The sequence below is a fragment of the Pipistrellus hanaki genome, assembly GCF_964339955.1.
Source record: "Pipistrellus hanaki genome assembly, chromosome: 17".
In the NCBI taxonomy this organism is placed as follows: Eukaryota; Metazoa; Chordata; class Mammalia; order Chiroptera; family Vespertilionidae; genus Pipistrellus; species Pipistrellus hanaki.
The window spans coordinates 7643618-7931975 of NC_140519.1; the positions used below are offsets into that span (position 1 = coordinate 7643618).

The 288358-nt window shown below is 41.0% G+C and overlaps 3 protein-coding genes and 4 pseudogenes across 8 annotated transcripts; 3 read left to right on the top strand and 4 right to left on the bottom strand.

The window, feature by feature from the left end:
* Positions 1–2610: 2610 nt before the first annotated feature.
* On the bottom strand, positions 2611–184221 carry PRKDC (protein kinase, DNA-activated, catalytic subunit). The gene is made up of 86 exons (XM_084864319.1): positions 183987–184221; positions 181599–181675; positions 181402–181494; positions 179352–179426; positions 178521–178629; positions 177769–177881; positions 177583–177682; positions 175218–175273; positions 175094–175124; positions 174161–174318; positions 168578–168724; positions 166647–166811; positions 166004–166172; positions 165308–165357; positions 164560–164685; positions 162292–162444; positions 160461–160576; positions 159977–160136; positions 158433–158519; positions 157656–157775; positions 157077–157236; positions 151802–151908; positions 141705–141795; positions 140765–140928; positions 139537–139689; positions 137138–137245; positions 130624–130850; positions 126127–126221; positions 124128–124227; positions 122622–122755; positions 120845–121096; positions 118969–119192; positions 117683–117891; positions 117124–117256; positions 116780–116938; positions 115302–115505; positions 112377–112562; positions 111908–112012; positions 111476–111643; positions 109448–109575; positions 101812–102019; positions 94085–94263; positions 92530–92698; positions 92227–92292; positions 90110–90182; positions 88691–88839; positions 86786–86923; positions 86190–86306; positions 84231–84374; positions 81624–81775; positions 81008–81139; positions 79271–79382; positions 75945–76069; positions 75714–75863; positions 69535–69708; positions 68677–68775; positions 67019–67226; positions 64124–64307; positions 62520–62735; positions 50012–50124; positions 47927–48058; positions 47121–47300; positions 45933–46138; positions 43448–43586; positions 42659–42847; positions 41045–41269; positions 38908–39016; positions 37706–37817; positions 35044–35230; positions 30484–30658; positions 29101–29291; positions 21834–22011; positions 21122–21282; positions 18691–18902; positions 15231–15318; positions 14985–15128; positions 10826–11030; positions 9159–9226; positions 7984–8204; positions 7576–7668; positions 6070–6159; positions 5798–5869; positions 5411–5612; positions 4647–4835; positions 3668–3807; positions 2611–3075 (listed from the first exon to the last, which is right to left on the bottom strand). Exons 1-86 carry the CDS (start codon positions 184138–184140, stop codon positions 2871–2873), a joined length of 12387 nt encoding a protein of 4128 aa, XP_084720445.1. The 5' UTR covers positions 184141–184221; the 3' UTR covers positions 2611–2870.
* On the bottom strand, positions 12086–12783 carry LOC311611774 (transmembrane protein 106C-like; annotated as a pseudogene). Its single transcript has one exon. The product of its transcript is annotated as a transmembrane protein 106C-like (transcript).
* On the bottom strand, positions 72880–74565 carry LOC311611775 (la-related protein 4-like; annotated as a pseudogene). Its single transcript has 3 exons — positions 73502–74565; positions 73132–73310; positions 72880–73007 (listed from the first exon to the last, which is right to left on the bottom strand). The product of its transcript is annotated as a la-related protein 4-like (transcript).
* On the top strand, positions 147627–148130 carry LOC311611817 (large ribosomal subunit protein uL15-like; annotated as a pseudogene). The gene has a single exon. The product of its transcript is annotated as a large ribosomal subunit protein uL15-like (transcript).
* Positions 184222–185060: 839 nt separating the features above from the next.
* On the top strand, positions 185061–204605 carry MCM4 (minichromosome maintenance complex component 4). Its single transcript, XM_084864323.1, has 16 exons — positions 185061–185360; positions 185836–186000; positions 186633–186796; positions 186884–186985; positions 187375–187470; positions 187552–187647; positions 188348–188486; positions 190363–190583; positions 193506–193626; positions 195629–195888; positions 196922–197287; positions 197756–197883; positions 198919–199126; positions 202218–202446; positions 202613–202746; positions 203587–204605. The coding sequence occupies exons 1-16, from the start codon at positions 185294–185296 to the stop codon at positions 203677–203679; spliced, it is 2589 nt and encodes an 862-aa protein (XP_084720449.1). The 5' UTR covers positions 185061–185293; the 3' UTR covers positions 203680–204605.
* Positions 204606–210194: 5589 nt separating this feature from the next.
* On the bottom strand, positions 210195–210519 carry LOC311612233 (DNA-directed RNA polymerase III subunit RPC10-like; annotated as a pseudogene). Its single transcript has one exon. The product of its transcript is annotated as a DNA-directed RNA polymerase III subunit RPC10-like (transcript).
* A 9498-nt stretch (positions 210520–220017) lies between these two features.
* On the top strand, positions 220018–251632 carry UBE2V2 (ubiquitin conjugating enzyme E2 V2). 2 transcript variants are annotated; one of them, XM_084864336.1, is made up of 4 exons: positions 220018–220095; positions 234357–234505; positions 239958–240083; positions 249323–251632. In XM_084864336.1, the coding sequence occupies exons 1-4, from the start codon at positions 220080–220082 to the stop codon at positions 249467–249469; spliced, it is 438 nt and encodes a 145-aa protein (XP_084720462.1). In that variant the 5' UTR covers positions 220018–220079; the 3' UTR covers positions 249470–251632. The 2 variants fall into 2 exon arrangements, with proteins under 2 accessions (XP_084720462.1, XP_084720463.1); XM_084864337.1 differs by lacking the exon at positions 220018–220095 and adding an exon at positions 225338–225458.
* Positions 251633–288358: the final 36726 nt, after the last annotated feature.

A 288358-nucleotide genomic window follows, 5' to 3' on the forward strand; every position in this document is an offset into this window, starting at 1 on the left:
TAGGGGTGTCGAACTCAATCAGAGAAGGGGCCAAAATCTAAAATCCAGCCTAAATTGCAGGCCGAATGGTTTACTGAACAGTCATAAACTGACAATGTCATAAACTGACAGCGGAGTGCAGTGATGACAGCGCGGTGCGGGCCACATTGCAAGGCCTGGCGGGCTGGATTTGGCCCGCGGGCCTTGTGTTTGACACATGTGCACTATACTGTCAAACTGGTCTTTAAAAAATTGAATTACTTTCTTACACCTTACACCAAACAGCTGTTGCCCTTAAAACCTCTCCTCAGCCCCCACCTTAGGTTCTGCCTTCACAGTTCACCCAGAGTAGGTTCTGATTGGTAGGTTTTTATGCCAGTCAGCATCAAAAGCTCTCCCTCCTAGCCACTGGCAACTCACACTTCACCCAGATTTGGTCAGATTCTATGTCAGTAGGTGTCAAAAGCTCTGTCTCCTCTCACTTCACCCAGATTTGGTTCTGATTGGTCAGTTTCTATGCCAGTCAGTGTCTCTGGGCCTATCTCTGAGCCTGATCAAAGAGGCAGGGCTGATCAGCAACCCCCGAGGAGGCCCGGAGAGAAACACAAGGGAGAGAAAGAGAGAGGCAACAGCTGATCAACAGCTGCCACGGAGGCTGGGGATCACACCCTGTCTCTCTCTCTCTGCAGCCCCCTCATCAGTCAGTGCTGGGTCGAGGCACCAGCACTGGTGTTTGGTGGAGCCTTGGTCGTCACAGAACCTGGCTCTTTATATACATAGATTATCTACATATTGCATTTGTGATTTTCACCCAAAGCCTTAGTCTCCCTTGATCACCATATATTTGACTCCATTTACCCTCCTACTGCTCCTCCAACCTTCTTCCCCTCTGCTAACCACCCTTCTGTTGTTTATGAGACAAATCAACTCTTTGCTCAGCAAGAATCACAGGGTTGAAATGTGGATCACAGGTATGAGCCTAAGTGTGTAACGAGGACATTTACTATCCTGAACAATTATGAAAGTGTCTTATGAACACTCGACACTATTTCTTTTTTATTGCATGCTCATGGTTTCTAAAGGAATTCCCAAGCAGACAGCTTTAAAATGAGACTCATACACACAATCATCTAGTAACAATGAACTTTAAAAAAAAATTAAATTATTTAAAGTATTACATGTCTCCTCTCCCCCCTCCCCGCATTGGCCTCTCCCTGGCCACTCCCACACTCCAGCACCTGCCTTCACTCACCGCCCCCCCCCCCCCCCCCCCACACACACAGTCTGTATCCATGGGTTATGCTCATATGGATGTATACAAGTCCTTTGGTTGATCTCTTATGCCTTCAACCCCCACCTCCCCTCACAGGATGGACAGTCTGTTCAATGCTTCTCTGTTTCTGGACCTACTTTTGTTCATCAGTTTATGTTGTTCATTATATTCCACAAATGGGTGAGATCATGTGATATTTTTTTTCTGACTAGCTTACAGTATTTCGCTTAGCATAATGCTCTCCAGGTCCATCCATGCTGTTGTGAATGGTAAGAGTTCTTTCTTTTTTATAGCAGTGTAGTATTCCATTGTGTAGATGTACCACAGGTATGTTTTTTAAAATATATTTTTGATTTTAGAGAGAAACATCAATGAGAATCATTGATTGGCTGCCTCCTGCACACCCTCTACTGTGGATTGTGCCCATAACCCAGGCATGTGCCCATGGCTGGAATTGAACCTGAGACCCTTCAATCCACAGGCCAAGGGTCTTATCCATTGAGCCAGACCAGCTAGGACGTACCACAGGTTTTTAATCTGCTCATCTGCTTAATGGACACTTAGGCTGTTTTTAAATATGTTTCAAAAAACAGTAATAAAAAGCTCAAGCCAATCTGAAACAGTCCCAGGTGTGTGGAGGTATTAGAGGAGGCTGATACTGTGAGTGGAACGCCATTTTTGTATTTCGTAATTTTATCTTGCTTTTCTAAAATGCATGTTTTCTCTCCTAATGAGGAATCCATTTCATATAGGGATTTTCCTAGAGCTGCAATGCTAGTGCTATCCCTGTAACCACACCTGGTCACTGAAGTTACCCTGAGTCTACCTTCTTCCCATTGGGGAGCAGGGGAGCAAAAGTGAGTGCTAAGACCAAGTATTTTTTGTTGTTGTTGTTTTTTTTAATATATTTTATTAATTTTTTTACTGAGAGGAGAGAGAGGGAGAGAGAGTCAGAAACATCGATGAGAGAGAATCATCGACCAGCTGCCTCTTGCACAACCCCCACTGGGGATGTGCCTGCAACCAATGCACATGCCCTTGACCGGAATCAAACCCAGGACCTTAAGTCCGCAGGCTGACGCTCTATCCACTGAGCCAAACCGGTTTCGGCAGACCAAGTGTTTTTAGAAATATTTTTTATTGATTTTATAAAGAGAGGAAGGAGAGGGATAGAGAGGTGGAAATATTGGTGAGAGAAACATCAAATACAATCATTTCTAACTACAATAAGCCACAGCTTGTTCCGTACTGCTACTCCAAGGTATCGATCGGTCATGCTGTGGGCTGTACGCTCAGGCTTAGTGATGAGGCTTCTGGGTGTCATTCCCAATATGCCGTAATGACCAATGCGACACGGATGTCAGTGAACACTATACCATTTATTAACACGGCTGGTTTGTCTAAGGCACAGCACTTGTAATGTGCTATAATCTTTACACGTGTATGAGCCTGGATATACATTTTTCTATGAAATGTCTATGACAGCCTTAACCCAATCATTCTTCAATTCAATATTCCCTTATTCATCATGATCTTTTCTTCTCTTCAGTGCTTCAGGAAAGCGGGCTCATGTAAGGCTAAACGTTTTCCTGTTTTCTGCCTGCTGGCTCCCGAGACCTCACATCCAGGGCTCCCACCCTTCCCACGTTCGGCCAAGGATGTTGGGGTCCGTCGCCTGGTCAATCAAGCACTTCACCTGCGCCTCTTCGGAAAGCCCGCTCTCTGGTTCCCGGGCGCGAACGTTGTGGTCCTTGTTTCCTCGTGCGACAGCCACAAAGTCGTCAAAGGCCGGCTCCTTCTCATGGCCCAGACGTAACTCATCGCTGGGAAAACAGCAACACACAGAAGCATCAGCCACTCACTGTTTCCCCTCGCCTGGCTACAAGCCTTCCCTCTCATCACTTAGAGGATGTTTCTGCTGCTCAGAACCTTGAAGTCAAGAGACCCAATTTGTAGAAAAACAGAACCTGAATAATGCTGCTGCTAATGTGTCTGCAGGCCTCCGTGCTGGCGTGTGCTTTCACTTCTCGGGTGAACGCTGAGGCGACAAACTGAGGAGTCAAATGGAATTTCACGTTCAAATTCCCGAGGAGCTGCCAGGCCGCCCTGCTCTGCGGCAGCTGCACCATTTCACCTTCCTACCGCCACATGCATCCGAGGCTCCGGTTTCCCCACAGCCTTGCCACACTAGCTGTGCGGCACTGCTTTCCTTCCTGGGTGTGAAGTGGCCTCTCCTTTGCGTTTCTCCGGTGACTAATGATCTAAGATTCACTAGTAAAGTGAGGACAATGGGGCTCACACCACAGGCTACAAGTCAGGTTCTTAGCACTTTGCACGTATGTAGTAATTCTTCAGGAAATGCTAGCAAGATGGTCTTTTTGTTTTTGTATTTCCCCCCACAAATGATAATCTTACCAAGTAATAACTGCTGGATTGGCGCCTGCTAACTTTCTCTTAGCATAATTTATTTTCTGCCGGGGATACCAATTTTTTTCTGTTACATTTATTTCTTGAATCCACGATCCTCCTTTTTTCAGCATTTTCTGTTCAAAATTCTAAAGGAAAAGAGCATGATTTTCTTTGCTTACTATAGCAGTACATTTGAACACATCCAAACAGATAAAACAAGTAATGATCTTAAACTCTGTACCGGGGAGGAGCTCTGTGGCTCTCCATACAGAATCTAATGGTGGTAACACATAGTGACCATGATCTTGAGGAACCATGGTGAGGCTTAAAACATCACTCCTGTCCTAGCCCATGTGGCTCAGTGGATAGAGGGTTGGCCTCTGCACTGAAGGGTCCCGGGTTTGATTCTGGTCAAGGGCATGCTCACGGTTTCTAAAGGAAATCCCAAGCAGACAGCTTTGAAACGGTAGCACAGTGGGGACCCCCCACAGTGGGGGTTGTGCAGGAGGCAGCTGATCAGTGATTCTCTCTCATCATTGATGTTTCTATCTCTCTCACTTCCTTCCTCTCTAAAATCAATAAAAATATATTTAAAAAAGAAACATCACTCCCTATGTAAAGGGTGCCATTGCTAAGCTTCATTCCTCTGGGACTGTGTAGTAAAGAACCCTCAGATTTAAGAAAGCACTGTTTGTCTTTATCGTCCAGGAAGGCCTCATGAAAGTCGTCTCCAAGAGAAACTGAACCCACCATTAATGGGTTCATCCTTCTCTCTTAGTTAGAAATGCACTCAATTGAAACAGTAACTGTTCAAATAAAGGTTATGTTTCTTGTTTTCAAGCCAAATGATTCCCAACTGTTGATTTCATGAAATGCTCTACAGGATCATGTGAATATTTATTTCAGTGCACACATTCTGCTGCATCCCCATCGCCTCAGTCACCAGGCGTTACAGCACAGTGGCGTCGCATGGAAGCAGCCCTACCTTCCAGTCGAAGGAAGGCTCCGTGACGAACACGTCCATGGTGGTGGTGAGCAGGCCGGGGTGTGCGCGGAAGGCTCTCAGGGCGTGCACCATGACGCTGAACATGGCTCCTGTTTCTCTCATGGGCAACATCAGGTTGGTGAACTGGCGAGTCAGGCGAAAAGGCATCAGCTCAGGGACTGGCAGAAACTGAAGTGGAAAACATACACACGAGAAACAGAATATATTCGCTAGAAATCTAAAAGTAACAGGCACAATCCCAGCATCTTCCCACGGTTACTAGATATTCTTATTTAGTGAGAGTATGAACTCCTCTTTTCTCAAAATCAGATCACAGATACGAATGTACGTGCCCACAAGCAGCCAACAGTCATCCCTGCAATGCAACCCCCTCTGCGCTCAGACCACACAGCCTGAGACCTGGAAATGCGGATTAGAACAGAGATGATGCCGGAGGAAACACTGGCATCATATCTTGCACAAGACATGCCGACTCTGCAGCTTCATAAAACTCCCTCAGACTCCTCCCTTTTTATAGGAGCACATTTTATCCTTAGTTCTGATGACAATTTGTCGCCACACCTTGCCTAACCTGTCGGACCAGGCTGAGAACATCCCTTTCTCCAAGGAAGCTGAGAGTAATGTTCGGGACAAAGCTGACCCTGACCCAGCGGTCACTGCTTCTGTGAAAACGACCCATTCCCAGAGCGGTCCCAGCCCGAGACCCCGGAGGTCAGCCGGAGCAGGGAGAGCGGGCGGCCCACCTGCGTAGCGGATCCAAAGGCATGTCCAAAGTCAATCCCGACCATGCCACCCGTCTCCATGTTCACCATGAAGTTGTTCAGGTGTCTGTCTCCGATGCCCAGAATCCAGTGGCTGATGCACACCAGGGCGTGGGAGCTGGCGAAGTGGGAGCGGAGCGCCAGGAAGGCCTCCGGGCCGGTGCTCATCTTCAGAAAGGCGCGCCTGGGAGAGGGACACAGCTGGGGGGGGGGGTCCCCTCTGTGCTGCCAGCGCCTGGGAGAGGGACACAGCTGGGGGGGGGTCCCCTCTGTGCTGCCAGCGCCTGGGAGAGGGACACAGCTGGGGGGGGGGGGGGGGGGAGTCCCCGCTGTGCTGCCAGCGGGGGATACAGCCGGAAGGATACTTACTTCAAGAGAGCAGCTGGCACTTTACTTTCTCTTTTTCTGAAAGATGTGACTGTCTCAGTATAACTGGCTCTCCTAAGATTGAACAAAAGAAAACATCTGAGTAGAACAAACTTCTTGTAATGGGAAATTTAATATTCTTGGTTTACACTGAAGCTCAGATATCAGGTACCCAGATTTTGATGATTTCTCTGAGGTAAAACCTCCTAAGAAACAAAGGTATACACGCAGCTTTGAGAAGCACGGACCAGTTACGAAAGGAAAGCCACACTTACTTGTACATGAGCACGTAGGCGCCCGGACCCCGCCTCCCGGACGTCCTGGCCAGCCAGTCCCTGTACTCGCACGGCGGGGCTCGGGGGTCACTAGCAGACAGGAAACAGGGTCAGCGTTGGGAGACAGTCAGCATTATGTGCTTTTAGAGGCAAAGACTACCATTTTAATCATATTTAATATTAACACAACCCATGTTACTCTGGATCTAGAATGTCAATGTCATTATTCATCTTTAATTTCTAAAGAACCTAAGCTATTTACTGTGTAAAAGTTTAGGCACCAAAACAAACAAACAAACAAACAAAAACCAAATACAATAATTTTCCACATCATACAGAGCGAAACAAGATGACCTCAACGTAAGTGTCTATGACCTTGGCATGTGTTCTAGAATCCTGTCCTGGAAAAGCACCGTAACAACAGGGGACGGTACCGCATGCAACTTATTAACACAGGCAGCCATGTTACATGTCAAACAAATATCACAAACCACGTGAAGGCAGAAGAGTATATTGTCATTATTTAAAACCTGCCTTACGCTTTCACCATTCCGAGATCCATATGGAACCCACACTGAGAACAATAAAGTATTTTCTTAGAAGACAATGGATTTGAATTGAACGTGAAAAGCTGTCTTCAATGCTTCCAAGGCAAAAGGCAGCATCGGGCAGCTGGAAACCATGGGATATTTGTATGTTTAGCCACTTCGGGGGTTTGTGTCAAAAGTTTTAACAAATTTTCCTAAAAAATACCTAAAGATAGAACGATTTTGCAACGTATTACTTAATAGTTCGATCACTTAAGTTGAATCTTTTCTGAATTGCTACTAAGTTAATTTTATAAATGGACACTCCATTTTCAACTCAATGCTCTCCTAGTTGCAGCTGGGGTGAAAATCCTTAGTTTGGAAAACCTGTAACATGTAAAGAAAAGATAGCAATGGTTTTTAGTAATGGCGGTGGACGTGCCTTGTTTTAAAAGGGAGGGGAAAGGAGTTTACACCATTTCCTGTTTGAAAAGCACTCTGCACTCTGTTGATGCTTCCCTTACACACATACATCACTGTCCCATCTCTCGAAGGAGGCGTGGGAATAGGGAAAGGGGGTCTGAAACACGGCTGGTCAGTACCTGGGCCAGCTTTGGATTTTCTGACTCTGGAAAGTACTGCTCATCAGCTTTCCTGTCTTCTAGACAGACAATTCCAGACAAAGGACTCAAAGGATGGGAATTAAAAGTTGGTAAACACTGTCCTGTGTAGCGACTGTTACCCACAAGTAAGAGTTTGATCAAAATGATTCATTTTACAGGAACTATTCCTGCCTGGTGAGGCTATTGCTCCTCTCAATATACTTTCAGGAAAGAATGAGAGTACAATGAAGAAAAACAGGTCTGTTTCTTCTTCCTTCATTCTATAGCTTGTCATCAGGGAGAAGGTTATGTCCGGGGAGCAGCAGCTGGCTGGGGGCAGCAGGGCAGGGCTAGGAAATACTGAGATTCCCCGTTACCTTGTATAAGCTGCTTTCTCCTCTGGTGACATGCTACTCAAAAGAAGTTCCTTTAAGGTAAAAGTATTTTCAATCCATTCAATTAATCCTAATCTGTAAAGGAGAATAAAAGGTTTATGAATACAAACCAAACCGCGCTTTTTTTACTAGAAAAAAAGTTCTATAGAATTAAAGCAAAACAGGTGTATTTTTCTTTCACATCAGTTCTTCACTTACTTTCCCCACATTAAGATAAAAATCATAGGTTTAAGGCTGTTTATTAGTTCTGGCTACGTTTCTGACTATGTGAAATCTAAAACACTCAATTGTCAAGTGACGCCATCTCAGCCAATGGAAGCACGCACCTGGCTCAGTGCCGAGTTCCCATGGACACAGACCTCCTCTGGAGTGACCACCCCGCGGTCCTACCTGGAGGTCATGGGTATGACGTGGTAGGTCTGCAGCTGCAGGTTCCTCTGACTGCAGGCAGCGTCTCGGGAGAGGATGACGTTCATGACCTCAAACAGCTGCTGGACGCGCTGGTCCTGCCGCAGGTCCTCGCCGCCCTTCACCAGGAAGGGGTAGTCTCTCTCGTCGTGGCCGCGGACGATGATGCGCTTTGGTTTTCTGATAGAAGCCATTGTTTTCACCTTTAAAAGGTAAGGAAACACTTTAGGTGCAGTCTACACCACTGAGGGACCAGCACATCACATCATCATCAGAGGGGGAAAGTGCCAGCTGGTGTGGCTCATGGCTGAATATCGCCCCAGGAACCAGGAGGTCAGGGTTCAGTTCCTGGTCAGGGCGCATGCTTGGGCTGCGGGCTGGATCCTCAGTAGGGGGCGTGCAAGAGGCAGCCGATCAATGAGTCTCTGTCATCACTGATGTTTCTATCTCTCTGTCCCTCTCCCTTCCTCTCTGACATCAATAAAAACATATTTAAGAACGGGGCTGGGGAAGGTAAGGCTGGTAGGCACACATTGCTCAGAGAGGTCTCTATAAAAAGAGATAATCAAGGGTCAGTGAAATATCTCTGTTACCTGTTCTCACCATACTACTGTACCCACATAATTTCATATTCCTGGTTAAAAGAATGTCCTTAGCAACAAGCAAGACACAACTTTCTACAATTACTGAAATCACATATATTTTAAAATGGTGGATACACATATACAGTTTACCCTTCAAGTTTATTATGTCCTTAAATATTATTGCATTAAAACATTGGACACATTAAGAAATTCAGTAAAGAATAGGATCAGAAAAAAATACATACACTTTAGACCAGGGGTCTTCAAACTACGGCCCGCGGGCCACATGCGGCCTGCAGAGGAGTCTGATCCGGCCCGCCAGGTTTTTTGGGCAGTGAGCGCAGCCGAGGTGTTACAGTAGGAATTAGTAGTGCATATAGTCCGGCCCTCCAGCTCTCTGAGGGACCGTGATCTGGCCCCCACTTTAAAAAGTTTGAGGACCCCTGCTTTAGACCAACATAGGACATTAACTGTCTTTTCTCTGGTACACATAAACATTCTCCAATCTGAAGGACTGACCGCTACACACTAACAAGCCTCGCTCTGGTGACTGGTCACAGCACCGGCACCTACCCGCTCATCGAACCCCGCGATCCGCGCATGGTACTCCGGCATTGGCTTCCCTTTGCCGTCATACTGACCTGGGACAAAACAAAAAAGCCTGATTTAGGTGGAGCTTGTTACAGATCCCTGTATCTTAAAACAGCTGCTGCCCTGCCAGTGTGGCTCAGTGCTGAGCATCGTCCCGTGCACTAAAAGGTTGCCAGTTTGACTCCTGGTCAGGGTGCACGCCCAGGTTGCGGGTTGAATCCTGGGAGGAGGTGTGCAGGAGGCAGTCAATCTCTGTCTTGCTCTCACATGGGTGTTTCTCTCTTCCTTTCCCTCTCCACCTCTCTAAAAATCAGTAAAAAAATAAAAACAACTTAAAAAATAGTTGTGATCTAAGTAGAAAGTTAACAAAATTTTTTACTAAATGTTTTTATTTAAAGAAAATAAATCAGTTTGGCTCAGTAGATAGAGCGCTGGCCTGCAGACTCAAGGGTCCCAGGTTTGATTCTGGTCAAGGGCACATCCCCAATAGGGAATGTGCAGGAGGCAGCTGATCCCAATGTTTCTCTCATCGATGATTCTAAATCTGTATCCCTCTCCCTTTCCCACTGTAAAAAATTAATATATATTTTTTAAAATAAAGAAAATGGATTTTAAAACTCTATTATAGGGGTAAACAAAAGTAGGTTTACAGTTGTGCAGTATGCAGTTTATTTTGTGTTATTTTATTATTTATTTGTATTATCACTAGAAACCTACTTTGGCCCAACGGGAAGAACTTCAAACAGGAAAAATGATGCATTGCAATAGAGCACTGTATAATTTCAATGAGAATCAAGCTGCATACTAAGAGGCTTTTGTCTCAAATAATTTTCTTGAAACTGCCTGTATGCAATACATAGCTGTTAATAACAAAGAAAAGTATTTCTCCAAATTTTTTAATATTCAATGGATATAACCATATTAAAACATTTTTTTTTTTTTTTTTGGTCTGGTGAGTTCCAGGACAAAAAACATGAAATGTACAAAAATTGTCTTTGAAAAATGCTGTGTTCACATCTGACCAACTTGTCTTTTTTTTTTTTTTTTAAATATATTTTATTGATTTTGTACAGAGAGGAAGGGAGAGAGAGAGTTAGAAACATCGATGAGAGAGAGTCATCGATCAGCTGCCTCTTGCACACCCCCTACTGGGGATATGCCCGCAACCAAGGTACATGCCCTTGACCGGAATCGAACCCGGGACCCTTCAGTCCCCAAGCCGACGCTCTATCCATTGAGCCAAACCGGTCCCGGCTGACCAACTTGTCTTTATCCTCAATATCACAATTCTTCTTCTCAAAGGTAAGTTATTTATCATTATCTTGCCACTTTGAATGGGTCCAGCATGTACATCCCAAGAATGGATTTGCATTTATAACTATATTCTATTTCTGAGGAAAAGGAATTCAGAAGCACAGCCTGGGTATGTTTAGAAGAAATTACATCATCATTATTATTAGACAGGAATCTGAACATTTGTCATAACCAGGAATATAAGAAAACTATAATCTAATTAGACACTGAATAAAGTATACAGATTCATAGTAATGATAAAAACACAAGAAGTTAAGATAAAATTAACTGCCACAGGTTCTTGCCACACCACCATTCTCCGTGGAGAAGCTGTGCCCCTTCCGGAGCCCGCTCACCAGGAATCTCCAGCTCGTTTCGGAGGAACTCCGCTCTGAAGTCACTCATCCAGGGTGAGCACTCTTTCAGGTTCCCGGGGGGCTTGGAGTCCTCGCGCATCTTTGAAAGCAGAGCGTTGGTGATGTCATTGAAGTCATGAGGCTTCATTCCCGGGAGCTTAGAACCTCCTCTCCCAAAGTGCTTATCAAATTCTCTTCCAAAAGCCTGAAAGGAACAATAACTTGTCTTGGATATACTGTAAGGGAAATCTGAACGCTGAGATAGGACAGGCAGTGCACCTGCACAGCTAAGATCAGGACCGCACCAGCACAGACGGCAGGGAGAGAACCTGACACACACAGAACGCACAGACCGCTCCATAGTGCCCATTTCCACCTGCTCCCACGTGCCCAGGAACTCACAGAAAGTTCTCTCCGTTTTCACCAAGAGCATATGTGGGGCTCGATGTAGCCTTCATCCACTGGCTGGAATGGGGATTAGGGATTTGGTAGAAAAACACCCAGCTTCTGATTTTTAAAAAAGGTAGGATTATAAATCTCTGTATTTGATTATATGACCTATATTACTGGGTTTCACACCGTATCAAATCTTCCTGTCTCACAGTACTGCACTAACTGTCCTACCCCGTCACTCCTTGGTTTTATAACCTCTTCTGAGGGAAAGGAATTCAGAAGCACAGCATGGGTATGTTTAGAAGAAATTACATTATCATTATTATTAGACAGGAATCTGAACACTTGTCATAATCAGGAATATAAGAAAACTATAATCTAATTAGACATTGAATAAAGTATACTGATTCATAGTAATGATGAAAATATGACAAGAATTTAAAATAAAATTAACTGTCAAAATCCTGACATTGTTAGTGCAGTACTGTTTGACGTATACGTCAAACAGTACTGCACTAATTGTCCTACCTCCATGTCACTCTATTGTTTTATAACCTAGCACGGTATGCTTTCAATGCATAATGCTCCAAGAACAGCTGAAAAGATCTGAATTTAATTCCTCAAACCTTGATGCCTACTATTTGCTGGGCATAGTGCCTACTATGCGCTGGGCAGTGATTCTGCTGGATCAGAGAGACATGAATGGTGTTACTGAGGGGAGTTTTCCTTCCAAGTGGCAGGAGGGTGTTTGCTGGGGATAAAGAGAACCACTTTCTCCTCTACTCCTACCACCTGGGGTAGGTATGGAACCCGGGCCCTGAGAACAGAAGCTGTGTCTCTTCTGACAAGGACTGCCAAAAGCATTTTCTAAACGCTGGAACTTGTTCCACAATCCACATAGTGATTTGTCTTCAAGGAGACATGTGGCCAATATGAGAGATGTTAACTGAAGTTCTCATGAAGATCACTATTGTACCCCTGGACGCTGGGCAATGTGCAGAATACAACAGGAAAACGGCCGTCCACCTCTGCCTGCACTGTCACACTCGCTCCAAGGTCGAGTGAGGGAGACGTTAGCTGTCACATATGACCCAACCACTGTGCTCACACACTGAACTTGGCTGGACAGGCTGGCCCCTGCCACAGAATAGAAGTGGGAGTCCCTGATTTCAGGGTGGCCTAGACGGTAAGGATTACAAGGGAGTTCTGCTTATTAAGTGGGACTTTCATCACTTGGATGCTGTCGTCGTCCACAGGACTGAATTTGGAAATGGGAAGGAAATCACTAACCCAAATGCCAGGAGACAGAGCAGGACAGACATGAGGACATACTGCTTGGTCCTCGGAGCGCACAATCTGGTCACTGTGGGGTCAAAGCCACCAGCTCATTTACTTGCTCTGCTGGATGTAGCCTGTCCCTGGGCATGAGGGGCAGGGGATGCTGCCCGCCCAGTGAACTCCACGTATGGGAACTGTTCCCCGGGCATACCCTCTGTCAGCTTTCCCCTGCTTGTAGGAAGCAGGCTGAGCAGAGTCCGAATGCAGGGATGTTGGAAGCCGCCCATTGTCCTCACTAGCAGGGAGGTGCTGACAAGGAAGCCAGAAGGCTGGAGACCCTGAGCTCTGAAAGATCAGAGCTCTGCACCCACTGTTTGGCTGAGACAATGGTAGCTGAAGCAACTTCCACCTTTTATTTTATGTAAATCCTTGCTGACTGGCTGTTATTGGAATTGCCTGCCTAGGGCTATCGGTGTATCCCAAAACGTGAATGAAAGGATGGCAAGGCCAGAGCGAAGCAGAGTCCTTCCTCTTGAGCTGGGCTCCCGCCTGGCCTCCAATATTTCCAAAATAATATTTTCTCGTCTCTTTCATTTGCGTGTGGCCTCCTCCAGCACCCGAACCCTGAGCCACGTGGGACGTGGGAGGGGGGTGGAGGGGAGGACACGGCACTTACACAGAGACCCATGGCCGGGATGTGCCACCTGTCCGTCCTGCCTCTTGGGTCCTCAGAGCAGCCCGTGCTCGGGGCACATGCATGATTTTATCTTGACTTTAAGGAGATAAACCCCTGGTCACATTTAGGCAATGACAGTCCTGTAGATTCTTACATTCATTCATAACTTTTAACTAAAACTACCAAAGTAGGAATGACCCACCAAAATCTACCTCTACTTACCAGAACTATCCCATTCCTGCATCTAATTAAAGATGCCTATTTCAGACACAACGGTACTATAGGAAGTGAAAAGATGAAAATCTCTGTCCACAAGTCTAATTTGAGAGACATAAATTAAAGAATTAAAGATAAATATGGCTGTAGCCAGTTTGTGGATAGGGTGTAAGCCTGTGCACTGAAGGGTCCCAAGTTGAATTCTGATCGAGGACACATACCTGGGTTATGGGCTCAATCCCTAGTAGAGGGGTGTGCAGGAGGCAGCCAACTGATGGTTCTCTCTTGTCACTGATGTTTCTGTCTCTCTCTCCCTCTACTTTCTGAAATCAATAAAAAAATATTTTTTAAAAGATAAATACAGTTTTCCACTCCTGAGGAATTTGCCAAAAGAACCTGTGTACTGATGTACACAGAAGCACTAGTCCTAAGAACTAAGAACTGGGAAAAAACTAAATGTCCATCAGTTGATGAAAGGATAAACAAAATGTGGCATAAAGTGGAATAATATTCAGCAATAAAAAGGAGTGAAGTACTGCCCAGCTCATTTGGCTCAGTGGACAGAGCGTCAGCCTGTGGACTGAAGGGTCCCGGGTTTGATTCTGTCAAGGGTACAGGCCCAGTTGCAGGCTTGATCCCCAGTAGGGGTGTGCAGGAGGCAGCCGATCAATGATTCTCATCTTTGATATGTCTATCTCTCTCTCTCCCCCTTTCCCTTCCTCTCTGAAATCAATAAAAACATAAAATTTAAAAAGGAGTGAAGTACTGACACATGCTACAACGTGGATGAATGCTAAGAGATGTGCATGTAGGTGGTTCAGGCAGCAGAGAGAAGGAACACCTACCTCTTGGGGACAGCAAAAGGAGGAGGTTCAGAGACGGGCTCTGAAGGAGAAATGATGCAGACACATCTCTCAGGGTGAGCTGTCCAGCTGGCTGGGTAAGGTGAGAAACTCATGCAGAGGGATCAACAGGCACAAGGCATGTGGTGTGGGATCGGGACATGGCAAGGCTCTCTGATCTCCACTTGTTCTAACAGGAATTTTCTGATTCACTCCAAACTGAGGTGGGAAGGTTCTCTTTCTTTCAACTCTAACCATCTTTAGAAACAGGTCTCACATATCACATCTGTCCTTAGGCTGCAGTTCTTTACATACAGTATCTGCCAACAATCCCTTTGAATTGTTGAGAAAAATGGGGTCAATCTTCTCTTTGTATCTCTTATAGCACCCAATGGAGTGCCTTGAACAAAGGTAAGTCTCACCAATGGTTAATCTATATAAAATACAAATACTTATTGATCCAATATTCAAACCATTCTGAGACTTAAAAATATTGAACTACAAGTAACCTTCATATCTAAGAATCTGAGCATGAAGAACACAATGTAATCAAAACCCCAAGATTTTACCTATTGACCCCTTTGCTTTATATGACCTAAAAATATGCCATTAATATTTCAGAGAAAGCATCAGATCTAAAGACAGTTTACAAATTCGACTGACATTTTAAAACCAGAATTGCTAACAAACCAGCAAACCTAAGTACGGATCTTGACAATGATTCTGTCATAAAGGTGGGCTGCAGTACCCATACCTGAATAAACTTCCTTCTAAAAGCGCCGAGGCCTGGAGCCTTGGAGTCTCCCAAGGCCGCATACATCCTTTCATACATCTTTTCAATGTTTTTTTTATTTACGGGGCTTTTTGTTAATTCCACTTTGATATCATCAGTCCAGTCCTGCGCAGGGAAAAAAAAAAGAGAGAAAAATCAAGCTGGATTGTTAGTAGATTTTATCTACGTTAAGTTGTATGTTTTATGTGTTAGAAGATGTAATATTACCTTAAAGATCATTTCTGGATTAGAGAGTTGTTCCAGTGCATTAATAAAATCTTGAATCACTCCTCCTTGATCCAACTTACTTTTAATCCTATAAAAAAAATTACCAAGTTTAGGTAATCAAACATCTCCCATAGATCAAGGTCTATAATTTATAATTATTTTTACTTACATATAAAACTTAATAGAACTAGGGAACAAGCAATTTACACATTCTATCTAATCTATAATAATAAAAGTGTAATATGCTAATTAGACCGAACAGCTGAATGACTTCATGATGTCATTCCAGAGATCCTACCAGATGAAGCTGTGGCGATGGGGCCAAAGCAGAGGTGATTAGGGGTGATCAGGCAAGCAGGCAAGCAGTTAGGGGGGATCACGTAGGGAGGTGAGCAGTTGGGGATGATGGGGCAGGCAGGTGAGTGGTTAGGAGACAGCGGTCCCTCCCTTGAAGGGTCCCGGATTGCGAGAGGATGCAGGCCAGGCTGAGGGACGCCCCCACTCCCTGTGCACAATTTTTGTACACCAGGCCTCTAGTATTAGATAAAGAACAAAGTATGTATCATAGTCCCCTCTTATCCACAATTTCTGTGGTATCAGTTTTCCGGGGTTAACAGTGGTCCAAAAATATTAAGTGGGAAAATGCAGAAACAAATCATACGTTTTACATCGCATGGCATTCTAGTAGTGATGAAATCTGATGCTATCCCACCTGGAACATGAATCATCTCTTTGTCCAGCATATTCACCCACTTCATCTCATCACTTAGGCACTGTATCATCTCAGATTATCACCAAAAAGGTGACTACAGTACAATAACATATTTGTGAGAGAGACCACATTCATATACATTTGTTACCGTATGCTATTATAATTGTTGTTTCATTATGATTGTTGTCAATCTCTTAATGCACCTAATTTATAAATTAAGCTTTACATAGTTATGTATCTATAGGACAAAACAAAGTATATATAGGGTTTGGAATAACTGCAATTTCAGGCAGCCACTGAGGGTCTTGGAACATATCCCTCATGAATAAAGGAGGAGCAATGCATTCTACAGAGAGTTGAGATTCTTAGATAAGATAAAATTAAATTGTCTTGCAAATAATGTCAACATTTTGATGAATACAATTTGATATATACAGTTCTGAAGTTACGTTAGGGGGAAAAAGGCCACTTTCTCAACAAATTTTTAAAACGTTTTCCTTTCTTTCTTTTAAACTAGTTAATCATGTTGCAGCTAATTCTGCTGAGAGGCCATGGGTTGGGGCACCAGCAGTGGTAGACGGTGTGTGCAAAGCCAACCCATTGACAAACCATGATAAAAGCTATGCCTAACTCTACTGTCTTCTCAAAAACAAAACACTAAATAATATAGCAAATCAGCTCCTGACAACAAAAAAGCTTTTGATAGGGACTGTCCACTAAGATACCATGCATTTATAACATACTAGAGGCCTGATGCACAAAATTCATGCACTGGGGCGGGTGTGTGTGTGTGTGTGTGTGTGTGTGTGTGTTCCCTCAGCCTAGCCTGCAACCTATCCAATCTGGGACCCCTTGGGGGATGTCCGACTGTCTGTGCAATCAGGCCTACACCGGCAATTGGATATCCCTCTCAGAATCCGGGACTGCTGGCTCCCAACAGCTCGCCTGCCTGCCTGCCTGCACCTAATAGCTTCTGCCTGCCTGCACCTTGGATATCCCTCTCAGAATCCGGGACTGCTGGCTCCCAACCGCTCGCCTGCCTGCCTGCCTGCCGGCCTGCCTGCACCTAATAGCTTCGGCCTGCCTGCACCTAATGGCTTCTGCCTGCCTGCCTGCCTGATCACCCCTAACCCCTTCCCTGCCAGCCTGACTGATGCCTAATTGCTCCCCTGCTGGCCTGATTTCCCTTAATTGCTCTCCCCTGCCAGTCAATTGCCCCCAACTGCCCTCCCCTGTTGGCCTGGTCACCCCTAACTGCTCGCCCCTGCTGGCCTGATCATCCACAACTGCCCTCCCCTGCCAGCCATCTTGTGGCGGCCATCTTGTGACCGCATGGGAGCAGCCATCTTGTGCAAGGGCGTGACAGTCAATTTGCATATTACCTCTTTATTATATAGGATTCTTGCAAAAGTATTACACCATTGCTAATTATATCTCCACTTATAATCAACCGAAGAAGTGGAAGGAATGACACTGCAGACAGCCTACTGAGTCCTAATTAAGAAGAGGGGCTTCCTGGATATTTTCAATTAAAGAAGAATTTCAAGAACTGATTTCAAAAGCATTTCATTCTACCCTAATAGCATAAGGGTAGAATGATCCATGAATAATATTCTAAATTGAGCCCAAACCGGTTTGGCTCAGTGGTAGAGCGTCGGTCTGGGGACTGAAAGGTCCCAGATTCGATTCCAGTCAAGGGCATGAACGTTGGTTGCGGGCACATCCCCGGTAGGGGGTGTGCAAGAGGCAGCTGGTTGATGTTTCTCTCTCATTGACGTTTCTAGCTCTCTATCACTCTCCCTTCCTCTCTGTAAAAAATCAAAATATATTTAAAAAATAAATAAATAATATTCTAAATTGAAATGTATTTTAAAAAAGAAATTCTAACAAATAACATACCCAGGGTAGGTACATTTTACAAAGATATCTAAGATTTTCTATTCTTCAGTGAAAGCTCTAATTAATTTGAAGACAAATATAAGCTTCCATGTGTTTGCTTTCACCATGCACATCCTAATAAAAGAGTAACATGCAAATTAATCATCACTCTGTGACAAAATGGCGGCACCCATAGCAGCCAGGGCAGACGCTGGCAACGTTGCACCGGCAACGCAAACCCAGAGTCCGCTCCTTGGTCGTGGAGGGAAGAGAGGGTCCTCTGTCCAGAGCCCAGTGTCCTTGCCCCGCTGCGCTGCGTGGGGGGGAGGGAAGGACCTCCGGACTGAGGCTGGGGCGAGCGATGCTGGGCTCACAGTAACGCAGCCCAGCATCCCCGCCCAGCTGTGCAGAGGGAGGGGAGGACCTAGGAAATGGATCTCCCCAGTTCTTGACACTGTGGGAACCCTATGGATGCCTGGGTCCTCTGCCTGCAGCCCCCCGTCACAGCCTGGTAGCCCCGGTCACAGAATGGAAGCCCCCGGGCCGCAGTGTGGATGCGGCCAGCGTGGTGCTGTGGCGGGAGGAAGGGCGACTCCTGAAGCGCAGCTCCCATGGCAGCTGATGCACACCACGCTGGCAGGGAAGTGGGATCTGGGAGCCCAAGCACCCAAGTACCTGAGCTGCCAGGTGTTGTGGCTGGGACCCTGAGCAGACATCTTCCCAGAGACTGCGCAGAGGGAGGGGAGGGGCTCTGGCTAGAGGCCTGGTGAGTAATGCCGGTGTCTGCAGGCCGTGCTGAGGGACACCTCCCCTCCTGCACCCCCTGTGCACTGGGCCTCTAATGTCAACCCAACTTCTCTGCAATGTCACCTTGCCACAAACTCCTTATTCCTATGGCCAGTGGAAGTGTCTCTGAAGGAATAGCTTTCACTGCTTATTATGAACGGGTAGACGATGGCCTGGGGGTAGTGATCGGCGATCTCCTCCACGGTGTGCTGGATGGCTACGGCCTCCTCCTTGTCCAGCAAGGCCAGCATGTGGCTGATCCAGCCAATGAACTGCCAGCAAGGAATGGAAGAAATCTGAAACACAGAGAGCTGTAACTTAATGAGGAACAAAAATTAAACCCTCTATTATAAAAGCAATGTGTCCAATGTAAGAAGCATATATACTTATAATCAGAAGCATCAAAACAGACAAATATAAAATACAGTCCTCTCCCCTCAGCTCTCTCAGTCCCTGTTCCACTGAGAACCATTCGATTCTCCCAGATATTTCTAGGTATGTGGACACACATATCCTTTCCTTACAGACTAGGCATACTGTTGCTGGTTTTTCTTAGATTTACCTCATTCATTTTAACTGCAACATAGTATTCCATTTCATTTAACTACTGCCCTAAAATGAATTTTTAGAGTATTTTCTAGTTTTTGCTATTACAAATAATGCTACAGTGGACATCCCCATTGTATGTGCACTATATATCAATAGAATAAAATTCCTAGAAGTAAAATTACTGTGTGAACATTAACAATGTAAAAAACATTGCTAGCTCTCTCTCCAAAAAGACTTTTCAAATCTGCACTTCTAAACGTGAATTATGCCATGTTGTTTTGATCACTATGGCCAGCTGGTACTGAAAGTATCAGGGGGACACTTTGTAAAGTGTTTGATTGTCTAACCACTATGCTGTACACCTGGAACTAATACAAAATATTATTGAATGTAAACTACACTGGAAAAAACTTCGGACGCAATCAATTTTTTAAAAAATTCATTATTAATCTGAGAAGGGAAAAATCTAATTTTAATGTTCATGTTTCATTACTGATAAGGCAAATCAGCTCATAACAACAAAAAAGCTTTAACAGCCTGTCTATGTGTGTTGCCTCAATAATCACGTGTGCGTTTCCTGTAACCACTCTCGACTGGTCTATTTATGGTGTCGAGTGAGCACCTCAACCCCGTCTCTAATACGTACTGAAAATATTTCCTCCCAGTTTTTTAAACTCTGGATATGGAATATTTTCTTTTCCTGCATAGAAGTGTCATATTATTTTTCTTCATGGCTTCTGGTTTTTGTTTCTTTAAACCAAGACCATTTTCAAAATTTATTCAAAATTAAAATGCTTTTTAAGGTGTTAATTTTAAGATAAAATCTGACATACTTGGCATATTGGCATGCGTGAATGTGGGCAAGCTTCCTAACTTTCCCATAAGTGAGGGAAGAGCAGGATGTGTGAGCATAAAACCTATCAGAATACACAGCCCCGGGAGCGCACAGCGGAGGTGAGCTGCCCATCTCACGTGTCTCTCCAGTGTCATAACACTGGCGTAATCCTTCATTTTCTCAAAAAGTGAAAATGCTATCTTCCTTAAATAATATAAATAAAATAATTTAAAATGAAATTACAACTTATTCCTTCACTTGTCTTTAGGAAAAGCACAGCTGTAGTGAATTTCTAAAGCTAATCTGCTGTTTAAGACCCACTGACACAAGCCCACCGCTCCCACAAGCACACCGCTCCCCATCCACAGGGGCCGGAGTGGGGAAGCCCTGACCGGCCTGCGTCTCAGCTCAGAGGCCTGCACTGTTAAAACCCCACTAAGACGGCTAGTATTGTATCAGGGTTTCTGAACTACTGTTACGTTATCAGCTCATAAGTTCCCTATTTTCAGATGTTTATAAACATCTATAAAGGTCAGTAAGGAGCCCACCTTTTAGAGGTGCCTAACAGACAGGAAGGCAGCAGGATGACGAAGCCCAGTGTGGGGTGAGGACAGCAGGGACATACAAGCTGGTGAAGAGAACATGTGTGGGACTGCAGGCTGCTTCTGTGCGCCCACACACGCGAGCTGCACTTGGTGAATTGGATGCCACTGGGTCCCTCTGGACTCGGTGCTGTTGCAGGCACTACAGTCACTGGGGATGGGATGCAGCTGAAATGGAGTCCTTTCTCCTTAGACTAAGTAATGCACTGAGCACAGGCATCAACAGGTATAAGACCACAGCTTTGTCTTTACAGACAGTGAACTGTACTCTAGAACATTCCCATCTCTGTCCCAGATATACATACCTCCTGCTCTATTTCTTGGGGTCCTTGTTCAGAGTTATCACCATCCACTAAGGAAAATGGGTAAATGTGAACACTCCTTTATACAGTTTTAAATTACCCATGTTCTTGGAATGTAGCAAAATTAGATGCTTGTTAGGAAGAGCTAAAATATATGCATTATACACATTAATGTGTTGGATAGAAATAGGAATATGTCTTGAAGGTCCACAGACTAAGACACTCACCTCTTTTGCCATCAGGCTCAGCGTCTCCTCTGGGTACTGCTCTACAATCTGCAGCAGCCTGGGGAACTTCAGCCTGGCCTCGTTGGAATGTAACTTTAAAGCTTTCAGCATTTTGTCCACCACCAGGGCAGGATACGTCTGCAGTTCTGCTGACTCAGTAACTAACATGGACAGGGATAAAAACAGCCCTGGTCAATATATCCACTTACACATAGGTTACAAATGTAACATGTGATTCTAGTTTCCCTTTTGGCTTATATTCTGTAGTATGTCATTTTTCCTCCCTAACTTCTTTAAAAGACTGGAAGCAATTTTGGACTATACATACAAGCTTCCACCTCAAAGCTGAGTTTCCCATGGCATTCCCCTTCTGCAGGAAGCACGGTCTGCTTCCGGGGCTGGGAACATCAGGGGCAGCTGCCGGATCCTGAATTAATTCCAGGAACACATAAGGCCAATAATACCAAACAAGCAGAACATGCCAGTGAAAGTGAAGTAAATGGAGAGCTGGAAGGCAGCTTGACCCCAGGATGGAAGATGAGCAGGTCATGGTGCTTGGAGATGTCATTCCTTCTTAAATAGGCAAGACTTTCCTCATAAAAAAAAAAAAAAAAAAACCACACACACAAATAGGAAACCAAAAGTCTGTACAAAGTTCTTAAGACTTTACAGTAACCTAACGGGACACAATGTTCTTTTCTTTGTGAGTCACCTGAGGCAGTCTTTTCCTCCTCCCGGAGCCGCTGGTCACAGAAATCCACCAGCGCCATGTACGCATCTATGACCCCAGCTGCGGGCTGCGGGCCCCGGCCGGAAGGGGTTTCCTCCCCAGCTGTCCTTGCCGCCTCGGAAAGGTGATGAAACGCTCTCTGGTGCAGCGCTGTGACCACCTAGAATTCACAGAGGTCTCAGAAAACCTGCCAGCGGGACTCAAATTCTGTGGACAAAGTCTACTTCCTACTTGTGATGATAAAGGTAGAATACTTGTAATTTATTAGTCATCTATCCTATATATAAAAGCATAATATGTTAAGTGTCTGATCGTCCAGTTGTCCATCCAACAAATCAAGCATAATATGCTAATGATAAGCTAAGGTGACTCAACTGCTATGACGTGCACTGACCACCAGGGGGCAGTCAGTCGACCAATCAGTTGCAATGATATGCACTGACCATCAGGGGGCAGACGCTCCAACCAGTAGGTTAGCTTGCTGCTGGGGTCCAGCCAATCCGGACTGAGCAAGATGGGCCGGACACGCCCTGGAGCCCTCCCTCAGCCCCTCCTTGGCTGGCCAACCTCCCACATCTTTCTCCAGCCCCTCTCATGCACTGGTGGGGTCCCTCTGCCTGGCCTGCTCTCTCTCGCAATCTGGGACCCCTCAAGGGATATCAGAGGTAACTGTTTTGGCCTGATCCCGCAGGCCAGTATGAGGGACCCCACTGGTGCACAAATTCATGCACCAGGCATCTAGTGTATGTATGTATGTATGTATGTGTGTATATATAAATAAACCTAAATGACTGTTATGACCGGACAACAGGCTTGTTGCTATGGCACACACTGACAACCAGGAGGCAGATGCTCAATGCAGGAGCTGCCCCCGGTGATCAGTACGCTCCCACAGCCAGCCAACATCCTGTGGTGCCTCCCCCTGCTGGCCAACCTCTCACGGTCCCACCCCCTGGCTGGCCAACCTCCTTGTGGTCCCTCCCTTCAGCCTGCCCCGATTGGCCCCGATTGCTGACCAGGCCGAGGGACCCCACCAATGTATGAATTCATCACCAGGCCTCTAGTAAAATAATAAATATAAAAAATTGGCTAAATGGAAAAGGGAGAGTCTGCCCTGTGAAAGAGGAAGCAATTCCAGTAAGATCCCGAATATTTAAAGTACAACCAAATAAAAAAGAATAAGCCGTGTGTGAGCCAGATTGTCCCCTGTCACACGGAGTGGGCACTCAAAGTCCATGTGGATCACACAACCCGTCAGGAATTGAAGAGATGGGAGTTGGCTCCTGTGGCCAATGTCCTGCACAGAGGCTGGTAACACTGACAGAAGGCGGCAAGGCTACACAACTAAAACGAGGTGGCTCCTGGTGAGATGAGGAGAGGCTGATAACTATGAAAATACGAAGTGATTTTAAAAAGCAGGCACTAAGTAAAGAAGTGAAAGGGGCTGGTTGTCCCACAAACTAGGAAACCTAGTGGGGACAGGTAGTGAAACTCCATTAACAAAGTCACGGAAGAACCATCCAAATCATTTTAACACAAATATCCTATTTTTAGCTGAAACCGGTTTGGCTCAGTGGATAGAGCATCGGTCTGCGGACTGAAAGGTCCCAGGTTCGATTCTGGTCAAGGGCATGTACGTTGGTTGTGGGCACATCCCCAGCATGGGGTGTGCAGGAGGCAGCTGGTCAATGATTCGCATAGACGTTTCTAACTCTCTATCTCTCTCCCTTCCTCTCTGTAAAAACTCAATAAAATATATTTTAAAAAATCCTATTTTTAATGTTGAAAAAAGTGAATCCTATATAATAAGGAGGTAATATGCAAACTAACCCTCACACGATGGCTGCCTATGACCAGGCCTGCAGGGGGTTACTGAGGGATGACCAAACAAATGAACAGCAGGCTGCGTGGGGCAACCAGGCCAGCGGGGTGTGTGTGTGTGTGTGCAGTTAGGGGCAACCAGACCAGCAGTGGGGGGCAGCTGGGTTCGATTAAGCTGGCAGGGGGGTCATTGTGGGGCAACTAGGCTAGCAGGAAGGGCAGTTATGGGTGACCAGGCTGGCAGGGGGAGGCAGTTATGGGTGATCAGGCTGGCAGGGAGGGCAATTTAGGCAATCAGGCAGGCAAGCAGGTGAGCGATTAGGAGCCAGGGGTCCAGGATTGTGAGAGGGATGTCTGACACCTGTTTAGGCCCGATCCCTGGTTAAAAATTTATCCCTCAATATTTTATTCTTTTTGATGCAATTGTAAATGGGACTTTCTTAATTTCTCTGATAGTATGTTATTGGTATATGAAAGTGCAATTATTTCTAAATATTAATTTAAAATCTTCCTACTTTACGGATTTCATTAGTTTTAATGCTTTCTTAGTAAAGTCAATAGGGTTCTCTAGATAGTATCAGGTCATGTGAAAATAATGAGAGTTTACTTCTTCCTTTCCAAGTTGTTATCATTTAATTACTTTTTCTAATCTGATTGCTGTAGTTAGGACTTTCAATACTGTGTTGAATAAAAGTGATGAAAGGAGACATCCTTTTCCTGTTCCTGATATTAAGAAAAAAACTTCTAGCTTTTCACCACAGAGTATGATATTAGCTGTGGGTTTGTCATATATGGCCTTTGTTATGTTGAGGTATGTACCCTCTATCCCCGGTTTTCTGAGGGTTTTTATCCTTCTGTTGCTGTGGAGTAGCACCTTAATTTGCAGATATTAAACAAACCTTGCACTTCTGGAATAAAACTCAATTGGTCGAAGTATATATCCTTTTAATATATCATTAAATTTGGATTGCTAATAGTTTGATTAGGATTTTTGCCTGTCTATTCATCATGAATATTAATTGGTAATTTTATTTTTATTTTATTTTTTAATGTCTAGTTTTGGTATCAGGGTAATGCTGGCTTTCATTTTCTTTTTTAATTTTTTGGAATAATTAGAGAGTAGGCATTAATTTTACTTTGAATATTGGTAGAATTCACCTATGAAGCCATCTGGTCAAACACTTTTTTTTTTTTTTAAAAATATATATATATATATATATATTTTAATTTAATTTTATTGATTTTGTACAGAGAGGAAGGGAGAGAGAGAGCTAGAAACATCAATAAGAGTCATCGATCAGCTGCCTCTTGCACACCCCATACTGGGGATATGCCCGCAACCAAGATACATGCCCTTGACCGGAATCGAACCCGGGACCTTTCCATCCCCAAGCTGACGCTCTATCCACTGAGCCAAACCAGTTTCGGCGTGGTCAAACACTTTTAATTTAGTGGGTGTTTTATGATAATTGATTCAATTTCATTACTAGTTATGATTCTGTTTAAATTTTGTTTCTTCTTGATTTATATAATTTGTTGGCATGTAACTGTAGAATTTTCTTATAAACCTATGTATTTCTTTGGTGTTGGTTGTCACTTCTCCCCTTTCATTAGTGATGTATTTGGGTCCTTTTTTTCTTGGTGAGTCTAATGAAAGATTTGTCAATTTTGTCTTTTCAAGAGCCAGCTCTCGTTTTGATTGATCTTGTCTGGTGGTGGTTGTTTTTAAGACTCATTTATTTCTGTATGATCTTCATTGTTTCCTTCTTTCTGCTCACTCTGGGCTTTGTTTGCTCTTCTTTTTCTATTCCTTTGGATATTAACTTTAGGTTATTTGACATTTTTCTTGTTTCTTGAGGTAGGCTTATATTACTATAGATTTCCTGCTTAGAAATACTTTGGCTCACTGTTTTCATTTTCATTTGTCTCAATATATCTTGATTCCTCCTTGATCTCATAGTTAACCCATTCATTAATTAGTAGCATGTTGTTTATCTTCCATGTGTTTGTATATTTCCCAGTTTTCTACTTGAATTTCATTTCTAGTTTTATATCATTGGGATCACTGAACATGCTATGATATGATTTCATCCCCTTACATTTATTGAATCTTGTTTTGTGGCTTTGCATATGGTCTATTCTGGAAAATGTCCCATGTATATTCTGTTTTGGGGTGAAATGTCTAAAAATAGCAATTAAGTCCCCATCTGCTATAATGTGTCATTTGAGGCCATGGTTTCCTTGTTGATTTTCTGTTCTCCCTCTTCTCCCCCAGTTTTTGTCATTATATTTTACCTCTCTGTGTATGTGTATTCCTTACTGTTATATTTACACATAAGTTCACTTTTTAAAAAAAAATATATTTTATTGATTTTTATACAGAGAGGAAGGGAGAGAGATAGTTAGACACATCAATGAGAGAGAGTAATCGATCAGCCGCCTCTTGAACACCCCCCACCGGGGACATGCCCGCAACCAAGGTACATGCCCCCGACCGGAATCGAACCCGGGACCCCTCAGTCCCCAAGCCGACGCTCCATCCATTGAACCAAACCGGTCCCGGCATAAGTTCACCCTTTTGACTTTTTTATTGATTTACCGTTCTTACTAAGTGTTTGCCTTTGTGAGATTTTTTTTCTGTTCATTTTAATTTTTATCTTTTTGATTTTTCTACTTATAGAAGTCCAGTCAAGATTTCATATACTGCTAATTTGGTAGTGATGGATTCCTTAATCTTTTGCTTGTCTGGGAAAATACCTTTCCTACAATTCTAAAAGATAACCTTGCTGGATAGAATAATCTTGGTTATAGGTTTTATCTTGTGTCACTTTTAATAGAATATATAATTGACCTTTGGGCTTGCAAAGCTTCTGTTGAAAAATCAACTGATGATCTTATGGGAAATCCCTTGCATGTAAGATGATGATTTTTGCTTGATACTTTTTGTGTTATCTTTGTCTTTAATCTTAGGCATTTTAGTTGACCCTTTGGGTTCATGTTTTTCCCCCTCACGTAAGGATATGTTCTCCATTGCTTTTTCAGAGAGAGGGGAAGAGAGGAAGGGAGATGGGGGTTGGGGAGAGACAGAGTAAAACATCAATGTGAGAGAGACACATCAACTGGCTGTGTCCTGCTCGCTCACCAACTGGGGGAAGGGCGCGAACCGAAACCCAGGCATATACTCTTGAGCAGGAATTGAACCCGCAACCCTTCAGTGCGTGGGTGAACGCTCTAACCATTGAGAAACACCAACTAGGGCTAGAGCTCTTGAGTTCATCTGATTTGGGACTCTCCACACTTCCTGTACCTGGAAGTTTATGTCCTTCAAGAGTTTAGAAAATTTTCCAGTCATTATTTCTTCAAATAGTATTTAATCACTGTCATTATCTCTTCTCTGGGACTGCTAAAATGTAAATATTGGTGCAATTAATATTGTCCCCAAAGGTCCCTTAAACTATCCTCATTATTTAAATTATTTTTTCTTTTTAGCTGTCCTGGTGTTTTCTGCTACCCTGTCTCCCAAAAACTGCTGATTTGATTCTCTGCTTCATTTAATCTGCATATTCTTCATTGCAGTTATTGTAGCCTTAAACGCTGATTGGTTTTTTATTATCTTTTCCACCTCTTTAAGTTCTCCTTGAGTTCTTCTCCCATGTTCACTGAGCATAATTATAACCAGCGCTTTGAACTCTTTACCTAGCAGATTGCTTGTCTCTGTTTCACTTATATTTTTTTCCTGAACTTTTGTCCTGTTTTATAGCTTGGGGCCTGTTTGTCTCCTCATTTTTGCTCACTCTCTGGGTTTGTTTCCATGCTTTAGATAGATCTGTTCCATCTCTCATTCTTGAAAGAGTGGCCTTTCGTAGGAGGTGTCCTGTGGGATCCAGTGGCAGTCTTCCTTATCTCCTGAGCCAGGTGCTAGTGGTGACTGTGTGGGAGTTACATGTGCCCTCCTGATGTAGTTGGGCCTCAATTGCTGCTGGAATGGCAGTGGGTGGGGTTGGCACTCAGAGTGACTGGCTGTGAGAGCCACCTGTGACTTCAGTGGATGAGCTGTTGAGCAGGGGCTGACCACAAAGTGGGAGTTGCTCTATGGGGCTCCGGTGCCAGCTGAAACTGTCCAATGGGTGTTTTGTGTCTGGATTCTCTTGAGAGGGGTTTGGTATGGGCTAGGGTCAGCACAGCTTGTGCCTCATTTGTGGTCACTTGGTAGGAGCTACTACAAATTAATCTGCAGTTGGTAGCTGCTTGTGCTGGGCTTGGAAGTGCATAAAAGAACCAAGCCAGCTATTGCTTGTGCTGGGCTTGGCACCCATTGGTGGGCACTATGATGTAAACTGAGGCTGGCCGCTGCTTGTGCTGGGCTTGTGGCTGCTCAATTGGATCTAAGACTGACCAACACTTACGCAAAGTCGGGGCCACCTAGTGGGAAATACAATGTAAGCTAAAGCCGATGGCTATTGTGCTGGGCCACTTGGCAGGAGCTAAAATGCACACTGATGCTGGCTACTGCTGGTGTGAAGCTTGTGGACTTCTGAGAGAGTCTGATGCATGAGCCAAGGTTAGACAACACTCTTGTGAGGTGTGTGGATTTTTGGAGTGTTTGCAATATAAGCTAGGCAGGCTGCTCATGGAGACAAGATGAAAGAGGCTAGGGAGGGCCCAGTGATCAAGGGCTTAGGGCAAATGTTTGCCAGGTTCATGGAGAGCACAGATGTGGTACCCAGCGGTGCTGGTCCAGTTGGCTGGGAAAAGGAGTTCAACGAAGGAACAATGGCATGCCTAACAGTATTTCCATTATCTGAAAGGGTTACCCAGTTCCCTAACCCTGCAGCCCTCTCCCTGAAGTTATTCAATTTAGTTCCTCTCCATGTATCTCAGGCATTTTCTGAGCTGCTGCCCCCGAGTTGGAGCTTAGAGCAAGTGAATTTCTGCATGGGCCCTTTAGAATCGGCAATTCAGTCTCACAGAGCCATCTGCCAAGCAACATCATCTCTGCTGGCTTTCAAAGCCAGATGTTATGGGGACTCCTCTTTCCAGCTCAGGTGCCCTGGCCTAGGGAGGCTGTTGTGGGGCTGAGATCCCCTTGCTCCTCAGAGGGAGCCAATCTATTGCTCTCATTTCTTAATTGCCACACAGTGCATGTAAAATCTACCTGCTCCACATCTTTACCCCCCTACCTGTCCTGATGTGGCTTTTTCCTTTTATCTTTAGTCATAGGCATTCTGTTCAACAAAGGTTCAGGTGGTTCATTCTATCACTGAGTCGTAATTACGATGTGATCTCAGGAGGTGTCAAGTTCAGTTGACCTACTCCACCATCTTGACTTTGCCCTCTACCGACTATTTCTTCCATGCAACCAAAAGGTCGCACATTAAAGACATACAACATGCAAACGCGAAAAGTTCATCCTCGTAATAAACATTACCTTTTCTATATTCTCTGAAGTGGATCCAGCAAGTTCCAAGATTCTTCTAGCCTTGCTTTCCTCAATATAAGCAAGGCAGCTAGGCTCACTGCTGAGGGCATTAGCTATGATCCGGTAAGTTGTACCCAAGAGAACATTATGGTCACGGAAAGCCAAAATATTTTTGCTTAAGTAACTTGATGTGTTCTCACCTATTGGATTAAAAACACACATACACACACAAACTCACACAGGATTTCTTTCAGAAGTAAATGAATATTATAAAGTTAAAAAAAAAAAGTTTATAGTATATAAAAGTTGTTTTCTACTAAGAAATTAACTAAAATAAATCTTGATGTTATAAGAAACTAACTTCAAACACTGATTAGGTAGTCTTGAACTAATATTAATGAAAAATGTTCTCTGTTAGCAGTGACCATATCTAAGTACACAGAGGCTAAACAAATAAAATACTTTTATTCAAGTATCATCATTCTGCATTTTGTCAAGGCACCTTATTCTATCTGTTACAAAGAATAAGAAATGCATTTATGCATATCCATGAATAACCCATAGTTGTTGTTTTTTGTCTGTTTTTCCCTTTTTTTAAAAAAATATTTTTTTATTGATTCCAGAGAGGGAAGGAGAGGGAGAGAGATAGAAACATCAATGATTCAAAGTCAGCCAAACTAGAACTACAAAAACAGTAAAATTATTTTTGTAAGTACCAATTTTTATCTTCATATCAGCATACTTCTCCTATCTCTCCTCCCCCTCAAAAACAAAACAAAACAAAACAAAACAAAACATTTAAACCATCGTAAGGACGATTTTCTGATCCTGGGACCAATATAGAAAGACTGTTTTTCTTGTCTGCACATTTACTGAGGCAGGTACTCTGATATTATACCCTGTCCTGCTAAAAAGTCAAATTTGGAAATATAATTGGGAGCATGTTCCATAATGGTGCTCCTATGTACCTTTGGATATATGGTAACCGAGCTAGCATACCAGGTCCAAAAAATAATTAAGAGAAAGGTTTTCTCCCCTGAGTCTTAACAGGTATATTGTTATGAAAAGAAGACCTGAAGAAGAAAAAAGCTTTTTAATGTCCTCATTTACAAAGTAATTATTTTATGTAAACATAAAGACTCATAATTTAACTAAATATGAAAAAACCTTTCCCTTTCAATTCCATGTTATAGATAGAGAAATAAAAGCTCCAAATGTCATATTCACTTGCAATACTAAACTACAAAGTACCTTGGCTCCAAATATTTAATAAAATTATAAATACTTAATTCCCAATGTCAGAAAAATCATCACAAATAATAGTTTTAGAGACTACAGAGATGTAATATAAAACAGCATTCTTAAACTTGTAATGATAGAGCAGTTTCATACCCAACAAAGAGACTGTTTTCAACACAGAAAGAATCTGCTCAGGACGATTCTGGGTCTGGCTCTGGCTGTGTCTGAGCCGACAGTAGCTATGCACCCATCTCACCAGCCACTCATCTCTTGTTTTTGATTCTTTATGCAGGTCCTTCAATAGCTTCAAGGCAAGCGAGAAATTGTTCTATATAATAGAAGAGAGAAAAGAGTAGAATGACATAAATGTAAATTTAGAAATAAAAGTATTTTACAAAAGAAGTTTTTTGTTAACTGGCCTGGTTTCCTTTATGTATGCCACAATTCACCTTAGAGCAGCTAATCCATCTCCTTAGCTTACACTGAATGTCTTTTTATTTATCACGTGTATACAATTCACATTCACAGTATGCAATTCAGTGTCTTTTAATATATTCAAAAGTTGGGCAATCACCACCATTGTGTAATTCAGACCATTTTCATCAGCCCCAAAAGAAATGTTTGATGTCAGAGGAATCGTGCCATGAGAGGTCCCCTTGATCTCTCCCTTGAAGTTAAAACAATTTGAACTGTTACCAGTTTAAAAATGACTATGCTGCTCAACACAGAAACATATATGAGAGATCCGTGTGTTGAAACACTGTAAGGCGAGTGGGAAGGGAGAACTGCTCAGACGGTGCCAGGAGGCAGCCTGGAGGTCGTTGCTGGTCTCGAGAGGGGAAGAATCAGGCTGCCACTGGCACTGCCTCCAGCCAGGACCAGGAGAGGGAAACAGTGAGCACTCCTGTGGGAGTGGTTGCTATGCAATGCAGCTAAACCCAGTGGCCTGGGCAGGGAGAAGGACAGAGCTGTCTGGCAACTGCCAACCAGGGCAGAAAAACAAAGCCACCAAGCCTGTTCATCTTGCCCCAAGCTCTCAGAGCTAACGGGATGGAGAAGCTGCAGCAGTGAGTGCTGGGACAGAACACATTATCAACAAACCTGAGAGGGGGAACCAGAGACATTTCCCCTGAGTGACAGGTGCACTCTGTGGCTAATACCAGGGACGGATGGATATACAGAGCAGAGGCTGTATATCAGTCACCATTACTGAAAAAACAAAGCCTCAAAGGGCCCCGCCAACCTCTGCCAGCTCACCCTAGCACACCCATCGTGGCTGCATTGCTGGCAGCGTTGGGATGTAGGGGACAGCACCGGCATTTCATGGATTTAAAATCAGACTGCCCACATTCCCACACAGGGTTGGTGTCTTGAGACTGAGGCAACCTGGTCACAGAGCAGATGCTGACTCCCCAGGGAACACAGGACTTCTTTTCCTGCCCCACAAAGACCTGAAAAGCCGCAGACATACAAAAATAAAACACTAGTGGCTTCAGTGCCACCTTCTGGGAAACAATAGAAAGACTTCTTATCAATCTATTGAAGTAGTGATTTTCAACATTTTTTATCTCATGGCACACATCAACCAAATTACTAAAATTCTGTGGCACACCAAAAAATATGTTATATTTTTTGTCACTGTGATTAAAAAAAGGTAGAGGAGAATCCAAAATGGCTGCCCAGGTAAACACCTAGCCGCAGTCACACAAAACAATTTCAATAAAATACAACTAAAATATAAAATGGACATTACCCAGAACTACAGGAAAGTCGACTGACTGGAAATTCTACAACGAGAAGCAAGGAGAAAACCAGAGGAAGCGCGGAGGAGCTGTAAAAGCCTAAGGTACGGAGACACGCAGCACGTGCGGAGAGGACGGAGCCAGAGAGGAGGGCGGCTGAGTGCATGGCTGGCGTTCCCTAGTGGGAAGGAGATAAAAGCTCCGACTGTGCTGGGCCCCAGTTCTGACTGCTCTGAACCCCAGTTCTAGGCCAGACCCAGGGGACCCAGGCTCATCCGTAAGGCAGAACCCCGGGGGAGCAGCGAAAGGAGGTCCCGGCGGCGCGCACAGTGCGCGCAGAGAAGGGACGGTTGGCTGTGCCGCGCGATTGCCCTGGCGGGAAGGAGACAGGGGCTCCAGACTGCTCTGCACACCACCTCCAACCCCACTTCCAACTGAACTGAACCCCAGTTCCAGGCCCATTGGGGGAGAGCCTAGACTGTTTGGTAGCAGGCGAAAATCAAGGGCACCTTTCTCTCAGAGGCGATTGCAGCAAGTACTGAAGGACCCTGAGACCCAGGAACCGCATAGGGCGGGGCTGACGGAAGCTAAGGCTGTAGGCTCCACTGAAACCCCGCCCCATCAGGAAAGCTGCGAAAATGCGACAACGAAATAGATCACAAACGAAAGAAATAGAGGACAAAAAGCGACTGGATATAGAGTTCAAATCTACGCTTATAAGGTTTTTCAAGAATTTCGTAGAAAAGATCGATAAGACCTATGAGGATATGAAAAGAGATCAACTAGAATTAATAAGGAATCAACAAAAATAAAGAATACATTGTCTGAAATAAAAAATATTATACAGAGTCCTAAAAACAGAATGGAAGATGGCAAGAATCAAGTCAAAGATTTGGAACATAAAGAGCCAGAAGACACTCCTCCACAGAAGGCAAGAGAATCCAGAAAATTGAAGATAATGTAAGAAACCTCTGGGACAACCTCAAGCGAACCAACATCAGAATTATGGGGTCCCAGAAGATGAGAGAGAGCAAGATATCAAAAACATACTGAAAGAAATAGTGACAGAAAACTTCCCTCACCTGGTGAAAGAATTAGACTTACAAGTCCAGGAAGTGCACAGAACTCCGAACAAAAGGAATCCAAAGAGGACCACACCAAGACAAATCATAATTAAAATTCCAAGAGCAAAAGACAAAGAGAGAATATTAAAAGCAGCAAGAGCAAAGAAGGTAGTTACCTATAAAGGAGCACCTATACAATAGTCAACAGAAACCATGCAGGCCAGAAGGGAATGGCAAGAAATATTCAAGGTGATGAATAGTAAGAACCTACAGCCAAAGATAATCTATCCAGCAAAGCTATCACTCAGAATCGAAGGTCAGATAAAGAGCTTCACTAATAAAAAAAAGCTAAAGGAGTTCATCAATACCAAACCAGAATTATATGAATTGCTGAAGGGGGTTCTTTCAGAAGAGAAAGCAAATCAAGATAAAAATTATGAACAACAAATACGTAACTATCAACAAGTGAATCTAAAAATGAAGGAAATTAAAAAAAAAAAAATCTGATGAACAATATTAACTGTTGAATATAATAGAATCAGAGGTATGGAAGGGGAGTGAACTGACGATTCTTGGGGAAAAGGGGAGAGGGGGATGTGGGAAGAGACTGAACATAAACTGTGCACCTATGGATGAGGACAATGGGGAGTGGGGAAAGGGAAGAGGGTGGGGTGGGAACCTGGTGGAGGAGAGCAATGGTGTGTGTGGGGGGGGGAGGAGGAACATTTGTAATAATATGAACAATATAAATTTATTTAAAAAAAAAAAAAGAATTAAAAAAAACAAACTCTCCTAGTCTGTTCAACTATGATTTGATACACTTAAATAGTTTTATATGGCCCTAGCTGGTGTGGCTCAGTGGATAGAGCATCCGCCTACAGACTGAAGGGTCCCAGGTTGGATTCCGGTCAAGGGCACATGCCTGGGTTGTGGGCTCGATCCCCAGAGTGTGGCAGCAGAAGGTGTTCAATCAATAATTCTCTCTCAACATTAATGTTTCTGTATCTCTCTCCTCTCCCTTCCTCTCTGAAATAAATAAAAATACATTTAAAAAAATAGTTTAGCCGGAACCGGTTTGGCTCAGTGGATAGAGCGTCGGCCTGCGGACTGAAAGGTCCCGGGTTCGATTCCGGTCAAGGGCATATACCTTGGTTGCGGGCACATCCCCTGTGGGGGGTGTGCAAGAGGCGGCTGGTCGATGTTTCTCTCTCATCGATGTTTCTAACTCTCTGTCCCTCTCAATTCCTCTCTGTGTAAAATCAATAAAATATATTTTAAAAAAATAAATAAAACGCTTCGACAGATGACACCCTTTTAAAAAAAATAAATAAAAATAAAAAAACAAAAATAAAAAAATAGTTTATATGCAACTTTTAAGTAAAGCATAATTACATATTTAAAAAGGGTGGAATTATCAAATGAATTCTACAAACTAAATGTAAATATAATTTGTAACTGTCAAGCATTTGTTTTGCTAAAGCTCAAACCTGATATTATGCTTATTTCCTTGTTCAATAAGAGAAAATAATTATTTTGGTTATTTGTTTTTTAATCCTCACCCGAGGATATTTTTCCTTTTAGAGAGTGGAGAGAGAGCAAAAGATAGCGGGAAATATCGATATGAGAGAAACACATCAATTGGTTGCCTCATGCAAGCACCCCCTGACCAGGGCCCAGGAGGAGCCTGCAACTGGAGGTACGGGCCCTTGACCAGAATCGAACCTGGGACCCCTCACTCTGCAGGCCAACGTACTATCCACTGAGCCAAACCAGCTAGGGTGAAAATAATTATGTTGAAATGGTTAACAAGTATATAAAATTTAGAGGCTTTCTGGAAATTTCTGGAAAAAGAAGCTAACTTAAGGAAATTCTGTGATACGATAGAGGACATAAGTCTGAGTACCTACCTGCTTTCTTGCACTCTCTATCATCTTCATTTTCATGGAAAACTTACAGCTCCTAACCAGAGAGCAAATGTCTTCTTCCTGCTCCCGATCCTCCATCCTGTCACTGGAATCAGCATCCCCATCCACGTCCATACTGTGATCATCTGGAAGAGTAAGTTTCTCCTCTATTTTGCTGAGAAAGAAACATCTACACAAAACAAAGAAAAATGAGAATATACACCTCATGAAAGAAATCTTTGACATATACCCTGTTTCCCCGAAAATAAGACAGTGTCTTATATTAATTTTTTCTCCCAAAGTTGCGCTAGGTCTTATTTTCAGGGGATGTCTTATCTTTCCATGAGCTACTAGGTCTTATTTTCGGAAGATGTCTTATTTTCGGGGAAACACGGTAGGACACTACTGGATAGCATTCACAGACAAAAATTTTTTATCACATTTTTGCTCATTTTCAGGACTGTATTTGTACACTCTAGGTACTGGATTTAATCTCCATCTTAATTAACTCTTTAAACATCACCAAGGATATTTCACAGAATTTTCCAGGTATCATTCATTGTATCCACCTCCACAAAAATAAAGCATTTAAACTCACAATCTTCTCTCTTAAAGGACAATACACACTGTGTTGAGCCAAAAGTCATTTTTCTCCTTATATCTATCTCCCAATCTAAAGTTCTACCCTCAAAGGTAAAAAATGTAAAGCACCAAACAGGTTATAGTCACTGAAAATATTAAAAGATAACACTGTATTGCTATAAAATTATTTTTATTTGTACCACAGTTTACATATTTGACTTTGTTCTTATGATTTTATTTTCATTATTAGCAATACTGGCAAACATACAAAATTCACCACTGGTCAAATATCAACTAATTTCCTCTTCATCCAGGAATTAAGTTCAATTTTCTTAGAAAAACTGTGACCAGATAAACTAGTATGTCTCATAAATACCTTTCTTTTGTCTCTTAGGTTATTCCAAAGACACAAGCTTCTCCAATCATCTCTCTGCTTCTGAGCTCTTTGGCTCCCACCCAAGACAAGGGCATTCCCTCCCACCTAAGAGCTGCTACTGTTTTTCTAAGTTTCAAATTTTTAATTATAAGAATAAGCAAGTAAAAGTAATGGAGGAATCCCACTGGTGTAATCCAATAACAACACCATTACAAAAATTCTCTTTCACTGGTTCACAGATCTATTGATAAATGTAAGAACTACCTAAATTGTAACATTTCTAGAAGAAAAAAAGACATAGGGGAATAATTTTGCACAATGAGCCTGGGATATCAGCTTGAAGGGGCTCTTGCTAGTCAAATGTGACACACTTTGAACGTGAAAAAATAAGGACAATAATGGATTACACTCCATTAAATAAAACTGGAGCCCTAACTGATTTGGCTCAGTGGATAGAGTGTCAGCCTGTGGACTGATGGGTCTCAGGTTCAATTCTGGTCAAGGGCACATGCCCAAGTTGCAGGCTTAATCCCCAGTAGGGGGCAGGCAGGAGGCAGCCGATCAATGATACTCTCTCATCATTGATGTTTCTCTCTCTCTCTCCCTCTATGAAATCAATTTTAAAAAAATTAAAAATGAATGAATGAATGAATGAATGAATAAATAAAAGTGGAGTCCATGTTTCTATATTGATAATTAAAATTTAAGTAAACAAATAAACGAACTGATGAGGGAGAAGGGAGGCTCTTCTTATAACAGGAAGTAGACCGATAAACATGGAACAACTAGTGGGAAAATGATCACCTTGCAACTAATATTGTCAAGACTGGCTTGAGCTAAGAGCAATGCCCAGGTATGAAAGTAGAGGGTTAAGTCTTATGAGAAGCAGGATATATGCAAGTCTCAAAGTTCTCCCACATTGCTTATAAGCTTCAAAGGAAATAAATAGGCATTTACACTGGAGAGACCAGACAATATTTTAACTAGGGAATCAACATTGCTATTATCAGTAAAAGGCAGATGTGGGAGCCTCTTCCGCCTCCACGGCAGCATTAAGGAAGTCTGACTGCAGCTTAGGCCCACTCCCAGGGATGCGAGGGGGCGGGGGTCCGCGCGCAGCACAGTACAGTGGGCCTAAGCTGCAGACAGACATCCCCCAAAGGCTGCCAGACTACTAAAGGGTTCAGGCCAGGTTAAGGGGACCCCCCCCCCCCCCCCGCCCACTGCAAAGCACAAATGTTGTGTATGGGCCTCTAGTACATATACTAATATATAAAATTATGTAATAGAGTTGGTAGCAGGAGGCAAGAAGGATATGAAAATAGAATAAAAAATCATTAAGCAGCATTCTCTTGTTGCCACATCACTACCTAATACTTAGCCCTAATACAGAAGCACATGGACTACTCCCCTGCTGCTTCCTGGCCTTCTCTCATTGACAGAGATGATGCTTATAACCAACCCCCTAGTACAAGACGAATTCAAAGGGAGCGGCAGCAATTCCCCACAGGGGACAAATGAAGGCAAAGGACATATGGCTAACATGGAGAACTTTGTTAGAACCTACGGTAAGTGGAAAACTGAATGATGACAGATATCCACACTAGACTCAAACCCCACATTTTTCTAAACCACAGTCTTGGAGAAAAACAGTTCTGGCAATTTCAGAAAATAATCCATATTCAACACAAAAGGATCACATATTACCGATTTGTGATGATGTCATCCCAGATGTTCATTGGGTCCATCTTAGCATCTGGGTATCTGTTTGTCCAGGTTTTCAGAAGTCTCTTAAGGGGAACTGGAGATGACAAATTACCTAAAAATAATATTATAGGCTGATTATATCTACAGCTCAATGACAAGACAAACTTACAATGTTGGTAAAAAACTTACTGTCCCAATTTTTATTGTCCCAATTAAAAAAGTTTGTCTCTTCTTTCACAACAGGAACACAAAGTTACCATATTAAATCTAACATATTCTGACATTAAAACTCAACCTCTTAAGAATATAGAATAGCCGAAGCCGGTTTGGCTCAGTGGTAGAGCGTCGGTCTGCGGACTGAAAGGTCCCAGGTTTGATTCCGGTCAAGGGCATGTACCTTGGTTGCGGGCACATTCCCCGGTAGGGGGTGTGCAAGAGGCAGCTGGTCGATATTTCTCTCTCATCGATGTTTCTAGCTCTCTCTCTCTCTCCCTTTCTCTCTGTTAAAAATCAATAAAATATATTAAAAAAAAAAGAATATAGAATAAAGTGGGGAAATAAACATACCATTTAGTAAACATCTACTTCATTCACAATTCCAAAATCAAAAAAGTACTGAAAGTTAAAAAGGTTTTCACGAAGTTGCAGCCAATTAATTGTCTTGGCAAAATCAGACAATTATGGCTACTTATATTATAGGTCTTTGTTTATGCCATTCATGTGAATATTCACCACTTACGGTATATATGCATGATTGTATTTAATTATGGAATATTGCCCCTGGCTCTAATGTGTGCAGAAGGTTACATAATAATAATATCTGCAACTATCTGGCTTCAAGGTGTGGCAAGATAGTAAGAAAAAGCTAAAGTGGCAGATTTAAACCTCAGTCCAGGGCAGATTCTGTCATCTAGTTTCCTATGCCCACCTCCACCCCAGCCTATTGAAATTACTCCACTATTGTGAATGCTTCTCAAGCTGGGCAGTCTGTTTCATTTGGCTCTATATCCCCAATGTCTAGAATAGTGTTTGACCATCTTAATATTCATTTCAATATCAAAATACATATTTGTAGAATGAACTTAAAGTAGTTTCTAACCCATATATTAAAAAATATATACTTCCAGTAAGCAAAAATAATTTTTAAATCAGATAATAAAATTCTTCCGTAAGTATAAAAAATGGTAGATTTAAAAAATTACCTTGTTTGCTTATAAAGTTGATGAATTCCTGAATTTCAATTAAAGTTTGTACAGACTGCAATTTGGTAAGTCTACTTCTGTGTAAAAGCACATCAATACTAGAATAGCTCTAGAAAAAAAGGCATTTAACATTGTTTACAAAACAATTTAAGACTTTAAGCTTTAATACAGTTCTATAAAATGTAAAATATAGCAACTACCATATAAATACATCCCACAATGTGGCTCAGAGTGGTTAATAATGAGGTCATACAAGAAATTAGCAGGTAATATAATTTTTGAAAATAATTTAGGTTGAAAACCCCTTTTGGTTCATTGAAATCAATAAAATCAATATAAATGATCTATCATTGCCTCTACTTGACACTTTTTATTTTATTTTATTTATTTATTTATTTTTTTTTTTTAATATATTTTATTGATTTTACACAGAGAGGAATTGAGAGGGACAGAGAGTTAGAAACGTCGATGAGAGAGAAACATCGACCAGCTGCCTCTTGCACCCCCCCAACTGGAGATGTGCCTGCAGCCAAGGTACATGCCCTTGACCGGAATCGAACCCGGGACCTTTCAGTCCGCAGGCCGACGCTCTATCCACTGAGCCAAACCGGTCCCGGCTACTTGACACTTTTTAAAAATCACAACAGCCTGTCCTGCTCACTGGTCAGAGTGTTGGCCTGCACACTGAAGGGTCAAGAGTTTGATTCCCAGTCAAGGGCAGGTATCTGGGCTGTAGGATAGATCCCTGGCCCTGGTCAGGGAATGTATAGTATAAGAGGCAGTCAATTGATGTGTCTCTCACATTAATGTTTCTCCCTCCCCCTTCCCTTCCTCCCTTCCACTCTCTCCAGAGATCAATGGAGGTGAGGATTAACAACAAAAAATCACAACATCCACCCAGGCAGCATAGCTCAGAGGTTGAGCATCGACCTATAAACCAGGAGGTCACAGATCAAGTCCCGGTCAGGGCATATGCTAAATCCCCATAGGGGGCCTTCAGGAGGCAACCGATTAATGATTGTCTCTCATTGATGTTTCTATCACTCCCTCTTCCTTCGGCTCTGAAATCAATAAAAACATATTTCTAAAAATCACAAAATCCTCTAATATAAATTGCTAAGTACAGAGCCAATTCTTTCTTCAATAAAATTTCCTGAGTGTATTAATCAACTTTTAAAGTTTAAAAATAAAAGACAATTGCTCTGGTCTGTATGGCTCAGTTGGCTGAGTGTCATGCCATGCACTGAAAGGTTGTGGGCTTGATCCCCAGTAGTGGGTGTGCAGGAGGCAGCCAATTGATGTTTCACTCTCACATTAATGCTTTTCTCTCTCCCTCTCTCCCTTCCTCACTCTAAAAAACCAATTTAAAATATTTTTTAAAACTCAGGAAAGAATAAAAGACAATAAATGACTTTGCTTCTAATGATCATTGTGTGCCAATGATAAATGTTAATAGACTCTATACAAGGCACTGACTTTAAAAATAAACAAACATCAGAGGGAGATTCTCCGACAAGCAAAAAGGCAAAATGGCAGAAAATAAACAGGGAAGATTCATATTCTTCCCCACCCAGCAACCAAACTTCTATTCACCTACTCCAACTATAGAAGTCGACTCTCAAATGTTTCTTTTTTTATTAGCAGTGTGAGAAAAATAAAAACTTAAGGTAAACAAAAAAATAGAACTTCTATAACAGGAAAAAAAAAAACTTTTTAAAAGCATTAAGACAAAAAAAAGAGTAAAGAGAGCTATCAGAAGAAAATAGTAGAAAAAAGAAAATGGGTGGTATTAAATAGTACATAAAAAATTTTTATTTTTTTATTCACTAGATTATTGACTTTAAAAATATCACAGCCCTAGCCTATTTTTCTGTGGTTAGAACATCAGCCCTGAGACTGAAGAGTCCCAGGTTCAATTCCAGTCAAGGCATGTACCTTGTTGCAGGCTCCATCTCCACCTGAACTAGGGCATGTGCAGGAGGCAACGAATTAATATGTCTCTTTCATATCGATGTTGCTCTCTGTCTCTCCCCTCCTCCCCAACCTTCCACTCTCAAAAATCAGTCCTCAGGTGAGAATGAACAAAAATAAATAAATCACAGTAATGGTACATTTCACATTAGTGTATCTGTGTTACCTGTATAAAAGTTTGAATGCATTTTTCAATATAATACTTGGCTCTGTCAATATCATTTTGTAAGATATAAAGAAGACTCAATTCCTGACTATAATTAAGCTCTATAATGGCCTTTTGGAGCTCCTTATTTACAGCCTCATCGATAAATGTCAGCAGGGACTGGTCATTCTCTCCTTGAAGCAGTAACTTCAGCTTGCTGCGGATCATGTAAGGTAGATAGGTCTCCTACAAAAGATCAGGAAGACAATGTGAGTTATGCTTAATCATTTTATTACTATAGTATAAATTTATAATTTTTACAGTTCAAGATTTAGAGACAAAGTGATTATGCTCGATACTTCAAACCTAAAAACTATAATTTTTAAGACATGCTCATGTAAACTTGCTCATTATGTAACCACAAAATATATAGGAACATGTCCTATAGAAAGTAGGAACTGCGCACTGTTAGCTGAAATTCAGCAGATGTTACAAAGTGAGAAATCTTTAAGCATAGCCAGGACAACAGCATTGTGAGAGGGGCCAGGAGAGCAGCCTTGTTCAAGAATTCGGGTGATCCTGTGAGGGGAGCCATCTTGCTCTGGAAATTGGGGCATGGCCATGTGTTGCCTGTGACCCAGTGCAAAGAGAACAGAAAATATTCTTCCATCTCATCATACCAGGGATGTTATATTATTACTATGCCGGGAACCAATTCCAGCTTATAATACTTACAAGAGTTCCGTCAAAAGGTTGATGGGACTTAGGAGGCTCAACAAGGGTGAGCCACATATGTAGTTTACCTGTTGGAAAGGTTAAACGGCACTTCCCCCAAACCTGAATAGGATTATTGCTTGCTGCCAGACAGCTCAGGCATTTTATTGCCTCATACTGGCCAAACGCCTGAACAGCTGTAGGCTATTCCCCAAACTGATAATGCTTCTGTATTCTACCCTTTGAAACTCTACCCTCTGAAGTATATATCATATTTCCACCTTGCCTTAGGACTAATTGTGTTAAATAAATACCACAGGGTCCTTAGACAAAGGTGAGTCTTTAGCTCCTTTAGCTGAAGAACCACTAACCCTAATGCCTTTCAAAATTATCTTTCATCTTTGGACTCCTTCTTAATCATCTACAAGCAGCCCCTTTCTCCAGAATGCTGAACCCTTTGTAAGGCTGGGAAAAGAACCCTGGCATCAATGTTTACTTTTATTATTAGGTTTTAATATATTTTTTATTGATTTCAGAGAGGAAAGGAGAGGGAGAGGGAGAGATACTTAGAAACATCGATGAGAGATAATCATTGATTGGCTGCCTCCTGCATGCCCCCTACTGGGGATCAAGTCCGCAACCAGAGCATGTGCTCTTGTTCAGACCCTTTAGTACACAGGCCTGCGCTCTATTCACTGAGCAAACCAGCTAAGGCGATATTTATTTTTAAACACATGCCATTTCTTCTGAAGGAGTTAACTAAAAGTGACAAATGATTTAACAATACTATGGAGTTTGTGGGGAAATATAAATATCTTAATGCTTCGCAAGTATTTTTGAGAAGTTTTAAGCAACTTAATTAGAGAACACCTGATCATCTAAAATATTTATTTCAGCAATTTCTAAAATTATTCTACCCACCTGATAAAACGGGTCACTCCACATTTTATTTAGATCTGGAGGGCTCTCACTGTCGACACTGACTATAGAACAATATGCCAATGATTTCCACTCAGCAAGTTGGTTATAACAATCAAGGGATGCAAGTTCCCAAAAATCCTTCTCGGCTTCTGTGGGCTCACCATCCTCCCACTCTTGTTTATTGAGAGCCTGGCAAAGAAAAGTTCCCAAGATTATGTTACAACGTTCAAAAGCAGGCAAATGAAATAATGTAGGTAGTATAACATTCATTTTCAGATTTATGACAGAGGTAAAGAAAAGGGAAAAGAAAGTAACAATGAATGGGAAAATAAAACACACAAAAGGAATGTTATAGTAACAAATTAATATAAAAACCCTGACCAAGAGAAAGCCATTTTTCTGAGAAACTTACCAATGAAGCCAATTAATAAAATGAAGACTTTAAGTGACCCATAACTAGATTTAAATTGATACTGTGGGTTCTTTACCAGTTATAAAGCAATCTATTATATAGAAATTAAATATTCTAGCAGATATTGAAATAACTTAAGAGTATTTGTTAATTTATGAAATGCTTTATCTGTTATTCAATGATGTTTTCTTAAAAAGAGTAAGAGAAACAGCAATATTTTTGGTTATTATGAAACCATTCTCTGCAATTTGTGTAAAAATATACTAATAAGGCATAAAGCTGAAACATTATGAAGCTCTAAAATTTAAAACTAACAGTTTTCCATCCAGAGAACAAAAGTGCTTAATCAACTGACATTTGCTAAAGATCAATTTTACCTCATTATACTGCTTAGCAGCTGCAGAATAATCACTTCTGGCTTCTTCTAATAATGCATTCTGTGTGACTTGCTTTGTTCCGATCTCACTGCTAAAAATGCCACGGAGGACATCATATTCTCCAATTGATCTATACAGTCTATAAAGCAAACCAAAGGGGAAATGTTCAAATTAATAAATGCCCCAATATTTTAAAGTATTTACTATAATAAAATGATATTAAATCAAGATGTCATATATTATATTAACTAAAATCTTACTTTTGTTTTATAAAATCTTTAAAATTTTGAAGTTGCCATTAAGTTTTGCTGCTTTAATCATAGAGAAGACAGAAATTATTCTAAGATGCATTTGAAAATATGAAAATGTAGATTAACAATATGTTAATTATGTCATTAAATAAACTTCTTCCATGTTAATGGTACCATTATAGTAACATTGCACATATCTGTAGGTGACCTATTTAGAATCCTTGTCTTGGTCTAAAATTCAAAAGGTAGTCAAGAACCCAGAGGTGAGTAAAAAATTAACCCAGGTTTTACTGGTGTCATGCTTTAATCTGAGTTCTATGGACAATCTCAATGTTATTGATAAGTAATTTCTTATAGCTTTAATATTTGCTTGAGCATTCTTTATCTTTTCAACACATTAGCACAAATCTTCTTGATCCCACCAACCAAGCTTCCCCTTTTAAGATATTCTAAGGTACATGTTTAGTAAGCTTGTTCCCTTTCCCCTGTAATTCCCCCCCCGACCCCCCATCTTTTAAGTCTCAACACAAACGTCACTCTTCCTGAATCAGCAGTCACCTGACCAGCCAGGCAAGGATGGCTTCCTCCTTGGTTTTCCTCCAGTACAGTCCCTTCACAGGTATGACATCTCATCATGTACATCAAAAGAGCCCATGAGCTGTCTCTCTCAAAGCCCACTGTTACAAATTTAGATGAAAACTTTACACATATGCTGGCTCTCTTATTTCCACATCCAAAAAATGGTTAAAGGTACAAAAAAAGTAAAGGTAAACTTTAAACTTTAATAGCTCATGGCCCAAGAACCCAAAAGGAGATGAAGCTACAAACATTTTTCAGGAACTCATAAAAGAGGCTACCCTACACTGGCCCCAAAATCTCTAGATTATGAATACTACAACATGGGCAAAACCAGGGCTGCGACATATCAAGAAAAGGCTAAATTGTATTCCCGAAAGTGTTTGAAAGAAATGCAAAATTATTACATATAACAGTATGAGAAAGTATTAAATAAAATTACAAAAAGTGTTTAAAAGTGCTTCATTTACCCAGTATATGCACATTAGATGAGTTCTCATTCCCTGGAAATACTAAATGCACCAAGTGTTAATTATTGTTCCTATACAGGATGAGGCAAAAGTAGGTTTACAGTTTGTATGGAAAATAATACAATAATCCTATATAATAAAAGCCTGATATGCAAATTGACTGAACAGCAGAATGAATGATTGGGAGGGAGAAGGGGGGCAATGAGCGGGCAACGCCAGGCCAGCCAAGGAGGGTGCCAGCGGGCAGAGGGCGGGGACAGTGATCAGGGGGGCGGCAGCGACCTGCAGCGGCGGGGCAGCCCCATCCCCAAAGAGAGAGGCCACCAGCAGCGGTGGGGCAATGGGAGTTGGGACCAGCAGCTTGCCGGCTGGCGTCATCCCCAGATCTGCCCTCTGGTCACCTGCTGCAGAGGAGGCCACTGGTGGAGGCGGTGGGGCCGTCCCCCAATCTGCCTGCTGGTCTCCTCCTGCTTCATAGTATGGTTAGTCATGTATATATATACATATGGCTAGTTTTGTGAGCCTGTGAGAAATGTCTAATTCCTATTTTAATTCTTCTCAGCACTTGAAAATGACTTATTTAATCAGAGTCCCAATTGAAAAAGAATGACTATGAAATAGTGAAAAGGTAAGGAGTCTGAGCCCTTACTTTTACTTTCTTTTACCCTAGAACTTGGGGATCTAAATATCACTGCTATGAAATAGAAGTTCAAATTAAAATTCAACCTAAACCAAGAGATGTCTCAGAACCGCTGACTCTCTTATGATGAAACCAAAATTAATGAAACAGATATAATACAAAACAGAATAAGGACACAACAAAATCCCCCCCCCCCAATAAAATAATTGGAATAAATTGTTCCTAAAAATGTGAATCCTGCTGAAAATAACAAATCACCCTCTATTCAGTATAGCAAAGCAGCAAACACATTCAAAATACTGGGAACTGTAAGTTACAGCCACACTTACAGGAAATAAAACTTAGTGCATAAATATCCTGAGTCCAAAAAGATTGTATAATGAAATAAATTATCAGGTTTAATTAACCTATTTCCTTGGGCAAGATATTCCTTGTTATCTCATGGAATGGTACTCATATAACAGTGTATACTATCAACTTTACTTATTCATTTTCTGCCAAATTGAAATTCACTGTTCTCTCAACAGCGTCTGGATCACAGGGCTTACTTAGCAAGTTCCATCCATCTGAGAACATCAGGGGGGAGGCGGGGCCTCCCCCGAACCCGCTTGAGCGGTGGCTCTTCCGGTGCCAAGTGGAGCAAAGCCTCCTCCAGCAGGCGGATGCCCACAGGCTGCTGAAGGCTGGCCAGGCAGCCAGCACCGACAGAAGCTGGGTCAAGGCTCAGCAAGTCCGTGTGTTGGCAACTGATTTCCTGTGAGACCACAAACACATAGAGCTGTTTAGCTTGCAGTATGTTGACCATGCCTTCACAAGTGAATAATTCATTAAAAAAAGTTTTGATGTAAGTAGTGATATAACTAAAAGTTTCTCTGTGTAATTCTATTAAATTTTCCTCAACATCCAGTTTGCTCAGAGGAGGAAATGACCTTTTTATTTTTACATTTATTTTTTAATATAAAGTGGAAATAACACCCACTAGAAAAACTGAAGATATTTAAGTATATTCTATAGAGACAAATAACAATTGCAGTTGCCAGGAATATTTAGGCTGAATTGATGAGAAAAGCAGCTAAGTGCTGGCCAGGTGGCTCAGTTGGTTGGAGTATCATACTGTACACCAAAAGGTTGTGGGTTTGATTCCTTGTCAGGGCACATACCTAAGTCTTGAGTTCTATCCCTAGTTGGTGCCCATGGGAGGCAACCGTTCGATGTTTCTCTCACATCTCTGTCTTTCTCTCTCTCTCAATTACTCTAAGAATCAATAAAAAACAAACATATCCTCAGGTGAGGCTTAAAAATTAAAAGAATCAGCTGAAACAGATTTGATATCTGATCACCAAAAAGTAGGCACACTCAGCTCCAATATTCTATTCAAAACCTTTTCCACACCCATCCTTTTCACTCATGAATTACTATATTGACCTTTACTTCGTAACTCTCAATTTGAGAGTCCTATGTTCACCAAAACCATGAGAAATAAACCCCAAATCAATATAGAGAACAATATGAACAGCTCCTCCCCATCCTCTTCCCAACCAAACCGGAGTACATTTCCTCTGTTAAATGTCTTGAGTTTGAACCTGGGAAACAAATGAAGTTTGTTTCTCTAATTTAAATTTTTTATTGTTGACATTCTTGCAGATGTCCCCCATTCTTCCCCCAGCAAAAGAAGTCTTATGGCATACTCATGCAAAGTAGAGAATGCATCCTATGAAGTGTGTGTAGACTTTTACCTGGATACAGGCGACGAAAGGTGGAAAGAAAGAGTATGTGGTGGTGAGAAAATGATTGAAGTCCTGGAGCAACTTTTGAGTAATGTTGTTTTTCTCAGATGTGGTCTTGTATTTATCCATTTCTTTTATAATCGCAGAAAACAAGCTGCCAAAAAGTTGCTTTGCAATTATTGGGTCTCTCTGTGAAATGTGCACAAGGAAAGGAAATTAGGAACTGAAGTAAAAATTCTTTAATTTACCAACTATCAAAGCTTTATTTGAAAATACAAACTGTTGCAAACCTATCGACTGAACATTTAATTTCTATTTAGAAACTTTTAGACATTGGCAAGAGGAGAATTTGGAATTTAACCAAAGATATGTGCCTTAGGAAAGACATGACAGCGCAGTTTTTGGACCCAGAGATATGAATTTAAAAGCTGGAACCACATATCTAAATGGGGATAACAGGACACATTACTGCAGTCTAACATAGTTGGTAAGAAAATTAGATATCATTCTCTGATGTCATGGATAAAAACATGAATGCTCAGAGCACTCAATGTCTTGACAAGGACTCCAACCGCAGGGATTCCTTCCAGATGACAGGTCAGAGTCTCACCACGTGAAGAGAAGTTTCAGCCCCAGGAAATGGCACAGCCAACACTTGGACCAAGATCTTTTACTCAAGTCCATTGTTTCAGACAAATCAACACTTCATTTATGAAACAGTGTGGCCTCAACTATATCCCTTGACACAGTAGACCCCTGGGACAGTTATACCGGTTTTCACACATCCACAGAAAATGCAGTCCTCAAGGACCAACCTGGGCCACAGCCTGCAAGGGGGTGATCAGGCTGCTGTATTTAATCTGGATGTCGGGAAGGTCTCCTTGACGGTAACTTCTGTACAAAACGACCTGGGCATCGTGCTTCATTTTGAACTCACTCTTGATCTCCTATAATCATTAGAACCAAAGAAGATTTGAAATTTGAATTGTAATTAAGAAAATCAGTAGTACATAAGTTATGAAACTGAGAGGACCCATCATTAACATAAAGGTGAATCAGTGACAATTTGTATCCAAAATGGTTTAGTCACTATTTTGTATCATGATAGATGATAAATCCAAAAGAAAAATCACTACGGTGAAAAGATTATTTAAATATTTACTACACGTAATCTGAATAATTGTAAAATCAGAGAATCTGACTGAAAACATCTTACAGCCGTAAATCAGAGAGCTGTATTTCCTTAATTCCCCTGAGAATAAACCTTGGCCGAAGGCCCAGGTGATCACGACAGCCCCTCCTGCGATCGCCCAGGTCCTCTAGGCCTGCTCACCCACAAAGGCCAGTTTGGGCCGTTCAATTAATCCCGAATCACCCCAAGCCCAACTGTCCCCCGTGGGTCCCTGCTCATCTCTTTGTCTAGAATGTCTTTCTGTAGCTTTTCACTCATCCCTTGGCTGTCATCTCAGATACCACCTTTCAAAAAGGCTTTCCTCACTACTCCTCTCCAGACATGCTTGTTTCTTGGTTAACTTGCGGCATCACGCATGTTACACTCACCTCTGTGCCCCTGGCATTAGTAGAGCCAGATACTGAGCACACGCTCCAACAAACAAATGACCATAGTGCATGGCTCTCCCATGCCTGACCTCCCATGCGGTTCCTAAGGAGTGGTTGGCCACTGCAGATGAGACACCTATAGCAGAGGGCAGGCGTGGCTTCACACAGCAGGCCATCCCGTTTCCTCACTACTAAAAATGCCTTTTCTCAGGCCAAAATACCTCCCTGCGATTTATCCAATCATCCTGTTTTCTCTCTTCCTTCTGCTGTCTAGATATTGTTACTTTCTTCAGGCATGCCTGGTGAGGTTTCTGGTTTCATTAGGAGCCCACAGCCACTTCTGTGAGTGGGCGAAACAAAAGGCCCTCCAGATGTGACGGGGGCAGTGAGGAGGAGCAAGAGGGAGATAAACTTAAGACAATGATTTTGGACCCCAGTCCTCAAAAGAATAGTTACAGTTATAGAGATAAGAGGAAGAAGAAAAGTACATTTACTTTCCACTTCATACTCAGATGTGGAAGTTAATTAAGTGATTAAGGATTTTAACTGAATTAGAACAAAGATGGGATTTTTTAATTCATAATCTTAAAATTTTTTATCATAATCACTGATTTATAAGATTAAAGCTATGGCTAAAAAAATCAATTTCATTATTTTCACATTTTTTAAAATGTTTATTATTAACTCGTGCCACAGTTACGCCTGAAATCACTGCTTTCAGCAGAGAGCTCTGAGCTGTCTGCCCAGCCCTGCCCACCCCTTCCTCTGGGCCCACCTTTCCCTCCCCACCCATGTGCCTCCAGGAAGTAACAGGTTGTAACATGGCCTCAACCTCCAACCCCCCGACCATAGATTAGTGGTCCCCAAATGGCCCCCGACCTGAGGTGGGTCAAGACTCTGGCCTTGAGGCACAGAGTGGGGCAATCCCTTCTCAGCAGCTACAGCCATAATGTGTAAGGTTCAGGAGTAACTGGTTGCCATGGTTCCACCACACAGAGGTCAATCTGTTCAGAGAACAAACCAAACTGAGGAGAGGCTGGAAGAAGGCAGTGATGGGGCCCTGACAGGCCTGTGAGCCAGGACACACCACAGGTTTGGGGGAAACCCACACGTTTCACTCCAAGAAACCAAAGCTCCTCAGTGAGCCTGAACGCCCTTCCATTCACACTGTCAGAGGAGACTTCCGTTCACAAACAGCTTCAAGTCAGACACTGCTGCTTCTCTGATTTTGGTTTATAGACCAATATTAGAACCAATATCCGGCAGGAAGCTTCTTTCCTTAGTATGCATATATAAAACAGGTAATTGAAACCAATCAAATAAATGAGAAAGATACAAACCTTCTTTCGTTTTTGCTCAGCAATACCTTTTTTCGCATAAATCAAACTGATTTTTTCTTGGTCCTTTAAGAATCGTCTGCGTAATCTTAATATATCTACCCGACTGTCTGTGCCTGAAGAATAAAAAGCAGGTTGTTATAATTGGCCACTTCAACACTTGCCTCGTCCCCAGAATCTCCTAAAATAAACGTGAGGTTGTTTGCTTACCTCCATTTCTTATTTTATTTAGTTTTTCTTTTCTTTCTTTCTCTCTCTTTTTTTAAAGATGATTAACTAGTTTTGGAAGCTATGGAACAGAAAATTCAAGTAACTCGGTCCTACTGCTGCAGCAGAACAATGATGGGGAAAAGGACTTGGAAGACGTGGCCCCTGCAGCACCAGGCGTCCAGGGAAGGGGGAGAGGGAGGCTGAAGCAGGTGTGGTGTGAAAGTGCAGCCTCCTGGTGTTGGTGTGGGGCCGGGGTAATGGACATAGGGTCTCTGAGTAAAAAGAGCCAGCCCGGCTGGTCGCAGAGGAAACAGTGACAGTAAGACACAGGAATAGCCTGAAGGTAAGACATTCAAGGTTTTGCCCCTGGATAACCAACCAGCACGGAAGAGCAGAGATAGGGAGACATGTTTTAATGGCCCAGTCCAGCCGGACGTTGCTGAGTGAAGACCACAGTCAGCATGCACGCCCTTTTGTAAGCTATTCCAAATGCCTTTTTAGTGCCCTACTTGGGAACACATTAATAAAGGAAAACATCCTCGAGTATTTTGAGGAAAGCTTCAAATATAAAAGACAGAAACCAAAATAAACAGGGATGAGCAGTTGCTGAAATCAGATCATTCAGGCAAAATTTTTCAAAAATTATCATTTATCATCAAGGTAAGAATAGATAGTGCATCCATGGATCGAGGACTTAAGGGATGTTCAGGGAACAAAAATAGCTTATGGGAATTAAAAATATGATATCATAACAAAGCGAGGGATAGAATATAGAAGAAATTTCTCAGAATATAGAGCAAAAAGGACAAAACAGCAAGAAAAAAATTAGAAGGATAATCCGTAAGATCTGACATGCAAGCAACAGATTTCAAAAAGAGAACAGTGAGATGAAGAAATCATCAACAAAATCACCCAAGAATATTCCAGAACTAGAATATATGAGTTAGCAGCCTGACAGGGGCCTAGAAAAATGGACTAAAATAGACCAAAGAACACTTGTGTGAAATTTCCTAAAACTGGTTTAAAAGAGGAATATCCTAAGAGTGTCCACAGAGAAAACATCAAGTTCTTAGAAAGGATCAACAAAGAGATGACATCAGGTTTCTCAACCACAGCCCCGTGGAACAGGAAACTTTGACGAGTTCACACTCAGAATTCTATAGCTAAGTTACCCATGAGGTGTGAGTGCTACCAAAAGCAATGTATGGCATCAAAGTATCAACAAGCAGCATCTGCTTCTGACCCCCTTTCTCAGGAGGCTGCTTGACAAGTGTTAGACCACAGACCTTCAGGCTGTGGAGGTGGTCTCTAGACAACAGCTAAGCAGAAACCTCACCGAGGTAGCTCAGAGGCTCCTGGAGAGATTTAAGAATCTGAGACATTTATATGTTGGGATACAATAAAACTATACAACTCAGGGGAAATTTGGTGATAAATATGTAGAAATCTGAGCATCTCAAACAAAATAATTATTAATGCCCATGAAAAATTGTGTGAAAAGTTAAAGTAATGATAGAATCACTCATGGTTCAATCACAAATACTATTTATATAGTCAAGATAAAAGGAAATAGAATATCGATGAAACAAAGATTGCTGTATTGTCAATCAGCAAGCTAGATACAAGACACCTTAACAAACCAATTAATTAGGAGCCGTTAATTGTGCGCAGGTTCAGAGCAGAATATCTCTGTCAAATTCTGAACAAACACATTTTTTGTTATTTTCTTTTTATCCTTCCAGGTCTTTGTGTAAATTATTTTTGTAGACAGCTTGTAATCTTGAGTATATATCACATTTAACAAACATCTGTCATATCTATACAGACAACTTGTAGCCTTGAGTACATATCATACCTATACAGACACCAGTTAACCTTTGATATGTAATGAACAAACACTTGGCATGAGACTATGGGTATTATTATCAGAATCAGCCCCTTTAGATGGCGAGCTTGCAAGGTCAGTTAATTTTATCTTCTCTATTATTTAAGTTAAAAAAAAAGTTATTTTTACAGAATAAGAGACAGTCTAAAAATAACAAAGCTCCCTTATGGAACAAAGGACTAGCGAGAAATAGCAGAGAACTTTCAAACAGTAGTTTTCCCAAAGGAGAGATCATTACTATGCTTCAACATAATTATATCAGAAGATGAAGGCACAGGAAGAATTCATCGTGTGTTTGTGATAGATGGGGGAGAGAGACAAGAGGGAGACAAATTCTAACGCCTATAACATGAAGTCAAAAAAAGAAAGGTGGCAATATAAAAAAGACTGGAGAGATGGAAGCAAATAGCAAAAACTTGACTAAAAGAATGTAAGTGGCCGAAACTGGTTTGGCTCAGTGGTAGAGCGTTGGTCTGCGGACTGAGGGGTCCCGGGTTCGATTCCGGTCAAGGGCATGTACATTGGTTGCGGGCACATACCCGGTGGGGGGTGTGCAAGAAGCAGCTGGTCGATGTTTGTCTCTCATCGACGTTTCTAGCTCTCTATCCCTCTCTCTTCCTCTCTGTAAAAAATCAATAAAATATATATATAGAGAGAGAAGCAGAAAGAGAGAGCAACTGAGGGTCTTGTGCTGTGAGTGTTTATTGGCAAGCTGGGAGACAGTGAACACCAGAAGAAACTGCTGGGGGGCTGCTGACAGAGGTGCCCCTCACAGGGAAGCACCCATGCGGGCTGTGTCCCTGCCCGGAGCTACCTACCGGCTTGGACGGGGAAACCTCGCCATCTTGAGAGGAAGATAGGATCGGGTCAGAGGCCTGAATATCCACAGTGGCAGCGACCACCAAGCATCTGTGACCCCCAGAACGCGGATCCCAGGCGGCGTGAACACTTGCCCTCACAGGATTGCCCCACTGCTCAGCGAAAAGGTCAGATATCGCGGGGAGAGGGTGGAGAGTGCTCGCGGCGAAGATAAAAAGCCTGCGCGCACAGAGCGCGCTCGCGGAAGCTGGAGGACAAGGGCGGTGATTACAAGTAGAAGCCCCCGCTGTTGGGCGGTTCTCACCCTTGAAATTGGACGGGGATCCTAACAGGGGAGATATCTAAAGAGCAACACATTTGGATCCGGCTCGGAGGGATATCGGAGAGTTGCGGGAGATTGCAGTTGCTCGGAACTGCCCCCTCCCCTCCTCCATAGTTCCAGCTTCAGAGAGGACGGGGGGGGGGGGGGGGGGGGGGGGGGGGGGGGGGGGAAGCTGGAGGGGCTTTAGAGTCTCGGAAGTCAACCTAGAAACACTGCCCCCAGAGGCTAATTCACAAATTGACTCTAGTGTAATAAAAACAAAGCAAAACCTGCCTAAAAATCAGGACTGGATCATAACAATAGAGGAAGCGAATGACCTTCATTACTGCAAATTTTAATTAAATTTTTTAAATTTTATTATTATTTTTTTAAATTTTTAAATTTTTGTTTTTTATTTTTGTTTTCATTATTTGCAACGTTTACTCAAGAAACTATTTTTTTTCTTTTTCCTCACTTGATTTTATCTTGATAATTATTACATTGTATATGTAATCAACATTATTACTACTACTAATTTACCTTTTTCATCTTATTTTCTTTTGTTTATTTTTATTATTTTTATTTCATTTGAATATATATATATATATATATATATATTATTTTTTTTTTAATTTCAGGATTACTGTTCTACAGTCTTTATCTATCCTTCTTTCTCCAACGCTTTATTCTATCTCAACCCTACCTTTATGCCTTCACCCTCTTTCCAATCTTTTCCTTTGATACCCTGTTTATCTTAACCCTTTCCTGCTCTAGATTTCCCCCATTCCATCTGTCTACCCCCTCCTAAAATTTCACCCTACTTGTATATATCTAATTTCCAACTACCTGCTCCAAACCCATTCACACCTCCCTCGCAGTTGTCCTAAAAACAAAACAAAACAAAAAAAACAAAACAGTCTTACTCTCTAACTCTTTGAAGTTGTATGTTGAATGTTAACTTTACTGAAGTTGTATGCTTTTCTTTTATAAGATTGATTTGCCTATGCTTTTTGTTTGATTGTATGTTTTTGTTAGCTGGGTTCTAGTCACCCTTATTGGTGGTTATTAATATCGCAAACACATTTTGATTCAGTGCCTTGTGTGTTGTACCTGGTTGTGTTGTGTTTTGTGCCTTTAAATCAAAGCAGGAGAGAGAGAACTACACAACCAGACATCCTAGATCATGGGGAGACCAAAAAACAGCCCGCATATGAAAGAAAAGCAGGCTTCACCAGAAAAGGAAGTAAACGATATAGAGGCAAGCAACCTACCAGAGCAAGAATTCAGAGTAACGATCTTAAGATGGCTAAAAAGAATGGAAGACAAATTTGACAATTTGAGTAAGACCCAACCAAGAGGAAATGAAGATGACTCAAGATGAAATGAAAAATGACATCGCTACTATGAAGAACTCAATAGAAAGCATCAAGAGCAGACTAGAAGAAGCAGAGGATCGCATCAGTGAGCTAGAAGACAAAATGGAAAAAAATACCCAATTAGAGCAGCTTCTAGAAAAAAAAATTAAAAAGCAGGAGGAGAGCCTACGGGAGCTTTGGGACAATGCAAAACAAAACAATATTCGAATAATAGGGGTTCCGGAAGGAAAGAAAACCGAGGTAGACATGGAAAATGTATTTCAAGAAATAATGACAGAAAATTTTCCTGAGATAGAGAAGAAAAAACCCACACAAATCCAAGATGCTCGCAGAGTCCCAAGCAAAATGGATCCCAGAAGACCGACGCCAAGACATATTATAATTAAATTGGCAAACACCAATGACAAAGTTAGAATCTTAAAAGCAGCCAGAGAGAGACAGAAAGTTACATATAAAGGAACCCCCATCAGACTAACAACTGATTTCTCAACAGAAACTTATCAGGCCAGAAGGGAATGGGATGAAATATACAAAGTCATGCAAAGAAAGGGTCTGAACCCAAGAATACTGTACCCAGCAAGACTATCAATCAAAATTGAAGGGGAAATCAGGAGCTTCACAGACAAAAAAAGACTAAAGGAATTTATCTCCACCAAACCAGCAATGCAAGAAATGCTAAAGGGTCTACTGTAAAAATAAATAGGAAGCGAAGAAGGAACACAGGGGTATAGAATATAAATGGCATCAAATGAGTACCTATCATTAATAACATTAAATGTAAATGGTTTAAATGCTCCAATCAAAAGACATAGGGTAACAGATTGGATAAGAAAACAAGACCCATACATCTGTTGTCTACAAGAAACCCACCTCAGAAAAAGAGATGCACACAGACTGAGGGTGAAGGGATGGAAAAAGGTTTTCCAGGCAAATGGAAATGAAAAGAAAGCTGGGGTAGCAATACTTATATCTGACAAATTAGATCTCAGAGTGAAGGACATAACAAGAGACAATGAAGGCCACTTCATAATACTAAAGGGAGCAATCAAATAAGAAGAAATAACCCTGGTAAATATATATGCACCCAATACGGGAGCACCCAAATACATAAAAAAACTGCTGGAGGACATTAAGGGAGAGATTAACAGCAATACAATCATAGTAGGAGATTTTAATACCCCACTGTCACCCTTCGACAAATCATCTAAACAAAAAATCAGCAAAGAAATATCAATCCTAAATGACTCACTAGACCAGATGGAATTAATTGACATCTTCAGAACATTCCACCCCAAAGCCACAGAATATACATTCTTCTCAAATGCACATGGGACATTCTCAAAGATAGACCACATTTTGGGACATAGGTAAAGTCTCTTCAAATTCAAGAAGATAGAAATCATATCAAGCATCTTCTCAGACCATAATGGCATAAAACTGGAAATTAACTACAATAAAAATAATCCAAAGAAATCAAACACATGGAGACTAAACAGCATGCTATTAAATAAGGACTGGGTTACCAGAGAAATCAAGGAAGAAATTAAAAACATCCTGGAAACAAATGACAATGAAAACACAACAATCCAAAATCTATGGGACACAGCAAAAGCAGTTTTGAGAGGGAAGTTCATATCCTTACAAGCCTATTGCAAAAAACTAGAAAAAAGTGTAACAGATGATCTAACTCTACAACTCAAAGAGTTAGAAAAAGAGCAACAAGAAAAGCCCAGTGTAAGTAGAAGGAAGGAAATAACAAAAATCAGAGCACAGATAAACAACATAGAGACCAAAGAAACAATACATAAGATCAACAAAACCAAGAGCTGGCTCTTTGAAAGGATAAACAAGATAGATGGACCTCTAGCCAGACTAACCAAGAAACAAAGAGAGAGGACCCAAATAAACAAAATCAGAAATGAAAGAGGTGAAATAACAACAGACCCCACCGAAATACAACGGATTGTTACAAAATACTATGAACAACTCTACTCCAACAAACTGAACAACCTGGAGGAAATGGACATATTTTTAGAAAAATATAATCTTCCAAAACTCAATCAGGAAGAATCTAAAAATCTCAATAAACCAGTGACTTGGGAAGAAATTGAAACAGTCATCAAAAAGCTTCCAGCAAACAAAAGCCCAGGGCCAGATGGCTTCACAGGAGAGTTTTACCAAACATTCAAGGAAGAACTAAAAACTATCCTCCTCAGACTATTCCAAAAAATCCAAGAGGAAGGAACACTTCCAAATTCCTTCTATGAAGCCAGCATCACCCTAATACCAAAACCAGATAAAGACAACTCAATGAAAGAGAATTACAGACCAATATCCCTCATGAACATAGATGCTAAAATCCTCAACAAAATTCTAGCAAATCGACTCCAGAAGAACATCACAAAGATCATACACCACGACCAAGTAGGATTTATTCCAGGAATGCAAGGATGGTACAATATCCGCAAATCAATAAACGTGATACATCACATAAACAAATTGAAAGATAAAAATCATATAGTCATATCAATTGATGCAGAAAAAGCATTCGATAAAATCCAACACCCTTTTCTGATAAAAACTCTTAACAAGGGGGGAGTACAAGGATCATACCTCAACATAATAAAAGCTATATATGATAAACCCACAGCCAACATTATACTCAATGGGCAAAAACTAAAACCATTCCCTCTAAGAACAGGAACAAGACAGGGATGCCCACTCTCACCACTCCTGTTTGACATAGTACTGGAAGTACTAGCCATTGCAATTAGACAAGAGGAGGAAATAAAAGGCATCCAAATTGGAAAAGAAGAAGTAAAGTTATCCTTATTTGCAGATGACATGATATTGTACATAAAAAAACCAAAAGACTCCATTAAAAAACTAATTGACTTAATAAATGAATTTGGTAATGTAGCAGGATACAAAATTAATGCCAAGAAATCCATGGCTTTTCTATACACCAACAGAGAAACTGCAGAAACAGAGACTAAAAAAGCAATTCCATTTACCATCGCACCAAAAAAATTAAGATACCTAGGAATAACTTTAACTAAGGAAGTAAAGGACCTATATGGGGAAAACTACACGACACTGAAAAAAGAGATAGAGGAAGATGTAAGGAGATGGAAGAACATACCATGTTCATGGATTGGTAGGATCAACATCATCAAAATGTCCATACTTCCTAAAGCAATCTATAGGTTCAATGCACTCCCCATTAAAATACCAACGACATATTTCACCGACCTAGAAAGAACTCTCCAAAAGTTCATTTGGAACAATAAAAGACCCCGAATAGCCACAGCAATCCTGAGAAAGAAGAGTAAAGTAGGAGGGATCTCAATACCAGACTTCAAACTATATTACAAAGCCACTGTTCTCAAAACAGCCTGGTACTGGCACAAGAACAGACATATAGATCAATGGAATCGAATTGAGAACCCAGATATCAACCCAAATCACTATGCTCAACTAATATTTGACAAAGGAGGCACGAATATACAATGGAGTCAAGACAGTTTCTTCAATAAATGGTGTTGGGAAAATTGGACAGACACATGCAAAAGAATGAAACTAGATCACCAACTTACACCATTCACAAAAATAAACTCAAAATGGATACAGGACTTAAACATCAGACGGGAAACCATAAAAATACTAGAAGCATCCACAGGCAGCAAAATCTCAGACGTATGCCAAAAGAACTTCTTCACTGATACTACCCCTAGGGCAATGGAAGCTAAAGAGAAAATAAACAAATGGGACTACATCAAAATAAAAAGCTTTTTTACAGCAAAAGAAACCATCAACAAAACAACAAGAAAGCCCACAGTGTGGGAGAACATATTTGCAAATGATACCACTGATAAAGGTTTAATCTCCAACATCTACAAACAGCTTATACAACTAAATAAAAGGAAGATAAATAATCCAATTAAAAAATGGGCAATGGACCTAAATAGAACATTTTCAAAAGAAGACAGAAGGAAGGCCAAAAGGCACATGAAAACATGCTCAAAGTCACTAATTGTCCGAGAGATGCAAATCAAAACAACAATGCGGTACCATCTCACACCTGTCAGAATGGCCAACATCAACAAATCAACAAATGACAAGTGTTGGCGAGGTTGTGGAGAAAAAGGAACCCTCGTGTACTGCTGGTGGGAATGCAGACTGGTGCAACCACTGTGGAGAACAGTGTGGAGTTTCCTCAAAAAACTGAAAATGGAACTCCCATTTGACCCAGTAATCCCACTTCTAGGAATATATCCCAAGAAACTAGAAACACCAATCAGAAAGGATATATGCACCCCTATGTTCATAGCAGCACAATCTACACTAGCCAGAATTTGGAAACAGCCTAAGTGTCCGTCAGCAGATGATTGGATCCAAAACCTATGGTACATCTACACAATGGAATACTATGCTGCCATAAAAAAGAAGGAATTCTCATCATTTGCAGCAAACTGGATGGAATTGGAGAACATCATGCTGAGTGAAATAAGCCAATCAATGAAAGAGAAACACCACATGACCTCACTCATTTGTGGATAATAAAGAGCATTATAAACTGATGAACCAAAAGATAGATATAGAGACAGTATATCAACAAGTAGACTGTCAAATTACAGCAGGGAGGGGAGGAAGATTTGGGGGAGATAATAGATCAACCAAAGGACTTTTACACATGCATATAAGTACAACCAATGGACACAAAACTCTGGGGAGGGAGGGGATGTGTGGGAGGGAGGGAGGGGGGCAAAAAAAAATCAATAAAATATATTAAAAAATATATATATAATAAAATAAATAATAAATATATATATATATATATATATATATATATATATATATATATATATATAAAAGAATGTAAGTGGTTGTACAGTGGTGCCTCGCATAACGAACGCCTCGCACAGCGAACTTTGGACAGGTTTTTCATGAAACCATCGGCCAAAAAGCAGAAAATGGATGAAGATGTGCAAGATTCGGTAGACTCTACTTAGTCTGTCTTAAAATTAAAAAAATGTGTGTTTTTTTAAAAAAAAATTATGTTTTTAGATGTATCTAAATAAAAATATGTCATCTTAGCATATTTTTTTATGTCATCTTAGCATATTTTATGCTACAGAACGAATTATTTTTTTTAACATGTATTGTTATGGGAAAACGATTTTCACATAACGAACTTTTCGCATAACAAGCTTGCTCCTGGAACGAATTAAGTTCGTTGTGTGAGGCACCACTGTATCTATAACTTCTAACAAGCTGTGGAAAAGTATTTGACTCTTTAAACGAGATGCATGGCCGAAACCGGTTTGGCTCAGAACGGTTCTGGGTTCGATTCCGGTCAAGGGCATGTACCTTGGTTGCGGGCACATCCCCAGTAGGGGGTGTGCAAGAGGCAGCTGATCGATGATTCTCATCGATGTTTCAAACTCTCTATCCCTCTTTCTTTATCTCTGTAAAAAAATCAATAAAATATATTTTTTTAAAAATAAAAAAATAAACTATATGCATGTATTACTCTGATACAAATAACTGAAGGAAACTAAAATAAAAAATAAAATGATAGAAAAGTAATATTTTAATTAAATTACAACTTTAAGTTTTTAAACTGCATTCCCTTTTAATGATAATAAACAGTAACATAGTAAGTACTAACTCACTATATATTATGAACCTCCAAATGTTCCTCTTCAGGCAAAAAAATACATAAACTGCCACGAAGACAAAATATGAAATATTTGAAATCTATCAAAGTACGTGGGGAGATTCAAGTATATTAATTTAATTACTATAAGCATTTATTTACCTACTCAGTTCTATGGCTGAGTTTTTTCAAACCCATATATAAAATGTCTATGGGAAAGTTTAAAAATTAGATTTCACCTCTTACCTTTATTATTTTATATACATGGTTCCTCAATTCTACCTACATCATCCATGACATATTTTCACTCTAAAAATGTAGAAAGGGAAAAACTGTGCAACAATTTGAATCGTGGACAGTAACTCCTATCATCTTAGCAATTGCATTTGTTTCTGAGCCTCATCCCTCTTCTATAAAGAAACCAGTTAAGTTGGTCACCAGCAGTCACCACACATAAATGGAACTTTGGACTGTCGCAAATGCACACCAACTTTTCACAATTCTACAGAAAGCTGAACATGCCCACGGGTTTAAGATAAGCAATCGTAAAGGGTCAGAGAGATAACTTACAAGCAATGGGAAGGTGATAGTCACTTTAGTAGTTCATTTTAACTTTGGGGCTTTTCACAATCAAAGTTACAGGAAGGACTGAGAGCCATGCACTCTTGCTGGATCTTATACTGGTTTGATGGAAAAACGGAGGGAAAAGACTAAGTAAAAAAGACTGGCTGGAAATGGTCAAGTGTGAAGGAAAAGACAGAGGAATGGTTCATTGGCCCTCTGTCAAATGCACAGTTAAGAACTAAAAGAAGGCTAGATAGATTTACCTTTCTATTGATATATTAAATTTAGAGAATGGTCCATAGCCACAAGTTTGCTACATGAAAGTGTAAAAAAAGAGTAGTTGGGAATAAGGGAAGTATTTTGTGTATTTTTATGTTCCTACAATTAAGTAAATTTAACTTTGCTAATTTTACTTCTATCTATCTATAATAAATCCATTAAGTTGGCATTTCCCCAGGGTTCTGTCTTGGGACCTTTTCTCTCTTCATATTTTCTTCCTCTGGGTTTTCACTCAGTCCCAGCGCTACAGTTCTCGTAAGGAGCTAACCTTACTGACCTCTATCTCAGCCCTCTCAGCACTGGGTCTGTGAGCCCTGCCAGCATTTTCCACTCGGCTGTCTTAGCATCACCCATGGGCTCGCCCTGTCTCTCCAACCCCACCCTCTTCCTTTCTGAATCAGAGACTTAGCTTACTAATCCAGGTCAAGGTGTGGCTGCCTTTGACCTCCACCTCTCAATATCCCTCAGGCACTCCACATGCTGTTCCACAAACCACCCCAAGAGGTCATTCGGAGACCCTGTGTCTGTCTCTGCTGGGTTCACTCCCTGAAGCTGTGTGGCTCATTCCTAAAGCCACACCCCCCACTCTCAAGCCTGCTTTCTCAGCATTCTTTACTTAGCTCCCAGTGTGCAGAAGCATCTGCTTAACTGGGCTGCTACAGTGCACACTAGAGTGGGCTCTCACTCAGTGCTCACTGAGCTGATCGGAGTCTCTCCCACCACCCAACACATTCCCTACTTCTCCCTCTCCAGCCCCATCCTTTCCCTCCCAATATCTCCATCCCCACGGCTAGTCTCAAAGGCTACCTCCTCCACAGCCTTTCCTGAGGCTCCCTCCACTGTCTGCCTGGACTTAACATCGGAGACTTAGCTTACTGAGCCTGCCTCAACTCTTGATTGCCTACCCAACCCTATTGCTCTGGAAAGTCACTAAGTAAATGAATTGAGTTCAATTTATCCAACAGCTTTTCTGGAACACATAAAACTACAATTTCAACATGGTAAATACCCAGACAAATTTACTGAATTAAATTTTAATGGTATTTATTACAGGTTATAAGAATACCTGAATGCAATAAAAAATGTCCTTTCTTTATCTAAGCCTCTGCATTGATTTAGAGGGCAGGTCATTTTTTTTTTAATGTGGTTATTCCCTTTTAAAAAAAAAACTATTTTATTGAATTTTTATAGAGAGGAAGGGAGACGAAGAGAGAGTTAGAAACATCAATGAGAGAGAAACATCAGTCAGCTGCCTCCTGCGCACCCCCTACTGGGGATGTGCCCACAACCAAGGTACATGCCCTTAACTGGAATTGAACGTGGGACCCTTGAGTCTACAGGCTGACGCTATATCCACTGAGCCAAACCGGTTAGGGCGAGGGCAGGTTATTTTAAACACATCAATAATCTTACTTTACCTTTTGCTTTGTTATCCACCATGTCTCCTGGGAGGGCCAGCCTTTTTTTCCCAAAATCAGGTCCCACTGACTTCGAGGGTGCAGTCTTTAATTTCTCACTCCTCTTGTGAGCAAACAGTAAGGAGGAAGACAAGGAATCAGATGATGAAGAAACCGTATAATCCATCAGCGGGTCAATACTGCTTCCAGTCAGCCAGTTAAAGGAGCTTCTTCCATCTGCAAAAGGCACAACCAGTGCATTTCTCAGCAGCTCAGAACGGCACACCCTGCAAGCCCACCCCACCCACTGCACCGGGCAGCTCCAACCGCCACAGCACACCGGTGAGACAGCGGGATCGTCCTGGTGGCAGCTGGGGCCTCCGCGTGCTCACCTGCGACAGCGACTGGGCACAGCCTCTCCAGGGACAGTCATGTCAGAGCAGGAGACATGACATGGGAGGTCATGCATGGACAACCAGAGGCAGCTCAGGTGACTGGACCTCAGTGTCCTCACTGAGTACTGAACATATCACCTGTTCTTTCAAGCTGCTGTGTCCATTCCAGAAAGGTTTTGTAACTACTATAAATTACTAAGATCCCTGATTTCTATTATTAGTGTCATAAAATTCCCGTTATTCAAATCAGTCCTATTTCTAGAACCAATAGAATGTGAAAAAAATTCATATAAAGGAAAAATATTGTGGTGTTTCTATGAAATAGTTTAGATATTTTACTCTAAACGTGCACTTTGATGATCACAAAAAGTTAAACCATTTAAGAAAAAAAAGCTTAATATACTATAAACACAGTAAATAAAGATGGTTTGCCTCTACTTTGCTTCTGAGATATAAGATTTTAAATTTGATGCACTAAACAGATTTTTCTGGGGGAAAAACTAAATATAATGTACTAAAACTTTTCCTTTTTTTAAGTCAGAAATAGTCCTTTTCCCCTTTTCAAAAATATTGCGGTTATATTATTTATAATATCAAATCGACTATTTTAACCATGTTTAAGTCTAAACCATGTACTTGACACCAAGTACATTTACCTGGTTGGGTAACCATCACACCATTGTTTCCAGAACTTGTTCATCGTTTCAAACTGAAGTGCCACATCCATTAAACAAACACTAACTCCCTGCAGTCCCCTTCCCAGGCCCTGGAAACCACCCTTCTACTCTCTGTCTCTAAGAAGTTGACTACTCTAGGGACTTCAGACCTTTTCTCCTTTGATGGACATATCTTCTTTTGTCGTTCTCATCACTTTTTAAAAAATATATTTATTGATTTTTTACAGAGAGGAAGGGAGAAGAGAGAGAGAGAGAGAGCTACAATAGAAACATAGATGAGAGAGAGAGACATCGATCAGCTACCTCCTGCACACCCCCCACCGGGGATGTGCCCGCAACCAAGGTACATGCCCTTGACTGGAATCGAACCTGGGACCTTTCAGTCTGCAGACCGACGCTCTATCCACTGAGCCAAACCGATTTCGGCAGTTCTCATAACTTTTTCCCATTATCTTTTCACTGCTCACAAATGGCCAGTGTTCTTGCAGTAGAGGCTGTTTCCAAGGTAACAGTGCATGGTGCACAAGAGGCAGGCATTCAGATGGAAGGTTACCTGTGCTCTGTGTTGGTGTGAAATCAGACTGCTGTTGCGTGGCCCGTATCTGCCGGGCCACAGCCCCTTGACCAGAGAGGGATCCTTCCTGCGTCTGGAGAGCACTCTGAGAAGTCTGAGTCTCGATAAACATAGGCGTGAGGACGGTACTTCGAAAACGCCAGTCAGAATCAATGGTGTATTCCTGCATGTGAGAGAACGTCAAATACAGTGACGGTCCTTCTTTAGCAACTTGGAAATATTCTGATTTAAAATCCAATGGTACTATGAGCAAGTATGTACTCTAACTTCATATCTCTGTGGGAAGCAGCAGAAGAATCTTTTCTGACCTAAAACTTTTAACTAAATAACCACTAGAAAAACTAATTGGTCCTGGGGGAGAAAAACCATTTTCCTACTCTTTAATATTCAATGCCATACTCAATAATATCACAACACAGCTGCAACAAGTTAAATGACTCAAATCCTTCCTAAATACTCACCACGTGCCCAGCACTGGGCACGATATTAGGAATACAAGTGCGAGTAGCACAGATCAGGCTCTGCTGCCCAGGAGCTAGAGAGAGAAAGTGAACTCTTTGTTTATAAATCACAGTTGTTAAGGCTGCCAGGAGACAGCATAAACTCCACATGTACAGGGTGGATAGGAGGAGTGATGAAAGGGAGAGAAGCTATTAAGGAGAAAGGAAAATTTAAGTGGAGGTTGAAATGAGAAGTGTGAGCTGTGTGCAGGGAGTGTAGGCAGAGGCGGGTAGAATATCTGTGTTTCAGAAAGGAATGTATGAGTATTCAAGAATAAAAAAAAAGCCAACATCTCTAGTCATCGGGGAAATGCAAATCAAAACGACAAGATATCCCAATTGTTATAATGGCTAGTATCAGGAAGACACATAACAAGTGTTGGCATGACTGTGGAGAAAAGGGAACCCTTGTGCACTGTTGGTAGGAATGTAAACTGGTGCAGCCCTTATGGAAAACAGTGAGGCAATTCCTCAAAAAATTAGAAATAGATCTACCATATTACCAAGTAATCCCACTTCTGGGTATTCTTCTGAAGGAAACAATAACACTAAATTAAAAAAATATTGCATCCCCATAGTCATTGTAATATTATTTAAAACTAGAGGCCCAGTGCCCAAATTTGTGCATAGGTGGGGTCTATCAGACTGGCCAGCGATAAAGGCCAATCAGGGCCATCTAACCCAGTCCCAATCAGGGCAATCAGGGCGATCAGTGCTGGTCAATGGTGAGAGGGAGCCATGTGAGGTTGGCTGGCCAGCCTGCCAGAGGCTGACAGTGGGAGGTTGGCTGTGGGAGTGTACTGACCACCAGGAGGCAGCTCCTGCACTGAGTGTCTACTCTCTGGTGGTCAATGCCCATCATAGCAACCAGTTGACTGGTTATTTGGTCATTTGATCACTTGGGCATTTATATATATAGATAGCCAAGACATGGAAGAAGCAACCTAAGTGTTGCTGATAAAGCACATGTGGTGTATATATGTACAATGGAATATTATTCATCCATAAAAAGAAAATCTTGCCATTTGCAACAACATGAATGAACCTTAAGAACATTATGCTAAATGTAGTAAGTCAGACAGAAGAAGACACATATAATCACTTAGATGTGGAATCTAAACAAACAAACAAAAACAAAACAAAACACAAAACCAGGTGGGGGTCAAGGATGGGCAAAATGGATCAAGGGGGTCAAAAGGCACAAATTCCAGTTATAAATAAATAAGCCATGAAAAGTAATGTACAACACTGTGACTATCAATATATATAAAAGACTAAACGACCATTACGACTGAATGATTGGTTGACTGGTCGCTATGATGTGCACTCCCACGGCCAACCTCCCCTCGTCCCCTCCCCCCCCCCCCCCACTCAAGCCAGCCAACCTTCCACAGGCTTTCCTTTGTGTACCTGCCTGCCGGCAGGCCCCAACCAAAACTGGTTGAGACAGCCCCGATCAGCCCTGATCACTGGCCAGGTCTAGGGACCCCCGCCCCATGCACAAATTCATGCACCAGGCCTCTAGTAGTTTTACATACTGTGTAAATTTGAGAGTTGCTAAGAGAGTAGATCTTAAAAGGTCTCAAGAAAGAAAATTTGTATTGTGATGGATGTTAACTAGACTTAATATGATCATTTTGCTATATACAAATATCAAACCATTATGTTGTATACCTGAAACTAATATGTTACATGCCAATTTATATATATATATATATATATATATATATGTGTGTGTGTGTGTGTGTACATATATATATATATAGTCCTAATATGCAAATAGACCAAACGGCAGAACAACAGAACAAGTGGTTGCTGTGATGTGTGTTAACCTCCAGGGGACGCACGCAAAACATGACGGGTGTTGGCTGTGACTGGATGGTGGAGCAGGTGAGCAAGGACACCAGACCAAGGCTAGTCGCTGTCATCGGGGCAAGCCTCTGGTAGTTACTGAAATTTCTTTGCTCCTGCATGCCATGGTCCCACCTGGCGCTTGCACCTGCTGTCGACGCCAGCCCCAATTGCTCAGTGCCATCAGCAGGTGCAAGTGGCAGCTCCCAGTCACAATGTCCCCTCAAGGCTTCTCCACCTCCCCCTGCTCCTGAGGGGTAATCAGGCCTGGCAGCCACTGCTCGCACCTGCTGCCGGCAGAGAGGGAACCAGGAGCCTCAGCGGGAGGGGCCCGGCAGGGGCATGGAGGATGGGTCAAGGCCTGCGGCCCACAGTTTCTTTCAAGGTGCATGAATTCATGAGCTGGGCCCCTAGTATATCCATAAAAAATAAAGCCAAGTTCACACTACGTATTAGAAACATTTGTTGACTAACAGACAGGGAAAGCTTATAATATTTATTATTACAGAGATGAGCACTTCACCTGAAATTTGCATTCCGACAGAGGATGCTCAAACATAGGGTTTAGGTAGTCTGGGCTCCTGCTGGTCATTTCAAGGAGAAAATCTGTTGCTAAACTTAAAAAGTGTGTCTCTATCTTAGGAGTATATAAGGAATTTAGTGCCAACAACCGGTCCAAGGTATTTGAAGGTAACCTAGTTTCATGGCTCCAGAAATTTCGAATAATTAATCTGAAAAGCAGAGAAGAAAAAAAAAAAAAAAAAAGACATATTGCTCAAATTGGCAAATGAAACTGGAAAAGGCACAGTTTTACATTTAAATAAAGCTTAACATAGAGGGAAACCACATTCAAAATTGTATGAACAGTATAATCTGAGTTAAGAAAAATAATATGCATTAAAGGAAGAAAATATTCTAAAACCTTAGCATATTTAACAAAAGAAACTGGGTGATATTATTCTCATCTCTATTACCTGAGAAGATTTTAATGATAAGTATTATAATATTAACTATTTTGAAACTGAGAAAACATCTTAAGAAATTATATATAGCCGGGACCGGTTTAGCTCAATGGATAGAGAGTCGGCTTGGGGACTGAGGGGACCCGGGTTCGAATCCGGTCAAGGGCATGTACCTTGGTTGCGGCATATCCCCAGTAGGGGGTGTGCAAGAGGCAACTGATTGATGACTCTCTCTCATCGATGTTTCTAACTCTCTATCTCTCTTCCTTCCTCTCTGTACAAAATCAATAAAATATATTTTAAAAAAAAATTATAATTTTTTACTGCCTTGCTAAAACAATTGGCTCTAAAAATTAGTGCCAAAATGCCCTAGCCGACTTGGCTCAGTGGATAGAGCGTCGGCATGCGACTGAAGAGTCCTACGTTCAGTTCCTATCAAAGGCACATGCCTGTGTTTCGGCTTGATCCCCAATAGGGGCGTGCGGGAGGCAGACAATCAATGATTCTCTTTCATCATTGATGTTTCTATCTCTCTCCCTTTCCCTTCCTCTCTGAAATCAATAAAAATATATCTGTTTTAAAAATTAGTGCCATAAAATATTCAAAATTTAAACTAGTTAAACACAAGTTTAGGCTTTATAATTTATAAACGCTTACAAAATACAAATACAATTTTTAAAGGCTCAATGAACTTAAAATTGCATCAGAATACAAAATTAACTGATATATAGAATCACAAAAAAAAATTTATACTCCTTTTTATATAACTAGTACTTGACAAAACACTCAGAATAACTGACTTAGGTAAGCATTTTAAAGAATAATCATCACTCATATTTCCATTAGTTTCCTCTTATCTCTAAGGTCTCAAATATTTCATTAGATATTAATATGCATTGTATGATTGCAATGATGGGAGTTAAATGGAAAACGGTAACTGTCACTAGATTTCCCTTTCATTTTGAAATGCTTTAATTCACTGCACAGCAGACACAGCTTTACCACACCACTTTCTCAAGAGATTTATGTTAAAATAACTTGTCAGGATTTTTAAGTCTCATGTGATTTAAAATACATTTTTATTTAACATTATGAATGCAAGAGGCAGAGAAAATGCCAATACTGCAAACAAAAATGCTGAAAACTATACTATGGTAGTCTGGGGGAAAATACCCCAAAATTTTTTGTCCTGGCCCAATTATTTAGGAGGAGCACATACTGAAGCCCGAGGTTCTCATCCATTAATCCCTGAATCAATACATCTTTTGCCAACTTAAATATTTCCCGGGAGTCATCATCTGCTTGGCTTTCTGGATCTCTGAGAAAAATGATAAAATGATAAAATATTAATACTCTCTTGTATCACTTTTGTTCAAACCCAGTAACATTGTCTAGAAGTAAAAAAAGAAGAAAAAAAAAGATCTGGCTTTTCCCATGGAACATAAGTTCCAAAATAACGCAGAACCTATCCCATGCCAATGTGCCCCAACTCCCTCCTTCGGCGCCTCTGCGAGGCCCTTCAAGCGGCTCTTCTCTCTCAAGTGCAGGAGAGGAGGGGTTGGTGGCAGGAGAGGGCTTCGGAGGGTCCCTGGGATGCGAAGTCCCCTGGGGAGGGATGTGTGGGACTCTTGAAGAATGAAGACTTCTGTCAAGTTCATTTCCTTTATCTTGTCAGATCTTAAAGGGATAACTATGAAAACAAATTACACTTTTACTCCTCCCCCCCTTAAAATAGAGAAAGTGCTCATGGACATGGACGACAGTGTGGTGACTGGGTGGGGAGGGCGTGAGGGGGCAAAGGTAGGAGAGGGTATATGGAAGATAAATGGTGATGGGGAAAAAATTATAAAAAATGAAAACAAATTACTCTTTTATCTTACCAGCAATTTCATGCACCAAATATTTCCCACAAATACATAGTGAGTTAAAATAAGAATACATTTCAGTATACAAAAATAAACTTGTTTTATTAATGTTTAAAATGTTTTTTATACTTATTATAATCTTTTCCAGATTACTAAAGGCACCCAAATTCACCCTTAAGAAATGTAATACAAAATGTCAATGTAGAACTTACCGATAATTATCATGAATCCACATGAGAATATTATACATTTGTTCCCTACACACCGGAGAAGGATGAGAAATGAATTCTACAACAGGATTCAGAAGTTCTCGAAGTTCTACTGGCTTCAATTTTGCCATCATCTTATAAATTATGTCTAAACACACTTTTTGCCTTTCGTCATCTCTATAAAAAGAGAGATTTATAAAAACACAATTTTAATAGTTTTTAATATTGTATTTTCAGATATAATAGGTTAACTTTTTTTGTGCTATTCTGTATTTCAAAATTTGTTATAATAGACAATACTACATATATAAAAATTACTTTTTTAAATAAAATGTTTATTCTCTTAAATCCAATGCAATTCACAGAGCATTAACACTTTAAATGTTTATCATTTCCACCAACTGCAGCATTATCTAAGTATACCAAAATAAGCACTTTATCATAGACAGGTAGTTTTAATTGTTTATTTCAGTTCTAGATGATTTTAAAAGACAGTGTGTAGAAATTATTCTTTTTTACTTAAATGTATTATGTTATCAATCCATCAAATCAAAATCAAAAGCATTTGCAAGCTGAATAAGTTATAAAGAAATAGTAAATCTTGCTTGTACAGAAGTGTGCAGGTTTTCAAAGCTCTGAACAGTTGCCTACCAATACAAATCTTCACACTTACCTTAGAGTTGGAAGATGAGTTTTACAGTAATGTAGTTTTAACCTCCATTTACATTCATGTTAATATATTACTAAGATGTTACTCTGTATCACACTGGTGCTTTCCACTGTTCACAATTTACAGTTTCAAATTATACAAGTCATTCTCTAACATAAGGGACAGTTATTCCTTCTACAAACTATCCCTAAAAACACAAAACCCCACCTGACATAGAACTCTGAAAATTGTATGACTTAAAACATATTAATTCAACATGGTTTTTAATATTTTAGCCATCTTCTAAACACCAGCATGTAAACTTGCCTATTTAATATGAGAGGTACAACTTGATTCACTGAGATATTATGTAATAATTTTCTTCAACTATCTTTCTCACCTTAACTCAAAAATCTCCTGACTTGCTGGCTCTATTTCTGTGAATTTCAAACTGATTTATTTTATTTTAATTTTTTAGAAAAGGGAAGAAGGCAGGTTATGATAAATACACTGTAAACAGAAAAAACTGCACCCTAATTAGGCCTTTAAAATTTTTTTTCTACACTATTTAACACTTTGAGAGTCAATTACAATGTTTCATCTTTAACACTAACACAAATAAATTACAGTCTGCTCTACCATTCTGGGATCTAAACATCTAAATACATGAGCAGAACAGTAAAATACTTCACTGTCCAATGCAGAAGTGTAGAACAGTTATATGATTTGACTAGACTGGTTAAGGTGGTTAGAAACGTACAATTATGTTGGTAGTTGGTTAATTTGCTTCCGGGGTGTAGTAGTCCAAGAACAGAGAGGAGCAAATGAAGTAATACAAAAAATTATTTCTTATTTGGGAGAAAAGGGGAATTCACAGGCCAGATTAAACCTCTGAAGGCCTTTTGACCTACCTCCTCAGATCTAAGACAGATCTTTCAATATCTGAATAACCCCATTCTTTCCTTGAGTATCAAACTGACTAGTAGTCACATCTCCACGTACAATCAAAAGTTTGTTGAATGAAATATTAGTAAGGTAAAAGGAGACTACATATCAAATTGGAAAAGTAATCTACTAAAGTACATATTACATTCAGTTTTCAAATCATTTATTAACAATACAACAGATTTGAACAACCACACACAAAATAAGCATCCCAGCCACTGAACTGCTTTGCAACACAGGCCATTAAGGCAGAGATGGAATTCTCTAAGCCAAATAGATTAAAAGAAGCGATTCCTAATTTTACAAAAATTCTTCTTCAAAAAATATTTTCTCTCACTCCCTCACCTCCTATACTGAAGGATGTGTAATACGTTTTTTCCCAAGCTAAATCTGAACCCTCAAAATTGATTCCAGGCAGATCTCTGCAAATTAAAATAAAAAATAAAAATAGAAGAATTACTGTATTTTTCGGACCATAAGACGCACTTTTTCCCCCCCAGAAGTGGGGGGGGGGGAAAGTCCCTGCGTCTTATGGTCCAAATATAGCCTACACATATACTGTAAAAAAAAAGTTTTTTTTACTTGCCCGGCTCTGTGTGGTCTCTGTGTGCTTGCCCGGCTCTAAAATGGTTCTAAATGATGCTGTTTACTTTACAGGGTTGATTACATGTGTTTATGACTGTAATGTTGGATTTTAATTCACATAAAATATTTTAGGACACTATTTGTTTCAGAATCTTTTTTTCTTCATTTTCCTTCTCTAAAAACTGGTGCGTCTTATGGTCCGGTGTGTCTTATGGTCCGAAAAATACGGTATATTTTTATATATGTACACATCCTATATAATAAAAGGGTATTATGCAAATCGACCGAAGTGAATAACCAGTCGCTATGATGCACACTGACCACCAGGGGCAGACATTCAACACAGGAGCTGCCCCCTGGTGGTAAGTGCGCTACCACAGGGGGAGCATTGCTCAGCCAGCCGGCTGATGGCTGGCAAGCAAAGCACACTAAGGATATGGCTTAGGCCCACTCCCTAAACCGAAGTCAGACATCCCCAAGGGCTCCCAGACTGCAAAAGGGCACAGGCTGGGCTGAGGGACCATTCTCCCCCTCTCCCCCTCCCTCCTTCCCCCAGGACAAGAATGTCATGCACCGGGCCTCTAGTATATATATGACTGTAATCCTCCAGCATTTTAAAATCACTTTAGAGATGAATTTTTGGATTCTATGCTCACAACTCCAAAATCTATAATGATTTAAGGATATACTTCATTTTTTCCTGTTCACTCTCTTCCTCTCCAAACAGTTCAATATAGCCTCGGCTCAAGTTAAATGGGAAGGGGGAGAAGTTTTTGAGTAGCTTTTGTGTGTTTGTTTTACTTTGGTGGTCTGGGTGGCACATTGTGCACAATGTGCTCTTTGCCATTAAGTCGAGTCACTCCCTGTGGCCAAATTGGCATCTCTGTTCTAATTTTTCCAGCTGCTCCTCCCCTAGGAATGATATTGGCTTGGAGGCCAGAATAATCCTTACTAGTCTTTGCTCTGGCTTCTCACGTGGTTTCTCAATGGGCTTCTCAGGAGCTCCATTCTCTTCATTTTTGGTGGGAAACACTACATTGGAGCAAAGTTCTCATAGCGTCTGCACAGGAACTGGACATGGCTCTTTAGGGGGCTGCTGGCCCACTTCAGCATAACTTGGCTTTCAGTGTTCCTGTAGGGCCACGGTTACAGCTACATTTATGTTATCATCACATAGTGAAGCAGTTATTTGTCCTTGATGGCTTTGAGGGATTTGGGGGAGAAACTGATATAGTTGTCAGGTTGAGAACATCCTTCTGAACAGTGGAATCCTCACCAGATCTTTTTCTGAGTTGTGCTCAATGCAGGGGGCTCAGCTGTGCGTGAAAGAACAGGGAATATTGAGAAGCTGGGCAGCAGTGCAGTCAGTCTGTTCATCCTCTGCAGCATTGGGCAACTATCCCCTTATCTTAACTCTTCACTATCCTTTTCTCTGTAGACACCTCTAACAACATCAGACATCCTGCTCTCCAAAACAAGCTCACCTGGTGTTCTTCCAGGTAAAGGAGGAAAATTTGAGGCTAATAAGTCAAACTTTGGTATTGGTGCCTTTGCTTCAGGTGTCAAGGTTGGGGTCTTGGGATTCTGTCATCTTCAACCTCTGAAGAGCATTCTCCTCCCCCTACCTTAATCCCTATAATGTTCAATCTGTGAAGCTGGAGTCTCTTTTGGAAGGTAGCTTTGCTCATGATGCCATAGGGTTATGCTGTTCGGTTGGAAAGTTCCTTGAACCAGATCAGTTTACTGGTCCCTCCCCCAATGATACAGATGCCTCTGTTGAGGGTTCTGAACCTCTTGATGACTTAAAATGAGGCTTCATGCAGTTTTTTTTTTTTTTTGAATGGTCGACCCATATTCATAGCAGCAGCTGTTATTTTATAAAATACTGGAGAATTAAAGCCATTTACAAAACTATGCTTGGAAAGGGAGCCAGTGAGGTTTCAAAGGGGTTTCAAAGTAAGACGCAGAATTTGGAGACCAGTCTGAGGCAGAATACTATAGATGTACTGTTGGTGAGGACTATATGCAGGCTACATAAAGCTGGTGAGGCATCCTGTGCTTGAGTTTGAATGGGCTGACTATACATACTAGAATCCATTAATCGATAAGCATTCTTAGCAAAGAATGTATTGATGGTGTTTATCCTTGCCATGATTGGCTTGTCCTAAAATGTTTTAATTTTTTCTCTCAAATATTTAAAACCTGTTGTGCGCCTGTGTCTCACTGGAAAGCGATATACCAACTGGCATCGTGTGCAAACTCACAGCTCATCACCCTGGAGCAGTTTTCATTCTTGAACAAAGCTTTCACTTCCTGTATTGGTATTGTTCCAGGAATCTCTCTAAGAATCACATTACAATGCTTAAGACTTGGTCTCACTTCCTCACCCTTCTCATCAACTTGTACCATGGGAGAAGATCTCCATGCTTCAAGAATTAGATCGGGGTCTGTGGTTAGTTTTTTTATTTCTTCCATGTTGGTAATTATCCAAATTGGAATGAATTGATCACTGTCCATTTGAGATATCAGGTAAAGATCCTTTCTCAAATTTTCTTGTGAGAAACAGAATTCTAATCGTTTCTTCAGGCATTCTTATAGGTCTTCTATAGAAATTGCTGAATTGCTTTTTGTCTGGAAACGTCATATATCTGGTAACTCAGATCTTCATATTCCTTACACATATCATCTGAAAGCTCTGTATTACCCTCAGGATGATGTGGCTGCTATTTCATGCCAAGAGCTTTCAGCTTCATGAGTTACTGGTGTGGCATCAGAATTCCATGAGGAATTTCTTGCCACACTCCGGCATTAGGATTTAAACCAGTTCCGTTAGATGTTACCTGTTCCAAAGCCATGGCTCTAAGTGTCTTCCCTATCTGGAAAGCCTTCATTAATCAATCAACCTTCTCTCTCCATAAGATTTTCCCCAAAACAGTGCTTCATCTTTCTTGCTAGCATTCAAATATTCTAAAAATTGCATTCTTAAAAATAATTATCATGGACTAGATTATTAAAAATAAATTAATTCAATGTGGAATCTTGGACTGATCCTGGAATAGAAAAATTAGTGGAACCCAAATAAAGTCTAGCCTAGTTACTAGTAATGAACTAATATTCATTTCTTAGTTTTCACAAATGTATCACAATTAGGTAAGATGAACAAAATTGAATAAAGGGTATATGGGAGCTATGTGTACTATCTTTTAACTTTTCTGTAAATATAAGATTATTCCAAAATTAAGAGTTCATTTAAAAAACATACACACAAAAAAAAGTTAAGCAAAATAAGCTAAGTATAAAACAATTTCATGATTTGAAAACTTGATTTCAAGTGTTAGACTACCTGCCATGGATTAAGTGTAGTCTGGGTCCCAGATACAGTACATCTGGGTCCCAGATACAGTGTATCATTTCTTCCTTAAAATGCTTTACATGCAATAGGTACTCAGCATGTTTAATATTTACGTAAATATTAAATATTTAATATTTACATAAATATTACATTTTCGTAAATACATTCACAATAATACATTCCTTCTTGCTGGCACAGCACACATTTACCAGTAATTTATCACCATGCAAAGATAGCATCACATACAAGACAGGGAAAAGAGTGCAGGGAAATAAGAATATTTTAAGTCATCAATAGCATTCTCTTTTAACATTTATAGAGAGATGCAATTTTGAAAATAAAGAAACAATTTTAACAAACAAATAAAAATAAAAAACAACTCTTACCTGGCAAGATAGGTACAAAAACTCAACACCATGCATTGCACATTGGAAAAGAGCCTTGGACAGTGCCTGTGGAGTCTCCACCAGGTGCCAGGTGAGAGGAGGCCGATGACCAGGCCCCCCCACCAACCTTTCTTCTCAGGTTCAAGTGTAACAGTACGTATTTCATGGAAACTACAAGCTCTTTCTGAGCTGAAGGAAATAGCTAGACAAATCAACATTTTATGAGCCTGCTGCACCAGCAACATGAAGCTGGTTTCCCACTCACCTGTGTCTCATGACTTGAATGAAATCCTTGCTCTTCAGCTGTAAGTACAGATCTGTTATTGCCTCTGAGCGACAGAGCACCACTTCCAGACAGAGAGTCTTCATCACTCCATGAAATTTTGGCAGCAGGAAGAACACGGTGCTCATGAACCTAACAGTGGACATGGCCAGTGAGTGGCAGGGCAGACTCAACCATCCCTGCCACAGGACATTCACCACCTCAGCATCTTACCTATCGGCCAGTGGAGGGAAGTTTTTCACAGCTTTGTTCAAGCACACGATAAATTTGTCCTCCATTGTATTCTGATGCTGCTTCAGCTGCTTTACAATCAGTTCACACACAGACTCCTCCAGTATCTGAAAAATCAAGTTTCTTTTCCAATACACACAAGTGGAAACTTAGGCTACATTTCTGAAGACAGGTTTATCTGAATAGCTGAGAGTCCAGTGCTATCACCTCCAGTGCTCACCAGGTGAAGCCAGGAGCACTTGTGGGCTTACCCTGACCACTGAGAACCAGGAGAGGCGTAAGTTTGGGTGAACCAGGCTACGCCCAGCTTGTGCTGCGAGCACTTGGCAGTGTCAGCTCGTCAGCTCATGTCATATGTCAGATCAAAAAAAAAAAATTAGTGCTGCCCCGACCAGTTTGGCTCAGTGGATAGAGCATCGACCTGCAGAGTCAAGGATCCCAGGTTAGATTCTGGTCAAGGGCATATATCTTGGTTGTAGGCACATCCCCAGTGGGGGGTGTGCAGAAGGCAGCTGATCAATGTTTCTCTCCCATTGATGTTTCTAACTTTCTATCTCTTTCCCTTCCTCTCTGTAAAAAATAAAAATATATATATATATATTTTTTAAAAAATGAGTGCTTCCCTAGCCAGTTTAGCTCACTGGATAAGAGCGTCAGCCTGTAGACTGAAGGATCCCGGGTCGATTCCGATCAAAACACATGCCCAGGTTACAGGCTTGATCCCAGTAGGGGGCGTGCAGGAGACAGCCAATCAAAGATTCTCTCGCATCACTGATGTTTCTATCTCTCTCACCCTCTCCCTACCTCTCTAATATCAATAAATTTAAAAAATGTCCAAAAAAAAAAAAAGAGAGAGAGAAATAGGCAAAATAATTGAAAAGATTAAAAAAAAAAAAAAAAAAAAAAGATTAGTGCTTCTTCTGATAATGAAACATGCCAATAAGTCATTTTAGAAGCGGAACTAAAACTTGTGATTAAATATGTTTAAGACACATTTTATGGTGTCAGTGCTCATGTCTGTCATTCAATATTCTCACAAACCACAATTTTCAAGCAACTCTATCTCAACTATCACTATTTCCCTATACCTTGCTTTCTCATGATCACATACTACAACCTACTGTGATAGACTCGTTTGTGAGTTATCTGTCTCCCCTCACCGCATGCCAGCTCCCTGAGGGTGGGACTTAAAAGAGCCTACAGCCAACCAGCAAGTACCTAATATACAGAGGTGGGCAAAAGAAGGTTTTCAGTTCTGAGTATGCAAAATTCAGTTTATTCTTGCATTATTACTTATTAATGTTTATATTATTTATTTGTATTACAACTATAAACCTACTTTTGCCCACTCCTATATATAAGTAACCAACATATAAGTGGCAAAGTTATAAAACAATGTGAACCTAACAATATGGGGAAAACAGGAGAAGACAAGACTGGAGTCTACATCTGAGGTGCCAAGAGTAAGTTAGTGGTTAGAATATGAGTGACTCTTACTTATTTCTTTTTTTCTTTTCTTACTTCTTTATATTATACTAATTCTACACAAAAATCAATGTCACTTTATACTCAGGAAAAAAACTATGTGAAACAAAAGTGTTTCTCATTCCTATTGAAATTTAAGTCAAGAGAGATTGAACCTGGAATATGTTATCATTTGTTTCATCCAATATTGCTATCCAAAATTAAGCATTTTATATAAACTGCTACCAAACATTTAGTGACATTAGAATCATGTCTTAACAAGTTATTCTGAATTTTTATAATTGTTTCTTTTACTAAAATAACTGGGTATCCTTAAATAAACAAGTTTGATCTTCCCAAAGGAGTCTATTTGCTTTTAGCTTAATAATATTTTATTTTATTAGCACCACGCTCTAACCTACTGAGCCAACCAGCCAGCTTGATATTTTATTTTAAATCCAAATAAATGCCTAATCGGTAAATGGGTAGGGGGCCCAATCTGCTCTTTGTGGGTAACCTGGACATCTTGAGGACCTCCTGACTTTCCCAAAGCTTCTTCTCATCCTGGCTGACAATGCATGTAGCCCAGACTCCACCCTACCTTTTCTTTCAGGAGAGGGAATGGACTGGAGATACGAATTTGGTAATCATGAACATAGAGGCAGTTTTTAAAGTCACAAGGCCATATAATCCAGCAGGGAAGCAGTAAAACAGAAGGCTAAAATCAGAGCTGTGGAGGTGGCCCAGGAAACACGCAGCTAAGAAAGGGAGAAGAAGCCACCAAGGAAGTAAGAGAGACAGGCAAGAGTGTCCCAGAACCAGTGACAAAGGGAACTCAAGGAGGATAAACTGTGCTGCTGTGGACAGGCTGAAACAGAGAGACCTGGTACGAGCAGCTGATCACAAGTGACAAGGCTCCAAAAACATGTAGCACCGCACTCTACTAGCACGTGGGAGGAGAGCAATTTAGCAGTAAGCATCACCTGCTACAGTCTTTTCAAGTAAGTTATAGCATGTAATTTCCATGCAGTTATACCTAAGTATCTTTAATAATTCTATTTATTGGAGATTATAGTACTCTGAATGTATGCTATGTGTAAAAATTCAACAAGGCTCTTCTTATAACACAGTCAAGTGGGAAGGGCACATAAGACTGGAAAAGGCTCCCAAGAAAGTGCTTTTTCCTGTGTAATGGTTGTATTATGTCAAATACTGTAGGTGAGAATTTTATTTTATTTTTATTTTTTAAAAATATATTTTATTGATTTTCTACAGAGAGGAAGAGAGAGGGATAGAGACTTAGAAACATTGATAAGAGAGAACCATCAATCAGCTGCCTCCTGCACACCCCCTACTGGGGATGTTCCCGCAACCAAGGCACATGCTCTTGACCGGAATCGAACCTGAGACCCTCCAGTCCGCAGGCCGAGGCTCTATCCACTGAGCCAAACCAGCTTTGGCAGAATTTTATTTTATTTTAAAAATATATTTCTTTATTGATTTCAGAGAGAAAGGGAGAGGAAGAGAGATAGAAACATCAATGATGAGAGAGATTCACTGCTTGGCTGGCTCCTGCACACCCCCTACTGGGGATCAAGCCTACAGCCCGGCATGCGCCCTTGGCCGGAATCGAACCTGGGACCCTTCATCCGCAAGCCGATGCGCTATCCACTGAGGCAAACCAGCTGGGGCAGGCGAGGATTTTAATAGGTTAACAGCCTAACATTAGCAGGTATCTGCAAAATGCCCACTTGGTTTCTTACAGTACAGAGGATATAAGTATCAAGTGTAATGACAAATCAAAATTGAAAAAGCATTTGTTTAAAATTGCATAACACACTCACATCTTTTCTCTCAGTAATATATTGGAGAACAAGTCCCAGAACTTCTGCTGCAGCTGCATACACCTCTTTATATTTTACAAAGGACATATTATTGACCAAAGCTTGGAAGTATCTGTAATAAATATAGAAGATAAATATGCATAAAATAATCCATTCTGTTGACATAAAATTGTAACGATTTTACTCTTTGTTGTACCATATTAATAGCACACATTGAGAAACTATGAAGCCCAAAACATAATCCAAATTACTGATGTGAAGACAGATGTGAAGATGTCTTTAAGGTGCTGACATCATCACCTCAGGGAGGCACATTCACGTTCCATTACATTGAACCTGCTACAGTTAAAGTAAACGATGCTGGAGAGGGGAGCTGACTCCAGCTGGAGAGGAGCAGGCAGAATGAGGGCCTGTGGGGTTCCCAGGCACTGAGTCACTCCTTTTGCTCAACTGCAGGAACCCAGTGGCTGAGAAATAGAAACTTCCAGGCAGACAATGACCTCTGGCGCTATGTCTGGGAGGCACCGTCTACAGCCTGAATTGCCTGGCTGGGCTTCCGAGACTAAGAAGCCTGTAAAATCAGGGACCAGAACAAACATCAATAAATGTGCTGGCTTCTTGGGGAACCCCTCCCCCCAAAAAACCCATAAAACTATAGTGAAAAAAAAAAGCTATTATTTAAGATTGTGGTTTACTGACAGCCTGTTAAAGCCATCTACTATGACAGAGAAGATCAATAAAATAATGAGAAAAAGAGTGAGCATGAATACATTGCCCCCAGACTTCACGGGCAAAGGGGCTTTTAATTTTCAGCCCAACACTGGCTCTGTAAAGTTGTCACTGGAGAAAACCATAGCTCAAAAAAACCCACAAAAAACAACTTGTCTAAAAGTAAGCTATTTCCTGTTGAATCTGTGCTGAGCAACATATTTTAGAGGACCAACGAGACTGAGTGAGTCTCGTGAGATAATACCAAAGAAATGGCAAAAGCACGAAAGGGAGCCCAGCTGATGTGGTTCAGTAGTTGAGTATCGACCCTGTCAAGGCACATGACCAGGTTGCAGGTTCGATCCCAGGTAAGGGGTGTGCAGGAGGCATCGGATCAATGTTCCTCTCTCATCAATGTTTCTATTTCTCTATCCCTCTCCCTTATTCTCTCTAGAATCAATAAAGGCAAATTTAAAAAAAAAAAAAAAAAAAAAAAAAAAAAAAAAAAGCAAGCATGGAAGGGACACGCTGAAACCTATAATGTAATCGTGACTTTACGCCCCTCCACTGCATATGTTGGGTGATGTCCATCCTCACCATGAAGGGTCCCGATGGGAGGGGAGCAGTGTGGCTACCACTATGCCAACAGCACACAGACAGGGCAGGCCGCTCGAAGTCAGCCGCACCCTTTCATGATCACGTCTTACGTTAAATGGTTCACAGAGCTCATGATGCTCTCAGCGATAAATGCTAAAAATGCCACTTTAGAAAATAAGGAAAAAAACAATACCTCTTATTCAACAAAATGTACATGAAAAATAACACTACTTTTTAAAAACTTACCTTCCTCATTTACTTCATTTACACATTCTTCTCTCAAATGGCCTCTAAAGCCAATTATTTAAATTAAGGGAGAAATATTTAACATGTGTTCTTGCCCTTAAATTTATCAAAATTAAACCAGTCTATTTCCAATTCAGGAATACTTTAACCTAAAAATAAAAAGGAAAGCAAAACTATGATACTTACTTTGTACTCTCTATGCCACATTTTGGGTCATAGGGAGGGAAGTTATTGGCCATTACAATGCCTAATAATTGAATTCCTACTGAATTGTCTTTAGAATTAGGATCTTTCCTGGAAAACTTTTCGAATATTAACCTGAAATAGAAGTATAAAAATATAGATTATCATATAAATAAGAAGAAAGAAGACAACATAACATTTTCTAAGGAGAATATTCAAGGTAAGGAATACTCTCCCCCACCCACCCACCCACAACTAATACCCTTCTTGCTAATACCCTATTTGTTCACATCCAGGTTATTCTAGCTTTGGAATACAAGCAGTTTTATATTTTCCTATAATTACTTGCCCTTTTGAAACTGTTAGCTTACCTCAGGCAGTGCGAAAAGGAATCAAAGCAAAGTTCTACATTCTAACCTGGGCTGAGCAGATTGTTCTATTGTAGTATCAACTTTGGAAGTTGTGGTTTTATGAGTAACAATATCATATTCATATTCATAGATTCTAATTCAAATTATAGTACTCCTTCAAGTAATTAAATTTCATTGTACTCACTATTTGAAACATACTACATTTTTAAAAATTCTAAACAGCATTGCAAATTCTAATAAATCAATACCTGTAAGGGATAGATAAACAATCCTTCCAGCATTCAACAAGAGTTTTTATAATTTCAAGGTTGTGACTAAACACGGCTCTTTTTTGATGAAAAACATGTGTCATTAGGAAATTAAGCAATCGATTGGCTAACACTTCATCTCTGGGAACCCCCTGGAATGGTATAAAAATTATATGTTAATATGTAGCATTCCATTCTGAAAAAGCATTTTTTAATCCAAAAGTCCATTTATAAAAGAAATGTGACATTCTACCAGCTCCTAAAAACCTAAGTGTGATTTTTCAGGTCCAACCACAGCAATTACAAATTGATCCTGGGTAAGGGGTGTGCAGATAGGCCTCCAGGGGAAAGCTGCCCGCTCTGCCCCAGGCGGGTAACACAGCAGGTAGACCGCAGTCTCAAAGGGCAGCTGCAGTCAGACCCTGAGGCCTAAGTCTGGTCATGCTCTTTCACTGTGTGCATTCCTGGCCCAGGCGCCTTCTCTCCTGGTCTCCCTCTTCTGTAACGCCTCAGCGGGAACCTCCTTCTGGAAGGAGGGAGGGAAAACTTGAAGACACTCTGACTCAGTACTCTGTGCTTGCCAACTCCTAGGCCTTCTCCCTCACATTCCTTCCAACTCCAGAGTCCTACAAAAGTGATGAGGTCTTTAATTAGCGGCACCTCAAAAGGGAAATGACCTCCAGATCACTACTGAACCACCTGACCCTTGACCAATGTGCCTGCTGCAGGAGGTAAAATGGAACAAGAGAGTCAGGGCTTCCCCTAGTTTTAGCTTTTTGCATATACTACTGCAATGACGTGTTTTTTTTTTTAAATAAAGGGCTTCACTTAACTTTCAATTTGGCTCTGTGTTGCTTTTATCAGTATTCTGACACCTATGTAATTCAGGTCTTTAAAGATTAGCTGAGCTCCTAACAGTTAAATCAATCTTTCTCAATGGTTTAAGTTAAAACAAATAATTTCTTAATTTTTTCATGTTAGTAAGCAGACTACAAGTTATTTCATCATATTAAAGATAAATCTAAAATTTAGTTTACTTTGAAATGAGAGAGGCACATTTAGACACATGTATAAACTCTATATACATTACTATCCTATCTAATAAAAGAATAATATGCAAATTGACCATCACTCCAACACACAATATGGCTGCCCCCTTGTGGACCCAAGATGGCTGCCACAAGATGGCCAGCAGGGTAGGGCAGTTGTGGGCGATCAGGCCAGAAGAGGTCAGTTGGGAGGGACCAGGCCTGCAGGAGAGGGCAGTTGGGAAGGGGAGGAAGGCTAGCAAGGGAGGGCAGTTGGGGGGGACCAGGCCTTCAGGGGAGGGTAGTTAGGGGTGAGTGGGCCTGCAGGGGAGAGCATTTGGGAGGACCAGGCCTGCAGTTGGGGCGACTAAGCTGGTAAGGGAGAGTAGTTAGGAGTTACCGGGCTAGCAGGGGAGGGAAGTTGGGGGGCGACCTGGCTGGCAGGGGAGGACAGCTAAGGGTTACCAGGCTAGCAGGAAAGGGCAGTTAGGGGTAATCAGGCAGCAGGGGAGCAGTTAGGTGTTGATCAGGCTGGCAGGGGAGTGGTTAGGAAATGATCAGGGTGGCAGGCAGAAGTGGTTAGGGGCAATCAGGCAGGCAGGCAGGAAGGCAGGTGAGCGGTTGGGAGCCAGCAATCCTGGGTTGTGAGAGGGATGTCCTGGATTGTGAGAAGGATGTCCTGGATTGTAAGAGGGATGTCCCAGATTGGAGAGGGTGCAGTCTGGGCTGAGGGACACATACTCCTGTGCATGAATTTCGTGCACCAGACCTCTAGTATTTAATATAAGTGCTGTTTCCAGGATAGCCTTACATGAAAACTCTTATACATTTTAGTGTCAATGTTTTCAAATGAATGGGCAGTTTTCAAATGTGGGTGCAGAGCTCCAGCACCCACAAATCTGGTGAATGCCACAGGCTGCAGTATAAAACTGCCATTCATCTCGCAGTCACTTGTTGAGCCATCTCAGCCATTGTAAGTCACAGTCAACACTCGGGAAACAGATAGACTGGCAAAACAAGTGCCAAAAGATTCAGGCACTTTCATCACAGAAGAAGTCTACTGACATTTACTTCTCACAGTTGTAATAAACCAATTATCTAATTTCCAAACTCCTTGCAGATAAAAGCAACAAACAAAACAAACATCTGATAGCTTCAAAGTAAAAGATCAGAGGAATGCCGGAAACGGTTTGACTCAGTGGATAGAGCATTGGCTTGAGGACTGGAAGGTCCCAGGTTAGATTCCGGTCAAGGGCATGTACCTTAGTTGCGGGCACATCCCCAGTAGGGGGTGTGCAGGAGGCAGCTGATCGATGATTCTCTCTCATTGATGTTTCTAACTCTCTATCACTCTAAAATAAAAAATAAAAAAATTAAAAAGATCAGAGAAATATCAAAAGTAGACAAAAAAAAAAAAGAGAACGAAAACAGGGTGAGGCCATTTAGTATAGCAGTACAACAATTAACGCTAAAAATTATGACTAAGTCATTAAGGGGAGCCTGAATTACTTACTACATGCTCTATTTAAGATATCAACAAAGAACTGATATATTACTATAAGGATATATCCATTCTTACTATAGGAGTAGCTATTCCTGTCCATGAAAGAACTGTAACCACTATTTCAACCACCATATAGTGAATTCCTTCTCCTCCATTATTTTCAGAAACAACCAGCTGCAGCAAGGGGCTGAGCCAGTACTTCGCATACGGGCGAAAGACCTAAAAGAAAATTTAAAAGTCATATATCAAAGGATTGTTTTTAATAACCAAAATATTAATCCAGAAACATATACTCTATCAGTTAAAATTTTATATTATGACTTGACTTAAACCCAAAACAGATGTGAATTCCAACAATTACCCTGATAAATAGATCAGATTCTCTGCTAAATTCTCTCCTCATTGCCCCCTGAAACCATAATTCAATGAAGTCAATTTGCTATTAATATCTTTTAACTATGCCCAGAGAAATCAAAATGAACGTATTCTGTATCAACCTTGTCCTATCTGAATAATATTCAGCTCTGGAGAATTATAATTTTATTTTATGCCAATGCATTGGGTATGTGGAAGATGAGATTATGCAAATTAGAAGGTAGCAGGTAATGAATCTGTGGCTAAGTTATTAATTTTGTATTTGTATTTGAGATCAGAAGAAAATCCTAATAGATTTTTTTTCTCACAAAAATTTTTAGGACAGCATGAAAGAAAATATAGAAAGGAAAATATCTATTGACCCAATCTCTGACCCCAAAGACCATGAGCTGATGCATCTGTTCCAAAAACAGCTACCAATTCAAACTTCTGGCCTTACCTTAGACCTGGAAATTACCTAGTACCTTTAGTCCTTTGACCTGGGGAGGTCAGATCAGAGCACCAATAGCTGGTACTCCTTACATTTATAATCCTGATAAAGTCTGGAAGAGACTGGGCTGAGGATAGTATAAATGTAGCTAGCTCACAAAACAAAAGAACTATTTTCCCTAACTTAGATGACCAGATGCATTTTACAACATGAATCTTAACTATGAAAATGTCCACTTAATATACAATTTTCATAGATTGAAATGACTATAATAGCTACACAGAAATTAGTCTATAATTTCTAGTTGAATGGAAAAGTATACTGTTAAGGGAAACTTCTACATAAACATGAAGTACATTTTAAGCCTGTTTCCTATTATTCACTGGATCTGTCCTTTAAAAAAAATATGAGTTCAATTAAAATGAAGCTGGCACTAGAACACGAAATATTTTATTATTAAAAAAAAGAAAAAAGGCCAAAACCGGTTTGGCTCAGTGTATAGAGCATTGGCCTGAGGACTGAAAGGTTCCGGGTTCGATTCTGGTCAAGGGCATGTACATTGGTTGCGGGCACATCCCCTGTGGGGGGTGTGCAGGAGGCAGCTGGTCGATGTATCTCTCTCATTGATGTTTCTAGCTCTCTATCCCTCTCCCTTCCTCTCTGTGAAAAATCAATAAAATATATTTTTAAAAAAAGAAAAAAGGAATCAACCTTACCAACACTCTGATCATGAACTCCGGCTTTCGGTTTCTGCGGTTTAAGCCATCGTTTTGTGGCACCTGTTATGGCAGCCCCAGGAGCTTAACATTAAGCACAACCCTGAGGAACAGGTCAGCCTTCTCTGCCACCTCCCCACAGCCCCACGGCCCTCACAGCTGCAGTGCTGCTAGAAGGACTTTCTGTGGGGCCACGTGGACCAAGTCAGCTACTTAGCACCCTTCAGTGGCTCCCTACCACTCAACAAATGAGCGAGGTCCTTGCAGGGACCCGAAGGCTTGCCTGCCGCTCAGACCTGGAACCATGCCACTCATATGTCCCGTGTGCCCCTAGTCTGTGCATTAGCGCAGACATGCTTGGGTCTCTCAGGGGCTATCTCTGCTCATACTGCTGCTTCTAAGGTTCACAGGTTAATCTCAACCACTAAGCGATGCCAGCTGGGCTGTTGTGGGCTTTTTAAATAAGATGAATATAATTGCAAAGAATATTTAAAGAAATGATAAATGACTTACTTCTTCTGAATTAATAATGAGCTTAGCTAAGAAGAGACGAATATTCAATGATAATGATGGATTTCCTAGTTTGTCATGAAGAAATTTCATCCAAGGAAGAAGTGTTGGCACCGAACCCTGAAATGATACATTCACAATTACCTTCAAAAGTAGACTAAAGTAACTAAAATAACTTTATATTTTGATATTATGAGACAACAATGACAAAATAAAAGATGAACAGCAAAAATCATGTTTATTTGATATGGAATTTGGTTTTAGTCTATGATATTAAATTTTCTTTTCTTTTTTTTTCTTTTTTTAAATTTTCACCTGAGGACATGCTTTTACTGACTTTAGAGAGGAAAAGAGGAGAGGGAGAAAGAGAGAGCAACATCGCTGTAAAAGAGAAATTTCAACTGGTTGCCTCTCTTGCACACCCCAACCAGGAATCAAACCCACAACTTAATATGCACCCTGACTGGAAATCAAACCCATGAAAAGACAACACTCCAACCAACTATGCCACACTGGCAAGGGCTAAGTGTCCATTCTTAATGTGGTATCAATGAATATAATTAAGCGAGACAATGTAAGATTACTGAAAACAGACAGACCTCTTCTACTTTAGGTAGGATCTGATTTTTCTGCATGTGCTTAATCATGGCTGTCATGGCGGCCATGCATTCATGCTGATTGAGTTCATCCATCTCTAACTCCAGGATATCATCTTGGATCGTGGGGTCTTTATGCTCCTACAAAAAGGTAAGAATCCGATTATGGAGAACACTGCTAAAATTTCAGTGTACGAGACATTCTGATTTTTGGGGTAATACCATGAAATACACACTTAGGGTAACAATGATAATTTGGTAATAATGTCAAATACACTTGGTATGTTTTCTGATTAAACAACTAAAAAATAAAAAGAACCTCATGTCTTCCTTACATTCTATTTTCCTTCTATCCCTTGTCTATGTGGTCACTCCCTTAGAGTCACAGGTTACAGTGTGTATACAGACATGTGCTGCTTTGTAGAAACACCAAGACTTTTACAAATCTGTGTGTATTGGAGGCCCCAGAATCCTCACCACCTTGAGAGCAATAGTCTCATGATAAAGTGTCACTTTAGGGAGAAAGTGAAGCTATTAAATATTTAAGTATCATTAAGATAATGTTTACCTATTTTTTCTTCAATAATCTGAAAAATAGTTTTTCTCTGAAAATCTTTTTCTCAATTCACCTTGAAACTGTAATCAGTAGAAGAAAATTTTTAAACCATTCTTTTTTCTTTTAATCCTCACCCTAGGATATATTTTTTATTGACTTTAGAGAGAGAGAAACATTGATCGTTTGCCTCCCATACATGCACCAACCAGGGATCAAACCTGTAATCTAGTTACGTGCCCTAACCAGGAATAGAACCAGCAAACTTTTGGTGAATGGGACAATGCTCCAACCAAGCAAGCCCCCCAGCTGGGGCCTAAGCCATTATTGATCATAAAATCTGAGAAAATACAGCAGTGATAATCATTTTTTACATATAATGATGAATTGAAGTTTGGCATACAGATTCAGTAAATTTCATTCACTCACGCGCGTGCACACACACACACACACACACACTCGCATGCTGAGGGGAAACAATCTGTCTGGATGTTTTCCAGCACAGATCACTTCCAGGAAAAAAACACGCAAGAAATCCTGAGAGGACATTCTGAACAGTTAGAAGTCAGCTTGGGGCTACTAAGTGCTTACAGAGATTGAGTGGAAAGAGAAATAAAAATGGCCCTAGACAAATGTAATGCTGTCTGTCCTGGTGGCAGGAACTATCCCAAAATGTCCCTCTCCAAGATGGAGAGTATTTGGAAATGCGCTCCCCTTACAGCCATTGAGTCCACTGTCTACTTCTTCCCAAAGACAATGGCTATTTTCTATAAATTGAAGTTTTAGAAGTGATAGGGAGTAGTATTTTATTTCAGAAACAGGAGTAAACAACATTGTAATAGAAAATTTTACACACAATTGGAGTTACATGAAACAAGAAAAAGAGTTTCCTCTAAGAATTAAGCTACAGCCGAATAAAATATATTTTTTTAAAAAAGAATTAAGCTACCATTTGTATCAATGCATCAGTTTGTTTGGTGACATTAAATATTGGAAGAGCTTCTTCAGTCTCCCCAGAGAGAGATGGCAATAGTCTTATCAACATGAACATTTGAGTCTCTATGGCAGTTAGCTAGCTTTCTTACTGGACATCCTTAAATTCGGTCCAATTTAAAACACTGACCGCAGAGACTGGCTAAGGTGAGTCAGCCTGGGAGAGCCTTCCTTGCTGCGGTGATGAAGTCAAATTGCTGAGTATGCAGGAAGACAGGCTGGGCTTTAGACCTTAGAAAATTCTCCAAACTAATACTATTCTCTGAGGGCTACTGATGAAGAGCAGCTTCCTATGTTAACAACAAAGCCTCTCTTCCTTCACAAATGCTGTCAATGTTGTTTAATACATAAAATGTGATCACCTGTCTTCGAAAATGACCAATGGTAGACTTAGGGTCTCGGGAGCTGTATGTGTAGCTCTGAACTCCAGTTGAGAAGTCAAATTGACTCATTTCCTCACTCAGAGTACTGTTCGCCAAATATGACAAGGAAGATATGTACTGAGGACCACCTGAAAATAAGTAAAAACACATTTATTCATTTTAGCAAGAAATGCATCTTTTGAAGCTCAGTTAATATTAAGTGATACTGTTAACTAAAGGCTTCATCACCCCTATGATTCTCAACTCATTATCCAGATTAACAAAGCAAAAAGGAAATGGGACAAAGATTCCTTTTGCTTTTTCTCATTATTGACTAGTTACCTTCTGTCATGGACAAAGAAATTAAGTTAAACTAGATCCAATGTTTAGCTATATTAAGCTTATTTGCATTTAAAATTTTAATGTACATTTGCAAATGAAAGGTAGTATAAATGTGGGAAAAGATACTAGTGAAAAATAACTAATCCTAAATATCTAAGAAATTTGGGAAACTGGTCCAAATTTTATCCTTAAGTCAAAAAAACGAAGTTGTGCAGGTTCATTAAGCAGAAAATTGAAACAAAGTTTATGTGGAGGGAGAGAGGGTTCATCTTAAATAGGGAGGCCAGGGAGAACTTCCTTCAGGAGTTGGCATTTAAAAAAAGGTAATTGCCGAAACCGGTTTGGCTCAGTGGATAGAGCGTCTGTCTGCGGACTGAAAGGTCCCAGGTTCGATTCCGGTCAAGGGCATGAACCTTGGTTGCGGGCACATCCCCAGTAGGGGCTGTGCAAGAAGCAACTGATCGATGTTTCTCTCTCATCGATGTTTCTGACTATTTCTGACTATCTCTCTCCCTTCCTCTCTATAAAAAGTCAATAAAATATATTAAAAAAAAAAAAAAGGTCATAATCCAGGTAGATGTCCCGGGCCAAGGTTATTTCAGGCTGAGGGAACATACAAGCAAATGCCCTGAGGCAAAAGTGAGCCCAGTGCCCATAGGCAGGGGGTCAGGCTGCTAGAGTGGGATGAGCAGAAAGTAGAGTGGCAGGGAAGTCGGGGGGCCTTGGGCAGCTCTGTCCTGAGGGCGGCCGGAGCTAACATGAGGTGTGGCAGGATGGAACTTGTATTTTACACAGAACAGAGATTTATAAATATAGCTAATAATATAATCCATATTCAAACAAATATCAAGTCAATCCTGCACTAAAGTGTACCATATCTGAACTTTCTGAGGCCATTAGAGATCTACTGAGTTAAAGTTTAGTTTAATTGCATTTATTTCAAGAGATACAATTCACTCACCACTTAAATTTTTTTTCAAACTGAATGTCAATGTTTTAGGGTACTTAAAGTATTTTTCTATTATGTAACAAATATCAACCATTAGAATCTTTCTCCTTATTTTGAAAACATCCTACCTGAATCCCCATTTTCTGCTTCCCTGGCTTCTTTCCTAATTTCAATGTACTTTTTCTTTCTTTCCATAGGAACCTGTTAGGCAAATCAAATACACAATTTAAGACTTTTTTAGAAACATGGCCACTTGTTTTCTATGTTAGCAGCAATCTAGCAAAAAAGTAATTTTTAAACAAAACTTTTATCAAATTTAAAGTATTAAACAATATCCACAAAGTAAGACTGGTAAGTACCCCTTAAGGAAAGCTTTTCCTACAGATTCCCACAGAGCCCCAGAGAAGCACATGCCTTTTGGGCTCTGGGACAGTGTTTGCTCAGCTCTTAGAGCCACAGGCCTGATTGCCAATAGTCTGTACTTGACTTGTGAGCCTGTCTCCTCAACGGTTCTGATATGTCATAGCACCTTACAGTGGTTGTCAAGTTCACAAGTCATATGCACCAGAGTCTGCTTAATAAACTAGTGCCGTTATTTTTTTGTTTTAGCTCTTGGAACATATTTCTAGAAAAAAGTTTCCAGTCTTATTCCAAAAGGGCACAAGGCAGGAAGCAACTATTTATGTGAACTCGTGACCCCTAAGACATGGTTGCGGTCAACAGAGGTGGGGCACAGACCCTTACCACCTCCACCCCGTCTGCAACGTGGCAGGCGCCCGAACCTTCTCCCATTCTGAGGGAGGTCTCCTGCCCCCATGGCTGCTTAGTTTCCCATGCACAGCTCAAAGTGGGACCCAGAGAACAGACAAAGACTTGGCTGAGAGCAGCTGCCCTCTCACTGCAACAAGACTTGTTTGAGAGGTCTGGTACCCATGGTGTGGAAAAGAGGGTTTTTAATATCTAAATCCAGCCTAGTACCAGGAATGCTCAGGCTCTTCTCAAGAAGGCAAATACGTAATCAATTCCACTAATACATACATGGTAAATAAGATTGTTGCTAGAGTGTTGAGTTTGACAGATGAATAGTAGCCAATTTCTCAGAGGAAATTAATGTGGCTAATGGAAATAAATGAATATTCTAGAAAAACACTGTACTGTACAAAAAGCCATTCCTAAAGTGTTAACAAAAATTCTTATTGGCAGAGCGTCTCATGGTAAAATTGCAAACATGTTATGAACCTAAAGCAGTCATAGTTTAGCACAAATAATTAAAATGTAAAAGCTATCAAGACTACATTATAAAATTTCCAAAAGTCTCTTATTATTTAAATTTAAAAAGGGGGTGACAGTGGAAGAATATCATGTAAGGAAAAATATCCTGCAAATAATTTACATCTAAAAAATTTGTACTTTAGAAAATTAACCTTCATTCGAAACGCTAACAGAAAGATACCCATGAAAATACACACATGGTGTCAAAACAAGCCAGATGAAAATCATTTGGGGGGGGAAAAAGAAAAAAAAGAAAAAGGATCCCAAGTCAAATTTATAGAAAATATCCCTTTATTAACTTTTGGTCTAGAATATGTTTGTATATTTTCAGAAAACAACTCCGAGACCATCTGGAATCCTGCAACAGAGAGGAATAGACAGAAGTGCTCCAGCCATGAAGACAGAAGAGAAACAATTCAGAGATGGAAGATGCTGACGACACCTCGCCATACCAGCAGACAGCAGCTGCGTGTTGCTGAAGGATGCCCAGGACCAAACCAGAGACAGTCAGACCTGCATCACCACCGTTTGGCCACCAAGCAGATCTGAAATAGCATGGCTGACATGTATACATAAGGAACTATTTGACATTGAAATTGGGACTCAAAAGAACTGTTGGTCCGGAAAGGAACTCACTACAGACTGATTCATTTGCCTCTCAGCATAACCATTATGGCTTTTCTCAGTTTACGTTCTTACAAGGATATTTCTTAGATTACAGGATCTCACACATCTAGAGGAAATGAACAAAAACAGAAGTAGGGGAGGGTGGGAGTAAAGGGGAAGAGATCAACCAAAGGACTTGTTTGCATGCATATGGGCCTGGCCAGTGGCCATGGACAACGGGGGGGGGGGGGGGGGGAGCATATATAGGGAGAGGTTTGGGATGGGATTGGGGGGATGAGGACAATTATGTGATACCATCATCAATAAAAAAAAAGGGGGGGGGAGAAAAAAGAAAAACTGCACTCACCTCCACTTCTACGGGAAATGTATAGCGGCGGTTGAGGTCTATCAGATTTTCAAAGATAAGCAAGTTCTGTGAATTCAAAGGATCATAGAAAAATATCTGAATGGTCAAGATTCTTACTGCTGATGTTACTACCAAATTAGAAACTCTTGGAGAAGCACTTCAGCTTTATATATATGAGGAACTAAAAGAATTACATCTACAGTATTATAAGAAGGTACAAATTATGATATAACTTTAATTGATATAATCTAACTTTGAAATCCTATAATGAGAGCAGTGTTAAACACATCTGGAAAGGCCTACCTTTTCTGGTCTTTCACTAAACAGAAAACCTTGATAAAATTTTAATTCCTTAAAGACACAGCAGATAAGAGAAATGGCACAGTTGTAGGCAGCACAATGGTACAGTCTTCTCCTCTCCAGCAACTGAGTCTCACCAGCCATGTTCTCTACAAATGCATCATAGCACAGTCTGTAGAGGAAAGCCAGGTTATAAATTAATTCATGTCACAGGGAAATCATTGCTCAAGTCCAATAATCCCAGACAACGGGACTTCAATTCAATTGTTTTTGCCCAACAGAGTACTAGGCCCTGGGACTAGAAAACTAACTAGCCGGTCACTATCCCAGGATTTCACTACACTGCATTAAGCACAGAGAGCAACAAGCACAGTAAGGTAAGAAATGGAAGTAAGGAGGACAGAAAGCAGTCCAGCAAAAGGAGCCAAGAAGAAAGGTTTAAAGAGAAAATAGATGAGTTTCAAATTATAAATTAGCCAAAGGAAAACATACACAGGCATTAGGAGCAGAGAGAAGTGTCACTTATAACAAGAGATAAATTGCATGGTGTGTTCAAAGAACAGAATGTACCCAGTGGCTAGGAGCAAATGAAAGGTGCATCCCAGAAGAGCTCACAGCCATAAGGAGCTTTATTGGAACACAGCCATGCCCATTAGTTTACATGCTACTTATGGTTGATTTGGGGTAGTAGTTGCAACTGATGGTCCGCTAAGCAAAAAATAGTTACTATCAGGCACTTTGCAAAAAAGTTTGTCAACCCTGCTACTGAAGATGACGTTCCTTAAGATTGTTTTAGGCAGGGAAGTTCAACAATCAGAGCTGAGAGAGACCATCCTAGGAGCAGAGAGAATAATTATGAAGGAGACTAGAGTGTTTACCAAGGAACAGCAGACCCAACAAGGCTGCTCAAAGGGAAGGAAATAAAGGCAGTGGTTCTGGGAATACTGAGGAGATAAAAATCCACTGATGACTGATAGGATGTGCCTGGAAGTTGCAGAGATGAAGATGAAGAATATACTACCATTCCCACATCTTGTTTTTGCAAATGAGACTTGGGATGGGTCTGTCATAAACTGAGAAGATACAGAAAAGATGCTGTGTTTGCTCTAAATATGCAAAATTGGACATGTAAATCAATGTGTGTGTTCTATATTTACTAAGAAGTAACTTCATTAGAAGGCTGCTTGTATTTAAAGAAAATGTATTTGGTTACTTTGTGTTCTATAAAATGCTTAAAAAATAATTTAACACTCCTTTAATTTCAAGTAATAGAAAATAATAAAATATACCAAATTCCTTCTTACTGTATATAACGCTACTGAGATGTAAAATTGGAAGAAAAAAAGTTAAAAAAAGAAGATTTTTATTCTTTATAAAGGTAAGTATGTTATGCAACAACAAAAGAAAGTCAATTGAAGTAGGTTGTACATAAGAAAAAATAAGAAAACTATAAAATCCAGTATTTAAACAAACTTAAAACACTTATTCATATTACGTACATGAATAAAAACATATCAAAAATATGTCAAATACAACATAAAAGTAGCTAAAACCTTACTTAAGCAGTGTCTTTGTAAGTTCATTCCCTTCTGTAATATGAAAGCCATAAAAAACTTCATTAATTTTGGATTCCTTAGAGTGAACATCATCTTTTGGAAGACGAGAATACATCACCTCAAATATTTTATAATAGCCCATCTTCTTGGTGATTTGAGTATCAAAGGCAGATTCATTTAGCTAAGGGAAGGAAACAAATAATTATCTTTGATCTTATCAAACATGAAAAACACTTCATAGACTATATCAAATTTAATACTTAATGCCTTTTATATAGAAAGTAGTTCCAGCAAAGATGTTAAATCACTTCAATAAGAGTCAGCCCAGGGTCTATAACATGAATATGAATATTGATACGTTATATTCAGTGCAGCACAAAATAACGCACAATGTCCTAATAGTGAGCTTAGGGTATGACTATACAATTTTTGCATAAAATTCTAATGAAGGTATAATAATAGCAGCAGAAAATTCAATTATTAGAAAACAAAATTTTCAACTACGTATATTAACAACTTTCCATTTGGGTATTTACAACATTCCCAACAGTATTCTGTAAACTAAATGTCTCCCATCCCCAAACGTTATCCACACTCCAATCCCTGAAGTCTGTGACTAAACCTCTTAAGGCAAAAAAAGGAGTTTGCAAATGTGATTAAGTTAAGGATCTTAGGATGGGTATATGATTCTGTACTTTTCATGTGGACCCCAAATAAAACCACATGCAGTAAGAGGGATCTAGAAGGAGGTAAGACAGACAGGAAAAGCAAAGGGACAATAGAGGCAGAGACTAGAGTAGTACAGTCACAAGTCAAGCTGGAAGAGGCAAGGAATGAATACTCAGAGCTGCTGGGGCCAGTGTGTCCCTTGCCACACCTTGATTTTGATTCGGTGAAACTGATTTTGGACTTTTGGGCTCCAAAACTGTGAGAGAATAAATTCCTATTTTTCTCAGGCTCCAAGTTTATGGTAATTTGCTACAGCAGATTTAACTCTTATAAAACTAAACTCTCACAAAACTAAAACATCTTTTGGGCCCTAACCAGTTTGGTTCAGTGGATAAAGCATCAGCCTGTGGACTGAAAGGCCCCAGGTTCGATTCTGGTCAAGGGCATGCACATTGGTTGCGGGCACATCCCCAGTATGAGGTGTGCAGGAGGCAGCTGATCAATGTTTCTCTCCCATCGATATTTCTAGCTCCCTCTCTCTCTCCCTTCCTCTCTGTAAAAAAATCAATAAAATATATATTTTTAAAAATAATAAAACACATTTTGGTACGAAGAGTTGAGGGCTGCTGTAACAAATGTCCAAAATAGGAATGGGGTTTTGGAATGGGAGGGTGGGTAAAAGCATTAGTGGTAAGGGCTTAAAAGGAAGTGAAGAGATGGGAAAGAAAGCCAGTGTTGTCTTAGAGAATGTCTCAGTCATGATAAACTATTTTTGGTAGAAGTAAGAACATTAAGTAGTTGCTAGTGAGGTCTCAAAAGGAAATAAGGAACATATTTTTGCTAACTGAAGGAAACGAGATCCTGGTTATGTAGTGGCAGAAAACTTAGTCGAATACTAGTCTATAGTTGTGCAGAAAGCAGAACTTACAAGCTATGCAATTGAGTATTTAACACATTGCTGACCAGTAGTTTTATTGCTAGCTTTACCCAGTGGCCTACTAAGTTTCTATTGAACAAGTACAAAAAACATTTTACATGAATGTTAAAGGCAAGCTTTAAGATTAAATATCCATTGCATTTTGAAGTTATTTATTACATGGTCTTACAAGCTAATATCTTCTTAATATCGTGACTGGCCACAAGCCTTAGAACAGAAAGCATGAGAATTCTCGTGATCCGTACACAATGTGTTAACCGAGAAGCTTTACAAACAAATTTGCTGAAGGTGCTGCCAGGTTCCTTCTTTGATGCTTCTAATAAAATGTGAGGTCCAAGACATAAATTGAGGTAAGAACCGTAAAGTAGCCGAAACCGGTTTGGCTCAGTGGTAGAGCGTTGGTCTGCGGACTGAAGGGTCCCAGGTTTGATTCCGGTCAGGGGCATGTACGTTGGTTACGGGCACATCCCCAGTGTGGGGGCTGCAGGAGGCAGCTGGTCGATGTTTCTCTCTCATCGACGTTTCTAGCTCTCTCTCTCTCTTCCTTCCTCTCTGTAAAAAATCAATAAAATAAAATAAAAAATAAAAAATAAAAAAAAGGACTGTTAAGTAAAAAGAACCGGAACTGGATAACTTGGGAAATTCTCTGCCTTTTCAGATTGTGAAAGATGCTAACAATAGAAGATTCGCTGCTAGGAAAGTGTGCGCTGGAGAAAAGACTAAGGACGATCTTTGACTAAAGCTGAAAAAATTAAGCAAGTGACTCATGGACCAGGAACAGAGATGAGATTACCCTGCAAATATCTGTGGAGTAAATCTCCACACAAATTAAGGCAGCCCGAGGTTTTTGAGTGTATACCAGAGGAAACACTGAGATGAAGTGAGAAAAAGAAAAACTACAGGCAAGAAAACACATTGATAAAACTACTCGGCTGTAAATATATGCTACCCTTCATGAAAAATAATAATAATAATAATAATTCTAAGATGGAGCCTTTGGTCCAGAGGGAAGAGGGACAGGCCACAGAGCAGTATTTCTGGTCTAGAAATCTAATAGAATTTGGCTTGCTGACTTTTGAGATTGTTTTCAAACACTCCTTTCTTACGTATATTTTCTGTTCTTGGAAAATGAATATCTGTAATTACCATACTATGCCGGTCCCACGACTGTATTATGGAAGCAAACTGTTGTCTAGTTTCACAGATCCACAGACAGAATTTTGCCCCACAAGGGATCATACCCAGAATCCCACCCATACCTGACTTATATGCTGAGGTTTTGAACTTTGAGCTGATAATATTTAAATGAGATTTTGCACTTAAGAGTTGATGCAGTAATGAGTTTAGACTTTGGGGGATGTTGGGATGGAATAAACTTATTTGGCAAGTGGAAACATTTGGGCAGGTGGATAGTATTAGGGTGAATAATAGCCCCTAAAAGATATCCATGTTCCATCCATAGAACCTGTAAATGATACTTTACAGGAGAAAAAAGGATTATACAGATGAAATTAAGTAAAGGACTCTTATATTAGGAGATTATCTGGTTGGGCCCTAAATACAATGATATATTTATAAGATGGAGGTGGGTGAGAGAGTGAGTCTAGACAACAGAGGTGGCAGCAATGTGACCACATAAGCAGAGATAGGAGTGATGCAGCCACAAGCCAAAGATTGCTAAAAGCCTCCGGAATCTGGAAGAGGCAAGAAATAGATTTTCTAGCCGGGACCCGTTTGGCTCAATGGATAGAGCGTCGGCTTGGGGACTGAAGTGTCCCAGGTTCGATTCCGGTCAGGGGCATATACCTTGGTTGCGGGCACATCCCCGGTAGGGGGTGTGCAAGAGGCAGCTGATGGATGACTCTCTCACCGATGTTTCTAACTCTCTCTCTCTCTCTCCCTACCTCTCTGTACAAAATCAATAAAATATATTTAAAAAAAAAAATAGATTTTCTAAAGCAAGCACAGCCCTGGCCAGCCCTTGATTTCAGCCCGATAAAACTGATTTCTTGTTTATGGCTTCCAAAACTAAGAGAATAAATTCTGTTGTTCTAAGCCACGTTTGTGGTGATTTGTTACCACAGGAAACAAATAGAGATCTGATTTAACCACAGATTGTTATCTAAATGCAACAATAACACTCCTTGAGCAACAGAAACCCTCTGACTAAACACATGGCAGTTATTTTCTTTTTCAATTATACTTGATGTGCAATATTTTATTAGTTACAGGTATACAAGCCAGTGAATTAGATATTTATATAACTTATGAAGTAATCACTCCAATAAATCTAGTACCCATCTGACACCATACATAGTTATCACAATATTATTGCCTATATTCCCTTGCCTATTCTTTACATCCCCATGACTAGTCTCTACCTACCAATTTGTACTTCTTTTTTAAAAAAAAAAGTATATTTTATTGATTTTTTTTACAGAGAGAAAGGGAGGAGGATAGAGAGTTAGAAATATCGATGAGAGAGAAACATTGATCAGCTGCCTTTTGCACACTCCCTACCCGCAACCAAAGTACATGCCCTTGACCAGAATCAAACCTGGAACTCTTGAATCCGCAGGCCGTGCTTTATCCACTGAGCCAAAACGGTTAGGGCCCAATTTGTTCTTCTATTTTTTTTTTAATACATTTTATTGATTTTTTACAGAGAGGAAGAGAGAGTGATAGAGAATTAGAAACATCGATCAGCTGCCTGTTGCACACCCCATTCTGGGGATATGCCTAAAACCAAGGTTCATGCCCTTGACCGGAATCGAACCTGGGACCTTTCAGTCTACAGACCAACGCTCTATCTACTGAGCCAAACGGGTTTCGGCCCAATTTGTATTTCTTAATCCCATCTCCTTTTCAACCATCGAAAAACCCCTTTCCCATCTGGCAACAATCAGAAGTGCTCTGCATTTATGAGTCTGTTTCTGATCTGCTTGTTTGTGTTTATGGTGTGTTTTTTTTTATTCCACATAAGAGTGAAATCATTTGGTCTTATTTCACTCAACACAATACCCTCTAGGTCCATCCATGTTGTTAAATATGGCGAGATTTCTTTCTTTTTTTTATGGCTGAGTCATATTTCACTGTATATATGCACCAATTCACCTTTATCCATTTGTTTATTGATGAACACTTAGGTTGCTTCCATATCTTGACTATCATAAATAATGCTTCAATGAACATAGGGCTGCATTAGTCTTTTCAATTTAGTGTTCTGGGTTTCTTCAGATTTGTGGAATTGCTCAATCCTTTTTTTGTCTTTTGTTATAAACTTTATTTTTATTATTTTTTTTTATTTCTTTATTGATTATGGTATCACATAATTGTCCTCATCCCCCTATTCCCATCCCAAACCCCTTCCCATGTAGATCCTCACGCCCCTGTTATCCATGACCGCTGGTTAGGCTTATATTATAAACTTTATTTTAAAGTATATTTTGCCTGGTATAAGTATTGCTAAAGCAGCTTTTGGTTTGTTTCCATTTTTATGTAATACTACAGGCCCAGTTCACGGGTTCATGCACCAGCGGAGTCCCTCAGCCTGGCCTGAGCCCTCTCACAATCTGGGTCCCCTTGGGGGATGTCAGACTGCTAGTTTTGGCCCGATCCCCGGAGGCCAGAAAGCAGCAGTGTGACTCCCCCCGATGGATGGAGTAGTGTATGACGCAGCGGGAGGCCAGAAAGGAGCCCAAGCCCAGGCCGGGCTCCCCACCCCTGCTGCTCATCCCACCCCGCTGCACTGCTACCAGGAGCGTGCTGCCCCGGAGGCGAGAGGCTTGCATCCCTGCAGCTGCACTCGCCAGCCATGAGCCCAGAATCTGGCACCCGTCACTCAGCTGAGCACCACTCCCACTGTGGGAGTGCACTGACCACCAAGGGGCAGGTCCTGCATTGAGGGTCTACCCCCCTGGTGGTCAGTGTGCATCATAACGACTGGTCAAATGGTCGTTTGGTCATTCAGTTGCTTAGGCTTTTATATACATGGATCTTTTTCCATATCTTTATTTTCAGTGTGTGTGTCTTTCAATCTGAAGTCAGTCTCTTGTAAATAGTATATGTAAGGGTCTTAATTCATTATCCAGTCAGTCCCCATATGTTTTTTGATTGAAACAATGACTCCATTTGAATTTAAAATTGTTGATATGTATTTACCTTTTATTATTCATATTTTTAATCTTTTTTTCTTCTTTCTTCTTAAAAGTATTTTATGTATTACTGGTTAGTGCTGATACACTCCATAAATTTTTATTGTCTGGAATACTTTTTATCTGCTCTTTGATTCTAAATCATAGCTTTGCTGGATGGAGCAGTCTTCGTTGTAGGTGTCTGCTTTTCATCACTTTGAATATTTCTTGCCAATCTCCTATGGCCTGCAAAGTTTATGTTGAGAAATATGCCGACTTCCTGCTTTTAAGATTCTCTTTTTGGCCCTTGTCAGTAAGGCTCAGTTGGTGCAGCACTGTCCCAGGCACCTGAAGGTCGCTGGTCCTATTCTAAGTCAGGGCATATGCCTAGGTTGCAGGTTCAATCCCCGGTAACAGGCATGCAAGAAGTAGCTGATCAATGTTTCTCTCATTATGTTTCTCTCCCTTTCACTCTCTAAAATGAATAAAAACATTTTTAAAAGATTCTCTCTTTGTCTTTAACCATTAGGATTTTAATTTTGATGTGTCTTAGTGTGGGCCTCTTTATGTTCATCTTGTTTGGGACTCACTATGCTTCTTGGATTTGTATTCTCTATTTCCTTCATCAGGTTAAGGAAGGTTTCTATCACTTTTTAAAAAAATAGGTTTTCAATTACTTGCTATCTTTCTTCTCCTTGAGGTCCCTGGAAAATGTTCACATGTCTTAAATTGTCCCCAAAGCTGCTTACAATATATATATACTTTTAATTCCTTTTCCTTTTCTTTTTTGCTGTTCTGATTGGGTGTTTTCTGCTTTCTTATCTTCCAAATAGCTGATTTGATTCTCTGCTTCTGTGCCAGGGCCAACCCCACAGAGCAGTACTCTCTTCAGCAGGGTCCTGGTGTCCACCGATTGCCCTTGAGTATGTCAATCACAGAGGTGCTTCTGCATGGTCTAAAGCTATCCACCAGGTGTTCTGGCTCTTAGATCTCCTGGGAGGTGCAGCAAAGGTCAGCTGGTGCCTTGCCCTGTCTGAGGCCACCCAACAAGAGATACAAAGTGATCTGCAGATGGCTGCAAATTGTGCTGGGCTTAGAATTGCCCTGGAGAGGCCAAACTGCAAACAAAGTCTGGCTGCAGCTAATGCTAGCCTGGAGGCTACTTAACATGCCAAGGACAGAGGCTGCTTTTTTGAGAAACTTTAGGAAATCCAAAGCATGAGCCAAGACAAGTTATTTGTATGGAAAAGCCACTGGAAACAGCTGTATGGTCACACAAGTTGGGTGGGACAGGGTCTCAGGAAATCACCAAGGTGGGGCAAACAGTGAGAGCCAGATTGATAGTCTCTCTGATATGTCACCCACTAGTCAGCTCTTGGGGAAAAGGCTCCTCAAAGGAACAATGGCCTCTGCCAGCATTTCTATCTGAGAGAAAGCTGCCCTAAAGCCCTTGCCCTGATACTATGCCTCCCCCGTATGTCCCTGGCACCTTTCAAGTTGCTGCCTTGGGACTATGGCAGCCCTTTGTTTCACTCTGTCACAATCCTTCCTGGTTTTCACAGCCAGAAGTTATGGGGTCGTCTCTTCCTGGCAATGGAACTCTTAGCTGGGGAGCTTGGTGTGGAGCTGAGACCCATCGTTCCTCTGAAGAGACCTCCACAGCTGAGATATCCCTCCTAATATTTAACCAGCACATGTAGATGTGGGGCATGCCAGTTCCATGTCTCCATTCCTCCTATAAGCTTTGAGGAGACCTATTCTGCATATCCTTAGTTATAGGACTTCTGTTCAGCTAGATTTCAGGCAGTTCTCAATGTGGCTGTTCTGTAGGTTAGTTGTAATTTTGATGTAGTTATGGGAGGATGCAAGGACCACATTTATCTATATCACCATCTTGATCAGAAGCCCCTACATGGCAGATTTTAATGATATTGATCAAAGAGATCTGCCAATTCTTATTAACATTTCATTAATAATAAATGTATGATACCTTTATAAATCTGGACTTCAAAACATCAATGGCCTCCACCACAATTTTGCAAATAAATTCACTCAAAGCATCCAGGCTACAGTGCCATAGTAGAGTGAGAAGAGAACGGTCTACATATGCTTGGCGAGTGCTACTTGAAAGTAGGTTCTCCTTCTTGAACATTTGGTATACACTTTCCAGAAGGCTGGATTGTGTGGCAAATGAACTCCTAAGAAAAAAAGAAAATTATATAAACAGTTATGCTTTGAACAAATATTTAATAAGTGTCTACTACACAATAAGCAAAGTAATTGCCAATGATTACAAAGTAGGAAAATATTTTAAGATCATTTGTATTTTTTTAAGTAGTAAAAGAGCATTTGTACATAAATCATATTATTTTACTCATACCAGGAAATCTTCATGACAAATTTAGGGCATTAGGAAAAATATTTTTTTTTCATTTACTCTCAAATCTGGTCTTCTTTAGGGAACATCTAAAAGAATCTGAGAAAGTCTAGACCTAAAAATGATCACATTTACAAAATCTAAAACTCATGAATTATGATTTTAAAATTCTAGTTTCTTCCTCATAATGAAATACCATTCCTATTTGCTATATAGAGATATATTTAGCTGGCTTTTTTGTTTTCTAATGTTGGAAATAAGATATTTGAATGATCTCCTATAAGGATTTATCTATAAATCTATAAAATTAAGACTACAGAGTTAGTTTCCTCACCTATAAAAATATGAGATTAGGAGCAGGAAGAAACCACCTAAACTGCTGCCTCGCATAATAATTTCAAAACTACAACTATATAGAAGACAAAACGGACATCATCCAGAACCACAGGAAGGCTGGCTGAGTGGAAATTCTACAACTAGAAGGAAAGAGAAAAGGACACTGAGACTCAGAGGAGCTGCAGGAGGCAGAGGTACTGAGACATGCACACAAAGAGGACTGGCCACTGAGTACACGGCTGGCTTTCTCAACCAGGAGGGAGAAAAAAGCACCGACTCTGAACTCCAGTTCCGGGCAAGACTCTGGGGACCCAGACTCATTCGGGTTGAAACGAGACTGGGCAGGAAAGAGAAAAGCACACTGAGACTCACAGGAACTGCGGAAGGTACCAAGGCACGTGCATCCAAAAAGGGCTAGCAACTGAGTATGTGGCAAGCTTTTTCAATTGGGCTTTCTCAACCGGGAGGAGACAAAAGCTCCCAATAGCTCTGAACTCCAGTTTTGGGCAAGACTCGGGGGACCCAGATTAATTTGGAGAGAAATGGGACTGTCAGGAAAGAGAAAAGGACACGGAGACTCAGAGGACCTGAGGAAGGCAGAGGTACTGAGGCATGCACTGAGAGGGCTGGCAACTGAGTACGTGGCTGGCTTCTCAGCTAAAAGGGAGACAAAAGCTCCCAATGACTCTGAATTCCATGGTTCTGGGCGAGACTCTGGGGACCAAGACTCATTTGGGAAAAACTGGAATGTCTGGCAGCGGGCAAAATTTGAGGGTGCCTTTCTCTCAGAAGTGCTTGCAGGGATTACCCTGGGACACTGAAACACCGGGGCCTCTTAGGACAGGGCTGAAGGGAAGCCAATACTGTCTGCTCCGCCCAAAGACCTGCACCATCCAAGCTGAGCACAGAGGCTTTTGCAAGTCTTGTCTCATAAGGGTGTCTCCAGCACAGAAGTTCTCCCAGTGTAGACACAGCTGATCCTCACACTCAATTGGCCTAGAGGTCAATTCCCCCCAGTGATACCAACAACAATCAAGGCTTAACTACAAGACTGTGCACACAGCCCACAAAGGGGTGCATCAAGAGTGTCTACCTCGGGTAACTGGGGAGGCTGACTCACTGGGCCCTATAGAACACTTTGCACACAAAGCCACTCTACCAACTCAGGAAACAGCCAAAATGCGGAGACAAAGAAATAGGTCACAAATGAAAGAAATGGGGGAAAGCAAACGACTGGATATAGAGTTCAAAACCACGTTTATAAGGTATTTCAAAATATTTCTAGAAAAAGCTGAAAAATTTAGTGAGACTCTCAAGGATATGAAAAAGGACCAACTAGAAATTAAGCATACAGCATACACTGTGACTGAAATAAAAAATACTATACAGAGATCTAACAGCAGACTAGAGGATCCTAAGAATCAAGTCAAAGATTTGAAATACAAAGAAGTAAAAATCACCCAACCAGAAAAACAAAAAGGGAAAAGAATCCAAAAATATGAAGATAGTGTAGGGAGGCTCTGTGACGACTTCAAGCGAGCCAACATCCGAATTATAGGGGTGCCAGAAGAAGAGAGAGCAAGACACTGAAAACCTATTTGAAGAAATAATGACCAAAAACTTCCCCCACCTGGTGAAAGAAATAGACTTGCAAGTCCAGAAAGCACATAGAACCCCAAACAAAAGGAATCCAAAGAGGACCACACCAAGACACATCATAATTAAAATGCCAAGAGCAAAAGACAGAGAGAATATTAAAAGCAGCAAGAGGAAAACAGTTACCTACAAGGGAGCACCCATACAATTGCCAGCTAATTTCTCAAGAGAAACTGTGCGGGCCAAACAGGAATGGCAAGAAATATTCAAAGTGAAGAATAAGAACCTACAACCAAGAGTACTTTATCCAGCAAAGCTATCATTCAGAATGGAAGGTCAGATAAAGAGCTTCACAGACATGAAAAAGCTAAAGGAATTCCTCACCACCAAACCAGTATTATATAAAATGCTGAAAGGTATTCTTTAAGAAGAGGAAGAAGAAGAAAAAGGTAAAGGTAAAAATTATGAACAACAAATACATATATATCAACAAGTGAATCTAAAAATCAAGAGAATAAAAAATCTTGCCAAAACCGGTTTGGCTCAGTGGATCGAGTGTCGGCCTGCAGACTGAAAAGTCCCAGTTTTGATTCCAGTAGAGGGCATGTACCTTGGTTGTGGGCACATCCCCAGTGGGGGGGTGCAGTAGGTAGCTGATCAATGTTTCTCTCTCATTGATGTTTCTAACTCTCTATCTAACTCTTCCTTCCTCTTTGTAAAAAATCAATAAAATATATATATTTAAAAATCTGATGAACAGAATAAACTGGTGAATATAATAGAATCAGAGGCATAGAAAGGAAGTGAACTGACAATTCTCGGGGAGAAAGCAGTGTGGGGGGTGCAAGAAGAGAATAGACAAAAATCTTACACCTATTGATGAGGACAGTGGGGAGGGGGTAAGGGCAGAGGGTGGGGTGGGAACGGGTGGAGGGAAGCTCTTGGGGGGGAGGGGAAGAGGAACAATTGTAATAACCTGAACAATAAACATTTTTTTTAAGAGGTTAGGAGCAAACAAACATTACAATTCTTTCCAATCCTAAAATCCCAATGCCCAGAAGTTAGATATGAATCAGAGCAAAAATATTAGATTCAGAAAGCAATCCAATCATAAAATTTTAAGGTTGAAGGACACTACTAGTTGCAACATGGGATTCTGTTATACTCATATGGTCACTGTCTTAGACTTAAATTCTCTTGAGGCTCTTCCTATATTGAGCACAGTAGAGATGCACAGCCCTAAAACACCCAAATCATACAGACAAAAAATTTGATTTAAGAAAGGGGCTAATATTTCAGATTATTTACTGAAATATAAATGCAAAGAAACGTTAAATATATAAATATCTGCTCTATTCACATATAAGAAAAATAACTCAAATTAGAGCAACATTGAGTTTTTCTTAAATAAAAAATTGAAAAAAATCTAAGTATTTGATAATATAGTCTATTGTAAAAACTGTGATAAAATAAGCATTCTCATACATTGTTGTAGAGAATACAAAAATAGCCGCCAAAAAAGGTATGCGATAATGTCTAGCAAAATTACAGATGCATTTAACTTCTGACTGTGTTAAGGAATCTATTCCAAAAAATTATTGACAAAATACAAAATTACATATATACAGGGTGATTCACTGTGTCATTTACATTTTTTTCAATTAGTTTACATTTAATATTGTTTTTATTGGTTTCATATGTACAGCATGAAACTCATTAAACAATCAAATACTTTACAGTAGGGTCCATCAATGTTTCAAGTACCCACTGGACATTGTACAGTTATTACAATATTGAGTATATTCCTTATGTGCACTTTACATCCTGGGACAATTATGTGACTACCTACTTGTAGTTCTTAATCCCTATACCTCTTCATGCAGTGCTCCAAACCCCAACACTGTGGCAAAGATCAGTCTGTTTCCTGTATATCTGTAAGTCTGTTTCCATTTTTTTTAAAGCTTATTTTGCTCTTTAGATTCCACATATAAGTGAAATCATATGGTATTGATCTTATATCTAACTTATTTCACTTACTATAATACCTTCCAGGTCCATCCATGTTGTTGCAAATAATATTTCATTTTTTATGGCTTAATCGTATTTCATTGATATTCTATTGATATGCACTTAGATTGTGTCTATATTATGGCTAATGTGAATAATGCTGCTATGAACATAGGGGTGTATATATGCTATGAACATAAGGATGTATATATTCCTTCAAATTAATATTTTCTATTTCTTCAGAAATATACCCCAAAGTGGAATCGCTGGGTCATAAGGCAGTTCCATTTTTAAATTTTGATGAACTTCCACACTGTTGTCCATAGTGGCCACACAAATTTGCATTCTTACCGAAAATGCATGAGGGTTTGCTTTTCTCCACATACTCACTAATACTTGTTTGTTGATTTATTGATTATAGCAATTCTGACAGGTGTAAAGTGAAATTTGAATTTGCATTTTTTTGATGATTAGTGAGATTTAGCATGTTTTCATGTCTATTAGCCATCTGTATGCCCTCTTTGGAGAAATGTGTATTTATCTCCTCTGCCCATTTTTAAATTAGACTGTTTTGGGGTTTTTGTGTTGTTGTTTTGTTTTGTTTTAGTTTTAGTTCAGTTGATTGCATTTTTTATAAAATTTAGATATTAACTTTTTTTTTTTTTTTTTTTTTTTAAAGACAGATAGGCTCAGTTAAGGTACAGATTGACCTTGTCTGTGATGATACCAGCCTAGGACACAACTGCCCACCATAACTGCCTTTTTTTTTTTAAATTGATTTTTAGAGAGGAAGGGAGAGGGAGAGTTAGAAGCCATGATGAGAGAGAAACACCAATCAGCTAACTCCTGCACACCCCTCCACTGGGGATGTGCCTGCAACCAAGGTACATGCCCTTGACTGGAACCGAACCCAGGACCCTTCAGTCCACAGGCTGACGCTCTATCAACAGAGCCAAACCGGTCAGGGCTAGATGTTAACTTCTTATGAGATGCAGCACTGGTGAGTTTCTTCTGCTATTCAGTAGGTTGTCATTTTGTTTTGTTGGTTTCCTTTGCTGTGCAAAAACTTTTTAGTTTGATGGGGTCCCAGTTGTTTATGGTATTCTTATTACCATTATTTTAACCCGAGTCTAGTAATTCAGTTCTGTTTCTGAAGATTTGTCCTATTCTTTCATTAGATACAAATTTCTGTATCTTCATTTTGAGCTGTGTCCATGATTATTTCTATTTTTTGGTAGCCTGCTATGTCTCCCAGCCTTGACAAAGTGGCCTTATGCAGAAGATGTCTTGTGTGGCCAAGTGGTGCATTCTTCCTGTTGCCTGCCAGGTGCTCTAGGGGTGTCTACTACGTGGGTCTGTTTCCTCCTGTTGTAGTTGAGCCTCAACTGCTGTTGGCATATCAGTAGGTTGGGTTGAACCTTACGGTGACCACGTTCAGGGCTGGTTGTAACTAGAGCAGCTGAGCAGTTGTTTGGAGACTGGCCCAACAGAATAGGATTGGCTTTACCGTGCTCTGGTGCAATCAAGTCTGCTTTTTGGGTGTGTCATTGGCAAAGCTGGTTGGGTGGTGCCCTGGTGTGGTCTCAAGTGGGCCACTGCATGTGCTCATTCTAATCTAAAGCCTCTTGGGAGGTGCTTCAGTGCAGGCCCAGGTCACCCACTGCTTGATCTGGGCTAGAGCTTCTTGGTAGGAGCCACAGAGTCATCTGCAGTTGGTTGCTGCTCTTCCTTGTCTTGGAAGTGCCTGTGAGAGGCTACCCAGGCAACCCTGATCACTGCCACTTGTGCTGGGTTTGGGCCCTTTTGGTGCACACCATGATGTGAGCTGAGGCCAGCTGCCACTGCTTTGCTGAAGCTTCGTTCCTGGCCCAGACTGGCTATTGCTTGTACCAGGGTTGGGGCCACCTGATGGGAGTTACAATGCAAACTGAGGGCAGCTGTTCCTTGTGCTGGGCTTTGGCTGCTTAGCAAGTTACAGTGCCAGTAACCGTGAGATTTAGGTAAAGTGTGCAGAGCTAAGGCAGGCCACTTGTATAAAGGAGATGGTGGAAAGGGCTCAGGCCAAGCGAACAATATGGGTTGGGCAGGGTGTTAGGAAATGACCAGGGAAGGGTGAACAGTGTTAGCAAGGTTAATGGAGAGCTGAGATTTAGTGCCTGCCTGTACCAGCACAGTTGGGTGGGAGGGTAGCTCTCCAAAGAAACAATGGTGCCAATGCTTTTGTCCCAGAGGGAACTGCTCTTACCCCTGCCCCTCCAGCCCTCACCCTGAAGTTAGTTAATTTAGTACCTCCCGAAATACTCCCACCACTCTGCATGCTCTCCTAGAGATCTAAGTCTTAGTCTCCCAGAAGTCCTTAGTCTTTCTTAGATGCAATCCTATTGGTTTTCACAGCCAGATATCATGGGGACTCCTCAGCAATGACACCCTGGGTTGGAGAACTGAGTGTGGGGCTGGAACCTCCTCAGGGGGACCTCCACAGCAGAGATACGCCTCCTGTCTTAACCACCACACCATGGGTGTGGGACCTGCCCATTTCATATCTCCCTCCCATCGACCAGTCTCAACATGGCTTCTTCTTTATATCCTTAGTAACAGAAATTGTTTAGTCTTCAGGTGGTTCTCAGTGATGACTGTTCCATTTCAAAGAACCAATTATTGGTTTCATTATTTTCATCACCATTTTCTTTGATTTCAATTTCATTAATTTTCACTCTGATCTTTACTGTTCCTTTCCTTCAGCTTGCCTTCCTTCTAAGTTTTATTTTTAGATTTTAATGTGAAAGTTTAGTTTATGAATTCAGGATCTTTATTTTCCCATATAGGTATTAAAAGACAGAAGTTCTCCTTTAAGCCCTGATTTCGCTGCATCACAGACATTTGGGTATGCTTTATTTATTCAGATCAAAATATTATTTGATTTCCCTTTTTTTTTATACGTTACTTAGAAATGCCATTTAATTTTTTTAAAAAGCCAATAAAAAGAAATGTTACTAATTCATGCTACATCATAGATGAATCTCAAAAACATACTGAATTAAGAAGCCCAGGTATAAAAGAGGTGATGAAGCTGAGAAATGCTGATGCTTCTTTAATCTGAAGATTCATTTATACTTTTACTTTTAACTTTTGAGTATGTCTAAAACTTTCAAGATAAAATCTTTTTATTTCTTACGAAAAAACGAAATAAAATTTAGTTGTAAGAATTGAGTGTAATTGTCACTCAACTTTTTTTTGAAACAGAGAAGATAAATTTTCCTCAGAAACATAATGTATATAGTTTCTGGCATTCCAGACTAGAATGACTTACTTTCTCGCAATCTTTTTGAAAGTGGATTGAAATAAGTCTTCCATAATATGCCGTTGTTCTCGACAAAGAATTTCTGTCATCAACTGCAACAATGTAGGACTTTGAGATAATTCCAATGCATCTAAAAACTACAAAATATATATATAAATATATATCAAAATACGTAACAATAATACTGATGATAATTTTGTTGAATTTCTGTTTTGTATTTAACAGTTCTAATAAAATATAGAGAGATTATAACAGAATTTCACAGAGAATTAAGAAATACTTCTCAGCCAGCATGGCTCTATAGTGTAAGTCGACCCACACCAGGAGGTCAAGGTTCGATTCCCAATTAGGGCACATGCCCGGATTGTGGGCTCAATCTCCAATGTGTAGTGTGCAGGAGGCAGCCAGTCTCATTGCTTATTTCTCTTTCTCCTCTTCTCTCTCTCTCTCCCCCCCTCCCTCTCTGAAATAAATAAAAAAATATTTTTTAAAAACACTAATATTTTAGTCATTTTTGCAGATATAATAAATGTTAGACATAAAGTAAATGTGTTAAATGTTTGCGTTTTGATTTTGGGGTTTTGCAGGCATTTTTCCCTCTAACAACTTTTAGAATTTTATCTTTATCCTCAGTTTCTGAAATTCCATAATTACGGGCCTTCACTGAGGTTATTTCCCTTCATCATTCTAGGTACTCTGTGGTGTGGAGTCTTTTATCCTGGAGATGTGTGTTTTTCAAAACCATCTTAAGTTTATAGATGTGTAGGCTGCTTATATAACATTCTGCTCTTTATTCTCCCAATTTCCATCTCAATGTCTACTTGTTCCTCTTTCTAAGAGATCTACTCAATTTTACCTTCTGCTCATAGAGAACTGAGGCAGTCACCACCTCACCAGGCCACCACACTTGAGGCAACTAACAATGGAGCAGTGACATGATTGGCCTCCTGATGTGCTACTGTTTACTAAACGATTAGCCTGAATCTCAGGACCAATCTTTAAGCCTAACTCCAGTTTAGAGGAAATGCAGAGGATTAGGGACAAGTTAAAGAACACCCCAAGGCCCTAACTGGTTTGGCTCAGTGGGTAGAACGTCGCCCTGCGGACTGAAGGGTCCCAGGTTCAGTTCCAGTCATGGGCATGTATCTTAGTTCCGGACACATCCCCAGTAAGGGGTGTGTAGGAGGCAGCTGATCGATGTTTCTCTCTCATTGATGTTTCTAACTCTCTATCCCTCTCTTTTTCTCTCTGTAAAAAATCAATAAAATTAAAAAAAAAAAAAAAAAAAAAGAACACCCCAAGAAAACAATAAAACAAAGATGGGCCAACATCTAAGAGTAGTACTCTGCTTTCTTCCAAAAATTCAATGTCCTGAAAAATGGACAAGCATGCTGAAGTAACTAGGAATGAAGTATCATGACGTCTGTAACTAACTTGCAAATGTTTCAGCCAAAACACACATACACACTCACAACAAAACAAAGAAAATATGACAGAATGCTAATTATTCAATATAGAAGATGGTAATATGAATGCTGCACTATTCTTTCAATTTTTCTGTACATTTGGGGAAAAGGCTATAAAAAGAGTGGGGAAGAGTGACTGTGTGGATGGTGGTATTTGTACACTGGTCTCTCCCTGAGGGTGCCTGGCTCCCTTACACCATGGAGACCGGGCCCCACAAAGAAGGGTCCCGGGAAGTGGTGTTGGAAGTCACGCAGCATTACTTCCACTGCATTCTTTTGTTGAGTTTTTAAGGCCAACCCATCCACAATGGGAGGCGAGTCAGACTTTGTCTTTCAATGGAAAAGCTACATAAAATATTTCACAATTTAAAATTAGGGGGAAAAAGTTAATTCCAAAGGATTTAGATATGCATCTGCCTCCACAGTTACCCAGCTTTCAAAATGAATTAAATTGGATTCTTAAAGTTAGAACACTTTCCTAATGCTGAATATTTCACTTACTTTTCTTCATCACAAAATGAAAAAATAAAAATTAATGTTTTCATTTTACTTGGTGCTACTAAAAACTAACCTTTTTCATGAAGTCCACGTAATTATTGTACTGCAGAGTTCCTGGGGCAAATTCTTCAGACTTCATAGGGAAATTAGAAATGATGATCTTTTCAAGAACATGCTTAAGGTCCTCAAGACTGCCTCCAGTCAGATTGGTGAAGAATGGAAGAAGAATTATAGCTTGACCCTGCGGAGCAATGCAGATATGAAATTACACTAGTTGTGGCTTACAGATTTAAATAAAATTACTGCTTCTAAAGAGTTTGCAAATAAAATGTTATATAGATTCCAAAAATAAGACTTCAGAATGCCTTCTAGATTACATTAAAAAAATTAAAAAAAAATAATGAAGAAGGTAGTCTGAAAAAACATCTTTTTACTACTTACTTTTTAAATTTGTTATCGGTGAAAGTATTACATAGGTCCCCTTTCCCCTCCCTTTACTACTTACCTTTAAATGTAGACCCAACTTCGAATCAGCAAGTATACTAGTATATGTTGTAAAGACTTCAGGGAACGCGCTGTGACTTATATTAAAAGACATAGATGAATCAATCTAAAGGGGAGGAAATAAAAACATGATACATTACTGTATCATGTCTGTAATTTCCTTAACACAGTTTTTAAATGTTTTATTTTTAGAAATGACCCATAAATGTGTTACTGGGCTCCAATAATATGTCAGCAATTCTTGTTCTAAAATACTTTAAAACTATCTGGTAAGACAATGCATGGAAAGGTACAACAAAAACAAAGTATAAGAAATCACAATGAAGTAAGATAATAGAAGTAAAACGTGTAAGATATTCACCAATTGTCTAGTTAAAACATTTTTATCAAACCTCTATCAAATTTTTTAAAATACGAATTGGAGTCCAAAACAACGAACACTATTGTATTTTTAAGGTCTCTCAAAATACCTGCAGGATTTTTGCCAGTAAGGTCAGCACGGCCATTTTACTGTCAGGAGCCGAATCCTTGGCCCACCACAAATCACACTTCTTCCAGTTTTGCAGAATGACAGTCACAAGTTTCAGTGCTTGGTCTTTCCGACTGGTCCGTTCCCTGAAGCTCTGATCTAACATTCCATTCAAAACAGTGCTCACCTAAAACAATTGTGTGGTGATTGAAGACAAATTCTTAACATTAAGACCGACATATATAACAAAATTTACTTTCACTTCAAAACTATTCTTGGAAAATAATGATGTTAATTTTATAATAGCTATTCATTTCACAACTCTTCAAATTTGAGAACAGGGCTTTAACATATGAATTTTCCCATAAAAGTATAAAGTGTCTCATTTATGAAATCATGTTCACAAGGCTATTTCCTACTTCTTGATGGCCAGAGGAGTAGCTTTCTTCTGTCACCATCACTACCACATGTGCATATGCACACTACCATCCTCACACCTGCACATGAGTACACATGCACACAGAATTGTATGCATACATTTCCTTTCCATCACCTTTTCAACAGTGTTTCCTATTTGGCTGCAATATTTCTATCATTATGGCAATGTGAACATTTTCACAGATGATCCAAGTCATAGACTACCAATACTTTTCCTTTCTTGCACATTTTGTTGTCACTGAAGTTAATACTTGTTTACTTTCTTTGCTGTTTTCCATGTGCCCACCATTATTCGTCATCAAATTTCCTCAATTCAATCTCCACAGGACAGTATCAGGAAGCCCATCAGGTCATCTCTGGGTGCCAGCCTCACTCCGGAAATGCTGGTGCCCACTGCCCTCTGAGTCTCACTCTGAGGCCCTCTGGGAGGCCCCTGAGTGCTCTGTGTCCAGGCCAACTTCCCAGATCCAACATCCTCCTCTTTCTTGGCTGATGCCTTGCTTGGTAAAGTACTTCCTCCAGCAGCGCCTTGGAGAGAAGCGCACAGAAAACGCATTCCTTGGAGAAACGGCACACCTGAGACGTGCACTTGGCTTTCACTTAACTGAATATCTGGCGGGTTCAGAGCTCCATGTTGGAAATCTTTCCTGAATTGCGAGGGAAATTGGGCAAACAGTCTTCCAGCGTCCACTTTGCTGCTACAAAGATAAAAGCAACCCAATTTCTTGATCCTTTTAATGTAATCAGGCTTTCTCCCAGAGTCACGTATCAGGATCTTTCCTGACAGTGAAACCCCCGGGTGCTGAATTTTCACACACTGTGCTGGACATTCAATGGCCTTCTTCCATTTGAAACTCAAGGTCTTCATTTCTGGGAAATTCTCCTCAGCTGTGAAAGTCTTCTTCCCCCCGAGTCAGAGCCCTGCTACTAGACCTTGTACATTGATCCCAAGTTTCCTCATCTTTCTCTCCTGTTTTCTGTCTTGTCTTTTTTCCTCTACTCTTTATGAGAGTTCCTGGATTTTATCTTCCAACCCCATTTTATTTTTAATTTCTGATGCTTATGCTTAATTCTCCCCAATTCTGTTTGTTCTCTGATGTTTCTTTTCAGTAGCAAGTCTTGTTCCATGGATATACTATCTTTTCTCATCTTTCTGAACATTTTTTTTCTTTTTACATTTCCATCTCACTGAATAGACTGCTTCAAGTGTCTTGTTCCTTGCCTGTCCCTTTTAGAATCCCCTTCCTCGGGTACTTGGTATTATTTTGCTGTTGGTACATATAAAGGAATTGATCAGAAACACTATCCAGTCAATGGGCAGGGCTCACTGGCCATGAAGGTCACTGGAAATTGGTCTGGCTGGGCAGTGATTATACAATATATAGTACCTTTGTTTTCTCTAGTCTTGCTAAAATATTCTGATATCCTGCCTGAGAGCATAGTCCTAGAAGATATTCTGGAAGCCAAACTAAGGGGGAACACCTCAGACCTGAAGACCAGAACCGGACCCCTTCCTGACTTCTGCAGCACAACTGGCTGCCCGTCTCCGCCCTGCTGTGGTGGGTCACACTGCAGCTTTCCTGGACTCCGAAGTCTGTTAACAACAACGTGTGCTTTTGCCTTCCGGCTTCCAAAGTGTTGTCACTCTTGCCCTTTTCCCTTTCCTCTGTGTCCTTTAACATTGAACTTTTTTTTTTTAACCCTGTTTTTGTCATTTTAGAGGTATCTGACGTGGAGGTAAAGGCATATGATTTTTATCTATCATCATCAAAAGGAAGTCTGAATAGTTTAAAAGCTCAAATTGTTATATTTTCTGAGTGTTGTGAGTCTACTATAATTTTATTTCTAACTTTAAAAAATACAAATCCCTAGGGCAATCTATCACAAAATATTCCCCTCAAATAGGTAATAAGCACTGCATGGAATAAAAGCTTAACTCAGTAGGGAATTATACACTTTTCCCTTAAAATGGTCACTCTAACAGTGAACAGTTCCTGATTGTCTGCAGACCAGGTTAAATTTCAAAATTTTGTAACTTTAGCAAACCAGAGACAACTGAATATGAAGTACTGGTCTCCAAAGGTTCAACACGAGGGGACAAAGTGGGCTACAGCAGGAACGTGCAGGAAATGATCCTGGGTGAACAGGACCAGCGAGAGGCTGGAGGAGAAACAAAGGCAGGCTTGGCCTCAGGATACACTATGAGCTCCAATGCCAAATCCTGACAAAAAGTCATTATCCTACATAGCTATGCCTTATAAAATTAGGCCTAGAGAGAATTTGGGGGGTAGGGGAGAGAATCAATGTTTCAACACCCATTATTAACTATTCATTAAGGTTGGGTTTTTTCCCTTTGGTTTTGTTGTTAAGCACTGGCAAGAGCTTTAAACCTTCCAGGAAGAAATCTTGTTTTGTTTTTAACAATATATTTCAGGAATACAAACAGTATATAAGAAAATGTACTTTACATAAAGTAAAATTTCATTACCATTTTGGGATTATCCACAGATGATTTCATAAGCTCCAGTACAGCAACATCCAGATTTTTCAACAATTCGGTGTTGACTGTGTCTGAGAACAAGCTGTAGAAATACTCTCCGTGGTGGAAGCTGACGATGTTCCTCTGGGACCCTCCTGAGGCTGGCACGGACAGCTCTGCTGTGTCCAGGAGAAGCCTCACCAGGCACTCACACTGAGAAGACACGGGAGGGGCGATGACAGCAATACACATCTTAAATGTTACAGAAAGACTCCTTGGGTAGCTATTAACTTTGAAAGTGGAAAATCGCACAAGAGCCTGGTATGTAAAGGCCAGGGTTCAAATTTGAATTAGACACATTTCAATGAGTCTCTACTTTCTAAGTTTCAATTTGGGAAAGAGATCTTCCCTGACTCATGTTTCTCCCAACTTTCTAGACATCTTCCTGTTGCTTTGAGGGGAGAGTCTAGTAAAGGAGTATTTTTCGGCAAAGCATGTGATCTGTTTACATGAAGTAGACCAAGGAGCAGAGGCTTCCACTGCAGGGGAAAGACAGGCACAATGAGTGGATGCCCAGTACTGGCTGCAGGTCTCCTCTGCAGCAGACGCTGAGGCCAGCCCTGCAGTTCCAGCAGAATGAAGACATTTGTGTGTGGTGACTCTAAGTTAGGGGTGTCGAACTCAATCAGAGAAGGGGCCAAAATCTAAAATCCAGCCTAAATCGCGGGCCGAATGGTTTACTGAACAGTCATAAACTGACAATGTCATAAACTGACAGCGGAGTGCAGTGATGACAGCGTGGTGCGGGCCACATTGCAAGGCCTGGCGGGCTGGATTTGGCCCGCGGGCCTTGTGTTTGACATATGTGCTCTAAGTTATTTGGGGGCTCTCCCAAGTCAGCCATCTGATGAATTACCAAGGAGAGGGGAAGGGGAGTCATTGTGCCAGCACAGTTCAGCTGTATAGTCACAAACTGTTCTCTGCCGAAAGTCCTTTTGGGAACAAAGAGGGATAGACAAAACCTTAATTTAAAAGAATGCTGTTCTACTTCTTTCATTAAAATAAAACAAAACACACCGAAGCTGAAACCAGTTTGGCTCAGTGGATGGAGCGTCAGTCTGCGGACTGAAGGGGTCCCAGGTTCGATTCTGGTCAGGGCATGCCCCTTGGTTGTGGGCACATCCCCAGTGGGATGTGTGCAGGAGGCAGCTGATAGATGTTTCTCTCTCATTGATGTTTCTAACTGTCTATTCCTTTCCCTTTCTCTCTGTAAAAAAAAAAAAAAAAAAATATATATATATATATATATATATATTATTTTAAAAAAAATACCAGAAAACCTTCTAGAAAGTCGGCTCATGTAAATTGATTAAAGTACTTCCGCAGCTAAGAACTTATCCAATAAATTCCAGTTTTTAAAGACACAATGCATAATAGTAACATATTCACATTATTAGGAAAGGATAGCATGTAGTGGTTTCTCCTACCAATCCTCCAAAAGCAAAGGCCAACTCCAGAAGTCTACTGGCCAGTCGCTTACAACTGGGGTCAAGTGAAGGGAGGCACTGTCGTTCGTGTCCAGGAGCGATGCTTTTATAAACCAGGGAAAGAAGCTTTGTGCCAATATAATGATGCTGATCTACAGACTGAAATAAAACCAACAACAAAATATCAAAAACACACAATTTCACACCTCTTGTTAATTAAAAATTCTATAATTCCCATTTCAGCACCCATAAAGGAAGTTCAAAATAGAATGACAATAAATCAACTAGTTAGCAGCTAAGATATCATTGAAGCTAAGATACATGTAAAAACAAGATGTGGTTACCTGAGATGGCAAGACATCATGCAAAACCCCAGCTCGATAAAGATGTTTACAAGTTGACACGAAAGAGGACAACTTGGCCCTGTCCACGTAAGCATCGGGGCCATACAGGTCAATGCCACAGAGCTCCTCAAAGCTAGCCAAATGAGAAAAGCCAAAAGAAAACCACATGAGAGCCGATCTATTAAATTATTAAGATATACTGGAAAACGTGCGCATTCTGTTATAAATGTGTTTACTAACGAAATACCCAGCACTCAAATACCTTACACAGCCCTGGAAAATAAACATGGTAATACAAACCAAGGGGCCTGTGCACTAAACCAGCCACGGAAATCAACAAAGGCTAAGCCAGATGCAAGGCTTGTGTACAAGAGGCAGAGAAGGCATTTGCTAAATAGATGATTTTCAAACAACTGATGAGATCCTCTGCACCCAACACCCCATTGATGAGATCCTTCACTTGAAGAAATGGAGCTAGAGCTGACAGGCACGCAGCTCCGGAGCATGGTGCAATCTAAGTCCTCCACACCCTGACCCTGAGCATGAACCGAATGCCCACCTCTGTGCTGTTATTTTTTCCTTGAGGCTCCTCTCTAGAATGTCTTTGTATGGAGAGTTCTTTAGTGCTTTCATCAGGTTCACACAAACATCAGGAAGGTGATTCATAATGTGGACATCACTGATATTGAAACCTATGCTCGAGGGCTCACATAAGGTTTTCACCAAGAGTTTCATAAGGTTTGTGTTACATAAATACTTTTCAAGAAGCTGTAAAAGACAAATTTGAATAAGAATACATCAATTAGTGAGAATTAGATTTTCACTGAAGTGTAAGGTCCATGAAGTTGGGAAATTTTGCCTGGATAGGGCAAGGGTTGGCAAACATTCTCTGTAAAGGGTTGGACAATAAATGTGTTTAACTTTATGCACCATGCAGTCTCTGCTGCAGCTACTTAAAAGCCATTGTAGTGTGAAAGTCACCATGAACAATATGTGAACAAATAAACCTGGATGTGTTCCAATAAAACTTTCTTTGTAAAAAATTTTATTTATTGACATTAGAGATGAGAGAAAGAGAGAAATCAATTTGTTGTTTGTTTTCTTTGGAGCTTCCTGTATGTGCCCTGACCAGGGACTGAACTCGCAACCTTGGCATATTGGACAATGCTCTAACCAACTGGCCAGGGTTAAAGCCTTCTTTACAAGAGCAAGTAGTAGGTGGTATCTGACCTAGAGCCCACAGTTTCCCAGCCATTGAGTCAGGTCAATGCTATATCCACAGGACAGAACCTGGCATACAGTAGGCACTTAGTATATATTAATTAGATGGAATGACTGGGATTTGTTTATATAAGCCTAACAGATACATTTATATATATATTTGCTAATTAAAGTTTCCTAAGGTAGATATTTGATTGTAGTATGAAAATGCAATCCTATATAATAAAAGGCTAATCTGCAATTTGTCCCCTTGACAGCTCGCTATGGCGTGTGCTGATTACCAGGGGGCAGAGTGGAACAAAGGAAGGCCCCAGCCAGCAGCCGGCAGCCGGGGGAAGGAAGGTCCCAAACGGCCCTGATCACCGGCCAGGCCTAGGGACCCTACCTGTGCATGAATTTTGTGCATCTGGCCTCTAGTATGTAATAAAAATTTAGAAAAACTTTTGTATTTTAGTCACACAATGAGCATCTGAAGTATGTGCAGTTTTATTATTTTCAGAAAGAGGTAACTCCTACAGCAATGAAAAGTTCTAAGACAGCCCACACCACTTCTAATAGGCACTTTTTAGGTATTTTTCCAGTGCCAAGTGTTGTCCTCAAATAGAGCAGCAGGACTGATCCTACCTTCCAGCCTGCTGGGTAGATTCTGAGCAGGGTTGTAGTAAATTCCATAATCCGAACGACAATTGTGCATTTGCTGTAATTGTATCGTTCTTCCTCTTGTGGGCTGAGTCTGTTATCTGTTATCCCAGGGCCAAAGCACTTCATAGCTGCCATAGCATCATGCATAGCAATGCTTTCTAAAAAGAAAGCCACTGCTTTCCAAAGCGAAGACTGTGTTCCAGTACCTAGAAAAATTGCATTGAAATATCAACATTTATTTTCTCTAACTCCAAGGTCTACAGTAAATTTGAGTTTAAAAAAGTGTACCTCCTTCCCTCTCTCCCTCACTCCTTTCTTTCCTTAAATATAGTCATGATGTAGTAAAAAATCAAAAGTAAAAGATGTTTAATAAAAGCTGAATAAAATGGCACTAATTTCTTCTCACTTCAGAATTTCAGAATTAAGACCAACCAACCAGAAATCAACTTTAAACACAGAGTAAGAACACATCTACTGAAGATTAGATCTTGCTTTTCAAACATTAGTTATGGGAATATAAATTAATATGATCTTTTTGAAGGTCAATTTGGCAAATCATATCAAAAGCTTTAAAAAAAAATGTGTATGCCAATTTCTGTTAAATGTTGAGAGACTCATATGATTTGATCCAGCACTGACATTTATTCTAGTGAAAGAGTTGCAAGATATGTTTATAGGGATGCTCATTTTAGCACTGTTCTTAATAACAGAAAATAAAAACAACCTAAATGTCCTTCAAAGGGTTGACAGAGAGACCAATTATGGCAATCATCTTCAAACAGGTATACTATAGAATCAATTTCAGATCAACCAAAAGAACTTTTTCACAAAACTCATCTGAAAATGATTGTGTTTGCGCTCCTTTCACAACTTTTTGACCTATCACTTTGAGAATCTCATGCTAGAATCACACAAAATCTCATGCTAAAGAATCAGACTTCCCCAGAATGGTATAAGTTCTGTTTCCTTGAACCCTCGCATGTATGCATTCACATACATTAAACACTCCCCCCTCTGCCTGATTCTACCGTCCTCAAAAGGAAAATAACCTGGTTCCTCTCTCCTAAATTCCCAAATATAAACTTTACCTCTGACAAAATTAAAGAGAGAATGGTAGTTCCCTTAGTTAGCCACCATCACTAGAGTAATTTTTCACCTAAATTAAAAATCATTTAAATAAAATAAAATAAATTAATTAATTAATAAATAATAGAACATGTTCTGAGTGTCAAGTCTGAGGTTCTCTTGAGAGGACTTAAGTGAAATCTCAGAAGATTAACATATGCTGCTCAGAGAACCAGGAAGCAGGGAACAAGCCTTCAAGCCAATAGTCAGCTCCAAATGCTCTGTCCTTTACCACTCCACAGCCAGCTCCTGCCCTGACAGGTCCTATTAAGTCACAAAAGGATGGAGCCTGCCCCCACCTTTTTCTGCCTCTCTGTAAACAATAAAAAACGCTTGCAGAATATAAATAAGCAAAGCAAAGACACATCATACAGAAGCATGAACAAGATCTTAAGGTCTCAAATCAGTAAGAAACCTTTAAATGCACCATCTGAAAACAAAAACCTCAAAAGGTGATTTTATAAAAGGGTCAAGAACCTATGGACAGAGCAAAAAGAACAGGCTGAACAGATTTTTGTAGCCTCGGTGGTGGCATCTATACTCACACCCTCACTGTGAGTTTAAGTAAGAATACAAGTAAAGCTTTCACAGTACTAAGTAAGTGGTATGTGATCACCACTGTTATTATTCTGTGACAGCAGCAAACTGTCTAATCAAAAAGCCCACTGAGCCTTTCCCAGAAAGACTCCCGGCAGAACTGAACAACACTGACTTAGGGGCAAGTTCCACCTACCCAGGACGTCAGATGCCTCCAAGGTCCTCTCTTCGATGGAGGTGTTGTAGCACTCCAGCGCGGCCAGCAGCATGTCCATCCACTGCAGGGCCGCTCTGAGGCTGAACGGCCCTCGCACATGCAAGAGGGTTGGCTGAGCGAGGATGCCCGACTGCTGACCGCAGCCGCCTCCCCCCTCAAATGTGCTTATGAGAAAGGAAGCATCTTTTTTCTTGATAATGTCTTTCAGCCATAAAGAAGGAGATGGGGTGCCTTAAAAAAGAAACAAAATTAAACGCACATATAAATAACTACCACTTAACTTAAATTATTTCATCTAATCACTGTTCCTAATTAGAATTTAGGCCCACTGGGAGCAGGCCTACACAGGCACTTGGACATCCCTCTCACAATCCAGGACTGCTGGTTCCCAATCGCTTGTCTGCCTCTGCCTGATTGCCGCTAACTGCTTCTGCCTGCCAAGCTGATCACCCCCTAACCACTCCCCTGTCAGCCTGATCAATGTTAAAATACAATACTCCTAGCCAGCACAATTGCCCCTAACTCTCCTCCCCTGCAGGCCTGGTCATCCCCAACTGTCCTCCCCTGCTGGCCTCGTCACCCTTAACTGCCCTCCCTTGCAGGCTTGGTTGACCCCAACTGCCCTCACCTGCAAGCCTGTCCCCCCTCAACTTCCCTGCACTGCAGGTCTGGTCCCCCCCAACTGCCCTCCCCTGCGGGCCCGGTCACCCCTCAACTGCCCTCCCCTGCAGGCCTGCACCAACTGGGAATGTGCCCACAACTGCGCCCCCCCTCCCCCCCGCCAGCCATATTGTGGTGGCTGTCTTGTGTCCACATGGGGGCAGCCATCTGTGTCTTGGAGTGATAGTCAATTTGCATATTACTCTTTTATTAGATAGGATAATACACATTCTCTAAATTAAAAATGTAAATATACATTTCTAAATATAAATAAAATTATAGTATGTATATTATATGTATGCCACATATAATATATAGCATGAATACAATTATTACAGTATATAAAATATAGTATATAACATTATACTATACTTCATAATATAAAAAAATTTAGAATCCTTCTAAGCTTCAGAATTACATGAATTTTTACCTCTTCACCCATGAAGAAAAAAACCCAAAATAGTACTCCATCCATTTTCTAAAGACAACTTCTTCTCTATTATGATTGGTAGTGCACCGTCATTAATTATCTTACGTGTGTAAGTACACTTTACTGGCTTAGTACATTCATTATTGAAAAGCATAGGTTCACTTTTTTCCTTTAATATCACAATGATTTGAGATCATTCAGACTTAGGAAACTATCAGTTTCTTACTAATTACATACTTAAATAAGACAATTACATTATTTCATTAACATTAATATGATTTTTAAATCTAAATTGATATCATGTTAACAGCTGCAATGGTAATCCAACTCTATTTCTTTTAAATGGGATAGAAAAGCAAAAATGTAGTGGAATAAAAAAGATGCTGGAGGATTCTAAATGTATTTCCTCCATACCATTTGACTAACATCAAAATAGCATTTTTTCTTCCCTTCTCTAAAACTTTGAGAAATGTACACACATAATTTATCATTTGTCATACAATTGACCTATAATGATTATTAAACATACTTATTGTTGTATTTATTAGAAACATTTTTTGTTATATTCATCTAAAAAATGGAAAGAATACATTTTAAATAAGTATACATCTCTAAACTACTGGTAAAGCAAAACCCAGCATTTATAGGGCATAAAGATCACCATACCTGGCAATAAAGGAACAAAGTCATAAAACAGTTCTATGGATTTGTGTCGACATTCTGTCTGGGGCCTCCCGCAATTGGCTAAAAGCCAGTGGACCACATCCAATAAACACAATGATGCCGCAGGTGGAAATCCTCTATATGGAGATAGCACAAGGTACATAATATATAACCTAGTATTTAAATGACCCAAGAGTCTAGGCATCAAAAACTCAAATTTTCCACACTGATACATGTAGAAACCTCATTAAAACGCATTCAGTTTATTTTTAATGTATTATCATTAGAATACAGTAAAAAAATGACACATTAAATAGTCCCTAAATGCTGCTTACCTCCCCTCCCCCTATACACCCCCCCCCAGGGAGAAATTATAAAACATTTCTTAAAAAAAACAGCACCAAGTATTTTTATGTCTCCTGTACACTGCACTTGAAAACAAAAGAGCATTTGCTCCTCAAATTGTGGTCCCTGGACCAAGCTGCCTCAATATTACCTGTAAATGTGGTAGAAATGCAAATTCTTGACCCAACTTCAGACCTGTGGAACAGATTCTGAGGGCAGGGTCCAGTGGCCTGTGTTTTAACTAAACCTCCAACTAATCCTGATGCATGCTCAAGCTTGAGAACCCATGGTTTAAGGAGATATGTTAATGGTAGAATGTGGAAGAATAAATTTTAGAGAGAGATGGAAGAATAAATTTTAAAACAGAGGACAGTACCCAGTCTACATGGGCCAATGCCAGCAGCAGCCAGCAGCAGACACCAGAGTTCCCGCATAGGGGCTAATGCATGGCACCCCATCCTGTCTGAGGTGAGGCTTGCTGGGATGGAAATGAGAGCAAAGACTAGAAACCACTCAACCCAACTTTGGCTGAGAGCAGCTTCATCTCATAAGTCTATAATTCCATGTCTGTCAAATCCTATTTCACTATTTCAGTTCTTATATTTCAAATTTACTGTAAAAGAGTTCATGCATAGTCTAGGCAAATAATTCCACATCAAATTGGTATTCAAATTAGTGCAGGTAAAATAAATTGTTACAAAACAAATTTTCAAATTATATCCACTGTCCCAACCAAGATCAAATTAATAGCTTAAGCCAAGCAATTTCAAACATAAAGCTTTTTAATGTCTTTGAAAAAGTGACTCTTCATACTTCCACACATTCCTTGTTTAAAAAACTAATTCTGGCCTGGTGGGTGTGGCTCAGTGGTTGAGTGTCAACCTATAAACCAGGAGGTCACGGTTCGAATACTGGTTAGGGCATATGCTTGGGTTATGGGCTTGATCCCCAGTGTGGGGATGCAGGCGACAGCCAATCAATGTTTCTCTCTCATCATTGATGTTTCCCTCTCTCCCCCTCTCTGAAATCAATAAAAATATTTTTTTAAAAAAATACTAATTCTGCATATTTCCACACATTCCTCCCAACCCCTCTTTCATTAACTGAGAATTAATTTTATCGTGGGGGGGAGGGGGAATGAAAAACTGAAGGAATATCACCTACCGTGGGCAACGTCGTTTTTTTGCTTCGTTTAAGGAAACGTGCTTCTTTTCAATGATACGACATATGTGATCGATGGCATCATGACACTGTTGAATTGTACCTGTTCTCAAGTACAAAGACATATTTCCAAAGAAGATATATGCCGGTTATTAATAAATAAATTAGCATTATAGATTTATTGATGCAATTTTTAATTAGAGATAAATTTACAATAGATTCAGTATCTTTTAACCCAGAATTTAAACTTTAAATAAAAGATTTACATTGTACGTCCAAAACCAAACCCCATATTTAAGAATGCAAGATGATAGCCCTAGTCTGTCTGGCTCAGTGGATCAAGTGTCGACCTGCAGACCAAAGAGTCCCGGTTCAATTCCGAAAAGGGCATGTATCTCAGTTGCAGGATCCTCCCCAGCCAGGGCCCTGGTGAGAAACTCCCCCACCACCCCTTCCGCCAAACAAAGCACAGCCACGTCAATGGATTTGAGATGGAAGAGACTTTGGATGTATTATTATACAAACCCACATACCACACAAAAGCCCATGCATTGCAATTTAAGGCTTTTATTTAAAGGGCATAATTTGACCTCTCCTTCTTATGTACGTTAAACTATATTATAGTTTAATAATATGACCAAAATAGAAGAACAGAACTAAAATAGTAAAATGGTTATTTAGGAAAAGAGCCTTACAGAACTTCTTTTAACCTGTGACCAAAATAAAGTTTCCTTTCTGAACTTTTTAAATACAACAGTAATTTTAAAAATGTAAAGTTTCACTTGATGAAAAAAACAACTTAAGATCAAAAGATAACCAAAGCAATAGTACACTAAATTTTAAGCATTTTTGCCTATAGCAGGCTATCAACATGAAGGATAATAGAGCTCAACCTGTCTTAAAAAAATAAACAGAAACCAAAATCTGGATAGATGAACGAGAAATTCTGCCACCATGCAGCTATGGGACCTAGATCAGCTGCTTACATTCTCTGGGCACCTGAGCCCTGACTAATGTGGAAACAAATGGGGCAATCTCTAACAAGGCTTCCAGCTCAAACATTCCATGCTGTTCCTAACAGCTTCTGTCCAGAATTTAACTGTAAAGGCTATTTTTTATTATTCTCTTAGCTTCTTTAGCCTATTCCTGACTTTTTTTTTTTAAATATATATTTTATTGATTTTGCACAGAGAGGAAGGGAGAGAGATAGAGAGTTAGAAACCGATGAGAGAGAAACATCGACCAGCTGCCTCTTGCACACCCCCTAGTGGGGATATGCCCGCAACCAAGGTACATGCCCTTGACCGGAATCGAACCCGGGACCTTTCAGTCCCCAAGCCGACGCTCTATCCATTGAGCCAAACAGGTTTTGGCCTGACTTTTTTATTTCTTCAACCAAGGTACATGCCCTTGACCGGAATCGAACCTGGGACCTTTCAGTCCGAAGGCCGACGCTCTATCCACTGAGCCAAACCAGTTTCAGCCTTTTTTATTTCTTAATTACAGTCAAAAGAGCTTTATCACAATCTTGTAGTGAGAATTATGTTCTACTATCTAAATTATCATTAATGAGCTCAGGAACATTGACCACATCTCAGTGGTTTTCACATCCAGCTTGCTTTCTTTACATTGTACAATCAGTACACTTTCACATTTTGTGTCATCATAGCAACTGGTTGGCTTCATTGAACTCACAATAAAACTGTCCCACCTGCCTTGCAGGATCTCTGACCAATCAAGGGTCAACCTCAGTGTCCACCAGGGGTACATGGTGAGTCTTAGAAATGGAGGGCATGGCAAACGCTTTTACAAATTGGAATTGAGGCAATGGAGGGGTATATATCCCCTTCACATGTATCATCCTAAATGGGAGACACGAGAAAGGCATACCACCTTGTGACAGACAGAAGCAGCTGAGGCTTAATCCCTGAGTGAAAAGGCTCTTAAAGAGTTGTAAGGCAAACAGAATTGGCATGCACAGAGAAGCTTGGATAAGACCTACCTAAGGATTTTTCATCTGCATGTGCTAAGGCCAGACTTTCCATATATGTAACCAAAGATTCAAACACGAACTGCTCTACCAGAGATTCTTCTTCCCTGTAAAATAAAGAAAACAATCCTCACATAAAGAAACAATAAAGCAGAAATGAGGACAAAAGTAACGTTACTAAACAATACATACATTAATTAAATTTATTCTTAAAATTGGCTCATGTTTTACAATATAAAACAATCTGTTGAGAGAAACAAAGAGGGAAGCATAGGTAAACACCTAAACTGCTGCCTCACACAACAATTTCAAAACTACAACTAGAAGACAAAACGGACATCACCCAAAACCACAGGAAGGCTGGCTGAGTGGAAATTCTACAACTAGAAGGAAAGAGAAAAGCACACTGAGACTCAAAGGAGCTGTAAAAGGCAGAAGTACTGAGGCGCGCGCGCGCGCACATGCGCGCACTGAGATGGCTGGCCACTGAGTACATGGCTGGCTCTCTCAACCAGGAGGGAGACAAAAGCTCCCTACAGCTCTAAACTCCAATTCCGGGCAAGACTCTGGGGAACCAGACTCATTCGGGGAGAAACTGGACTGTCAGGAAAGAGAAAAGCACACTGAGCCTCAGAGAAACTGCAGAAGGCAGAGGTACTGAGGCATGCGAGCACAGAGAGGGCTGGCAACTGAGTACATGGCAGGCTTTCTCAATAGGGAGGGAGTCAAAAGTTCCTGACCAGTTCCAGGCGAGACTCTGGGGACCCAGACTCATTCAGAGAGAAACTGGACTGTCTGTCAGCGGGTGAAACTTGAGGGTGGCTTTCTCTCAGAGGTGCTTGCAGCCATTACCGCAGGACACTGAGACCCAGGGGTCTCTTAGGGCAGGGCTGACGGGAAGCAATTGCTGCTGTCTACACCGCTCCATCCAAGCTGAGCACAGAGGCTTTTGCAAGTCTTGTCTCATAGGAGAGTCTCCAGCACAGAAGTAGTATTATTTATTCTATTTCTGTGGAAAGTAACCATTAGTATTTTGATATGGACTGCTTTAAATCTGTAGATTGCTTTGGATAATATGGAAAATTTAATTATGTTAATTCCAATCCATAAACACATTATGTACCATGATATTCCATTTATTTGTATCTATTTTTTTTCCTTCAATGTCCTAAATTTTTTTGACTACAGATCTTTTACCTCTGGTTTTATGTATTCTTAGGTATTTTATTATTTTTGTTGTAATTGGATTGTCTTTTTATTATCTCTTATACTTCATAATCTATATATATATATATATATATAAAAACAGGGAATAGGGAATATGCTAATTAGCCAGGCATTAGGACTGCTCAGGATTTGCTGCTGTGCAGATGGGCAGGAGGGGACTGTGTGCTGCTCCCAGCCTCAGCGGCCATGGGGAGTCTAGGGGAGGGCCAGAATGGAGACACAACACACAGGAGCACCTGTCTCAACCCAGTGACACAATGGGGGGCTGGCGCTATGTGGGTCAGGCATGGGTCCTGGCCCCCCACAGGGTGCCTCCTCCCATGGTGGGAGGCCATGCGCCTCCTCTCGCAATTTCAGTCGTGTGCTGGGCCTCTAGTTGGTGTATAAAAATGTAACTAATTTCTGAATATTAAATTTATTTCTTGCTACTTTACTGATTTCATTAATTAGTTCATATATATATATATATATATTTTTTTTTTTTTTTTTTTTTTATTTTTTTGTAGAAAGCTTTGTGGAGTGTGGACATTTTCACAATATTAATTTTTCCAATCCATGACCATGGAGTATCTTTCCACTCATTTTTGTATTCTTCAATATCTTTTATTAATGTCTTATAGTTTTCAATGGATAGGTCTTTCAACTTCTTTGTTAAATTTATTCCTAGGTATTTTATTCTTTTTGCTACAAATGAGATTGTTTTCTTAATTTTTCTTTCTGATATTTTGTTATTAATGTATAAGAAATACAACAAATAGTTGCATACTTTTTATCCTGCAACTTTATTAAATTTGGCTAATAGGTACAACAGTTTTTTGGGGGAGTCATTAGGATTTTCTATACATAGCATAGTATGTATCTGCAAATAGTGACAGCTTTACATATATGTTGCAAATATTCTTCTGTACCTATACGTTACAATTTTAAAAGATTTAAAAAATATGAAGTGGGTTTTTTGAACTCTAGTTATTTTGCACAGGATAGATTTCTATCAATCTATCCATCTATTATCTATCTACCTAATCATCTATTTATTTTATAATATCTCCCCTCATCTCTATCCCAACTGCCACTGAGAAGCTATGCTGACAAATGAGGTCAGGTTCCTCATTATACAATTACTTAGTAATCATGTACCACTACTTAAAAACACTAATTTCAAGTATATATTTTATATTTACCTCTGTGATTAATTATTCTCTCTCTTTTTTAAATGCAAACTTCATGAAGGGCTACATCTTTATGTCACTGGTATTTGGCACAATGTCTAGCACATAAAGTCTTTTTGAATTTTTAAATCAAATTCATTGCAGTGACGCTGGTTAATTCTACTATATAAGTGTCAAGTGTATAATTCTATAATACATCATGTGTACATTGCATTGATTTTGTATCCTTCAATTTTACTGTATTTACTTAATGTTTCTACTAGGTTTTGTGTGTGTATGCTTGGAGTTTTTTTGTGGCCTTCAAGGTTTTCTTTATAGAGTATCATGTTACCTGCAAAAATGTCAATTTTACTTCATTCCCAATTTGAATTCCAGTTTTTGTCTCTCTTGCCTGACTGCTCTGGATAGGACTTTCAGAACTATGTTGAATAACAGTGCTGAGACGGGCATCCTTTTCTGTTGCTGATATTGGAGAAAAAGCTTTCCATTTTTTTGCCACTGAGTACAATATTAGCTGAGGGCTTATCATACATGACACATTATTTTTAATAAATTGAATGAACAATCACTTTTGGTCAAGGACTAATTAACTTTTCTTTTTTTTTTTCTTCTTTTTTAAAATATATTTTATTGATTTTGTACAGAGAGGAAGGGAGAGAGATAGAGAGCTAGAAACATAGATGAGAGAGAGTCATCGATCAGCTGCCTCTTGCACACCCCCTACTGGAGATATGCCCGCAACCAAGGTACATGCCCTTGACCGGAATCGAACCCGGGACCTTTCAGTCCCCAAGCCGACACTCTATCCATTGAGCCAAACCGGTTTCGGCTAATTAACTTTTCTTAGACTTTCCAAAGAGCCCTTTCATTGGCTGTCAGTACACTCGGATTCACACTCTATAAGCTATTGGCAGGTACATTTTAGGAGGAAATCTAACTGTGATGCTCCATGTTCCCACTACTCCAGGGACTCAACGAAGTTGACCTATGTTTCTTAACTGGACACACAAAGGCTCCTGGCTGGCCTCACAACACTCTCTTCTAAGCTTCAAACTCCACAATCAATACAAATATAAAATATCTGCCGAGGCCGGTTTGGCTCAATGGATAGAGCGTCGGGTTGGGGACTAAAAGGTCCTGGGTTCGATTCCGGTCAAGGGCATGTACCTTGGTTGCGGGCATATCCCCGGTAGGGGGTGTGCAAGAGGCGGCTGATCGATGACTCTCTCTCATCGATGTTTCTAACTCTCTATCTCTCTCCCTTCTCTCTGTACAAAATCAATAAAAATATATTAAAAAAAAACAAAACAAAACAAAAAAAAACAAATATAAAATATCTTTATCCCTTGTATACCATCCTATTTCATATCTGAATTGCATTAGCTCAGTGGTCGGCAAACTGCAGCTCACAAGCCACATGCGAGTTTGCCACTCTGCTGACTAATGGATTTGCCAACCACTGGGTTAGAACATTAGTCAACAGAGTAGCAAACTGCATGTGGCTTTAGCTCATCTCCATTCATCCTTTAAGTCGCATTTCAAGTAAAATGTGAGGGGAAGCCTTTCCTAACCTACTCAAGCTGGCTTACACACCTGCCTTCTGATGCTCCAAAAGACCCTGCAGTGCCGTCTGCTGCATTGATAAGACCGCTGTAGTATTTTTTTTTATATATATATTTTATTGATTTTTTACAGAGAGGAAGAGAGAGGGATAGATAGTTAGAAACATCGATGAGAGAGAATCATCGATCAGCTGCCTCTTGCACACCCCCTACTGGGGATGTGCCCGCAACCAAGGTACATGCCCTTGACCGGAATCGAACCTTCAGTCCGCAGGCCGAAGCTCTATCCACTGAGCCAAACCGGTTTCGGCAAGACCGCTGTAGTATTATGTGTGTATGTATTTCTCAGCAGGTCCTGAGCTTCTTGACTATAAACTGCATTTTAATTCAGTTTTTTAATGCCTAGAAACTAGAATAGCACCTAGCACACACTTATTAAATACCTGATATATGAATACATGGACACATAAACACTACGTCACTTTTCCAAATCACTACAGATAATTTAAAAAACTTGTTTTACACTCTCGCCGGACATGTGGTTTACTAACCTGAATTCCTTGTAGATATTATTAAAAGCAAGTGATGCTCCTAGCCTCTTGAAAGCACTGGGGTGAAGTGCAAAGCTGTACAGTCGCTTGAAAAGTGATTTGGTGTTTACTGAACTTTTCTCCTGCTGCTGTGGTGTTGTCTGTTTAATGGACCATCTGAGGAATTCTCGAATACACCGACCACAAAAGTCTCTCAAAGTACTGTCAATGGGGTCCACAATTCCATCCTAAAACAAAGCATAACATGACAATTGAATACCTTATCTTCCTCTGAGCATAACCAGAGTATGCTATAAAAATTTATTTACAACACTATACAAGAAAAAAAAAAACATCAATATCTAGAATCTAGACGCTAATAAATTCCAACTGACATAATAACAATACTTTAAATAAATCCAGAAACTGAAAAATCCTTTTAAAAAAGGAATGCTTTAGCCTAGAATCCAAGATGGCTGCTCGGGTAGCCACCTAACCACAGCAGCACACAACAATTTCAATGGAATACAACTAAAATGTAGAGTGGACATCGCCCAGAGCAACAGGTAGTCGACTGACTGAAAACTGTACAAAAAGAAGGAAAGAGAAAACCAGAAGGAAAATCAGAGGAGCTGAAAAAAAGCCTAAGGTACGGAGACATGATGCACACTCGCACGCACGTGCGCGGAGAGGTCGCAGCCAGAGAGGAGAGGGCTGGGTGCTGCCCGGCATTCCCTAGCAGGCAGGAAATAAAACCCCCAGCCTGGGCTGAACCCCCGAACCGGCAGCGCTGAGCCCCAAGTTATGGGCCAGACCCTGGGGACCCAAATTCTGGCAGGGGGAGACAGGGTTGTGAGGCGGAATCCCAGGGGAGCAGCGAAAAGCAGGGCCCCCGGAGTTGCACGCACATTGCGCGCAGAGGACTGAATGTTGACTCTGATGCTGGATTAGCCTCAGTCCGGACTGCTCTGAACCCCAGTTCTGGGCCAATCCCTGGGGACCCAAGCTCAAGCAGAGGGAGACAGGGCTGTGAGGTGGAGTCCTGGGAGAGCGGCGAAAGGCAGAGCCCCTGGAGTAGCGCACATTGCTTGCAAGGGAAGGAATGTTGACTCTGATGCGGGATTCCCCTGGAGGGAAGGAAACGGGAGCCCCGGCTATGTTGGGCCCCAGTTTTGACTGCTCTGAACCCCAGTCCTGGACCAGACCCTGGGGACCCAGGCTCGAGCAGGGGGAGATGGGGCTGTGAGGCGGAATCCCAGGGGAGTGGCAAAAAGCAGAGCCCCCAGAGTCGCGAGCACTGCGCGCAGAGGACAGTCTGTTGACTCTGATCCTAGACACCCCTAGCGGGAAAGAGAAAAAAAAAAGCTCTAGACTGGAGGAATGCGACAGGGAGCAGGAGCCCCTGCCGGACACCGGCTAGCCGGGCGCCAGCAGGGAGCCGGGCAACGGGGCGCCAAGGGTGGGGGGTGCCCCTGAGCCTTCGACCTCTGAGCGCGGGCAACGGAGCCAAGGCCCTGGACTGCTTCCTGGGTGGCGCCGACCCCGGCAACAGGCTGGAGCAGCGCAGGAGCCCGCGGAGAACAAAGGGGTGCCACAGGCCAACCTGCTGAGCTCCCAGGACAAGGAGGAAGAAACCAAAGAAGTTCTCAATGTGAAGAAATCAAGTGAGAGCAAAAGATAGTAAAATTACTTAAGAAAGAATACAAAGAAGATCTTGAAAAATCAAAGACTAAGTCAGAACTCAACTCACCAGCCAACATTGCAACATATATGCGTTTAAAAAAAAAAAAAAAAAAAAAAGGACAGAATGTTGGAACAGCGGTGGCCAGGCCTAGAGTGCCCAGGCACAAGGCAGTGGCAACCAGGCCCGGAGCAGCAACGGCCAGGCCCCAGAGCAGCAGCAGCCAGAACAAGAGCATCAACGGCCAGCACTGGAGCAGCCAGACCTGGGGCAGTGGCAGCCAGGCCTGAGGCAGAGGCAGCCAAGCCCAGGGTGGCCAGTCCAGGAACACCCAGACCCGGAGTGGTCAGGCCCGGAGAAGCTGGGCCAAGAGCAGCCGGGTTGGGAGCAGCCAGGCCCACAACAGCAGTAGCCAAGCCCAGAGCATCCAGGCTGGGAGTGGCCAGACTCGGAGCGGCCGCTCCCAGCCTGGCAGCGGCCGGGCCCGGAGCAGCCGGGACAGGTGTGGCCAGGCCCGGAGCAGCCGCTGCCAGGCTGGGAGCGGCCGGGCCCAGAGCAGCCGGGTCTGGTGTGGCCAGGCCCGCAGCAGAGGCTGCCAGGCTGGGAGCGGCCAGGCCCGGAGCAGCGGCTGCCAGGCTGGGAGCGGCCAGGCCCGGAGCAGCCGGGTCTTGTGCGGCCAGGCCCGAAGCAGCGGCTGCCAGGCTGGGAGCGGCCAGGCCTGGAGCAGCTGGGCCCAGAGCAGCCGGGTCGGGTGCGGCCAGGCCCGGAGCAGCAGCAGCCAAGTCCAGAGCAACTAGGTTGGGAGCGGCAGTGACCAGACCCAGAGCAGCTGGTTGTGGAACGAACCAGAGCAACAGAGGCCAGGCCCGGAGCAGCCAGGCCCGGAACAGCTCGCTCCTCACCTGCCTCTGCCCCACGGCTGCCTCTCAGACATGGCTGGAAACTTTTGGGAACTTGAGGGTCTGCTGAATCAAGTGATAAAGGCTTAGATCTGGATGTGTTGAGTTAGTATAGGGCTGGGGTGTTGATCTGTGAGTGCCTTGGGTGGGGCCTGGATGAGGCTGGTTGACCTATTTGGAAATGTCTTTTATGTGAAATGTATCATTGGGCATGTGGAGGTATTATTGATATGAAAAAATGCTAAGTAACTGATTTACTATCTGAAAAGGGATTTACTATCGGGGAAAGGGAGGGAGGAAGAGACTGAAAATAAACTGCATCTATAGATGAGGACAATGGGGGATGGGGAGGGGGCGAAGGGTGGGGTGGGAACCTGGTGGAGGGGGGAAGAAATGAGGAACCTTTGTAATAATATGAACAATAAGATTGATTTAAAAAAATAATAATAAAAATAAATAAATAAAATAGAATAAAATAAAAAAGGAATGCTTTAACCAGTAACAACAAAGCAGTCTTTCCCTGTAGAAACACAACGGCCACATGCTAGGAATTTTTGTTGCTGGCCTGACTCTAAAACAGAATCTGAGATGCTTTTGTATTGAGGTTAAAGAGAATAAGACCCTTACAATTTCCAAAGAAATTGTACTGCTACATAAACAAAAATCACATGGAGATGTGGTTCTAGAAATGTAACTTTCTGTAAGAGTAGTCTCCATAAAGGCATAATCTCTGAATATCTGAAAAAAATGGCTAAGAAATTTGAATGTTTTTGTCTCCCTCTAAGCATTATTTCCTCTCAGATCAATATAGGAAAAGTTTAACTTGAAAAAGTACACTGAACACTGAAGTAAGGGAGTACTTCTGCCTAACATCCCCCATTTTTTTTTTTTTTTTTGTTTTTTTCTTTTTTGCTATTTGTGAAATCTTAGATTACAGTGTTAATGAAAATTTAAGAAGGTAGTAATCTCTGGAAATGGAAGAGGTCATTAACCACTTCCCAGAGCAGAGGTGAACAGTGTTTGTGTTCACATAAGGAAAATAGCAATTCTTATTAGAAGACTGACAGATGCCCTCACTTGAGTGCTGTACTACCATCTTCACATTTCCTCCTTTACCTTTTCTTTCTTCAACTCTCTCTTCTACGTTTTCATATTCTGACCTGAATGCTTTCTGAAGCTCTTATTCAAGCTGATTTCAAGGTTCAAAAGGGAAAAAGAAATAGCTAAGATAAAAACTTCAGAATAAAAACATTAGAATAAGTTGACCTGAGTGCAAACAAACCAGAAATTTAATTTAATGTGCTTATATGAAGTTCAATATAGACAAAGCTAATCTATGATGATGAAAGTCAGAGTGATAATCTCTAGGTCGAAATAGTCTATATTGAACTTCATGTAAATGGAATCATTCTGTACCTACTCTTTTGTGTCTGGCTTCTTTAATCAACTTAATGTTTTTGAGACTAATCCAGGTATTACATGTGTCATTAGTTCATTTTTTTAATATTGCAGTAAAATATGAATATAACACAGTTTATGCAGCCATTACCCTGTTATTTCCAATTCTGGGCTTATGATGAATAAAGCTGCGTCAAACTTTTTGAAATAATTTAATATGTTTATTATAGTGCAGAGAAATGAAGCGTAGATATAATTATGTCACCATGCAAATAAGAACATTAAGCCGGAACTGGTTTGGTTCAGTGATAAGAGCATCAGCCTGTGGACTGAAAGGCCCCAGTTTAAATTCCAGGCAAGAGCATGTGCCTTGGTTCTGGGCACATCCCCAGTAGGGGGTGTGCAGGAGGCAGCTCATCGATGTTTCTAGCTCTCTATTCCTCTCCCTTCCTCTCTGTAAAAAATCAATAAAATAAAATAAAAAAATATATATATATATATATTTTTTACATTTTTAAAATTAAATTATTATCTGTGTACATATTTTAACATTGCCCTCCCCCTCCCATACATACCCTCCCTCCCCAGAGCTTTGTGTCCATTGGTTGTACTTATATGCATGTATACAAGTCCTTTGGTTGATCTATTATCTCCCCCAGATCTCCCTACCCTACCTGCTATAATTTGACAGTCTGCTTGCTGCTTTACTGTCTCTATATCTATCTTTTGGTTCATCAGTTTATAATGTTCTTTATTATCCATAAATGAGTGAGGTCATGTGTTGTTTCTCTTTCATTGACTGGCTTATTTCACTCAGCATGATGTTCTCCAATTCCATCCAGGATGCTGCAAATGATGAGAATTCCTTCTTTTTTATGGCAGCATAGTATTCCATTGTGTAAATGTACCATAGTTTTTTGATCCAATCATCTGCTGACGGGCACCTAGGCTGTTTCCAAATTCTAGCTATTGTAGATTGTGCTGCTATGAACATAGGGGTGCATATATCCTTTCTGATTGGTGTTTCGAGTTTCTTGGGATATATTCCTAGGAGTGGGATTACTGAGTCAAATGGGAGTTCCATTTTCAGTTTTTTGAGGAAACTCCACACTGTTCTCCACAGTGGTTGCACCAGTCTGCATTCCCACTATATATATATATATATATTTTTTTTTTTTTAAAGAAGAACATTCAGTAACTCTTCGCTCCCCACAACATGGCATCTATCTAACTAGGGTCACTCTGAGAGTGAAAGAAGTGCTCATAATAGTTACATTCACAACAGGCATACCCAGGACTGTCCTGGGAAAACCAGAATGTATGGTCAACCTACCTACAATGTTCTGCTATTCTGAATAACACACTTTCCTAGCTCCACCTTCTCAGCACAATGCTTCGATGCAAGCAAAACTCAAAACAGAGCTAATTCTCCACAAACACACCAAGCACCTAAACCCTTTATCTCCTCTGTCTGGATTCCCTAGTCAAATCCCCTATTTCCTCTGGCTTATTTCAAACAGAAGCAACACACAGATTCAAATCTAAATCAATTTGCAAAAGGCGCAATGACAGAACTTTGTTTGGACAAACTTGCTATATGTTTAATTGGGACTTTCGATTCCACAGTCAGTAAATGGCAAAACAAAATTATAGGTAAATAATGGGTAAAATCAAATAACATTCAATGGATCAAATGTAAAGTTATTTGTACAAGTTCAGAAAATTATAATAAAACAAGTGTCAAAAGCACACTAAGGCTTTAGCTGAACTCATTTTCTCTGCCTTTAGTGAACCTGTGACCAGATCTTAATGATTCTACCTCTAAGGTCAGGATAATGTTACGTAAATACTAAGCTATTGTTCTAGGGTCCTTTAGTTGTTGAATCTGAATGTAGGAGAAAACTGGGTAAGTTAAAAATACTTAGTTATTGCACTAGCGATACTTTTAAAAATAGGTACTACGCCGAAACCAGTTTGGCTCAGTGGATAGAGCGTCGGTCTGCGGACTGAAAGGTCCTAGGTTCGATTCCGGTCAAGGGCATGTACCTTGGTTGCGGGCACACCCCCGGTAGGGGGTGTGCAAGAGGCAGCTGGTCGATGTTTCTCTCTCATCGTTTCTAACTCTCTCTCCCTCTTCCTTCCTCTCTGTAAAAAATCAATAAAAATATATTAATAAAAAAAAAAATAGGTACTACTAAAAGGGTTCTGATAAAAGAACAATTTTATTCCTGTCTTCCACCCTATACCCCAAATCATAATCTTACTATAGATCAAGTTTGTCAAATTTATGACCATTCTCCCCAAAACTAGAAAACTAATTAAAATATGAAGATTTACTTGCAAATATTTAAAAGTATCACTTAAACAAATAAATATGGCAACCTGATTATTAAAATGGAATGTTACCAATTCTCTAAAACAAAAGAAAAAAGACAATATGATCTAGCTAAATGCTATATTGTGATATCTTGACAGGTAGCATTTCTTAAAGTACTAAATACACATCAAATATAAATAGAAAAATAGGACAGCAGGAAAAAAGTCAATCCTTACTCACCAGTATCGTTTCTAATAAGGCAACAGTATCCTGGCTTTCAAATTTCTTATTGTTAGTGAACCAGTGAATCAGCTGCATAACTAGTGGCTCATACAGTTGCCTTGTCACCTGAAGAGAAAATACCCAGAAAGTTTATTTCTTTCATGATGAAGTAACTTGATATTAGAGAAGAGTCCATTTAAATGACAGAGGCAAAATTAAGTGATAATACTGTCATGGTTTTGTTAGTTTCCTTTTCTAGTTGAATACTATAACGAACAAGTTCTCCCTAATATACACACTAAAACTCATTATTCTTCTAATCAAGAGGGCAAGTTAGGATAAAATATTATTAGTTTTATAGTATTCATCTTTAGATATTCTGAATGTGCACTTGAGGATATTGTGGATCAGATACATTATCATTATTCAGCTAACAAGTAAATAATGACGAAGAGAAAACCGGACTTAAAGCTTGTATCACTAAAGAACACAGCTGCCTCTCCATTGCTGCCAAATGAAAGAAGAAAAATCTCAACTCCTTGGAGATGTTCAGGATCCTGAGTTCTCACTCTAACTTCAAGAATGTAAGTAAAGTCTCTGCAGGGGTCTGTGGGTCTCTGGCTTTTACAACCCAGGCTGTCTTCCAGGCCTGGGTTCCTCCCTCTAAAAGGAAATACCCAGGGAAACAGTGCCCACCTTTCTGAAACCCTGGGAGCTTAACCGAGTGGCCTCGGTGTGCCCATGTGATCATCTTGGAGAGGTAAGAGAAGTTTAATTATCCTTTTGGATCAGAGCACTTACCTAGACAAATGGTTACAAACCAATTCTCATTACATGAAGAGTAAAATGTTTGTAGCAAAGAAGGGACACATTCCCTATCTTTGCACCTCACACATTTCTGTGCCTCACAAGGCTAGGGCGCCTGCTGCAGCACTGACAAATCCAGGAGAGTTTTGTTTCCCAACTGACACTGAGTTCAAGAAATAAGCACCTTGGTATGAACACCACCACTCAAAAACCCTGTAAAAACCGTCTGCCTTGGGGTGCAGACCAAACACCACAGAGACCTCTTGCACCTGATATTTTTCTATAAAATATACCTTTCCTTTGAAGCAATTTTTAGGACTAATCAAAATAAAGGTCATACCTTACAGTTTGAACTGGTCTTAAAGCATCACTTTCTTATTCAAAAGAATTACACTGTTTCATTCCTAGTATATCAGGTATACATGTGTATGTCTACACACATAAAACATGCATGGACATATATACACATACACCACTTATAGAAATTATAGAAAACCATCCACCTACAATCCTATCTCCGTTAACATTTAAAATTGCCGTTAACATTTAAAATTGCTGTTAATTTTCAAAATATTTTATTTACACACACTTAAATATATTAAATATACTTTTTATAAGCACTTTTCTTCTTAATTTTGAGTATTTTCCATATAAATACATAAGCTATGTCAATATGTGTATTAGCTGCCCAGACCTCACATATGGATATACCATGATCCAGCAACCCAAATCCTGTTATTAGAATTGCAGGTATATCTAATGTGTGACTAACAAGAAGTCGCAATGAAAAGTCCTATGCACACTGCTCTCAGTATATCGGCAGTGATGAAACTGCTGCACTAGGGCTGCGGGTCACCCAGCCTTTTGCTCTGCCTGCAAAGAGCCTGTGCGAATCCACAATCTCAGCAGAGAGAAGTTGCAGGGCCCTTTCCCTACGTGGTTGGCAATATCACCACCTTTGTCAACTTTTAAAGTATTTGACAGAAGCTATGAACAATAACATTTAAATTTGAACTTCCTTTTCTTTACTAAAAACATTAATATTTGTAAATAGTTCACTGGCCATAAATACTTCTTTGTTTGAGTTGTCTATTTTTGTTCTTTATCCATTTTCCTATTTTTAGATCTTACATCTTCAGTATAAAGTAGCAAAAACATTCCCACATTATATATATATTAAAATTGTGGGTTTTGTGCCATTCAGTAGTTTTAAACATTTGTAAAGTCAAATTATCACTACATTAACACATTTCTTCTTATAGGAAAATTTCCCTTCCTATATAACCTTTATGAAAAGACAATTTTTTGGACACCTTTAATGTGATAACCAAATCCATCCAAATCAAATTTTATAAACAAAAGAAAACATTTTTTAATGCTATCATCCTACATTTTACAAATAAAACGAAATATTTAGGCATATTTGTAAAATGTGTTTTTACAAAGATCTAGATATTTTTTTGCTAAGATAAAGTGCTTTTCTTGGGGAATAAGAGTGGGAAATACAAAATGGAGTTTTATTTTCAGTTTCATATGTTCCTGTATTAACTAATATATTTTATCAATGAAAAAAAACTACCCAACCCAGATATACAGGCAGCAACACTTACCTGATCTACATCACATGCAAGTCGAAGCAGCACAGGAAAAGTTCGCTTATAGAGTTGGTACATAGGTGGGAAACCCTGACCGCCTTCAGGTATTTGAGTGGCTTTGCCCAACATAAACATAACCATGCTATGTAAAAGTTCACAAGCTGCAACCTAAAATAGGCCAGGAGTTCAAAAAAGTTTAAGTTTTCATGTTAACAAGAGAAGAATATTGTATAAAATTAATGCTTTTCTGTTTATTTTGATCTTTTTTTATTTTTTTATTTTTATTGATTTTTTACAGAGAAGAAGGGAGAAAGATAGCTAGAAACCTCGATGAGAGAGAAACACCGACCAGCTGCCTCTTGCACACCCCCTACCAGGGATGTGCCCGCAACCAACGTACATGCCCCTGACCGGAATCGAACCTGGGACCTTTTAGTCCACAGACCGACGCTCTACCACTGAGCCAAACCAGTTTCAGCTGTTTACTTTGATCTTTAACCAAGAGTTAAGAATTGAAATTTTAAAACTTTAGGCAATGGGACTAATACATTTATAAGAAATACACTTAAATGCGGCCATATTGCAGAACTTTGCTCCATTTGTTAGCACATTTTCGTATATATATATATACATATATATATATATATATATATATATATATATATATATATATATTTATTTTTTTAATTGATTTTTTACAGAGAGGAAGGAGGATAGAGTTAGAAACATCCATCAGCTGCCTCCTGCACGCCCCCTACTGGGGATGTGCCTGCAGCCCTTGCCCAGAATCAAACATGGGACCCTTCAGTCCTCAGGCCAATGCTCTATCCACTGAGCCAAACCAATTAGGGCAGCACATTTTCAATTATCACTACAACAGTGAATATTTGAAGCATTCTGAAAATGTACAAGTTACCAGAGAAACTTGGGATTATATGTTTCTAATCTCCTACCTTGAGAAGGTAATAGAGCACATGAAAAATCGCTGTTAAATGCCCTTTGTACTATACTTTCTAATATAAAGTGTTTAGTATATTAATGTTTTGCCAGGTTATTATCTATTAAGATGATTTATGTTTGGTTTTCATTTATTAATGACATGATAATTAAGTCGTTTTCTAATTATTACAGAAAATATAAAATTAATAATATTGAAATGGCTGAAATACATTATCTATTCCCTAAAAAATATATGTCTTAAAATCAAGACTCTAAATAATAGTGAAATGAAAAATAAAAGTACTTTAGTTTGTCTGTCACTGGCTGAAACAGCTAGTTCCGTGACCCGAGGCAGAAATATATCCAGGTAAATGACAGGCTTCATATCCATAAATGGTACTGGAAAACTGAGTCTTTTTTCTCTATCCCATGCTACATATTTCTTCATCATTTCATCTGAGGATGCAGCTGTTAAAAAATATTAAGAAGAGTATTTCTTTTTTTCATTCAAAGCATTCTTATACTAACTGCTCTATAATTCATTAGTGAAACCAGAGTATTTTGTTTTACTTTTAAGTTAAGTACTTTATTCTTTATTCCTCTTTTTGTTACTTCACACATGTAAATACATTACAAATCACTAATATACTAATTATGAATTTAATTTTAAGTAATATTATTTTTAAATAAGTCTAATAATCTGGGGCACTGAATTTTTACTTTCAGCAAACACGGTAATCTGTGGAAAAATTATAAGTAAATAATATTCTTATTAAAAGTCTCTTTAAAGCACTTATTTTCCCAATATTGGCTGTAACTTCCTAAATAACCAAATCACTAGTATATTGAATAGGAAATTTCAAATGTAAAAATAGACGAATTTTTGCTAAACGAAATGCTAAATCTCACTAAAAACACTCTAAAAATATCCAATTAAGAATATCATGTTTAAAAAATACTGAATTCTTAAAACAACATTTAATATAAAAAAAGGAATGTTAGATTGTTTCAAAATGAAAAAAAAAATGTTTAATAACCCAACTAGAACATTTTCCGTAACTGTAAAATATTATTCAGATGGCATGGTACAATCTAAGTACTTCATTAGGCAATTATTCTTTGTAATCTTATTTGAAAATGTTAATTACATATATAATAAATATGAGAATATACCACGATCTGTAAACTTCTAAATTAAAGGACAAATACATCTATGTGATTATTTTAATAAAAAGTTCATTTACCTGTTACAAGATTTTTGCTTACTTGTCCTCCTAGAGTGCCAAGCATCTGTACTACTCTAATCCTTATTTCTTCTAAGGACAGTGCTTCATTCTGCAATGGAACAATTGCATTACATGTGATGATAACTGAGTTAAAAATTAAAGAGATTTATGAGAGGAAAGAAAAGCCATTTTACGACTCTCTTTATTGTTAATGCTTCCCAGTGGTCCATAGTACTACTGTTAATTTTATTGCAAAGTCATGAAAAGAAGAAACATCTCTTTCAATATTCCAGTTACATGTCCATTTTCTAGGCCAGTGGTCGGCAAACTCATTAGTCAACAGAACCAAATATCAAATAGTACAGCGATTGAAATTTTTTTTGAGAGCCAAATTTTTTAAACTTAAACTTTTTCTAGCACCACTTCTTCAAAATAGACTCGCCCAGGCCATGGTATTTTGTGGAAGAGCCACACTCAAGGGGCCAAAGAGCTGCATGCAGCTCGTGAGCCGCAGTTTGCCAACCACAGTGGTAGGCCAGCAATTCCAAAATTTCAGCAGAACTGTCACACCCTTAAAAGTTACTAAGGATTCCACAAAGAGCTATAATGTTGGTTGTATTTACAAATATTTATCACATCAGAAGTTAAAACTTAGAAATTATTTAAATAATTATTTTATTTTTTTAAAAAAAACTAAACCCATCACGTTAACAAATGACATATTTTTAGGAAAATTAAGTATACAGGATGAGCAAAATAGGTGTACAGTTGTGAGTATGCAACACAGTTTATTCTTGTATTATTATTATTATTATATTATTTTCCATATGAACAACTATAAACCTACTTTTGCCCCCCTGTATTTTCCAAATAAACTAACAAAAACCTTAGAAATCGGCATTGTTTCACATATGTGTAAATTTTTTTTTGACTTGATTGAAGACAGCTCTTATGACATGTTGTTAGAGCTACAGTTGGAAGCTACAGAAGGAGAGAGTCGTATTTTGTTATTCCTTTTAGATAGCTATGATTACTCTTTGATAGTACACCAACACTAACAAGTGCTAGTTTCCTTTCTTTTTTTTTTTTTAATATATTTTGTTGATTTTCCACAGAGAGGAAGGAAGAGGGATAGAGAGCTAGAAATGTCGATGAGAGAGAAACATCAACCAGCTGCCTCCTGCACACCCCCTATTGGGAATGTGCCTGCAACCAATGAACATGCCCTTGACAGGAATCGAACGTGGGACTTTTCAGTCCACAGACCGACACTCTATTCACTGAGCCAAACGGGTTTTGGCAAGTGGTAGTTTCTTAAAGAGTAGTTAAAATGAGGAATCAGAAACTTTATCAATAAATTTTGTACACTCTATTACAGTAAAATTCATGGGTTTATCTTGCACTTTGAGTGGATTTTTACCCTTGCATGATTTGGTAACATAATATATTGTTCATCTGAAGTTACTGGTTAACTGGGTTATTGGTATCTACCAAATATTGACACATTTGATTAGCTATGCAAAAAATCATTTGTTAATATTACCACAAATGTCATCAGAACATTGCCAGGGTTGCTTCCTTTTGTTACAGTTGGCGTTGCCAGTATTACAGATGTCCCCCAATTTTGCCCTTCCTCAAACCCCTCCTGTCCCCGCCCCAGGCCTTCCCACACTATTGTCTGTGTCTGTGGGTTATGTGTATATGCATAAATGTTCTTTGGTTAATCTCTTCCTGTCCCCTGCATCACCCTCCCCATTGAGGTCTGTTATTCTATCCCATACATCCATGCCTCTGGAACTATTTCGTTCATCAGTTTATTTTGTTCATTAGATTCCACATATAAGCAAGATCTTGTGAGGTTTGTCTTTCTCTGTCTTATTTCACTTAGCATAATAGTCTCAAGGTCAAATCATGCTGTCAGATTCCATTGTATGAATATAGCACAGTTTTTTGTGTGTGTGTGTTGTTTTTTTTAAAAATATATATTTTGATTTTTTACAGAGAGGAAGGGAGATACAGAGTAGAATTAGAAACATCTAATATGAGAGTGAGTCATCGATCAGCTGCCTCTTGCACGCCCCCTACTGGGGATGTGCCTGCAACCAAGGTACATGCCCTTGACCGGAATCAAGCCCGGGACCTTTCAGTCCGCAGGCCAACGCTCTATCCACTGAGCCAAACCGGTTTCAGCATGTAGCACAGTTTTTTATCTACTCATTTATTGATGGGCACTTGGGCTGTTTTCAAATATTAGCTACTGTAAATAACACTGCTATGAACATAAGGGTGCATATATTCTGAATGGTGTCTTGGGATTCTTAAGATATATTCTCAGAAGTGGGATCACTGGGTCAAACAGTAGTTCCAATTTTTAATTTTTTGAGGAAAATCCATACTGTTTTCCACAGTGGCTGCACTAGCAGTTTATTAGGCTTCCCTGTTCTCCTATCCTTGTCAGCACTTACTGTTTGTTGTTGTGTTGATGGTAGCTATTCTGGCAGGTGTGTGATATCTCTTTATAATTTTAATTTGCCTATTTGATGATTAGTGACATTGAGCATTTTTGCATATATCTTTTGGTCATGTGTATATCCTCTTTGGAGAAATGCCAATTCAGGTCCTTTACCCATTATTTAATTGGATTAAGAAAAATATTTTAAGTATTGAAGGGCTATCAAGTTCATGTGATGGTTACAAGTCTTCCAAAATTTTAACTTTCCTCTTCTTCTTTTTTTTTTTTTTTTTAATATATTTTTTCTTGATTTTGGAGAGGAAAGGAGAGGGAGAACGAAATAGAAACACCAATGATGAGAGAGAATCATTGATTGGCTGCCTCCTGCATGCCCCACATTGGGGATTCATACAGCAACCCGGGCATATGCCCTGACCAGGAATTGAACCATGACTTCCTGGTTCATAGGTCAACACTCAACCATTGAGCCACATCGACTGGTATGTCTGTCATTCGATCTTTCAAATAAATATGGTGTTCTTGAAAAAAAGTGGCTACATTAATTCAAAGCTCAAAGAAAGCATCACACAAAGGCTTTTCCTGAAGTCACCTGTCACACTTCACCTTGCAGCAGATTGCTTAGGCAGACTCCCTGCTTCATCACACAGAATATTTAAAAAATGTGTACTCAAGGGTCAAAACTTAATAAAGTGCTAAGGAACCAACAGTGCTACCCATCATTACACCACAGTGAAAACATCAATAAGTAAAAGTAGTATGGCCTAGCACTGAAATCACTTGGGGTCCTAGGGAGCAGAGATTGTGTATCTACAAAGAGATTTTATTTGCAAAACTGAAGATAAGCTCAAATACTTTTATCCTATTTTATCAATATGTGATCAAATAATTAAGAAAACCACTTCTAAGATCATTCCAGTCTCTCAATCAAAAGCTATCAAAAATAATAAGGTGGGCCTGACTGGTTTGGCCCAGTGGATAGAGCGTTGGCCTACAGACTGAAAGGTTCCAGGTTTGATTCCCATCAAGGGCATGTACCTTGGTTGTGGGCACATCCCCAGTGGAGGGAGAGGGGAGTGCAGGAGGCATCTGATCGATGTTTCTCTCTCAATGATGTTTCTAGCTCTCTCTCCCTCTCCCTTCCTTTCTGTAAAAAAATCAACAAAATATATAAAAATAATAATAATAATAAGGTGGAAAGAGTTTACCCTGGAGTATGCATTATCAATTCTAGACAGTAATATTTTTCCAAAATTTTATACTACAAAGCAACAATAATCAAAACAGCATTATACTGACAGAAAAACAGATACACAGACCAATGGAAAAGAACTTAGAGCCCAGAAGTAAACCACATGTATATGGGCAAATAATTGTTTTTCAAATCAATAAATTAGAAAGAAATGGTGGGAGAGGGAGAAGAGAGAGGTATTTATTTATGCATTCATTGGTTAACTCTTATACAAGACCTGACAGAGCATCAAACCCACAACTATGGTGTATAGGGATGACGTTCTAACCAACTGAGGTATCCTGCCAGGGCCTGGACAAATGATTTTGGGGAAAGGAGCCAAAACATGCAATGAAGAAAATAAAGACTCTTCAATAAATGGTGCTGGAAAAATGGAAAAGTCACGTGAAAAAGAATAAAACTAGACTGTATAACCATACACAAAAATTAACACAAAATGTATCAAAGATCTGATTATAAGACCTGAAACAATAAACAACAGAAGAAAACATAGATAAACTTATGGACCTTGGTCTTAAAGAGGGTTTTATGAAATTGCCATCAAAGGCTGGGAAAATAAAGGCAAAAGTAAATGAATGAGACTACATCAAACTACAAAGCAGAAAAACCATCAACAAAATAAAAAGAAAACCAACCAAATGGGAGAGGATATTTATAAACAAAACATCTGGTAAGGGATTAATATCCAAAATATATAAAGAACTCATACAACTCAACAATAAAAAACAAAAAATCCAATTAAAAAACGGGCAGAGAACAGTCACTTCTCCCAAGACATACAATGGCCAATAGATATATGGAAAGATCCTCAACTTCACTAGCTATTAGGGAAATGCAAATCAAAACTAATATGATAGCCCGGCCAGTTTGCTCAGTGGTTAAGCATCAACCAATGAACCAAGAGGTAGCTTGTCTGTATCCCAGTTAGGGCACATGCCTGAGCTATGGGCTCAATTCCTAGTAGGGGGTATTGCAGGAGGCAGTCATCAATGTTTCTCATCAATGTTTCTATCGCTCCATCTCTCTCCCTTCCTCTCTTTTTCGTTTTCTTTTTTTAAAATATATTTTATTGATTTTGTACAGAGAGGAAGGGAGAGAGATAGAGAGTTAGAAACATCGATGAGAGAGAGTCATCGATCAGCTGCCTCCTGCAAACCACCTACTGGGGATATGCCCGCAACCAAGGTACATGCCCTTGACCGGAATCGAACCTGGGACCCTTCAGTCCCCAAGCCGACGCTCTATCCATTGAGCCAAACCGGTTTCAGCCCTTCCTCTCTTTTTCAAATTAATAAAAACACATTTAAAAAAATTACTACCATGAGATACCACCTCACACCTGTTACAATGGCTTTCATCAACAAAAGAAGTAATAACAAGTGTTGGAGAGATTGTGGAGAACAAGGAATCCCTACATTGATGATGGGGATATACTAATAAACTAATATAGCCATATAGAAAACAGTATAGAGCAGCAGTTGCCAACCGGTGGTCCGTGGACCACTGTGGTCCGTGAGGTCCAAAAAGTTGGTGTCTGCTGGTATAGAGGTTCCTCAAAAAATAGAGTTACCATATGACTGGGTGTGTACCTGGAAAACTTGAAAACATTCATTCATAAAGAGACATGCAACCCTGTATTCTTTGCAGCATTATTCACGGTGGCCAAGATGTGGAAACAACCAAAATGTCCTTCAATAAATGACTGAATAAAGATGTAATGACTGAATAAAGATATGGCACGCAGACAATAAAATACTCTTCAGCCATAGAAAACATGAAATACTGCCATTTGCAACAATATGGATGGACCTTGAGAATATCTTGCTAAGTGAAATAAGTCAGACAGAAGTCAAGAACCATATGATTTCACTCATATAAAGGATATAAAATTAAAAACAATAGAAAAAAACCAAGATGGCGACATAGGTAAACGCCTAACTGCAGCCTCACACAACAATTTCAAAAAATACAACTAAAATATAAAGTGGACATTATCCAGAACTAAGGAAAGTTGACTGACTGGAAATTCTACAACTAGAAGGAAAGAGAAAACCAGAAGGAAAATCAGAGTAGCTGTAAAAGCCTAAGGTACAGAGACACGGTACGCACGTGGGGAGAGGTCAGAGCCGGAGAGGAGGGGCGGCTGAGTACCTGGTTGGCGTTCCCTAGCGGGAAGGAGATAAAAGCTCCAGACTGCTCTTGCAACTCGGCCACCAACATGCCATCCAGACTCAGGAAGACCTGAAAACTTCGGGGCCACGTGAGCCACGGCCACGGCAGCATCGGCAAGCACAGGAAGCACCCGGGGGGCTGCGGTAATGCTGGTGGCTTGCATCATCACAGGATCAACTTCGACAAATATCACCCAGGTTACTTTGGGAAAGTTGGTATGAGGCATTTCCACTTAAAGAGGAACCAGAGCTTCTGCCCAACTGTCAACCTTGATAAACTGTGAACCCTGGTCAGTGAGCAGACGCGGGTAAATGCTGCCAAAAGCAAGACTGGAGCTGCTCCCATCATTGATGTGGTGCGTGCGATCGGGCTACTACAAAGTTCTGCGGAAGGGAAAGCTCCCAAAGCAGCCTGTCATTGTGAAGGCCAAGTTCTTCAGCAGAAGAGCCGAGGAGAAGATTAAGGGTGTTGGTGGGGCCTGTGTCCTGGTAGCTTGAAGCTATGTGGAGGGAAGTTCCATTAAAATGTCCAAGTACCTTTAAAAAAAAAAGCTCTGGACTCCAGTTCCGACAGCACTGAACCCCAGTTCTGGGCGAGACCCTGGGGTCCCAGGCTCATACAGACGGGGATTCTAGGCTGTAAGGCGGAAACTCAGGGGAGCGGTGAAAGGCAGAGCCCGGGAGTTGCGCACATTGTGTGCAGAGGACTGACTGTGCTGCTGGATTGCTCTAGCGGGAAGGAGACAAAAGCTCTGGACTGCACTGAACCTCATTTCCAACTGCACTGAACCCCAGTTCCGGGCTCATTGGGGGAGAGACTAGACTGTCTGGTAGTGGGTGAAACTCAAAGGCACCTTTCTCTCACAGGTGCTTGCAGTGAGTACCAAAGCACCGAGTACCAAAGGACACTGAGGAACACTGAGACTCAGGAACCTCATAGGGCAGGGCTGACAAGAAGCCAAGGCTGTAGGCTCCACCCTGAAACTCCGCCCCATCCAAGCTGAGCACAGAGGCTTTTGAATAAGGCTGTCTCCCGGCATAGACACAGCTGATCCTCACAGCCAATTGGCCTGGAGGTCAGTTCCTCCCAGAGATACCAACAACAATTAAGACTTAACTACAAAAGGCTGTACACACAATCCACAAAGGGGTGCACCAAGAGTGTCCACCTCAGATAACTGGGAGGCTGACCCACTGAACCATATAGGACACCTTAACACACAAAGCCACCCTACCAACTCAGGGAAGCAATGAAAATGCCGAGACAAGGAAACAGATCACAAATGAAAGAAATGGAGGACAAAAAGCAACTGGATATAGAGTTCAAAACCACGGTTATAAGATTGTTCAAGAATTTCCTAGAAAAGGCCGATAAAATAAACGAGACCTATGAGGATATGAAAAGGGATCAACTAGAAATAAAGAATACATTGTCTGAAATAAAAAAAAATTATACAGAGTCCTAAAAACAGAATGGAAGATCGCAAGAATCAAACTCAAAGATTTGAAACACAAAGAGCCAGAGGACACTCCTCCACAGAAGCAAGAAGACAAGAGAATCCAGAAAGTTGAAGATAGTGTAAGAAACCTCTGGGACAACTTCAAGCGAACCAACATCAGAATTATGGGCGTCCCAGAAGATGAGAGAGAGCAAGATACCGAAAACATACTGTAAGAAATAGTGACAGAAAACTTCCCCCACCTGGGGAAAGAAATAGACTTACAAGTCCAGGAAGCACACAGAACCCAAACAAAAGGAATCCAAAGAGGACCAAACCAAGACATATCATAATTAAAATCCCAAGAGCAAAAAGACAAAGAGAGAATATTAAAAGCAGCAAGAGCAAAGCAGGTAGTTACCTATAAAGGAGCACCTATACGATTGTCAGCTGATTTCTCAACAGAAACCATGCAGACCAGACCAGAATGGCAAGAAATATTCAAGGTGATGAATAGTAAGAACCTACAGCCAAAGATAATCTATCCAGCAAAGCTATCACTCAGAATCGAAGGTCAGATACAGAGCTTCACTAATAAAAAAAAGCTAAAGGAGTTCACCTCCACCAAACCAGAATTATATGAATTGCTGAAGGGGGTTCTTTTCAGAAGAGAAAGTAAATAATGATAAAAATTATGAACAACAAATACATAACTATCAACAAGTGAATCTAAAAGCCAAGGAAATTAAAAAAAAAAAAAATCTGATGAACAATATTAACTGTTGAATATAATAGAATCAGAGGTATGGAAGGGGAGTGAACTGACGATTCATGGGGAAAAGGGGAGAGGGGGATGTGGAAAGAGACTGAACATAAACTGTGCACCTATGGATGAGGACAATGGGGGGGTGGGGAGGGGGCAGAGGGTGGGGTGTGGGAAACTGGTGGAGGAGAGCAATGGAGGGGGGGTGGGAAGGAACATTTGTAATAATATGAACAATAAAAATTTATTAAAAAAAAAAAAAAAGAAACCATGCAGGCCAGACGGGAATGGCAAGAAATATTCAAGGTGATGAATAATAAGAACCTACAGCCAAAAAAAATCTACCCAGCAAAGCTATCACTCACGAGTTGAAGGCCAGATAAAGAGCTTCACAAATAAAAAAAAAGCTAAAGGAGTTCATCACCGCCAAACCAGAATTACATAAATTGCTGAAGGGGGTTCTTTCAGAAGAGGAAGAAAGTAAAGATAAAAATTATGAACAACAAACATGTAACTATCAACAAGTGAATCTGAAAACCAAGGAAATTAAAAAAACCTGATGAACAATATTAACTGTTGAATATAATAGAATCAGAGGTATGGAAGGGAAGTGGACTGAAGATTCTCGGGGAAAAGAGGAGTGGGGGGTGTGGGAAGAGACTGAACATAAACTGTGCACCTATGGATGAGGACAATGGGGAGTGGGGAAAAGGCAGAGGGTGGGGTGGAAACCTGCTGGAGAGGAGCAATGGAGGGGAAAAAAAATGAGGAACTTTTATAATATGAACAATAAAGATTTTAAAAAATTTAAAACAATAAATGAACAAATAAGACCAATAGACAAACAAAAACTCATAAATAACAGGTCAACATAATGGTGGTTACCAGAGGGAAATGGGGTGGAAGGAAGGTAGCAAAGGATAAAGTGTCAAAAAATGGTGATGAAAAGATGCCGGGACTGGTTTGGCTCAGTGGATAGAGCTTCAGCCTGCGGATTGAAGGGTCCCGGGTTCAATTCCGGTCAAGGGCATGTACCTTGGTTGCGGCCACATCCCCAGTAGGGGGTGTGCAGGAGGCAGCTGATCGATGATTCTGTCTCATTGATGTTTCTAACTCTCTATCCCTCTCTCTTTCTCTCTGTGAAAAATCAATAAAATATATTTTTTTTAAAAATGGTGATGAAAAGAGTGGTAAACACACAATGCAAAATACAGATGATGTATTAGAGGATTCTATACAGGAAACATATGATTTTATTAACCCATGTCACCACAATAAATTTAATTTTAAAATATTTTCAAATTTTAATTTTTACTTTATACCTATATACTAACCCAATTTTCTCTATTTAGGTAATCTTTTCCAATTATATTACATACCATATCTGAAAGATACTGTCACCAAATTAACATGATAAAAAAATACTGACATGACTTGAACTTCACAACATTACATACTTAACACATTGCGGACGGATCATGAAAATCCTTGTGTTTTCTATTCTAAGGTTTGTGGCCAATCACAAAAATTCTTTGAAAATATATTAACTTGTAAGAACATGTAATAAATAACTTCAAAATGCAATGGATATTTAATTTTAAAGCGTGCCTTTAACATTTATATAAAATGTTTTTTGTATTCATTCAATAGAAACTTATCTGGCCACTGAGTAAAGCTTGCAATAAAACTACTGGTCAGCAATGTGTTAAGATCCAATCAGTAAATAAATCAATCATTCATAATATCAGTATTCTCACTGTTTACTGATTTTGAACTAATTACTTTTTATTATCCACTAACTATACTTAAAGATGAAGACAAACAGGAAAACAAGATCAAGACAGTAAACTAAATAATTCAGCTACACTTTTATTGCTAAAAATATATTGAGATTATTTCCATACCGTATTCTAATTTACATATAACACTAAGACTTTAAATAAAGAGTTTTACTTTTCACAAGCATTAGAATCTGATTTTTGCACTATTTAAGGTAAAGAAAATGCAAGGGATTTCTTACTGATAAGACGTTCTTTGTGTTTTTCAGATGCTTCAACACAACTTTATTAAATCCTTTCTGGGCAGCCCGAGAAAGTGCTGACACTTCCCAGTTATTCTTGTTCTCACCTATCAACAGAAAACAAAATTGAATTTTAAATAGCATTCATTCATTGACTTGATTAATATTAGAGTGAACGTACTTTATTACCAAATCAAGACATTAAAACCCTAATTTTAATTACGATTAAAAATTACTAAGTTTCTAAAACAAAAATATATTAATAGTGGTTGTCTTAGTTTTAAATATCATTGTGTACACAAGAAATATGATTCCTTGAAGAAGTGTTAATTCCAGAGATTGGGCAGGAAACACACTAAAGTAATAATGAGAGGTAGTGGAGCTTCAGGAAAGAAAAGTTTTACACTATACATCCTAACTTTATGTAAGTTTATGAGTACTAAAAAATATTTCCCTATATGACCACATAACTATCCAATTCAGGACATGGCCCTGGAGACATTGCCCATTATTTAATCCTTAACCCCATTCAGGATCTAACATTGATCCCATGTTCAGAACCACATTACATTTTATTGTTTGCTTCTTTAGTATCTTTTGAACTGAAACAGATCTTCAGTCTTTCCTTGCATTTCATGATTTAAATATTTTAAAATTATATGCCAGTAATTTTGTACAATGTCCCTCTATTGGAGTTTGTCTAATGTTTTCTCAGGACTAGAATTGGATTATAGAAACCAGCTGTAACATCCCAATCCCTTTAATTATTGAGTTAAATAAAATCTTTGATATGTGTTCATTTATATCAGCATACTCATAATTGCATAGGTACAAAGTTACTTTTCATTGGTTCTGGAGATGCCAGGACGATTTGCTGACAGAGCCAGGTAAACCACATTGCTGAAGGATACACACTGTGAGGTGTGTATCCCACCCTATCTTCCTGACTCCTAGAAATGAATCCCAAATGACAATAGAACCTTGCCCAGCTTTCTGCTAATGTAGTTCCTGCCTTTACATGATTTCATGCTTTTGATTTGCTTATGCTCAATTAGCTGGTCCCTGTGGAAGGGAGTAATGTCTGAGAAATTGGGTTTAAGGTCTACTGACCATTTGGTAAACTTCTGTGGGCAAGGTATATTCTAGAGATTTCTTTTCTAATTGGGCCAGAGATGAAAAAGAGCTTTTGTTTTTCAGTGTCTTTTTGTTACTACTTTTTTTGTAGCTAAAATTAGTTAATTTCACCGAAACCGGTTTGGCTCAGTGGTAGAGCGTCAGTCTGTGGACTGAAAGGTCCCAGGTTCGATTCCGGTCAAGGGCATGTATATTGGTTGCGGGCACATCCCCGGTAGGGGGTGTGCAAGAGGCGGCTGGTTGATGTTTCTCTCTCATCGACGTTTCTAGCTCTCTATCTCTCTCCTTTCCTCTCTGTAAAATATCAATAAAATATATATTTTTAAATAAATTAATTAAGTAAATTAAATTAGTTAATTTCGTACATTGGGAAAAACTGAACTGCTCAGTGTTTTGTTGGTGTCTTGTGTTTCTTGAGCTATGATTCAAATTGCAGAATTAAAGCTATAAACTCTCCATTTGCTTGTGTGTCTATTAGCCTAATTTGAGAAAGGCTTTCACTTCGTTCCTTATGTGTAGAATGTTCTCCTATATTTGGAGAGTATTAATACATTAGATTATAAAGTCTCTTAAATTTAAAATCTGTTCTGATTTATTTATACAAGTTAATAAACTTAAAGTGAATATTCCTAAATTTTTCTGAAAATAAGGACACTGTGCTTATCATGTTGTAAATGAGCCATAGTTGTTTTTTTTTTAATCTTACAGAAACTAGCTCAGAGGCATTTTAGGAATCCATGTTCACATAATTCAGGCACATCTTTGGTACATGATACAAGTTTAATAATCTGGGTTTAAAAAAAGAAATGACTTTAACAACATTCACAATATTGGGCTCAAAACTATCCATCTCCAGAATTTTTCATCATCACAAACAGTTCTACATAGTTTTAAGTTTATGAAAAGTAATAGAAGTTTATGTTCAAATAAACTGTATCTTTATTTGGACAATTTTTTCCCCCCCAGTAATTATGTTTTATAGCATGTCAGCTAGAAGATAATATCTAAGATTTGCAGGTAACTTGAAAACTGGACTAAATGAGTTAATTAATGGATAATTACTGAATACTCAGGTAATATACAAGCAGAATACAATAACTGATTACTAAGCATCACTTTTAAGTTTGTGTGCTTCTGCTTCTCGTTTTTATAGGCTATGAGGCTAGAGCTTGGGATCATGTAAATGAATGTGTCAGTGGTGTTGTGTTCATAAGCTCTATCTATCTGACAGACAATTCTCAATTATCCACTCCAAGTTTTCTCAAAGAAAGACCTAAGTTTGGTAATAAATTATAATTATACTAGAGGCCCAGTGCACAGATTTATGGACAGGTGTGGTCCCTTGGCGTGACCTGCAGGGATCAGGCTAAAACCGGCATCCAACACCCCCCAAGGGATGTAGTAGTGCACGAAGTGGCAGGTGGCCAGGCAGGAGCTGCTCCCACTCACCCGGCCCCGCTCATCCCAGTCCCACTCCTCCCCATCAGCTGAGTGGCACTCCCACTGTGGGAGCACACTACCAGGAGGCAGCTCCTGCATTCAGCATCTGCCCCCTGGTGGTCAGTGCACAGCACAGCGCTCAAACAGTCGACTGGTAGCTTAGGCTCTTATATAGAGAGACTAGTGGCCTAGTGCACAAAATTCATGCATGGAGGGAGGGTGTCCCTCAACCCAGCCTGCACCCTCTCCAATCTGGGCCCCTTTGAAAGATATCCGACTGCTGGTTTAGGCCCGATCTCACAGGGACCTCACAATCTGGGACTGCTGGCTCCTAACCGCTCACCTGCCTGCCTGATCACCCCTAACCATTCTACCTGCCGGCCTGACTGCCCACAACTGCGCCCCCCCCCTTATGGCCTGATCACCCCTAACTGTCCCCCCTCCTGGCCTGATCGCCCCCGACTGCCCCCCCACCGGCCTGCTTATTGTCAACTGCCCCCACTGACCTAATCACCCCCAACTGCCCTTCCCTGCCAGCTTTATCACCCCTAAGTGCCCCCCGTGCCAGCATTCTCACCCCCAACTGCCCCCTGCCCCTCCGCCAGCCTGCCTCTGCCTCACCCCCGCCACCATGGCTTTGTCCAGAAGGATGTCTAGAGAGATAGATAGAAACATCAGTGATAAAAGAGAATCATTGATCGACTGCCTCCTGCATGCCCCACACTGGGGGATGAGCCCACAACCCTGGCATGTGCCCTGACCAGGAATCAAACCATGACCTCCTGGTTCATAGGTCAATGTTCAGTCTCTGAGCCATGCCAGCCAGGCTGGTTTTAGGTACTTTAAAAGTATGTGTGATAGGCAGAATTGTAAGATAGCCTATGACCTTCCCCTGCTGTTATTCCCATAATTGTGTTCTCTTATATAACAAAAGATTGACAAGGTAGGCCTAATTTAATCACAGTCTTCTCCAGCTAATAGAAGAGGAAGCCAGAAAGATTTGCTGGATGTGAAAATGGCGGGAGCCATAAGCAAGGACCAGAGAGAGGCCTCCAGGACCTGATCAGCCCTAACAATCAGCCAGCGAGGAAATAAGAATCTCAGATCCTGTCAACAACCTGAATAAGACTGAAAGAAAATCCTTCCCCAGAGTTCCCAGTTAAGAGCCCAGCATGGCCAATACCTCAATGAAATGATCAAACTAAGTAGAGGACCACCTAGACTTCTGACTTACAGAACTCTGAAATAACAGATGGGTGGTTTTCACTTTTTTTTTTTTGATTGGTGTGGTTTTAAACGCTAAAAGACTTTCAAGTTTGTTGAATTGAGTATTTTCTATTTGAGTCAATGGAATATAATCTCTTTATAAAATGATTTATTTTGATGCCCAAATTAGCCCAAATTTTATCTGTGACATATTCCCATCATTCTCCAAACAATTCCTTGCTTTCTAGATATTTCAGAAAATATAATTTTCTAGGTTAAGCTTGTATTTTCCCTGTCAGTCGTTTGGTCGTCCTTCACTAATCCCCCAGGCTGGCAGGGGGTTAGTGAAGAACAAGAGAACTACTGAACAGTAGGCTGCTTGGGGCAACCAGGCGGGCAGGGGGGAGGGGGATGTGAGGGGCGACCAGGCCGGCAGAAGGGGGGACAGTTGGGGGCTACCAGGCCAACGGGGGGGGGGGGGGGGTGCAGTTAGGGACGACCAGGCTGGCAGGAGAGGGCAGTAAGAGGCAACCTGGCAGCTGGGGGTGGGCAGTTGAAGGCAACCAGGCCAGCAGAGGGGGCAGTTGGGGGCGATTAGGCTGACAGGGGGGGCAGTGAAGGATGACTAGGCCAGATAGTTGGGGGAGACCAGTCTGGCATGGGGAGGCAGTTAGGAGCAACCAGACTGGCAGAGGGGAGGTAAGGGGTACCAGGCCGGCAGAGCAGGAAGGCAGTTAGGAATGACCAGGCCAGCAGGGAGGGGGCAGTTGTGGGTGACCTGGCCAGCAGTGGTTGGGCAGTTAGGGGCAACCAGGCTGATGGGGGCAATTAGGGGTGACCAGGCAGTCAGGCAGGCGAGTGATTAGGAGCCAGCGGTCCAGGATTGTGAGAGAGATGTCCAACTGCTGGTTTAAGCCCCATATCCAAGGGGTCCCAGATTGAAGAGAGTGCAGGCTGGGCTGAGGGGACTCCCCAGCCCCTGTGCACAAATTTCATGCACTGGGCCTCTAGTCTATAATAAAAAAAGCATAATATGCTAATTAGACCAGACAGCCAAACAACCTTCCCAACTTCCTTCTTCACAACCTTCTGGACGAAGCCATGGCTGCAAGGACCAAGGCAAGATGCTGCAGCTGTGAGGTCCGAGGCAAGCCACTGAGGCTGTGAGGGCCAAGCCCCTTGCACGAATTTCATGCATCAGGCCTCTAGCTTTTTATAAGGAAGTGAACCAAATGCTATAAGGAGTTCAAGATATTTAAGGTAAGTTCTTGCCCTTAGCAGAATATAAGTGAATAAAATGAAAATAAGTCTAATGCCTCAGTTATATTTCACATGTCCCGATTTTACTAAAATGGAGAGATTACAAAAATACCAATCAAATATATTTTGAATATGTTAGGTTCATATTTCAGAAGTTGCAAAACTACAAATGTAGTCCTATTATAATTATTACATTGCCCTCTTATTTGATACACATAATTCTCTTAAACCTTACCTTGTAAGGCTGAAGTTTTCAAATACCCATCCAGACTAGGGAGAATGTCCTTATAATAGGGCTGAATTACTTGTTTACTGATGTAAGCCGACCATTCTTCTAGGGCACGCAGGCCTGCTTCTGCCAGGGGGGGGTAGCTCAGGCCCAGTTTAAAAGCCATCTATATGTTAATACAAACATGGTAAACTGAGACGCAATAATTTAAGATTTAAAGAAAAAAACACCACCAATTATGGTTTCTAATAAATAAGCCTTTCTACAGTCAGAATGTGAGATCCTGCTGGAGGAAAGAATGTGAGACCCCAGGTCATTATTAGAAAACCTGGCACCACTAGTCTATATGGTTGGTGACAAGCTGCAGACTTTCAACATATTGACCTATAAGGGAAGCTCAGAGAGGACGAGACAAGTGTCCCAAGTCCCAAAACTACTAAGTAGCGTAAGTCGAACTTAAAAACCAGGGGTGTCTATTAGCAAGCATCTCCTGTGACTGCCATGAAAAGACCTGGATATTTCCATGTTTTCTAAGAATTCATTATGTATAGGAAATTGATTTGCTCAAGACAATGAATGATCTACCTGCAATGCGGGAACGTAGGCTCTAACATCAAGTTCGATGATGTTATGTGGCAGGGATAGAATGAAGGTCAAACAGGAGGCCAAAAGTTCATCTTTGTATTGCTTCATTTTAACTGATACCTTAAAAAGAAAGAAGATAAAACCTCAGAGGGAAGGCAGAGGAGGTTGGGTGGGAAGGGATTAACCAATTAACTTGTAATCATATATGCATAACCCATGGACACAGAGAATGGGGCTATGCATATATGGGCCTGGGGTGGGTGGGGGGGATGAGTGCTGTTGGAAGAAGTTAATGGGGGGGAAAGGAGAACCTATGTAATACTTTCAACAATAAAGATTTTTTAAAAAGAAAAGAAAGACAATGCTGTACACCCGAATAGAACCTATGCTTTGAAATCAACTAAAAAAGTTACCTATTCTCAAACATGAAAAATGATAATGCAGGCTTTGACATGGCCATGTTCATTTTCAAACTAAAGACTGATCTCTAGGAAAAGTTTATTTGAAGTAATTAAATCCCATTACATGCAAAAGCTAAAGAATCTATTAATTTTGAGTTTCCATCACACAAATTATTTTAAGAAAACTCAAGGGACTTTTGAAGCACAATGGTTTGCCCTGTTAGTGTTTCTTAATCCTTTAATCTGGATCTGAATAAAACAAACCAATTTTTAAGTAATTAGATCATTTATGAACACTAACATTTTTTTAAACATACATTCATCTTTTAAAAACCCATTTTTAAAAAACCCACTGGGTAAATCATTTTAAAATTACCTCTTTACCAAATTTTGAAAATAAAGCAAAGCAAGAATACTTTTCTGGGTTCTCAGGAGACTGTTTCTGACTCTTAGGACCAACTCCCTGTTGAATAAAACAGTAAATTAGTACAGTGAAAAATAAGCAGATATTTCTGTGTCCTGAGCCCAGTAATTCCCCTCCCTTCTTCTGAGAGGTGAACTCATATTCACTTTGCCAAGGTTCCATGCAGATGCGCAGGCGAAGGCCAGTGAAAAACGGCATGAATGGGAGGTGGATGGCTGGTCAAGAGCCACAGGCTTGGCTAGGTCCATTTCCCTTTCCCCATCTTCCAACACATACACTTATGAGCAATGAGACCTGCTCATCCTATAATTAGCCAATCACAGTACTCATGAATGACTTAAGCCTTAGGTGCACTAACCCAATTATACTCAAACTTCACTAACCACTTGAGTGGCCACCTGAATGGTCTGTTAGCACAAAATGCTGAGCACTGCACTGAGAGTTTCCCGTAAGCCTGGAGAGGGCATGAGATGTCCCAGTAATACTGGGTTGGCTGGCGTAGGCCCACACTTTAAGAATCTCTGTTATGGTCCAGCTGGTGTGGCTCGGAGGTTTAGCGTCAACCTATGAATCAGGAGCTCATAGTTTGATTCCAGATCAGGGCACATGCCTGGACTTTGGGCTCGATTCCCAGTAGGAAGTGTGCAGGAGGCAGCTAGCTGATCAATGAATCTCTCTGATCATTGATGTTTTTCTCTCTCTCCTTCTCCCTTTCTCTAAAATCTATAAAAATACACTTAAAAAACAAAACAAAAAAAACCTGTTATGCTCTAACCCGTGTGGCTCAATTGGTTGAACGTCTTCCTAAAAGGTCATTGATTGATTCCTAGGCACATGCCCAGGTTGTGGATTCAATCCCCAGTAGGGGTGTGTGCGGGAAACAACCAATTGATGTTTCTCTCTCACATCAATGTGTTTTATTTTTCTCTCTTTCTCTTCATTTCTCTCTCGGGGGGAAAAAACAAACAACAACAAAAAAACACACAAAACATTAAAATAAGATTTAAAAATCTTCATAAAAAGGACGTCTGTTAATCTAACACAATTAGCCAGGTGCTTGTAAATCAGAACAGAAAATACTATTAGTTAACTTTTATAAGTGTCATCCAATTGCCACTCACATTAGTTTCTAAAAATACAGATAATATACTTAGATTTTAGCCAAAACAAGTTTGGCTCAGTGGATAGAGTGTCGGCCTGCGGACTGAAGCGTCCCGGGTTTGATTCCGGTCAAGGGCATGTACCTTGGTTGCGGGCCCATCCCCAGTGGGGGGTATGCAAGAGGCAGCTGATCGATGATTCTCTCTCATCCATGTTTCTAACTCTCTATCCCTCTCTCTTCCTCTCTGTAAAAAAACAATAAAAAAATATTTTTTAAAAATTAGATTTTAAAGTGCAATATGCTACAATCTCATATTTTTATAATATTTATATAGACACATGCTATCTAATTTAAAAAAATACAGGCATATTCAATATCCTGCAAAAACACTTACCTCAAAATACTTTATTTTCTTCGCATTACTCACAGCAATAGAAAGCAACTTGTAGAAACCACTAATAAGTGGCGACCGAGTACAATGACATATTAATTCATATGCAAATGAGTATAGCCAGGGCTCAAAAAATTCTACATGTTTCTCAGGAAGAATCTCTCTGTAAAAACAAATTAAAACCTTAATGCAGAAATGTTTGTCTTACTATTTTTATTCTGCTTTGAAATTATAAGGCACATAATTATAAGGTCTACAATTCCATTATAGAATATTTTTAGGTATATCTACAATCCTTTTTGTTTCCTACTTAAAAGTGTTTTAAATATAAAATAGTACATTTAGAATATTTTAACAATTTATAGAAGCAATTTAGATGTCTTTTCCATTTTATCTTATAGCTATATAAGAATTTTTCCTATATTATAGCCAATAACTGACAATTTTCTCTCTTAAATAATCAGAATTAAAAAAAAAAAAAAAATACCTGCAAAATTCCACCAGGTTAATGAAAGCTGAAAAATCTTTAGGTTTAGCAGGATACAAATTAGCTGCTGGATCTGAAGTCGGAATCACCCAAACACCAGCGGATTCATTTTCATCCTTAAAAATTGTACCAAAACAAACATTATACCAGTCAATCACACATTCATTCAACATATAACTGACCAACTGACCTCACTGTCAAGGTCTGATGGTATAAGGAAGGAATGCAAAAGTGAGAAAAGTACAGATGAATCCTCAAAGCTTACAATTTGAGAAAAATGATGGAACTCACAGAAAACACTACATCTTTTCTTTTAAAAGGCTATATGGGAAGTGATAAAATAAGGTGATAAAAATTGATACGGATACAAAAATACAAAGGGAGGAGTATCATTTGTTAAAGGAGCTAGCAATGATGCCATGACAGAGGTAGAATTTCCAAACTTAAAGTTTATAGAAAGCATCAATAATGACTGACTCGGAAGTTTCAAACTGAGAAACAGGAATAATTAAGAGTATTAAGTAATAGTAACTTCCTATTAAGTTACACAATGGATTTGTGTTATCAAATTCAGGCTGAAATAATTTCAGACATACACAAAGCATAAAAAGCAATAAATGCCAAAACCGATTTGGCTCAGTGGATAGAGCGTCGGTCTGGGGACTGAAAGGTCTCGGGTTCGATTCCCGTCAATGGCATATACGTTGGTTGTGGGCACATACCCTGTAGGGGGTGTGCAAGAGGCAGCTGATCGATGATTCTCTCTCATTGATGTTTCTAACTCTCTACCCCTCTCTCTTCCTCTCTGTAAAAAATCAATAAAATATACTTTAAAAAAAAAAAAAAAAGCAATAAAGCACACATTGGTGTTCCCATCAACCAGCATAAAAATGTGAAAATTACCAGCACTATTAAGCCAATGTGACAAATGGCCTTTTTCTGCTTTATTATTCTCTGCATTATCTTATAACTTGAAGCATCACACATAGGCACTAACTCTAACAAGCATAATTTATTTTATTAAAAAAAAATCACTAGGCCCACTATAGTGTTTTGTTGCTAAAACTCCTCAAATAAGAGCAGAGCAACTTCCAGCTAACAGTCGAAAGCCATGAAAACTGGGTATAGACAACAGTCCTTTCCTGACTCTGGTCTATATCCTACTATCTTAAGAACACATTTAATACTGTGCACCTGGATTTAGAGTTTCCTTAACTATAAGAAAGAGGAATACCAGGTTTCCTTATCCTACTACAAAGTCACCTCTGCACAAAATAGGATTTGACATGTTACTACTGCTAAGGAACAAATAATATAACAAGCCAAATACCCAATGTTTCATACAAAAAATCTTTTAACATATTAAACACATAAATTACTCACTTTTGAAAAATCTAGTGGTAACATTTACTACACATTAGGCAATACAAAAGTACCAACAACATATATTAACTAGAGGCCTGGTGCAAGAAATACATGCATGGGTGGGGTCCCTAGACCTGGCCAGTGATCAGGGCCGATAAGGGCCTTCTGACTGCTGACGGGGGCCTTCCTTCCCTGGCTGCAGATTGCTGACTGCTGGCTGCCAGCTGCCTGCTGGCCTGGGCCTTCTTTTGCTCTGTGCCACCCCCTGGTGGTCAATGCACGTCATAGTGAGTGATTGAACTCCTGGTCTCCTGGTAGAACTTCCAAGGGGGCAACTTGCATATAGGGCTTTTATATATACAGATGTGGAAGAAACCAATTTCCTATATACTCTACAAATATGCTATACCTACAAAGGAAGTTGGTATAAAAACGAAGTGAAATTATTAGTAACAAAAATTCTAACCTCTTGTTCTCCAACATTCTGTTTTTTTAGTGTAAGATCCAATTTGTCAATAATCTTCAAAACAGATTTTACAAATTCATCATATAGCAAGCGATTCAGTCTTTGAAGGGAGGAATTCACAAAGAAAAATGCTTCATCTGCTAACACAGAATCCTTTAAAAAAATTATAAACAAAATTTTGTCCACAAAAGCATCAATATTAGTACTAAATATGCATTAAAATATATATGTACATGCATTTTAGGTATTATGGAAAATGCTGTATAAACTGTAACAGACTTATCTGGAAGTTTACAAGCTCAAATTGTAGACACCTTCGTAAATTATTAGGATAATATCATTTTGATCAGATAATAATATTATACAGTCATGTAGCAAATACTAGGTACATAGTAATAAATAAGATTCAGGCCAATCCTTAACAAAGCATTTCCCCCAATTAATTTTTGTGTTTGTGTGTATACACTTGTATATTATACACATAACATATGTATATACACATATACATGTATCTAAATGTATATCTATCCTCAGAATGGATTTAAAAGCATCATCTATCATTTCTCTAAAAGTGAAAACTATTCTTCCATTTCAAAAATATAGGCCAACTACTGAATAAAGACTCAGTCAAATATTCTATGAAACTTAACCTCAAAATATAAGACTAACATCATATAAGAAAAAAATGTGTTAGGTAAAATTACTAACACTGCTATTTTACCTCAATTAGAAAACAACTAAAAACTCCTGAGATCTGTCACAGGATAGAAATCATCTACTGCCAAAAATGGTTATTTCTGTTAATGCTTTGCAGTCTGTTAAAATGGTGGCCAGAACCTGGCTTTAAAACATCTGTTAGACCAGGCCTGTAGCAGCAACAGCCAAGTCCAGAGCAACTAGGTCGGGAGCGGCAGTGACCAGACCCGGAGCAGCTGGTTGTGGAACGAACCAGAGCAACAGAGGCCAGGCCCAGAGCAGCCAGGCCCGAAACAGCTCGCTCCTCGCCTGTACCTGCCCACGGCTGCCTCTCAGACATGGCTGGAAACTTTTGCGGGAACTCGAGGGTCTGCTGAATCAAGTGATGAAGGCTTAGATCTGGATGTGTTGAGTTAGTATAGCGCTGGGGTGTTGATCTGTGAGTGCCTTGGGTGGGGCCTGGATGAGGCTGGTTGACCTATTTGAAAATGTCTTTTGTGTGAAGTGTATCATTGGGCATGTGGAGGTATTATTGATATGAGAAAATGCTAAGTAACAGATTTACTATCTGAAAAGGGATTTACTATCGGGGAAAGGGAGGGAGGAAGAGACTGAACATAAACTGCGCACCTATGGATGAGGACAATGGGGGATGGGGAGGGGGCAGAGGGTGGGGTGGGAACCTGGTGGAGGGGGGAAGAAATGAGGAACCTTTGTAATAATATGAACAATAAAGATTGATTAAAAAAATAATAATAATAAAAAAAATAAAGGTAAAAAAACAACAACAACAACAAAAAAAAAACATCTGTTAGAAATATATTAAGCAGAGGTATTACTCTAATCATAGATGATATAAATAATAGCTGTGCACCAATCACCTCCATACCTATTAGGTCAATTGGATTTATCTTCATATTTAAAATAAATAAGAGAATAGCTCATTGTATTTTTGGTTGAATTAGAAGAAACAAAAAACAGCATCAACTATATTACACTAATACTTAAAGCTAAAACAGTAATTAATTTTAAATGAGTTCTCTAGAATTTAGCTCCTTTTTTTATGAGGAGGAAAGCCTGTTTTTATTCTCTAATGCCTTCAGCTTCCAGGCAATCCTGCTGTGGTGGTGGTGGCAATGGCAGCGGAGGCTAACCAGGCACCCAAAACTCCAAAGGAGAGCCCTGTCTCACCAGAGAAACTAGGGGGGGATAGTCACATTGGGTATTTCCTCCCTCTCTTACTACTCGACCCTGGAAGCAACGGCAGCTTCCATCTCTTCCTTTGGCCTTTAATTTGCAGAGAGATTAAAAGCTTCTAATCACTTTTTTTCCCACTGAAATATTCTTCCACTGCACTGACCACCAATAATTTTGTTTCTTTTAATTTACCTTTTTCTAGTTTCATTTTATCCTAACTTACTGTTTTGATTTTTTGTTACTTGTAGTACTTTTTAAATAAACGACTAAAAGTCAGAAAAAATAGAATTCTGAAATAAATAATTCTTAAGTGTATAAATTATGCACATAATAAAGAGGAACAAGGGTATTTTTGACTAAAGTTGTCATTTTTACCATTATTTGGTCACAGTTCAGAAGATTTCTAAAAAGATCCAAATAGTCTTTGTATGTGGGTACTTTCCATTTGCCAGTTCTAACTTCTCCTGATGCACGATGGTCTTCCAATTCAGACTCAGCACCCTGGAGAGGAAGATATCACACTGATACTTACCAATGAAGTCACAAAATAAGCACTGCTGCCAGAACTTCCTGATCTTCAGGATTTTCTAAGCTAAATCAGACTGTAAGTCTCCTACTATAGTAGGATTGAAGAAGATAATAAATTATGAAAGCGTAACAAAAAGGCAAGCTGAAAATAGGATTCTTCTCATTGGGACTAAAATAGTGATGTGCTAATATTTCAAAAACAATATCGATGGGATGTGTTATAAGGCATTTACCTCACTTTCTTATACAGACCTATCTCTCATCTCATCCTATTTCCTGTAACTTCAAGTCAAGTAAGATGTGTTCCATAATAACACCTAAGTATATTGTCCTAAAATTTCAAGAGAAAAAAAAAACATTCCCTTTTTGTAAAAAGTTGTGTATACCAATAAATATATGTTTAAGGAACTTCATAACTTCAGTTTATTCACCTGAAAAAATATATAGAGCTATTGATCCTAACTTTCCAAATTGTACAGCATGGCTAATAACAAAAAAGGGCCACTTTTATGTATTACAGACTACAAAGTCCAGAAACATTTCTAACTTTCAGTGATGAAGGACTAATTTTCAAAACATTAGATTCAGAATTTACCTTTTGAAGGATCACTGCTTTAGAACATATTCTGATTAAACTCTGATGCACTGAAAAAAATAAAACGAAAACAAAACTGAAGTAAACAATGAAAAATACAACCAAACAACAAAAATGATAGTCATTCTTTTTCTTCTTTTTCTTTTTAATAAAGGAGATTTCTCCTTTTATTTTTATTTATTTATTTTTATATTTTTTTTTATTGATTTTGTTCAGAGAGGGAGGGAGAGAGAGAGTTATAGAAACATCGATGAGAGAGAGTCATCAATCAGCTGCCCCTTGGACACCTCCTACTGGGGATATATGCCCACAACCAAGGTACATGCCCTTGACCGGAATTGAACCCGGGACCCTTCAGTCCCCAAGCCGACGCTCTATCCATTGAGCCAAACCGGTCTCGGCATGATAGTCATTCTTTTTTTTAACATAACTTTACTTCTCAATTTTTTTTCTCTAAGTCTGTTAAAATCTTTAATTTTAAAATGGGTACTATTCAGATTCAGAAGCACAAGGAAGAGAAAAAAAAATATTCAAAAAAAGCATAGAAAAAGGAGATTTGGGTCCACCAAAATATATGGAGTTCTCCAAGAGACATCAAAAGATACAAAAGAATTTGGGAACCTGATGTTCTTCATCTATATCATAAAACATGGTAAGTGTTCATTATCATGAAAACAAAAGTGAATTCCAACTTACCCACAGTATTAATGCAATTCCAGTGAACTGGTCCTTTTTCTGCTAAGGCTAGGAAAACTTTCACTATGGCTTTACAACATAGCAACTGCATTTTTGGACTATACTGTGGAAAACTGTCTATCTGAATCACCAGGAGATGTTCCAGAACTGAAGTATACACCTCAGGGACCTATCAGAAATGGGTAGCAAACTAAAAGTTAGGAAAGGAAATGAATAAATATGGGAATAATACAAATATTCAAAGTAATTACAACCCATTAGACACTATTAGATCAATGAAAACCCTGGTTTGTTATCTACATCTACCAATAAATTTAACACTACTGTAATTACATTTTTAAAAATCAGAGAAAAACTGTCTGAATGATACTTAAGATGAAATTCTATCCCAAGAATTCTATCTATACTTAAGATGAAATTCCATCTTAATTAACCTTTTAGAAAGGCAGAAAGAGTAACAAGTAATTTTTCCTGCTATGGGTAACAAAAAGTGAAGTTTCATAACTATAATTCCACTGACACAAAATACTAATTAAAAAATGTCACCCTGATCATAATGGGGCCTGTTCACACAATTCCACCAAGTGACTGAAGAACTGAGATTAAATTAGTTATGCTCACTGTAATTAATTATTCCACTTACTGTGTCCAGGTAAAGCAAGACACTTGCAATAGACTGGAGGAAGCTTGGCATTTGGTAAATGTGGTCTTCAATAGTGTCCGTCTGGGTGAGGAACAGTTGCTTGCAGCGCTGAATGAGCTCTACATACATGAGGTCAACATCTTTTGCATTTATGACCTTGCAAGGCTTTAGCAAAGGTAAATAGAAATCTTTATCAATCTTATTAATATCAGAATAATGATATTTAAGATGTCTTACTGCACCATGATTATAAACTAAATATTAAACAGCTTTTTAGGATAATAGAGATATAAAATACAGTATATCTTACAAAAATGTTTTGAATAATCTGTAAATACATTCTAAATAATTTTTCATACACAAAGCATCTAGATTTTCAACTATATTCTAGACACCGTTTCGATAGTAGGTATCAAAGAAAAAAAAGAAAAAAAAGATGCAGTCCCAGTCCCAAGGAGGCTAGTCACCCAGAAGAGACCGACAGCTACATTCAAATTGGAATACACAACCTCTCCACACTGAACACTGTACGCCATCTTTACAACTCACAGGTCTGATGATGCCACTCCCCAGCTTTAGATTTTCCAAAGGCTTCTTTAGGCTTCAGATCTAGCCCAGCCTCCTGAAGGGTCTCAGTAGTTTCTCTTTCAGAGTCTCTCTCCTGTCTTCCTTGTCTAGCATGCTCTAGTTACACTGTGAACATATCTAACTACATTGCACAAGTTGAAGTTGATTAAACCAGGAAGTTCAGTTCAAAATTCTATGCTCTCATTTACCTGAGCCTTCTTATATAGTTTCTTCTGCCCTAAATATTTTTAAAGGAGCTAACAGAGACAAATGGAAGCAAATGAGGAAGTATCAGGATGAAATGAATAGTAACAGTGGAAGGCTGAAAAAGGACCTCTCATTCTCTGCAACAAGAAAGTAAACGCTGAAGGATAAATCTGTAGAAAGAGAGGCAGCAAGTGACTTTCTCCATAAAGGAGAAGTCACAGAGATCCACTAGAGGGAAATAACTATGGCTACTGTCATTCTTATACTAGAGGTCTGAGGCGTGAAGATTCGTCCAAGAATGGGCCTTCCTTCCCCTGGCTGCCGGCACTGCCTTTGCTCCAGGCAGAGCCGCCTTTCCGCCTTCCCATGCTGCCCAGAGCGGCTGGGTCGGAGCAGAAAACGATGACACAAGTGTCCTGCCCCAGTTCAGCACCTGCATATGCACATTAAACCGCCATCTTTGTTGGGTTAATTTGCATACCTGCTCCTGATTGGCTGATGGGTGTAGCAAAGGTATGATCAACTTGCATGTTACTCTTTTATTAGTGAAGATATAACTCCTTCTGTCATTAGAATTTCTATTTTTATAATGTTGAGTACCATCAACTACAATTTTACTTCATAAATAAGAGGCAGCATAGCACAGTGAAAAAACACATGCCGTTTCTAGTTTTCACACCTAAAATTGATGTCTTGGTTTTGTCACTTATCAACTCTATGTCCTTCAGTAAGTTACCCACCTGTAAAGTGAAATAATACTCCTAAAAGCTTGGAGGGGAGTTATGAGGATGTGAGATAACATACAGAATCTTCATACATAGTAGCCACTGAAAAAATAATAGTGCCCGGCCTGCGTAGCTCGGTGGTGAAGCATTGACCTATGGGCCAGAAAGTCATGGTTTCAGGCTCAGGTTGTGGGCTCAATACCTAGTGTCAGTTGTGCAGGAGGTGTGATTCTCTCTCATCACTGATATTTCTATTTCTCTCTCTCTCCCCCACCCCTTTCTAAAATCAATAAAAATATTTTTTAAAAGTTAACAGTAAAGCAAATAACAAAATTATCTAAAATATAACATACTTTAAAAATGCAATAAATTATATTTCTTTAAACACTCCCAATAAAACTAAAATGTTAAGAGAAAAATAATGATCCATACTCCTGCAAAAAGTCCATATCCACGAATCGCAATGGATAAATCCTTGCTGCTTGAATCCATGTTCCTGATGATTCCATAGAATTGTTCCATAAAGTACTGCAGCTTACTTTTATGCATTTCTGCATCTTTTGCCACCAGAAAAGAAACCTGCAATTGCATAATATTTACTTTTTAAAAATATAAAAAGGCAAAACAATATAATCTATACAAATGAGAAAGGCTAGAATTGGTTAAGTAGAAATAATTAGTGTGTTATAGTCCCATACAACCCCTTTTACTCATAAAGAATCACTGATTCAATTTGCTTCGTCTCCATCAAGTTCAGAAAAGACACTCCCTTAAACAAAGCTTTGTTATATGTAATGTATTTTTCCAAGAGAATGGAACTGAAAGAGACCAAAGAAATGTTGGAAGATGTATGCACAAAAGAAACAAGTTTTGAATTAAGGCTTTCTAGTGAGGCAGAAATCATGTTTAGAGCTCATCTATGGAACATAGGACAATCAACACAGATTTGTACATGCCCAATGGCCAGCAAGTTCAGAAATCAGCAACTCAAAATAAAGTTTAGAACTAAGAATCAGAAAGACAAGGCATCTCATTTTACCAAAAAAATAAGCTAAAACTGCCCTAGCTGGTTTGGCTGAGTGGATAGAGCGTCAGCCTGCGTCCCAAAGGGGCCCAGGTTCGATTCTGGCCAAGGGCACATACCTCAGCTGCAGGTTCCTACCCAGCCTAGGACCCTGGTTAGGGCTTGTGCAAGAGGCAACCAATCAATGTGCTTCTCTCACATCAATATTTCTGTCTTCATACAACTAAATAAAAGGAAGATGAATGATCCAATTAAGAAATGGGCAATGGACCTAAATAGAATATTTTCAAAAGAAGACAGAAGGCCAAAAGGCACATGAAAACATGCTCAGTCACTAATTATCTGAGAGATGCAAATCAAAACAACAATGCGGTACCATCTCACACCTGTCAGAATGGACAACATCAAGAAATCAACAAACGACAAGTGTTGGCGAGGTTGTGGAGAAAAAGGAACCCTCGTGCACTGCTGGTGGGAATGCAGACTGGTGCAACCACTGTGGAGAACAGTGTGGAGTTTCCTCAAAAAACTGAAAATGAAACTCCCATTTGACCCAGTAACCCCACTCCTAGGAATATATCCCAAGAAACTAGAAACACCAATCAAAAAGGATATATGCACCCCTATGTTCATAGCAGCACAATCTACAATAGCCAGAATTTGGAAACAACCTAGGTGCCCGTCAGCAGATGATTGGATCAAAAAACTATGGTACATCTACACAATGGAATACTATGCTGCCATAAAAAAAGAAGGAATTCTCTTCATTTGCAGCAACCTGGATGGAATTGGAGAGCATCATGCTGAGTGAAATAAGCCAATCAATGAAAGAGAAACACCACATGACCTCACTCATTTATGGATAATAAAGAACATTATAAACTGATGAACCAAAAGATATAGAGACAGTAAAGCAACAAGCAGACTGTCAAATTACAGTGGGGAGGGGAGGGAGATCTGGGGGAGATAACAGATCAACCGAAGGACTTGTATACATGCATATAAGTACAACCAATGGACATACGTAAAACTCTGGGGAGGGAGGTTATGTATGGGAGGGAGGTTATTTATGGGAGGTAGGGAGGGGGACAAAAAAAATTAAAAAAATATATATTTCTGTCTTCCCTCTTTCTTCCACTCTCTCTAAAAATCAATGGAAAAAATTGTCTTTATGCCCACTGGCTTAGCTCATTGTTTGAGCATTGACTTATGAACCAGGAGGTCATGGTTCAATTCCCAGTTAGGGCACATGCCCAGGTTACAGGCTCAATCCCCAGCGTGGGGTGTGCAGGAGGCAGCCGATTACTAGTAATGATTCTCATCACTAATGTTTCTACCTCTCTCTCCCTCTCCCTTCCTCTCTTGAAATCAATAAGAAATATGTATTTTTTGCCTTAGCCGGTTTGGTTCAGTGGATAGTGTCGGCCTGTGGACTGAAGTGTCCCAGGTTCGATTCTGGTCAAGGGCACGTACCTTGGTTGCAGGCTCCTCCCTGGCCTAGCCTTGGTCAGGGCTTACACAGGAGGCAACCAATCAACATCTTTCTCTCACATCAATGTTTCTCTCTGTCTTTCCCTCTCTCTTCCACTCTTCCTAAAACTCAACAGAAAAATACCAAGACTTAAATAAGTTAGGTAAGGTAAGGGAAAAAAGTACTTTGAGAAGTACATCACTATCTACCCAACTGACAATAGCCTAAATGCAAGACCATAAATGTTCAAAAAAGTATTCTAATTTCAGCACAAAGGCTCCCAAGTCAAGAATGAAAACTTGAAAACTTTTAAATTCTAGAAAACTATCAAAGGCAGAAAAGGGATATCCACCTTTCATTTCCAAGCCCCAATCCCACACAAAGTCCCACGGGTCTTAGCATATGTCCTTCAGGGCACTTTATTCCCTACTTATTTTGGAAGAAAGTATAGCACACATACTACTTAATTTCTTTTTCCATAAACATATCATGAATATCGTTCCTCAAAAAGTAAACAAATACCATCTTTTGTTTTTCAAGTATATTTTTATTGATTTCAGAGAGGAAGGGAGGAGAGAGAGAGAAGAGAGAAATCAATAAGAGAATCACCGATCAGCTGCCTTCTGCCCACCCCCTAGTGGGAATCGTGCCCACAACCCAGGCATCTGCCCTTGACCAGAATCGAACCTGGGACCCTTCAGTCAGTAGGTTGAAGCTCTACCCACAGAGCCAAACAAGCTGGGGCCAAATGCCATCTTACTTAATAACTAAAGTATCACATGATCTCACTCATATGTGGAATCTAATGAACAAAATAAAGTGATGAACAAAATAAATCCAGAGAAGCAACCGGGCCCAGAGCAGCCGGGTCGGGTGCGGCCAGGCCTGTAGCAGCAACAGCCAAGTCCAGAGCAACTAGGTCGGGAGCGGCAGTGACCAGACCCGGAGCAGCTGGTTGTGGAACGAACCAGAGCAACAGAGGCCAGGCCTGGAGCAGCCAGGCCCGAAACAGCTCGCTCCTCACCGGCCCCTGCCCCACGGCTGCCTCTCAGACATGGCTGGAAACTTTTGCGGGAACTTGAGGGTCTGCTGAATCAAGTGATGAAGGCTTAGATCTGGATGTGTTGAGTTAGTATAGCGCTGGGGTGTTGATCTGTGAGTGCCTTGGGTGGGGCCTGGATGAGGCTGGTTGACCTATTTGAAAATGTCTTTTGTGTGAAGTGTATCATTGGGCATGTGGAGGTATTATTGATATGAGAAAATGCTAAGTAACAGATTTACTATCTGAAAAGGGATTTACTATCGGGGAAAGGGAGGGAGGAAGAGACTGAACATAAACTGTGCACCTATGGATGAGGACAATGGGGGATGGGGAGGGGGCAGAGGGTGGGGTGGGAACCTGGTGGAGGGGGAAGAAATGAGGAACCTTTGTAATAATATGAACAATAAAGATTGATTTAAAAAATAAATAAATAAATAAATAAATAAATCCAGAGACATAGAAGTATAAAATAGAATGCGGAATCTCAGAAGGAAGGTGGGGGGTAGTGGCTGAGAAGAGATCAACCAAAGAACGTATATGCACATATGCATAACCCATGGACTCAGACACTGGGGCGGTAAAGGCCTGGGGCAGAGGGCAGGCTAGAAGAGGTCAATGGAGGAAAAAAGAGACACATTTAATACTTCCAACAACAAAGATTTATTTTAAAAAATTAAAATAAAAGCATTATATGCCTATAAAAAACCCTTTTTCATTTTATGAATATACTGTTTATGAATTTAAAATTTTTCTAAGTTTTTTGTACTTTCAACGAACATATTTCTTATGCATTCTTATCCAAAAGTTTTATTTATAGTAGCAAAAACTTTGAAATAATTATCAAATAGTAGAGAACAGGTAAAAATATTTTGGCTCATATATATATAACCCTATATAATAATGAGCTAATATGCAAATGGCTGGGAAAAGTGGAAGACATGTAAAATATCCTGAACAATAAATTTTTTTTAAAAGGGCTAAAATTAAAAAGACCTACAATGCCAGATGTTTATAAAGATGTGGGGTGATTGAAACTATCATGCATTGCTGGTGAGAATGTAAAATGGTGCAACCAGCTTGGAGACAAGTTCAGGAGTTTCTTACCAAGTTTATAAGAAAAACCATATGACACAGCAGCTCAAGAGAAATGAAAACATATGTCCACAAAAATACTTGGTCACAAGTGTTCTTTGCTATTTTATTTAAAACAGCTCCAAACTGGAAACCATGTAATATCCATAAACAAGCCATGATATATCCCTACAATGAAAAACTCTGTGCCAAAGTTCAAATTGGTCCTCATGTGAATTTAACCACCACTTACAACATTCAAATTTAACTACCACTTACAACATGGCTCCCAACAAAACTTTTATTGTGACCCTTCACTTTTTCTTCAGAGCCAACCTAAGAAATCTAATTCCGTAACAGCCAGGCTGAACAGCAGGTATTCCCAGACACCTTTACATGCTCTAAACCAGCGGTCGCCAACCGGTGATCCGAGGACCACTGGTGGTCCGTGAGGTCCAAAAGGTTAGCAGCCACTGCTCTAAACCGCAATCCCAAGCACATTTTCTTGAGCCAACTGAGACGTTTCTAAACTTGCAGGCTCAACCACATTCTATCTAGATGGAAAACGCCAGCCTAGCTGGTGTGGCTCAGTGGTTGAACATCAATCCAACCAAGAGGTTGCCGATTCAATTCCCAGTCAGGGCACATGCCCGGGTTGTGGGTTCAATCCCTGATCAGAGGCGCTCAGGAGCAGCTGATCGATGTTTCTCCCTGTGAATGTTTCTCTCTCACCCTCTCTCTGAAATCAATAGGCGGGAAACACCCAAGGGCAAATGGGCTCACCCTGTTCTTGAGGTAACACAAACACAAGCACCTTATCTAACAGCTGACCCTCACCTCTAGGGAGATGTGTTTCCTCATCCCCACCTGGATCTCTCTGGCTCAAACAAGGCCAGATATCCTAGTCATTCTTTCCTTCTCCTCCTCACCACCACTGCTGAAGAATCTTGACTCTGAGGCCCTGATCACATCTGGTATCTTCCTAGCTTTCTTCCAATCCTGCTGCTATCTAGATGACTGATTAATAACCAAACTTTGTTTCCTTTAAATACTACAGAAGCTAATGAATCAACTTGTACTTCTTTTTCTTTTTTTTAAAATATATTTTATTGATTTTTTACAGAGAGGAAGGGAGAGAGATAGAGAGCTAGAAACGTCAATGAGAGAGAAACATCGACCAGAGGCCTCTTGCACACCCCCTACCGGGGATGTGCCCACAACCAATGTACATGCCCTTAACCGGAATCGAACCTGGGACCTTTCAGTCCGCAGACCGAAGCTCTACCACTGAGCCAAACCGGTTTCGGCAACTTATACTTATTTTTCAAATGCGTTATACACAAGATGGAAATTTAATTTTTTTGCATAGAAAAAAAATATGTTTAAATGAGAGATAAATTTTAGTACCTGTTTCAGAAAAGAGTCCAGAGCTGAATGTGCAGCTTTTTTCAATTCTACGTTTGTGTGGCTACACCATTTTGACATTACTTCAAATAAAGAAACGTAGTTGTCCAGAAGGCAGGTGCTAAATTGAGATGCGTGCAGGGTAAATAAGTATAAGCCAGCTGCAAATGGAAATACCATTGTATTTAAAATAAGACCACAGGATGCACAACAAAGAACCAAGAAGACTTCGGTACATGTCAAAATTGAAACTATCCATGAAGACCCCGTATCATTACACTATAATGCCGTAAGGTCCTGATCAGAGTTCAAATGCCACTAACCTCCACTTGAATCAACAGGTCCATGATTTTGCCAATTACCCCCAAAGCTCAGAAGTAGGAGCAAACCATCTGTATCCCCAAAATTATGCTCTAAAGTAATTTTTTTAAATCATGTAATCTAGGTGTGACGATCTCAACCAAAATTTGTGGTAAACACAATGTCCCCCAAAACCTCCCCTCCTTCTCGTTTCCTACCTTCTCCTTCTCTGCCCTCCCCACTTCTCTCCTCTCCTTTTTCCTTAGACCAGTGGTCGGCAAACTCATTAGTCACCAGAGCCAAATATCAACAGTACAACGACTGAAATTTCTTTTGAGAGCCAAACTTTTTAAACTTACACTTCTTCTAGTGCCACTTCTTCAAAATAGACTCGTCCATGCTGTGGTATTTTGTGGAAGAGCCACACTCAAGGGGCCAAAGAACCACATGTGGCTCATGAGCCGCAGTTTGCCAACCAGACCTTAGACCAACTGCTATGGCATGTCAGCCTCAGGCTCAGGGCATTCAGGCATCAGCCCTAGGGCCACATTTACTTCCATCTGTAGTTTAAGTAAGTTTACTAAAGACATTAATTTAATAACAAATTATTCTATTTCATTAAATATAGAATCTTACCTAAGGGCACTGCATATCTCTTCAGATCAACCTATTTAAAAAAAAGAAAAAGAAAAAACTACCATCAATGTTTGACAACCACAAGTCTCAACTGTTAAAGAATTCAAATAATATTAATCTTCACCTGAGGATGAATTGCCTTTAATGCAAAATCAAAAATCTCCCTTGAAGTCTGAGGATCTGCGGGAAGAAAAGAAGCTCTGTTATAAATCATAACATTATCATCTGACAAACCTCACAAATGACTTTACAATTAACAACTGTATTTCAGAGAGCTTGACTCTATATTAACCACAGCAGTCTCCTGTGAATTCAGGAATAACAACTTCTATTGTGCCACCCCAGCACAGCCAAGGGTTCCGCCAGCCTGGGGCAAGGGGAGGGGGCTGGAGAAACGATAGACAAAGAGAAAAACCTGGGTCTAGGTAAATCTTCTGTGCTTGGCTGAGGCCACAGAACAGATACCGACTGCAAAGCTGATGCTTTATTTTATGGTCCGGGTAAACAAGGTAGTTTACAATGTTCTTGTCAGTTTCACTTGTTTTGGCAGCACTTGCTGCCTCTCCCACAGCCCTCTAGCTACCCAGGGAAGATGTAGGGAGCAGTTACAAAATCAAGCTTAATTATGCTTAGAGGACTGTGCCCTCCAAGCTGGGACTGGTTTGCGACTTTGCCAGCAGGTCAGTCAAAAGTTTAACCCTATAACCGCTTCCTACATTCTATCATTAAATTCAGCTAGAGAGATGCAAGTTAGTATTACTGCTGCACAATTATCATTTCAGTAAAGTAAGAAGAAAACCTGGAATAATAAAGATATAAGTATATGATTCAACTTACTTGCAAACTGTTAGGTAATCTCTGCATTTCAGTGTTCTAATCTGTAAAAAGGGTCACTATATATTTTCTTTTAGAGATGTTTGGAAAATTAAAGAAGGCCAAACACATTATTTTCCCAATATTCCCAAGCACTTATTCTACACATAGTATAAGCCAACTAATTATGGAAGTTATAGTAATGAAAATATGATCTTTGACCTTAATAGTAAACATATTATCTAAAAAGGAAGATAAAACAGTCAACCAATTATATTCCGAGGCTCTAACCCTGGCCTGATTGACATCACAGTTATTTATATAACTGTCTCCCAAGGGTAGTCCCTGCAGCTGTGCAGAAATCATGCTTTATTCATCACTGAGTTCTCTGCTCCTGTAACCATGAATTGCAAACAGCAAAGGTTCAAGAATTGTGTGCTTTGATTGCCAGGATTGATGTATTTGAAAACACAGCCCAGATGTGACAGAGGATGAAGGGGTCAGAAGAGGCATGTTTGGAGGATAATGCCATGAAAGACATACAAAAAAAGGTACTTTGGCATACAAAACAAGGAAAGATTTCTTCTGGCAGTGAGTATTCAAGACAGGCTTTATAGGCGAAATAGCACCTGAGTTGGACCTAAAAGAACAGGTATACTAGTTGGGGAAAAGGTCATTCAATAGAAAGGGACAGTGAACACAGAAGTGAGCAGACACAGGGCAGCAGGCACTTGTCAGTGCACCGCTGGTCTAGAATGAGTGAGCTTTGTGAACATAGTGGAGCCCAGGGATTCAAGGGCCTGAGCTGTCAGTAGTGGGAATGAACGCCCCTCAGCTCCATGCCTTCTCCCAGGCTTTGCTTCCCCTGTCCACTCACCTGTGCCCATCTCTCCTTTCTCGTGGACTGCTTCCTCTACAAGCATCCTCAATTGAAGCTGCCCTTGTTGAGCTGGCCTGGTTGTCCCCAACTGCCCTCTCCTGCAGGCCTGACCCCTCCCCAACTGCCCTCCCCTGTAGGCCTGGGTCCCTGCCCCAAATGTCCTCCCCTGCAGGCCTGGTCCTTCCTCCCAAACTGCCCTTCCTTGCTGGCCTGGTCTGCCCCAACTGCCCTTCTCTGCCAGCCTAGCCACCCCTAACTGCCCACAGCTGCCCTCCCCTGCAGGCCATCTTGTTTCCACATGGGGGTAACCATCTTTGACCACATGGGGTGGCCATCTTGTGTCTTGGACTGACGGTCAATTTGCATATTACTCTTTTATTCAATAGCATCACTTGCCAAAACTGGATGAAGAACATACATAATCTCTCTGTATCATTTTTCACAACTGCATGTGAATCCGAAATTGGTTTAAAAGTTCAAAAAATAAATGGGCAATTTATTTTAGATCTACAATTTCTTTTTTTTCTTTTTCAAATATATTTTATTGATTTTTCACAGAGAGGAAGAGAGAGAGATACAGAGTTAGAAACATCGATGAGAGAAAATCATCGATCAGCTGCATCTTGCACACTCCCTTACTGGGGATGTGCCCGCAACCAAGGTACATGCCCTTGACAGGAATCGAACCCAGGACCTTTCAGTCCGCAGACCGACGCTCTATCCAATGAGCCAAACCGGTTTCGGCTAGATCTACAATTTCTGAATAAAGAAAGAATCAAGTGAAGTCAAGCAATACCTTCTTCCATGGATTTAGTGAAGTTGCACATAAGTGATGACAATCCCTTCAAACATCCTGCTACAACAGGTAGTTTGGGCTCTCTTACTGTTGATGTCATCTAAAAGGAAAGTTTTAAGAAGATACCATTAAAAAAGAAAAATACAACTGAATCTATGGAAGCAGAATATCATAAAGTTTACATACCTGGGTCTTAAGCTCACCCAGAAAAGCCCGGAACAGGTTCTCTGAATTATTTATCATCTCAGTAGGATGAACTTCCCCTAATACTCCTAAGAGCTCATATATTTTTTCTAAAACTGAAAAATAAATTTTAGGTAAATAAAGGTCTAAAATAACATTTAGATAAATAACAAAAATTTACAAGAAAATGAGAGGATGTTTAGTTCAAAGCAAAACATACAAAAATCTAGTTTTATGTACAAGAATATTTCCTGATAATTTTTATGCAAACCTAGTATCAACAAATTACATCTGACATATTTTGTGAGATTTATATTTAAAGAAATCATTTTATAAAGATTAAAATTTTGCCGGGACCGGTTTGGCTCAGTGGATAGAGCGTCGGCTTGGGGACTGAGGGGCCCCGGGTTCGATTCCGGTCAAGGGCATGTACCTTGGTTGCGGGCATATCCCCCGGTAGGGGGTGTGCAGGAGGCGGCTGATCGATGACTCTCTCTCATCGATGTTTCTAGCTCTCTATCTCTCTCCCTTCCTCTCTATACAAAATCAATAAAAAATTTTAAAAAATTTAAAAAAAGATTAAAATTTTTATAAGAAGTCTTTACATATTGCTTTTGTATGTTTTCATTTTGGTTTATTTTCAGCAAGAAAGGATTCGTCTATAAAACATAAATACCCTGACAGAAACAAACCTAAGTTTTATACTAATAATTTTTAATGTTAACTTTTTAAAATAACATTTAAATGCATCTCACCTGTATCTGGTATTTTTGTTTTCAATGCAAGTTCTCCATAGAATTTGCTAAATAATTCCCCAACTCTAAATTCATCCATGAGTCTAGAACTTCTCAAAGTCTGAAGTAACTAAAACAATACAAATAAATATTGGCTCAAGAGGAAAATAATGAAAAGGCATCAACTACCTAAGTCAGTATGTATACAGCAAAGTTGCAGAATCATGTGTCTCTAGGGGATTTGTGCTTGGCCTCTCTGATTATTTGCTAGGTAGAGGCTAAAGAGGTGATATAAGAACAGATGGGGGTTACAAAGGGGAATAAGGTGTAAACTTAATTTTACTGTCCCAGAAACCAGGAACATGACTAAAACCATTCTCTTGGAGGCATGTAAGGACAAACAAGGGCCAAATAGAGATGCAAAAAGAGAGAACCATCTAAGAGAGAGAAACAAGTGAGAGAGAGTCCCAGTGACTACTTAAATACAATACACAGACCCATTCTCATGGCAAGGTTCTAGGAGAAAACTCAAAGATACAATGAGATATATTTTTGGAATTCTTAGTAATTTTAAGAGAAAGGGTAATGGTCGTAGTGGAGGAGCAGTAAATGTCTTAGTTACTTTTCCCCTCCATTCTCCTCTAAACCCCAAATACTTCTTTTGCTACCCAGAGAGTCTGAAAAAAAAAATATGAAAGTACTGTTGGGTGATGACTGGAAAATGTGCATTTTACCCACATAGCAATGTCATTTGAGCCTGTCTTCCAATATCTCTATCCCAAAATTCCAATTTTCAGTTTCTTAAGTTATATGTTTAATATAGAATGCATGTACTTAGAAATATAAAATTACCTTAATAAGAAGTTCTAGGGCTGGAATCTTACACTTAGCAGCTTTATCCTTTGTATAAACACTGGTACAAGTGTTCTAGGTTTTAAAAGGAGATATACCAAAAAAATCATTAAGATATAAGACTACATCTCTGAGAAGAGTAATACCAATATGTGTCATAACACAATTTATTATTTAGCTGTTAAAAATAACATTAGCGTATATATCGCCGAAGCCGGTTTGGCTCAGTGGTAGAGCTTCGGTCTGCGGACTGAAAGGTCCCAGGTTCGATTCCGGTCAAGGGCATGTACATTGGTTGCGGGCACATCCTCGGTAGGGGGTGTGCAGGAGGCAGCTGGTCGATGTTTCTCTCTCATCAACATTTCTAGCTCTCTGTCTCTCTCCCTTCCTCTCTGTAAAAAATCAATAAAATATATTTTAAAAAATAATAAAATAAAATAACATTAGCGTATATAAAAATAAAGAATTAAAGTTACTGAAAACATTGATGCAATATGCAATGGGAATAATATTAATAACCAAAATAACTTAGTCAATGGAAACCTCAGCAGGATAAAAATTAAAAAGGTAATGTTATTCCTCTTTCTGTATTTCCCACAACACTTGTTGCTATATATCAAGAAAGAATGAATTAAAAACAAAAAAATAACTAAAGCAATTCGGAGTAGAATGGCTGGGACTCTGCAGTACAGTGCAATGAAAGAAACAGGAGCTTTGGAAGGAGGCAACCTAGCTCCAAGAACTAGGGTGAGTTTCTTAACTGGTAAATTAGAGAAATGAAGTATACCATAGATTTGGTAAATATTAAGTGGCAAACTACATTAAAGAACGTTGTAAACTATAAAATACTCTATAAATGTTACTCCTACCCTTGAGACAATGTTTTTAAATATTCAGATTCCAATCCAGAAAGATTAGAAGTCAAAAGAGAATAAAATCAAAACCTGCTATAAAAAGACTGATAAATCATTAAAAACATTTTCTATATTAGAGCTACTTAAAATTTACTAGAAGCCCAGTGAATGGGGTTCAAACACTGGTGGGGGCGTGGCCTTCGGCGATTGGCCCACTGTGGGATCGCGGCTCATCCCTGTCAGCCAGGCAGTGCTCCCACTGTGGGAGTGCACTGACCACCCGAGGGCCGCTCCTGCGTTGAGTCTTTGGAAAAGTCCAAGGAAGTCTGGTGGTCAGTGCGTGTCATAGCAACTAGTCAACCGGTCGTTATTGCTGTTTGGTCGCTGAGCTTTTATTATAGGATAAGATAACTTCCTATAAATTACCATAAATTAAATACACTCTTCTTCATCAACACTGAGTATCCAAGAACAAGAAGTAAATTGGGACAAATAAAAACAACTTACCTCAAGATGTGGCACTTGTTGAAAGCTTAAATAAGTCTAATAAAGAACAACTTAATTTATGATTACTACTTCCTTAGTTGGTTATGAGGAAACCTTAGGGAAGGCAGGTTGAAAGAGAATGGGGGGCATAAAACAGGCAAACTTTTCAGATTGCTGTCAAAGAGAACATGAACTATAGGAAATATGAATCATACCCGTGGGGAAAAAAATCTTTAAAATTGTATTTTAAAGTATTCTGAGAGCCCTGGCTGGTTTGGCTCAGTGGATAGAGTGTCAGCCTGCGGACTGAAGGGTCCCAGGTTCGATTCTGATCAAGGGCACATGCCCGGGTTGTGGGCTCGGTCCCCAGTAGGTGGCATGCAGGAGGCAGCCAATCAATGATTCTCTCATCATTGATATGTGTGTCTCTCTCCCTCTCCCTTCCTTTCTGAAATCAATTAAAAATATGTATTTTTTTAAAAAGTATTCTGAGATCTCCCCACAATTAAAAAATACAACTTATTTTGACTGATCCTATGTAAAAAAAATTATCAAAATAGTTCTTGGCAATGGCCTTAGCTTATTAAATCTAAAAAACACAATCAAGCAGAAATAAAAAGACACAAATCATATTAAAAATCCAAGTTGAACTTATAGCATAAATTAAAATGAATACTAGTACATAATTAACTATGTTTTCTCTTGCATACCTTAATATCAAGAGAATAAGGTGTAATCTTCTGGCCAATTTTTTCTAAGAAAATACATAAAAATTTTAGGACTTCTTCTCGACAATCACGAAACTATAAAAAAAGAAATACACATTGGAGTAAATCTGAGTAGGATTATGAGTCACTTCAACATAAAGAAATATTCAAGAAAAGCAAAATGAAAATGTTCAACTTACCTCATCAATGCTAAGTGATTTCCGAACAAATACAAGCAATCCGAAATCTTTGGAAAAGACTAAGGAAGTCTGTAATGCTGGACAAAAAAAAAGAAAGAAAGAAAAGAGGTAAGAGCCGGGACCGGTTTGGCTCAATGGATAGAGCGTCGGCTTGGGGACTGAGGGGCCCCGGGTTCGATTCTGGTCAAGGGCATGTACCTTGGTTGCCGGCATATCCCCAGTAGGGGGTGTGCAAGAGGCGGCTGATCGATGACACACTCTCTCATTGATGTTTCTAACTCTCTATCTCTCTCCCTTCCTCTCTGTACAAAAATCAATAAAATATATTGGGAAAAAAAAAAAGGGTAAGAAAGAGACCAAGGAGCACTCCTTAAAGGGATTAGACATTCTCAATTCACCTTTTTAAGTGATAAGATGCTAACCTGTAGGAAGCGGTTATAGGGTTAAGCCTTGGAATGACCTGCTGGCAAAGTCACAAAGGAATCCCAGTTTGGAGGGCACAGCCCTCTAAGCAAAATTAAGCTTGGTCTTGTAACTGCTCCCTAGGTCTTCCCTGGGGAGCTAGTGGGCTGTGGGAGGGGCAGCAAGTGCTGCCAAAACAAGTGAAACTTACAACAACATTGTAAACTACCTTGTTTGTCCCTGACTATACATAAAGTATCAGCTTTGCAGGCTGGATCTGTTCTGTGGCCTCAGCCAGGCACAGAAGACCCACCTAGACCCAGCTTTTTCTCTTTGTCTATCATTTCTCCATCCTTCACCCCCATCCCTCAGGCTCGCCAAACCCTTGGCTGTGCTGGCAGGGCACACTAACCTAAGGCTGATGTGTGTAGGCAAGGAAAATAGAATTCTAGATATCCCATCGGGATGGGTGGATATGTCACACCTGTAAATTTACTAACTCTACAGGGGGAATGGAAATCACGGTGGCAAATAGACTTAAGGGCATATTTCACCTGACCTTAAACTGGGGAGATAAGCCTGGATTACCTGCCGGGCCCAGTGGAATCACATGAGAGCCCTCGCCCATGGAGGGAGGAAGAGTAGACATGGGAAGACCAGAGCAGGAGGGATTCCTAGCATGAGAGTTACCTGGCCCCCTATTACTGGCTGTCAAGCTGGAGGGAGGAGGCAGTGACAAAAGAGAGGTGGGTGGCTTCTAGAAGCAAGGAGTGTCAAGAAAAAGGGGACCTCGGCACTACACCGACAAAGACCTGAATTCTGCTTAAAAACCTGAATAAGCCCTAACCGGTTTGGCTCAGTGGATAGAGCCTGTGCCTGAGCACTGAAGGGTCCCAGGTTTGATTCCGGTCAAGGGCATGTACATGGGTTGCAGGCACATACCCAGTGGGGGTGTACAAGAGGCAGCTGATCTATGTTTCTCCCTCATCAATGTTTCTAACACTCTATCCCTCTCTCTTCCTCTCTGTAAAAAATCAATAAATATATTAAAAAACAATAAAATAAAAATAAAAACCTGAATGAAAAATAAAACGAATTCTCCCCAACAGCCTTCAAAAAGTAAAGTGGCTCTGCCTGATCCCTGTGCTTTAGCTTGGTGAGACGGGTGTGGGCTTCTGATTACAGAACGGTAATATTAACAAACCTGTGTTGCTTTAAACCACTCAATTTAACAGCAGCGATAGAAATCTAACACACTGCTCTATAATCTCTAAGTGAAAAGATATGCATTGAATATTCAGAGTAAACTGGCAAGACTTTTTTTTTTTTTTACATAATTCTGATAGTTGTTAAATTTTCCCCCCATTAAAATATCCTTAACAATATACAGATACTATTGGAGCATCTTAAGGTACTGTTTGCATTATTTCTCCACGACATTTAGCAACGGCCCCTTAGGTAGAAAATCTCAACTCTTCTCATTAAGAGGACACACCATGGAGTTCTGCTTTTTTTTTTTTTTTTTTTAAAGGGATATCACAGATGTTTCCAAGCAATGATATATTTTTTAAGTGCTTTAAAAGAGCATTTTTACTACAAAAAAAAAGTTCTCATCCAGGCATTACTAAAAAGTTAAAAGAACAGCATGACTTTTCAGTTCTATTTCTGTAATGCTTCTCAAAAATAGGAACGACAAATGTAAAGGTTTGGAAACTGGTGTAGGCCAAATTATGGTGCAAGAAAATACTTTGCTCTCGTTCGTCCGTCCCACTTTGACAGCAACGGTGGGCAAATCTGGGGCATTTTCACCAACTTTTTAAAATGCTTTCTCTGGTGTTAAAAGCCTGTGACTAACGGCTTTTCACACACAGCTACAGAAGTGTGACGACCCACAGCCAAACACCTGGACTTCCCAACCCCGAGGGCGGAACGCCCCCCAGAAGCCCGCCATCCCCCCGCCCTGCACCTGGCGCCGCCGGTACCCACCCAGCACGGCGGGGCCGGCGCTCAGCACGCACTCCTGCCCCAGGCCCCGAATCAGCTGGTGACTGGCCAACGCGGCGCCACAACGATCCGCAGCGGACAAGGACTCCTGCAGCTGCAGCAAGGAGCCCTGCACGCCGCCCGAGGGGTCCGCCATGACGTCCAACCTCGACCCGCCGGGAGCGCTCCCCGAGACCCGCCGGAAATGTAGCGGCGCAGGAGGGCGAGCTCGCGCGGCGGGGGCGGAGCTTTTAGGGGTGGGGCGGGGCTAGCGAGGCGGGGGCGGGCTAGCGAGGCGGGGGGCGGGATTTCCGGGGTGGGGCGGGGCTCGCGGGGCGGGGGCGGAGTTTCCAAAGCGGGACTGGTATCCAGGGGCGAGGGTAGGGCTCGCGGAGCGGGAGCGGGGCTCAAGAGGGGAGGGCGGGGCTCGCGGAAGGGGGCGGAGTTTCCAGAGCGAAGCGGGGCTCGTGGGGCAGGTCGGGGGTAGGGTTCGCGGGGCGGGGGCGGGACTCACAAAGCGGGGCAATGCTAGTAGGGCGGGGGCGGAGTTCACGGGGTGAAGGCGGGGCTCGCAAAGCGGGATGGGGGTCCTGGCCGGCTTAGCGCCGTGAACGGCTTAGGCTTCTGACAGGCAGAGGAGTGCGTGGCACGCGGCACCCTCAGAGCGTTCATTGAAACTTAGGGAGAAGCAGGAACCCCACGGCGTGCCCAAAGCTGGGACTCTTTGACCGAGATCTACAGCTTGTCCCCTGACAAAGAGCGGACATGCGTTTGCAGTGTCTTCAGCAAGGAGAGGTTTGAGAGATAAAGGACATTTTCCGTGGCCAGCGACCCAGAGCCGATCGGCGCCAGGGTGAACTAGGTCTGGGGGGGGACCTCCCGGATTTCCCGGGAAACTGCCGCCCGGCTCTGGGTCAGACCATCTGAGAGGAGGGGAGGCCCCGCGCGAGGCCAGCGTCCGCCTCCTGCGCGGCGCCGCGGGCGGAGCTCAGTTCCCCCCGTGGGTGCACAGTGGCGCCTCTCGGGGGCGGAGCCGTGCGGAAGCGCCGCTGTGATTGGTTGAGGCTCCGCCGGGAGCGGTGACGACGGCGCGGCCGGCGGGAAACCGGGTGCCAGGCTCCCGCGGTGCCGTAGCGCGGTCCTCGGAGTGCAGCCCGTCGGGTGCAACCCGGGACCCTCGTGCGTCAGGAGCGGAGCTCTCCTCCCGGTAACCCCGCCGAGCGCCGCGAGGGGTCTGTGCGGCGGCAGAGCGGCCAGAAGCGCGCGCGGCACCGTGACCCCGAGTTTGTGGCGCAGGGACTGCGAGCGCCATGTCGTCCCCGGCGTCGACCCCCAGCCGCCGCGGCAGCCGCCGCAGGCCCACGCCCGCGCAGACGCGTAAGTGGGGTCAGCCGCGCGCCCCTCTGCCCGCCTCCCCTTCTCCGCCCCCGGCCCCTTCCCGCCGCCTCCCCCTCTCCGCCCCAGGCCGCTTCCCGCCGCCTCCCCCTCTCCGCCCCCGGCCCCTTCCAGCCGCCTCCCCCTCTCCGCCTCCCGCCCTTTCCCGCCGCCTTGTCCGTGGGCCTGGGGCGCTGTCTCCGGCCCCGCGGGGCTGTCGTGCGGACCGCGATTGTTCGCCCAGGACCTGCATGTCCCAGTGGGCAGAGACTCTCTCGCGAGGCAGACAACGCTGGGCGCCCCTTGCCCACCCTTTCCAGGGTTTTTCTGAGGTCCGCTGGTTGAACATGCCCGTCCTCACTCCCCGCTTTCTGCTTGGCTGTGCTGGCAATCAGACTCCCCAAGAGAAGCCCACACCCGGGAAGACCCGCCGTGAGGACTGATGGCCACCTTCTCTTTCTGTTCTGTATGTCACCAGCTCGAAGTGAGGATGCCAGGTCCCCTCCCTCGCAGAGACGCCGAGGCGAGGACTCGACCTCCACGGGAGAGCTGCAGCCGCTGCCCACCTCGCCCGCAGCCGACCTGCAGAGCCCTGCCGCCCAGGACACGCTGTTCTCCAGCCCGCCGCCGATGCACGCTTCAGGTGGGTCCTGACCCTGCGCTGTCTTGTGGCTCATGCACAGTGAAGCTTCCGCGTGGGGTGGTCCGCGCCAGGGCTTAGTGAGCAGAGAAAGAAAGTGGTGCATTTTTATTATTACTGATTTCAGAGAAGGAGAGAGTGGTAGAAACATCAGTGATGAGACAGAATCATTGGTCGGCTGCCTCCTGTACCTTGGGGCGAGCCTGAAACCCAGGCATGCGCCCTTGACCACCCAAATGGAACCTGGGACCCTTCCCTCGGCAGGCCCACTCTCTATCCACTGAGCAACCCGGCCAGAGCTAACCGTGGTGCTTTTTATAGAACCTTCGGTGGACCTCAGAATCTTAACCAGGAGAGGTTACAATAAACAGCCGGTTTGCTATTGCATTTTTTAAATTGCTTTATTGATTAAGATATCACATATTTGTCCTCATCCCTCCCCACGCATACCCCAACCCCCTGTGGTCCTTGACCACTGGTTAGGCTCATATGTGTGCACATAAGTCCTTTGGTTGATCTCTCCCCTTTATCCCCTCCCTCCCCAACACTCCCTCTGAGGTTTGCTAATGCATTTAGATGATTTCCCAGCATGCTACCAGACGTTCATTGTAAACATCCACATGTTGTTTTTCTAGCTATTCCCCTTGACTTTGATGTGAGTTCACCACTGACATATGGCACTCCCAGCTCTCGAGTGGAGGGAACCCCCAGGAGTGGTGTGAGGGGCACACCCCTGAGGCAGAGGCCTGACCTGGGGTCTGCCCGGAAGGGACTGCAGGTGGATTTGCATTCCGATGGGGTGAGTACACTGTACAGTCTTCTGATAGCCTGGTTTGGGAAGATAACACAGTTCATTAACGGGGTTCTGTCATATTTTTCTGTGTAGCCAGCAGCAGAAGATACGGTAGCAAGTGAGCAGTCTTTAGGCCAAAAACTTGTGATTTGGGGAACAGATGTAAATGTGACAACATGCAAAGAAAATTTTCAGGTGAGCTATATGTATTCAAATTCATACTCTTAAAGCTGAAAGTGCTGTGGAAAAGTGTTAATGACCTATATTTAAGTAGCCATAATACCTAGTGGTAGATTTTTTTTTTTTTAATATGTTTTTACTAATTTCAGAGATAATTATGGATGGGATCCCTCCTGCCCCCCCTCACCCCTTCCCCCACTGGTGATGGAGCCATGACCTTCTGGTTCACTGATCATGCTCAACCACTGAGCCCCTGGTGCCAGGCCCTACTGTTAGATTTTTATGTGCCTTAGAATTGTTGATGTTTTCCTGCTTTGTCATAGTGACATACTCATAACTTTGTATTTTGAATACTTGCTTATTCCTCAGTGCATTAAGCTCAATATTTTTCTCTCCACATCAAGAGATTTCTTCAGCGTTTTATTGACCCTCTGGCTAAAGAAGAAGAAAATGTTGGTATAGATATTACTGAACCTCTGTACATGCAACGACTTGGGGAGGTAATTATATATCCTAACTTACAAATTCAAATTATGCATTTCAAAATGATCAGACTATAACTTGTTCATTTGATCTTGTAGATTAATGTTATTGGGGAGCCATTTTTAAATGTAAACTGTGAACACATAAAATCATTTGACAAAAACCTATACAGACAGCTCATCTGCTACCCACAGGTAAGAATTTGTCTTTGATCTTGATGAATTACAGTAAACATCCAGAATATCTTAAGAGTTTCTGAATAGCAGAACTTCCTTCGTGGTAACCGAGAATATGCCTCCAAAGCAAAAGAACTTTCTTTAGAAAGCAATGTTTAGTCTCCTTTAAGATAAGCCCTTTTCATACCTTTAACATTTCTGAATTGGAATGTGTATTACTGTCAGTGGCGCATTATCTTTTAATTGACACTATGTTAACTATATTGACTATAGCTATAGACTTTGGAGGCAAGCAGACTCAGTTTTAAATATTGATGTTTTCTGCCTAATAGCTATGTGACCTGGGTCCAGTTGCTTAGCCCCCTCAATCCCCATTCCCACCCCACCTGCCCACCCAAAAGGCTATTTCCTCGGCCACAGAATGGGGGACAAGTGTTGACAAATTTGAATTCATTTTGTTACTAAGTAAGAGCCTAAAATATGCCAGTAGATATGAAGGCACTGTTTATATATGACCACATTTAACCCCAATGAAAGCAAGCAGACGTAAGATAATTGAGTGAACCCATGATTTATAAATGGTATGAGTGTGACTAAAATAATGCTTTTGGACTATGCCATGTGTTTTTGCATTTACCCTTTGCTAATATGAAGTGCTTTAAGTTTAACCGTAAGATAGAAATACAAGCACAGCTTGGTATCCTCTCATTTTTTATAGGAGGTTATCCCAACTTTTGATATGGCTGTCAATGAGATCTTTTTTGACCGTTACCCTGACTCAATCTTAGAACACCAGATTCAAGTAAGACCATTCAATCCATTGAAGACTAAGAATATGAGGAACCTGAACCCGGAAGGTAATTTTTTAATTGATTTTAGAGTGAGAGTTATTTATATGTTTATTGGTTGACTTTTGTAAGCTCTGACTGGAGATGGAACCCGCAACCTTAGTGTATCAGGATAATGCTCTAACCACCTGAGAGCTACCCAGCCAGAGCCAGAAGGTAATATTTTTAATAGTAGGAAAATACCTTACATGAAAATAAACAAAACCTTATTTTATTAAGGAACTTTAAAACAATTGGTGGTGATAGATTCCAAATTGATAAAATAATATCAGATTCAGCTAACCTATATGATTATGAACCCACCAAACCTTTTTTAACTTAACTGAAATTATATAAAAGATTATGTAACTGTTCTCTATCTTAAGGTGAACTTATCCAAATACTATAATTTTATACTTTCTCAGAAACACTGTAGAAAACAAGTGCATATATGATCCCTGCCCTAGAGCTTAAAAAATAAATCTATTTGGGAAAGTAAATGAAAGAAGAGGTAGAGTAACTGAAGAACAGTCCAGGAGATGTCTCAGCCCGGGGAGAGAAGGAAAGTACTGGGCCCAAGTAAGGAGAACTCACAGTGAAATAGAAATTGGGATTATAGCGAGGATTTGGAAAGCAGACATGAAGGAATTCTCTCTTGACAGCAGAAAACAGGGATATAGCCAGACACAAGGAAGCAAAACAGCTGTGTGCACAGTAAGTGATGGCTGAAGCAGGGAGTTTGGCTGGCAATGTTTGCATGGAGGTTGGAAAGCTTAGGTCCTAAAGAGCTTAGCTGAGATTTTTATTCCAAAGTCTATGGGGAGCCATTAAGGAGAAAGATTGATCACTCTTGACAAGTTCATGGTCAGTCCAGTGTACAAAGTATGTTGAGGTTCGATTAGGAGGCCAACAGTAGCTTATATATAGGGCAACCGGATCTTAAACTGGACAGTGGCCATCAGAGTAAAAATACAGGACAAACATATTTGCCATGTATAAAGATTGAGATATAAAAGTTATTAATGAACAACTGGCAATTAATGAACACTGCTTCAAGTAAAATACAAAAGACATAAATTTCAGTCAAAGAAAATAAGACAACAATGAACATGAGCAAGTGTTGGACTTCACTACTTATGAAATCAGCACCTGGCATCTCTGATCGGAATTCTGGTTGGGACATTGGAAGGCTTAAGGGATAGGACTAGAAATGACAGTGTAACTCGATTAGAGCCAGCAGTGGGAAATAGTTGAGGAAAAGTTGTCGGGGAAGGTCCAAATTGTAGAGTGCGAAGTAATCCATAGAGGGCCTTAAGATTGGCTAAGATATATAGTGCTTATCTCTGTCAGGTGCTGTTCTTCAGGCTTGTATTATACGAACCAACTCTTAATCCTCAACGACTCTATGAGATATATGTGTCCCCAGGGTCCAGGCCAGATGGCTCTAAAGCCCATGCTTTGTCCGTACACTGAGGCAGCAGGACTTGTACGTGGCACAATGCGTGAGAGGAAGGCCGAGGGCCAAAATAGGCAGAAGCGTAGTTTCTCATGAAACTCGAAAGTGGAACCAGACAGGAGGCAGCTGAGAAAAGGGTGGTCAGATGCCTATTGGATAGGGGACTCAAGAAAGAGCCAGAGGTTCGCTGGCGTTGAGAGAAAGGCAGACTAGACACAGGATGGGCATTCTAGGCCAGACCTGAAGGTAGTCAGTGAGATGTTTGTGCCCTGGCCACAGTGCCTACCTGTTACCCCAGCCATCACCAGGTCCCTCTGCACCTCCAGACAGGCATCTCTGTGCTTAACAGAAACAGACCTGCCTGGGCAGGAATCCAGCCCGGGGAGACACCACAGCGGACGGAGCTGAGGGCAGTGGCTAATGGACAAGCCGGTCTCTCTCTCCTTGCAGACATTGACCAGCTCATCGCCATCAGTGGCATGGTGATCAGAACATCCCAGCTCATTCCGGAGATGCAGGAGGCCTTCTTCCAGTGCCAGGTGTGCGCCCACACCGCCCAGGTGGAGATGGACCGCGGCCGCATCGCCGAGCCCTGCGTGTGCGAGCACTGCCACACCACCCACAGCATGGCGCTGATCCACAACCGCTCCGTGTTCTCCGACAAGCAGATGGTGCGTGGCTCCCTGGGTGCGCTGGGTGGCCCTCCCTTTGGCATGTTTTGTCTTTTTTGTCTGCTTTGATCCGGATCCTCAAAACACCTAAAGTGAAGCCTTAAAACCCTGCTTCCTAAGGAGTTCAGCTACTTCAGTTCTCTCTCCTTGTGGGATTTGTTACAGGGTTGTGGGCTGGGTCCTTGGAACATGTGTAAGGCTTGTACTTTGGGATGGCAGTGTCTCTGCTCTGTTGCCAGTGAGCATCCGTTCATTATATATTTCACATTCTCATCCATAAAGTACTTGATAACAAGAGATAGAGTGCATTCTTCCACCATACACATCTTAAATTTAGTCTCTCTGATTTATTAAATCAAATATAACGAGACATTTCTATGGGAACTATTAAGATTATAAAATATTTTTAGTGTTTTAAATAAGATAAAATATTTAAGATTAGTAAAAATTATTTGGTTAAATTCTGTCATTTTTGCAAGTGTTCCACTGATTAAAAAAAAAATGGGTTGAGAAATTTCTCTAAAGCTCTCACAGATTTTTATTATATAAGAAGTTTGACCTTTTACCTCTCTAATCATGAAATTTTTAAGATGAAGTTTTTAAAATGACAAAAATTAGGGGGGCAATGCAGAAAAATTATTTGTTTACTATTATTGTAATAGTGTAAAAGTATGCACAAGGACTTAAGTTTTATTTTGTTGCAGTGTTTAAATGTAATGTTAAGAGAATGTGTTCAAAATACTACAAAAGGTAATTCCCTTATTGAGAGTCAATAAAAAATATTAATCAATGTGAAAAATAATTATCAAATAATGGAAGATTAAGTTGTAAATTGTATCTAATATTGGTACAAATTATTGGAGCAAATGTACCTCAGCTCACATCAGCCTGGTGTTAAGAGCTAGAGGTACAAAGATGGAATAAAGGGGCTCCCAAAGAGCTTTCGTGTATATTCGTAGAATGTTTCAAAGATTCCCAAACCACCGAAACCGGTTTGGCTCAGCTCGCGTCGGTCTGCTGACTGAAAGGTCCCAGGTTCGATTCCGGTCAAGGGCATGTACGTTGGTTGTGGGCACATCCCCAGTAGGGGGTGTTCAAGAGGCAGCTGGTCGATGTTTCTCTCTCATCGACGTTTCTAGCTCTCTATCTCTCTCCCTTCCTCTCTGTAAAAAATCAATAAAATATATTTAAAAAAAAAAAGATTCCCAAACCAACTTAGAATAAAACCTAATGTCTTAAACTCATCATCAGCCACAGCACACCTTTGTACCCATAGACTTCATTGATGACAGTGTCTCACCTAGATCATCAACCAGGCTCAAGCCTGCTGCAGGACCTTTGCATTAGCTGCTTTTTTCTTTTTAGCATTTTTTTTTTTTCTTTTAGAGAAAGGAAAGGAGAGAGAGACAATCAGCTGCCTCCTGCACATCCCCTACTGGAGAACGAGCCTGCATACAAACTGGTGACCTCTTGGTGCATGGCACTATGCTCCACAAACTGAGCCACCTGCCATGGCTGCACGTGCTGTTCTTTACATTGAGAGCACATACTTCCTCCCTAATATCCTTAACCTCTGCCCAGAGGTCACCTGATTTGAGAAAGGCCTTTCCACCTAGGAAATCTACTAGAAGAAGCTTCTAAAAATATAATTAAAAATATAGACAAACATATTTTTGCAAAGGGATACCCACTAAACCTTAAAATGGTAAAAAAAATAAATAAATAAAAATAAAAAAATAGTCACCTAAATTGCTGCCTTCCTGTTCCCCCAAATAGTGGAATATTTTGAGGCATAGTAATCCCTCCTTTGGAAAACTGCTGTTTGAACTATTCTGTTATTCTTAGTCTCTTATTCTGTATGTCAACTCTGTTATTTTTAGACTGTAAAATAACTTTGCTTTTTGCTTGAATAGAAAAGATAAACTTAATTGTCTGACCTTGCAAGCTAGTTATCTAACTGATAACGCTGATATTGATGCCAGGTGCCTGTATAGATATGATATTCAAGGTTATAAGTGTTTGTTAGATACAATACATACTCAGAGTTACAAGTTGTCTGTATAGATATGACAGGTGTTTGTTAGATATGATATGTACTCAAGGTTACAAATTATCTATAAAAATAACATACACAAGGACCTAAAAAAGATTTTAAAAAAAGAGAAGCTTCCTCTTTGGGGTGTTCAGAATTTGACAGAGGTAATCTGCTCTGAACCTGCGTGCAATAAAGATGACTCCTACGCTGTTTCCCCGAAAATAAGACAGTGTCTTATATTAATTTTTGCTCCCAAAGATGCGCTAGGTCTTATTTTCAGGGGGTGTCTTATTTTTCCATGAAGAATACGATACACATTTATTATTAAATGAAAATAAAGGAAATTTATTACCTGTATACAGTATGGTAGTTGTCAACACAAACCAGACAAACCGTGAATCCTACAGTATCAAGAATTTACTCATTTATTCATGACAATCATGTCATCATCTTCTGGAACATCATCATAACAATCCAATTCCTGAATTTCCTGGTGAATTTCTTGTGACTCGTTTCTTTCAGAATCAGTGGACCAAATCTCTCATGTTTAGCCTAGGGGGGGCCTTATTTTCAGGGGGATGCCTTATATTTCACTGAGAAGGAAACCTGTAAGTAGGTCTTATTTTCGGGGAAACACGGTAATTGGCTCATTAAGGCATCTTGTCCAGCTCACTGATTTGTGATACAGCAATTAAGTAAATAACATGTCACAGTAAAAGCTTTTTTAAAATCTTAACTACCTAGAGATTAAAATAAAGAACAGGGTTTTAAAAAGTAAAGATTCTGGACATCAGTAGTAGTTCTTTATCAAGTGATACAAAGACTTGCTCTTTTTCTCATTATGCTTCCTTCATTTGCTGACTTTCTGTTTTCACTACTCTTTTCAGATCAAGCTTCAAGAGTCTCCGGAAGATATGCCTGCAGGCCAGACTCCTCACACTGTCATCCTTTTTGCTCACAATGATCTTGTTGACAAGGTTCAACCTGGGGACAGAGTGAATGTTACAGGTAAGAATGTAGGCTGTCGGGTCGGGTGCGGCCAGGCTCGGAGCAGCGGCTGACAGGCTGGGAGCGGCCAGGCGTGAGCGGCCGGGACTGGAGCAACTGGGCCCAGAGCAGCCGGGTCGGGTGCGGCCAGGCCTGTAGCAGCAACAGCCAAGTCCAGAGCAACTAGGTCGGGAGCGGCAGTGACCAGACCCGGAGCAGCTGGTTGTGGAACGAACCAGAGCAACAGAGGCCAGGCCCGGAGCAGCCAGGCCCGGAACAGCTCGCTCCTCACCGGCCCCTGCCCCACGGCTGCCTCTCAGACATGGCTGGAAACTTTTGCGGGAACTTGAGGGTCTGCTGAATTAAGTGATGAAGGCTTAGATCTGGATGTGTTGAGTTAGTATAGCGCTGGGGTGTTGATCTGTGAGTGCCTTGGGTGGGGCCTGGATGAGGCTGGTTGACCTATTTGGAAATGTCTTTTGTGTGAAGTGTATCATTGGGCATGTGGAGGTATTATTGATATGAGAAAATGCTAAGTAACAGATTTACTATCTGAAAAGGGATTTACTATCGGGGAAAGGGAGGGTGGAAGAGACTGAACATAAACTGTGCACCTATGGATGAGGACAATGGGGGATGGGGAGGGTGGGGTGGGAACCTGGTAGAGGGGGGAAGAAATGAGGAACCTTTGTAATAATATGAACAGTAAAGATTGATTTAAAAAAAATAAAATAAAATAAATAAAATATAATATAATAAATTATAAAAAAAAAAAAAAAAAAGAATGTAGGCTGTATTAATGTTATAAGCCTGTCTTGCCTCCCCCCCCCCCCCCCCCATTGATTTGTTGTTTTATGTTAATCCTCTCCTGAGGGTATTTTTTTCTTTGTTTTTCAGAAAGAGAGAGTGAGAGGGAGGGAGAGAAAGGGGAGACAGAGAAAAGCAAAGAAACAAAGAGATCAATGTGACAGACACATGGATTGATTGCCTCCTGCACTCTCCCTTAAGGAGGGGGGAGGGGGCGGGGAGACAGTGGGCGGGGAGCAGGGACCAACCCACTATCCAGGTATCAAACCCGAGACCCCTTTAGTTTTGAAATTGTTGTGCGAGGCAGCGGTTTTGGTATTGATGCTGCCATCTTGGTTTCTCCTCAAGTTGTATTCTTTAGAAAGCAGTCTGGGGCACAACCATTCATCTAGAAGTATGTCCTATTAACAAAATACAGTCATTTTTTATTTTTTTCTTCTTTTTTTAAATATATTGTGTGTGTTTTTTACAGAGAGGAAGGGAGAGATATAGAGAGCTAGAAACATTGATGAGAGAGAAACATCAACCAGGTGCCTCTTGCACACCCCCTACTGGGGATGTGCCCGCAACTCAGGTACATGCCTTTGACCAGAATCCAACCTGGGACCCTTCAGTCTGCAGACTGACGCTCTACCACTGAGCCAAACCGGTTTCGGCTACAGTCATTTTTTCTAAATCATATTTTCACATTTTACTCAGTAGATTGTCTTATTGTTTGAAATAATTTGTGAGTGATTTTTAAAAGACTTGAGTTTCCTTTCCAATTTTTTGGTACAGGACTTTAGTACAATATTTAGTTCTGATCAAATAATTACTAAGCAGATTGCCAACTTAAGGAAAATGAAAATACTACTGGTATTTATTGAACACTGCCATGAGCCAAGCATTGTTGTAGAAACAAAGTAATTTCATTTACATGTAAGAATGATTATATGTAGTGTAGTTATGCTCATATAGGGGCCCAAGGTCACAGAGCAAATAAGTGATCACAGATGAAACCCATTTGCAGAAACCTGTGTTCTTTCCAACTCTATCCTGTCCCCTTTGGCGGAGAGCTTTACAGTATAACCCTGAACCTACACCCCGGGTGGCCCATGAAGGCAGTGAGCTGGGAAGCCAGTGCCAGCTGTCAGCTCTCAGTGCTGCCTGTTGTCTGCACTGCTTAACTGAGCCCGTTGGTGGAAGGTAAAAGTATGTCTCGTGGTTGTGTCCTCAGGCATTTACCGAGCTGTGCCTATTCGAGTCAATCCAAGAGTGAGTAATGTGAAGTCTGTCTACAAAACCCACATCGATGTCATTCATTATCGAAAAACTGATGCAAAACGTCTGCATGGCCTTGATGAAGAAGCAGAGCAGAAGCTTTTCTCAGAAAAGCGTGTGGAATTGCTTAAGGAACTTTCCAGAAAACCAGACATTTATGAGAGACTTGCTTCAGCCTTGGCACCAAGCATTTATGAACATGAAGATATAAAGAAGGTAACAACAGAGATCTAAAATATATATATATATTATACGTAGATTAAATGAGAGGGGAAGAGAGAGAGAAATAACAATATGAGAGCAGAACAGCAATTGACTGCCTCTTTAACACCCCCTCCCAGGGATCAAGCCCGCAGCCCGGGCATGTGCCCTGACTGAGAATCAAACCAGCAATCTTTTGGTACATGGGATGATGCCCACCTGAGCCACATTGGCCAGGGCAGTGTCAGTGGATTTTTAATTTGTGGTTAGAGAAAGTTCTTTGTGATCAAATAGTGTAAACCAAGCATGTCAAACATGCCAGCCACACGTTTGACATGCTTGGTGTAAATATCATCTCTTCCCCCACGGCCACCACCCCTCCCCACCATAAAGGATAAGAGCTACTGCCTATTGGGCAGAGCAGGGAGCTCACAAGCTGACTTGAATATACCGTAGGTTGAGGAGAATCACAGCATTGTCCATTTCTTTATCTCCACACCAAGCAGACTCGTGGCCCTCAGCAGCATGCCTCATTTATTTGATCCGTGTTAGCCTTTGAGTTTGACATGCTTGCTCTACACCAGACTTACATGTTACCATATCTAAGAAAAGGCACATGTGCCCAACTTGCATGGCTCTGTGGTTGAGCATCAACCTAAGAACTAGAAGGTCGCGGTTCTATTCCCAGTCAAGGCACATGCCCAAGTTGGGGGCTCAATCCCCAGTGTAGGGCGTGCAGGAGGCAGCTAACTGATGATTCTCATTGTTGATATTTCTAACTCCCTTTCTCTGTGAAATCAATAAAAATACCTTTTTTAAAAGAAAAGGCAGAGTCAGAAGAGGGATTTACACGACCACCATTCTGACATGGTTGTGCTAATGTATAAATTGGTTATTGAGAACTTGAAGTAGTGTCACGTTCATTTCTCTATACCTTTATTTAAATTTCTTAATTATAATTTTTGGAGTAGAAAAGTGCCTCTAACATTTAAACTATATCTCGGTTATTCTATAGTAAATGAGTATTGACACATGTTTCTTTGTTTAGGGAATCTTGCTTCAGCTCTTTGGTGGAACAAGAAAGGATTTCAGTCACACAGGAAGGGGCAAATTTCGTGCTGAGATCAACATTCTGCTGTGTGGTGATCCTGGGACCAGCAAGTCCCAGCTGCTGCAGTATGTGTACAACCTGGTCCCCAGGGGCCAGTACACGTCTGGAAAGGGTTCCAGTGCTGTGGGTCTCACTGCGTATGTAATGAAAGACCCCGAGACGAGGCAGCTTGTGCTGCAAACTGGTGCCCTTGTCCTCAGTGATAATGGGATCTGCTGTATTGATGAGTTTGACAAGATGAATGAAAGTACAAGATCAGTATTGCATGAAGTCATGGAACAGCAGACCCTTTCCATTGCAAAGGTACATCACATTCTCCTCCCATAAATGTGGACAGTATGTCACATTCCCCTCCCATAAATGTGGACACATTTGAAATGTGTAGACACTTGAAACAAAGCATCCATGGAACTGTAGTGTTTCCTTAGTTCTAAACTCTGGGACACTGTAACACATTTACTCTTAGATTGCAGCTAAATCTCTTGAGTATTTTTTATAGGATCGTCTTCATTATTTTTGTTGTACTAATTAATGATTTTGCCCTAAAGCTCATGCAAGAGGTTTAGTTTCTGAGAAAGATGCAGTGATAGCATATACAGTTATCTAAAACTCAGGCCTTTACATGAATCCAAGGACAGGGTATTGTCCCAAGTGGGACCACAAGGCGGCCTGGCTCTTGGAGACATGGTAGATGCCATGCTAGGCAAAGATGTCTCGCACAGTTCCAGCCATTATTCCGGTGAGACCTAACTGCACTGTTTTCTCTGGTAGGCTGGGATTATTTGTCAGCTTAATGCACGCACTTCTATCCTGGCAGCAGCAAATCCTATTGAGTCTCAATGGAATCCTAAAAAAACTACCATTGAAAATATCCAGCTACCGCACACGTTATTATCAAGGTATGAAAACATTTTTATTTAATAGAGATACTTATTCTTTGCTTATTTGTAGAATTTTCAGGGTGGGGTTAAGGAAAGGAAATACTAATCAACAACTGTTAATATCACAAACTCTTGAATGCAGAAGTTTTCAAATTTGGTTGGTGAAGGGTTTTCATGGCAAGGACTGTGTGTTTCTCTACTGAGCTATGGGCAGCACCTTAACACACTGCGGACGGATCACAAGAATGCTCCTGTTTTCTGTTCTAAGGCTTGTGGCCAATCACGAGAGTTCTTTTTAGACACTAACTTGTAAGAATATGTAATAAATAACTTCAAAATGCAACGGGATTTAATTTTAAAGCATGCCTTTAACATTTATGCAAAACGTTTTTTGTACTTGTTCAATAGAAACTTATCTGGTCACTAGGTAAAGCTAGCAATAAAACTACTGGTCCGCTTCATATTCATTTGATATTTGAAGCAATTAGGACATTTCATCTTGGCACCTATTTCAGAAGCCCTTCACTCACTGCTCTTATATATATAAGAGCAGTGAGTGAAGGGCTTCTGAAATAGGTGCCAAGATGAAATGTCCTAATATATATATATATATATATATATATATATATATATATATATATATATATATACATACATATATATATACATACATACACACACACATTTTTATATATATATATATAAAAATGTGTGTGTATGTATGTGTGTGTGTGTGTGTATATATATATATATATATATATATATATTTATTTATTGATTTCAGAGAGGAAGGAAGAGGGAGAGAGAGAGAGAAACATAAATGATGAGAGAGAATCATCGACCGGCTGCCTCTTACACATCCCCTACTGGGGATTGAGCCTGCAACCCAGGTATGTGTCATTGGCTGGAATTGAACCCGGGATCCTTCGATCCGCAGGTTGATGCTCTATCCACTCAGCCAAACCAGTTTCAGCAAAAGCAATTTTTAAATTATGCTTGTAGGTATATTGGTGTCCCAACCATGAACACATTGCTTTTACAATATTTCCTCAGGTTTGATTTGATCTTCCTCATGCTGGACCCTCAGGATGAAGCCTACGACAGGCGTCTGGCTCACCACCTTGTCGCTCTTTACTACCAGACTGAGGAGCAAATGGAGGAGGAGTTCATGGACATGGCAGTGCTAAAGGATTACATTGCGTATGCTCACAGCATGGTCACTCCTCGGCTAAGCCAGGAAGCCAGTCAAGCTCTCATTGAGGTAACACATATCCACTTTTAAAGCCTGAAAAAAAAAGTCTCGCTACAACTGTTTTTTTCTCCTTTGTTGCAAAGTGATTTTTCCAAACGTAAAAAGAGGGTTAATTTATATAAGTTGTACACCCTTCTTACATTTAAGTATTAAGTGTAGTGGATTTAAGATCAGAATATAGGAGTGGAAGTATAGGTCATTCTACTCAGTGACTTTGTAATAAGTCTGGACAAGTAATCCCATTTCTCTGAGCTTCCATTTTTTATTTCTAAAATATAAATATTTTATATTCACTTTTCAGTATTGCTTACATAGGCAGCAGTGCATTATGACACATTAGGTTATTCAAACATTGTCGTAGGAAGAGGATTTTTCTGGGCTGTGCATCCTAATGAAGCTTCCAAACTATTCAAAAGTTGCAGATAATATTAAATTTCCATATGTATTATCCTTGTTTGTTGTTGTTAATCCTCACGAGAGGATATTTTCCCATTGATTTTTAGAGATAGTGGAAAGGAAGGGTAGAGACAGAGACACATAGATTGTTTGCCTCATTCATGCTCCCTGACCAGGGCTGGCCATCAAGCTGCAACCAGTACATGCCCTTGACTGGAATCAAACTTTGGACCTTTCTGTCCCTAGGTTGATGCTCTATCCACAGAGCCAAACCAGTTAGGGCCCATTTGTATTCTTTTTTTTTTAATTAATTTTTATTGTTCATATTATTACAAATGTTCCTCTTTTTTTCCGCCCCTCCATTGCTCTCCACCAGGTTCCCACCCCACCCTCTGCCCCCTCCCCACTCCCCATTGTCCTCAACCATAGTTGCACAGTTTATGTTCAGTCTCTTTCCACATCCCCCTCTCCCCTTTTCCCCATGAATCATCAGTTCACTCCCCTTCCATACCTCTGATTCTATTATATTCAACAGTTACTATTGTTCATCAGATTTTTTTTTTTAATTCCTTGGTTTTTAGATTCACTTGTTGATAGTTACGTATTTGTTGTTCATAATGTTTATCTTTATTTACTTTCTCTTTTGAAAGAACCCCCTTCAGCAATTCATATAATTCTGGTTTGGTGGTGATGAACTCCTTTAGCTTTTTTTTATTAGTGAAGCTCTTTATCTGACCTTCGATTCTGAGTGATAGCTTTGCTGGATAGATTATCTTTGGCTGTAGGTTCTTACTATTCATCACCTTGAATATTTCTTGCCATTCCGGTCTGGCCTGCATGGTTTCTGTTGAGAAATCAGCTGACAATCGTGCTCCTTTATAGGTAACTACCTGCTTTGCTCTTGCTGCTTTTAATATTCTCTCTTTGTCTTTTGCTCTTGGGATTTTAATTATGATGTGTCTTGGTGTGGTCCTCTTTGGATTCCCTTTGTTCGGAGTTCTGTGTGCTTCCTGGACTTGTAAGTCTAATTCCTTCACCAGGTGGGGGAAGTTTTCTGTCACTATTTCTTTCAGTATGTTTTCGATATCTTGCTCTCTCTCATCTTCTGGGACCCCCATAATTCTGATGTTGGTTTGCTTGAAGTTGTCCCAGAGGTTTCTTACATTATCTTCAACTTTCTGGATTCTCTTGCCTTCTATCTTCTGCGGAGGAGTGTCTACTGGCTCTTTATGTTCCCAATCTTTTACTTGATTCTTGCAATCTTCCATTCTGTGTTTAGTACTCTGTATAATATTTTTTATTTCAGACAATGTATTCTTTATTTCTTGTTGATCCCTTATCATTTCTTGTTGATTCCTTATTAATTCTAGTTGATCCCTTTCATATCTTCATAGGTCTTATCGATCTTTTCTAGGAAATTCTTGAAAAACCTTATAAGCGTAGATTTGAACTCTATATCCAGTAGCTTTTTGTCCTCCATTTCTTTTGTTTGTGATCTATTTCGTCTCGGCATTTTCGCAGTTTCCATGATGGGGCGGCGTTTCAGGGTGGAGCCTACAGCTTTGGCTTCCGTCAGCCCTGCCCTATGCAGCTTCTGCGTCTCAGGGTCCTTCAGTACTCACTGCAAGTGCCTCTGAGAGAAAGGTGCCCTCGATTTTCGCCTGCTACCAACAGTCTAGCCTCTCCTCCAATGAGCCCTGTATTGGGGTTCAGTTCAGTTGGAAGTGGAGTTGGAGGTGGCGTTCAGAGCAGTCTGGAGCCCCTGTCTCCTTCCCGCCAGGGCAATCCCGCGGCACAGCCAACCGTCCCTTCTCTGCACGCATTGTGCGCACCACCGAGACCTCCTTTCACCGCTCCCCCGGGGTTCCGCCTTACAGCCCAGCTCCCTCTGTTTGAGCCTGTGTCCCCGGGATCTGGCCTAGAACTGGGGTTCAGAGCAGTTGGAACTGGGGCCCAGCACAGTCGGAGCTTTTATCTCCTTCCTGCTAGGGAACGCCAGCCAGGCACTCAGCCGCCCCACCCTTCCTCTCCGGCTCTGTCCTCTTGGCGCGAGCCACATGTCTCCATACCTTAGGCTTTTACAGCTCCTCTGCTCTTCCTTCTGGCCTTCTCCTTGCTTCTCGTTGTAGAATTTACAGTCAGTCGACTTTCCTGTAGTTCTGGGTAATGTCCATTTTATATTTTAGTTGTATCTTATTGAAATTGTTGTGTGCGGCTGCGGCTAGGTGTCTACCTGTTCAGCCATCTTGGATTCTCCTCCCCATTTGTATTCTTGATGTTGCGCAAAAATAAAATTATCTCATCTATATATAAGTTTACTACAACTTACCTTTGTAACATCTCAGTGTTCTTTTCTGTGCCTTATTAAATTGGTCCTCAGCAAGTATATAATTTGGAGTCGGTGCCTGAGGAGCATTTAGATAGGCATCCTGACTGTCTTCTGCTCTGACTGCAGCCTGCCCCTTAGTCCCTGAGTACTGGGCCTCACGTGCTTTCACTCCCATTCTCCAGTCACATCGGATACCGCCGCCTTGGCTTTGAGGCACAAAGCTTGATCTCACTTTTCATTCCCCTCAGTATCTGTACATGGCAACCTGGCAGTAGTTTTGTTTATTTAATAGAATCCTAAATGTTTAAAGTTCGACCACAAAACTAAGGTTATTGTTTACAAGGAATCTTGGCTTTTTCTTTCTGTCTACACTAGGCTTATGTAGACATGAGGAAGATTGGCAGTAGCCGAGGAATGGTCTCTGCATACCCCCGACAGCTGGAATCTTTGATTCGCTTATCAGAAGCCCATGCTAAAGTGCGGTTTTCAAGCAAAGTTGAAGCAATTGATGTGGAAGAGGCAAAGCGCCTGCATCGCGAGGCTCTAAAGCAGTCTGCCACTGACCCCCGGACCGGCATTGTGGACATATCTATTCTTACTACAGGTTTGTTATTGGCATTAAACGTAAAAGCACTTGAAAATTATGTGATTGATGTTAAATGTGATTGATATTATTCTAGCATTCAGCCACTATTCCCTAACCTTAATGGAAATTTGAGACATTTCACTTCCTTATAGAAGAAATATTTCATTCATTTCTTTTCAATTAGGAATGAGTGCCACCTCTCGTAAACGGAAAGAAGAGTTAGCTGAAGCATTGAGAAAACTTATTTTATCTAAAGGGAAAACGCCAGCTCTAAAATACCAGCAACTGTTTGAAGATATTCGAGGACAATCTGACATAGTAAGTGTTCATATGTATTTTATGTGTAATAAGAGTTTTTTCTCTTATTATTGGCTTTCAGGTTTTTGTAATCTTTTTCTTTAGTAAGTATTAAGTATTAAGGATAATGGAGAAAAGTAATATCACCCATAAACCCTTCATCAAGAAATAATCACAATTAAAATTTTATTTGCTGCTTTTATAACTTTTCTATGTGTATATATATTCACATGTGGTCTTTTCTTTGAAAAGACATAGTTGATTATATTTTTGCTGCTTTGTAACTTGCTGTTTCTTTTAAATAACAAGTTAACATTAACCATCTGTGAAGGCAAATAGATTTCATAATATTAATCGTACTGGTTGGTAACATTCTTTTACATGCATATTTCATCGTTTACTTAATCACTTGTTGTACATTCAGAATATTTGCGGTTTTTTGCTATTTTAAGTAGTAATAACTATCAAATTTATCAGATAAGTTTTTGGGGGGAATGAGATACTCAAGTGCCCTTCTCTGAATAAGTAAAATTGAGTTGTTTAGTGAAAAGAACTTTGAGGGTCAAAACCAGCCCTTTGCCTGCTATCAAAATTCCCCTTCACTTATGTATTATCTGTGGCCGCATTGGTAGTTGGGGGCACAGTTGAGTAGTTAATGACAGATGCCAAGTCTGTGGTATTTATCATCTGGCTTTTTACATGAAATGTTTGCCACTCCTGAGTTGGGACATAGAAATGTAAATAACCACCAAAAAAGAAAAAGACTGGTGGTTCTTTAACGTTGAAAGCATTGTATCTCTGTAACAGGTAAAGGAGTATTTGATATGTATAAAGTATTTGTCTCTCCTTTTTCCCCCAAAGGCAATTACCAAAGATATGTTTGAAGAAGCATTGCGTGCCTTGGCTGATGATGACTTCTTGACAGTGACTGGAAAAACTGTTCGCTTGCTCTGAAGTACTTGTGAGCAGTGCTTGTGTGTTCTGCTTATCTGCACTTGCTTGCGTACGTGAGTGACATATGGGCCAGTCAGCTGCCACTGCTGCCTTTACTGCAAATGCACTATTAAAGTCATTCCTTGGCTTCATAAAATTTATCTAACCTTGGTTCAGTTTTTGTAGAGGAATGTATTTTCATTTTTCTAATACTAAGTAAAAATGCTATGCCAACTCACAATAGAGATTATTTTCTTTTTTTTTTTTTTTTTTTTTTTTGGTCATCATTTTATTTTTTTTTTATTTTTTTTTTTAAATCAATCTTTATTGTTCATATTATTACAAAGATTCCTCATTTCTTCCCCCCTCCACCAGGTTCCCACCCCACCCTCTGCCCCCTCCCCATCCCCCATTGTCCTCATCCATAGGTGCACAGTTTATGTTCAGTCTCTTCCTCCCTCCCTTTCCCCAATAGTAAATCCCTTTTCAGATAGTAAATCTGTTACTTAGCATTTTCTCATATCAATAATACCTCCACATGCCCAATGATACACTTCACACAAAAGACATTTCCAAATAGGTCAACCAGCCTCATCCAGGCCCCACCCAAGGCACTCACAGATCAACACCCCAGCGCTATACTAACTCAACACATCCAGATCTAAGCCTTCATCACTTGATTCAGCAGACCCTCGAGTTCCCGCAAAAGTTTCCAGCCATGTCTGAGAGGCAGCCGTGGGCAGGTACAGGCGAGGAGCGAGCTGTTTCGGGCCTGGCTGCTCCGGGCCTGGCCTCTGTTGCTCTGGTTTGTTCCACAACCAGCTGCTCCGGGTCTGGTCACTGCCGCTCCCGACCTAGTTGCTCTGGACTTGGCTGTTGCTGCTACAGGCCTGGCCGTACCGAGATTATTTTCTTGAACTGCCATTTCTCTCCCCCCACCCCCCCCCCTTTTTTTTTTTTTTTTTAACTGCCATTTCTTTAATACCAGGACTTTAAATCTGTATTTATATTCAGATGGCAGGATGTCAGACTTTTAAAGATGGTAGTCGGGTAATAGTTTTGGTGCTAAGCATTGTAAAGGCAATCATCCATATGCTAGAGGTTTTTGTAGTATGAGATAAGATTTAGCCAGGGCATATCATTCTGAATGAGGTAATAAAAGATCAGAGCCTTTCTCCCTGATACTACTCTCAGGTGTAATTACTTCTAGTGGCTAGTTCTCATGGCTACTATAAATAAAAAATGGATGGTTGAAAAGCATTAGGTTCTATGTTAACTTCTTTATTACTTTATCCTAATATGTAAAACTTTTTCCTAAATAAATGATAGACTTAAGTAATAATTGTTTATCTAGCATTATTTTTAATTAAGAAAAAAAGCTTTAATAAATACTACATTCGTGGCTTGTGCGTCAGCCTATGAACAAGGAGGTTGTGGTTTGATTCCTGGTCAGGACTCATGCCCAGGTTGCAGGCTCAACCCCTGTGTTGGGCATAGAGGAGGCAGTCAATCAATGATTCTTATCACTGATGTTTCTATCTCTTCCTCTCTGAAATCAATTTTTAAAAAAATGTATGTATTGTATGTATTTATAAATACTACATTCATGAAAATTCCTGATGATAAGTACTTTATAAATCTTCAAAGAAACTAATATGAATTTTACTCAAAAATTATTTAATTTGCCAAGACTGGTTTGGCTCAGTGGATAAGAGCGTCAGCCTGCGGACTCAAGGGTCCCAGGTTCGATTCCAGTCAGGGGCATGTATGTTGGTTGCGGGCACATCCCCAGAAAGGGATGTGCAGGAGGCAGCTGATTGATGATTCTCTTTCATCGATCTTTCTAACTCTCTATCCCTCTCTTCCTTTCTGTAAAAAAATAAAAATATATATATTTAAAAAAAAATTATTTAATTGCAGCAGTCATTATTTTTATAAAGCCATCATAATCTGAAATCTTACATGGAAATACTGCTGTAATAAATAATCCCTGAAACATTTAAGTAATTTTATGAGTTAGGCCTATTTAAGTAGACTCTAAAATTGATTAATAAGCTATTCATAAAAATGATATATCTAATTGAATATTTAAACAGCATTAAAATGTTAATATTGGAATGAGAGAACTCATTTGACCAAACTTTCATTTTTATGAATCATCATTCTTTGTTGTCCTTGATAGGTTTGCAAAAACATCTTACAGTTTGGAGGAGGCAGTTGTTAGGTTGGTGTGTCACCCAAGGGTGCAAGGCAGACAGGCCACCGAGTGGCTTTACCACGGTTTCCTCAGTGAATTCACTGATAGGAGATGCTTTTACACCATCCTCAGCCACTCTGGAGGACCAGTTCTCTCTTTATAGATGAAGGAGGCAAGAAGTTTCATCTCTTGCCTAAAGACCCAACAGTAAGACATAAGGCTGAAATTAAACCAGTGTGTCTTCTGACTTTAGAACTTAACCATGCTGGACACACTGTTGACACTTCCAAAATCATGCAGAGAAGTTCCCTGGTACTTGTCACATGGTGGTTATTCTATAAATGTCCCATTGAGGAGAGAAGTCTTAATTTGTTGAACTGTGTTCTTGTGACCACATGGTTTTCAGACCTGAAATAAGTTTTATTCACAACTGTAATACTTTCAACAGTATAGATTTTTTAAAAAGCTGCCTTGGACTAGAGCATCTTCTCTCTGTAAAAAAATCAATAAAATAAATATTTTAAAAAATTATACCACAGACTATAATAATCAAAACAGCATGATATTGCCGTAACTGGTTTGGCAAGGTGGATAGAGCGTTGGCCTGTGAACTGAAGGGTCCCAGGTTCAGTTCCTGTCAAGGGCATGTACCTTGGTTGTGAGCATGACCCCAGTGGGGATGTGTGCAGGAGGCAGCTAATTGATGTTTCTCTCTCATTAATGTTTCTAGCACTCTATCCCTCTCACTTCCTCTCTGAAAAAAATCAATAAAATATTTCTTTAAAAAAAATAAACAGCATGGTATTAGCAGAAAAACAGACATACAAATCAATAGAACAGAATTGAGAGCCCAGATATAAAACCCCATGTAGATGGGCAGATTGCTGTTTACAGCAGAGCCAGAAACACACAAATACAATAAAATTCTGTTCAATTTTCTTTGTCTGCTAATAATACTAGTCATAATAATTACATTTGTTATTTGGGTTTTTCTTAAACCTGTATATAGCACAACTGTTAATAATTGCTAAAGGTGTTTACAATAACTTTTGCCTTATCAATAATACACTTTTTATGGTTTCTCTTGAAATATAGAAGGAATGTTATTTCAAAAGGAAAGAAAGGGCCAAGACCGGTTTAGCTCAGTGGATAGAGCATCAGCCTGTGGACTGAGGGGTCCCGGGTTCGTTTCCGGTCAAGGGCATGTACCTTGGTTGCGGGCGCATCCCCAGTGGGGGACTTGCAGGGGGCAGCTGATCGGTGACTCTCATCAATGTTTCTATATCTCTCTCCCTTCCTCTCTGTAATAAATCAATAAAATATATTAAAAAAGCAAAAGGAAGGAAAGGAATGTGTGTTTTTAAGAGAAGTTGAAATAATTTGTTCTGATAATTTGGTTATTTCTGAATTAGTAAAGGAGACCAATTAAGAACCATAGAATTTGTAGAAGGTTAGTGAAAAAAGGATATTGAGAAATGAATTTTATGTATAAACTAGAGGCCCAGTGCATAAAAATTCATGCACATTGGCGGTGGGGGGAGCCCTCAGCTCAGCCTGTGCCCTCTTGCAATCTGCAAGCCCTCAGGGGATATCCAACTGAGGCTTAGGCCTGCTCCCTGGTCTGACCTCCCTCTGCAGGAGGTAACCAGCGGGCTGATCAGGAGAGGCACCCGCATAAGTGGCTAGCCCCCCGCCATCACCCCTCTACCGCTGCTGGTTGTCACGATCCATCACCATCCCCTCCCTCTGTCCAGTGGCCTGGCCCTGCCCCCCTGTCATTCTGCTGTTCTGTCAATTTGCATATTATGCTTTTATTATATAGGACTAGAGGCCCTGTGCATGACATTCATGCACTGGAGAGGGGTCCCTCAGCCCAGCCTGTGCCCTTTTGCAGTTTGGGAGCCCTCAGGGGATGTCCAACTGCTACAGAGGTGGTAGAAGAGGCTCCCGCCACCGCCACTGCACTCAGGAGCCGGCAGCCTGGCTTCTGATTGAGCCGGGCTCCCCCTGTGGGAGCACGCTGATCACCAGGGGGCAGCTGCTGCGTTGAGTGTCTTTCCCTGGTGGCCAGTGCATGTCATAGCAACTGGTCATTCCAGCATTTGGTCAATTTGCATATTACCCTTTTATTATATAGGATTCAAGAATCTAATTATGAGAATGTGCTTACTCCCTTCCCAACAAGGACTACTAAATATAATTCAGATGAAAGTTGAGGTAACTATTAATATATGACTCTCTATAACTGCTGCTAATGCACAAGAAATTTACTTAAGAAACGCCTTCTGACTTGTATATGTGCATATAAGTACAACCAATGGACATAAAACTCTGGGGAGGGAGGGTATGTATGGGAGGGAGGGGGGCAAAAAAAATCAATAAAATATATTAAAAAAAATAAAATAAAAATAGCCGAAACCGGTTTGGCTCAGTGGTAGAGCGTCGGTCTGCGGACTGAGGGGTCCCGGGTTCGATTCCGGTCAAGGGCATGTACATTGGTTGCGGGCACATCGCCGGTAGGGGGTGTGCAAGAGGCAGCTGGTCGATGTTACTCTCTCATCGACGTTTCTAGCTCTCTATCTCTCTCCCTTCCTCTCTGTAAAAAGATCAATAAAATATATTTTATATATATATATATATATATATATATATATATATATATATATATATATATTAAAAAAAATGCCTTCTGTCTCAGGAAATTTTTATATGGTAATTGTAATTTACACCATTGTGTTCTTACAGCCTTGGCCTCAATTAAACCTGAAGGTAATAGCTTCCAATTGCACAACTAGCAGAAGTGGGATTAATAATGGTGCTTGAGCCCTAGCTGGTGGTTCAGTGGTCAGAGCATCAGCCTGCAAACTGAAGGGCCTTTCAGCCAGGGGTCCCGAAGCTGCAGTTAGTCACAGGTGGCCGTTGACTGCCCAGCCCTGGGACTGTAGATTGTATGAAACGTGAGTAAACTGGCTGGGCCACAGAGCCAGGAGCGCTGGGAACTGACAGAGGTGACCAGGACAGCACTGATTGCAGGGAGGGAGAGCGGGTGTGGTGAGTGCTGCTGCAGGAGTCTAAGGCTGAGACTTATTGGCAGGAGCATGGCGAGCAACCCACCAGCATCCCAGCTGGGAAGTTAGTCCAATCTGATTCTGTGGGAGCGCACCGCCCTTTGGACCTCAGGGTCAGTGGAGGGGTCAGACAGGTACTCCGTTCAGTGACCCTAAAGGTCCCTTTACTCAGAGGAACTTCCAGAAGAGCCAGCTGGGGGCTGGACAGTGAGGCCACCTTTCCACACCCTGTGGGAGGGCTGGTTCTGCCTGACCCTGCAGTGACCTGAGGCAAAGGGGAAAGGCTCTGGGCTGGACGTCGGCACCTGCACCTCGTCCTAGAAGTGCAGGAAATCAGACATTTGGCCTGGTCAGAGCCTGGGAGGAGGCCCCGCCCAGTGGGGCCACCAGCACTGAAAAAGTGGCGTGCCAAGAGAGGCTTCTTTATTTTTTTTTTTATTGTTTATTTTTTTGGTTAATCCTCACCTGAGGATATTTTTTTCATTGATTTTTATTTTTTTAAACTTTTCATTTTAATTAAATATTCAGAATAAATGTTGATTAAATAAGTTTGCACTTAACAGTTAAATATTTAGAAACAGTAATTCTAATTGTTTTATCTCTCCCTCTCTCTGAAATCAATGTACTAAATAAGTTTTACTTTATTAGTTATGCAAACAATATAAATGTTTTAGAGTGTTGGTTAATGGTAAAAGGATGTCAATTGCCCAATAAATGTTAAAGGTGAACGAACAGGTCCTTATAATTAATTGTGGATAATCTTTCCCACACACACAATCTCCCTTGACATTAATGAGCTCATCTACGGACTAATTACAGTGTTTCCCAAACTTCTCTCATGATGAGAATCACCTGGTGGAGTTGTTAAAACACAGATTCCTGAATCCCAACTAAGAAGTGCTAAACTAGAATTTTTGAGAACATATAGGTAAAATTGCATACCTAACTTAGTGCTCTGTATATAACATCTGTCTTAGAGCACTAGTTAAGTATACAATTTTACCTATATGTTCCCAAAAATTCTAGTTTAGCACTTCTTAGTTGGGATTCAGGAATCTGTGTTTTAACTCCACCAGGTGATTCTCATCATGAGAGAAGTTTGGGAAACACTGGATAGATGGGCTTTCCATTTCCTGACACTGACCAACAACCTAAAACCATTGTTTCCACCAACACCAGCAGAGACCCTCAGGACACAAGACCTGGCTCCCGCTGGAAATCCACTCTGGGGAATAAGGTAGACAGACGCCACACAGCTGGACCAGTCTGCTCTAGTCCCTCCAGCAGTGTCCACACCGCGCATTGCAGCACTCATAGAAGGTAGTCATTGGCTCGTCTGCAGCGCGGGTCTGAAGCTGCATGCAGAAGGCACGAGGATGTTCACATCTGGGACATGGCTCTGCAGTAGAGCACGTTTTCCCGGGCAGCTGCTCCACCTAGCAAGTCATCCACTTCTTCCAGCTTTGGATACTTCCCATTTGTTACCTCACCAGGGATGCTGTGCAGGTAGAGGCAGGTGTTGCAGGCAAAACAGCAGCAGTGCTGTCCCTCTTCCACAATGAGCCCATTCCCAAAGCCCTGGCAAAAGAGCAGCATGAAGGCCAGCTCCCACAAACCCTGTATCCCCCCTCCACACACACACGCCTCCATTGATTTTTAGAAAGAATAAAAGGAGCCGAAACTGGTTTGGCTCAGTGGATAGAGCATCGGCCTGCAGACTGAAAGGTCCCAGGTTCGATTCCAGTCAATGACATGTACCTTGGTTGCAGGCACATCTCCAGTAGGGGGTGTGCAAGAGGCAGCTGATCAATGATTCTCTCTCATTGATGTTTCTAACTCTCTATCCCTCTTTTCCTCTCTGTAAAAAAATCAATAAAATATATTAAAGAAAAAAAGAAAGAGTGAAAGGAGGGGAAGAGACAGAGAGACATGGATTGATTGCCTCCCGCATTCGCCCTGACTATGGGGCTGGGAATTGAACCTGCAACCCAGGTACCTGCTCTTGACTGGAATTGAACTCATGACTATCATTGGCCATAGTGGGTAGGGCCATACAAGCCTGTGAAAATTTGGGAATACATAGTCCCCAAGACAAAGGAGCTTGCTCTCTTGGCTCCCGACACTCCTGTGTCTCTCTTGTTCGGCTTTCCCCCCTACCAGGGTTGCCTCCGAAGCCTTATGGCCCTGCTGACCACACCCAATGGACTGACGGCCTGCCGCTGGGACACAAACTCGCTTAGCATGATGCCGGATTGGACTGTGCTCCAACATGCAACAGAAGCTCTGGGCAATGGCTTTAATCCTAGCCCACTAAGGCCTGAATGGGCTCTTTTGTGGGGAGACGGAGGGAAATGGGACCTTGGAAACTCGGGGATTTAAATCCATGCAAAGAAATGTCACTCATTCTCTTCTGCAAGTCTCAAAAACATTTTTTTTTTTCTTGTGACATTACAAGAAGCCATTCCCACCCTAGCTGGTTTGGCTCAGTGGATAGAGCGTCAGCCTGTGGGCTGAAGGGTCACAGGTTTGATTCTGGTCAAGGGCACATGCTTGGGTTGCAGGCTTGATCCCCAGTAGGAGATGGGAGGCAGCCGATCAATGATTCTCTCTTATTGTTTTTATCTCTCCCTCTCCCTTCCTTTCTCTGAAATCAATAAAAAATATATTAAAAAAAAAAAAAAAAAGTCACTCCCACCAGCAACAGGTGGGGACCTGGAGAGCGAGCTCCCCACTGCTAACACAATCTCAGAGATTTTCCCACGCTGCTTTTCCTGCCTCCCTACTCTATCACCAGTGGATTTCATGTAACCCTCTATGTCTTTTTGATTCTGAAGTATAAAATAAATGGTAATACTACAGTTTCCTGCAGCGTGTTTTCAATCTGTTGAGATTTTGCTTCCCAGCAGTTGTCACTTTGGCTCACGTAAACTCATAAAATTTTTCTGCAGGTTTGGATGTTTCTTCCATCTACAATGAAAACATTTCTAGGAAGGATCCAAGATGGCTGCTCGGGTATACACCTAGCCGCAGCAGCTCACAACAATTTCAAGGGAATACAACTAAAATGTAGAGTGGACATTGCCCAGAGCTACAGGTAGTCGACTGACTGAAAACTCTACAATAGGAAGGAGGGAGAAAACCAGAAGGAAAATCAGAGGAGCTGAAAAAAAGCCTAAGGTACGGAGACATGCGGCGCGCTCGCACGCAGGCGCTCGCGGAGAGGTCGCAGCCGGAGAGGAGGAGAGGGCTGGGTGCTGCCTGGCGTTCCCTAGCAGGAAGGAAATAGAACCCCCAGCCTGGGCTGAACCCCCGAACCGGCAGCGCTGAGCCCCAAGTTATAGGCCAGACCCTGGGGACCCAGGCTCCGGCAGGGGGAGACAATCCCGGGGGACGGCGAAAGGCGGGGCCCCCGGAGTCGCGCGCACGCGGCGCGCAGAGGACTGAATGTTGACTCTGATGCTGGATTACCCTAGCCGGAAGAAACAAAGCCTCCGGCGGCGGCTCTGAGCCTCAGCCCAGACCGCCCCTAACTCCAGGTCTGGGCCAGTCCCTGGGGACCCAGGCTCGGGCAGGGGGAGACGGAGCTGTGCGGTGGAGTCCTGGGAGCGCGGCGAAAGGCCTAGCCCCCGGAGTCGCGCACACTGTGCGCAGAGGACAGTCTGTTGACTCTGATCCTGGACTCCCCTAGTGGGAGGGAGAAAGAAAGCTCCAAACTGGAGGAAAGCAACATGGAGCAGGAGCCCCTGCCGGACACCAGCCAGCCGGGCGCCAGCAAGGAGCCGGGCGACGGGGCCCCCGGGGGGGGGGTGCCCCTGAGCCTTCGACTGCTGAGCGCGGGCAACGGAGCCAAGGACGGGGGCTGCTTCCTGGGCGGCGCCAACCCCGGCAACAGGCTGGAGCAGCGCGGGAGCCCGCGGAGAACAAAGGGGTGCCACAGGCCAACCTGCTGAGCTCCCAGGACAAGGAGGAAGAAACCAAAGAAGTTCTCAATGTGAAGAAATCAAGTGAGAGCAAATGATAGTAAAATTACTTAAGAAAGAATACAAAGAAGATCTTGAAAAATCAAAGACTAAGTCAGAACTCAACGCACCAGCCAACATTGCAACATAAATGTGTTGTTTTTTTTTTTTAAAAAAAGAAAAAAAAAAAGAGAAAAAAGGGACAGAATGTTGGAACAGCGGCGACCAGGCCTACAGTGGCCAGGCAAAAGGCAGTGGCAGCTGGGCCCGGAGCAGCAGTGGCCAGGCCCCAGAGCAGCAGCAGCCAGAACAAGAGCATCAACGGCCAGCACTGGAGCAGCCAGACCTGGGGCAGTGGCAGCCAGGCCTGAGGCAGAGGCGGCCAAGCCCAGGGTGGCCAGTCCAGGAACACCCAGACACAGAGTGGCTGGGCCCGGAGAAGCCGGACCCAGAGCAGCCGGGTTGGGAGCAGCCAGGCCCAGAACAGCAGTAGCCAAGCACGGAGCACCCAGGCTGGGAGCGGCCAGGCTCGGAGCAGCCGGGTCAGGTGCGGCCAGGCCTGGAGCAGCGGCTGCCAGGCTGGGAGCAGCCAGGCCCGGAGCAGCCGGGTCTGGTGCGGCCAGGCCTGGAGCAGCGGCTGCCAGGCTAGGAGCGGCCAGGCCTGGAGCAGCGGCTGCCAGGCTGGGAGCGGCCAGGCCCGGAGCAGCAGCTGCCAGGCTGGGAGCAGCCAGGCCCGGAGCAGCCGGGTCTGGTGCGGCCAGGCCCGGAGCAGCGGCTGCCAGGCTGGGAGCGTCCAGGCCCGGAGCAGCCGGGTCTGGTGCGGCCAGGCCAGGAGCAGCGGCTGCCAGGCTGGGAGTGGCCAGGCCTGGAGTAGCGGCTGCCAGGCTGGGAGCGGCCAGGCTCGAAGCAGCCGGGTCAGGTGCGGCCAGGCCCGGAGCAGCGGCTGCCAGGCTGGGAGCGGCCAGGCCCGGAGCAGCCGGGTCTGGTGTGGCCAGGCCTGGAGCAGCGGCTGCCAGGCTGGGAGCGGCCAGGCCTGGAGCAGCGGCTGCCAGGCTGGGAGCGGCCAGGCCCGGAGCAGCAGCTGCCAGGCTGGGAGCAGCCAGGCCCGGAGCAGCCGGGTCTGGTGCGGCCAGGCCCGGAGCAGCGGCTGCCAGGCTGGGAGCGTCCAGGCCCGGAGCAGCCGGGTCTGGTGCGGCCAGGCCCGGAGCAGCGGCTGCCAGGCTGGGAGTGGCCAGGCCCGGAGAAGCGGCTGCCAGGCTGGGAGCGGCCAGGCCCGGAGCAGCCGGGTCAGGTGCGGCCAGGCCCGGAGCAGCGGCTGCCAGGCTGGGAGCAGCCAGGCCCGGAGCAGCCGGGTCTGGTGCGGCCAGGCCTGGAGCAGCGGCTGCCAGGCTAGGAGCGGCCAGGCCCAGAGCAGCAGCTGCCAGGCTGGGAGCGGCCAGGCCCGGAGCAGCCGGGTCTGGTGCGGCCAGGCCCGGAGCAGCGGCTGCCAGGCTGGGAGCGGCCAGGCCCGGAGCAGCCGGATCTGGTGCGGCCACGCCAGGAGCAGCGGCTGCCAGGCTGGGAGCGCCCAGGCCCGGAGCAGCGGCTGCCAGGCTGGGAGCGGCCAGGCCCGGAGCAGCCGGGTCTGTTGCGGCCAGGAGCAGTGGCTGCCAGGCTGGAAGCGGCCAGGCCTGGAGCAGCGGCTGCCAGGCTGGGAGCGGCCAGGCCCGGAGCAGCCGGGTCTGGTGAGGCCAGGCCCAGAGCAGCGGCTGCCAGGCTGGGAGTGGCCAGGCCTGGAGAAGCGGCTGCCAGGCTGGGAGCGGCCAGGCCCGGAGCATCCGGGTCTGGTGTGGCCAGGCCCGGAGCAGCGGCTGCCAGGCTGGGAGCGGCCAGGCCCGGAGCAGCCGGGTCTGGTGCGGCCAGACCCGGAGCAGTGGCTGCCAGGCTGGGAGTGGCCAGGCCTGAAGTAGCGGCTGCCAGGCTGGGAGCGGCCAGGCTCGAAGCAGCCGGGTCAGGTGCGGCCAGGCCCGGAGCAGCGGCTGCCAGGCTGGGAGCGGCCAGGCCCGGAGCAGCCGGGTCTGGTGTGGCCAGGCCTGGAGCAGCGGCTGCCAGGCTAGGAGCGGCCAGGCCCGGAGCAGCAGCTGCCAGGCTGGGAGCAGCCAGGCCCGGAGCAGCCGGGTCTGGTGCAGCCAGGCCCGGAGCAGCGGCTGCCAGGCTGGGAGCGGCCAGGCCCGGAGCAGCCGGGTCTGGTGCGGCCAGGCCAGGAGCAGCGGCTGCCAGGCTGGGAGCGGCCAGGCCCGGAGCAGCGGCTGCCAGGCTGGGAGCGACCAGGCCCGGAGCAGCCGGGTCTGGTGCGGCCAGGCCAGGAGCAGCGGCTGCCAGGCTGGGAGCGCCCAGGCCCGGAGCAGCGGCTGCCAGGCTGGGAGCGCCCAGGCCCGGAGCAGCCGGGTCTGGTGCGGCCAGGAGCAGTGGCTGCCAGGCTGGGAGCGGCCAGGCCCGGAGCAGCGGCTGCCAGGCTGGGAGCGGCCAGGCCCGGAGCAGCCGGGTCTGGTGCGGCCAGGCCCGGAGCAGCGGCTGCCAGGCTGGGAGCGGCCAGGCCCGGAGCAGCCGGGTCTGGTGCGGCCAGGCCCGGAGCAGCGGCTGCCAGGCTGGGAGCGTCCAGGCCCGGAGCAGCCGGGTCTGGTGCGGCCAGGCCAGGAGCAGCGGCTGCCAGGCTGGGAGCGTCCAGGCCCGGAGCAGCCGGGTCTGGTGCGGCCAGGCCAGGAGCAGCGGCTTCCAGGCTGGGAGCGGCCAGGCCCGGAGCAGCAGCTGCCAGGCTGGGAGCGGCCAGGCCCGGAGCAGCCGGGTCTTGTGCGGCCAGGCCCAGAGCAGCGGCTGCCAGGCTGGGAGCGGCCAGGCCCGGAGCAGCCAGGACCGGAGCAACCGGGCCCAGAGCAGCTGGTCGGGTGCGGCCAGGCCTGTAGCAGCAACAGCCAAGTCCAGAGCAACTAGGTCGGGAGCGGCAGTGACCAGACCCGGAGCAGCTGGTTGTGGAAAGAACCAGAGCAACAGAGGCCAGGCCCGGAGCAGCCAGGCCCGAAACAGCTCGCTTCTCGCCTGTACCTGCCCACGGCTGCCTCTCAGACATGGCTGGAAACTTTTGCGGGAACTCGAGGGTCTGCTGAATCAAGTGATGAAGGCTTAGATCTGGATGTGTTGAGTTAGTATAGCGCTGGGGTGTTGATCTGTGAGTGCCTTGGGTGGGGCCTGGATGAGGCTGGTTGACCTATTTGAAAATGTCTTTTGTGTGAAGTGTATCATTGGGCATGTGGAGGTATTATTGATATGAGAAAATGCTAAGTAACAGATTTACTATCTGAAAAGGGATTTACTATCGGGGAAAGGGAGGGAGGAAGAGACTGAACATAAACTGTGCACCTATGGATGAGGACAATGGGGGATGAGGAGGGGGCAGAGGGTGGGGTGGGAACCTGGTGGAGGGGGGAAGAAATGAGGAACCTTTGTAATAATATGAACAATAAAGATTGATTTAAAAAAAAAAAAAAAGAAAGAAAACATTTCTACTGTGTTGCTAGAGTGAAAATTAACATCAACATAAAAAACATTTAAACCTATAGAGAATTTTTGTGAGTTTATTTGAGCTAACCTGTTGACAATTGCCTGGAATCAAAATCTCAACAGACTGAGATAATGTTTCAGAGAATGTCAGTTTTGCACCTTATTTTATACATTACCATCAAAAGAGAAGACCTAAATGAGTTACCTGAAATCCTTTGGTGATATATTAGGGAGGTGGAAGAAAGAAAATCGGGGAAATCTCTGGGTTTGGATGAAAAGTAACAAGATAGCCGAAACCGGTTTGGCTCAATGGATAGAGCATCGGCTTGGGGATTGAAGGGTCCCGGGTTCGATTTTGGTCAAGGGCATGTACCCAGTAGGGGGTGTGCAAGAGGCAGCTGATCGATGACTCTCTCTCATCGATATTTCTAACTCTCTCTCTCCTTTCCTCTCTGTAAAAAATCAATAAAATATATATTTTTTAAAAAGAAAAGTAACAAGATAGACACATCTTTTACATAGGTGGGTACAGGGTAAAGTCAACAATTAACATGATAACGACAAGGAGGGGAGTAATGGTTTTCTGCCCTGGTGCATTGGTTGTGTCGTGAGAGGTCTGGAGAAAGGGGAATTACCCTGACATTCCCAAGGAATGTCATCATAAATGCGAAAGACAATAGACAAACTTAGTTAAGGTAAGGATTGACTTTTGTCAGGAAGATTGACTATCTGCCAGGAATTGCTTTTCATTAAAAAGTTATAATTTCAGCCAAAGCCGGTTTGGTTCAGTGGATAGAGCATCGGCCTGCGGACTAAAGGGTGCCAGGTTCAATCCTGTCAAGGGCGTGTACCTTGGTTGAGGGCACATCCCCAGTAGGAGGTGTGCAGGAGGCAGCTGGTCTATGTTTCTAGCTCTCTATCTCTCTCCCTTCCTCACTGTAAAAAATAAAAAATATATATTAAAAAACATAAAAACAAAAGGTACTGAGCTTTTTTCTGGGTTGTTTAAAAAAGTTACATTTTCAGACCATTCTTTGTGGTGATTTTAGGTCTCTGTGTTTGCATGTCCGCCATACAGGCCTTCCCTCAGCTTGTCAGGTTAGCATGTGGCCACTTTTTGTCCACACCAGCAAAGTAAAATGTTTACTTTTTGAATACATAATTCTTCCTAATTACTTAGAATTTTTGTTTTATACTCTTTGAAACGACTCTTTAGATCTACATGTAGATTTTAATCATTTCACTATTATGTATATATCAAAAGTAAAATATGAGTAAGTCAGTTTAATTCTTAGGGCTCCTTGAAGTTTTCGTTCAATTCTTTTGAATCATTTTTCAACACAGAATTGTCAATGCCCATATTTTGTCCTGATTTTTATTTTAATTATGTACTTTTGGATGAAAAGGGGTCACTTACTAAACTCAGACAAGCCCGCAGAAGGCCTGCAGGGTGACCTTACAAATCCAGAGACCTAAAGTAACCACATAGGTTTGTGGCAGGCAGTTAGACATGAGCAGAGCAAGGACGATGGGCCAGGTACAGAAGGGCATCAGGATGGAAAGCCCTAGGTGCCTGGCAACAATCCATTGTAGGGGGGAACATCACCCCCAGGGTAACTTTTCCTGTTAGCATATCACTGGTAGGTAGATTTGTACTCCCTCCCATTTCTTCCTTAGGGGTAACATCTATACCTCAGTTGTATTTCAGCTCCAGGGCCAGAAAAGCAGCAAAACCAGAGCAGTGATCCCATAGATGCCCTCAGGACCAGCTGCATTGAAAAATGACCCCCCTGCCCTCGCATTGACTAATAAATCAGTGGAGACCACAACCAGGAAAGGACACACCTGGAACGCTGCTGAATATTCTATTGAGCTCTGCTGGGAGCTCCCTAAAATCTCCATCCTTAAAACCCTTAAGATGGAGGCCTCAGTGAGATCGCTCTCCCGGAGCACGCCTGCCACCTCCCTTCGCCTTCTCCGTCCTTGCCCCAGGCCTGTTACCATTAGCTTCCTCACCCTCAAGCTCCTAGGGCCCTTCCCTGGCCTCCATAACTCCTTTCTTCTCCTACGAATTACTTTTTCTGCCTCTGTGACTTACCAAGTAAATGTTCTCTTACAGTTTTGTTCTTGGCTCTGAATTCTTTTTTTTTTTTTTTTTTTTTTTTTTAATATTTTTAATTTTATTTTTTTTACAGTGAGGAAAGGAGAGGGATAGAGAGCTAGAAACGTCGAGAGAGAAACATCGACCAGCTGCCTCCTGCTGGAGATGTGCCCGCAACCAATGTACATGCCCTTGACCGGAATCGAACCTGGGGCCTTTCAGTCTGCAGACCAACGCTCTACCACTGAGCCAAACCGGTTTCGGCGTATCTGAATTCTTTCCTAGCCAAAATATCAAGGTTGCTGAACCCAAGTTTGGTCTGATCCTACGGTACCATTCCCAACGCCTACCACCAGTTGGTCTGAAATTAAGACTTTCTAGCTAAAGGCTGGTCATGGTGGGCAGTCAAGTTTTAGGCTAGGATCTTCCCTGACAAAAGTCAATATTTAGCTTTACTGAGCCTGTCTAACGTTTTGTATTTTTAAAAAATACATTTTTATTGATTTCAGAGAGGAAGGGAGAGGGAGAGAGCTGGAAACTTCAATGATGAGAATCATTGACTGGCTGCCTCCCTCAAGCCCCCTAGGGGGGATGGAGCCAGCAACCAGGGTCTGTGCCCTTGAACGGAATTGAACTTGGGACCCTTCAGTCACAGGCCCTCGCTCTTTCCATTGAGTCAAACCAGCTGGGGCTGAATTTTATTGATTTTGTACAGAGAGGAAGGGAGAGAGGGAGTTAGAAACATCGATAAAAGAGAGTCATCAATCAGCTGCCTCTTGCACACCCCCTACTGGGGATATGCCCGCAACCAAGGTACATGGCCTTGACCGGAATCGAACCGGGACCCTTCAGTCCCCAAGCCGACGGTCTATCCATTGAGCCAAACCGGTCCCGGCTGAAAAGGTTCTTAATAAGGCACTTTATTCATATATAAAATTTTAAGTCCGCTAAGGTTTGAAAAGCAGCGTGTGTTCTTCCTTCCTGCACTCCTCTGGCTCGCTTTCCTGGCTGATGTGGTTGCACGTGTCAAGTAGTTAAAGACCTCTTCTCGCAGAAACCGGTTTGGCTCAGTGGATAGAGCATCGGTTGCAGATTAAAGGGTCCCAGGTTCGATTCCGGTCAAGGGCATGTGCATTGGTTGTGGGCGCATCCCCAGCGAGGGGTGGGGGTGTGTGTGTGCGGGAGGCAGCTGGTCGATGTTTCTAGCTCTCTCTCCCTCTCCATCTCTGTAAAAACTCAATGAAATTTATATATTTTAAAAAAGACCTTTTCTCCGTCTTTTGCTCTACATTATGGTGACTGACTCAGCTGTGTCTCCCAGTCCTCCCAGCAAACACTTCCTTTCACGTTTCACTGAATTAATGGGAGTCTCAGAAAGCTGCCCAACTCCCTTCTCCCGTCGCCCAAGCACCCGCCGCAGGGGGCGGAGTCCAGGGTGATGCGCGAGAAGAGAAGCTGCGCGGCGGGCTGGTCCGCGCGTTCCCCGAGAGTGACGCAGGACGTCGCCGTGCGTGCGTCCGTGCGTGCGTGCAGACGGCTGCGTCGGGGTGCAGAGGAAGATGGCGGTCTCCACAGGTCGGTTCTCGGGCCGGGCTGTATGCTTTCGCACTCCGAACCCGGCTCTGCCACTCCGTCTGCTGCTGGCAGCTGGGCGCGACCATGCGGGTGAAGCCGGAGTGCGCCTTCTCGGACGCCGGGCTCCTTGCGGAGCGAAGCCCGCCCCGGGGGAGGGCCGGGCGGGACCGGCGCCAAGGGCCCGGGGCGGCCGTCGGGGGCGCCGGGTTGTGCCTGTGCGGCGGCCGCACGCTCGCGGGTCGGGGCGGGGTGACGCCGGCGCGAGCGCACTCTTGGGGTCCGCGGGCGCCTGTCGGGGTGCGGGCGGGAGGAGAGGCGGCTCTGGGTCGGCGTGCGGGCGGTGCCGGCGGCGGAGCATCCCGGGGGCGGGGGGCCCGGCTCCCCTGGACCCTCCTGGACGTGTGGAGAGGAGGGGGTTAATGAGCAGAGGACTGTTGCTCTTTTTTGTAATAACAGAAAGATGACCGTTCTTACCTCATTGAATCCAAGTTCTCTCTTTTTCATTAAGTGGAAAACTGCAGTGCAAACTACACAAAAACTCAGAAGGAGATGAAAGCGAATTGAAGAGAAAGAGGTTTCTTAGATAAGCTGCTCCGCTCCTGTTGTGTCGAATGCAGTGTTTGGTTTCCTCTGAGCACAGACTTTGAAATTAAGTTTTAACGATAAGGTTTTTACAAACTTGACCACTTAAAAAAGTGTTAAATTAAAACATGTTAAATTTGGTTAGAATGTTCATTGGATATGATCTTTGGAAATCAGATTGTAGGATAGTGTTCATTTACTATTTCGTGCTTTCATTGCATAATAAAACGAATTTTCAAATTACGTGCCGAAATGAAAGGCTTCAGTGTATTGTGATTGGTATTTTTAAGGTAATACCTCAAGATACATGCTACATACGTCTTAACGGAAAATTGTCTTTTAATTCTCATCTTTATTATGTACAGGTGTCAGATGAGAAGATTTTAACGATTTTTTGGGTTGGGGAAATATTTCAGTATATTTTAGGTCAGAGCTAACTAAGAAAGCAAAAGCTATTTAAAAAGTGACGTTTCAGTGTTACAACTCTAATGTATTTGCTATTTGTACGTGAGTGTGCTTGTGAATGCAGCCATATCTTTTTTAGAGTTGTACTTAGTACCTACCTATAGGTTCTTGAAAACTTAGTAATAAAATGGTGCATTTTAATTTGATTGATAGTTTTCACTTTATGGATTGCACTGTTTAATTAAACATGATTTTTGTCTTACGTAATTCATATGAGAGAAGATATTTTGAAAAGACCAAATACTAGATGATAGTAACAGGCACTTTTTGTTAATCGTGCTTGGTAATTTTTGGAAGTCAATGATACTGGCATGGCAGAGCATCTCTTTGACCAGCCGCCCTGGGAGACTGATGAGAGCTAAGCCTTAGGCTGGCTTTCCATAGCCGCGGGGTGACTTCCCGGTCACCAAGCAATACTGCATGTTAACTTTTTTTTTTTTTTTTAAATATATTTTATTGAATTTTTACAGAGAGGAAGAGAGAGGGATAGAGAGTTAGAAACATCTATGAGAGAGAATCATCGATCAGCTGCCTCTTGCACACCCCCTACTGGGGCTGTGCCTGCAACCAAGGTACATGCCCTTGACCGGAATTGAACCCAGGACCTTTCAGTCTGCAGGCCGATGCTCTATCCATTGAGCCAAACCGGTTTCGGCTGCTTGTTAACTTTTATCTTTTCTATAACTTGTACCAGATCATTCACTTAGGTCTTTTCATTTGTACCATTCTTTCAAATAAAGTAATTTGGTATCCCCATCCCCATCCAAGTATATATGTAAATTCTAAAATGGCTGATTATTAGCGTGTTATACAGAGGAAACCTGCATTTTACAGTTTATATGTAGTCTAATGATGGCAGTTTCTGCTTTTTAGATTTATGAAATTTGAAACTTAGAATAATAAAAAAAAGTATTTTTGGTAGTTGAGTTCTTTTTAACTGAAATTAGTTTTGAAAGTGTTACTAAAAACTTGGCCTGGCCAAGTTTTTAATATCATTCCATTTATTAATTTTCTGTGCTTTGTGTCACTTAAAAGTATTATTGTATTGGTAGAAAGATGAGTGTAGAGAAAGCTTTGGACTATGTTTTGAAACTATTTTTAAGTTTTAAGCGATATTTTGTTTTGTTTGCTTTTTGGTAGCAAGGGAAGTAAATAGTACCTCTATATTTGTGAAATAAAAGTGATATAGTGTGAAATTTAAAATTAGATGATTTTGATGTAATATAAATTTTTTTATTTAAGTCAAAATAGTCTTTTAATGATTGATTTTAGAGAGAAAAAGGAAGGGGGGGGGGAGAGAGAAGAGGAGAGAGAAAAAAACATCTATTTGTTATTACACTTATGCATTCAGTGGTTGTTTCTATGTATGTGCCCTAACCGGGAATGGAACCCACAACCTTGATGTATCTGGACCACACTCTAACCAACTGAGCTACCCAGCCATGGCCTAAGTAAAAATAATCTTTTTTTTTTAAATATATTTTATTGATTTTGTACAGAGAGGAAGGGAGAGAGATAGTTAGAAACATCGATGAGAGAGAGTCATCGATCAGCTGCCTCCTGCACACCCCCTACTGGGGATATGCCCGCAACCAAGGTACATGCCCTTGACCGGAATTGAACCCGGGACCCTTCAGTCCCCAAGCCGACGCTCTATCCATTGAGCCAAACCGGTCTCGGCAATAATCTTGATAAAAATAGTTGTTTGATAATAGGCCCAAAAGAAAAAAAAATCACTTGACAAATATCGTTTCATTTTTATTAAAGCACTAGAGGCCCAGTGCATGAATTCGTGCATGGGTGGGATCCAGCTGGTCCACTCTGATCAGGCAAATTGGGGCTGGGCCTGCCCAGGGAGGGTCCACGGGTGGTTGGTGTGCTGGCCCTGCCCCCTGGTCACACACCCTGTAGAGGGAATAATTTGCATATAAGCCTTTTATTATATAGGATTATGTATATTTCAACCCCCCCATGATATGTTTTATTGATTTTAGAGGGGGGGGGGGAGAAAAGGGAGTGTGTGAGCGAGCTTGTGAAATGTTCATGTGAGAAACACTGATCTATTTATTACCTTTGGTACGCACCTGACTGGCATTGAACCCACAACCTAGGTATATGCCCTGATCAGAATTGAACCTGTACTCTTTTTGGTTTGCCAGAGGATGCTCCAGTCAGCTGAGCCAACCTGCTAGGGCAAGCATTACATTTTAATGTGCATTATCTAAACATTTATTTTACCATTCTCGCCAAAACCGGTTTTGCTCAGTGGATAGAATGTTGGCCTGCGGACTGAAAGGTCCCAGGTTTGATTCCGGTCAAGGGCATGTACATTGGTTGCGGGCACATCCCCAGTAGGGGGTGTGCAGGAGGCAGCTGATTGATGTCTCTCATCGATGTTTCTAGCTCTCTATCCCTCTCCCTTCCTCTCTGTAAAAAAATCAATAAAATATATTAAAAAAAGAAAAAGGAAAAAGAAATTATTTATTTTACTATTCTCATAATTGAAGAAACATTTTGGGAAGAAATTCTAATTGGACTGAGACCTTTAAGCTGAAATATGCTTTTCCATACCAGTTGGTCTTCTTATTTTGCAGATGAGAAAACAGAGGCTTAATGAATACAAGGTTTTACATAGTTGGTTACTAATGCAAGATTAAAATCCAGGTTTTGTTTTATTCTTAGTCTAGTGTTCTTTCTGTTAGGAGGAACGATTGAATATTCTTCAAATTATGAATCTTACTTCCCGTTAGACTAGAGAGTGGACTTCACACTTTCCTTCCTAGGAGATTCCACAGGACATACATAACTTAAGGAACACTACCCTAGAGAATAGAATGTAGTGCCTGTGATTCAAAAATTTCATTATAGCCCTAGCCGGTTTGGCTCAGTGGACTGTGGACTGAAGGGTCCCAGGTTCGATTCTGGGCAAGGGCATATGCCTTGGTTGTGGGCATATCCCCAGTGGGGGGGAGGGAGGGTGCAGGAGGCAGCCGATTGATGTTTCTCTCTAATTGATGTTTCTAGCTCTCTATCCCTCTCCCTTCCTCTTTGTAAAAAAATCAATAAAATATATTTGAAAAAATTTTTATTATATCTCAGTAGTAAATTAGTGTTAGGTTAAAAGGTATATGCAGTACTTTTTAAAAAAAATACACTTTTATTGATTTCAGAGAGGAAGGGAGAGAGGGGGAGAGATAGAAACATCAATGATGAGAGAGAATCATTGATGGGCTGCCTCCTGCATGTTCCCTACCGGGGATCAAGCCTGCAACCCAGGTGTGTGCCCTTGCCCAGAACAGAACATGGGACCCTTCAGTCCACAGGCCGACTGTTCTATCCACTGAGCCAAATCAGCTAGGGCTGTGCGATACTTTTTATTTTTTTTTATTTTTTAACTTTAAAGGCATTTTGGATTTACAGGAAAGTGAATATAGTATAAAATTCCCTTATGCTTCATAATTGGTTTTATATTATCTTACGTTAGTGTAGCACATTTGTCACAATTAATGAACCATAGTGACATACTATTAACCAAAACCTATGCTATATTCAGATTTCCTTAGTTTTTACCTAATGTCCACAATCTTTCCCAGTATCTCATCCAGGATACATTGAAGTATGAAATGTTTTAAAATTATTACTAGTGTTAAAATGTGATTCTGAATGCAGATGATTTTAAATGTCTTTAAGTAATGAGAGACTCAGAAAAAAATGGAATATTTTTTTTTTTGGTAGTAGGTCTGTGTAAGCCAAATGGGTGGAAAATAAAACTAATTACCCTTTTCAGGAACAGGAATTGTGCTTTAATTCGCCTGCTGCCCTGATAGAGTACTGTGCCTGCTAGGCATACCACTAAATCTCTGAAGCCTTGCTTTCTCCAGACCTTTCAGGCAAGGGTTGGACAACATGATTATGTTTTTCCCATCTTCAAAATGAAGACACTTGGATATATGGGCAGAACTTGGGGGAGTAGTAATAGATGAGATTTACATGTGTAAATCATAACAGAACCTGAGAACTAAATAATAGGAGATCTGAACTATAGCAGCTCAGGGTATTTCCTGCTCGAGACTTTAATAATTTGCCTGTTGGACTTTTCTAGGTTAGGAATCTGGATGCTCTTGATAAATGTTCGATGTTGATAATGTGATTCATCTAGGGGCCCAGTACACAAATTTGTGAACTTTGAAAGGAACTGTGGGCTGTGAAGCTGTGATGGGCACAGGGGCGGGTCTCGGCCCATTCTTCCTGCCCCCACCCCGGTACCCTGTCTGCTGGCAGCCTCACTCCTGCTACTTGCACCTGCTGATGGCGTGGTAGGTGCGAATGGGGCTGATGCTGCCCCAACTGCCCCACAGGAGAAGCCCTGAGGGGCGATTGGGGCTGGTGCCAGGCACTGGCAGCAGGTGTGAGCGGTGGCTCTGGTGCTGGCAGCAGCTCCAGCGCTAGCAGCATGTGCAAGGGGGGCCGTCACTGGCAGCGGGTGTGAAAGGTGCTGCTGGCTCCAATCGCCCCTCAGGAGCAGGGGGAGGTAGAGAAGCCCTGAGGGGCGATTGGGGCTGACAGCTGCTGCTCACTCTTGCTGACAGGAACGATTGGGGCTGGCACTGGGTGCTGGCAGCGGGTACGAGAGGCAGCTCCAGCGCCGCAGTGGGTTCAAGCGGGACCAGTGCCCGCAGCAGGTGCGAGTGCCAGGTGGGACTGCGGTGCACAGGAGCAAAGAATTTTCAGTAACCACCAGAGGCTCACCCTGACAGCACTGGTGCCCGCCTTGGTCTGGCATCCCGCTTACCTGCTCCACCATCCCCCACGGCTGACGCCTGCCATGTTCTGTTCTCTGCTGCCTGCTGCTGACGCCTGCCATGTTCTGTTCTCTGCTGCCTGCTGCTGACGCCTGCCATGTTCTGTTCTCTGCTGCATGCTGCTGACGCCTGCCATGTTCTGCGCTCACCCCCTGGTGGGCAGTGCATGTCACAGTGACCCCTTCGGTTGTTCGGCTGTTTGGTCTATTTGCATATTAGCCTTTTATTATAGTATTAGAGGCCTGGTGCACAGCATTTGTGCACTCAGGGGTGGGGGGCCCTAAAGCCTGGCCTTTGCCCTTTCACAGTCCAGGAGCCCATAGGGAGCAGGCCTAAGCCGGCTGTTGGACATCCTTGTGCTGCCGTGGAGGCAAGAGTCTCCTGCCATTGCTGTTGCACTTATCAGTCGTCAGCCTGGCTTCTAGCTGAGCAGCACTCCCCCTGCGGGAGCGCATTGACCACCAGGGACAGCTCCTGCGTTGAGCGTCTGGCCCCTGGTAGTGCATGTCATAGCGACTGGTCATTCTGCTGTTCGGTCTATTTGCATATTACCCTTTTATTATATACGATTATATATGATAGGATAATACAACCTTACTATACAGACAGTCCTTCCTTTGCACAGTAGTACAGGGTGGTAAAAATGACCATTCAAACTGAACTTCAAATCAGTTTTATTAAGTGAGAAAAATTATTCTGTGACATTTGGAAATGTTTATTAAACCATTAAAAGTTTTTTTGGGTGGTTATAGTGTATTGGAAGTTGACTAAAATAGTAAACATACTCGTTTAATGCACTAAACATTAAGAGTTAGTGTTTTATTTCTTTATAAACTTCTCAATAGCAGTTTGAACAATGCTTGCCTTTTTCTCCTGATTGTATAACTTATAATGCAGCACAAACATATATCTTTTCTATGCTTTGATGAATTCTCATATTCCTAAGTTTGGATCAGTTTCCAATATTTTATCCTTAGAGCTTTCAGTGTAAGGAAATCTTTCTCAGTTTATTCTGAAGTTTTTTTTACTTCCTCTGGGACATTGTCATCCTTTCTTTAGAGTCACTTTTCTCATTTATTATATAAATAAATAAACTCAACTTTACAAAGTTCTGGATGCAACTCTAGAGTCTCCAACATTCATGTGGTGGGGTATTTATTCTATAACTATTTATATTTGATTCAAATTGCACTTCCAATGTTACTAGTTTTTGTTTCTTTGCTGCACTTTCACCTTTGTGGGCAAATTTTCTTTTTCGGCTATAGTTATAGAATGTCACATGAGTTTACTTACCATTGGTAGACAAGAAGGCAACACTGCTACATGCCTTGCTGAAGTGAACTGAGTGGCCCATCACCAACAGACTTTGAAAGATGTGAAGTGATTGGCCACTGATAGGATGCTCAACTATTGCTTACATAGAGATTTGTGGACTGAAGAACTAACTAGCAGTCTGACTTTTTGATTCTAGCTATTGAAATGGTGTGACATAGTATTTCATTGTGGCTTTGATTTACATTTCCCTGATGACTAATGATTTTGAACATCTTTTCATGGGCTTTCTCTACACTGAATGGCCAGATTATTATGGTCTCTGAATACATAATAATCTGGTCACTCATTGTATATCCTATATAATAAAAGGCTAATATGCAAATTGTTCCTTTGACCAGCAGGCAGGCCTGCCAACCGCCCATGTCCCCTCCCCCTGGCCAGGTTGGCCAGACCCCACCCATGCATGAATTCATGCACTGGACCTCTAATACACACACACACACACACACACACACACACACACAGGCCAAATTATTGTGTTCAGAGATCATAATCTGGCCACTCAGTGTATATCTTCTTTGGAGACATGTCTATTCAGATCCTTAGCTCATTTTTTTAATTAGTTTGTTTGTCTTTTTATTGTTGAGTTGTAAGAGTTCTTTATATATTTCAGATGCAAGTCCCTTATCATATATGGTTTGTACGTATTTTCCACATTCTGTAGGTTTTTTATTTTCTTGGTGTTATTTGAAATGCAGAAATTTTAAATTTTGATAAAGTCCAAGTCCAATTTATTTCTACTTTATTAGAATGCAAAGTCTTGATTCTGGTATGTAGTTAGTTGGTTTTTTGTTTTAAAAACATGTTGACATTTATGTAAGTTCTAATTAATTATCTGTTTATGGTTATTTTACATGATTTCCATGTGACAGAGGGGTAGAAGTCTAAAATTCCAGCTGGGTATGAGGTTTAACCTTACATTAAAAAAAATGTTGTATAGCCAAACACCAGGCATACTCCAAGATTATTCTTTGTTAAGTATTATAATTATGCCATATATTTTTCAATCTAGTGAAATGTACAAGCAATACATAACTTGGTGTATTATTTTATTTGTTATTCATGCTAGTGTCATCTACCCAAGTGATCAGTTTTGGTTTGCTCAACTGTAGTGATGCAAGTAGTTATTTCCTAAGAGGAAATACTTAAGTTATCTAAAGATGTTTTATTGTTTGAAAATGTTTATTTTATAAGCAGTGATTTGGAGGGAAAATATTGACTTATTTTGTTTAATATGGCTTTCTAACTTTGGAAGCTTACTGCAACTTCCAAGACTTAAAGGAGAGTAGTTCCACTTATTTAAATGGTCTCTGTCAGAAGACCTCACATCTTGTCGAGTGTATGCCACTCCTAATTTTACTTAGAAATTCATACGAGAGCGGAACCAGAGTATATTGTAGCTTACCTAATTTTTGTCCATTCCCTAGTTTGTTTGTAGGGAATTGTCCCTTCTTAGTTCTGAAATAAACATTGTTAGCTGCTTTTCTGGAGAATAATCAATAACTTCTGTATTCTCCCTCGATCAATGAAGTATAAGTGTATCTGAGCAAAATCTTCTGCAGCAATTTATTGTATTGTATTGGGATGTATTTGCTTACATTGTTGTATTTACTCCCCTGGAATGTAATACCTTGGGGAAAGAATTTTTTATGTTTGAAATCAGCAAAACCTGCTACAGGACTTTAAACATAGTGTTGAAAGTTGAAAGTAGCATCTGCCATAAATTCATGAAATGTTTATTGAGTGCCTCTTGTATTGTCATTTTATTATAATACTGTTTCTATGTAACTGACTTAATAATGAGAAAATAAATAGCTCAAGTAAAACCTAGCTTTCCCCCTTTGTATAATGTTTTACTTATAAACTCTGTTTTTAGTTTCCTTTTCTGAAGTGAAACAGTACTAAAAATATTTTATGTTCAGATATATTCATTGACTAAACACCAGCTGAATTAGTATACAACATATAGACTTCTGAATGAATTATTCATATAGTTGTAGACATTTTGGGGAGTAGCTGGGGCAGAGTAGTTTTGGTTGTAACTTAAAAGAGTTCCAATAGCATGATTCATAGTATCCTAAACATAACGTATCCCCCTTACTACAGAATTGAGGCATTTTACAAATCCTCTGGTCCAGAGTTTTTTTCACTTATGTTTGAAGTGTAATACAGATGCTTCAGATGTACAATTTTTTATTATTATTATTGTTGTTGATTTTAGAAAGAGAGGAAGGGAGCGGGGAGAGAGAAACAATTTGTTTTTCCACTTATTTGTGCATTCATTGGTTGGTTCTTTTTATACATTTTTTATTTTTATTTATTTTAAAAAATATATTTCATGGATTTTTTTTACAGAGGAAGGGAGAGGGATCGAGAGTTAGAAACATCGATGAGAGAGTTAACAGCGATTCACCTGCCTCCTGCACACTCCTTACTGGGGATGTGCCCCCAACCAAGGTACATGTCCTTGACCGGAATTGAACTTTCAGTCTGCAGGCCATTGCTCTGTCCACTGAGCCAAACTGGTTAGGGCTTATTTTTATTTTTAAATAAAATCATATTGTCCCCTCAACTGGGAGTTTGACCAGGGGGAAGATTCCCGCCTGCAGCCCCTCCCCACTGTACCCCCCCACTGAGTCTGCAACTTGGGCATGTGCCCTGACCAGGAACTGAACTGTGACCTCCTGGTTCATAGGTCAATGCTCAACTACTGAACTACGCTGGTGGCGCAATAGTATTTTTTAATTCTTAAAATAATGGTCCATCATATAGTTGATGTCATCTTAGATTTGATTAAAAACTATTTAGAAATGTGTTAAAATATTCACTGAAATGAATATGTAATAGACATAATATGTTTTCCCTCCTAAATAATTCACTGTACTTACTGAAAACCAGGACATTCTCTTACATTACAATAATATATTAAAATATAATTATAATAATAATATAATTATAAAAATCAGGAAATTGACATTGATGCAGACTTTTATCTATAGGCCCTATTCAAATTCCTCCAATTTTCTGATTGATATCCTTTAAAGCAAAATTCTAATAAACTTTTTTTCCTAATGATCCAAGGTTGCATTTGCTTGTCCTGTTTTTCTAGTCTTCTTTAATTTGGATATCTGCTGACTTGTAAATGCCTTTATTAAATACTAGAGGCCCAAAGCACAAAACTTGTGCAAGAGTAGGCCTGCCTTCTCCTGGCTGCTGGCACCAGCTTCCCTCCAGCTGCCAGGACCCGGGAGTTCCTTCTGGCCGCCAGCAACCCGGACTCGGGCTTCCCTCCGCCTGCCGCACCCGGCACCTGGCATCCAGGCTTGCCTCCCGGAGGGAGGCTCCACCCACCCCCTGCAGCCCACCAGTCAGTGGCCTGGGCTTCTGAGGTGTGATGGTGGAGTCTCCAGTTGATCACCTTGCTGGCCAGTGGCCTGGGCTTCCCTCTGCAGGGCGAACATGGGTGATGGCTGGGCGCCTGACCAATCACATCTGTCTTGGCTGGCCTGGCACCAGTGGGTGTCATAATGTAGTCCCAGATGCTCTTTCCGTTGTTTGGCCATTCAATCGATTTGCATCTTATGCTTTTATTATATAGGGTTAGAGACCCAGTGTATGAAATTTGTGCCCTCGGAGGGGGGGCGGTGTTTCAGTCTGGCCTGCGCCCTCTCACAGTCCAGGAGCCCTCGGTGGATGTCAGATTTAGGCCCACATCCATAAGTGACACATTTAGGAGGCGGAGTCAGTGAGCACCAAAGCCCCACTGAAACAAGGCCTGCACCATAAGCCTGTCTCTAGCGCAGAGGTTCTTCCATTATAGACACAGTGGGTCCTCACAGCCAATTGGCCTGGAGGTCTATTCCTCCTGTGTACCAATAGCAATCAAGGCTTTACTACACCAAGACTTTGCACTCAGCCCACAAAGGGGTGCACCAAAAGCAACCACCTCTGGTGATTGGGGAAGCTGAGCTACTGGCCCCTATAGGTCACCTACCACACAAAGCCACTCCATCAATACAGGGAGGCAAACAAAATGCGGAGACACAGAAGCATGTCATGAATGGGAGAGATGGAGGAAATTCAACTACTGGAGGACACAGTTCAGAATCACATTTATAAAGTTACTCAAGAATCTAAAAACTGCTGAGAAACTTGAGACTTTCAATGGTTGATTTGCATATTAGGCTTTTATTATATAGAATTATTATTTACAGTCAATACTTTTGTATTATTTTCAGGTGTACAGTGTAGTGGTACAGTCATATACTTTACAAAATCTTCCCACTGTATTTCCTGTACTCACCTGGCAATATATATCCTATATAATAAAAGGCTAATATTCAAATTGTCCCCTCAACTGGGAGCTTGACCAGGGGGAAGATTCCTGTCTGCAGCCCCTCCCCCCTGCTGGCCCCACTCCTGATTTGGCCTCCCATCCCAATTGGGCGGGGCCAACCAGCCAACCACCCACAGCCTCTCCACTGGCCAGCCCTGATTGGGCACGCCAGATGGACCCCACCCTGTGTACGAATTCGTGCGCTGGGCTTCTAGTAGTTATAATATCACTAAAGGCCTTATGCACGAAATTCATGCAAGAGAAGGCCTTCCTTTCCCCAGCTGCCCCTCCGGGACTTGGGCTCCCCTCCGGCTGCTGGCACCCGGGGCCCCGGACTTCCCTTGCAGAGGGAGGCCCTGCCCACCTGCTGCAGCCCGTCAGTCAGTGGTCTGGGCCTCCCTCTGCGGGCGATGGCCGGGCCCCTGACCAATCGCATTGCACCCGTGTTGACTAGCCTGGCGCCAATGGGCGTCATAGCTTGGTCCCTGGTGGTCTGGACGGTCATCCCACCATTCGGCCATTTGGTCAATTTGCATATTACACTTCTATTGTAAAGGATTGACTATATTCCCTATGTTGTACTTTCCATCCTGTGACTATTTTGTAAATACCAATTTGTACTTCTTAATCCCTTTACTTTTTCCACCTAGTCTTTCCACTCCTGTATACTCAGGCAACCACCAGTCTGTCCTCTAGCTATAAGTCTGTTTCAGTTTTGTTTGTTTATTTTGGTCATTAGATTCCACAATTAAGTGAAATATGGTATTTTTTTTTCCTTTTGACTGACTTACTTTACTTAGCATAATACACTCTAGGCCCACAACAAATATGTATGTATTTTAATATATTTTATTGATTTTTTTTTTTCACAAAGAGAAAGGGAGAGCGATAAAAAGAAATATTGATCAGCTGCCTCAATATTGATCAGCTGCCTCCTGCACACTGGGGATGTGCCCGAAACCAAGGTATTGTACATGCCCTTGACCGGAATCTAACCCGGGACCTTTCAGTCCACAGGCCGACACTCTGTCCACTGCGCCAAACCGGTTAGGGAATAATGACTACTTCTGTTTTAGGGATTTATAACAGCTCCATATCTCTGTAGCCCAAGGTTTTCAAGTTTGTTTTTTTTATGAAGCGCAGAACGTAAAGTGGTTAGTATTTTTGTTTTAAGTTACACTACTTACTACTCTGTTTCCCTGAAAATAAGACAGTGTCTTATATTAATTTTTGCTCCCAATGATGCTCTTGGTCTTATTTTCAGGGGATGCCTTATTTTTCCATGAAAAAGAATACGGTACACATTTATTGTTAAATAAAAATAAAGGAAAGTACAGTAGTACAGTAGTTGTCAGCACAAACCTGACAAACTGTGAATCCTACAGTATCAAGAATTTACTCATTTGTTCAATGACAATCATGTCATCATCTTCTGGAACATCATCATAACAATCCAATTCCTGAATTTCCTGGTGAATTTCTTGTGACTCCATTTCTTTCAGAATCAGTGGACCAAATCTCTCATGTTTAGCCTAGGGGGGGCCTTTTTTTCAGGGGATGCCTTATATTTCACTCAGAAGGAAACCTGTAAGTAGGTCTTATTTTCGGAGAATGTCTTATTTCCGGGGAAACACAGTAGCTTTTGGTTATATGTCAGAATGTTACTATAAATTAGTAAGTGAAAGATATTTTGATTTCAGCAAGAGACAAGTTATACAAAATCACTTTTTTTTTTGTGCTTTATTGCTTGTATGTGTGCGCATGAGAGAGTGAGAGTGTGAGTTTGTGCTCCTGCCTGAGCCAGAGACAAGGTTTTTTTTCAGGACTTGTGCAATGAGGCTGAAGGGTGTTTCATGTGAGATGCTGTTGTGAACAGAGAAAACCATAGAGTCTATTTTTTTTTTTTGGAGGGGTTAGGTCAGTACTCCTAGGAAAGTTTGTGATAAATTGGAAGAATTGGGGTTTGATTCCAGGGATTAGAAGTTAATGGCAAAGACCAGGTTTAGTGAAAATGAGGGGGTGGGAAACAGAAAGGCTAGGAGAATCTAAGCAGAAAGGAAGGTATTTGTGTTAAGATTTCAGAATTTGTAAGGAGTGATGGAGTTAAAGCTAGAAACTGGAGGTATGAGAAAAGTTTGTAGGTTGTGTAAAACTTGCCAGGGTTTGGGCAAAGAGGTGAAGGGCACGTCCTAGGAAATTGCTATATCCATTCGGAAATGAGCTGGGAGAGAGAGGACTCCATTGATTAGGGATGAGAACTGGAAAGACTAACTGGGGACCATGGGTGGGGTTGCTTTTGCATATTCTAGAAAATAGTACCTCTTAGTACATTTTAAAAGATGGACATTATTCTTTAAAAGTCATTAGAGAAGAATATATATTAATAAAATCGAACTTTTGTAAACTTCTGGTCATGTCCATTTTGTTCTTGGTTAGGAACAAAAACTCAACTATTTATTTTATAATGATTTTTGATGATTTATGTCAGTATGGAATTGACTAATTAGGAATTTATATACATGTTCTGTACTATTGATATTGGTACAGTGCTTTCTGTAGCGTTTTCATTTTGAAAGGTTATTAGATTCAAAATTTTCTGGAGCAGAATCTTTTTTTCAGAAGAAATTTTGCTTTTTGGGGAAATAATTTATAAAGGTTAATTTGGAAAATGCTGAAATTGAATATGTGTAGCTCTTATAATTATGAGCTTTTTGCATTTACATTGACATTCTTTTGTATAGGAGTTAAAGTTCCTCGTAATTTTCGCTTGTTGGAAGAACTTGAAGAAGGACAAAAAGGAGTAGGCGATGGTACGGTTAGCTGGGGCCTTGAAGATGATGAAGATATGACACTTACAAGGTGGACAGGCATGATTATTGGGCCACCAAGGGTCAGTGCTACAAATTACATATTCTTATTGATATTTATATCCACTTTAAGCATTTTATTTTACAATATATTAAAATAAATAATTATGATGAATTCTAACTGAAACAATTATTCCCTTTTTATTTTGTATACATTTACTGATGCTACCATTGTGCACAATATGATACTTGATTTTCTGGAGAATTGGGGGGAGAAGATTGATAAAGTCATTGCTAGCAAAGTGTTTGCAGTTTAGTAAAGAAGAAAAAATAAATGTAAATGACAGACTCAAAATATGGCAGAGTAAGATCACTATGGGACTTCAGAATATGTTTCTTCTAGCTGGAATAATTGAGGAAGGCTGAACAGTGGAGGAAGTTGCCTTTGGAATGAGCCTTAAAGAACTGACTGGTAGGATTTCAGAAGGTGGTGATGGGGATGGAGAACATTCCAGATAGAGAGGAGAAAAGGTGAGGAATGGAGGGGTTATTTGGGAAGAGCAAACACTGTGTTTTGACATAATATATTACTAACTCACTATGTGTAACCCATCATTTCTAAATTGATTTCTTTTGAGAGCACATTGCTATCTGCTTTGTGATATTTGACTTGCCATGCAAATGCTATAGGCCTCAGATTCTTCATTTATAAAATATATTGAAAAGTCTATGATTCTTGAATATTTTCTTGTGATGTTGGGAACAGGCCCATTGTTCTTTATTCTTAGGTCTTTCTGAAGTTTGTGAATTTTTCTTTTTACTCAAAATATTTTCAGATTGGGATTTTTTTTTTCTACTCTGCACTTCTTATTCAAAGGTCCCATTTATTGCACTCCCTGCAATGAGTTTTTGAAATATGTATTGTATAATATTTTGACTTGCTGGGAAAAACACAAATTTAAAGGTGGTTTTTTTTCTCACTCTGGTTTTGTATACTTTTTGCTACCTTGCAAACTGAACATTTAACCTATTTTCCAGTTGGCTAGAGTTTAAATTTCCTGTTGATTATTGTAAAAGGAAAATGGATCAGGTAATTAACATTGTTAAATTTAAAGAATTATTAATGTTTTATATTTTCTGATATTCTTTTGCAAATTTATATACACTACTACACTAACAAATGTCCCCCTACCCGCCAATGCTCTGATTTTCCCCCCCCATAAGACTTTTGAAGAAGGAAATATAATACTGGTGATTAGAATTTTTATGTTTTTTATAACTTGGTATTTATAATGAAAACTTTGATTTTCACTGCCTGTGAATATTATTACCATCATCTGTCTGATAAAAAAAAAACCAGTGCTTATAACTTATAAGCAATCTTTCTTAATGAATAGTTTGAGATGGTCTGAACTTGATGGAGTATAAATTTCAAAAAAATTTTTTGTAAGTTTATCTTCACCTGAGGATATTTTTCCATTGATTTTTATTTTATTTTATTTTTTTAAAATATATTTTATTGATTTTTTACAGAGAGGAGGAGAGAGGGATAGAGAGCTAGAAACGTAGATGAGAGAGAAACATCGACCAGCTGCCTCTTGCACACACCCCTACTAGAGATGTGCCTGCAACCAATGTACATGCCCTTGACCGGAATTGAACCTGGGACCTTTCAGTCAGCAGACCGACGCTCTACCACTGAGCCAAACCGGTTTCGGCTCCATTGATTTTTAGAGAGAGTGGAAGGGACGGGGAGAGACTGGGAGAGGGTAACATCGATGTGAGAGAGACACATTGATTGGTTGCCTCCCACATGCCCCCCCACTAGGGCTGGGGATTGAGCCTACAGCTGAAGTATGTGCCCTTGACTGGAATTGAACCTAGAACTCTCTAGTCTGTGAGCTGACGCTCTATCCACTGAGCCACTACCTCCAGTGAACTTTAAACTTGAAGAATGTTTTGGAACTTATGTGAAAGTTCCTCAGCAAGTTTTGTGGGCTTTTCAAAGCATAGTTTGCAAATGTGGAGGAACAAACAGCTCCTGCCTGATCTCCTGAGGCCACCAACAGGACTCTCCAAGTTGGTGTCAGAACTGCAGGGAACTCCCATGTCTGGGGCGCTAGGGCGTGCCCAGTGCGGGAGGGAGTGCAAACACTTTTCTAGCTTGTGGGGAGGGTAGAGCCTGCTCAGCAAGGGGGAACACACAGACCAATGCTGCTGACTGCCAGGCCAGGCTCTCTTCAGTGAGTCCTCTTCTTTCAGTTAGTTTTTGAGCACCCTCTCACTCTGGTGCCAGGACAGGGTGGAGGGAGGACCTTGCAGTGGTACAGAACTCCTCCTAAGCCAGACTATTGAGCACACATTGATTATCTGTCTTCCTCTTTCACCGAGGCACGTAGGACTGAGTGAAGGTGAGTGGTCACAGTACTCATTTACCGTTTAATAAAACCTGCTGAGATTGGTGTCTCATCTTAGTTTTCTGTTTTGAAGGTGCCATATTTAGAGCAATTTTGTCCTCAGCTTTAGCTGTCTTCATTCAGCCAGGCTAATAAGAAAATTCTTACCTCAACATACTGTAACTTGGTTAGCTATTTTTCTGTTTGTTAGTTTGCTTTTTGCTACTGTGTAAGATTACTGTTTGTGTGTGTGTGTGTTAGTTACTCCAGTATCTGGATTTATATGATTATCAACTTTGTTTTTTGATATATTTGTGTGTCAATTTTCTGAAGCAATACTTTTTAGCATTAGAGGTTTAGTTACTTTTCCTTATATATATGTTTCTTTCTATGTAAATGGAGATACTATATCCATCTTTAGAAATTTTGAGAATTACATGAATTAATAATTAGACAACAGGAGAGTATCTGACTATAGTACATTCTTTTAAAAAATATTTTTATTCATTTCGGGGGGGGGGGAGAGAAAGAGAGAGAGAGAGAGAGAGAGAGAGAGACATCAATGAGGAGAGAGAATCATTGATTGACTGCCTCCTGCACCCCTCCATTGGGATCGAACCAGCAACCTGGGCACGTGCCCTGACCGGAAATTGAACCATGACCTCTTAGATCATAGATGGATGCTCAGTCACTGAGCCACGCTAGCTGGGCATTCTTAACCCTTTGCACTCCGCTGTCCCCTCTCAGGGGACATCAGAATTCTAGCATATCACTCGGATGTCCCCTCTCAGGGGGGACATTGCAGTTTATTAGTGATTACGGGGAATTGAGTTAATTCAACGCACGTTTCCGCCGCAAAGTAGCGTCGAGTAGCTGGTAGCCAATGTCCAGAATGGTTCGGAGTGCAAAGGGTTAATAATTCTTAGTTTTATTACTTTCTTATTTTATTACTTTCTTCTATTTCATTTCATTCTTTTGTTAGATAATAGAAAGGTTTGGTTGTTAATTTAAAAGAAATTAATTGAGCCGAAACCGGTTTGGCTCAATGGATAGAGCGTCGGCTTGGGGACTGAAAGGTCCCGGGTTCGATTCCGGTCAAGGACATGTACCTTGGTTGCGGGCATATCCCCAGTAGGGGGTGTGCAAGAGGCAGCTGATCGATGACTCTCATCGATGTTTCTAACTCTCTATCTCTATCTCTCTCCCTTCCTCTCTGTATAAAAAATAAATAAAAAAAATTAAAAAAAAAAAAAAAAGCTTATTTAAAAAATAAATAAATAAAAAATAAAAGAAATTAATTGAAAAGGAAAATTAGCCCAGGATATCAAAAGTTAGTATGATCTTTATTCTGAGCACTGAATTAGATGAATAGTTTTTTGATTTTAGAAAAATTTGAGCTGTGATGTACATATAGTGAAATACATACCATTAGTTTTGACAAATGTACCTTGTTACCCACATGCTTATCAAGATAGAGAACAATTCCATTACCCTAGAAAGTTCTCTGTGTCCCTTCCCATCCTCATCCCCACCCTGCTTTGTGCGCCCTAGAGTCGCTTTGACTGTTGTAAAACTTGGTGTAAGTGATCTGTGTTTTTCCATGTAGTAATAGTGTTTCTTTTTATTAGTACTATTTTACTTTACTGATATACTATAGTATGTTTATCAGTTCTCCTGTTCGTGGGTGTTTGGATTTTATCCGCTTTCTGGCTATTACAAATAAAACTACTATGAGCATTCTTCACATGTCTTTTTGTAAACATATGTTTGTCTTCATTTCTTCTGTTTAAAATGCCTAGGTAAGGAATTGCTAATTCATAGGGTAGGTGTATGCCTATCTCTATAAGAAAATGCCAACTTGTTTACAAAATGGTTGTATGATTTTCGACACCCAGTAGTATGAGAGTTCTGGTTGTTTCCACATACCTTGAGTACCTTTAACATTATGTTTTTTTGGGGGTGTCTATTACTATTATTATTTTTTAAATGCAAGTTTTTAGAGAGACTGATATGTATTCAGATTGGAGAACCACAGACTAGATGATTTCCTTGAGATCTGTCTGGTATTAGTCCTTTGTATACATATCAAAAGTGTTGGTCATATTAATATATTTACCATTAAACTGCGATGAGTTTTATACAGCTGTTTCTTTTGTAAAATATTGAAATATTTAACATTAAAAATGAATGTTGCATCCATTTTAAACTACAGTAGCTTAATTTCCAAGATCTCATCTCTTGGATACTATATCCATCTTTAGAAATTTTGGGAAAGGAAGTTTTGGTAAGTGAAATCCGTAGATGGATGGTTAGCTACTCCCTTCTCCCCCAAGTTTATTGTAGCAAACAACAGGCATTACATTTGTTTCTTCCACTTATTTTTCATTTTTATATTTTAATTGTGTGCCAATAAGTTAACCAAGTGAACAAGTCATAAGGATAAAGAAGAGTTAATTATAGGTATGAAATATCAGCGAGGAGTAATCTAGAACCATTAAGTCTGGTAGCATTAAAATGGCTTTTTTATAGTATGGTTATGTTAAATTTCTCAATTAAGAAACTGTACTTTAAAATGACGTGGAAACAAAGTTTTCTCTAACTAATGAGGCATGAAATACTGTTTTCTCACTGTAATATGGTATAATATAGTGGTGTTTTTTTTTGCTAGAAGTTATTGATTGCCCTATAAGTGGGATAACCATATAATTTATTGTCCAACCAGATTGTTTTGAGGATGAAAAGAAGCACTATTAATATTAATACTGGAACAATAGGAATAAACAGAATTTTCTTGGACAAGTGGGAACTTTTATGTGTGTGTGACATAGTAGTCTCTCCTCCATAACGTAAACTTTTTAGTAAAACCTGAATTTATTGGTTTGATTTTTGCTTTAATTTTATTATAGGCATTGCCTGTATCATAAAAAGTGAGTTCTGATCATTTTGATATGGCTGTACATAATTATTTTATAAAATCTCTGCTTTTTCTCTACTTTTAAATATACTTGCTGCAGTTTATTCTATCAGTAGGTCAAATGAATGTAGAAAGTAAATTCTTGATTACATATACAATAATGTCAAGTACTTTCCCTCTTTAGTAGCACTTGAATATTATTTTTATTATTTTTTTGCCTTTCAGACAAATTATGAAAACAGAATATATAGCCTGAAAGTAGAATGTGGACCTAAATACCCAGAAGCTCCTCCATCAGTTAGATTTGTAACCAAAATTAATATGAATGGAATAAATAATTCCAGTGGAATGGTAAGTTAAAGTACTCATTCTTTTATAACTTATACTAGAGGCTCAGTGCGTGAAAATTCATGCAGTAGGGGAGAGGAGGGTCCCGTCAGACCGGCCTCTCTCCTCTCACAGTCCGGGAGCCCTCAGGGACGGGAGGCTACCCAGCATCAGGGGAAGGCAGTGCTCCATCACACCTCCCCTTTCCATCATTTCTTAGAGGTAGTCCTATTTTGAATTTGCTATTATAATTTCTGCACATGATTGTTGTACTTTTAGTATGCCCGTGTTTATGTGTTCCTCTATATTGTGTGATTTTGTGTAGAATCATGTCAGTGTTTTTTAAGATTCATCCATGGTGAGTCATGCATATTAGATTGTTTCTTTTTATTGTTTAGTATTCCATTTTTTACTTGCTGGGCATTTAGGGTTTTTTTCAGTTTGCTTTGAAAAAATTGTACAAATGTTTTAGTGCTTTAAGGCAGTATAGTACTTCTTTGGAACTAGTATTTACTTATTGGTTCTAATGTTGTAGAGAAAAATTTTGTAAAATATAAAATTGAATTACTAGAAAAATGAAATAAAAAAGGCAAAATGCAAGCTCTGATTTAAAAAAAAAAAAAAAGTCTCTGTCATATTGCTGTAGAACTCTCTAGACACCTACTCTCAATCCCTATGTTTATCTTGTCATGGACTAGTAAAAGCCAGTTCAAGGCCTGGCACTGTTCTATGGAACATACTTTGAGGAGCACTTTTCCAGTGCATATACTTAGAAGTAGGATGTCTCCTGCAGTGTGAGGCTTTTCTTCAGCTTGATTAAATATGGCCACGTTGCTTTCCACAGGGCTATGTCCATGTCAGTCCCACTCGACCCTATGAATGTACATTCCCACCAATACTTCATAATGGGGATTTGAAAACAGTAAAGTAAATACTGACTCTAATTATTGGAGTGTAGTTGTGTGTGTCTAGAATATTGAGGTAGGGTGAAAATATTGGGCGTGAGTTTTTCTCTTGATTGATATCTAAGAACATAAATTACTTTATAACTAGTAAATAGTAGGGAATTTCACATTGACCATTAATGATTGTGCCAGGCTAATTTTATATAGTTTGAGGTTATTTACATACCATATGAATTATGGGTGTTGCTTTAGTCATTTGGGTTTAAATTTACTTAACACAACTAGTCAGAATTATTTCTTAGGGGTTGTCGGCATTGCAAAGCATCAATTATAGTGCTTTATCTTGTGAGGTCTAAAGTTTTGGAGGCTATTGTATATTATAGACTGATAAGATGCAGATTTGTTCTGACATGATATTTATTTTCCCATGCCCTTTGCTCCCTCCACCCTTTTCATTAATTTTTGTCCCCAAATTTTTATGCATTCTGTTGGTACTTTATAGGATTTGCAACCACTTATGTTTATTTAACTGTCTTTTTACTTTACAGCTGGAAGTGTTTGTTTCTGCTTTGGAAAGAACTTGGTATTCTCGATTTATTTTATAAACTTGTTCACTGATGAAGTCTGTTTATATAGGCTAATGGAGTTGCTACTCTTAAAGCATTAGAGGAAGCATTTTAAATATATCTTAACATTGTTTCAATTACTTTTCAGAAATTAGAAAAAAATTTCTTTTCTATTTTTTTATAAATACGTTTTTATTGATTTTTAGAAAGAGAGAGGAAGGCAGAAGGAGAGAGATAGAATTATTGATGAGAGAGGACATCATTAATCAGCTTCCTCTTGCATGGCTTCTACTGGGATTGAGCCTGAAACCCAGGCATGTGCCCTTACTGGGAATCGAACTGGAAGCCTCTTGGTTCCTGGGTTGACGCTCAACTACTGAGCCACACCGGGCAGGCTCTTTCCTATTTTTAAAGAGTTTTATTGTTATATGATTTACATGCCATACAATTCAGTCATTGAAAGTATAATTTAATGTTTTTTTTTAGTGTCCACTTGATTTTGGACCTATTACCAAAATACAATTTTAGAACATTTGTGTTGTTCTCAAAGCAAATCTTTTTTCCATTAGTTGTAACTTTCCACCTCTCTTCCTCCACACTAAACAACCACTAAATTACTTTCTTTGTAGATTTGCCTATTCTGAGCTTTGTGTATAAATGGAATTATAAAATACACTGTCTTTTGTGACTAACTTTTCACTTAACATAGTATTTTCAAGGTTCATTGATGTAGCATTTATCAGTGTTTTAATTTAAATTCTTTATTGTTTACGGTATTACATGTCTCCCCTTCCCCCATGGACCTCTCTCTGGACGCTCTTGCCTCCCAGGATATGCCCTCACACCCTAGTGTTTGTGTCCATTGGCTATGCTTATCTGCATGCATACAAGTCCTTTGGTTGCTCACTTACCCCCCACTCTCACCCTCCCCTGCCTACTTTCTGAGGTTGGGCGGTCTGTTCGATGCTTCTATGTCTGGATCTACTTTTGTTCTTCAGTTTATGTTATTCATTATATTCCACAAATGAGTGAGATCTTTATCTTTCTCCCACTGGCTTATTTTGCTTAGCATAGCAAAAGAAACTTTCTCCAGTTCCATCCATGTTGTTGCAAATGTTGAAAGTTCCTTCTTTTTTATAGCAGCATAGTACTATACTACACAGTGGCTGCACCAGTCTGCATTCCCACCAGCAGTGCAGGAGGGTTGCTTTTTCTCCACATCCTCACCAGCACTTGTTTTTTGATTTGTTGATGACAGCCATTCTGACAGGTGATGCTATCACATTGTTGCTTTGATTTGCATCTCTCGGAGATTAATGATTTTGAGCATGTTTTCATATGTATGTCTCTTGGCCTTCTGTATGTCCTCTTTCAAAAAGTGTCTATTTACATCCTTTGACCATTTTTTTGATTGGATTGTTTATCTTCCTTTTGTTAAGTTGTTGTATGAGTTCCCTATAAGTTCTAGAGATTAAACCCTTATCGGATGTAACATTGGCAAATATATTCTCCCATGAAATGGGTTCTCTTGTTGTTTTGTTGGTAGTTTCTTTTGCTATGCAGAAGCTTTTTTTTTTTTTTTTAAATATATTTTATTGATTTTTTACAGAGAGGAAGGGAGAGAGATAGAGAGCTAGAAACGTCGATGAGAGAGAAACATCGACCAGCTGCCTCTTGCACATCCCCCACTGGGGATGTGCTCGCAACCAATGTACATGCCCCTGACCGGAATCGAACCTGGGACCCTTCAGTCTGCAGACCAATGCTCTAGCACTGAGCCAAACTGGTTTCGGCGCTATGCAGAAGCTTTTTATTATAATGTAGTCCGATTTGTTTATTTTCTCCTTAGTTTCCTTTGCCTTAGGAAATGAGATGTCTGAGATTTTAATGCCTATGTTTTCTTCTAAGATTTTTATGATTTCATGCTTTACATTAAAGCCATTTATCAACCTTGAGTTTATTTTTGTGTGTGGTCTATTAAGTTGGTGGTCTATTTTTATTTTTTTGCATATGCCTGTCCAGTTTTCCCAGCACCATTTATAGAAGAGACTGTCTTGACTCCATTGTATGTTCTTGTCTCCTTTGACAAATATTAATTGAACAAAAGGCTTGGGTTGATTTCTGGATTCTGTTCTGTTCTGTTCCATTGGTCTTTGCCTGTTCTACCAGTACCAGGCTGTTTTGGTTATAATGGTTTTATAGTATAGTTTGATATCTGGGATTGTGATCCCTTTTACTTCGTTCTTCTGTCTCTAGATTGCTATAGGTATTTGAGGTCTTCATGGTTCCATATAAATTTTTGGAGTATTTGTTCTATCTCTGAAGTATGCATTGGTATTTTAATAGGGATTACATTGAATCTGTAGATTGCTTTGGGTAGTATAGGCATTTTAATGATGTTAATTCTTCCAATCCATGAACATTTGTTTGTATCTTCCTGTATTTCTTTTTGCACTGTCCTATAATTTTCCAAGCACAGGTCTTTTACTCCTTGGTTAAGTTTATTCTAAAGTATCTTTTTGTTGTTGTTGTTGTTGTTGCAATGGCAAATGGGATTGCTTTTTTAGTTTCTCTTTCTGCAAGTCTATTATTGGTATATAAAAATGCCATTGATTTGTGGATGTTGATTTTGTATCCTGCTACCTTGCTGAATTCATTTATTAAGTCTAATAGTTGTTTGGTAGAGTCTTTAGGGTTTTCTATGTATGACATCATGTCACCTATGATAATGATAGTTTTACTTTCTTCTTTCCAATCTGAATGCCTTTTATCTTTTCTTATCTGATGGCTAGGACTTCCAGTACTGTCTATATAATATATAAAAGCCTAAGCAACTTCCGAACATTCGACTGGTAGCTAGGACATGCACTGACCACCACAGGCAGATGCTGAATGCACAGGCATGGAAACATGGGACAGACTGATGAATCTCAGAGGAGAGGAAGAAGCAGGGAAGGTGGAAGTTCATATAAGATGAACCAAAGATCTTATATGCATACTAGAGACCCAGTGTGTGGATTCTTGCACTGGTTGGGTCCCTTGGCCTGTCCTGTGGAAATCAGGCCTAAACTGGCAGTCAGACATCCTCTGAGGGTCCCTGGATTGTGAGAAGGTGCAGGCCAGGCTCAGGGACCCCTCGTGTATCGGCCTTTAGTATTGAATAAGAGTGGTTAAAGTGGACATCCTTGTCTTGTTCCTCTTCCTGTGGGAAACACTTTGTTTTTCCCACTGAGTATTATGTTGGCTGTAGATTTGTTGTATATGGCTTTTATTATGTTTAGGTCTGATTCCTCTATTCCCTCTTTTATGAAAGTTTTTTATCAAAAAAGGGTGTTGGATTTTGTTGAATGCTTTTTCTGCATTATTGTTATGATCATGTGGTTTTTATCTTTCAATTTGTTTATGTGATGTATCACATTTACTGATATGCAAATATTGTACCAATCTTGCATCCCTGGATAAATTTTACTTGATCATGGTGTATGATCTTTTTGATGAATCCAATTTGCTAATATTTTGTCGAGGATTTTAGCATCTGTGTTCATCAGTAATATTGCCTGTAGTTTTTTTTCTGTGTAGTATTTTTATCTGGTTTTGCAATTAGGATAATGTTGGCTTGGTAAAAAGAACCTGGAAGTGTTTCTTCCTCTTGTAATCTTTTTTTTTAATAATTTGAGGCGTATAGGTGTTAGTTCTTTGAATGTTTGAAAAATTCACCTGTAAATCCATCCGGTCCAGGACTTTTCTTTGCTGGAAGTTTTTAAATTAATGCTTCAGTTTCATCAGTTATTATTGGTATACTCAAGTTTTCTGATTCTTCCTGATTGTGTTTTGAAAGATTGTATGTTTTTAGGAATTTGTTCATTTCACACAGGTTGTCCAATTTGTTTGCATATAGTTGTCCATAGTATTTGCTCACAATCCTTTGTATTTCTGTGGTGTCCATTGTTATTTCACCTCTTTTATTTCTGATTTTATTTATTTGGGTTCTCTCCCTTTCTCTTAAAAAATATATATTTATTGATTTTAGAGAGGACGGGAGAGAGAGGGAGATAGAGATAGAAATCTCAATGATGAGAGACAATCATTGATCAGCAGCCTCCTAAATGCCCCTACTGGGGATTGAGCTCGCAACCTGAGCATGTGCCCTTGACCAGAATCAAACCTAGGACCCTTGAGTCTGCAGGCTGATGCCCTGTCCACTGAGCCAAATTAGCCAGGGCTCTTTGCTTCTTGATGAGTTTGGTTAAGGATTCATCAGTCTTTATCTTTTTAAATAATCAGCTCTTGGACTTATTGATCTTTTGTACTGTATTTTTACTCTTTAGTCATTTATTTCTGCTTTTTATTATTTCCTTCCTTCTACTTCCTTTATTTTTTTCCTGCTGTTCTTTTTCTAGTTTATTTAGTTGTAGTGTTAGTTTACTAGTCCTTTTTTTTTTTTTCCTTGTTTCTTGAGAAGGCCTATACTGTAGTGCTATGAACTTCCCTCTCAGGATTGCTTTTACTGTATCCCATAGGTTTTTGGTTAGTTGTGCGTTCATTTTTGTTTCCAGGAAGTTTTTAATTTCTTGCTTGGTCTCATTGGTAACCGATTCATTGTTTAATACCCTGTTTCCCCCAAAATAAGACAGTGTCTTATAGTAATTTTTGCTCCCAAAGATGCGCTAGATCTTATTTTCAGGGGATGCCTTATTTTTCCATGAAGAAGAATATGGTACACATTTATTGTTAAATGAAAATAAAATTTATTACCTGTATACGGTACGGTAGTACGGTAGTTGTCAACACAAACCAGACAAACTGTGAGTCCTACAGTATCAAGAATTTACTCATTTATTCAATGACAATCATGTCATCATCTTCTGGAACATCATCCAATTCCTGAATTTCCAATTCCTGAATTTCCTGGTGAATTTCTTGTGACTCCATTTCTTTCAGAATCAGTGGACCAAATCTCTCATGTTTAGTAATAGCACTGTCTTTAAATGAGTACTTCTTGTCAAGGTAGCCTGCTCGCAGTGCATTTGCAATGCAACTGTCAGTGATTTTCTCCCATGAATTCTTCACCCAAGTCACAACTTCTTGCAGTTTAGGTTCCACAAAGTTTCCACGCTGATTTCTCTCCATTCTATTTTCAATGTAGTCATTGAAATTTCCATGCACAAATTGTCTTTGAATGGCTTGTTTATTGCAATATCAAGAGTCTGGAGATAGGCCGTCATTCCTGTGGGAATCATTATCTGATCTATTTATCTTTCGTGAAGAAATGTCTTCATGTCTTTAGCGCGGTGAGTGCTGGCTGCGTCCTAGAATAGCAGACCTCTTTGGCTCCCTCGCATAACAAGCAGCAGCATTAAATCGACCCACTTCCTTATAACTGTGTGGCCCAGGCTTTTTCAGTTTCAAGAATAAAAACGCCCAAAACACGTTCAATCTTTTCCTTCTTGCCCTTAGAAATGATTAAAGGTGGGGTTTTAGTGCCATCCAGACGAATTGCCAAAATACAGGAAACACGTACACTTTCGTAAGCAGTGGAGGGAATGTACACTAAGGAGGCACCCCGCTGTTCAATTGTTGTTTGAGATGATTGGCCCATAAACACTGCAGTTTCATCCATAGCAATCATGTTGGAAAGATTGTATTTAGAGAAGTCAGCATCATCAATAAAGGACTTTATTGTATGTCCATCCTTATGGAAGTACTGTCTTCTTGATTACTGAAGTTTTGTATTAACTTTTGAAATTGGGAGAACTTGATTCTTTTTCATATTTCTTAGGCTATTCTCATTTTCTTGGCATTTTTATATGGGTTTCTTTAAAAAAAAAAAAGTTGAAATTTTGATAGGGATTGTATTGAATCTGTAGATCAATTTGAGGAATATTGTTATCTTAATCAATATTGGGTCTTTGATGCATTTGTATAGGATCTTCACATATATTTGGGTCTTAAATTTCTGTCAACAGTTTTATTACTTGAATTTCTTGGGATGATACTGGTTCATAAAACCATACAGGTTTCATGTGTTCAACTCAATAAAATATCATTTGCACACTGCACCGTGCGTTCATTGCCGCATGCAAAGTCTCTTTTCATTGCCATTCTCCCTCCCTTCTTTCCCTCTGGCTATCACCACACTATTGTCTGTGTCTGTGTGTTAGGCATACCGGTATATGTTTTTTTTGGTTAATCTCTGTACCTTTTTTCATCTAGTTCCCCAACCACACTCCTCTCTCACAAGCTGTTAGCCTGTTCCATGTAGCCATGCTTCTGATTCTATTTTGCTTGTCAGTTTATTTTGTTCATTAGATTCCACATATAAATGATATCCTATGGTGCTTGACTTTCTGTCAACAATGTTTTATAGTTTTCAGTGTATCATCTTACACTTTTGTTAAATTTATACTTGTGTATTTTATTCTCTTATCCCTGCTGTAATTGGCATTAATTTCTTTCTTTGATTTCCAGATTGTTCTTTGTAGGTATACAGACATACAACTGGTTTTTGTTTGCTAATCCTGTATACCAATGTCTCACACTTGTTTATTAGCTCTAGTAGTGTTTTTAATGCACACCTTGTGTTTTCTGTATAGAAGATCATGTCAGCTGCAAATAGAAATAGTTTTACTTCTTTTGTTTTCATCTAGGTGCCTTTTATTTAATTTTCTTGCCTGATTGCTTATTTTAAAGTTTCTTTACAGGCTTGAGTAGCAGTGATGAGACTGGAAATCCTTGTCTTCTTCCTGATATCAGAAGGAAAATACCCAGTCTTTCATAAATTAAGAAATTATGATGCGAACTGTATATTTTTAATAGATTCCCTTCATTAGGTTGAGGCAGTTCCCTTCTGTTCTTAGTTTGAGTGTGTTTTGTTTCTATTTTATTATGGCATATTACATTGATTGACTTTTAAAATGTTGAACCAATCTTGCATTTCTGGGGTAAATCCCACTTGGTTATGGTACATAATCTTTTTGTGTGTGTTGCTCAAGGTCATATATTTCATGAGCCTGTGCACAGCCTTATACGTGTGTGGTCTTCTAGATTTACAGGCATATATTAAAACTTTTCCAAGTCCCTCTGGATGTCAGTAGACATCCTCTGAAGCACTTTAGTCACCTTCCTGTTTGCCTTGTTACTGCCTCTCCAGGAAGTAGAGATGTTAAACAATTGGCACTACTTTCAGTGCCAAGCATAAGGGTGGCAGTGGGTTGGTGGCAGAATAGGCAGTACCCAGTGGGTGAGTTCTGAGGTCAGATAGAGAAAAGTCTGAGATTGGCATTTTCCAGGGGAACTGTCACGTGATGGCAGTTACTTGGGAATGAGACTTTGAAGGAGCTCCAAACCCATTCTGTCAGTCTTCCATAGTGGAAGATTAATTAGGTTCACAGTTCTTTCCTAAATCCCAATGGAGATAATTGCCCAGATTTCAGGTAGCGGTATTGGAAATGGAGAGGAACTTATTTCATCAAGAAGGAGTTGCCAAATATATTTACAGTGTAGTTATTTAATACAACATTTTAAAATTTTTCTGATGACTAAAGTTCACTACATGTTTATTTGTAAAATAATAAAAAAGCACAAATTCACACACATAAAAGGCATAAATTATTTGGAAACATGTGTTAAAGAAAGAATATTTTCCCCTAAATATTACATTAAAATAATATTAACTTTTTTGAAAATAGAGCCAGGCTATGAATTTTTAAAAGGACTTACTTAAATAGTTAATAAATTGATGCCATACTACTTTAAACTGGTAATGAATTTTATTATTTTTCCTTCTTTCCAGGTAGATGCACGGAGCATACCAGTATTAGCAAAATGGCAAAATTCATATAGCATTAAAGTTGTACTTCAAGAACTAAGACGTCTAATGATGTCCAAAGAAAATATGAAGCTTCCACAGCCACCAGAAGGACAAACATACAACAATTAATTTTAGTGGATATCAAACTTGTCTTAAATCAACAATCTTCTACTCATGTTAATGTCTTGATTAAATATCACAATGCAGAATACCCACACATTAAGTAAAAGAATGCCAGCTGGTAAATATAACCTGGACATTTGTAAGAATATATTTAATATATGTATACACATTATGTTTTCAGGTAACAGGAGAAAAAATGCAGCACAATTTTTTTTAAGGCACTGTCATTTAAACATAAACCTGGAGTTTTCAAAACAGAATTCAGGTTTAGAAGATGAAAGTATGGTGATTTTTACTAAAAAGTAAGAAATCCCAAGAAGGAAAAAGAAACGACATGCTTTATCCATCTTGCTTAGTGAAAGAGCTTCAATTTAAATTGTCTAAAGTAGCAGGTACAATGCATATTGTCCCAAATTGTTTTAATTTTTGAAGTGGTGTGGGTGCTGACAACCAGTAGTATAAAAAATATGTTCAGGATTGTTTTCATATATGTATTTATGATAAATAAAAAAGTCACGGGGAAGGTCAATGAATTTCTGATAAAAGCTATTTCTGTGTTACATGTAAAAGACATGGTAAATATTTGTTTACAGTCTTTGTTTGACAAACCATGCATTTAAGTTGAAGTGAAATCAGCGAAAAGGAAATAGGTAAATGGATGTGATTTTTGAGATTAAAGTTAGTCTTAAAATGTAAATAAAATGTGGATCGTGTTCTCAGAAACTGTGCCATTTCTATTATATTGATGTGGTATATGGAAAGTACTTTGCTGAGGTAGCAAAGACTGTAATTGTAGGTTTTCATCCATATAAAATTTTTTATTGTTTATCATGTTTTGTATGCTTGTTGTAAATTGGAATTTGCAAAGTGTTTTAGAGAACAAATTACTTGATTAGTTTAATTTCTTTTCAGGAGGAATCCCAAGTATTATATATTGACTTTGATTTCACCAGAAATATATTAAAAAGATGTTTGAATTTTTGCAATTTTTATAGAATTATAGATTGTAATTATCCAAATATACATTCTATTTTTGATTCATAAAATTTTTTTTTGATGATATTTTTTCTCCCAATGCTTTTATTCTTGACTGGGATTAATTTATCCATTCCACTTGTCTTTCACTTTGGGATCTGTGTAATTCTGAACTGATGTTCTGCTTTTTACCAAAGTGAGAAATTTTAAGTAATTGTTTTTCATTTCAAAGCAGTAGGTATAGTACTTTGTTGAAAATACTCTTATGGGTTCACGACACAAAATAATAGAAAGGTGGTCTGGTAACAAGGACAGATTTCTTAAACAGGCCCTGATATGTTTTTGTCAGGTTCATTCATATTTAAAGCTTTGAACTACTTTTCTTAGTCATTAATAATAGTTTGTCTAAACTTTTTTATTTCAATATGGCTGTTGTATTTTAATTATCAAAAGATGTTTAAAATGACATACATAGAGACTATATAGAAACAAATTAGTGCATGTGTAATTTATTAAAATAGGTTTGAAATGAACTATTACCTTGAAATCATTCTGAAAACTTTTAAATTGTTAAGTGAGATTAAGTTGAATTACACTGAAGTCATACACAGGAGTCTGATGGTTACTGATGGTCTAAGTCAATCCCTTTAAGAACTTCTTTCCACTTCGAAAATGTGTCTTATCATACATGATGCTGACTGCTGTTAAATTATTCATATATTGGTGGGCTGAAGCTCTGGGTACTTTGATCTTTTGTCCTCTTTCCTTTCTTCATATCACTAATTGTGAAGGGTTTTTTGTTGATTTCCCCCCTCCACTATATGTTTGAGTTGGCCCTGTAATGTTTATTTCCCCTTTTTGTTTGGGGACTGTGGATCTCTGCTGAAATCTGCATGCAAAAGCAAGATCCATTTTGCATGTCACAATCAAGATGTACATGGCAATCTAAGACACATGAGTTGATTATAGAAGTTAGTACTGAATGACTCTTAATTGTAGTAACATTTCTAAGACGACAGTTTTGAAGCTATTTTTCCTTTGTCTGTTTTGTAAAGGGGCTAAGGTTGTAGGAGTGTGTGGTATTAAATGAACTGTAAAATTGCATTTGAAATTCGTTTAAAAAACTAGCAGATGAGCCCTAGGGGGTGATCTTATATTAATAAAGATTACAAAAATAAAATTCTTGTCCTGTTAGGTCAGTGTTATGCTTTAATTACTTTCTAATTTTCAGAATTTTTTTTAGTATTTTAAAGTAATGGCAGTTGTTAAGAGGAGTTTTTAGAATTTTGAAACAAACATTTATAACAGTCAATGGTATTTAAGTCTTTTATGTGTAAAATGCCCAAATTTATAATTTTAAATTATCCTTTTGAAGAATTTTTCACACTTCAGATTTGGGTAAATAATTGAAGAGTGACTTAGTTTGAATATCATATAATAGTATTAGTCTAGATTGCTTAGTACAAATTTATTGATTTATTTCCCACTAAATATATATTGCTATTGATATATATGTACAAAATTCATATTTTTAAAAAATTTAGAGGACACAGCTGGAAAATAATGCATTTTCTTTAACAGATTTGGTGTGCATGGCTTTGGGCGGTGCTGGTAGACATATGAAATTAAAGACTTTGGTCACAACTATTGTTAACTTTAAAAAAAAAAAAAAATTCACTTGAGAGAGAGACATCTATTTGTTGTTCCACTTAATTATGCATTCATTGGTTGATTCTGGTATGTGCCCTGATCAGGGATTGAACCCGCAACCTTTCCTGGCATATCTGGACAATGCTCTAACCAACTGAGCTACCCAGCCCGGGCAAACTATGTTGGTTCTTAATAAGCACATAACTGTTCTTAAATACATTCTAAAGAGTGTAAGTACTAACCAGAAATTGTAGTATCATGAATAATCGGATTTTCAGAGTTTTCCCCCCAGATTTCCTTTTAAGTGTATTTTTTGACATATATTTGTAGAATCATTGTATCATTAAGGCACTGGTTTTACTTTTTTTTGGTAAGTGCCAATGCAAAGTGCAAATTTTCCATTGCCAATTTGATTGATATTTGGTTATTTTCACAAAAAGATTCCAACTCTCAATATTTTGGTAAGTTTATATATTTTGTTTGTGTAATGGAAACATTAAAAAAGGGAATGGCTGTACTGAGCAACAGAATGGATTAGAGCATTAGTATTAAATTCCTTTCCCATCCAGCATTGTATTTATTAAAAAGCAAGGACATGCATGGGAATAGAATATCTTTTATGCTAAAACTAATATGCCTTACAGAAGTTACAAAGAGTGCGTAGGTGGAAATCTTATTGTTCATACTGAAAATATTGGCTATTTAAAAATTATTGTGGAGCATTGAAAGTAAAACAGCATTTTCTGAAGAGAAAATTAATGAAGGCATTTGATACTGAAAATAAATGACAAGTCAAAAACCACCATTTTGTCAGTAAAGGAGTTTGGGGAACTCATGGAGTGAAGTGAATTAATGATTAAAAAACCCCACAATAATTGGATATGAAAAGATTGCCATGTTATTTAAATTTGTAGTAGGATATTCTCACTCAGAAAAATTCCTAAGTGTTGGCTCTATTTCATTTTCAGATGTAGTCCATAAGATCAAATTTTTTTTTTTGCAACTTCATTTATGAAATTGATTAAAGCCAGGTAGATTTTACTTTCTTAAGTTAGAAAGGTTCCAGGAATTATCCTTTCTCAAATGAATAACTGACCAAATACTTTGTAAGGATTGTGCAGTGGCCTTTTTGCTGCCAAATGTAGACCTGTGTGAGTTCTTGTATGTTGTTTATGTTCAGTGAGCAGCTACTTTAAATTTATCTAGAAATTTTGGCAGTCGAAAGATGATATGAAAGTATATAGTCGATCTTAAAAGGAGGACTAATAGTTGGCACTAGAAACCAACAGTAATGAGAAACCTGTGGCTAGTAAAAAAGCAAATCATAGAACTGATTGAGAGGGAAAACTTTTAGTTTCTTGTTCAGAGCAATAGTTGACTAAAAAATATATTACTCAAAGACAATAAGGGCCTAGCTGGCATGGTTCTTAGTGGTTGAGTGTTGACCTATGAACCAAGAGGTCACAGTTCAATTTCTGACTGGGGCATGTGGGGCTGGATCCCCAGTGTGGGGCATGCAGGAAGCAGCCAATCAATGATTCTCTCTCATTAATGTTTCTATTTCTCCTCTGAAATCAATAAAAATATATTACAAAACAAAGTATAAGGAAGCACTGTTTATTTTAAAAATAATTCTTTATTGTTGAAAATATCTATGTCCTCCTTTATCCCCTGCATTGACCCCATCCAGCCCTTGCCCCAGGCCTTTGCCACCCTATTTTCTGTGTCGATGGGTTATGTATATATGCATATAAGGTCTTTGGTTGATTACCTCTCACCACCCACGCTCCCCTGCCTTCCCTCTGAGATTACGCATTCTATTCCATGCTTCCAAGTCTCTGGATTCACTCTGTTCATCGGTTTATTATGTTACTTAGATTCTACATATGAGTGAGATCATGTGATACTTTATTTCTCTGACTTATTTCACCTAGCATGATACTCTCCAGGTCCCTCCATGCTGTCTCAAAGGGTAAGAGATTCTTACATGTTTACAAGGGTTATATATTCTTGTTGAATCATTCCCTTTAAACTGTGATGTGGCCTTTGTTTTGAAGTCTGTTTTGTCTGATTTGAGTATTACTACTTAAGCTTTTATTGCTCTTTCCATTTGCATGGAATATATTTTCCCATCCCTGTTTCATAGTATTTCATGGGATAAATGTACCACAGCTTTTTTATCTATTCATCTACTCCTGGGCATTTGGGCTGTTTCCAGAGCTTAGCTATTGTAAATTGTGCTGCTATGAACATAGGGGTGCATACATTCTTTCTGTTTGGTGTTTCTGATTTCTCATGATATATTCCTAGAAGTGAGTTCACTGGGTCAAATGGGAGTTTCATTTTTAATTTTTTGAGGAAATTCCATACTGTTTCCCATAATGGCTGCACCAGTCTGCATTCCCACCAGCAGTGTACTAAGGTTCTTTTTTCTCCTTGCCAGCATTTGTCATTTGTTCATTTGCTGATGGTAGCCATTCTGACAGGTGTGAGGTGGTACCTCATTGTTGTTTTGATTTGTGTCTCTGATGTTGAGTGACTTTGAGCATTTTTTCATATCTCTTGGCCATCTGTATGTCCACTTTGGGTAAGTGTCTATTTAGGTCCTTTACCCACTTTTTAATTGGGTGGTTTGTCTTACTTCTGTTAAGTTGTATGAGTTCCTTATATATTTTGGATATTAACCCTTTATTAGTTGTATCATTGCCAGATATGTTCTCCCACACAATGGGTTCTCTTTTGTTGATGGTTTCTTTCGTTGTGCAGAAACTTTATATTTTGATGTAGCCCCATTTGTTTATTTTCTCCTTTGTTTCCTTTGTTCTAGGAGATATATCTGTAAACATATTGCTATGAGAGATTTCTGAGATTTTGCTGCCTATGGACTTTTATGGCTTTACAACTTACATTTAAGTTTTTCATCCATTTTGAGTTTATTATTGTGTATGGTGTTAGTTGGTGGCCCAGTTTCATTTTTTTTGCATGTATCTGTCCAATTTTCCCGACACCATTTATTGAAGAGACTGTCTTAACTCCATTGTATGCTCTTGCCTCCTTTGTTAAATATTTATCATAATTACTTGGGTTGATTTCTGTGTTCTGTGTTCTGTTCCATTGATCTAAATACCAGTTTTTGTGCCTGCCAGTAGCAGGCTGTTTTGTGTATAGTGGCTTTGTAGTATACCTAATATCACTGTATTTCTGTTTTTCTCTTCTTTAAAGTCTATCAAGAATTTAAAAATATATTTGGGTGCTCCTGTATTGGATACATATATGTTTACAAGGGTTATATTTCCTTGTTGAATCATTCCCTTTAGTATTGTGATGTGGCCTTCTTTGTCTTTTGTTTTGGCCTTTGTTTTGAAGTCTATTTGTCCAATTTGAGTATTGCTTACTTCAATTTTTCCCCCTCCCTTTTCCATTTTCATGGAATATATTTTTCTATCCCTTCACTCTTCCAAATTGCTAATTCCGTTCTCTGCTTCATCCAGTCTACTTTCAGTCCCTTCCAGTGTGTACTTCATGTCAGATATATCATTCTTCATTTCTGTCTGGTTTTTGTTAATGTCCTCTTTTTTCCTTTTCTTGCTGTTATAATTTGCACTAAGTTCTTTAAGCATTTTTATAACCATTGCTTTGAACTTTGTCTGATAGGTTGCTTGCCTTCATCTCATTTAGTTATTTTTCTGGAGTTTCCTTCTTTTCTCTCATTTGGGAGTTGTTACTTTGTCCCCCCATTTTAGCTGTCTCTGGACTTGCTCCCATGTATTAGATAGGACTGCTATGCCTCCCAGTCTTTGTGGGATGGCCTTCTGTAGAAAGTGTCTTGAGGGGTCCAGTAGTGTAGTCTCTTTGTTCACCTGAGCTGGATGCTCTAGAAATGCCTCTTGTGTATGTTTATGGTTTGGGCTGTCCTGTTACTACTGGGTCTTGATTGTTGATATTGCACTTGGGCGGGGGGAGGGGGGGGCGGAATCTGACTTGCTGCCAGTGAGGCCAACCCCAGTGTCGTCATGCCAGCTGTCCAGTGGTCAGTGATTCCTCAGCCCAGAGCCTGGGGTCTGCCTTGGTTCTCACACCTTGATTGTCTCTGTTCTGAGTTGTAGTACCTTCCCCCATGGATCTGGTCCAGCAGTTTTCAGCTGCAGATGCTCAGGGTCTGCAGGGGCCTGGGCATAGTCCTTCTTGCGTGTAACTCCCTGTGAGGTCATGGGTTCTGCTAGTATGTGACTCACTGTGGGGTCCCGGCACCTGTGGTGAGGACCACCTGTGAGGTCCCTGAGCCCGTGGTGGGTGGTTGTATGCAACTCTCTGCGGGAGTCCCTAGGGTGGTACCACTGGCATGTGGCTCACCGGTTCTGTATGGGGCGGTATCCAAGGCTAGCTGGCTGTGCTTCGAGGCGCTGTTGCTCCCCGCTTCAAGATGGTGTGGTTTCTGTGCCAGAGAGGTAATGGGCTCTTTGTCCGGGGGAGCCTGATCCACTAGCCTTCAAGACTCTGCAAGATCTAACTGTTCCTTCCTTTTGCACACACATCGCACACGTCCACATGCACCTCTCTCACACCCATACTCTCACCCTCCCTCCCATCCTGCCGGCTGCCATGTTGAATCCAAAAAATCTTGAATGAATTTTTGTATATTGGGACATCGAGTGTTTTTTTTTTTTTTTTATTTCTCTGAAGTTTTGTTATATTGGAAGGCAATGGATTTTTATTTATTGATTTTCTGTTGTAAATTTATTTGTTTCTTTCTGATAAGTTTTTGTGGAGTTTTTAGGTTTTCTATGTTTGTTCAGAATCATGTCTTCTGCAAAAAGTGACACTTCTTCCTGATTGGATGTCTTATTTCTTTCTTTTGCCTCATTGTTCTGGCTTTCACTTCTATAACTATATTATAAAAACCCAGTGGCTCTAATGCCATAATGACCAAAGACCAGTGCGAGTGGGCGGGGCCGGGCCATTTCTTGCACTGGGCTTCTAGTGTTGAATAAGAGTGATGAGAGTGAGCATCCTTATCTTGTTCCTGATTTTAGAGGAAAAGCTTTCAGTTTTTCATCATTGAGTATTATGATATATTGACAGGAATTGTCATATATGGCCTTTATTATGTTGAGGTACATTCCTTCTATTACTATGTTATAACATTTTTTAAATATATTTTTTATTGATTTTTTACAGAGAGGAAGAGAGAGGGATAGAGAGCTAGAAATGTTGATGAGAGAGAAACATTGACCAGCTGCCTCCTGCACACCCCCCACTCAGGATGTGCCCCAACCAATGTACATGCCCTTGACTGGAATCGAACCCGGGACCTTTCAGTCCACAGGCCGCTGCTCTATCCACTGAGCCAAACCGGTTTCGGCTATTACTATGTTATTGAGTGTCTTAATTATAAATGGATACTGTGTCTTAGCAAATTTTCCCCCCTGCAGATATTGATAAGATTATTTGGTTTTAAAAAATATTGTTGAAAGTATTACATATGCCCCTCCCCCCATTGTAGAATATATGATTTTTATTCTTTGTTTTGTTAACATGGCATATTACATTGATTGATTTGTATATGTTGAGCTATTTTTATGCCCCTGGAATGAATCCCACTTTATCATGATGTATTATTTTTAATCTGTTGTATTCAATTTGCCTATATTATGTCTAGGATTTTTGCATCTGTATTCATCAGAGATATTGGTCTGTAATTTTTCTGTGTGTTTGTATGAGGATTTCAATAGCCATTTTATGCTTTTTTTGTGCTGCAATGCACATAGGGTTCCATATATCCTTTCTGATTGGTGTTTCTAATTTCTTGGGATATAGTCCTAGAAGTGGGGTCACTGGGTCAAATGGGAGTTCCATTTATTGTAGGTTGATTATTAATATATGAGGAGTTACTATTGCTATTTTGTCTTGTTTTCCAGTAACTTTGTATGTCCATTGTTTCTTTTCCATTGTGTTTCTGTCTGCCATTTTAGTTTGGTGGTTTTCTTTCTTTCCCCCCCCCTATTAACTCCTTTTTTGTGTGTCTCTGCTATGATTTGTTGTTTTGTGGTTACCATTTGGATAACGTAAAATGTCTCGTACCTACAATAGTTCATTTTCTTTTGATTGTATCTTATCTTTATTCATCTTTAGTTCAGTCCTTTACCTCCATTCCTTTTATGTTTTTGTTGTCCTAAATCACCCCTTTTTATAATTTTCATTCATAATCATATTGGAGAAGTTATTGTTACTTTAATTGACTTATCTCCTTTAATCTTTACATTATATTAAATGTTAAATACCCAACTAAAACTATAGTTATATTTTTCTGCTTCTGACATCTATTTATTTTTGTTAATCCTCACCCACGGGTATTTTTTCCATTGATTTTCAGTGATAGTGGAAAGGAGGGAGAAACACAAAGAGAGAAAAGAGAGAGGAACATCGATGTGAGAGAGAGACATTGATTGGTTGCTTTCCGCATGCATCCTGACTAGGGTGGGGGATTGAATCTGCAACCCAGGTATGTGCCCTTGATCAGGAATCAAACCCATTACACTTTAGTGCACATACTAATGCTCTAACCACTGTGAATCACCAGCCAGGGATGTCATCTTATTTAAAATTACATACTTTTGTCTTTTGTTTCAGTTAGAAGACTTTTTTCCAAAAAAAAATTTTTAAAAAAAAATATATTTCATTGATTTTTTACAGAGAGGAGGAGAGAGGGATAGAGAGCTAGAAACGTTGATGAGAGAGAAACATCGACCAGCTGCCTCTTGCACACCCCCTACTGGGGATGTGCCCGCAACCAATGTACATGCCCTTGACTGGAATCGAACCCGGGATGTCCCGACCCGCGGGGCAACAACGGGGGCCCACAGGAACCACCTAAGAGAATGAGGCAAACAAGGAACTCGAAAGAATGGAGGCAAGACAAGGTTCTGATCAAGCCTCAATTTTATTCTCTGAAATGGCTGTATTTATACAGCAGAAACAAAGGGGGGCAGGGTTGCCTATGTAGAGGGTCTTTGGTATCTGGCAACACAGGATTGGCTAACTGCCAGGGCTGTGTGACATTCCAAGGTGCAACATTCCAAGGCTGGGCTATCTAGGGGGGAGGATCAGGAAGGGGAAGCGGTAGGATGCTAAGCAGCAAGTTAATCTTATCTTCTGGCCAAGCCCTCAGGGCACCGCATAACTTCTGCTAGAAGGAACTTAATTCTATTTTCTTAAGACTGAGTTACTCGTCTCAACTCTGCTGGCTCCCAACACCGACCGAGACCTTTCAGTCCGCAGACTGACGCTCTACCACTGAGCCAAACTGGTTTCGGCTCAAAATTTCTTATAATGTAGTTCTTGTGGTAGTAAATTTCATTAGCATTTGTCCAGAAACCTTTATGTTTTCTTCATGTATAAAAATGTTGCCCAGCTGGGTGAGCATTGAAACAGGAACCAAGAGGTCACCAGTTCTATTCCTTGGTCAGAGCACATGCCCAGGTTGCGGGCTCAGTCCCCAGTGTGGAGCATGCAGGAAGCAGCCGATCAATGATTGATTCTCTGTCATCATTGATGTTTCTGTCCCCCTTTCCCTTCCTCTCTGAAATCAATAAAAATATATTTTAAAAGAAGATGTTGCTGTATATATTATTATTGGCTGTTGGTTTCTCTCAATATTTTGAATATTTTATCCCACTATCTCCTGGCTTTTAAGATTTCTACTGAAAACAATAATTGAATGGGATTTTCTTGTAGGTTTTTCTCTTCAGTTGCTCTAAGAATTCTTTCTTTGTGAATTATATTCAGTTTTAATATAATGTGTCTTGGAAAACACCTTTTTTTTTTTAATTAAAAAAAATATTTTTTTTGCACAGAAATAATTAGTAGTTCTGTTAGCTTCTTGTATTTGAATGTCCAGTTCTTCATATAGGTTGGGGAAGTGTTCATTGGTTATTTCTTTGAGTAGTCTTTCTATTTTTGGTATATTCATTATCTTAATGTTGCTTTTTCTGATGGAGTCAGATAGTTTATTTGAGCTATTTTATTTTTTAAACTCTTAGTTTTTTCTTTCTCTACATGAGTTATTTTAGGTTTCTGTCTTTGAGCTTGCTCATTCTTTCTCCCATCTGCTCTGCTCTATTTCTAATGATCCCTAATGCATTCTTCCTCTGGTTTTTTGAGTTCTTCAGCTCCAGAATTTCTGTTTGGTTATTTTTTTTTATCATCTCAATCTCTTTGGTAAAATATCCATTTTGTTTGTTAATTTTACTCCTAGCTTATATAAGTGACTTTGAGGCTTTTTATATTTCATTGATTATTTTCACAACTGTAATCTTGAATTCTATGTCATTTATTTTAATTTAGTTTATTGATATTTAGAGAGAGAGAAGGAAGGTGGGGGAGAGAGAAACATACATACGAGAGTGAAACATCAGTCAGCTGCCTCCCACCCAGACATATGCCCTCAGAATCAAACTGGCAACCTTTCAGTGTATGGGATGAAGCTGCCCAACCAACTGAGCCTCAAGGGCCAAGGCACTGACTCCTTTGTCATTTAAGTCACATCTTTCATGTCTGTCTGTCTGTCTGTCTGTATTTATTTATTTATTTATTTATTGTGTACAGTTTTACATAGGTCTCCTTTTCCCCCAATTGACACCTCCCTACCCCCCCCCCCCCCCATCATTCCCACCCCAGGCAAGCCCCACCACCCCAGTGTCTGTGTCCATTTTCCATGTCTTTTGAGTTTGGTTTCTGGAGACTTTGATTTCATCTTGCTACCTTGGTTATTTATGGTATTTGAAAGATTGTTTCTCGCCGAAACCGGTTTGGCTCATTGGTAGAGCGTTGGTCTGCGGACTGAAAGGTCCCGGGTTCGATTCCGGTCAGGGGCATGTACGTTGGTTGTGGGCACATCCCCGGTAGGGGGTGTGCAAGAGGCAGCTAGTCGATGTTTCTCTCTCATCAACGTTTCTAGCTCTCTATCTCTCTCCTTTCCTCTCTGAAAAAATCAATAAAATATATTTAAAAAAGAAAAAAAGATTGTTTCTCTGCACAATTAAGATAGTAAACTTTTAAATTTTTTTAGGTACTATTTGCTCTTTCCTTGTTTTCCAGTAGGTGGTGCTATAGCACAAGTTTGTTTGTTTATTTTCCTTGCTCTACTGGACCTTCTGGGATATTGGTATGGCTGTTTTTTCATGAAAAATGTTCTGCATTTCCTGGGGTGGTGAGCCTCCTCCTTTGTCTGGGTAACCTGTTTCAGGAGACCACCCCCATGGTTGAATGTGGTGGGGTATAGGGCTCTGGGCAGGCGAACCCCTGGTCTTGCCTCTTAGTTACCAATAAATGCCATCATGCTGTGCTATCCAAGGCGTCTTGCTGCCTCTACCAAATTCCACTGCCATGGTGGGCAAAGGGAGGCAGGTTCATGAACCGTGGCTTTGCCTCTTTGTCAGTAATGGTTGCCTCAAGTCCAAAGCTTTCTCTTTATCAGTAATGTTCACCAAGAGTGAAGCTTTGCCTTCTTGCTAGTAAAGGTCACCTTGTAAGAGTGGCTGCCAGACCACTGCCACTGGGCTTTGCTGCAGTGGGGGCCTGCTTGTTAACCTGTTAACCGAGCGGGACCTATAAATACGTCAAACCTAAACACTATTGGGAGCGGGTAGGACGTATGATTGCGTCCTTGAAATATATGTTGCGCCCCGAGAGGGACGGTATATATTTTTTGTAATCTTTTTTTTTTTAAAGTATTTTATTGATTTTTTACAGAGAGGAAGTAAAGGGGAGGGATAGAGAGAAATATCGATGAGATAAGAGAGAAACATCGATCAGCTGCCTCTTGCACACCCCCCACTGGGGATGTGCAGGCAACCAAGCTACATGCCCTTGACCGGAATCGAACCTGGGGCCCTTCAGTCCTCAGGGGCTGACACTCTATCCACTGAGCCAAACCGGTTTCGGCAAGAAGTGTGTGTGTGTGTGTGTGTGTGTATATATGTGTGTATGTATGTATATATATATATATATATATATATATATATATATATACACACACACACACACACACACATACATACATACATACATACACATTTAAAAATATATATTTTATTGATTTTCTACAGAGAGGAAGGGAGAGGAATAGAGAGCTAGAAGCATCGATGGGAGAGAAACATTAACCAGCCGCCTCCTGCACACCTCCCACCAGGGATGTGCCTGCAACCAAGGTACATGCCCCTGACCGGAATCGAACTTGGGACCTCTCAGTCCGCAGGCTGACGCTCTATCCACTGAGCCAAACTGATCAGAGCAAGAAGTATATTCTTAATTGTTCTATTATCTAAGATTGGTTTAAGTCAATGGTCGGCAAACTCATTAATCAACATAGCCAAATATCAACAGTACAACGATTGAAATTTCTTTTGAGAGCCAAATTTTTTAAACTTCTAATGTCACTTCTTCAAAATAGACTCACTCAGGCCGTGGTATTTTTTGGAAGAGCCACACTCAGGGGTCAAAGAGCCGCGTGTGGCACAAGAGCCACAGTTTGCCAACTATGGTTATAGGGTAATGGAGTGATGGAATAGTGGTTCATGGACTTAATATTCCCCTACTTTCATTCTGGTCCTTATATGCATTAATATCAATATGTAGGACTTAAACATTAAGCTCTTAGTGATCTGGCCTGGTGTTATTTTTTGAAACCCCATGGTAAATTTACGTATTAAAATCAGAATCTTGAAGCCTTACGGCTGGCGAGGGTTTATGGAGGAGGCGGGGCTTGTTCTTCCAGGGGCCACAAGAGGAGTATTAGTCATGTCCTTGATGAGAAAGGTTATCGGCAGGTTGAAAACCTCAGGTGTCATTGGTCCCTCCAGTCCTGGTCTGTGAGTCTGCTGAACCATTTACGTCAGGGGTGGGGAACCTTTTTCTGCCAAGGGCCATTTGGATATTTATAACATCATTCCTGGGCCATAGAGAATTAGCAACTTACAAATTAGCCTGCTATATTTGTTCAAACATTTAATAAACTCGCCACTAATGCCTTGGCAGGACCAGACCAAATAAGGCCCGTGGGCTGAGCATTCCCCACCCCTGGCTGACATGTAAGGGCAGCTAGGTATGAACTCTTCAAGGGGAACTTGCTCCAGGGGGGATGGTGGAATAAGCTACGTCAGTCTTTATCAACGTGGGTGAGATTCCGAGAGCTGCACGCCATGACTTCACTAACGTAATAGAAGCAGCTGTTGTTGGCCAACATGAATGCCTTCGATACCGTCAATAAAACATAAACAGTACTTCATCAGTAGTTTTCCAGCGGAAGCTGCTTACCAGCTTATGGCTTTGCCCAAAAGAGGCAGTGTTGAAATTGAAGCACCAGCTGTCCTACGACCTCACAGCAGCAGGCATGTAAGCAGGCCCAGTGTTGTTTAGCATGACATTTTTATAATCTTTTAAAATTAACGTTCAGTTTTACAAGTGATGCTGCAAAGTGTAACTTTGACTAAGTTGTCTGAAGTTGTTAGGGAAATACCTTATAGTAAGGGGAATTTAACATGAAGATTAGATGATTGAATCCAGTCATGGATGTTACCAATGACATCTATGTATATTATTGAATTTGGGGCAAGATACACTCATTAAATATTTATGCAAATAAAGGAAAATAATATGTAGACAGATGAGTTACTATTTATGAGAAATACTAAAGAGTGAAGTTATAGTGTGTGTATAATTATATATTCAGTATAGCACTGTGACTAAAGCATTGAAAATTATTTTTTTACATTCACATTAATTTTTCACTTTTAGCATGCGCACAGAAAATTAGAACACAGTACACAGGAGTTAAATAGCAATTTTTGTAAGCAAAGTTACATTCCATCTCTAAGTAAAATTGGTCAAGGCTTCTCCAAAACATGACAGAAGATCCTGTATAAAACTATTGCATCTGAAGATTTTCCCCTTTATTCTCACAGACAACTGGAAAAGAAAGCATTATCTGCTCTAATAAAAAACATACCACAATATAAACAGTACGGGTTCCTCGATCACAGCTTGGTTGAGTTAAAAATTTGTGTATAAAGCCAAAACCGGTTTGGCTCAGTGGATAGAGTGTCGGCCTGCGGACTGAAAGGTCCCAGGTTCGATTCTGGTCAAGGGCATGTACCTTGGTTGCAGGCACATCCCCAGTGGGGGGTGTGCAAGAGGCAGCTGATCGATGTTTCTAGCTCTCTATCCCTCTCTTCCTCCCTGTAAAAAATCAATAGAATATATTTTTAAAAAATTGTGTATAAAAGGTCCAAGATGACTTAAGTTTCACAAAAATGAGCAGGGTCGAAAGTTGCAAACTTCATGTGCTTCTGGATATCAAGATTTGTTATTAGCCCTAGCCAGTTTGCTCGGTGGATAGAGCCTTGGCGGACCGACAGAAGGGTCCCAGGTTCTATTTGAGTCAAGGGCAGGTGACTTGGTTGCAGGCACCTGCAGGAGGCAACCAATGGATGTGTTTCTCTCACATCGATATTTCTGTCTCTCCCCCTCCCTTCCACTCTCTCTAAAAATAAATGGGAAAATACCCTCTAGTGAGGATTAAAAAAATAAAGATTTGTTTTTATACGATAGTCACAGTTAAAATCACCCTGCTGGTAATACATAATTACACTCCATTAAGGCCATAAACCAGCAATAAACAATAAGTCTATACAACTTTTAGTTCAGGTTAATCACTGACTGGTGTGCCCAACATGAGATTAAGTGAAAAGTCCCTATGGGGTAAGTGAGCTCCTAAGACTATAATCTTAACAATCTGGGGACTGGTGTTTTCTTTTCCTTAGTGAAGACTTGTAGTGTTGTAAACCTGCCTCACAAAATACATCCTAATAACTTCTTCCTAAAAACAAAAGCAGGCGAAGCCCCCCACCGTCGTCTGTGGCACCGAACCTGGGCAATGCCAGGCACCTTACATTTCCCTGTGGGCCCGACCGTTCCATCGGTTTCTATCCCCTTTGGACCCGCCCATCTCCTTCCCAGGTGGGCACGTCCATAGATTGGCGACAAAGTTTACAGGTCCGAATAAAGATGCCAAGTATGCAAAAGACATTGATACTGATGCAAAAAAATAAAAGAAACACGGTAGAGGAAGGTGTTAAGGTTTCCGGACCTGTGGAAGGGAGGTAACAATGGTTGGAGATGGGTCTGTGGGGAGGGGAGAAAGAATTTGCTGAAGGAAACTTAAAGGTCTCTATAAATGACCCCTATTCATACGCAGGTTCTCCCAAACCAGCCCCTGGCACCGTGCCTACACGCAAACCCGAGCAAAGGTCTCCCATCATCGCCGGGGGTCCTGCCCTTTCTCTCCCATCCTCCCGGGCGTCCGGGCTGCACTCCGGGGGTGGGGACGCGGGGGCTGAGGCCACCGCCTCCACCTGCTCCCCGCGGGGCCCGGCCTCGGCCTCTGGGGCAGCCGGCTCCTGAGTCCTGGCCTCAGGCTCCTCCTTGGCGCCCTGCCGGGTACCGACCTCCCGGCGGCTCCCGCGGTGAAAGGAACGTCAGACGCTCCCCTCCGGCGGGATGGGTGGTGGCGAAGGGCATGAGCTCTGGGCCAGGCTGCCTGGGATCACCTCCCCTTCCATTTACCAGCTTTGAAACCCTCCGCAAACCATTCCTATACAACGTCTCCCCTGTTTCAGTAAAATGGGCACATTGCTAGTGCCCACCTTATAAAGATGTTACAAAGATTAAATAAATCAACATGCAGGAGGCACTGGGAATAATGCTTGGCTCAGAGCCACATGGTGATGGTGATGGTGATGGTGACGGTGACGGTGATGGTGATGGTGACGGTGACGGTGATGGTGACGGTGATGGTGATGGTGATGGTGATGGAAGACGAAGACAAGAAGAGAGACGCCTCCTCAGGTGGGATGTTCCTCAGTCCTAAGAAGAAGTGAGTTACCAAGCTACAAAGTCATGGAAGAACCTAAAACGCATGTTGCCAGGAGAAGGTGTTACAGGAGACGGGGAAGAACCAAGGAATGCTTAGAGAGACGGAGTTACACGTTATTATTCCGCGCGAGCAGAGAGAAATTGTTTCAAATTCCGGCCCCAGCATGGAGGAACTTTCCCTATTTGTATGTTTTTACCTTCACTGTTTCCCAAATATGGGGTGTTCCTGGTCCCTTTTGCAAGTTCTTAAAGAGCCCTATGTGCTGGGGCTTTGAGTCCTCAACCAAAGGCTTGGCCTGGCGCCAGCACTGGTAACTTCATCTGGGGAAGGTTTATGGCTTCTCTGGAATGGGAGTAGTATTATTTTCCTTATTATTTAAGCCACATGTGTCAAACACAAGGCCTGCGGGCCAAATCCAGCCCGCCAGGCCTTGCAATGTGGCCCGCACCGCGCTGTCATCACTGCACTCCGCTGTCAGTTTATGACATTGTCAGTTTATGACTGTTCAGTAAACCATTCGGCCCGCGATTTAGGCTGGATTTTAGATTTTGGCCCCTTCTCTGATTGAGTTCGACACCCCTAATTTAAGCAGTCAAGCACTGACAGAAGCCAAAATAGCAGGGTTAAGGTTTCAAACAGCAGTTTTTAATATAAGATGGATGCTTTAAAAGAAGTCATCCTGAAAGGCTACATACCATATGATCCCAACTACATGAAATTTGGTAAAAAGATTAGTGGTTGTCAGGGGTCTGGGAAAAGGTGGGGGAGGTAGAGGAGGTGGAGCATGGGATTTTTAGGACAGTGTGGTGCTATCATGAAAGATACGTGCCCTTATGTGTTTGCAATACCCAGAGAATGTGCAACACGGAGTGAATCCAAATGCAAACTAAAGGTTTTAATAATAATGTGTTAGTGTTGGCTCTTCAACAAACAAATGTACCACACCAAAGCAAGGAGTTATTGGAGAAACCATGTGCAGGGGGCAGAGGGAGTATATGGTGTTTTGTTCTGTTTTTGTTTCTTTTTTTTTTTTTTTTACACATAAAAATGCCCTAACATTTTTTTAAAATTGGAGATAAAAATCAAGTTTTAATTGTAGTAAGGTATAAAATATAAAACCAATAACTTTATTTTTTAATTTTAAAAATTCTTTATTGATTAAGGTGTTACATATGTGTCCTTATCCCCCCATTACTCTCTCCCCTTCATCCCCCCACTCATGCTCTCACCCCCCTGGTGTCTGTGTCCATTGGTTAGGCTTATATGCATGCACACAAGTCCTTTGGTTGATCTCTCCCCTTACTCTCCACCCTCCCCTGCCTTTCCTCTGAGGTTTTATGGTCTGATTGATGCTCCTCTGTCTCTAGATCTGTTTTTGTTCATTAGTTTATGATGTTCATTATATTCCATAAATGAGTGAGATCATGTGATACTGATCTTTCTTTGACTGGTTTATTTCACTTAGCATAATGCTCTCCAGTTCCATCCATGCTGTTGGAAATGGTAAGAACTCCTTCCTTCCTACAGCAGTGTAGTATCCCATTGTGTAGATGTACCACAGTTTTTTAATCCACTCACCTGCTGATGGGCAATTAGGCTGTTTCCAAATCTTATCTATTGTAAACTGTGCTGCTATAAACATAGGGGTGCATATATCCTTTCTCATTGGTGTTTCTAGTTTCTTGGGATATATTCCTAGAAGAGGGATTATTGGGTCAAAAGGGAGTTCCATTTTCAGTTTTTTGAGGAAACTCCACACTGTTCTCCACAGTGGCTGCACCAGTCTGCATTCCCACCAGCAGTGCACGAGGGTTCCTTTTTCTCCACATCCTCGCCAGCACCTGTCATTTGTTGATTTGTTGATGATAGCCAGTCTGACAGGTGTGAGATGGTACCGCATTGTCGTTTTGATTTGCATCTCTCAGATAATTAGTGACTTTGAGCATGTTTTCATATGTCTCTTGGCCTTCCTTCTGTGTTCTTTTGAAAAGTATCTATTTAGGTCCGTTGCCCATTTTTTGATTGGGTTGTTTATCTTCCTTTTGTTAAGTTGTATGAGTTCCCTGTAGATGTTGGAGATTAAACCCTTACCCGTGATAACATTGGCAAATATATTCTCCCATGCAGTGGGCTTTCTTGTTGTTTTGTTGATGGTTTCTTTTGCTGCGAAAAGCTTTTTATTTTGATGTAGTCCCATTTGTTTATTTTATCTTTAGTAAAACCAATAACTTGCCCTAACCCGTTTGGCTCAGTGGATAGAGTGTAGACCTATCCACTGAGGGTCCCGGGTTCGGTTCCGGTCAGGGGCATGTACCTTGGTTGTGGGCACATACCCGTAGGAGGTGTGCAGGAGGCAGCTGATGGATGTTTCTCTCTCTTCGATGTTTCTAACTCTCTATCCCCCTCCCTTCCTCTCTATAAAAAAATCAATAAAATATATATTTTAAATACAAAAAAAAAAAACCCTAATAACTTTAATGAAGCATTTTTGTGAATCTTTGTAATATCCGTGAGGTTGATGTCTGGTATGGTCTGGAAATGTGCAGGCAAGTTTAATAGGGATAAAGACATATGATCTTTTTGGTATTTTTAATGAAATTTATTTGTGTCACTGGTTAATAAGATTGTGTACGATTCAAGCATAGAATTCTATAATACATTATCTGTTTATTATATTGTGCTCATCACCCAAAGTTTAATCTCTTTTTTTCTCTCTATGTTTGTCCCAGTTTACTCTCTTCAACCTCCCTCTATCCCCTTCCTCTCTGATTACCACTGTACTGTTTTCTGTGAGAATGAATTATTTTGTTCTGTTTGTTCATTTCTTGCTTTCTGTCTTACTTTCCACATATGAGTGAAATCATATGATTCTTGTCCTTTTCCATCTGACCTATTTCACTTAGCATGATACTTTCAAGATCTTCCATGTTGTTACAAATGGCAGTATTTCATCTTGTGGCTAAGCAGTATTCCTTGTGTTTATGTACCATATCTTCTTTATCCAGTCATCCATCAAAAGACACTTGGGTTTTTGCCATGTCTTGGTTACTGTAATTAATGCTGCAAAGAACATAGGAGTACAGATATCTTTGCAAATAAATGTTTTTCTTTTTCTTTTTTGTTGGTAGATACCCAGAAAAGTGGTTGCTGGGTCATGCGGTTAACTCTATTTATTTTTAAATTAATTTTATAGAGAGAGCAAGGAAGAGAATGAGAGGGGAGGGAGGGAGGGAGGGAGGAAGGGAGAGAGAGAGAGAGAGAGAGAGAGAGAGAGAGAGAGAGAGAGAAAGAGAGAGAGAGAGATATTGAGAGAGAAACTTCAGTTTGCTGTTTTGCTTATTATAGGTTCATTGGTTGATTTTTGTATGTGTCCTGATTGGGGTTTGAACCTACAGCCTTGGCATATCAGGATGATACTCTAACCAATTGAGATAATTGGCCAGGGTGATTATTCTTAATTTTTTGAGGAACCTCCATATTTTTTTCCGTAGTGGCTGTACCAGATTACATTCTGACCAACAGTGAATGAGGTTTCCAGTTTCTACATTTCCTCTCCAACTCTTGTTATTTCTTATTGATAATAGCATTCTAATAGGTGTGAGGTGATATCTCAATGTGGTTTTGATTTGCATTTTCCTTATAGCTAATGAAGTTGTGTTTGTGTTAAATCATCTTTCTATAGGCATAAGCTTGTGGCAGAATTGTGCCAGCTACCTCTGCCAGGCTGTGCCATGATGGTTGGGAATGGGTGAGTGGAGAATGTGGGTTCATGAGTCTACAGTTTTGCCCTTTTTGTGGGTTTAGCCAGTGAGTACAGACCACTTAGAAGTTTTTTTTTGTTTTTTTTTTCAGCCCTTGTTTTATCTGCTGAGTGAGGATTTTGCTGCCTAGTGGGCCTCAGGGGGAGAGGTAGGCAGATCCCTGCATCTGTAGAATCATTTGTGTGGTGCTGTTGGGCTTTGGAGTGCTGTAACTTTTTAGATTATGCTTCTGCTCCTGGCCCAGGGTCCAGTCTCAATGTGTGCCAGTCATTTAAGCTCAATTGCTGTCTCTGGCCTCTTGTCTGGGCTGCCCAGTGGGTGCTGTATCCAAGCCTTTCACTGCGATTGCGTTTAAAGGGCCCCAGGGTGTGTTGTGGTGTGCTTGGCGTCTGTCTCTGCACTTCTCCATCGTTTCCCCACCACTTGCTCAGATAAGCCGCCTCACGGTGTCTCAGTGCGTGATGTCTCAGGCATGCTTGTCTGTTGAGCAGGAAATCTTTTGTCCGATTTGCTGTAATTTCAAGGGGAAAGACTGTCCCACTCACGCTGACAGCACGGCGGATGAGAGCATGAACTTCCCCAAGTCCAGGGGTTTTACACCGGTGGTGATGTCACTGCTTTGGCTGACCCTGATTGGTTGGGTGAGGACTAGGGTCCAGTTACACAAAATGGAGGATAACTCCTACTCTGCCCCACAAGGAGGCAGGGTTCTAGTCAGGAGTTAGCCTCGCCCTGCCCTGTCCTCTCACTCTCAATCTTACATCATTAACTGGCCCAAGTCAGGAATCCTATGTAAAAACTGACCTTCTTGGTTGGAAGGATGCAGAGAAAGAGTATGAGGTTATTTCTAGAATTTGATCTGTTTAGAATTGGGAAGTAGCAGAGACATTGAAAATTGAGCTAAATGAAGAAACCTGAATAAGGTAGAACGTCTGATTACATTCTATCATTACTAGAAGCCGGGTACATGAAATTCGTGCACTTGTGTGTGGGGGGTGTCCCTCAGCCCGGCCTGCACCCTCTTGCATTCCGGGAGTCCTCAGGGGATGTCTGACTGGCGGCTTAGGTCTGCTCCCCATCCTTAGTGCTGCGGAGGCGGGAGAAGCTCCAGCCACTGCCCCTGCACTCGCCAGCTGTGAGCCCAGCTTCTGGCTGAGTGGACTCCACCTGTGGGAGTGCACTGGCCACCAGGGGACAGCTCTTCTGTTGAGCATCTGCCTCCTGGTGGTTAGTGTGGGTCATAGCAACCAGTTGTTGGTTGTTCTGCTGTTCAGTTGATTTGCATATTAGCCTTTTATTATATAGGATGGTTAATGTCTGGGCAGTTCCAATCGAAACAGTGTTAATCGGAATGAAATATGGTATAACTTGACAGTGCTCAGGATAAAGGATTATTCTGAAAATCCTTTCTGTTTTTTTCTGTCCTGTTGGTGAATGTAATAGCAGAAAATGACCAGTCTGACTTGAAGATAAGCAGGCGCAGCAAGACAACCATCTGGGGAAATTCACCAGGACTGATGCAAGACTGACAGAGAGAAAGGAGCTTGACATAACCCCTTTTCATGGATTCCTTTCCAGGAAGCTTTCTCTGTGATTTACAGGCCTATGTATTGTCTTGGCCCCTCTGAGAGCAAAAACTCATGTTTTGCTAGCAGGTGCTTCCTTCAGAGAAATAGGGCATTTGTTTACTAGTTCTACATTGGTTTAGCGATGTAAAAGCTGACATTTTGCAAAGACTAGAGTTGTTCATATCAGGAACTTTGAGGTTGCAAACATGTGTGGATGTGTTTTATTACAGTTATTATATAATGACAGAATGCCATTATATAATACCAGCACAAGTCAGGGCAGCCCAGTGTTCGGCGCTGCATCCAGTGAAGGACGTCTAGATTGGGTGAAGCAAATGTGTGCACAAGGAAGCAAAGTGTCCTGAAAAGAAACGAATTAGAAGCCAAACCCACGTTCTCAGAGCACTTAGATGCTTTTCCTTCTTGACTTTTCTGAGGGATTTCCTTTTCACATCCTGCTGTAAGCACATAAGTAAACCCTACAGCGTTCCGACACCCTCTTTTCCTCTCTGGCTCGGCAGCATCGCTGACCTGGGCTCTGACTCACTTCCTCTCTTTCTGAGTCTGCCGGCGATCTGCGGCCGTGGGCTCAGCCTGGCTGTGGGAGTGAGGGAAAGGGGTGCTCAGCAACTGAAGGGGAGCGTTCCCACTCCTCCTTTTACTGAAACGCTGCTGACGAATGCGGCATCTGTGCTCTAGGGAACCATGAATAGTGTTTCCTCAGTTGATGCTGGCAGTTCTAAAAATAAAACCTGTTATAAATAGACACTGATCTTTTTTTATGAGCAAACAAAGAATGTGCCAGATAGTTATGAAGGGAAATAAAAACTATTGGGTACTATTCGGAGATTGGTTAAGAAAACTAGATGCTAGCGGATCTCTTATCTACTTTCTGATTGAATTTCTAGTATTTCTAGTATTGAATTTGAACCAATATTTTTCTCTAAGGCCCCAAATTATTACTTTATAGATGCTGGTACATTATTTGGTTATGCTTTAATATAGACGTGGCTATGGTCCAATGTACAGGATTTTTTTTTTAAACAAGATGTTTATTTAAACAGCATGACACTTGACTTAAAGGGAAATCTATCTGGGTTCATTTTTTATGAGTAATTTATCCCTACATGTAACAGCTACGTATAAGAAAGTTATAAAATTGTCTTTGGTTTTACAATGATAAAATGAAAACCATTAAAATTCTCCAATCAAACAAGGTATGCAAGAATTTTTATGTTGTTCTTTTTTGTTGTTGTTGTTGTTGTTGTTGTTAAAAAGTGAGAGCAAAATATCTCACAGGAATATGAAGATCGGAGCTGCATGAGCATGCCACTATTGGAGAGAGGGGGTGTTTTCGCAGAACCAGTATTTTCCCCATCCCACCTCCATTTGATGTCTACCAAAACATACCATTGGCCATTTAGTTAAAAAAGAAAAAAGCAAATGCTTGTGCACATACACCAGTTACTTTATGTACAATAAAGGGATGGGGAAAGGGCAAATGAAAGAATAGAGAAAACTAGACTGTAGTAGTCAGATGTGTTGAAACCAAATTGCGGTTTTCCAATTGAGAATGTTGGAACAGCGTTCTGGAGTAAAGCAGCAGAAAAGAAGAGGGCAATTCAACAACAACAAGAATGTAGAGCACATGTGTCAAACACAAGGCCCACGGGCCAAATCCAGCCCGCCAGGCCTTGCAATGTGGCCCGCACCGCGCTGTCATCACTGCACTCCGCTGTCAGTATATGACATTGTCAGTTTATGACTGTTCAGTAAACCATTCGGCCCGCGATTTAGGCTGGATTTTAGATTTTGGCTCCTTCTCTGATTGAGTTCGACACCCCTAATGTAGAGGAAGAAGAACGATGCCACGTCAGCCAGGACGTCAGGGAGATTGCGTTGACTGGGCGGCACGTGAACTCAGCCCGGTGCAGGTAAGATTTGGAACAGAGCACTCTGAGTAGGAAGGAGCAGCACTGAGTGTGATGAAGGAAAGTGTCATCTCACACTGCGTTTGGACACATGTGGCAGATTCCCAAACTCAGGTGATTCACACCATAAGAAAATTTATGATCTACTACTTTAGGAAGTCTTAACAGAGGTGGACTCTGAAATCGTGTGATTGAGGGACACATCATCAAGGATCCAGAACCTTTTCATCTTCCTGCGTTGTGTTGATGTCTTTGTTATGAGACAAGAAACAAGTTGAACAGCAAGCACAACTCCCAGGGGACACTTCGAGGCATGACAATATCCAGAGGTAAAAGAGAGAATTTCTCTTTTTAGGATACCTCTCCTGTGGAAACTTCCTCAAAAATCTTTGTAGAACTTCCCCACAAGTCTCACTTCCTATATGCTAGGAATATTGTGTTGCACAGATTTATACGTTGAAATCCTAATGCCTTGTACGATGCTATTAGGATGTAGGCCCTTTGGAAGGCTCTGCCCTCATGAACAGGATTAGTGCTCTTGTAACAGTGAGCGCGTATGCCACGTGAGAACACTGTAAGCCTGTGACCCGGAGGGGGCTCCTTGCCTGACCATGCTGACATCCATATTTCAGACTTCCAGCTCCAGAACTGTGATAAGTAAAGTTATTTTACTTATAGGGCACTCAGCCTGTGGTATTTTGTTATTGCAGATCTAATAGATTGTGTACTCATTAACTTTAAAAGCTTTTCAAAGTGAGAGCCAGCAAGCATTTATTTGAGATCAATAATAGCTTGTTTGGGATGCACTGATTCAGGCGTAATGCCAAATAGTGTTTGATTAGGACACAAAGGCAATGGTATTTATTAGAAGGGGAAGGGGAACAATTTTTATCAACAGAAGGAAGGCATTTGTATTGGTATAAATAGCATAACATAGTGATGTTAGTTCTAAATAATGTTTTTAATTTTCAGTCCGATAGTCATTGATCCAGTTGTCATAATAACTGCTTTCTTTTTTTAAATATATTTTTATTGATATCAGAGAGGAAGGGAAGAGAGAGAGAGAAATATCAATGATCAATGAGAATCATTGATCAGCTGTCTCCTGCATGCCCCCTACTGGGAATTGAGCCTGCAACCTGGGCAATTGCCCTTAACTGGAATGGAACCAGGGACCCTTCAGTCCGCAGGCTAATGCTCTATCTAACTCAGCCAAACTGGCTAGAGCGTAACTGCTTTCCTGTTATCTTTGCAGTTCTTGGGAAACAAGGTTGCCTAAGCACCATCCAGAGGTTATTTTGCCATTTTATCATTCAAATATTTGAGACATAAGATGTGCAAGGCAGTATCTTCGGCAGCTCCAGCTTCATTTTAAAGTGGTTTTATTTACATTATTGTTTACATGCTTCTGCTGAGCCCTCAGGAAAGGAAACTGGCACACACCAGGACCTGTGTGAGCTGGCTGTTCTGCTGACGACCACAATCCTCATGGCAGGAAATGAGCTCAGGGTGTAGATGAGGCATGGTTCCCAGGGGACCATACATTTTGGTAACTGCAGAGGGAAGCATCTGGAAGTTTGAACAGATAATTCAATGCTCTCACTTCTGTATGGCGGGGGGTGAGAGTGGGCAGGAAGACCCTTTAGGTTCGGCATTGGAAGGTGGCACAATAGTCTAGACCAGTGTTTCCCAAACTTCTCTCATGATGAGAATCACCTGGTGGAGTTGTTAAAATACAGATTCCTGAATCCCAACTAAGAAGTGCTAAACTAGAATTTTTGGGAACATATAGGTAAAATTGTATACTTAACTAATGCTCTATTAACTCTACCATGTGATTCTCATCATGAGAGAAGTTTGGAAAACACTGGTCTAGAGGAAAGAGGAAGATACAGATTAGTATGGAAGCAACTGATGTGGAGAGGATTTCTACTTAGGATATTTTTGAGGTGGACTCTATAGGACTTGCTGTTGTGGGGACAGCGGGGTGAGGAAAGAGAAGAATAAAAAACTCTTTCAGAGTTCTGGCCTGAGCAACTGGGTGGCGATCACCGGAATGTGGAGAACTGGAAGAGGGCAGGTTTTGAGGGGCAGGGGAGCAGCTCAGTTTTTAACTGGTTGGCTCAAATGCCTATTAGGTATCAGCCAGGACACTTCAGGAAGGTGGTTCTGGAACTGTCTAGGAGTTCAGCTGAGAGATGGGGATGAGAGAGGTTGGGTGGTCCCAGCAGTGGCAACATTTATAGCCCCAACTCTGGGTGAGGTTGGCTGAAGACAGAGTGTGTTGACAGAGAAGGGACCAAAAGCAAGAATCAAGCCCTGAGACACACAAAAAATTAAAGGTTAGGAAGTGGAAGACATCACATCAAAATATATACAAAAGAAGAAGCCAGGGGAGAATGAGAGAAAAACAATCTTTCAAGAATGAGGCAGCCAAAACCATCGGCTCAATGGATAGAGTGTCGGCCTGCAGACTGAAGGGTCCCAGGTTCGATTCCGGTCAAAGGCATGTACCTTGGTTGCGGGTACATCCTCAGTGAGGGGTGTGCAGGAGGCAGCTGATTGATGTTTTCTCTCATTGATGTTTCTGGCTTTCTGTTCCTTTCTCTTCCTCTCTGTAAAAAAAATCAATTATATATATATAATTGATATATATATGAAAGAATGAGGCAGTTTTCCACTGTTTCAAAGGATGATGAAGCAACAAGTTGTACAAAACAAATAAGAAACCATAGGATTTGGAAGTTTAAGGTTGCAGGTAACCTTAACAAGCTGTTTTGTTTTGTTTTGTTTTGTTTTGTTTTGTTTTTTGTTAATCCTCATGAGAGGATATTTTCCCATTGATTTTTAGGGAGAATGGAAAAGAGAGGGAAAGAGAGAAAAACATTGATGTGAGAGAAACACATCGATTGGTTGCCTCCTGCACGAGCCCAGACTAGAGCTCAGGCCGGGGAGGAGTCTGCAACGAAGTACATGCCCCTGACCGGAATTGAGCCCAGGACCCTTTGGTTCGCAGGCTGATGCTCTATCCACTGAGCAAAATTGGCTAGGGCAAGCTTTTTTATTTTTATTTTTATTTTATTTTATTTTTTTAAAATATTTTTATTGATTTTTTACAGAGAGGAAGGGAGAGATATAGAGAGCTAGAAATGTCGATGAGAGAGAAACATTGACCAGCTGCCTCTTGCACATCCCCTACTGGGGATGTGCCCACAGCTCAGGTATATGCCTTTGACCGGAATCGAACCTGGGACCTTTCAGTCCACAGACCGACGCTCTACCACTGAGCCAAACCGGTTTCGGCTAGGGCAAGCTTTTTTAATTGAGAGATGGAAACAGAATTCTTAATGCAGAATGTTGTGGGGAAAGGCAGTGAGAGGTTATATACAATTTGTATCAGTCAGGGTTTGATCAAGGATGCAGCACCACCCACCACCGTGCATGATGTGGAATGAAAACTTACTGTAGGGAGTGCCTTGCACACTGGAAGAGAGGCGAGGAAGTGAAGGTCTGGGTGTCTGGGAAGATTAGAGAAAGGTCGTTATCCACAGGCCACAGCCAGGAGCTGCTGAGAGATCTGGCTGGCTGTTGCCTCTGGGTCTAGTCATGCCCCAGCAGTCAGGAAAAATGTTCCATCTATTGAAGTTTCCATCTCCCCTCCCTCTTTGCTTGATTGCTTTCTTTCTTTTCTTTTGGTTTTTATTTTTTATTTTTTAAATAAATCTTTATTGTTCAGATTATTACAATTGTTCCTTTTCTCCCCCTCCCCCCATAGTTTCCCTCCACCTGGTTCCCACCCCACTCTCTGCCCTTACCTTCCCCACACTGTCCTCATCTATAGGTGTATGATTTTTCTCCAGTCTCTTCCCAAATCCCCCACACCCCTTTCCCCAAGAGGCTTGTCAGTCCCTGATTCTATTATATTCACTAGTTTATTTTATTCATCAGATTTTTAATTCACTTGATTTTTAGATTCACTTGTTGATAGATATGTATTTGTTGTTCATAATTTTCATCTTTACCTTTTTCTTCTTCTTCCTCTTCTTAGAGGATACCTTTCAGCATTTCATATAATACTGGTTTGGTGGTGATGAACTCCTTTAGCTTTTTCTCTTCTGTGAAGCTCTTTTTTATTTTATTTATTTATTTATTTATTTATTTATTTATTTTAATAATATTTTTTATTAAATTATTATTTTTGTACATATACCAATGCCCCCCCCCCCTCCTGTACATACCCTCCCTCCCCTTCTGTGAAGCTCTTTATCTGACCTTTAATTCTGAATGATAAATTTTCTGGGTAGAGTAATCTTGGTTGTAGGTTCTTACTGTTCATCACTTTGAATATTTCTTGGCACTCCCTTCTGGCCTGCATAGTTTCTGTTGAGAAATCAGCTCACAATTATATGGGTACTTTCTTGTAAGTAACTAACTGTTTTTCTGTTGCTGCTTTTAATATTCTCTCTATGTCTTTTGCTCTTGGCATTTTAATTATTTGATGGTCTTGGTGCGGTTCTCTTTGGATTCCTTTTGTTTGGCGTTCTGTGTGCTTCCTGGACTTGTAAGTCTATTTCTTTCACCAGGTGGGGAAGTTTTCTGTCATTATTTCTTCAAATAGATTTTTAGTATCTTGCTCTCTCTCTTCTTCTGCGCCCCCCCCCCCCCCCCCCCCCCCGCCCAATAATTCTGTTGTTGGTATGCTTGAAGTTGTCCCAGAGGCTCCTTACACTATCTTCAAATTTTTGGATTTTATTTTCTTTTTGCTTTTCCAGTTTGGTGTGTTTTGCTTCTTTGTATTTCAAATCTTTGACTTGATTCTTGCGATTCTCTAGTCTGCTGTTGGGTCTATGTATATTATTTTTTATTTCAGTCACTGTATGCTTAATTTCTAGTTGGTCCTTTTTCATATCCTTGAGGGTCTCACTAAATTTATTGGCCTTTTCTAGAAAATTCTTGAAAAACCTTATAACCATGGTTTTGAACTCTATATCCAGTAGTTTGCTTTCCTCCATTTCTGTCATTTGAGATCTGTTTCTTTGTGTCCACATGTTGGCTGCTTCCCTGTGTTGATGGAGTGGCTTTATGTGCTAGGTGTCCTATAGGGCCCAATGGCTCAGCCTCTCCAGTACCTGAGGTGGACACTCTTGGTGCACCCTTTGTGGGCTGTGTGCACAGTCTTATTGTAGTTAAGCCTTGATTGTTGTTGGTATCACTGGGAGGAAATGACCTCCAGGCCAATTGGCTGTGAGGATCAGCTGTATCTATGCTGGGAGAATTTCTGTGCTGGAGACACCCTTGTGAGGCAACACTTACTTCAGTGGGGCTTTGGTGCTTAGTGAGTCTGGCTCCTGAGTGTATCCCTTATGGATTTGAGGAGTTGTAATGTGGATGGTCCTACTCTGACCCCTGGGTACACTGGATCTTGGATCTCCAAGGAGGTGCTAACTTAGCCTCTGCTTGAGGCCACCCAGCAGGAGCTATGGAGAGATCTGCAGATTCCTCTTCTTTGTTTGGGTTTTTGGAGGTGCCCAGATGAGTCCCAGCTGTGAAGCAATGCCAGCTGCTGTGGGGCCTTGGGCCTTCTTTTGGATGTTCTGGGTATCTCTAATTCAGCTGCAGTTTGTAAGATAAGTTTAGATTTCAAAGGACCAGGCCATTCATATGCAAAAGCCTCTGCACACAGCTTGGATGGGGCGGAGTCTCAGGGCAGAGCAAATAGCAATGGCCCTGGCCTAAGAGGCCCCCCGAGTCTCAGTGTCCCTTGGTAATCGCTGCAAGCACCTCTGAGAAAAAGCTGTCCTCGAGTTCCACCTGCTGCCAGATAGTTCAGTTTCTCCCTGTGTGAGTCTGGGTCCCCAGAGTCTCACTGGGAACTAGAGTTCAGAGCAGTCAGGAGCTGGTGTCTCCCTCCGGATTGAAAAAGATAGCTGCATACTCAGTTGCCAGCCCTCTTTGTGTGTACGCGCCTCTGTACCTCTGCACTTTACTTCTGCACCTCTTCTGAGTCTTGGTATGTTTTTCTCTTCTCTTCTAGTTGTAGAATTTTCACTTAGACAGCCTTCCTGTGGTTCTGGATGATGTCCGTTTTGTCTTTTAATTGTAGTTTTGAAGTTGTTGTGTGAAGCAGCAAGTTCAGGTGTTTACCTATGCCGCCATCTACTGATTGCTTTATCATCCTTTAAAACTAGCCATTGCTTTCCTGAGAAACCTTTCTAGATCCTTATGCAATTTCATTGAGCTGTGTTGACCATTTTTTTATGTGGTTTCTTAATGCCCTGTCACAGCATCTAAACTGTGGGCATCCCCTGGCACAGGTCCAGGCAATCAGTAGGTGCCCTTACATGTGTGAACAATGGACTGGAACCATGTTTCTTCTGAGATCACGAATTTGTTGAGGGCTGGGACTGTGCTAACTCTGAAAGCAGACACTGTAACTGATTGAATACATGGATTGGATAGATAGATGCATGAATAGAAACAGCAATCTCCAATCTGGAACTTTATGTTATGTATTTATTATCCACTAATTCTTTTATTTATGCTAAATCCCCCACCTAATGCTCACAGTGTGCCCCTCTTTCCGGAAATTCTGGGACTTGGTGAACATGTTCACCTTTTGGCTCCTGTTAACCTTTGTGTTGTTATGTATTATGATCATTTGTGCTCTGTAATGTCATCTTTTTTTTTTTCTAAATTAGTCTCATATCGATGTCCCTCCTAACTCTTTAACTGACCTCCGTGGCATTGTTCTAGTTTTATTTTTTAACTAGAGGCCTGGTGCATGACATTTGTGCCCTCAAGGGGGGAGGGGGTCCCTCAGCCCGGCCTGTGCCCTTTTGCAGTCCAGGAGCCCACAGGAGATTTCCGACTGACCTAGTCGATCATCCTTAGTACTGCTGCAGAGGTGGGAGGGGCTCCCACTATCACCCACCACCACCACTGCTGCACTCCCCAGCTGTCAGCCTGGCTTCCGGCTGAGCCGCACTCCCCCTGTGGGAGCACACTCACCACCAGGGGGCAGCTCCTGTGCTGAGCATCTGCCACCTGGTGGCCAGTGAACGTCATAGCAACCAGTCGTTCCACTGTTCGGTCGATTTGCATATTACCCTTTTATTATATAGGATGTGCAATGATACAGAATGACTTGGCATTAGAGATGGAAATTGTACACAAGTTTGAGATTTTTGTATTAGATAAATGATGTTGAGACTTTTTTTTTTTTTTTTAATATATTTTATTGATTTTTTCACAGAGAGGAAGAGAGAGGGATAGAGAGTCAGAAACATCGATGAGAGAGAATCATCGATCAGCTGCCTCTTGCACACCCCCTACTGGGGATGTGTCCGCAACCAAGGTACATGCCCTTGACTGGAATCGAACGTGGGACCTTTCAGTCCGCAGGCCGACACTCTATCCACTGAGCCAAACCGGTCTCGGCGATGTTGAGACTTTTAAATTAATTATGTTAAGTATATCCTTATCTGGTTTGGCTCAGTGGATAGAGCATCAGCCTGCAGACTAAAGGGTCGCAGGTTCTATTCTGGTCAGGGGCACATGCCTGGTTGCGGGCTGCATCCCCAGTAGGGGATGTGCAGGAGGCAGCTGATCAACAATTTGATATTTCTATCTCTTTTCCCCTCTCCCTTCCCTCTGAAATCAATAAAAAAAAAAAAAAATATATATATATATATATATATATATTTATATATATAAATATATATATATATATATATTTTTTTTTTTTTAAAAAAATATATTTTATTGATTTTGTACAGAGAGGAAGGGAGAGAGATAGAGAGAAACATCGATGAGAGTCATCGATCAGTTGCCTCTTGCACACCCCCTACTGGGGATATGCCCGCAACCAAGGTACATGCCCTTGACCGGAATTGAACCCGGGTCCCTTCAGTCCCCAGGCCGACGCTCTATCCATTGAGCTAAACCGGTCCCGGCGAAGTCAATAAAAATATATTAAAAAATGGCTGAGACTGGTTTGGCTCAATGGATAGAGCGTCGGCTTGGGGACTGAAGGGTCCCGGGTTTGATTCCGGTCAAGGGCATGTACCTTGGTTGCGGGCATATCCCCAGTAGGGGGTGTGCAAGAGGCAGCTGATCGATGATTCTCTCTCATCGATGTTTCTAACTCTATCTTTCTCCCTTCCTCTCTGTACAAAATCAATAAAAAATATATTTTAAAATATATATATATTAAAAAAATGATGTTAAGTGTATATATTTAACGAAAGTGTTTAATGCCACTCCAACCCTGGGAGAAGCAGAGGCGCATACTCAGGCTCTGCCCTTCTAAGATCCCCTAACGCGTGCTTTCTGCGCCCAGAGTTTCCCGATGTCACGGAGGAAACAAAGGCCTCGTCTGTGATCCCCCAGTGCCAGTTTGGCCAGGCGAAGACAAAGGGCCATTGAAGTGAAGTCTCCAGGCATTTACTTAGACCAAAATTACTTCTCCATGTTTGCACATTTTGCAACCCTGCCGATCTTCAAATGTGTTTCTGTAACTGGCTCCAACAGGCCTGTGTTGTAACTTTTCTTTTTGTCCCGGGGAGGGAGCATGGAAGGGCATATTAGTCCTCTTTCCCCGCTTCCAGAGACCTGCCAAAATAACTGGGACCTGAAGTAAGTTTTAGAATTGTGGTTCTCCAGAGGTTTGTCTGGAAGAAGACACCAGCGATTCTGAGAAACCAGCTGCAGGGGCTGCCAAGAGGCTCCGCTCCCCTGGCTGCGGCCTCCGCCTCCGCCTCTGCCTCCCTGCATTGGGGCTAGCGTGGGAACAGCAGCACAGACTGTGAGGGTGGAAGGGCCTTGTGCACCCGAAAGCCTCCTGCCTCCCTCGGCATCACCGCTGGCGTCTAACATGCATTCCAGATTTTAGAGTTTGCCCGGTGGTCTGGCTCTCACCGCTCTCTGCTCTTCCTCCGGGGGAGCCACTTCTTCTGTCTGGGTGGCACCGGGGACAGGGACAGTTAGGGTGCACACCGGGCTCAGGCTGCTTTTGCACATAGGCTGTTTCCAGGGAACTGGCGTTTGCTATACCATAAACGCAGCGTCTTTGCACCTGGGGGTCTGAGGTAGAAGGGAAAACAGAGCGGCAAAGGGCAGGTCAGGATTACTCAGAGGTTGTATAAGAACCGCAGGATTTCACAGCTGCAGGGCGCTGCTGGACAGCGTTGCAGAGTGGAAGAAGCCAAAGTAACAGGATGAGGCTGACCTGGGGGCCCAGGGCAGTTCGCACCGTGTGTGCCATGGACTCAGCCTTCTCTTACCTCTCGGGAAGACTGGGAAAGTGGCAGTTTTGAACTGGAATATGATTGATGCTTAGAAAAAGAGGCATGAGGTACAGCACCGTGGGGCCATGTTCCTAATAACCACTGCTTTACCAGTTCCAGAGGATGCAACTATTTAAACTCTAAGTCCTTGTAAAAAGAGGGTTGTTTGGGGGGAAATGAGATAATTTATTGAAAAGTGCCTGGCTGCCGCAGATGACTTTGGTAAGGGCGTGCATTATTCCCATCATCCAGTATAATAACTTACTTGAGAGGCAACACACCAAAGCCTCGAGAAGCCGGGTAACTTGCACTCAGTTGGCAGCAGTGAGGAGAAGACACTTCGCCTGCGGTTCTGAGGAGCGCCTTCTTTCCATGTCACCACCCTGCAGCGCAAGGCTGCCGGGTAACTCCTCGTGAGAGAATACATTGGAATGTTTGGTGATAAGTTTTTATGGTTGCCTTTTTAAAAAAAAAAAAAAAAAAAAATATATATATATATATATATTTTATTGATTTTTCACAGAGAGGAAGAGAGAGGGATAGAGAGTTAGAAACATCGATGAGAGAGAATCATCGATCAGCTGCCTCTTGTACACCCCCCCACTGGGGATGTGCCCGCAACAAGGTACATGCCCTTGCCCGGAATCGAACCCGGGACCTCTCAGTCCGCAGGCCGACGCTCTATCCACTGAGCCAAACCGGTCCCGGCATGATTGCCTTCTGGATATAAAAAAGATTTCAGCTGAAACGGGTTGGGCTCAGTGGATAGAGCATCGGCCTGCGGACTGAAAGGTCCCGGGTTCGATTCCGGTCAAAGGCATGTACCTTGGTTGCGGGCACATCCCTAGTAGGGGTATGTGCAGGAGGCAGCTGATCGATGATTCTCTCTCATCGATGTTTCTAACTCTCTATCCCTCTCTCTTCCTCTCCGAAAAAAATCAATAAAATGTATTTAAAAAAAAAAAAGATTTTAATGTGAAAAGGAGATATTTTGCGGGTCTGCTTCAGCAGGCTGCTGCTCAGGTTCTGACGTCACTGGGGCCCTGTCCTTGTGAAGATCCTTTAGGAGGATTGCTCTGTGCGAGTCCCTTACACCTGTACTGAGAACGAGGGATGAACATCACTGTCCTGGTCCGAACCTGGTTTATTGCTTCCCGGGGAAGGCAGCTTAGGGAAGAAATCATTTATACGTAACCTAATAAACTCTGTGGCTGACAGCAGAGTGGAGGGCCACCTAGCCCAGGGGTATGCATTGAGGGTTGTCCGCAGCCAATAGCCCTCCACTGACTCTAGAAGGTGGAGGAGGAGTGGGTAAAGAAGGGGTGGGGCCAGGTTGAGCTTGGCAGGAGAGGGAGGAGCGTGGAGGCAGAGCTGAGAGCACAGTGTGTGCACAGGAGAAGCTGGGCAGGGTGATAGGTGGGGCCCCTGAGCTAATGATGAGAGATTAGGCTGGAGAGGCCAGGAGGAGGAAGGCCTGAACCATCGTGAGGAATATGAACTAATTAGCGGGCATGTGTTTGTGAGGTCAGATGCCCATTTTAGGAGTACCACTGGCCCCGACTGAGATGAGATAAACGGACAGAGAGCAGGGTAGACCAAAAGTCACAGGACTCCAGATGGAGAAGCCATAGGCAGGCAGGAAGCGAAGGGCACTGTCGACATGCTTTGCTTGGGGCTTGTGTATGCTGAGACCGAGGAGGCTGCGCTGGCCTTCAGCTTGGTGGCTTGGACCGCTGCGGCTCTGTGATTTCCCACACTGAGCCACAGAACTCAGGGTAGATAGAAGGCCCTCTCTCAGAGAAAACCGTGCTTTCTAATGTCACTGTCTTGAAATTGTTAATGATTTTTAAAAAAATATATTTTATTGATTTTTCACAGAGAGGAAGAGAGAGAGTCAGAAACATCGATGAGAGAGAATCATCGATCAGCTGCCTCTTGCACACTCCCTACTGGGGATGTGCCCGCAACCAAGGTACATGCCCTTGACCAGAATTGAACCCGGGACCTTTCAGTCCGCAGGCCGACGCTCTATCCACTGAGCCAAACCGGTCCCGGCGAAATTGTTAATTATTTTATCCCTGAACTTGAGTGTTCTAAGTGAAGTTCCATGGAATGAGGAAGCACGCTTGTGAGCGGAAGAGATCTGGGCAGGGGAGGGTGGGTGGGAAGAGATCAACAATGAACCTGTGTGCATATATTTCTTGCAGCCCCGTGGACATAAGCATAGAATTTCAGTGGCTACAACCAACGTGGGGACCAGGTAAGTGGTTCTAACTGTGACAGGTCCGAGAGGCCACCCTTTCCAGTCAAACCAGACTGGCTGAGAACTCAGAGAGAAGGCAAGGGCATGCTGGGAAACACGAATAACAAACTCTATTCTATCCTTTTGCTCCTGTTCTTCCCTGGTTTGCTGAAAATAATGACACTGAAGGAAAGGGCGAGTTCTTCCTGTTCCTCAGAAAGCTAAGGACAGGATGGGTAGGCGTACACATTCTAGAAGCAAAACTAAAAACAGTCCTGCTTGTTTTGTGTTGTATTTCCACCGTTTCGGTAAGAACAAAATACACGCGCATGTGTGAGCTGTAAAATGGGAATTGTGTAATTTCTGTGAGTCCACATCAGAGTTCAGTGCTCCTGTGTTTATATTTAAAACCGGTATTCCCATAACCTGAGAATGAACCACAAAATTCACCCTTACAATTAAAATTGTATTTTTTTGTTTACCCAGAACAACGTTAAATAGCAAACAAACACCGAGACAAGCTGAGAAAGAGAAAGATCCTGGAGGAAGGGGAAAAGCTGTGTATTTTAGTTCCATGATCAGATTTCTCTGTCCTCTCATTCTTTCCTGGGTGCTGCAAATTGTGTAGCCGACCCTGAATGGTCAGGGTTGGGAAGGAAAGACGTAGCATTTAAATTTTGTTTGTAAACATGTTGGTTTTGAATTTGGATTTTAGGACAAAATATCTAGATCTGGGAGCCAGCAGCAAAGTAGTTGGCAGTTGCAACCATGGGCTGAACATTTTAAAACATATGTCAAACCTCAGAGGGAAGGCAGCGGAGGGTGGGTGAGTGGGAAGAGATCAGCCAATGAAGTTGTGTGCATACATGCATAACCCATGGACACAGACTGTAGGGTGGTGAAGGCCTGAGGTGGGGGTGAGGGTGGGCTGGGAGAGGTCAATGAGGGGAAAAGCAGACATATGTAATACTTTCAACAATAAATATTTAAAAAAAAAACTCTACAAAAGAAAGAAATGTATGGCTTATGTTATCTCTGCAATAACAAACATTAAGGGCTATGCCACACTTTGGATAAACAAACAAAATATGGCATTTAATGAATGTTTATTTTATGCCAGGTATTTCACTAAGTGTTTTACACACTTTAAAAAATTATCTCCATAATGGACATATTATTTTTAAAAATATATATTTTATTGATTTTTTACAGCGAGGAAGGGAGAAGGATAGAGAGTTAGAAACATCGATCAGCTTCCTCCTGCACACCCCCTACTGGGGATGTGCCTGCAACCAAAGTATATGCTTTTGATGGAATTGAACCCGGGACCCCTCAATCCACAGGCTGACACTCTATCCACTGAGCTAAACCGGTTTTGGTGGTACTATTATTATTATTACTATTTTTTAATTGAAAATTTAGTATTTATTTTTCTTTTCAGTTGCAATTGACAGTCAATATTCTATAGTTTCTGCTGTACAACATAGTAGTTTAGTTAGACATTTGTAATTTACCGAGTGACCCCAGTAAGTCTAGCACCCACCAGGCACCCATGCAGTTATTACCATGTTATTGACTATATTTCCTTTGCTGCACTTTATACCCCCATGATTATTTTGTCACTGCCAATTTGTCCTTTTTAATCCCATCGCCTTTTCCACACAGCCCACCAAACCAACTCCTTCTGGCAACCATTAGTTTGTTCTCTGTTCTGTAAGTTTGTTTCCATTTTGTTCTGTTGTTTTTTAGATTTCACATATAAGTGAAATCATTTTTTTTTTGTCTTTCTCTGACCTATTGCATTTAGCATAATACTTTTTAAATTCATCTATGTTGTCATAAATGGTATAATTTCATTATTTTATGGCTGAGTAATATTCCCTTGTATAAATGTACCACATCTTTTTTTAAAAATATATATATTTTATTGATTTTTTACAGAGAGGAAGAAACATCGATCAGCTGCCTCCTGCACCCCCCCCCACTGGGGATGTGCCTGCAACCAAGGTACATGCCCTTGATGGAATCGAACCCAGGACCCTTCAGTCTGCAAGCCGACGCTCTATCTACTGAGCCAAACCGGTTTTGGCTATGCCACATCTTTTATATCCAATTATATATTGATTATAGGTTGCTTCCATATCATGGCCACGGTAAATAAGTTCTACTTTTGAGGAATCTTCATACTGTTTTCCATTATGGCTGCACCAATTTACAATCCCACCAATAATTCACAAGTGTTTCCTTTTCTCTACATTCTGACCAACACTTGTTGATTTATTGATGATAGCCATTCTGACAGGTTGAGGTGATATATTATTATGGTTTTAATTTGCATATCTCTGATTATTGACATTGAACACCTTTTCATAGTTCTATTGGCAATCAGTCTGCCCTCTTTGGAGAAATGTCTTTCTAGGTTCTCTGCCCACTTTTTAAAAAATTTTTATTATTTTTATTTTTTCTGCCCACTTTTTAAAATTGAATTGTTTGGTGTGTTTTTTGTGTTAAGTTGTAAGTTTTTAATACATTTTAGTTATTTACCCCTTATTGGATGTAACATTGGAAAAAACTTCCTCCCATTTAGTAGGTTCTTTTTCATTTTTGTTGAATTTTTTTTTGTGTGTAAAAACTATTTAGTTTGAAGTAATCCCCTTTGTTTATTTTTTCTTTTATTTCCCTTACCCAAGAGAAATATTGGAAAAAATATTACTAAGAACAATGTCTTAGAGTTTATTACTTATGTTTTTTTTAAATTTATTATTATTATTTTTAAATTTTATTTATTTATTTATTTATTTATTTATTTATTTAATAAATCTTTATTACAGATGTTCCTCTTTTTTTCCTCCCCTCCATTGCTCCCCTCCACCAGGTTCCCACCCCATCCTCTCCCCTTTCCCCACTCCCCATTGTCCTCATCCATAGGTGCACAGTTTATGTTCAGTCTCTTCCCACACCCCACTCTCCCTTTTCCCCCCCGAGAATCATCAGTCCACTCCCCTTCCATACCTCTGATTCTATTTTGTTCAACAATTAATATTGTTCATCAGATTTAAAAAAAATTTTTTTGGTTTTTAGATTCACTTGTTGATAGTTACATATTTGTTGTTCATAGTTTTTATCTTTATTTACTTTCTCTTCCGAAAGAACCCCCTTCAGCAATTCATATAATTCTGGTTTGGTGGTGATGAACTCCGTTAGCTTTTTTTTATTAGTGAAGCTCTTTATCTGGTCTTCAATTCTGAGTGATAGCTTTGCTGGGTAGAATATTTTTGGCTGTAGGTTCTTACTATTCATCACCTTGAATATTTCTTGCCATTCCCGTCTGGCCTGCATGGTTTCTGTTCAGAAATCAGCTGACAATCGTATAGGTGTTCCTTTATAGATAACTACCTGCTTTTCTCTTTGTCTTTTGCTCTTGGAATTTTAATTATGATTTGTCTTGGTGTGGTCTTCTTTGGATTCCTTTTGTTTGGAGTTCTGTGTGCTTCTTGGACTTGTAAGTCTAATTCTTTCACCAGGTGGGGGAAGTTTTCTGTCACTATTTCTTT

What these genes read in the sequence shown, in the direction of transcription:
- PRKDC (XM_084864319.1), bottom strand. Translation starts at nt 184,140, where the DNA reads ATGGCGGACCCCTCGGGCGGCGTGCAGGGCTCCTTGCTGCAGCTGCAG. An exon ending in CACTAAATCCATGGAAGAAG is followed by an intron (nt 175,274 to 177,582) that starts GTATTGCTTGAC and finishes TTCTTCCCGCAG; the next exon opens with ATCCTCAGACTTCAAGGGAG. An exon ending in AATCCAGCAGTTATTACTTG is followed by an intron (nt 3,076 to 3,667) that starts GTAAGATTATCA and finishes CTGTTTTCCCAG; the next exon opens with CGATGAGTTACGTCTGGGCC.
- MCM4 (XM_084864323.1), top strand. Translation starts at nt 185,294, where the DNA reads ATGTCGTCCCCGGCGTCGACCCCCAGCCGCCGCGGCAGCCGCCGCAGG. An exon ending in ACATGCAACGACTTGGGGAG is followed by an intron (nt 187,471 to 187,551) that starts GTAATTATATAT and finishes TTGATCTTGTAG; the next exon opens with ATTAATGTTATTGGGGAGCC. An exon ending in AGCTCATCTGCTACCCACAG is followed by an intron (nt 187,648 to 188,347) that starts GTAAGAATTTGT and finishes CATTTTTTATAG; the next exon opens with GAGGTTATCCCAACTTTTGA.
- UBE2V2 (XM_084864336.1), top strand. An exon ending in TGATTATTGGGCCACCAAGG is followed by an intron (nt 234,506 to 239,957) that starts GTCAGTGCTACA and finishes TTTGCCTTTCAG; the next exon opens with ACAAATTATGAAAACAGAAT. An exon ending in TAAATAATTCCAGTGGAATG is followed by an intron (nt 240,084 to 249,322) that starts GTAAGTTAAAGT and finishes CCTTCTTTCCAG; the next exon opens with GTAGATGCACGGAGCATACC.